The sequence below is a fragment of the Apteryx mantelli genome, chromosome 14, assembly GCF_036417845.1.
Source record: "Apteryx mantelli isolate bAptMan1 chromosome 14, bAptMan1.hap1, whole genome shotgun sequence".
In the NCBI taxonomy this organism is placed as follows: domain Eukaryota; kingdom Metazoa; phylum Chordata; class Aves; order Apterygiformes; family Apterygidae; genus Apteryx; species Apteryx mantelli.
The window spans coordinates 25,986,780-26,275,137 of NC_089991.1; positions in this window are offsets into that span (position 1 = coordinate 25,986,780).

The window sequence follows — 288,358 nt, forward strand, 5'->3', positions numbered from 1 at the left end:
TCCAGTCCCCAGGCCAGCCTTACTAGCGAGGATCAGAAGGCAGAATGAGGAACTTAAAGAAAAGGAGGTAAATGCCTTACATTCACATTGACCAAGTCTCCTTTCCTTTGACCTAACATGGTCCAAAATGAGAGTAAGGACCATCCTGACAGCAAGGGCATGAAAGTTCAGGTAGCCACCTGTGCTACACACACTTTCAGGTGTAAACCAAAGGCAGAGTAACATAGAGGCAGTTCTAACTAAGAGATGGGTCCTGCTGTTTTACCCTACTACAGTGTCTGCATCATGCCTTCCCCTGTTTTGCAGAACAGCTAAGAGATGACTGAATTGGTCTACATGTACAAATACCTTTTTGCATAGGCTTCTACAGATGAGGTAGACGAGCAAGAGTTTGGAGCCAGCCATGAATACCAGCTGCCATGGCAATAGAATGAAGTGGTTAAAAAAAGCATTAGAAATATTGCGATATTTGCTTTATGGCAGTGGTCTGGAACCAAACCCACAATATCTCCGAGGTATGCCTGCAGTCATATTCATATTCAAGCAAGTCCATGTTAGGTACATGGAATTCCCCCCCCCCCCCCAAAAAAAAAAAGCAGCTCCGTAGTGGTCTGTGCTTAGCCTGAGGTTAAGGGAGGTATACTATTCACTGCAATGACAGAAGAGTTACCTCAATGCTGTATCTAGCTCTGCATACATCATGGCTCATCATTTTCTTCCCTCCTCACTACAATGTCTTTACGTTTTTAAAACTCTTTCATGAAGAATAGGGAAAAAATGAAAACAGCAAGAAAGATGTATTAATAAGTAACCAAAAAGCCTCTCTTTTCTGGCTATTACTAAATTGGATTAAATGATCTCCTGCAATCAGAGCCACCTCTTACTGGAAAAAGGAGAAATGAAGAAATGGTTCTGAGATGAGAATTGACCTTAAGAAAAATATCATTATTGCCTTCTTTCTCCAAAATGTTAAACATAGTCAAGTCTGTCTTGATTTCATCAAGATACTCCCTAGGCAAGAGAAAAGATTCCAAAAATACTACAAACACTACGACTATTTGCACTGCAACATATTCCCAGACACTTTCCTTGCGATCTATTCCTTCTGACATGACATTCAGAACATCACTAAAGCTCAGTATCAGGCCGTGTCAGTCAGCATCTGGCGTTGCAGCAATTATTGAGTTACTGGGATTGAACACCTTTCCCTGACTAATCCACACGGACTGAGGCTACTCAGCAGGAGAATTTGACTTCTGAAGACAACACTGATCTTTCTACACTTCAGCACAGGATGTGTTTCTAGGTCCTGCACGTTTAGCATAACTCAAACCAGCCACAGTAGGAATTTCAAGGAGTAGATTATTAAAGCACTGGCATTCTGCAACTGCTATTTACTTTCAGAATACCTGCTATTAATGTCTTCTGTCTAAACAAACATCACCATCACTGCTCCCAGTGCTTCCCAGTTTTCTCCCCTCTTCTTGATCACACTACAACTTCCTTAAAGCCTGACTATAAGTCTTCTTATCATTTTAACTAGTCATTGCATTGTGTGTAAGGAATACTGAGGATCAACTAGATCTTGCACTTTTTCTTTATTCTCCTGCTCTTCTCAGGCTTTTATGATTCCTGCTGGCATTGCTTGCCTAGGAAATCTCAGATCTGGAAAAGGATTTCAGTTTCTCTAAGAAAATGAAAAAAAAAGAAAGAAAGAAAGAAAGAAAGAAAGAAAAATATCCCATCAAATCAATTGCCTTACTTAACTCATATTAATCAGTCAAATGTTTTGGGGTGCTTTCTTTGCAAGAGCTCTGATTTTTTTTCTTTCTAGATTAAGAAGAACCAATGCTTCCTCTAAACTGCGTGTCAGCCTAAGCAGGTGTAGAGACAACGCGACTTCATCCACACTAATGGATTTGGTCCTACTTTGTTTTGGACTTCCAGTACAAGACAGACATTGACAAACTGGAGTGAACCCAGGGGAGGGCCACCAGAATGGTCACGGGGCTGGAACACATGGCATATGAAGGAAGCGGGGTTGTTCAGTCTGCAGAAGAGAAGGCAAAGGGGGTCTTACTGCTGTCTATGACTACCTAACAGGTGGTTATGGAGAAGATGGAGTCAGACTCTTCTCAGATGCACGGGGAAAGAATAAAAGGTTCCGAGCACAAGGTGCATCAAGGGAAATTCTGATGAGCTATTAGGAAACAAAATTCACAATGAGGGTGATCAAATGCTTGGCCAGGTTACCCAGAGAGGCATGCAATCTCCACCCTTGGAGACACTCGGAGCGCAACTGCACGAGGCCCTGAGCACCCTGAGCTAAGCTGGTCCTGCTTTCAGCAGGAGGTTGGACTAGAAACCTCCAAAGGTTCCACCAAGCCTAAACTACTCTGTGTTTTTACGATTCCACCCTGATATCACTGAATCAGAAGAGGCCCATGTTCCAGGCTACTTGATTCCTCCAGATAGTTCACTTCTCTCTACAATGAAAACTCAGAACTAGTACAATATTTGAGTATAATAGGCAGCTTGTAACTGGCATCTCACATTTAACCTTTCCTTTCCTCTCATACCAAGCAGGGTGATGCAGTTCTCTGCTCTGTTCCTGAGAATGATCAGGAAACATTAATCTCAAGAATGCTAATAAGCTCTTCTCTGTCAGTAACAAAGAATGTGGGAGGCATGGACCTTCTACTGTAAGGATCCAGGGCCTAGCGATCCGTGTTCAGGAATAAATCATCAGTGATTGTAAGGAAGCCAAGATCACATATGCTCTGCAAATGAACTAGGGCTAAATTTTGTCGTGCGCATCAACAGCGTTCACACAGGAAGAAGCTCATCCATGCCTGCTGCCTTCTGACAAACGCAAAACAAGATCGCAGAAGAGGAAGAACAAGCTTGTGGGTAAAGCTCCCAACCAGCTCCATGGAAAACACGATTCACTTGCAGCCCTGCCACAGGCCTTAGCCTGCAGCACTACCAACAAGATTGCCTGGTTACAGGGAAATTGGAAAAGGTCTCTCCTAGGCTCTGCTTGTCAGTGGGAAGCAGGTACCTAATTCTCAAAACTCACACTCACTTTCTCTGTACATCCTCAGCATTAGCTGCCACCCATCACCATCAGCGTATCTTCCACATAATAGGAGCAGAGATTCCACAGGGTTCAGGCACTCCGTGAATCCGAAGGATAAGAATGCTGCCTGGGGCAATTTGCAGCCAGAAATCTATCCCTCACAGGTACTTACACCTAAACCAGGGCTGCAAATGCTCAAATGTGGCATTGTTCTGATCATGTAATTCAAAGCCAAAAAAGTTTAACGTTGCCTCGTTTTGTCATTTGAGGTTTTGAGCTACAACATTTTCCTGTCTTTTATTTCTCATTTTCTCACCCCGATGCTTAAGAAAGAAGTTAAACACTCATTTCAATTCATTTTCCTACCCTTAGAGGAATAACAAATAGAATTTGAATATGCAAAAAGCAAACAAAAAACCCCATAGCTTCATCCCACTCTAGCAAGTACTTTATTAATATTGAGAAGCTCATCAATTTGAATTTATTTGGAATCCACGAGTCACAGTCACTAGTAAAATGACCTAGAGACTACAGTGATAACTCCCTTGCATTTCAACACAAAAGAAAACCTTCCACAATACACAATGTGAGCAAAACTTTTGGCTGAATATCATCATTTTCCTGTTTGCTTCAGCTACTACTTCAAGTGATGCTGCTGCTATTTTTCAGTGCACTGTCCCTAAGTAAATGGCTGCTCACACCATATAAGATAAAATTAAACAACAACAAAATTATATATATACACACATATATACGTTTTCCACATTCACAGTCTTTTCAGGCCAATACATTCTCTGAAGATAATGAACTACCCTGACATATTCTGCAACTCTTCTCCCTGTCCTCTGTAGCAATGGGAGAATGGAACCATTCATCAACATGACACAGCATGGCTTCCAAATATTGAGACATCTCGATACAGTCAGCTGAGTAAAATCGCTTTCTGCATCTCTGCTGTTGCTTTCAAAAATGATCTAGTAACAACCAGGGAAAGACAAAGCTGTGATAACTTTCCACAGGCCAGGTGAAAGCACACACCAGACCAGGTAAGGCACAATTATTCTGAGCTTCGTCTTCTAGCTCCCTAGGGAAGAGTTTTAGGGCTGCTTTCTTCTCACATGACTTTGCTGAATGCGCCATTTCTGACAACAACACATCCAAAGTACTTTCTTTCTCCACCACATTTTTGCCATTCCCTTGTCTATTCAACCAGGAAACACTAAAGCAAATCATATAGAACAAAGTACGTATTTGACATAAAGTGCAATATACCTTAAAGTATGCATCAAAACTAAATGCTGCCTTTGGATGCAAGCATAAAGCTTCTGCAAGTATCTAAGGGAAAGAATTTTTTCAGCATTCAACTGAGACCACCAAGTACAAGTGTAATACTCAAGTTGTCTGAATTGCCAGAGTCAGAGGCTGGAAGCAGGCCTGTACTTTTTGGCAATACAGCACTTCATATGATGCAACACATGGCCCCAGTCAACACTCCTTTCTCTGGTATAGCAGGCAACAAAAGATCAAGCCATTAGTCCTTCACTGTTTTCTATTCCAAGGTTTTATCCCCTATGTTTCGAGATGCTCTCTCATTCCATGCTGTCTGACAGCACTTTCAGCTTTTCAGAAGTTGGAATTATAAGAATTATTTACATTTGAAAAAGTAACATTTTGGATGCACATTCTGTTCTTGGCCAGAGGCTTTTTTTTAAAAAAAAAAAAAAAAAAAAACTTTTCTACCTGCTTGGCCTGTAGAACCATTTTAACTTTGCTAAAACTTCCAAAGAAGCAGCACTTTTACCAGCACTGAAATGCACTGCATCTTTCATGTCTTCAAATAAAAATTAAGCCCAACCTGCCATCTGTTAGATCTGTTGCATCTAACACTTCCTGCAGAAGAGTGCTAGTTTGATTATCCTCTAACTAGACTTTGCTGGAGTGATCACAGGATCCTATCTAAAGCATAGTAACAAATCTTAGTGTCTCTTCCATCAGCAACCCTAATGTACTGTAAATGGCCATAGGCTTAAAACCTATGACTAGGCTCAGCAAAATGTTCACTACTATACATAATTGTAAATAAATAATAGAACCTATTATTATTATTATTACTCACATTGTAAAGGAAGACAGGAGTACACCATGGAGACAGAAGAGAAACTGCAGTAGTATTTACAAAAGCAGGCAGTAGAACATATTCCACCATTGACAACAAAGCCAATGTTGAGCGGTCCTGAAAGAGTTTGTGCCTTGAGCAGCCTGACAGGTAATGCAGAACATCTACAGGCAATGCAGGAAGGCTATAGCAGAGGGAACAGCAGAAACTGGATCTTGATTTTGGCCAACTTTTTTCCCACTATGACCAGACAGTACAATCCAGTACTAATATTGCCAAATTAGGATCATTTTGGAGAGCTGCTGAAGAGCCCGCAGAGGCCTGGCTGTTGAGAAAGACAAAGGAAACTATTTGTGACCTAAGGTGCATTTCTTTAATATAAAAAGATTTTCCATAACTGAAGCTTCATGACTTCACATTCCAGAAGTCAATAATTTGAAATCATTGTTTTATGACTACACTGAGCTTAAGCTTAGTCTTTTAACACACACCCATGTTTCCTGCACCATCAACATTCACTCATTTTTTTACAACTTTTTCCAGTGGTGAAGACTGGGATGCCAACAGCCCCTTAAAGAAACCGTCTCTTTCATAACTACGGTTGATCATCAGACAGTCAAGCCAGATGCAACTATGAGAGTCCAAATGCTGTTCGTTCTGATAAATACAAGATGACATTGAAAAAAAGGGAGATGCGTAAAGAATAATCACGATCATTTCTTACCCAGCAGAATATTCTCTGGTTTGTTGCACTACAGGGATTGAAACCCGTAATTTGCAGGATCACTTGTGAGCAGCTGGGAGTCACAGGGCACTGCAGCGGGTGGTTCTCAGGCAATCAGAGTAGGGGCAATTGCATAGTCACCAGGTACATACTGACTTCACCAGCCAGGATAAGCAGAAATCCAGCTCAGATATTTTGAAATGCTTTAACACAGATTTTTTTTTTTGAAGATATATAGTCAGAGAGGAAACAGCATTTCCAACAACAGGACAAAGAAGAGTTTTTCCCACAAAGGGAATGATCTCTTCCAGACACAGTCTCAGACTATCTCCACTCTCAGCAGGTATTTTTGCTTATAATTAGATCTATTTGAACTTCCAAAAAGAAAATACTGAAGGCTGGCAGGGAACCGGGATTGAACAAAAAGGGGCAAAGAGATCATATAAGACAAAAGACGGTTTTGATAAGAGAATAAATAGGTACTACTATGAGAGAAGAGAAAGTGAGTCTGCTTCAGGACTTGAAGCAGATTGGCATAAAAGGCTGTATTTGTTCAGAAGCACACAACAGTATTATGCAACAGTTCCTGACAAGAAGTGAACGGTAATATTTTCAGCCAAAACAACAGGAGAAATGCATGTGAAGCAAAATGCATCAGCTATGTTAGCAGAGAGCCTTGGAAAAATGTCACTGCTCTTGGTCTTTGGGACTTTAAATAATAAGTCGAAAGAATCTTAGCTTAATCTTTCAGACTTTACTCTAACAGGATTTATGACTGACTCAAAGGAAAGATGATGTTTTCTTCCATCACTTCCTAGAGCACCTGTGTCCTCTGCAGAGGTTATACACCCAAGCAATAACCCAGACTGACCACGCTTAGCTTACAAATGCCAAGAACAGCCTCGCTTGCTAAAGTACAGCAGCATGGGAAGGCCCAAGTGAGCAGATGATCTGCTCTCAGATTCCACCTGCTAGTTAGATAGGGACAAACTGCATTTTGAAGACACTATACAGAACACACGTAAATAAAGAAAAAACAATACTTCAATAAAAACCTAGGCACATATACATTTCTAACATGCTTGTCACTTAAATGCAGCAAAACTAAAGCTCTAAAGAACTAAAGAACACTTCCTATTAGGAATTAAACTCTCCTTTTCTACACTGAGTCTTTGCTTTAGTTAGCTAAGACACTGCTGAACCTTCTGCCATTCTGAAGCTGCATGAGAGCCTAGGTATAAGTGCGGATTACGCAATAACCTCTGAACAAAGCAAAACTGTAGGATCACCTGATCCCCATAGGGTCAGAACCAAAACCACTAAGAATCTGAAAGAGCAAGTAGTCACTTATGTCCAGCATTTAGGTGCTAGCGAGACTGTCAAAGTCTTTACTATATGTGGCCTAACTCTGCGGATTCCCAAAGTCCTGTAGACACTGGCGTTTCCACCAGTAGGCACATAAAACACCCCTCACCCTGCTCCTGCAAAGCCTGATGCAGCTGAGCTATTCACCAGCTGAGCTGCTCTTTACTCTGGCAAGACTCTCAAATACGCACTGCTTGTCTCCAGCATCTAATGGACACTGACAGTTCATTCCATCTAGTCAAGATTACCAAGATGAGATTCTCAGCAGGAACTGGCTGTATATGTTTACATAACGCTGCATTTAAGATACCCACTTCGGAAACAGCACAAGTATTTTCAAATCTCCACAGCGCCCGACTCAAACCCAAGTCTCTTCTGTACCAACAGAAATCCCTCATCTCTGTGTCATTAGGCATTTTCTCTCCAGGGGAGAGTTAACATCCATACCACAGCTGACCAATTACCTTTAAGAGGTGATGCCCCTGATGTACTTCTCCCCTCGGCCTCCTGTTGCCTTCTCCGCTCAGTTTCCTAGCCTTTGCTAATCCCACTCCTAAATGCTTTATTCTCACCATAAGTTAAAGGGGAAGCCTAGGTACAGAGGTTGGCGCTGAAGACTCCCTTAGGCACTGGAACGGGGCATCCCTTAGGTGATCTAGCCCTGAAAAAAATACAGCGACTTCTCTCTCCCCACCTGGGCTTTCAAGCAAAGGCCTGTCAAGAGATGAGCCCAGACACCGCAGTGGGTAACAAAGCACCGCACACAAAGAGAGGGACGACAGGCTCATCATTTAAGTCAAGCCCCATGAGAGCTTTAAAGAGTAAGACCAGGAATTTCATATGGAACCGGATTACAGTGAGCTACCAACATCTTTTGCAGCATAAACTGCTGTTAGACTAGCTTCTTAAACATCTCTCGGGGAAAAGGGAAGTATTATTGTTGTGAAAAGCACAATTCTTTAAATCTCTCATATCTTATTTTTGAGGGTTTCTTAAATGATATTTATCAATCATATAAGAGTCCAGGGGGTACCAAAAAGCGATCAAGTGAATAATCCACTAAAAATTTTGCATGCTGGTCCCACAGTTTTAAAGGTAAGACATCACCAAATCACCAGCACAAGACTAGAGCATCTATTTCATGCATGAAGCAGCAATTTATCCTGGTAAATTTAGCTGTGGCTTTTATTAAACTCACTGCAGTCTCTGGCCAGGCAGTAGAACCTGAAGAGGCTTTCACATTATATTCCTCAGAGATTCAAATAAATCAAAAACTCTCTCATTTTCATGTACCTACTTGATTTTTAGAAAATTACTTAACCATTTCAACTACTAAACTAGTCAGCACCTTCCTCCTCTTCTCTCACCTTCTCACACACCAACTGAGATCGTGTCACTTCCTAAAGTTTAACCAAAATTTTAAGCAATTATCTTTGATTTCATCCCTCAGATTACATCAGAAGAACAGCGACAGCCTGTGTGTTGATGTCACGTCAAATTTAGTCCATGAAAAGGAAGGCAAACAGCATGAATTTGCATTTCCTAAACAAATCTGAGGTACAACTTGCAGAGTCTGCAAAAAGTCTTTGTGGGTGGGTGTCTGCTACAGACTGCCAGATCAGGAAGAAGTAGATGAGGCCTTCTTCAGACAACTGGAGGAAGCCTCATGTTTGCAGGCCCTGGTACACATGGGGCACTTGAACCACCCTGATACCTGATGAAAGGGCATCATGAACTGGTGGGAGTGGTTGATACTCCGAAGGGTTGGGCTGCCACTTAGAGGGATCACAACAGGCTGGAGAAATGTGCAGAGAGGAACCTCATGAAGTTCAGCAAAGGGAAATGCCAAGTCCTGTATTCGGGCAGCAACAATCCCATGTATCAAAACAGGCTGGGGGCCAACAGACTGGAAAGCAGCTCTGCAGAGAAGGACCTGAGCGTCCTGGTTGGTGGACAACAAGTTGACCATGGCCCAGCAATGCGCCCTCACAGCAAAGGCGGCCAACAGCCTCCTGGGCTGCACTAGGAAGATCATTGCCAGCAGGTCCAGGGAGGTGATCCTTCCCCTCTACTCAGCAGCGGTGAGACCACACCTGGAGTGCTGGGTCTAGGTCTGGGTGCCCTGGTACAAGAGAGACATGGACATACTGGAGTGAGTCCAGCAAAGATGATTAAGCGACTGGAGCATCTCTCCTATGAGGAGGGGCTGAGAGAACTGGGACTGTTCAGCCTGGAGAAGAGAAGGCTCGGGGGTGGGGGGGAAGGGCAACAAGTGTATTAATGTGTACAAATACCTGATGGGAGGCAGTAAAAACGACAGGGCCAGACTCTCAGTGGAGCCCAGTGACAGGATAAGAGGCAATGGGCACAAACTGAAACACAGGAAACTCCACTTAAGCATAACGAAAAAGAAGTTACTGTGAGGGCAGTTGGTGGAAGAGCTTGCTCAGAAAGGTTGTGGAGTCTCCATTCTTGGAGATGATCAAAATGCAAGTGCGCATGGTCTTTGGCAGCCTGCTCTAGGTGACCCTGCTCTGAGCACGGCGGGGGGGGACTGGACAATCTCCAGAGGTCCCTTCTAACCTCAGCTATTCTGTGATTCTGTCTCAAAAGTCATACCGAACAAATCAGTTCCCAAGGAACACACCCTAACCTAACCCTAACCTAACCTTTTCTAAGTGTCAGTGAATTAGTCTATACCAATGGAGAAGCACTGAATCTTAAATAGTGAGGCTACATCCGTTTCCTCTAGAAACGATGGCAATATTTCTATCAATTTCAATGACAAGATCAAAACCTCTACCATCAACTTCTCATTCAGATTTTTCCCCCGTGCCCAAAATGAAATGAAAGCAACTTCAGCAGTTTCCAAATTCCTGTCCTTTCTCCCCACGCTTTACTGACCATTCTTTTCTGGTGCGATCCCCTGTTTAATGTTCTAAAGGATGAATTGTGGCCTAGTGTGTCAAGGTTTTATTCCAACCCCACACAGCTGTTTCCTTCGCATTGATTTTTCAAACTTCTAACTATCATGGGAAACAGAGGTTTAGGGAAAAAGTTCACTATCAAGTATGAAACATACATTCCCATGAAAATAAAATCAAAAGGCAATTCTGTACTACCAGCTCTTAACAGTAAGATAAGTTTTTTCCTCTCCTTCTAACATTCCACTTTTCCTCAAAACCCAAAATGGTGTTGAACAGTCTGGAAGCAGCACTTTGGAACCACCCATGTCACCTTCTAACCTCCACCACTCCAATTGTCCAGGGGTTAATTGTTGACCTTGGTAGCATTAATTCTTATTCGTGCTTCAAAGAACACTGCTGTCTGGCAAGAAAACAAGCCCTACAATTCATCCAGTTCAGTATTTTCTTGATTCTACTATGGATTTCTCTCCTTCTCTGTGTGTGTGTGTGTGTGTGTGCGCGCACATATATATATATGTACTTACATGGGATGAGCATGTGTATGGATTTCTCTTTTTGTACATATGTAGCAAAAGGGATTACTGAAAAAGCATACTATACTCTTATTATTCGAAATACATAAGGACCAGAACATCTGATGTGAAGAAAAGTTCAATGATTACAGGAAGTTCTGCTAATTTACCCTCAAGCTTTTAGGCTTATTTCAACAACATGTCCGTTGCTCTGATGAACGCCAGGTCACAGTGCAGGGATCTCAGATACTGGTTACACTGACAATGACCAGCTAGCAAAAGATAGCCAAGGAAAATCTGTTGCTTTTGCCTATCTGACAAAATAAGAAAAACTAACCTTAAAGAGAAAAGTCTCTAATACATTTAAAAACATATTTTACAGCTATATGGAGTTTTATATGAAGCTTTGTGTCTACTGTAAATTTCTGTTTGCCTTTCCTTTTACTCTGTGCTGCTTGGTAAGTCTTGATCACTTGGCTTTCTTCATATTCCTAATCACAGGTCCACTGCTCAGAAACAGGAGTCCATGGGAGTCTTTACATTGACTTTCATCTCATCTAAAGTAATGACAGAAGTAACCGTAGCCCAGCAGAACGTAATCCAAGGGCAGTAAAATCCTGTCTTTCTCTCTCTCCAAAGCATCAACAACACCTTTCCCAATCTAATTCCATTTTCCTGAAAAACAGTGAAATATTTAATGCAATTCCTTTACTTGTGAGGAAAAAGCTCCAAACAGCATGGCCAAAATTACACCCACAGTAATTGTGACTTTTAAGACATCAGTGACTAACATCTGCACATCACTCAGGGAGCAGAGTTGTCTTCTTTTATCAGTCTACCATTATCTCTTTAGCAAGCAAACACTGCCGGCCCTTGGCTGTCACCAAAGCAAAGTCAAAAGGAAATAAGCAACAGATTAGTCTCCAGAAGCGCAATCATATCTCGCGTTAGAACAGCTTGAGTGCTCACTCATGTATAGTTTTCTCCTAGAAGCATTACATAGAGCCTGGCATACAGAAAGGCTGTCTCATAGACGCTCATAAAATTAACTTCCTGCACAGAGGAGGTGTCACTTCGTGCCATCAGTACAGCGATAGCCTGGCAACAGGTGGCAACACTCTTGGATTAATTCTACTTTACATCTCTTGTTAAATCCCAGACAGCCCGTATATTTGAACATACAGTTCATTTGTAGAGCTAGAATATAATCTATACTTTATTACATTGCATATGCTCTTGCATTTGACCTATCTTTTTGAAACATGGATATAGAATTTTCCAGACAGAAGTGCATATCATACCTGGAGTTTTGCACAAAAGGATCTATAATACATGGAAGGAAGGGGATGGGGGAGAATATAGCCCACATCTCTCTCTTTTCCTGAAGGAGCACATATCACTCTGTGCTGAAATCTGAAACATAAAAACCCTCTCCGATAAACATTTTTGCTTTTCACCAAAAGCCTTGGCAGTGCGACCACAGTCCCCAGGCACTTGCACCGTTTTACTCTCCAGTCTCTCCAAGACAAAGCATCTGCTCTCTTAACTTAAACTTTTTAAAACAGAAAGGGAATTTCATGTTAATTTGGTCCAGTTCTAAAATCTCTTTCTCATCTCATTGATCTTCAATGAAAGTTTTCACTCCCACAATAATTTTGATAAAGTTAACAGGAACCAAAGGTAACATTTAGACAAACTGAAAAATTAAAGGTAATCAAGGCTACGCTCAAAAAGAGTCATAACACTAAAGGCTATGGATTTCAAGTTACTCAAGACAGCTTTCTCATCTACAGCCTTCAAAAGATTATTTAGTTAGTTCCTTGATAATCTTCAAAGCAACAACAAAAAATACTCATCATGAATTACCAAAAAGCCTCAATTGGTCTTCTGAATTGTAGGAAATTGTTTTCAGACCTTAACTAAAAGGCATACATTTACTTAGTAGGGCATTACTAAGGCAAAGCTTGGAATAAGAAGTAGTCATTATTTTTAAAGAGTTTATGGTTGATGCTGTATTTTCTTTATGAAAATATGCTAATATGAGAGGATATTTCTACAATAAATAAAAATGCACACAAACAAACTCATTCTTCATAAGCATTTTCTTTCCTCTCATTGGCGTACTGTCAATGAGATTTGTGATCCATTCTGGTGTTGTATCACAACACTGTTCACTACAGGGAGCTAACACTAAGACAGCCTTTCTTATCCTACCACCTCCCTTTACTCATTTTCATTTCCTCAGATTATGTAGTCCAGTACTTTTTCATGCTAAGTAAGAACCAAAAGACATTATTTTGGAAAGGTTTATTAAAATCTGCTCAGTCATTATGGTGATTCCAGTCTATTGGGGGAAACCATTTAACATTCAAGATTTTTTTTTTTTTCCAGATTTTTCAAATTCTACCCTGTTCATTTAAGTACTGCCTGGTTTGCAGGATTCGTTTCATGTACGAATTATGAATTCGACAATGCTTCGAGCGAGGCATGGGAAAGGAAACTTACCCACATTAAAAACAGAAGAAACGGGGAGAAATCATTATTCAAACTTCTGCCAAGGATCATTTCCCCTCCTGCTTCCTCCTTGCTCCACAAGTGCTGGAAAGGTAATGAAACATTGACTTACACCAGCAACAAACTGCTGCCTGCAATGTACTGCCTCGAACCCTTTGGCTTGAAAATGAAGACAAGAGACCCCTCACTACCTGCTTCTCTCCCTCCATGAGGCAGCAAACGGGCAATTTCATTTCAGCCCTTCCTGCACGTGTGGATTCAAAGCCTAGATAACGTCAATAAGACTCTAAAAGGACAATTCTTTCTTCTTCCTGCTCCATAATCCCTTTAGCTGAAGGATAGACCAAGCTAGAATCCATCCTTTACGAGTATATTCACATTGTCCATCTTTGACTAACTTAGGTGCCTAAATTAGGTGCTCACACTTCCCAAAGTTACTAAAGTCTTCAGAAAATACCTCATACCATCCCCTGGACACTCTGAATACCCTGTATAATGTGTAATATACTTCTGAGAAACTTCATCTGCCGCTGGTTTTCTATACTTTTCTGGCTCTGAACAAATCCTTTGCTACCATTTTCATCCATGAGTTTACTTTCCAGCACCTGAAATACAGACTCCAAAATCCAAACACTAAGAAACAACCTCACGGCAACATCCCTTGATAACACTACCCAGCGCTACACACTTCATCCACTTCAGAAAGCTGCATTTCTTCCTCTCTCTCTCTCTCCAAACATCTTACAGGACTGAAGTTTATGAAAAATTACAGATCCAGCTATTCCCCACCCCCAGCTCTGTTTCTGGGTACGATTATCCAGAGAGCTGCAAGTCCACCTATATGAAATGATGGCGGAAAAAAGACAGGTAGGAAGAGCTTAGTGCTTTTGTTCCAACTAGTACTCATTGCTCTGTTTCTAAAAAAAACAACCTCTTTCTCTTAGCAATAACAACCTTTCCTTTTTTTCAACTTGTGATGAGTTCAGCAGTTTTTCACTGCTAGTGAAAAGCGCTAGTAGAGCTGGTTACAGTCCTGCAGAAATAGAAGAGCACTGGGGGACCAACAGGAGGAGGAAGCCACACTGAGATACTGTTAAATATTGTGTCCCCTTTATAACTGGAGTTCATGTTTGAGTTTGCTATTTATCACTACAAGAGAGAAGAAGGAAAAAGGAAAAAAGAAAAAGAAAAAAAATGCCTAGCCTAAACTGATAACTCTAAAGACCAGAATCTGAGCAAGTAACACACAAACAACTTCCCTGAGGCCCACAGAAAAACTTGGAGAACTGGCTAGTGGAAAACATATCAGGATTCTGCTGTAAGATATTAGAAGTTTAAAATGATATGTAGATGGTAGTTTAACATGCTAGTTCAGTGGCGCCTTACATCTATGCAATGTACAACTATATGATTACCAAGTGACACACGACAACCTTAGTAACCAAAATTAATTTGTTAGTTTTAATTTAATTAATTTGATAGGTCTACCCATCTGTCATACCTATTATCATGGCATTCGAGCAGTTGACTGAACACCTGTTGCTTCATTTCAAATTCAGTAAAAAGTGGTTCCCTAAATTCATAACTGCTACCATGTAAGGAAACACAATGTGAATCATCATATTCTTCCCTCATTCAGATAATCTACACGATTTTTTTTTTTTTTCCCCCGAGTGCTAAAGCATAGGCACATTTAGGAAACACTGGGGAGTTCTTCATACCACCAAATGATGACTCCATATTAGCCAGACAGCACCCATTAAAACAGCTGCTAGACATGGAATAATAAGATGAACCAGGAGGAATTCCTACATCCCTGCCTCCCTCTGAATAATACCTCATCTGCTATCAAAAATAAATCCAGGTAAAGTAAGCATTTTAGAAGAACCTGTCATCTTTTTTAGTCACTGCCAGATTTGCAGTAACAAACCTCAGTATTGGCTAGGGGGAAAGTCCCTCTTCATGGGAACGGGGATAGTGCTGTTGAAAGCAGAAGAATCACGTCAGATCTGGATGTGACCCCAAGTTTATCTAACGAGATGTACTACACAAACATAAAAGTCATAATAATAATGGTTTAGCAATGTGCAAAAGTACTCTGGTTATTCTGTTCCTCTAGAAGAACTAATACAAACTGTGTCAGCTATGCCAGGGTCTTCAGTCTCAAAAACATTTTCAGTTTTCCTTCACAGTATTTAATGTGTTATTCTGCATTCTTTGGTAAATGAGATTTCTTGCACATTCCAGAACAAACAGTAGTGAATGTATTTGCTGACCTTTCAAGGCTGTCAAATACCAAAACTCCTTGCTGTGTTCACTGCAAAATAAATAACTAATATTAAGTATGTATGTGTGTATATATATATATACACACACACTCTGATTGTTCAAAAAGATAACTAGAATTACGCAGGATGCAATGTAGAAGTGTCTGAAAGACTGATTAAATTAATTTTTGCATGGTTTTCAATCGCAATCCAATTGCAAAGGAGAACTGAAAAGCCCAAACTGATACTGAAGGCAAATAAGCAATTAGAATGAGCCATTAATCGCTTATCATAGAAACTTTTAGTGGCTGCCTGATGAACTGAAACTGCACAGCAGAAGGCTTGAAAGGAGGGAGAAAGAGTAAAGAAAAGAGGAACCACCACCCCAAATAAACTCCCTTTACAGCCATCTGGAGAGACTGTCTCTGAAGGAGGCAAAGTGGGGTAGGCACTGCTTACAAGTCTTCCTAAGAGTGGTCGACTATGTCTCTGCATATAACGCCCCGCTCCTAGGGCAGGAGAAAAAAGACCATACAATTTGCCTTTCTCAGCTCTTTATGACTAACACATCCAGTATCTTTTCCCTGAACACTAGAAAACTACTCCTTAGCAACTTTATGGAAGAATGAAGAAAGAAGGGACATCAAAAAAAAATGTCCTCCCCACCTCCACCAGCTTTTGGAGGAAGCTTCCTCATCATCAATATCCCTTCTTCTCAAGGCAAGTCAGATGAAGTCTTATTGCCTCAGGTGATCTCCTTTACTGCTAAAAATTGACAGTGGCCTGGATATGACCCAACAGGGAGGTTTCTGCAGTTGCAGTCTGACACTTTCTTCTGGATCCCATGAAAATCTTGTAAGAGAAACACTTGTGCTAGTTACTGTAATGCACGCTTAGGAGAGGTTCTCCTTCGCTTGCATCCTCTTCCTAGAGCTATTCAACACAGCCAGTCCACGTGTTTCACTGCTGCTGACTTCAAGAGCATTTTGGTTCTCAGACCAGACCGACTTTAAACATCCCTAGTGGTCAAGAAATCAATCGTAGGAGTGATTTCATCTGCATCTGGGTTTGGTAGACCTCTTTATTTGGACACAACTTGCTCCTCAAGCTGGGATGCCAAGCATGCACCAAGACGGGGAATTTACTAGTCACCAAAGGATCTACAATATTCTGACATTAACCCGCATATTGCTTGTCCTTTGCTGACACCGACTCCACTGTCGCATCAGCGCACATCTGTTTCTCCATGTCTGGCCATTCTCTTCCTATCACCCTGCATTTCGAACCATCTCCCTGACACTTTCAGCTCAGGGGCATGCTGATAACTCAAGCTTCAAATGGCTCAGGCAGAAGAAACACCAGCACTTGGAAAAGGTGTTCAGTAGGCTGAACACAAAACATGAGAAGTAACCCATTACCATGTGAGTATTTTTTACTGACTGTCAGTGCTATCCCATGAGTTCAGCTCAAAAATAAAATGGCTGGGATTGCACTTTGATATTTTGACCCTTCCAAAATATCTGAGCAGTGTTTTGATAAGATAATTTGTTTATGCAGTTATCACTGCATTATATTTCTTAGTAGGCTCTTTCAAGTTTAACTGCTTACTGTTCATTTTTCCTCATTCAGGGGTTCACAGTTCAATTTCCCAACCTATAAGCAGTAAAAGTTTAAAATGACTACAAGTACAGCATAGGATTACTGCATTTTTAAGTTGGTTAGCTACATTAGGAATGTTTTTACGGGCAAAATTACATGGCTCTGCAGAACATTTTACAAGCCAAGATATTTAGACATGTGCTACATCAGAAGTAGCACCATATGTTCTCATGCTTCAGCATGAAGGACAAAATGCCTATAAAATAAAAAGCAATGAAGTTTTTATAAAAGAAGCTGTTAGAAAAGCAGTGTGATGCAAAAGAATAAGCAGCAGCCTAAAACTCAGAAGACCTAGATTTAAGGTCTAATTGGTGGTTGACTAATCCTGTTTTGTTAACAAGCATAATATTTAAGTCAGGTTAACAGTTCATCCATAGTTCTTCATAAGCATTAGGGCCTCCATTTTGCAAATACATTTTTTGACCTGTACTACTTCTGAGCTGTAGAGAAAAAAGGACCTTCTGATCGCTTCTCATTGCGATCAGGAGAACAAAGGAAGACAGCAGTGTCTTGCACTCCTTCAGGTCCTCCAGCTGCTACCACAGCCCCCATCTCTGAAATTGCAGACTTCTTTGGGCCTTTGAGAAGCTGATAGGATCACTGAAAAGCAGAAGCAAGCTTGGCCAGCAAGAACCAGAGCAAGATTTTCACATCCAGAAGTGTAACAGATTGGGCCCAAAGAGAACAGACATGCTGCAAATGCCATTTTCCAGCAGATGCACTAAGCTGATTAGTCTGATGACCAATATATTAGAGATTTGCAGCCTCTCCTTTTGCCAGATGTTCATGAATTCAGCAAGATTTCAACATAGCACAGACAAAAAAGGTTACCACATAACATTCATTTTGGTGGCTTTCAGATCTGATATATATTTGGGTTTGGTTGTTTAGGGTTAGGGTCTGAGGGTTTCTTTACTTTTCTGCACAATACACCTCCAGATTCCTCATTAGGTTTCTGGAGCAATAAAGGAACTGACCCTCAGACAGCCTTTCCCAGTTTGTTTTACCAGATAGACTGGGACACAAGTTCAGTACTTAGCACTGTATAAACAGTCACGCTACCTGGCTGAGGAAGCCAGTTGGTTGATTTATTCATCATCTAGCTAGCACGACTAAACACCTGAGCTCAAGAGATACACCTGAGCACCTGAATACTACACTGATGAGCAGAAACACACAGAAGATACACTGAGCCTCAGTGTTTTGAATCAAGATGTTCCTGGTCCCCTCGGAAACAACATTAACTAATGTTTGCACTCTCTGGATTTATTCTCCCTATTTTTCCACATTTTGGACAGTGGAAACTCTACCACTTTCATCTTCTATTACAGATCCCTTCTGACCAGTTTCAAGATCCTATGACTTCCTTGCATCATGATGTATTTCTGGGTAGCACTTCAAAAACAAATCAAGAAAAATTTAGCCAAGTTTGGGGGTTATTAAAAGTTCCTACTTAAAAATGTTAAGTTGGAGAGAAAACGTCCCCGACTGCATTTCCTCAGTCAGCACCTTCTTTTCCTATAACCAAGGCGATGAATACCCAAAATCTCACAACAGGAGGAGAATGGACATGTAGGACTGATAACTCTCATCAACTTACTGAAAGATACATCTGCTAAGTGCACCTTTATCAAACACAGAAACAGACCAAACCAAGACCTGCTACATTAAAAGCATAGAACCTTTCACATTGATAAATTCAACAAATATTTTGCTCTCAAGGAGTAATTATTTCATATTCAAACATCCTTATTAATCCTTCAAATGTACCTCCATTTTCCAAACAGATATCAGAATCATCTCTGTCAACTGAGTGGGTTAGTTAAATAAATTATATATATATTAAAATAAAAGCAGCATCAGGCAATAGAGCTGGAATAGAACATGTTGCCCAGGAAACTGGCTCCTAGCTTCAGCACCCACAGCACACATTTTCAGGTGGCAGCTGATATGCATTGACTTATCTGTTCCATGCAACACACTCTGCTTGATTTGGGTTGTTGTAGAGTTATCATGAAAGAGGGTAAAGCAAGTCCCTTTTTAGGCTTCCACAAGCATCTTTTCAGTACTCCACGGGTCTGTAACTGCATATAATTGCAACAGTGTGATCAACACAAGGAGTTAGCACTATCCAATTCATTCTTGACAAAAGAAGGACAACGGAATGACTTGAGGTGATAAAACTCAGATCCAAGCTTCCAAAATAGTCTGATCAGTCATTTTTCATGCTGTCAGGCAACCCAGCAATTCATTTTTATCAGCCTAAGTACAACTTTTCAACACACTATAAAAGATATCTTTCCATTTGACTACTTTTATATGGAAGGCAAAATGTCAGTACAGACACCTAAAGACTGAAAGCAGAGTTTGGCTTAATATGCTCAAGATGCTTTTTGTCCTCCTAACTCTCCAAATCATTCACCTGTGCTGTGGCAGCAAGCAGTCAACATGTAGCATTCAGTATTATTGATTGGAGTGTAGAGTTCAGGTGTCAAGTTCCAACAACAAGGAATAAATCAAAAAATTCTTAGCGCCTGTACCTGTAGGAGACCGATTCTGGGATCTTCTGCCTTAATTTAAGACTGCAGAGCCTTTGGTCTTGGAGGCTGGAGATCTGGTTAGGAAAAAAGAGTTGTTGGAATGCTTTGCTTTTATGTTATCTCTATGGACTGCATAATCTTTACTGCAGTATCTTTAATGATGCTGCAAAAACCTAAAATTCAAAGTCTAACTTCAGGTTACAAAAATCTTAAAATAGATACAAGCAAGACAAACTACAATAACAGGCAAGCGATGTCTGTAAGAGTGCTGCAAGAGCAAGGATATCTTGCTCTTGTCTGGGTACCCAGCTTGAGGGCAAGTCAGGTGCCCAAGGAGTGAAATGATCAAATACTTTAAAGGACTAAGACAATCTGCATGTTTAACCTTTAAGCATTCAGTTGAACGCATTTGGTGTATTGTTTTATTAGCTGCCTTCAATGAAGTGTTCTTTTGCTCTTTCAGAAACAAAGAGTATTTTTTAGAGACCCATCTTCAGGCCATCAGTAATATTCTCAGACCACAAAAAACCATAAGATGGATATTTAGCATTAAGATTCACCCACTGTAAAACTAAAACGGACTCACAAACCAACAGGGCATGTGGGTCACCCATCAATGCTTTTCCCCAGGTTTATCTGAGCTTAGCATGAATATGAGCAACATCATGATGAATAAACCCTGTAACCTTTGGTAAAAGTATATATATTTTTCGAATCCAAGTTGCAAATATATATTCCAAAGCCTACAGCAAGTGCTGATCAAGCCAAATTTTTAAAATCCACAGGAATTTAAACAGATGCACTTAAAAGAAACAATCAGTTTTGAGGCCAAACATTTGAAAGAGATCTCACTATTTATCAAATAGAAGTTTGATATTGCAGGCTCTGTCTCATTAGAACCTTAAATTTAAATATTCCAAAGCTTTTGTGATATTGTTTAGGTAACTTTGATGAAGTACCAAAATAGAGAACTTCAAAAGATATTCAATACTGTCGTTTATCACAGGGCTCACTGATCAGAGCTGAAAGATAATGCATCTCTTATTCCTGACAGTGTTTGAACAGTGCTGTGTTCGATTAGTCTAAACCACTTAAAATGATGATATGGATTTTTACAGGTCAGCATTGCAAATACTGTCATCTTTCTCCCCATGCTCTGTCACCTGACACAATACGTGTCATCATCTAGTGCAAAGTTCACACAAATCACGCACAGGAAAAATACAGGGTCAAAGATTTGCTTGCTGAAGTACACAGGTGCAAAAACCTGCTAGATCCCTCCCCTCCCCAAACAATGTGTAGGCACCAGTGCAAACAAACCAGAAGTTTTATAGCAAAACTGACACATGTTGAACTAAGCTTACTTATTATTCACAATCAGGCTTCACAGATCTGTTTATCCTTCAAGATAGCCAGCTCAATATGGCACCTTTCCCATTTGCAATTAATACATCTGCAACTTTTTTCATGGTGTGGACCACATGCTCACGGACAGATCTCAAACTATGATCCTGTTTCTTTTCTATGGATTTTACAAGATTAAAAGCATTAAAAATTTCACAAAGATACTAAGTGTGCATAGACTAGTATCATTAGGGCTTTTTTAATGACTGATGTCTTTTTTTCCCCTCCCTCCCATGTTATAACTGTAGAATTAATTTCCTCTGAAACAAGTTACTGTTATTAATGGTATATCTCACTGTCTTGCAGTCCCACTGTCCAAGGCTCCTTCCAGGCTAATCCCTCCATTTCCTTATTTCATTTGGTATCTTTGAGCTGTAAGACTGTCTGAAAATTTGATCACAAGTGATCAGGTTTCAAAAGAAGGACCTGAGACACAACAAGCTGGGGGGGGGGGGAAGGTAAGAGAGAAAGGTAGGTTTTTCTTGCTTGTTTATTTAGATGTGCTTTTAGGTTTCTTGATTGTAAATGCCCCACACATTATGGAATATTCTTAATTCATGTATATAAGCACCACTAAAACCCTTCACAGTACTTCAGGTTTGCCATGAAGGTAAAGACCATACTATTAAGCCCTTGAGGCATATTACAAACCACTGCTGGAGAACAAGGATAGGGAAAAAAAGAAAAATGCATCCACATACAGAGGACTACAAAAGAACCACCTACAACAATTACAGCTTGCTATACTGGATCAGGCAACTGACCCAATCAGTCTTTTATTCCTTTTTCTATAGTGACCAGTACCAGCTGCTTTAGATGGAGGCACACAAAACCTCTTGCCATAAACAGAAATGGAATAACACGTCAGAGTGAAATTCATTCTTAGTTTCCATTAGGTAGATGGCAATTTATGCCTTAGACCAAAAGGATCACATCTCTCTCCCAAAGTGTCATGCATTTCCATGTTTTTACATTTCTTTGAATGCTACTGAATGAAAGATAATATGTATGATCCTTTTTAGGACCTCGACAGCTGTTGGGCTCAGTGTCATTTCACAGCAATGAGCATCTGGCTAAATGTGCTAATGGGGCTTAAGAGCTCAGTTACAATTGAGCATCCTATTAAAATACATTTCCAAATTCCATGGTCAAGTGTTCTAGCCCTTTTTCTTTACTAAGGCTTAATACTCCAGGTTTCTTCAGACAGACAAGTGGATACAGTGGACTCTTCTGCAGCTTCAAGTATGCGGTTGTAGTAAAACCTGTAGTAGTAAAACAAGCACTGCATGATTCAGGTTTAACCTTTTTGCAAGAACAGATGTGGTATATTAAAGATTGACTTCTTCCTGCGTGAAGCAGCAAAATTCAGAGCTCAGTGTTTCCATCCTAGCTACTTTGCTCAATGGAACCCACCCTTTAACTGTTCAAGAAGCACACACACACAAGATTTATATCAAGATCGTTACTTGAACATAATTCTAAGTGTTCTCTCAGTTACTATAGATCTGTGTATTTGACAATAAGACCTAAGATAAGCTGTGCTTCAGTTCACTAATTGAGACATGACTTACTAGCTCAGAAACCAATCAGTTTTCATTGCTAGAGTCATTCCAAGTACACAAAGCTTTATCACACCTCGTTAAATACCCTCTAATTTGGAATGCTTCACTGTCCTATAGCACCTGTCAACATCTAAAGAATGTACTTGGTGTGTGAACGGTAAGTACAATATTTTCAGCACCACTCTACACTGACTGCTTTGTTCCTCACTGGGTATTATTAACCCATTCAACTCGCTGTACAATCTGCAGCCCCCCATTATTACTTTTCTAATAAAATAAAAAAACTCACAAGAAAAAGAAAGGCTCCATTACTAGGTAGAGCTGGAAAGACAGGACACCCTTTGATTAACATGCACAGTACATCCTGCAAGGCTGAAGGGCTTAAACAAGCAGCACTTACCAAGAATTAGAATAATATTTCAACTCTGCATTAAAACTGCCAGAGTTCAGAGAATTTGACAATTTAATCACTGTAATAGTTCTAAAAACATTTTACTATAATAATACCATAACACAGTAACTCAGAAAGCTGTTTGAAGGGCTACGTTGCACCATGGCCCCTCCTGAAGTTAAAGGTGCTCTCCCCAAGCAATGATTCCAACTAGGCTTTAACGTAAGGACTTTTCATCCTGGTACAAAAGTCGTCTGCCTATATATTTCAGGCAGACAACGCTAACTGCCTCTCCAAGCTCCCGATGACTCAGCAATCATCAGGAAGGCAAAGAGAAGGCAAATATCTTACAACTTGACCCAATTATCATGAAAATAAATGAGCTTTTATGTTGGCTTCAGTACATGATGAAACAACCTCCTACTCACTACTTGAAAAATCTATTGTTTTCAAAACATACATTTAAATAAACCAAAAAACCCCGCAATGCATCAGATGCGTCCCACGTAGAACACCAGTAAAGTCAGGGGAGCCACACAAACGCTGGCTTGCAGAGTTGGTCAAGACTCTGACACCACCGGCACAGTGATGCACTACGTCAGCCTTCCGCCTCTGGAGGTCTGCGCTCAAATGCCAGTGAAGTTCTAATGGACGCTCAAAACAAGAGATGAGGCCATAAATCTCAAATTAACCAGCCAGGTGGCATAGCCGCTAATCTCCATTTTGTATTGGTTAAATGCTTGGAAGATAAGGGCACTCCTCAGGTCTGAAGCGAGGGTTACTGACGGCACTGTGTCAATGCTTCTGTGCAACTGCAATATGCCTGGCCCTGGCCACATACACTGGGGGAAGTGAGGAACTGATTCAGCAACAGAAAAGACTAATTCACCCATAAATGATTCACCCATAAAAGACTAATTAAAATTAAACACATTTTTAAATCTCTTCCAAATACCCCTAGTTCAGGCAAGTTATCTCCCACTCCCTCTAGATGAGCCCCATTCACAAAAAAATTTTTTTTTTTTTTAAGCTCTTCTGGCCTTCACACTGAAAGGTATTTGTGTTTAAAAGAACAGGAACACATTGAGGTGCTATTCAAAATGGATAAAACCTGCACTCCACTCTCTACCTTTTGAAAGTTATTTCCGATAGCCTTTGAAACATTACCTTTATTGGCAAGTCCCTCTTTGAGGGCTTCTTGCAGCTTCTGATTGATATCCTTTAAAAGAAAGATAAGCATGAGAGAAGAGGGTCCAAAACAATTAACATTATACCATTAGCACTGTACAAGTCAGTGAACAGCACTGCTACAAACCATCAGCTAAGCACTCAAGTAAGGCATAAACAATTGTGTGTGTAGATCTGGCATATTATAACTGCATCATGTTTCATACTAACAGAACACCTGTCCAGTACAAAACTGAATATGAAGAGCTAATTTGGAAAGGTTCAATGACTAACTTCCAATATGGTATGAAAATTTCAGGTGTTTAATTAATGCCCAAAGGAAAAACAAAAAAAACAAAAGCACAATGAGAAATCCAGATGATCATACTCTCTCATGATGTTCTCACTCCCTCAAAAACACTCACTTGTAAAGTTATTGCTGACTAAAACCAGAAAGTACATCAGAAATGATAATCTCGCCCAGATAATTAACAACATTTATATTCTCTGTTCCCTAAAGCATATTCACATATAAAACAAACTTTTTAGAGATTTAAAATATTTGGGTTTGTTTGATTTTGCTTCAGATTTGCATAAAAGAATCTTGTCTGTTCTCAATCAGAATTGGTTCAATCACTCTGAAATGAAATAATCTGCTTTAATAGATTTTTCACTTCTAACAAAACAAAGTAGTACATGTTCCCAGGGCCCTTCTCTAACTGAAGAACAGTAATGCTCTGAAGAAAAAACGTTCAGGCTCTTACTGTAGCAGAAGAATACAGCAAAGAAAACATTTTCAGTATTTCGTCATCCTACTTTTACTAAACTGGCTTGTAACCATATTTGTCTTCTCTGGTCTAAATGTTCTTCCCTTATGTCTGGTATTACAAGCTTAGCCTTATGGAAAGGCCATTTTAGCACAGTTTCCTAAAATAAAAAAGGAAGCTTCTGCAACTCTGCTGGGTGCGTGCCTGAGTGTGTGACCTTCCTCTCAAAATGACTTTGAACTTGACCAGTTTCAGCCCAGGTTTGACAAAGGAAAAGTCTCAATGAGGTCGCAAGGTAACCTGAAAAACCTATACAGGATAGGGATTCTTCAGATGACCCCATGGTGGAAAAAAGTTGAAGTGACAGCCCACAGTTTAGCAGTCAGAGTATCTAAGCAGGCAGCAGCCATCCACTCAAGCCAGGCACAGCTGTTCATCGTTACTCATGGACCTGTTCCTTCACATGGCACAAAGAAGCAAGTAGGTACCCACATACCACTGAAATCCATTGGAGCCCAGAGACCTTGTTCTCCCAAATTCCTTTTAAAAGTTTCAGCTGAGACATCTGAACAAAAGGTGGAAGCTGAACATCACTTAGGAAGTTCAGAATTGAGAGAGGAAGTTGTCACTCCTTCCTACACATTTTGGCGTGCTTTGTTACTTATCTGGCAGATATATAAACCCATATAACATCACAACACCTTTGAACATAACCAGGAGAATGATATTGCTGCTGTAATTTAAATTGCATTTAAAATGTAAGCTCTGTTTTCACTAAGCTAATATCATTGATGGGTCTCTCTTACCCCCAGGCACCTTCTATTGTCAAAATGGAGGGAGGCAGGATTGCTGTACGCTGCAGAACAGGAAAGCTTGGATTATCAGAGACACTTGCTCAATAATTTAGTTGTCTAAAACCATTCTACAAGTCATGAACTCTCTTCTGTTGTACCCTCACATAACAATTCAAAAGGCCACACTGCACCTGGGTCTCTCCTCCTCTCCAACCTCACCTCAACTAAGGAATTTTACAAAAAGTGCCACGTGTCACAGCAACAAGACAGATAATGCTTTGTAGTCACGTCCACTTTAAAGTAGCTTTCAAGTTCTCCAGCACAGTCATACCTGGTACATCAGGGTAATTCTTTGGCAGTAGTTACGCTGTCTGCCCAATTCTCAGAAGCAGGGAAGGAAACATTAGGGACTACGCTTCCCACCTAGCAAGGGTTAAATTAAGAAGGCATCAATCATCACAGCCTTGGTCTGCCTCTCAGTGCAGTCTGTGGAAGTACACCATTGAAAGGGACTTCCTTAGAGATGCATCCTCAGATGTCCTTTCCAGACAAGGAAACTAGGGAATGATTCTCATCACTCCAAGGCAGAGCCTAGGAAGTCATCTTAAAAAACGTGACAGAAAACAGCATAGGCAAAACAAAGCCTTTTGAATCTCTACAGCTCCGCACATTGTATTCTTTCACATGTATTTCAGATAGAAACACTGAATCTTACCAGAAACCAACGAAGTCTACTGCAAAGGTGACAAGAATTAGATGTTCCCATCAGCCCAAAGCGCAGTGGGACACATTACAGAACAGCTGTGCTCCACAGACCGCGGAATAGTTTCTCACCACTTTTAACCGGGCACTTCATTTCCAGCAGGCTCAAATCCTGTTCGCTTTTCACGCCATTCTCGGCGAGAACCGCCAGCACATTCACCTGACGAGGGCTCGGCAAAGCCACTCGCGGTCGGGAGATGCACTCGTGTGCCCGGCACCTACGTGCAGGGAAGTTTTCCGCGCAAGGACCCCGCACCGCGGGAAGGTCGCCAGCCCCCGCGCCCCCCACCTCGGCCCCGGGGCACCGTCGCAGCTCGGGGGCCGCCGGCCCACGCCCCACGCGTGCCGGCAGCTCCGCCGGGCGCAGCTTCGGCCCTGCTCCCCGGCACCGCTCCGTGCCCGCCGCTCCGGCACGGGCGGGCTCCCTTTCTCGCCGCCGCCATGCGCTGGGGACGCACCGGAGAAACTCGCCCCCCCCCCCCGCCCCGCCCCGCCGCCCGCTACCTTCAAGCCGCGGATCTCGCCGAGGCGGAGCTGGAGGCGGCGGTTCACCTCGCGCATGAGGCTGCTGTGGTCCAGCATCGCGCTCCTCTGCTCGGCCTCGGCCCGGCGGAGGCTGCGGATCAGCTCCTCCTTGCTCCACGCGAGCAGCTCCTCGTCGGACACCTTGCACAAGTCCTCGGCCGCCGCCGCCGCCGCTTTCGACGTGGTGGCGGCCAAAGGGCCCGAGCCCGAGCCCGGCGGGCTCCTCCCGCCCCGGGCGCCCCGCGGAGGCAGCCCCGCAACACCGCCCCAGCCGAGGCGGGGGGAAGGGCAAGGGGGCGAGCCCGGAGCGCCGCGGGCAGCTCTTCCCGGAGGGAGGAAGGGGGGGGGGGGCCGCCCCGCTTCCAGCGAGGGCGGGCAGCGCTCCGCCCGCCTAGTTCGCGCCTCCTGTGCCGGTATAGGATTGGGGGGGGGGGGGATACGAAGGGGATCACCTCCGGCCCCAAGCAGCGGATCCTGGAAAAAGAGAGGAAGAGGAGAAGGAAAGGGTGTGGAGGAAGCCGGGCTAGAGTCTGGGGAGCAAACTTCCCCCTTCCAAAGGGGAAAAAAAACAAACAAAAAAAACAGGTCTTTCAACAAGTCAACGGTAGCAGCGCGCGTCTCGTCCTCCCTGCTCCTTAAGAGCTGCTCGTCCCTTGAAGCCGTGCTGTCTAACGAGGGCTGCTGTGGCAATCGATTTCTCTTCGGGTGGCAGATGAAGCCACGCAACAGATGAACGCAAAGTCCCGAGCCGAAGCCCCATCGTGCACGGACGGACGGGCGGGCGGGCAGAAGCGGGAATCCGCGCAGGGAGACCGCAAGCGCTCCTCCGAAGCCGCCTCTTCCCGCCAGCTTCGTGCCCCCCGTGCGCGGGCAGCGGCCAGGGGAAGGGGCGCAGGCGGGGGCCGGCGCGGCCGCCCCGCGCCTTGGCATGTGCCCGCAGGGCGGCGGCGCGGCGGCAGCAGCCAGAGGCGCCGGCGGACGCTGCCGGCGCTGGGGAGCGGGCGCGGGGCGGCGCGCGGCTTTTGAGCGGGGCGCGCACCACGTGGGAGCCCGCGCGGCGCGGGGGGGGGAGGGAGGGAGGGAGGCGGGGGGGGAGGGAGGGAGGCGGTGCCGGCGGCCGCGCGGCTCGCGAGCGCCCCCTGCCGCCCCCGCGCGGCACCTGCGGAGGCTGCTCGCCGCGGCGGCCCCGGGCGGGACACGCGGGCCGGGTACCCCGGAGCTGCCGCGCGAGGGGTGGGCACAGCCGTTTGCTTTCGCTTACCCTCTGCTGGTCCTCCCCCCCCCCCCCCACCTCCCGAAGGGGCAGGGCAGCTCCATGGAAGCCCATAAAAAACGCCCACAGAAAGCCCAAAGGGAGAGATTTGCTTTTGTGCCCCCCCCCCAGCTCAAAGCACACCTAAACAGAGCATCAGCGCTCTCCTAAGGCCTACACAAGCCTCGCATTTCCCTCACGTGGTTTAAGTGACGCTTAAGTAAGCAATTTTATTTCTGGAAATAAATGTACAAACACATTCAACTTCACAGAACTTCTGGTACCTCTCACAGGGCGGCTTGCGAGTCGCATTTGATCGCCAAAAGCCAGCACCGCAGCAGCTTTCACCTCATCTTTCATTTACAATGGGAATATTTAAACTTTATAGACCTAATTCTTTCCAGACAAAACTAGATGCAGTCCCGTACTCCAACTCTTTACTCAAGCTGAAGGTAGCATACCATGAAAAAGTAATTAAGATTGGGATATTCATATTTCTTCTTTGAAAATATTTAGCAAGTGCGTTGTGGAAGGCTTACGTTTTCCAATTTGCGTAGAGATACAAAGGCTCTATATAAATCTGCCTTGCAGATGATTTGAGAATGAAATTAATCTATTCTTGTTGCTCATGAAAAAAGATGACACAATATATCTCAATGACAGAAGTCAATGAACAGAAATTATTAGGTAAATAATTGATTGAATGCCCATTTTTAAACCACCTAGTTCCCCCAGAACAATCCCCTGCAGACGGAGCAGGGTGCCATATTAACAGGCCCTTACCACCTTTAATTTTGCAATTTTATAATTACTTAGCATTAAGGAAGATTTCTGATTCTTAAGAGGAAAGTTTAAAGTTCTTAACATCTCCACTTTTCTCTTGTAAATCACATCGGTAAATCGTGAGGTTGTGGTGTGTCAGATCACAAGGAGGGCTGGCTCTGGGAGAAGGCAGTTGCACCTGGAGAACGTGCCCCTCATTGCCCACCATCATTGTCCCAGCAGATTCCCTTGCCATTTTGCTGCCTCAGGCAACTCTGTCCTGTCTGATAGGCAAATCAGCTGATGCCACAGGAGCAGACTAGCCTCAAATTATTTTCTGCTCATGGTACTATTTAAAAGCTGCCACAAAAACAATTAAATCAAATACTATTCCTTCGTCCTTATTTTTAATCTTCTCCTTGACACAATAAAAGTTTTACCGCCCCTGTCTATCTTGGGCTACATGGTGCGTATTCACCATGTCAAAAAGCCCCACGCGTTTTCCTTTTCCAAGCACCATTCAGAGATGTTCCTTCAGGTGATCGTTTTTGACGGACCTCCAGTTGCTCACTGCCTGCTATTAGCAGATGCTCTGGCTCCGTTCAGCTGAGTCCCAGGACGACCCAGCAACGCCAGCCTCTGAAGCCAGCTTGCTGCTTCTCATAGCTAGTGATTCCGATTACTTGGCAACCCCTGTTCTAGCTATTTCCTTATAACAGTCCCTTGTCAAAGTCATGGCATGGGAATCAGAGTCGAGCTGCTAACAAACGATGTACAATACTCCTTAGGACATAAGAGAACAACCCACCACCTCTAACACACAACAGGACCTGTTATGCACAGTTAGGCGCCAGCAGGATGGGCAGGTGTGCTGAGCTGTATCATGAACTCTCAGGTCCATCACAGTCAACAAAAGTTTCAAAAAAGTATGGAGATTAGTGCTGATCAGAAAACAGCATTTCATGATGGCAAAATATCGCATAATTTTTTTCCCCTGAAAACTCTCCAAGCACTCGCTTAAATCCTCTGAAATTCTTCCACTGCAAAGAACAAAGGTTTAGATAAAAGCATCTGACCAGCCATAGCAGAAATACAGTAAAAGACCATGAAAAGGAGCTGTCATTTTTTAAACCCAAATATATTCCATTCTAATGCAACTGAAAAACAACAGCTTGGGGAAAAAGGCAGCAATAAAGGCTTTTTTTTTTTAATTAATTCTTCTAATTCAGCAGAATATAGGTTGAAAAGTCCTATTATATTCGATTTCTATAACTTCAAATATATTCCTTTCCATGAAATAAACAGGTGACTGAAAAATGACAAATTTAATACAGAATTTTCAAGAAAGAGAATGTCCATTTGCCTCAATTCAACATTAATGGCATTTTTGTATCTTTTGCATGTGGTGCCATGGGAAGCATGGATCTGAAATGAACTGCTTAGGGGAACATTGTAATCTGTAGTGATATGAAACACCTCCATATTTATGTTTTCAGGAGGTATAGTTTTACTATATAGACACAAATGTGAAAGGAGAATTCATATAGTATGGCCATTAGAGACAGTTTACTAACAAACTTCAAAAGTTTGGAACAAATGTACCTCTAACAATGGAACCAAAACTAATTTAGGATGTTTCAACAGGAAAAGAATCTAATACCACGTTCGCTCATGCTTGTGTTACAAGATCAAAATGGAAGTGGGAACTGCTACATAATTATTCCCATCTCCTGGCAATTTTAAAATTTTACTTTTAGAGAGTCCACCTAATTGCTCTAGTGTTGAGTATTTCCTAGGCTGGAGCTGTTTATCTGCATCAACTATGATGATAAGAATTGTCCCAAAACAAGCGCTTCTATTTTTCAAATTAAAGCTGAATTTTCGCAATGCCACTTCACTCACCTGAATAATTCTCCCTCACAGACTGAAGGGGAGAGACTAAACAGATGAGCAATGGGACTGCAGCGCTGGGATCACTACAGCCTTTGTCCAACGGCAAGGGTGATTACATCCCCCTGTCCTTTCAGTTCTTCCCGACTGTGGGCCAAACGCTAGCACCAAGTGGATGTGCATCCAGTTACAGAGTCTTCATTGACTATGGTTTGCCAAACTGGTAACACCTTCATTGCTGTGTCCTGCTCCCCCAGAGACGCAGCTATCATTGCTGGCAAACTATGCTGCAAGTCTTTGAGGGTTAGCACTGGCTTTTCCATTGCCACCTGTAGACTATCTAGCACTTACGTCTCTGGTTGATGGGTGGAGTCTAAGCATTGCTATAATCAATAATAAATATATAATGATTTCAAAAATACTTCTGGCCATCTCCAATTAGTCACTAAAGCTGTTCAGCAGACGGCTGCCAAGAATGTGTCATAGCAAATGAGTACTTTTGTAGCAGTCATTTTACACAGAGATGGCTAAACTGTTTTTATTCGGACTTTCCAAAAGCACTTTTGAGCAGAGTTCAGACTTGAAAAATGTCATCCCCAAATCAGAAAGTAGTGGAAAGAGCTTTGAAAATGAAAAGTTCAAGTAATTTTAGTTATAGTTGCTTCTAGATGTTCTACCCATCATTTAGAAACAAACGCTTCACCGTATATAAGGTGAAGAAACCATCTGAATTTTTAAAGTGCTACATGCTACAACAGGTTTTATGCAAATAAATCATTCAGTGAATTATCAAGCACTGCTTCCAACCCTAACACTTAACTCTCATGAACACTTTTAGACACTTAGAGACTCTGGGTCTTTGTATCACGCAGTCTCAGATCAATGTGAGATGTCACAGAACCAGAAAGTGTTTGTGTGGGATAGGTGCATAATGGGAAACAAATTATTTTTAATTATGCCATTGATATTTCTTCTCTGCAATCTCCAAGAAAGACAGAAGAATAAGTCTCATGAAAAGTACCTCACTCTTCAGAGAAGGAAAGTTGTATGGTAATTGAGCTAAGCAGATTTGGGAAATTCCAGGGGCCACATCCCCATCACTTCTTCCTGGGTGGCTATATCTCTCTGAACTCTTAGAGTGATTGCAGCTTTCACTGACTTACCTCAGAAATTACCATTTCTTGTACCGCTGGTACTAAAACCCCAGCAGGGCAGAGCTCACCATAGGGTAACTGCTTCTGGACCTGCTTCTCAGGCAGTTTTTCATCCTGAGCCTTCTGTTGCTGCAGCTCCACAGCAACTTAAATGCAGCACATGAGCCAAACACGGAAGTCTTCCATTAGAAGAAACTGAGGCTTCAAGAGGCAGCAAAACAAAGACATATTCTGGTAACTCATCTCTCCCTGATGCCAACCTTAATCTTACATTTTGAAATTACTTCCTTTCAACATCTATTATTTTGTGCCTAACAGACTGACCTTTTGGAGAAGGGAAAAGTTCCTTCTAGGTTTGCAGGCCACTGCTCTGCAGGAATGTTGGGCTGAATGCCTGGATACCTCAGTTTTGGGAGATTTTCCAACAGTTTTCAAAGATTTTCAGGTATTAAAAAAAGTAACCACAAAAGCCATAACAACCCATACCCGCTACTTGTCATACACAGCTTACAATAAAAAGAAGTCTCCCACAGCTGACAGGGTACATGCATTTGCTTTTTCTCCACAAAAATAATTTGAAGCAGAGTGCCTTGCTGCAATGAAACTTTGCCTGCTGATACTTTCCTACCACTCTCAATCTGCAGAGAGTCTGGGTTTGGCCTCCTGCTGTTTTGCACACCTGGTTAAGAAAAATTAGTTCACATTGCTGCATTTTTCCCACTACGTGTGTGGGCTGGGACTCTCTGTGCTTTGCTGTTCTCTTTCTTTCTTTATGGATCAATGCAAATGGCCCAGGTAGAGTTTCTTGTAAGAATCTTTTTCTTCACACATCCCTACGTAATCGTCAAGCATTGCATTTCAATTTGTGAGTGTGCAGGAACACAAGCATTTATGCAGCCTGATACAGTTACCTCATTCAAATGACTTCTCTTTCCATGTCTTAATCCTTTATCTAACTGCAGAAGCCTCTGGGCAGCTGATATCCATTCCATAGTCTTTGTTGTACTAGTCACATTTTTCCAATCAATGAAATCAGTAGCACACTTACCATATTTTCCCTATTGCATAAATAAATATAAACCTAATACCTCGAGCACATAGGTTTACGTGACAGAGAAAGTGGAGTACACTAACGAAAACCAACAGAGATTTATGCAAGTCAGGCTGAATAAAGCTCTTGCTAATAATTCAATCATCAGTCAGATTTTTCCACTTAAATTACTAAAATACCCACAAAGTGCTAACTTGAATGTCTAGTGCTGATTTCAGCAGTGTCTTGGGACGATGTTTTGGCGCAGCTTTCGCCGGATTTCCCGTCACAGCAAGTACCTGCCGCGCGCAACAACCACTAGGGCGAGGCGGGGGGGGGGGGGGGGGGAGGCGCGCGGCGACCGTTGGGGGGGGAGGGGGAGGCGCGCGGCGACCGTTGGGGGGGGAGGGGGAGGCGCGCGGCGGCCGTTAGGGCGACAACGAGGCAGAAGGGCCAGCGACTGTTGCGGCAGCCTGGGCGGGGAGCGCGCGGCGGCCGTTAGGGCGGGGCGCAGGGGCGGGGCGCGCGACGGCGGCCGTTAAAGGGAGCGGGCTGCGGTGGGGGGTGTCTGTTGGGTGCTGTGATGGGGTGTGTGTGGTGGGGGTTGAGGGTTTTGGTGAGGTGTCCTGCTGAGAGACAGCGTCAGTCCTGGAGAAGGGCTGGTTCTCAGCCTTGTGGGGGGAGGCAGCTGTAGGCTGGTGCCCGGGTGCCAGAACCCAGACAGAGGCAAATTGCTGCTGCCCTGCAGTCCCCAGGGAGCGGGGAGGAGGCGGCGGTGGCACCAAAGCGGCCTTGCAGGGGCTGCAGCTGCTGGGGGTGAGTGGGGCTGTGTGGCAGCCAGCGGTGGGGCTGCCCAGCTGCCTGTGCCATGTGCTGGGGAAGCCTGGGGGGGTGAGAGTGGTGAGGTGACCCCTGAGCGTGCCTGGGTTTTAAAGCCATCTCGGGCTGTGTTGGTGTCCTCTTGGTAGCTTTGCCTCTGCACTTGTGGCTCTTCCCTTGGTTGAGAGGCGTTTCTGCTGCAGCATAACGTCCACAGCCTGTTGCCCCCAGCAAAAAGGGAAGCAACCAAAGCCAAGGAGCCTTGATCAGGTGCTGCTGGTATCTACATAAGCAGCGGTGCCCTGGTGGAGTTGCTTGGCCTTTGAGGTGCATCCCTGCAGAGCTGCTTTTCCCTTTGGCTAGGTGTTAGGCTGCTTCTGGCTGTCTGGCCCTGGCTTGCTTAGAAGTGTGACCGTGTGGCCTGTGTTGAGGAGGGAAAAGCCAAAGGAAGTGAGCTCCAAGGGCTCCATTGCCCCTGGGTGGTCACTGAGTGTGTCCCTTTGTGTTAAGCACCACAGGGTGGGACCTTCCTGCTGTGAATGGGCTGCAAAGGAGTTGCTGTAGGTGGGAGAGACAGCTGCTGAGCTTGTGCTAGCTGCAGGGGAATGGCAAGGTGGGTGTGGGCAGTGGGCTTAGGCAGGCAGGGTGCTGGTCTCCTGTGGTATGGAAATGTGCTTCTGGGGCAGGCTTTTTATGGTGCTTTCCTGGCAGCCTTGTGCTGCCTTGGAGAGCAGGTGGGAACTTGCCTGAATGTTCTCAGTGAGTAGCTAGCCCCGAGGCTGAAGGCAGCTGGTGTTGTGTGGCTGGCTGTTTGAGTGTGTGGCTTGTGTGGTATCAGTTGTGGCTGCTTTATGCTGGCCTGAATGTGCAGTTGTCCTTGAGGGTGGGCGGGCTCCTTCTCAGCAGTGCCTTGTGGTGGGAAGCTCTGCAGCCTCCTTGTGGGGTTTGTTTTATTCGAGATGCTTGTCTTCCTTGGGTGTGGATCACCTGCCTGGGAAGATGTGCAGGAGCTTTAGCTAAGACTGTTACCAGGACCGCATGCGTAATGATTCTGTCAATATGATAGTTAGTTCCAGGGAATAGAATGAATATGTATAATCCTTCTGGGAAATTCAGTGCATATGTATGTGAGAGAGCAATAGAAACTTTGGATGATGTGAGACACGGTGTGCACGCTGGGTGGAGCTATCCCCCGTGCATCCGGCGCTGTAATAAAGAGAATGCCTGCTTCTTAATACTACATTGGTGTTAAGGAGCTTTTTCTCCCGATTTCAGTGACAGCTTTGGCACCCCAGATGGGACCGTGCTTCTGAATCTCGACGCATCTGTGGGATTGCAGGACCTCCAGCCGGCACCGAGGGATTCTCGGGGAGAACCTCTGATCCCTGGACCAAAGAGCTCTGAGTAAGCCCCCTGGGAAGGTAAAGGCATTCCTTTCCTTAATAGGTCGGGTTGCCTGCTGGTCAGACGCAGGGAGCCTTGCAGAGTTGGGTTAGAAGGGTGGAAAAGGTGGGGTCGCCTACCTGTAAGGTGTGGCAAAAGCCATGCAGGGAGGTCAGGTTGGGCTCTAGAGGTCCCTCAGGGGGAGGAAGGTCAAGTTATTTGTGCACAATTGTGGGTTTATGTGGCAATTTGACATTTGGAATGTTATTGGACTTTGTTTTGTGGATTTTGTGGTTATGGGTAACCAAGTGTTGAAAGAGGGGGGATTTTGAAGAAATCACCCCTGGGAGGTATTTTAAAGCATTGGAAGGAGGCGGCAGGTCCGCTGGGAGGTACACTCTACCAAAGGACAATTAATTGAATATTGTAATCATCGGTGGCCAATGTATACTTTAGACAATCAGGAAAAATGGCCTAAAAATGGAACTGTGAACTACAATACCATATTACAATTAATGTTGTTTTGCTGGAGGGAGGGGAAATGGGATGAAGTAACGTATGTAGATTTCTTCTTTGCATTAAGAGACCACCCTGAGTGGCAGAAAGATTGTGGGATGATTCCAAGGGATCCAATGATACTAGCAGCAGAGAAGGAGGGAAAGGGTTGAAATCTGAAAAGGTGTTGTTCTGCTTGTAGTATTGGAAAAAGGTGTTTAAAGTATGAGCAGGAGGAGGAAGAAGATTTGGAGTTGATGGTCGCTCCCCAACAGAGGTGGGGGAGGATATTGAGGCTATGTGTGGGGCTGAAGGGGCAGAAGGATTTAGCCCGATTGAGAGGAGAACAAGAGGATGACAAGGGGAAGTGGGCAGGCGGGTGGTTTACAGGCTTCCCTTCTGCAGGTGGGTGGAAATAATGGACCTGTAACAGTTCAAGTGCCTTTCTCTGTAATGGAGTTAAGGTCCTGGAAGGAAATAGCAGGGAACTATAGAGAGGATCCAGAGAGAGTGGCAGAAGTGTTTGAAACTCTAATTAGGACTCAGGATCCAGATTGGAATGATTTACAGGTAATATTAGACACCCTGCTAGATGATACTGAAAAGAAGATGGTATTAAACACTGCTCAGCAACAGGCTGAAGGAGCACATGCTGGTGGGGATTTGCAGGGGATGCTAGATCAGAATTTTCCTGCTGCAGAGCCAGGGTGGGATCCTAAGCAGCCAGGACCCCGGGGACTCTTAACAAGATATCAGAGATGGATAATGTTTGGCATAAGACATGCCATGCCAAAAGCAGTTAATTGGTCTAGGTATATGAGGTCAGACAAGAACTGACTGAATCCCCGTCTGCTTTTGTGGAACGATTAAAGGCTACTGCCAGGAAATCTACCAACCTGGATCCTGAGAAACCAGAGGAAGCCCAGCAGTTAGCTTCAACTTTTATGGGACAATTGGCGCCAGACATAAGAAGGAAACTTCAAGAATTAGAGGGGGCAGATTGGAGAGATCTGGGGAAAATGTTAGAAGTGGCCTGGACGGCTTTTAATAATAGGGAAAAGGAAAAAGAAATGCGACATATTTGAAGGGAGTACCTAAGAGAAGGGAGCTTTAAGCAGGGCTCCTGGAAGAGCCTATAGAGAAAGGGAAGGCCCAGGAGGGGGTTACCGAGGTGTGAAAGGGAGTAAGGGGAAGGGAACATGACCTCCTTTTGTGCAACCCCATCTAGCAGAAGATCAGTGTGCGCAATCTGCAAAGAAAGGGGGCATTGGCAAAGGGAATGTTCTCAGGCTGGGAACTTAGCCCCAGCCCTGCAAGCCATTAAGCTAATGACCTTAAAGGATGAATCGTGAAGGGGACTGGGAGAATCATCCGCAGCCGAACCCCTGGTTACACTAAGGCTGGGAAATGAAGAAGTAGAATTTGTAGTTGCTACAGGAGTCAGATACAGGAGCCACTTACTCTGTACTTAATATTTGTAAAGAAAGCTTTAGCCATGAAAGTGTAAGTGTTGTTGGTGCTACAGGGAAAGGAGAGAATGGGCCCTTTTTGCAGCCCTTAAAATTTAAATTGGGAAACCAATGGGTGACTCATGAATTTTTATATATGCCTGAATGTCCGATGCCCTTGATGGGTAGGGATTTATTGGATAAGTTGAACACGCAGATAACCTTTAAGAATGGAGTGGTGCAGCCACTAATACCTGAATCAAAAGCTGTGGAAACGAGAATTTTTACGTTGCAGAAAGCGGAGGAGGAGATTCCTGCTGGCGTAGAAGATGCAGTAGTACCCTTGGTATGGGCTAGTGGAATTCCAGGTCGGTCTAAACTGGCGAAACCAGTGGAGGTGGTTCTAAAATCTGGGACTAAACTGGTAAGACAAAAGCAGTGTCCTATTAGGTGGGAGGCTAGAAAGGGGTTGGAAGAATTAATAGCTAAATTTTTGAATTATGGGTTACTGATAGTGTGAATCGGAATATAACACCTCAGTATTATCAGTAAAGAAACAAAATGGCAAGGAATAGAGGTTGGCTCAGGATTTAAGAGCCGTGAATCAGATTGTTCAAGATATTCACCCAGTAGCGGCTAAGCCATCTACCTTGCTGACCTCCCTGAAGGAGGACCATAAATGGTTTACTGTACTTGTTTTTGCAGTTAAAGCGTCTAACCGCTAAAGCGTCTAACCGCTAAAGCGTCTAACCACTTTTTTTTTCTTCTCCTTTTTAGGCTACAAAAGGAAGGGGTGCTAGGTGGTTTGGTAAGGGACAGAGCATGCCTGGGCCTGGTGCAGTGAGTGGAAGGAGCTGGATGCCAGGCCAGAAGTACCCCCACTGGCAATGGTTTTAGTTCTGGTTTGGGACTAGGACCGTAATGTGTCGCTGGGAGAAGAATGCCTCTGGGGCCACATTGCCCCCTGCGGGTAGGGAGCAGTTGACTTGGTCAGATCTGTGTTGGAGGTGGAAGCAGCTGGCAGGCAGAGGGTTCCCTTTTCCCAGTGGTGGTTTCTTGGCCGAAGGCAAGGTCTGCAGCAGCTTCTCTTTCCTTCCGTGGTCTGCTGTGCGCTTGCCTCCTCTTGAAGAGGATGTGCCTGTGCTCCTCAGCGAGTTCTGCCAGGGGCTTGGGACTGCTGTACATGTCTGATAATCTGTCTTTCAGCATTGTGGTGTTTGTGGTGGTGATCTGCAGGGATGAGCTGCTCTTGCTGGCTGGAGTATGGCTGCACTGACAAGGAGTTGGTGCCCACCTGAGGCTGGAGCAGGACTGCAGGTGTGCCAGGGTAATTCTGCTTCTATCTGGGTAACTTTTTTTCAGCTCAGCCTTGCTGCCCAGACTGACAAAGTAGATAGAGCTTAAAAGCTGCTCTTAAGATGCCTGGAAATAGGAGGTGAGCTCAGCTGAGAGTGAGCTGCTGGCTGCTCTGCAGGGACAGCTGGCCAGAAGGGAAGAGTTCTGGGAGGGCAGGTTATGTTTATGGTGGTGGCGGGATGAACGGAGCTGATGCTGTATGAAAGCAGGGAGAAGGCTGGGGGTTAGAGTGAGCAGAGGTGTGGCTTGTGTGTGCCCAAGCAAGCCTTGCTGCTGGTCAGGGGATCAGTGATGGCAGGAGTGGAGTGGAGGGCTGCTCCTTCTTGGGAGCTGAGGAAAGCCTTTGGAAGTGAAAGGGGGTGGCATGATGTTAAGAAGTTGGGCCGCTCTCCTTTTGCCAGGGGCAGATGGGGAGGGCTTTTGTCTGTGCTGTTGAGGTGGGGGCGGGTGTTGCCTGGTGGGGATTTGGGGGTAGTGCTGTCCATGCAAGGGAGTGTCCCAGCAAGGCCAGGGAGCCCAAGTAGTGCAGGTGGCTTGCCCAGAGGCAGATGCTTAAGGACAGGACGCGAGGCAATGGGCACAAACTGAAACACAGACACTTCCATCTGAACATGAGGAAAAACTTTTTCACTGTGAGGGTGACAGAGCACTGGAACAGGTTGCCCAGAGAGGTGGTGGAGTCTCCTTCTCTGGAGATATTCAAAACGCGCCTGGATGCGATCCTGTGCAATGTGCTCTAGGTGACCCTGCTTGAGCAGGGGGTTGAACTAGATGATCTCCAGAGGTCCCTTCCAACCTCAGTGATTCTGTGATACTGTGATTGTCAGCAGCTGATGAGCTGAGGCAGCTGCAGGTGTGACATGTGTTGCTGGGGTGCCTTGCCCCCAGGGCAGCCCTGGCATGTGGCATGCCCAGCTGAGAAGCCAAAGAGGTGGGGGAGAAGGAGTGCTGCTGGTGCTGCCCAGGATGCCAGGTGGCAGCTAGTGCCTGCAGGCAGGGCCCCTGGCCCCCAAGCAGATGTGCTTTGTGCCAGTAGGTTGCCTTTTACAAGAGGGGTTTCTCTGGAAAATGAGGAGCGCTCCTGTAACTTGGAGCTGCCAAATGGGTGGTAGAGGGGGGCGGAGGGGGAGGGAATGGACTAAAGTCCTTGAAGCCAACTCTTTGGCATATCTCCTCTGGGCAGAGTTGTGGAGACAAGGAGGGGTTTGGCAACCTGTTGAGTGACACTGTTGTCAGAGCCTGGTGCTGCTGAGGGAGGAGGGTGTGTGTGTGTGTGGGGGGGGGGTGGTGATAGCCCTGTTGTAAAGTACAGTTGCAGAGAGGGCTGCAAGGGTGGCTTGGTGGCTGGAGCAAAGGTGGGGGGTGGCAGGTGCTTTTGTGCCTGGAAAATGAAGGCTAGCAGGGCTGGTTGCTGTACTTGTACACAGGTCTTGGAGTTGAGGAAAGAAGAAGCCTTAAAAGGCTTCAGAAGCTTGGAGGCCTAGCCCCCTAGGTGGGAGGCAGGTGGTCCTTGGGGCATTAATGTGGAAGTGAAAAGCATGTGGAGCAGGTGGAGTGGCCTATGCCAGGGAGAAGTGGCAGTATGTATTGCCTGCTGGAGTCAAGTGAGTTGAGCATGTCCCAGTAAAGGGGATGGTTCCTTGGGGCCCCGCCTGTCAGGTGGAGGCAGGAGGAGAAAAGTGTTGGGAGCACCTTGAGCTTGAGAGCAGGGCTGCTGTGATTTTTGAGTGCTGGTGTTTGTTTGGGGAAAAGGTAGAAGAGCAGGCTAGAGGAGAGGGGAGAGCAGCCAGGGAGGGCAAGAAAGCAGCTTTGCAAGGAGCCCATGCATGGAAGCCATTTAGTGCAAATGGGGCAGTGTGAGAGCAAGCTTGCTGCAGGCAGGCAGGCAGGCTAACATGTGCTGGGCTTGTTGTCCTGCTGTGTCAGCCTGTCTTGCCTGTTTGACCCCCCCAGCAGCTGAGGTGGGACAGCTGAAGGTAGTGTGCCCTAAAGGTGTGGGAGGGAGGGTGCTGAGGCCTGCCTGGGGCACTGGTGGAGAGTGGATGTGTGGGGGCTGGTGGGGCAGGGCAGAGGAGTTGAGGACCCCCAGAGCATGTCAGGCTGAAGTTGCAGTGTGGCTTTGTGAGGGAGAGCCTGCCATGAGGTGGGAGCAGCCAGGGGAGCTGTAGGGGTGTGCCAAGGGGCTTGTGAGGGTCAGAGAGGACAGAGGGCTCCCAAGTGTGAGCCCAGTGTTTTGGGGAGCATGGCTTTTGTGTGCAGTTTTCCCAAGCTGCCCGGGCTGAATTGCTGTCAGGTGCCAAGTGCAGCAAGGGCTCTTTGGCTTCCCCCCTGCCCAGGTGTCAGTAGAGCTCAGCTCTAGTGGTCCAGTCTGTGCCCTTCTGCCCAAAGCTGCAGCTGCTTTGCCAAGTGGAGGGGCAGCGGTTTCCTTGGAAGAGAAGAGGATGTTGTGGAGAGAAGTTTGGGGCTGGTTGTCTGGAACAATTCCAGCAGCTGGCTGTGTACTTGAGGCCTAGTGCAGGTTGCCAGTGCCCAGGGTTGTGGGTGTGGGAGCTGCCCACTTGAGCATGCTGTGCAGGGGAGCTGCTGTGTTTCATGTATGAGTGAGTGGTGTGTGTGTGCAGGTGTTGAGTGGAGAGCTGGAGGTGCCTTTTGTTTGGAGGAGCAAGTAGGGCTGGGTGTTTAGTGTCTGTAAAGCAGGAAAGAAGGAAGGAGGGTGGTAGGTGTGAGCATGGAGCAGTGGGATGGTCTGGCAGAGAGGTGTTGCCTGGGAGAGCAGAAATGAGTCCTTCTTTCGCAGGACTGCCTTTTGGTGCTTTGGGGGACGCGCCTGCCCCTGCGTGGGATGTGCCTCTCTCTTGGAAGGTTCCCTTTTGTGCTCTGCCTGGACCCTGACTCTTTGCCCCAGAGGGGGTTACCTGCTTTGGCCAAAGCCCTTGGGAGATGGTCCCGCACACTTCTTTGAGGGTGCTGCCCGGCAGCTTTTCCCTGGGGCTTGGCCACTTCTGGTCCGTGTTTGCCAAGAGAGGACTGCTCTGAAGAAGTTGGGGATATCTCGGAGGGTGGGGGCATGTGCCTCAGCTCTGCTTTTGAGGGCCAGGAGGGGCAGCACGCAGAGATGCAGTTTGTACTGATGGCAAGTGTTCCTTAGTAAAAGGCCTCAGCTTGCTGGGACCCAAAGCCTGAGAGTGCTGTGGCAGAGCGCGTGGGCCCTCGGTTGTGCCCTGCCTTCTCTTTGGTGGCAATGGCTTTGCTGTGTTGGTCGCTTCTGGGGGCGTTCTGTGCTTTGTCATACGCAGCGGTGGCCAAGCAGTGTCTGCAGGGCACAGGATAATGGCAAGAGGAAAAGGTGCTCAGCAGAGCCAGGACTGCTGCAGCTTCCTGGTGTTGATGCAGTTTTGCAGAGTTGGAGCCCTCTGCAATCTCTGCAGTGAGAGGCAATTTATAATGCTGTGTGCCAAAGGTACCCTGAAAAGCCTCAGCTGTTTGAGCCCTGGGCAATCCTCTAGGCATGACAAGAGGCTTGCGGTTTCTCTTTTTTGGCAGTCCCCTCCTTGCTCTCGGGTCTTTGGAGGTGCAGCCTGGAGTCCTTGCAACCTCAGTGGTGTGCTGCAGGAATTGCCCAGGCTGGAGTGCAAGCTGTATTGCAGGCCCTTGACAAGGAGTGTTTTTGCTGCTGCTGCTGGGCCAGCTCTGTGGAGGCAGTGTATTTCCCTTCAGTTTACCCCTTGGAATTGTTTCTCTTTGCTAGGAGGAAAGCCAAGGGCTGCACTAACTGTAGTGGGACCTCTGAGCCAGTAACTTGTGGGAACCCCCTGGCAGAGGTCAAAAATAGGATGTGGGTTTTTCCCTCTTGGGGGTGATAGCTGGAAGTGTTAGGGGAGTTGCTTCTGTGGAGAAGTAGGAGAGGAGTAGCTGCAAAAGCCCAGCTGAAGCAGGAGCAGGTGGGAAAATGTCTGGGCTTGTGGGGCCCTTCCACTCATCTACAAGGTGGTTGATCTGGAAGGCATGCTGGTAAGTGAGCTTTGCCAGGCCCTAGATAGCGCAGCTGCAGGCAAGGCCAGCCTGAGGCACCTTTGCTGTGCCCCAGTGTGGTTTCCCACCAATGGCAGTAACAGGAGCTGGTGCCGTGCTGCTTTGCACTAGCCCTTTAGCCCTTCTGCGGTGGCTTGTCCCTGGGATTTTGGGAGCCGTGCAGGAAGTGGCCTAGGACGCTGGTGCTTCTGGAGGAGCTTAGAGTTGGTTGTGTGTGCTCATGAGGATGCTGCTAGCTTCTTTGCTCTCCTTCTCTAGGTTCCTGTGTGGCATCCCTCTGCGCGCTGTCCGAGAGCCTTCTGCGTGCACTGTCATGTATCGGAGAGCAACAGCTTCCTGGGCTGGATTTCGATCAGAGCCATCAAGATGAAGCGTGCACATCGTCCTGCATGGTCAACTCTCCAGGTGAGTCCAACTGACCAAAGTCTATTCTCTTTATGGGTTGGTGTCCCTGCCAGGATCCTTGAATATGTACCTGCCTGGGATAAGGGCTCATTGGATGCACAAGCAATTTGCAGAGCACGTGGACGTGTAACCTTGTCCCTACGAGGCCTCAGAAGAAGGCTGAGAACCACCTAGTCAGGGCTGCCTCCTGCCCCCAGGAGCAACGGATGCTCCGGCTTGCCCAGGAGCAGAGTGCAAGAACCTTGCAAGAGGAGCATGCCGCAGAGCTGGCCTTAACCCTAGATACCCCCCAGAGGTGGAGCAGCCCTGACCAGTCCTCGCTGGCCCTTGACTTGCCAGTGACTGAAAGACAAGTGCAACTGCAGTGCAGTGGGGTGACATTTGGCAGCCTTGAGACTGCAGTGCCAGGGACTGTGGCTGCGATGGGCACGAGCGCTTGCAGAGTGGCCTGAAGAAGGCAGAGAGCAAGGGGAGGCCCCTCTGGGTGAGCATGTGCCTCTGTAGGACCTTAGCAGCCCCCTGATGAGGTGTCGCAGCATGCATTGCAAGCAGCAGCCCCATGCCTCCCTTGGTCAGAGGTCAAGGACACAGGCAGCAGTGGGGAAAAGCAGGAGAGGACAAGGCAGTAAATCAGGGCCAGACGCTAAACCCGCAAAGGAGCAGGCAGATGCCACCACTGCCAATAATCACACAGCCTCTGAGCAGGCCAAATACCATAACCCGCGGTCACCTCAGGCCCTCTTTAAAGTGCCCCTCAGGTGGGTGAAGAATTCAGACCTTTGGTGGCACCCGTGCAAAGGGAACATATCCTCCCCCTCCACTGCCGCAAAGGCTGCCTGAGGACAGGATGCAAGCTCTCCGCAGACAGGTTTATGAGGCAGCTGCTGGAGGGCCAAATATGAGCGTGAAGAAGGCAAGGTCACAGAGCATTTGAGTTGCCTGCTGGAGAGCAGGCTCTTCTCTGTGCTCCTGAAACTCCTTCAGGGAACGTTGGGGCTACGTTGCTTCGAATGAAGAGCTTCTCCTTTGAGCTGCTCCCCAGCTCAGCTACAAAAGGCTGCTGAGGCACCATGAGCAATTCCTCTCCCTTGCTGAGACAATGGTCCCCAAAAGCCCAGCTGAGTTGCCTTCCAATTCAGCAGGTACCTTTCCACTCCCCTTGATGGTTAAACTAGTCAAGCCCTACCCATCAGCTGCGCAGCCTGAGCCCAGGGGAGGAAGAAACCCCAGGACACGGGGACTTAGTCTCACTTCCTAACAGGCCCCTTCCCAGCAGCTCCGAGGGGTGAGAAGCTTGGCAAGGGAGCATGATGTCTGTGCAGTAGGGCAAAGGGAGCTGCATGCAGTTGTGAGAATGAGCCTGGGAGCAGTGACCTGGTCATTTGCTTAGGTAGATCTCTTGGTCCTCTGTATCCAGAACGACGGCGCAGCATCGGCGGCTGGCTCTGGCATCGGCGGCTGGCTCTGGCATCGGCGGCTGGCTCTGGCATCGGCGGCTGGCTCTGGCATCGGCGGCTGGCTCTGGCATCGGCGGCTGGCTCTGGCATCGGCGGCTGGCTCTGGCATCGGCGGCTGGCTCTGGCATCGGCGGCTGGCTCTGGCATCGGCGTCAGTAGAGCTAAGCTCTAGTGGTCCAGTCTGTGCCCTTCTGACCAAAGCTGCAGCTGCTTTGCCAAGTGGAGGGGCAGCGGATTCCTTGGAAGAGAAGAGGATGTTGTGGAGAGAAGTTTGGGGCTGGTTGTCTGGAACAATTCCGGCAGCTGGCTGTGTACTTGAGACCTAGTGCAGGTTGCCAATGCGCAGGGTTGTGGGTGTGGGAGCTGCGCACTTGAGCATGCTGTGCAGGGGAGCTGCTGTGTTTCCTGTGTGAGTGAGTGAGTGGTGTGTGTGCAGGTGTTGAGTGGAGAGCTGGAGGTGCCTTTTGTTTGGAGGAGCAAGTAGGGCTGGGTGTTTAGTGTCTGTAAAGCAGGAAAGAAGGAAGGAGGGTGGTAGGTGTGAGCATGGAGCAGTGGGATGGTCTGGCAGAGAGGTGTTGCCTGGGAGAGCAGAAATGAGTCCTTCTTTCGCAGGACTGCCTTTTGGTGCTTTGGGGGACGCGCCTGCCCCTGCGTGGGATGTGCCTCTCTCTTGGAAGGTTCCCTTTTGTGCTCTGCCTGGACCCTGACTCTTTGCCCCAGAGGGGGTTACCTGCTTTGGCCACAGCCCTTGGGAGATGGTCCCGCACACTTCTTTGAGGGTGCTGCCCGGCAGCTTTTCCCTGGGGCTTGGCCACTTCTGGTCCGTGTTTGCCAAGAGAGGACTGCTCTGAAGAAGTTGGGGATATCTCGGAGGGTGGGGGCATGTGCCTCAGCTCTGCTTTTGAGGGCCAGGAGGGGCAGCACGCAGAGATGCAGTTTGTGCTGATGGCAAGTGTTCCTTAGTAAAAGGCCTCAGCTTGCTGGGACCCAAAGCCTGAGAGTGCTGTGGCAGAGCGCGTGGGCCCTCGGTTGTGCCCTGCCTTCTCTTTGGTGGCAATGGCTTTGCTGTGTTGGTCGCTTCTGGGGGCGTTCTGTGCTTTGTCATACGCAGCGGTGGCCAAGCGGTGTCTGCAGGGCACAGGATAATGGCAAGAGGGAAAGGTGCTCAGCAGAGCCAGGACTGCTGCAGCTTCCTGGTGTTGATGCAGTTTTGCAGAGTTGGAGCCCTTTGCAATCTCTGCAGTGAGAGGCAATTTATAATGCTGTGTGCCAAAGGTACCCTGAAAAGCCTCAGCTGTTTGAGCCCTGGGCAATCCTCTAGGCATGACAAGAGGCTTGCAGTTTCTCTTTTTTGGCAGTCCCCTCCTTGCTCTCGGGTCTTTGGAGGTGCAGCCTGGAGTCCTTGCAGCCTCAGTGGTGTGCTGCAGGAATTGCCCAGGCTGGAGTGCAAGCTGTATTGCAGGCCCTTGACAAGGAGTGTTTTTGCTGCTGCTGCTGGGCCAGCTCTGTGGAGGCAGTGTATTTCCTTTCAGTTTTGGGCAGGGTCATGACAGGGTTCAACTGGTGGAAAGTTACAAGCAGCAAAGCATATGGGAAAGGAGAAGCAAGGAGTGAGGTACAAGGAGTTACAGGTAGCAAAGCGTATGGGAAAGGAGAAGCAAGGAGCGAGGTACAAGGAGTTACAGGTAGCAAAGCGTATGGGAAAGGAGAAGCAAGGAGCGAGGTACAAGGAGTTACAGGTAGCAAAGCGTATGGGAAAGGAGAAGCAAGGAGCGAGGTACAAGGAGTTACAGGTAGCAAAGCGTATGGGAAAGGAGAAGCAAGGAGCGAGGTACAAGGAGTTACAGGTAGCAAAGCGTATGGGAAAGGAGAAGCAAGGAGCGAGGTACAAGGAGTTACAGGTAGCAAAGCGTATGGGAAAGGAGAAGCAAGGAACGAGGTACAAAGAGTTACAGGTAGCAAAGCGTATGGGAAAGGAGAAGCAAGGAACGAGGTACAAAGAGTTACAGGTAGCAAAGCGTATGGGAAAGGAGAAGCAAGGAACGAGGTACAAAGAGTTACAGGTAGCAAAGCGTATGGGAAAGGAGAAGCAAGGAGCGAGGTACAAGGCATGGTCGCGTGTGCGTGATCGGTGTGATGACTGGCTACCTGTGACGTGATCAGCATGATGACTGGCTTAGCAGAGTGTATCTGTAAAACCGCTGAAGCAGCTAACTTAGTATAAATATGCTCAGAAACAAACAATAAATGTCTCAAGATGCACCCCCTCTTGAGTCCGTGCCTTCATTCGCTACAAACGGTGTCCGAACAGGGACCCAGCTTGACGTAAGAAGGTGACGTCGATCCGGTAGCAAAACCTGACTGAATCAGGACTCCAAGACTGAACCGGGACTCCAAGCCTTACAAGGAGTGTGCACCCATCACCTCAACGAAGGTGAGCAGTCAGGAATCATGGGGGGAAGGTTATCCCTAGAACAGAAACCAAGTCTCCATGCGTTGAGACGGCTTCTGGACAGGCACAGTCGGGACATTTCAGAGGTAAAGTTACTAACACTCCTGGACTGGATTATGAGAAATGTACCTGACTTCCTTGCAAATGGGACATTTCAATTCGATGAATGGGCGAAAGTAGGTCAGAGACTATACGAGGAAGTGGGGACTGGAGATGTCGCGGTTTGTAAGCATTTGGCTACATGGGGGAACTGTTACCAGCTCGGACAAGGAGGAGTCTCAACAGGAGGCTCAGACAAACATACCCAAGGACACCGGTGCAGCTGGGACTGATACATCCTGAGAAAGTACAGCTAAACCAGCAGAAGCCAGTTGGAGGCAAGATTAGGACTGAAACAGTTTTCCTCAAACAAGGAAGCAGGCCAAGTTGAGACCATGTATGGAAAAGTAGAGCAGAGTTCATGGCAAGACGCTGAGTGACACCTGACACCACCAGAGACCCCCACAGAAGACCCCCAGAGACTCAGACCGCATGTGTAATGATTATGTAAATGTAGTAATTAGTTCTAGGAAATAGAATGAATATGTATAATCATTCCTGGAAATTTAATGCATATGCATAGGATAGAGCAATATAAACTTTGGATGATGCGATACACGGTGTGCACGTTGGGTGGAGCTATCCCCCATGTACCTGGCGCCATAATAAAGAGAATGCCTGCTTCTTAATGCTACATTGGTGTTAAGGAGTTTTTCTCCCGATTTCAGTGATAGTTTTGGCACCCCAGATGGGACTCTGCTTCTGAACCTCGTCGGATCCGTGGGATCGCAGGACCTCCAGCCAGCACCGAGGGATTCTCGGGGAGAACCTCCGATACCTGGACCATTCAATTAATTGAATGCTGTAATCATTGTAATCATGTTTACTTTAGAAGATCAGGAAAAATGGCCTAAGAATGGAAGTGTGAACTACAATACCATATTACAATTAATGTTGTATTGCTGGAGGGAGGGGAAATGGGATGAAGTAATGTATGTAGATTTGTTTTTTGCATTAAGAGACCACCCTGAGTGGCAGAAAGATTGTGGGATGATTCCAAAGGATCCAAAGATACTAGCACTAGAGAAGGAGAGAAAGGGTCAAAAGTTGAAAAGGTGTTGTTCTGCTTGTAGTATCAGAAAGAGGTGTTTAAAGTGTAAACGGGAGGAGGAGGAGGACTTGGAGCTGTTGGTCGCCCCCCCCCCCCCGACAGAAGTGTGTGGGGGATGTCGAGGATGTTGTTGGGGAGGCTGAAGAGGCAGAAGGATTTAGCCTGATTGCAGGGAGAACAAGAGGATGCCAAGGGGAAGTGGGGGAGGTTTTACAGGCTGCCCTTCAGCAGGCGGTTGGAAATACCGGACCTGTAACAGTTCAAGTGCCTTTCTGTATAATGGAGTTAAGGTCCTGGAAGGAAATAGCAGGGAACTATAGAGAAGATCCAGGGAAAGTGGCAGAAGTGTTTGAAACTCTAATTAGGACTCAGGATCCAGACTGGAATGATTTACAGGTAATATTAGACACCCTGCTAGATGATACTGAAAAGAAGATGGTATTAAACACTGCTCGGAAGCAAGTGGAAGGAGCACTTGCTGGTGGGGATTTGCAGGGGATGCTAGATCAGAATTTTCTTGCTACAGACCCCCCGGGGTGGGATCCTAACCTGCCAGGACCCCAGGGACTTCTAATAAGATATCAGAAATGGATATTGTATAGTGTAAAACATGGTATGCCAAAAGCAGTTAATTGGTACAAAATGTATGAGGTCAGACAAGAACCGAGTGAATCCCCATCTGCTTTTATGGAACGATTAAAAGTTACTGCCAGGAAATCTGCCAGCCTGGATCCTGAGAAACCAGAGGAAGCCCAGCAGTTAGCTTCAAATTTTATGGGACAATCGGCCCCAGACATAAGAAGGAAACTTCAAAAATTAGAAGGGGCAGATTTGAGAGATCTGGGGAAAATGTTAGAAGTGGCCTGGATAGCTTTTAATAGGATGCAGTTTTACCAGTTGTATGGGCTAGCGGAATTCCAGGTTGGTCTAAATTGGTGAAACCAGTGAAGGTTGTTCTAAAATCTGGAGCTAAACCAGTAAGACAAAAACAGTATCCTATTAAGTGGGAGGTCCATGTACCTTTGGGCTTCTGACGTTGTTCCATCCCGAAAAGTTGTTAATTGATGGAACTGCCCGTGTTCGGACACAACGGTCCACCCACAGCTTTACATCAGACTGTAATAGCGACATAGAATTGTGGGACCCAACTAAGTGTGTCTTGAGTAGTATTTTCGCAGGAGTAGGAACTGCTCCCGCTTTATCACAACTTCACAAATTAGGATGCTGGCTTGCAGAGGAAGCAAATGCTACTAGTACTGCTTTGAACGCCCTGTTAACAGACACAGATTCAGTTAGACATGCCACCTTGCAGAATGGGGCTGCGATCGATTTTTTGCTATTGGCCCAAGGCCATGGCTGTCAGGATTTTGAGGGAATGTGTTGTATGAATCTGAGTGATCATTCTGAGTCAATACATACGAGCATTGCAAGATTGAAGGCGTTAACAAAACAATTGCAAGAAGATGATGGGAAAAACTTCTGGGGAGTGTTTGATTGGTTGAATATGCTTGCTGTAGGACCTTGGTTAAAACACATCCTGATTCTAGGACTTATAGCTTTTGTATTTGTTGCAATACTAATGTGTGTGCCATGCTTATTGAATTGTGTACAAAGAATGATTGACAGGAGCATGAAGCAAGTCATGACCCTGCAAGTTCATACTGCCTTAGCCTTTCAATTATTAAAGGAAGGGGGAGATGTGGAGGGTCATGACAGGGTTCAACTGGTGGAAAGTTACAAGCAGTAAAGTGTGTGGGAAAGGCGTTGCAAGCAGCGAGGTACAAGGCGTTGCAAGCAGCGAGGTACAAGGCGTTGCAAGCAGCGAGGTACAAGGCATGATCGTGCATGCACGCGTGAGCGGTGTAATGACTGGCTACCTGTGACAATCTGCATGATAATTGGCTTAGCAAAGTGTATCTGTAAAACTGCTGAAGCAGCTAACTTTTTAGTATAAATACGCTCAGAAACAAATAAATGTCTCAAGACGCACCACCCCTTGAGTCTGTGTCTTCATTTGCTACAATCCCTGCACACTCCAACGACATCCCTGTACTGCTCCCCAGTGGCCTGTGCCTGCTTCCACCTTCCGGCCACTTCCTTCTTGTGGAGGAGTTTTGCCAGGAGCTCCTTGCTCATCCCTGCAGCTCTCCTGCCCCCTTTGCTCGACTTCCAGCTCAAGAGCAGTGCATCCCAATGAGCAGGGAGGAAGTCATCCTTGACTATTAACCAGCTCTCTTGGACCCCTCTTCCTCCTAGGGCCCCATCCCCCAAGGGATTCTTCCAGCAAGGTCCCTGAAGAGGCCAAAGTTTGCCCTGCCCAAGTCCAGGCTTGTGCTCCTACTTTTTGCCCTGCTTCCTCCTCACAGGAGCCTCAGCTCCACCATCTCATGGTCTCTGCAGCCAAGGCAGCCCCCAGCCTTCCCATCTCCAGCCAGCCCTTCCTTGTTTGGTGGTACAGAGGCCAGCAGCACACCTCTCCTCCTTGGCTCCTCCATCACCTGTGTCAGAAAGTTATCCTATCAGTGCTCTGCAGGAACCTCCTGGATTGCTTGTGCCTTGCTGTGTTGTTCCTCCAGCAGATACCAGGGTGGTTCAAGTCCCCCATGAGAACCAGGGCCTGGGACTGTGAGGCTACCTCCAGCTGTCTGTACAAGGCCTCATCTACTTCCTCTTCCCAATCAGGTGGCCTGTAGCAAACACCCACAACAGTGTCACCCATGTTAGTCTGCCCTTTAGTCCTCACCCAGAAGCTCTCAACACACTCAGCATCCACCCCTAGGCACAGCTCCATCCCTTCCAGTTGCTCTCTCACATAGAGGGCCTAGCTGTGTTGTCTTTACAGCAGATATCAGGGTGGTTCAAGTCCCCCATGAGAACCAGGGCCTGCGATCGTGAGGCTACTTCCAGCTGTCTGTACAAGGCCTCATCAACATCCTCTTCCTGATCAGGTGGCCTGTAGTAAGCACCCACAACAGTGTCACCCATGCTAGCCTGCCCTTTAATCCTCACCCATAAGCTCTCGACTCACTCTTCATCCACCCCTAGGCACAGCTCGATACATTCCAGTTGCTCTCTCACATAAAGAGCAACTCCACCACCTCACTTTCCTGGCCTGTCTTTCCTAAAAAGTACGTAGCCATCCTTGGCAGCATTCCAGTCATGTGAGCTATCCCACCATGTCTCTGTAATGGCAATGAGATCACGGCACTGCGACTGCACACAGATCTCTGGTTCTTCCTGTTTCTTCCTCATGCTGTGTGCATTGGTGCACAGGCATTTCAGAGAGGTGATCGAGCACGCAGGTTTCCCAGGAGGGATGCAAGAGGATCCTCCATAGCCACATCCCATGCGCACTTCCCTGGCTGCGTTCCCCTGCTGGAAGCGTCCTGACTTCAGCTGTCTTTTGCCAACTACCCTGGCACTATAACTCTCCCCTTCCCCTGTCTTTCCTAGTTTAAAGCCCTCCTTACCAGGTTGGTCAGCCTGTTGGCAAAGACACACATGCCCCTCTTAGTGAGGTGGATCCTATCTCTCGCCATCAGTTGTCAATCTTCAAACAGGGTCCCATGGTCGTAGAAACCAAAACCCTGTTGCCAACACCAGCGGCGCAGCCAGTCGTTAACTTGGAAAGTCCATCTCCTCCTCCTCTAATCCATCCCCCTCACTGGCAGGATTGAGGAGAAGATGGCCTGGGCTCCCAGACCCTTGACCACCATCCCCACAGCTCTGAAATCCTGCTTGATGGTCTCCAGTTTGCCCTTGGTGTCATTAGCGCCCACATGGAAGAGCAGCAGTGGGCAATAGTCCGAAGGGTGGACAAGCCTTGGCAGTCTTTCCATGACATCTCTCACACGAGCCCCTGGCAGGCAACAAACCTCTCTAGACATGAGGTCAGGTCGGCAGATAGATGCCTCCGTCCCCTGCAGCAGGGACCCCACAACAACCACCCGCTGCTTCTTCTGGGCGTTCCTGCAAGGCACAGGGTCTGTTGTCCCCGGTACTTCCCTGGCAGCCATGCCCATCTCCTCCTCATCCTGCAGGGCACTAAACCTGTTCTTCAGCTGCAAGTCTTCGGGAGGAGTAGGAGCCTTTCTCCTCCCACGAGCAGTGACCAGCTTCCAGCCGCCTTCTACAGTGTTATGATGTACCGTTTCACACGGCACAGAGCCCTCCAGCAACTCCACTGCAGTGGGGGGTTGGGACTCCCGAAGCTGCACAGTCTCCGAGAATACCCTGTCTATCTCTTGCTCATCTTCTCGGATGCTGTGCAGCCTACTGACCTCATTTTTACTTCTCATTCCATATAGTAAAAATAAACTATTTGAGCTCATGAAATAGTTAGATAAGAATATGCAGTGTCTGAATAGATGTCTGCCTGTGCAGGATCTTGTCTCCAACAGTGGCCAGTAGCAGGTGTTTGAGGAGGGAGTGCAAGAGTGGCATAAGGAGCAGGGGGATGCTGGGCATCCTCCAAAAGCTCTGCAGTCTGCACTCCAGGCTCTTACTGACGCAGAGCATCTTTTACACATCTTCCACAAGCTTGGCTAATTCATAATTTTCACACGTAATCTGGCTTGCTTGATTTTATGGACATGTCACCTCAGAAGAGATCTGCTGGCCATGGAATTGTGATTTATGATGAGTATGCTTTATCTTGGGGGGGACTGTGGTGGAAGCAGTTGAGAAAATCCGTAGATTATGGAAACTAACCAAACCGCTAAACTGCACAGGGAAGTGTCCGTAGCCACTTAAGTAGCTGTTGGTTGTAGTGTCCCCAAAGCTTACTGCAGCCTGCTTCTCTGAAAAATGGGAAAGAGACGCAAAAGTGACAGCTATGTGCAACTTAGTTTCCTTCTTTCACTAACATTGAAAGCAGCTCTACTGAAAGCTGGCCAGTTCGTGTTAGCAGAGGGTTTTGTCCAGCCTGATTTGAAATGGGTATTCTGTGTGGTGCCGTGGATCATATGTCTCTTTCTCTGTAGAAATAAATCTATTCTTGTTGGAGGTCTCGTGTGCTAGTTTGCTGACCTTGGGATATGCCTGTTGTCAGAAACTTTGAAAGTACAAAGCTGCATCTTGAAACCCCAAAGTGAACCACAGTTTGGTGGAATTCAGCTCCCTTGCTTGGTTGTTGTAATTTTTCCTTTCCCATGTTGGCGGATTGTGTTGGGTAGAAAAGGAACTCTGAAATGTGGAGAGTAGTCCTCTGCATACGTGCACGTCGCTTTCATGCTCAGGGGATGATCATGTTAGTTTATAACAGTTCACTGTCTTACCAGATATCTGAAAACTGAAGCCTTGGGCTTTTTTCATCTATTTACTGAGATATGTATTGGTATCATAAGTCTGAGTTGCCAGTTTTCTACAAATGCTCAAATTTATGGTTTTTAGAAGTACTGTATTGTGAAATGATAGTTCTGTTCCATGAAGTGTTTTGTCCTTCTCCTTGCTTTGTGAATAGCTGACAAAACTTGAAAAACAACAACAAAGAAAAGAGAAGACCAGAACCTAGGTACCCTCTGAATCAAGTAGAGAAAGAAATGCCCCCCGTAACAAGGATGACCCCAGCGCAAGCAGCGGAGCAGAAGGAGATGTGTCTTCAGAGAGAGAGCCTTAGCTAATCCAAAGCAGGCCTCAGGTATGGCTCTTCCAGCCCTCTGTAAAGCTGTGTCCTACTGCTTGGCAGTCTCTAACAGCACCTGGAGACTGCAGAGAGTTACCTTGAAAGTACTACAAGGTGAAATTCTCATAATCCTGTTAGCTCTGTGAAGCCTGCAGGGCTGCTGGCGGGAAACCTCCTCTTCTGTGTGCAGCGGCTACCTGGAGTTTGCTCTGAAGTAGCCAGCTCCAGAAGATTACTGCTTTTGATTTTAGAGTATTTAAAGCAGTATCCAGGGTTTCTTTAAGCTTCTTAGCAGGACTTTTTCTCCTTTTTGTATTTACAACCATTAGTAAGTTTTGAAGCACATGCTACAGTGGGGATGGGAAGGCCTTTGCTGACACTGACTCAAAAATTTGCTTTCGGGGATCCGGGGGGAGAGCTCCAGTAGTGCCCAGTCCAAGGGGAAAGTGGGGGAGAAGGTGTGTTGACTAAGGGCTGCTGTTACACAAATTTTGGAGGAGGCTGCAGTAACTTAGATAAGTGTCTCTAACATAATTCCACTAGCCCTCAAAACTCAGTGTGATTTAAACTCAAAATATGAAAAGCAGACATCATTCTACCTAATTTTAGATATTAAACTTTCCCCTTCTTGCTTTTAATAATCAGTGGAGAAGAAATTCCCTCTGGATGTACTCATCTCTCTACTGACTAGAGAGTGAACTGCAGGTTACTGTGCTCCTAGCATAGCACATCAATGCAAGATGCGTGAATCTGGGCAGAAAAGGATGATCATGTCAAAATTGGATTGTCATGTAATGCAACAACTGGAATCACGTGTGCTCCTGCTCTCTTATGCTTTGTGCTTCAGAGCAAGTAAGCCCTTCCTGTTTCAACTTTGGAGAAGAGTAGCCACATAGGGAAGGAGATGTTGTTAGAAAGTAAAGCAAAAAAGTACTACTTCTCAGCAGCTGTCAGCCTTGCTGCTGTGCTGCAGGAATGCAAGATGTCATTTGTCCCGTCCCCTCCCCAGCTGCTGTTTATCGGTTGTGTGTTGGGATAAGAACATTTTAGCAGACAGGCGTTCATATGCCTTCTGGAATACTTTGATGAGTCTCATCTTTTCAATAGTGTTTGAAAATCTGGTGACCTGAGGAATGTTATATACTGATAATTCAGCATTAATTTTCATGCTGTGACAATAAGTGAAGATACTTTTCTTTATGTAAGTTGAAGGAATCCTGTACTTTCTGTTCTGTTGTAGTAATGTTCCTGTTTGTTTGCCTTCAACAGTTTCTTGTACAAAAGCTACACTGGATTCTTGAAGAGAGACCTAAAAGACATTCAGCTCAGCACCACTCTTCTAGGACTTTGGAAAAGAATGAAAAATGGGGAAGTGGAATGAAGACGATCGATAGAAACCGGTATCATTCTGTATTGAAACAACCAAAGCAATGTTATCAGATTCAGTTGTTAATGTGTAGCTTCAGTAGTAAAAAAGGACTTGTAACATTTGTGCGTGTGTATTTTCACAGGACTGCTGAATGAAGGATGACTGTAGACAGATTGTAGCAGAACAGTCTCTCTCAGTACATATGCTCCACTTCAGAAAGAAATCAGGGTTTTTCCTTAAAGTTAAACTTGAATTCTGAAAATTATTGAGCAAGCTTGTATTTGGATTCTTACAGTGTCCTGTGCCGCCCGTTTCCATGGCAGTGTGTATGTCTATGTATATTTTGGTATACTGTTCAGCTGCTATGTAACACCAAGTTAGGCAGTCCAGTCTTTCTGCATGGATTAAGATATTTAAAAAAAAAATGGCCGCCAGTCATTTATCATGTGAAACACGTGTCTTGTAAACTTTTTTAAAACCAGGAAAGACTTTATTAAAGAAATGATGCTAGCTGAGTGCTTCTATGTGTTTGCCTGTTGCACTGGGGAAGAGGCAGCAGTGTGCCTAACAAGGCAACTCATCCAGAGCAAAAAGAACAAGCCAAGAAACACCTCCTCAGGCAACTCCTCCACCTCTCTAATGTGACTATGTGATGGTGCGTGAATGTTGTGAGGGGCATGGCGATTTTGTGCCAATGTCTGCGTGGGCATGGTGTGGGTTTGGGAGGAGCGAGTGGAAGCAGAGAGGGGCAGTTCTCTTGAGGCTGCACTTGGCATGCCGCTGCTATGGCAGGGGCCGAAGAGGACTTCTTGACAAGGCCTTGTTGGTGGGGGAGCCGTTTCAGAAGCTCTTGCATGCTGTGCCCATCTCTGCGTGCTGCAGAGTTGAGAGTTGTGTTCTCATTAGCGCCTCATGCCCCTTTGTGCGGTGGGCAGAGCGAGCGTGGGCTTTGTCCCTGCAGCATGGGGGCGGATGGATGGGGGAGCTGCTGCCCTTGGGCAGAAGTGTCCTGGTGCAGAGTCCCCACGTAGCCCTTTTTCTTCTGCCAAGCTGAGCCTGCCCCTTGCCACTGCCTTTGGGCAAAGAGACAGAAAAAGGAGGGTGGCAACAGGGCAATGTGGGGCCAGAGCACTAGCGTTGGGTGTGGTGGTGATTTGGGGCACTTTGGGGTTTTTCGTCACTTTGGCAAGGCAGCAGCTTCTTCCCGCTTTGCTTTGCATGGCAGCTGAGTGCCTGCCTTCTTCCTTGTGGGGTGTCCTTGCATTACAAAGCCTTTGGGAGAGCAACTCTCGAGTGCTGGAAAGGAGTGGAGAGGTGGGGCTGAGGTGGGAGCAGTGTCCGGGTTTGTGAGCGGGGCCGTGTGCCTGCGCGCGGCCCTTGTGCCATGCTTGTTGGCGTGCCAGTGGCGGGGTGGGTGCGTCTGGGGCCGGGGCGCTTGTCCCTCTTGCCGGGGAGATGGTGCCTGTTGCCGAGGCCACTGTCAGCGTTGCGCGGGGCGGCAGCGTGTTCCGTGTTCTGGTCGGCGTGGAGAGAGGCTGCCCTGGCTGCAGGCTTGGTGTCCTGCTGGGCAGCCGGCGTGCTGGCGGGGGGCCCAGCACCGTCATCGGCCTGCGGTAGTGCGGGGGGCGCTGAGCTGTCTCTGGGCATTGGGGCAGAGGGAGCTGTGGGCATTTCCTCACGGCAACTTCTCTCCTCCTTTGCTCTGCTTTGTGCGGCGGCCGAGCGCGGCGCTGAGCACCTCCCGAGGACATGCCGGGTCCACGCGGCGCAGGCGAGCGCGCTGGCGTTGGCGTGTGGAGGGGGCCTGTGCTGTGGCAGATGTAAGCAGCCGCGTGGTGGGCCCCGGAGGGTTGGGGGTGATGGGGGGGGGTGGGAGAGACCCGAGGACCCTTTTGGGTGGTCCTGCCTGGTGCCTCGGGGCTCTCAAAGGAGTCCTGCACACTGGTGCCAGGAGGGTCCTGCGGGGCGGTCGGGGTGCGGGGGGCTTGTTTCTGGGGGATCTGTGGCCCGGTGGCAGCCGCTGATGGCCTCGCTCCTCCTTTTCCTTTGCCCGCTGGCCGAGTGTGGCTGCAAGCAGCTCCCGAGAACGTCCCGGGCACGTGTGGTGCCGTGCAGCGCAGAGGCGAGAACGGCAGCGTTGGTGTGCGGAGGGGGGCCTTCGCCGCAGCACAGGTACGTGGCCCCGTTGCTGGACACAGGGGGCAGGGGGTGCTGGGGAGTTTGGGGAGAGGTGGCAGGGCCCTTCTGGGTGCTCCCGCCTGGTGCCTTGGGCATCTCCATGGAGTGCCCCAGGGCAGCAAAAAGGGCATCCCCTGGGGCTGGGCACTTTGGGTGACGGGGGGCTTGTTTCTCGGGGGCTGGAGCCCATCAGCAGTCGCTGATGGTCTCCTTCCTGCTTTGCTTTGCATGCCGCACGAGCATGGCGGTGGCGCTCAGCTCCCGAGGGCATACCGGGGCCGTGCGGCTTGGTGGTGCGCAGGCGATGACAGCAGCCTTGGCGTGCGAAGGGGGCCTGTGCGGCATGTGAGGTCAGCGGCTGCGTGCCAGGCCAGTTGGGGGAGGCGTAGGTGTGCGGGAGGGCCAGGAGAGTCGCCAGGGCCCTTCTGGGTGCTCCCGCCTGGTGCCTTGGGCATCTCCATGGAGTGCCCCAGGGCAGCAAAAAGGGCATCCCCTGGGGCCGGGCACTTTGGGTGACAGGGGCTTGTTTCTTGGGGGGCTGGCACTGGCATCAGCCACTGATGGCCGCGCTCCTCCTTCTCCTTTGTCCGGCGGCCGAGCATGGTGCTGAGCAGCTCCCGATGGCGTCGAGGAGCTCCCGACAGTATCCCCGGGCTGTGCGTCTTGGCGGTGGAGGCGAGCACGCTGGCGTCTGCTGCGGGCATTCCCACTGCTCAGGAGAAACAGGCGTCTTGTCACCTTGTTTCAAAGCAGGACACACTGTATTAAAGAAACGATGCTAGCTGAGTGCCTCTTTGTGTTTGCCTATTGCATTGGGGAAGAGGCAGCAGCGTGCCTAACAAGGCAACTCATCCAGAGCAAAAAGAACAAGCCAAGAAACACCTCCTCAGGCAACTCCTCCACCTCTCCTTTGGGACTTGGTGCATGCAGTGGCTTCTGCCTGCACCAGTTCCTTTCCCAACTCAGGCACTTGCTCGCACCTTTCTCTTGATGCTCTGCCAAAGGTGGGCTAGCCCCCACACAGGCACATGCTGCATTCCCTTTGGCAGCATGCTGGCAAAGCCAAAAACAGCCATGCCTCTTCTGAAATCATTCCACCCATTTTTGGCTTAAGACCACTGCTGGCTGCTTTGCCCACAGAAAACAGCCACAGCTGCTCTTTTCCCTACTCAGGAAATCACAGAGCATTTGCTGATGGCAAGGGCTGTGTTGGCACAGACCATTCTCCAGGTATGTCTTGCTCTTCTCCTTGGCACTAGCCCTCTGCTCTTGGCCACTGCCAAGTTTTTACCTCTTTGAGCAGCCCGTTCAGTCACTCTATCAATCCTGCCTCTTGAGGATGGTTGCGTCGCTCCCAGAGGCAGGGAACAGATGCAGCAGTTCATGCAGCAGTGTCTGGGCTCTGCTTAGAACCTCTGCGAACCTTGCTGGAAGTTGTGGGGGCATTGTGGGGACCCTCAGAGCAACTAGAAGGTGCTTGCTGCTGACAGGTAAGCAGAGCTAGGTAAGGACAGCTACAGCAGGCCTGAACTTCTCCTGGGAAGCTCTAGCCAGCTGTAGCTGCTGCTGCTGCTAAGGAGCTCTGTTGGTTGCCCTTGCTGAGGGCAAGAGAGGGAGGTGGGGCCTTTGCTCCAGCTGACCCTTGATTTGGGTGGGTCAAGCACCCTGTTAGTCAGGGCTAGGGAGAGGCCTAGAGAAGTGCCAGGCCCAGAGCCCCAGCTCCCAGGGGCAGTGGGGCTGAGGCAGCAGTTTGTGTGGCAGCTGGGTGCAAAGAAGGGGCCCTTGTCTCTGACCACAGTAGCATACACTTTCTCAGCTATGGTTATGACACACTGCAGCGTGCGTTCGCCAGGAGCTGTTGGAGTTGCTGCCTCTGCCATGGGGGAGGCTTCCACCCACCCAGACAGACCTGCTGACAGTGGATGCAGCCCTGCAGGTCTTGGGCTGCAGGGAGTGCCTGGGGCCTCTCTGTGAGCCTGGGGCTGGCAGTCATCTTTTCTGCAGAAGGTGTGCTGTTGTTGACGAGTGCTGTTGCCAGGTCAAGGAGCTATGGGAGGAAGTAAGTAGGCTGTGTAGCATCTGAGAAGGTGAGCAAGGGATGGATAGGATCTTCTCAGAGACCCTACAGCTTCAAGAGTCTCTTCCCCCCACAGCAGTGGAGGTGCATGTGGGCTCTGTGCTGTGGCAATGCTAAGTCATAACTCCATAGAAGATGAAGGCTGGGAGCTGGTCACTCCTCAAGTGAGGAGAAAGGCTCTTGCTCCTCCTGAAGACTTGCAGCTGATGAACAGGTTCAGTGCCCTCCAAGCTGAGGAGGGGCTGGGCATGGCTTCAAGTGAAGCAACTGAGCTCATGGACCCTGTGCCATGCAGGAACTCCTGGAAGAAGTGGTGCGTGATTGTTGTGGGTGACTCCCTGCTGCAGGGCACAGAAGCACCCATCTGCTGACCTGACCTCTTGTCAGCAGAGGTTTGCTGCCTGCTGGGCACTCGAATCTGAGATGCCAAGCAAAGACTGCCGGGGCTTGTCCCCCACCCCTCCGACTATTGCCCCCTGCTGCTCTTCCATGTGGGCACCAACAATACTGCCAAGGGCAACTAGGAAAGAGTGATGCTGCAAGTAAGCAACTGGCTGTGCTGCTGGTGTTGGCAACAGGGTTTTGGTTCCTATGACCTTAGGACTGTGTTTGAAGATCGACTATGGATTGGGAGAGGTGGGATCCACCTCACCTAATGGGGCACACGCTTCTTTGCCAACAGGCAGGCCAACCTGGTACGCAGGGCTTTTAACTGGGAAAGATGGGGAAGGGGAGAATTATAGAGACCATGCAGTCAGCAAAACAGGGCTCAAGCAGGGATACTGCCAGCAATTGCAGGCAGCTAAGGCAGGACCTCCAGGACAAGACTCTGGGGAATCCTCTTGCACCCCTCCTAGGAAATCAGCAAGTCACCCCTGCATATCCTGTGCCTCTGAGGCTTTAAAATCACAACTAGTTGTGGTTCCTTGCAGATGGGCTGCATTCAGTCTGGTGAGCTGCTGCTCTGCCACTAGCCGGGCAACTACCTTGCTGTCATGCTCTGGGTGTGACTCTGAGCTAGGCAGGTGGTTGGAGTCCCACATATTGCCATCCCAAGTTTCTGCATCCCAACCCACTTTTTGCACCGGTGCCCACAGCACCAGGGGATGGACATCTCTCTGTCCCCACTGTCGCTGTGGGCAATTTGCAATGTAGGTAGCCAGAATGGGACAAGCTTCTTGCCTTGATCCACGCTTGCAGTTACAACCTCTTGGGACAGTTGGCGAGCCTCCTTAGCACCTTCGAGGTCCCTTTCCAACTGCCCATTTTGCTTCTGCTGCGTCAGCAACACCTTGTCCAGGGTGCGGAGCGCAGGCAGGAAGATCCACCCCAGATCCCCTGCTGCCTTTTGCATTGCTAGACCTGCTTTTTGCAGTTGGAGCTTGGAAACCAGTTCCACTAGCTGCTCTGGGCATCCCCCCAGCTCACTCTCTACCTCCGGCCATGCTGCGCGGGTGACCCAGTGTGGCGTGAAGGGAGGGAAGAAAGGCCCTTCCTTAGCTTGGTAATTGAGGTCGGCCTGCCAGAGCCCCTTCTTCAAGGACTCTCCCTGAGACAGTTTTGCAAAGCTGTAGATTTTATTAAAGCAACAGATGTAACAGATTCCGTATTGCCAGTGATGAATGCACTTGCTGCAACAAATGTTCTTTCTTTGAGCTCAAACTAAGAATTAAGTGCTTTCAATAATAATAGGTTTCCCCAGGTAACATCTGACATTGTCAGAGGCACAAATCTTACCAAAGAGGCGTCGCTGTTTGAGGGAGGGAAGAAGGAGGCTCACTCGTCAGCAATCTCCAGTGAACAGCTTGGGGGTTCCGTTTTCTTCCCTTCCCAAAACTTTAGGGAGCTGTACTCTCTTTTATAGTCACTGAGGAGGAGATGTGAAGCGCGGCAGTCATACTTCATTGGCTACATTGCCATTTGCTCAATTCCTGTGGGGTATGCCCCCCTTACTTACATATCGTTATGCAGCAAAGGGCATGGTTTTTAATATGGTAATCGGGGATACTGAGGCTAGAGGCACTATAGGTCAACGCTTAGTCCATGATCAGCAAATTTTTCGATATGCAACCCTTTGCGGTCAGGGGCAGAATACGATACCTTCATATCACTCCCTCCTCCGCCCTGCAACTGGATAAAACTTTCCAGCCTTCCCCAGCTAGTTTGTTCCTCACGTTGCAAAAGGGTGGTATGCTTTGTCTGACACGGGTCTCCTTTGTGCCTCCCCCTCCTTTCCTCCCAAATTCTCTCCTGACTCCACACCCACCCGGCCACCTTGTGAGCCATGGGTGCACATGGACCCGTAGCGGGCTACCTGGGAATGCAGCTCCCTGCCTCCCCCTTCTCCTCTCACCCACAAAGAGGCATCTCCACACCCGTATCCTGCCCACTACGCCAAAGGTGACGGCAAGGCGGGCGAGAGAGGGTCAGATGCTAGCTGAGAGAAACAGTCAGAGTTGGTGAGGGGTTAAACAGCGTAGATTTACTAAAGGACTTGCACTCCAAGCTGCATGAGGAGCCCTGGGAAGTGCACGGAGGCGGTGCTGATGGGAGGCTGCTGCACGCATGGGTTGGAAGCCCAGGCGAGACTCCACTTGGTGCATCCTAAGGGCCCCTTCGCTCTACTGCAACTAGTTCCTTCTCTCAGCTGTGCTAACCTTGAGAACCTACTGTCTGGGAAGGAAATAGGTGTTGTTGACACAACTGTTGTCCCAAACTGGGGATTCGTTACCTGGTGTGCAATGAGTCAATCTACACAGAAAGTCGAGATACCGTTTTATTTCGATGTTGCACAGAATCGGGTGCCAGGTGGTAAATCCACAAAGCTAGCACACCAAGTATTTCTTTCTCTATCCTTCTATTTATACAGTTGTTCTCAGCCAGAAGCTGCCTCTTGTTCCGCCCCTATTACATGACTGCTTAAATTCTTTGCATATTGCTTCCACTGCAGTTCTCACTAGTGGGGAATGTCTGCCCACAATTAGGGGTCTTCAACCTAGTGGTGTGATTTTTAGCATTATAATGAGGAGACTTCACTTTAGGTTAGAGCTAGTTACTGTTTTCTGCTGACTGACTAGATATATACGTATTTCCAAGAGGTTCCTAACTTGAAGGACGAACGTCATGGCAAAACACTGAAGCTCAGCATTACAGTTCTTGTTTGACTGGAGTAGGCATGCAAGAAAGCAGCAGGGGCCCAAGAGAAGTTGTGGGTGCTTCCTTGATGGTGTGTGAACCTTGTCAGGGGCAGGGTGATTTTTGTGCCAATGTCTGAGGAGACAAGGTGTCAGCTTGTAAAAAAGAGGAAGTGCCAAAAGCCAGCTATAGTTTTCTGCACTAGGCACGCAGGACAAGAGGAGGGGCTGAAGACAACTTCTCTGCAAGAGCAAATCCCGAGTGCTGGAGAGGACTATAGAGGTGTGGTGAGGCGGGAGCAATGTCTGGGTTTGTGAGTGGGGCCTTGTGCCTGTTGCTGAAGCCATTGTCAGTGTTGTGCGGGGTGGCAGCGAGTTCTGTGTTCTGGCCGCCGACGCAGGAGCCGGCCGGCCGCCGACGCAGGAGCCGGCCGGCCGCCGACGCAGGAGCCGGCCGGCCGCCGACGCAGGAGCCGGCCGGCCGCCGACGCAGGAGCCGGCCGGCCGCCGACGCAGGAGCCGGCCGGCCGCCGACGCAGGAGCCGGCCGGCCGCCGACGCAGGAGCCGGCCGCCGATGCAAAAGCCAGCCGATGCTGTGCCGTCTTTCTGGATACAGAGGACCAAGAGATCTACCTAAGCAAATGACCAGGTCACTGCTCCGAGGCTCATTCTCACAACTGCATGCAGCTCCCTTTGCCCCACTGCACAGACATCATGCTCCCTTGCCAAGCTTCTCACCCCTCGGAGCTGCTGGGAAGGGGCCTGTTAGGAAGTGAGACTAAGTCCCCGTGTCCTGGGGTTTCTTCCTCCCCTGGGCTCAGGCTGCGCAGCTGATGGGTAGGGCTTGACTAGTTTAACCATCAAGGGGAGTGGAAAGGTACCTGCTGAATTGGAAGGCAACTCAGCTGGGCTTTTGGGGACCATTGTCTCAGCAAGGGAGAGGAATTGCTCATGGTGCCTCAGCAGCCTTTTGTAGCTGAGCTGGGGAGCAGCTCAAAGGAGAAGCTCTTCATTCGAAGCAACGTAGCCCCAACGTTCCCTGAAGGAGTTTCAGGAGCACAGAGAAGAGCCTGCTCTCCAGCAGGCAACTCAAATGCTCTGTGACCTTGCCTTCTTCACGCTCATATTTGGCTCTCCAGCAGCTGCCTCATAAACCTGTCTGCGGAGAGCTTGCATCCTGTCCTCAGGCAGCCTTTGCGGCAGTGGAGGGGGAGGATATGTTCCCTTTGCACGGGTGCCACCAAAGGTCTGAATTCTTCACCCACCTGAGGGGCACTTTAAAGAGGGCCTGAGGTGACCGCGGGTTATGGTATTTGGCCTGCTCAGAGGCTGTGTGATTATTGGCAGTGGTGGCATCTGCCTGCTCCTTTGCGGGTTTAGCGTCTGGCCCCAATTTACTGCCTTGTCCTCTCCTGCTTTTCCCCACTGCTGCCTGTGTCCTTGACCTCTGCCCAAGGGAGGCATGGGGCCGCTGCTTGCAATGCATGCTGCGACACCTCATCAGGGGGCTGGTAAGGTCCTACAGAGGCACATGCTCACCCAGAGGGGCCTCCCCTTGCTCTCTGCCTTCTTCAGGCCACTCTGCAAGCGCTCGCGCCCATCGCAGCCACAGTCCCTGGCACTGCAGTCTCAAGGCTGCCAAATGTCACCCCACTGCACTGCAACTGCAGTTCTCTTTCAGTCACTGGCAAGTCAAGGGCCAGCGAGGACTGGTCAGGGCTGCTCCACCTCTGGGGGGTATCTAGGGTTAAGGCCAGCTCTGCAGCATGCTCCTCTTGCAAGGTTCTTGCACTCTGCTCCTGGGCAAGCTGCAGCATCCGTTGCTCCTGGGGGCAGGAGGCAGCCCTGACTAGGTGGTTCTCAGCCTTCTTCTGAGGCCTCGTAGGGACAAGGTTACACGTCCACGTGCTCTGCAAATTGCTTGTGCATCCAATGAGCCCTTATCCCAGGCAGGTACATATTCAAGGATCCTGGCAGGGACACCAACCCATAAAGAGAATAGACTTTGGTCAGTTGGACTCACCTGGAGAGTTGACCATGCAGGACGATGTGCACGCTTCATCTTGATGGCTCTGATCGAAATCCAGCCCAGGAAGCTGTTGCTCTCCGATACATGACAGTGCATGCAGAAGGCTCTCGGACAGCACGCAGAGGGATGCCACACAGGAACCTAGAGAAGGAGAGCAAAGAAGCTAGCAGCATCCTCATGAGCACACACAAACAACTCTAAGCTCCTCCAGAAGCACCAGCGTCCTAGGCCACTTCCTGCATGGCTCCCAAAATCCCAGGGACAAGCCACCGCAGAAGGGCTAAAGGGCTAGTGCAAAGCAGCACGGCACCAGCTCCTGTTACTGCCATTGGTGGGAAACCACACTGGGGCACAGCAAAGGTGCCTCAGGCTGGCCTTGCCTGCAGCTGCGCTCTCTAGGGCCTGGCAAAGCTCACTTACCACCATGCCTTGCAGATCAACCACCTTGTAGATGAGTGGAAGGGCCCCACAAGCCCAGACACATTTTCCCACCTGCTCCTGCTTCAGCTGGGCTTTTGCAGCTACTCCTCTCCTACTTCTCCACAGAAGCAACTCCCCTAACACTTCCAGCTATCACCCCCAAGAGGGAAAAACCCACATCCTATTTTTGACCTCTGCCAGGGGGTTCCCACAAGTTACTGGCTCAGAGGTCCCACTACAGTTAGTGCAGCCCTTGGCTTTCCTCCTAGCAAAGAGAAACAATTCCAAGGGGTAAACTGAAGGGAAATACACTGCCTCCACAGAGCTGGCCCAGCAGCAGCAGCAAAAACACTCCTTGTCAAGGGCCTGCAATACAGCTTGCACTCCAGCCTGGGCAATTCCTGCAGCACACCACTGAGGTTGCAAGGACTCCAGGCTGCACCTCCAAAGACCCGAGAGCAAGGAGGGGACTGCCAAAAAAGAGAAACCGCAAGCCTCTTGTCATGCCTAGAGGATTGCCCAGGGCTCAAACAGCTGAGGCTTTTCAGGGTACCTTTGGCACACAGCATTATAAATTGCCTCTCACTGCAGAGATTGCAGAGGGCTCCAACTCTGCAAAACTGCATCAACACCAGGAAGCTGCAGCAGTCCTGGCTCTGCTGAGCACCTTTCCCTCTTGCCATTATCCTGCGCCCTGCAGACACCGCTTGGCCACCGCTGCGTATGACAAAGCACAGAACGCCCCCAGAAGCGACCAACACAGCAAAGCCATTGCCACCAAAGAGAAGGCAGGGCACAACCGAGGGCCCACGCGCTCTGCCACAGCACTCTCAGGCTTTGGGTCCCAGCAAGCTGAGGCCTTTTACTAAGGAACACTTGCCATCAGTACAAACTGCATCTCTGCGTGCTGCCCCTCCTGGCCCTCAAAAGCAGAGCTGAGGCACATGCCCCCACCCTCTGAGATATCCCCAACTTCTTCAGAGCAGTCCTCTCTTGGCAAACACGGACCAGAAGTGGCCAAGCCCCAGGGAAAAGCTGCCGGGCAGCACCCTCAAAGAAGTGTGCGGGACCATCTCCCAAGGGCTTTGGCCAAAGCAGGTAACCCCCTCTGGGGCAAAGAGTCAGGGTCCAGGCAGAGCACAAAAGGGAACCTTCCAAGAGAGAAGCACATCCCAGGAAGGGGCAGGCGCGTCCCCCAAAGCACCAAAAGGCAGTCCTGCGAAAGAAGGACTCATTTCTGCTCTCCCAGGCAACACCTCTCTGCCAGACCATCCCACTGCTCCATGCTCACACCTACCACCCTCCTTCCTTCTTTCCTGCTTTACAGACACTAAACACCCAGCCCTACTTGCTCCTCCAAACAAAAGGCACCTCCAGCTCTCCACTCAACACCTGCACACACACCACTCACTCACACAGGAAACACAGCAGCTCCCCTGCACAGCATGCTCAAGTGGGCAGCTCCCACACCCACAACCCTGGGCACTGGCAACCTGCACTAGGCCTCAAGTACACAGCCAGCTGCCGGAATCGTTCCAGACAACCAGCCCCAAACTTCTCTCCACAACATCCTCTTCTCTTCCAAGGAATCCGCTGCCCCTCCACTTGGCAAAGCAGCTGCAGCTTTGGGCAGAAGGGCACAGACTGGACCACTAGAGCTGAGCTCTACTGACACCTGGGCAGGGGGGAAGCCAAAGAGCCCTTGCTGCACTTGGCACCTGACAGCAATTCAGCCCAGGCAGCTTGGGAAAACTGCACACAAAAGCCATGCTCCCCAAAACACTGGGCTCACACTTGGGAGCCCTCTGTCCTCTCTGACCCTCACGAGCCCCTTGGCACACCCCTACAGCTCCCCTGGCTGCTCCCACCTCATGGCAGGCTCTCCCTCACAAAGCCACACTGCAACTTCAGCCTGACATGCTCTGGGGGTCCTCAACTCCTCTGCCCTGCCCCACCAGCCCCCACACCCCCACTCTCCACCAGTGCCCCAGGCAGGCCTCAGCACCCTCCCTCCCACACCTTTAGGGCACACTACCTTCAGCTGTCCCACCTCAGCTGCTGGGGGGGTCAAACAGGCAAGACAGGCTGACACAGCAGGACAACAAGCCCAGCACATGTTAGCCTGCCTGCCTGCCTGCAGCAAGCTTGCTCTCACACTGCCCCATTTGCACTAAATGGCTTCCATGCACGGGCTCCTTGCCAAGCTGCTTTCTTGCCCTCCCTGGCTGCTCTCCCCTCTCCTCTAGCCTGCTCTTCTACCTTTTCCCCAAACAAACACCAGCACTCAAAAATCACAGCAGCCCTGCTCTCAAGCTCAAGGTGCTCCCAACACTTTTCTCCTCCTGCCTCCACCTGACAGGCAGGGCCCCAAGGAACCATCCCCTTTACTGGGACATGCTCAACTCACTTGACTCCAGCAGGCAATACATACTGCCACTTCTCCCTGGCATAGGCCACTCCACCTGCTCCACATGCTTTTCACTTCCACATTAATGCCCCAAGGACCACCTGCCTCCCACCTAGGGGGCTAGGCCTCCAAGCTTCTGAAGCCTTTTAAGGCTTCTTCTTTCCTCAACTCCAAGACCTGTGTACAAGTACAGCAACCAGCCCTGCTAGCCTTCATTTTCCAGGCACAAAAGCACCTGCCACCCCCCACCTTTGCTCCAGCCACAAAGCCACCCTTGCAGCCCTCTCTGCAACTGTACTTTACAACAGGGCTATCACCCCCCCCCCACACACACACACACACCCTCCTCCCTCAGCAGCACCAGGCTCTGACAACAGTGTCACTCAACAGGCTGCCAAACCCCTCCTTGTCTCCACAACTCTGCCCAGAGGAGATATGCCAAAGAGGTGGCTTCAAGGACTTTAGTCCATTCCCTCCCCCTCCGCCCCCCTCTACCACCCATTTGGCAGCTCCAAGTTACAGGAGCGCTCCTCATTTTCTAGAGAAACCCCTCTTGTAAAAGGCAACCTACTGGCACAAAGCACATCTGCTTGGGGGCCAGGGGCCCTGCCTGCAGGCACTAGCTGCCACCTGGCATCCTGGGCAGCACCAGCAGCACTCCTTCTCCCCCACCTCTTTGGCTTCTCAGCTGGGCATGCCACATGCCAGGGCTGCCCTGGGGGCAAGGCACCCCAGCAACACATGTCACACCTGCAGCTGCCTCAGCTCATCAGCTGCTGACAATCACAGTATCACAGAATCACTGAGGTTGGAAGGGACCTCTGGAGATCATCTAGTCCAACCCCCTGCTCAAGCAGGGTCACCTAGAGCACATTGCACAGGATCACATCCAGGCGCGTTTTGAATATCTCCAGAGAAGGAGACTCCACCACCTCTCTGGGCAACCTGTTCCAGTGCTCTGTCACCCTCACAGTGAAAAAGTTTTTCCTCATGTTCAGATGGAAGTGTCTGTGTTTCAGTTTGTGCCCATTGCCTCGCGTCCTGTCCTTAAGCATCTGCCTCTGGGCAAGCCACCTGCACTACTTGGGCTCCCTGGCCTTGCTGGGACACTCCCTTGCATGGACAGCACTACCCCCAAATCCCCACCAGGCAACACCCGCCCCCACCTCAACAGCACAGACAAAAGCCCTCCCCATCTGCCCCTGGCAAAAGGAGAGCGGCCCAACTTCTTAACATCATGCCACCCCCTTTCACTTCCAAAGGCTTTCCTCAGCTCCCAAGAAGGAGCAGCCCTCCACTCCACTCCTGCCATCACTGATCCCCTGACCAGCAGCAAGGCTTGCTTGGGCACACACAAGCCACACCTCTGCTCACTCTAACCCCCAGCCTTCTCCCTGCTTTCATACAGCATCAGCTCTGTTCATCCCGCCACCACCATAAACATAACCTGCCCTCCCAGAACTCTTCCCTTCTGGCCAGCTGTCCCTGCAGAGCAGCCAGCAGCTCACTCTCAGCTGAGCTCACCTCCTATTTCCAGGCATCTTAAGAGCAGCTTTTAAGCTCTATCTACTTTGTCAGTCTGGGCAGCAAGGCTGAGCTGAAAAAAAGTTACCCAGATAGAAGCAGAATTACCCTGGCACACCTGCAGTCCTGCTCCAGCCTCAGGTGGGCACCAACTCCTTGTCAGTGCAGCCATACTCCAGCCAGCAAGAGCAGCTCATCCCTGCAGATCACCACCACAAACACCACAATGCTGAAAGACAGATTATCAGACATGTACAGCAGTCCCAAGCCCCTGGCAGAACTTGCTGAGGAGCACAGGCACATCCTCTTCAAGAGGAGGCAAGCGCACAGCAGACCACGGAAGGAAAGAGAAGCTGCTGCAGACAAGGCTTCGGCCAAGAAACCACCATTGGGAAAAGGGAACCCTCTGCCTGCCAGCTGCTTCCACCTCCAACACAGATCTGACCAAGTCAACTGCTCCCTACCCACAGGGGGCAATGTGGCCCCAGAGGCATTCTTCTCCCAGCAACACATTAGAGTCCTAGTCCCAAACCAGAACTAAAACCATTGCCAGTGGGGGTACTTCTGGCCTGGCATCCAGCTCCTTTCACTCACTGCACCAGGCCCAGGCATGCTCTGTCCCTTACCAAACCACCTAGCACCCCTTCCTTTTGTAAACTAAAAAAAAAAAAAAAAAGAAAAATAAATCGGTTAGACGCTTTAACCGTTAGACCCCCTGAGGTAACACCGTCCAAGTAAGTTGTGTTTTGCATCTGGTGGTGGGGCTTTCCCATTCAAAGGCCAATATCGCCGACTGCCTTTGTCTAGAGGTATGCAGAAAGAGGCATCCCTGAGATCAAGTACAGTAAATCATTTATGGTCCTCCTTCAGGGAGGTCAGCAAGGTAGATGGCTTAGCCGCTACTGGGTGAATATCTTGAACAATCTGATTCACGGCTCTTAAATCCTGAGCCAACCTATATTCCTTGCCATTTTGTTTCTTTACTGATAATACTGAGGTGTTATATTCCGATTCACACTATCAGTAACCCATAATTCAAAAATTTAGTTATTAATTCTTCCAACCCTTGTCTAGCCTCCCACTTAATAGGATACTGCTTTTGTCTTACCGGTTTAGTCCCAGATTTTAGAACCACCTCCACTGGTTTCGCCACTTTAGACCGACCTGGAATTCCACTAGCCCATACCAAGGGTACTACTGCATCTTCTACGTCAGCAGCAATCTCCTCCTCCGCTTTCTGCGTGCTGCTCTGTAACATAAAAATTCTCGTTTCCACAGCTTTTGATTCAGGTATTAGTGGCTGCACCTCTCCATTCTTAAAGGTTATCTGTGTGTTCAACTTATCCAATAAATCCCTACCCATCAAGGGCATCCGACATTCAGGCATATATAAAAACTGATGAGTCACCCATTGGTTTCCCAATTTAAATTTTAAGGGCTGCAAAAAGGGCCCATTCTCTCCTTTCCCTGTAGCACCAACAACGCTTACACTTTCATGGCTAAAGCTTCCTTTACAAGTATTAAGTACAGAGTAAGTGGCTCCTGGAGCAACTACAAATTCTACTTCTTCATTTCCCAGCCTTAGTGTAACCAGGGGTTCGGCTGTGGATGATTCCCCCAGTCCCCTTCACGATTCATCCTTTAAGGTCATTAGCTTAATGGCTTGCAGGGCTGGGGCTAAGTTCCCAGCCTGAGGACACTCCCTTTGCCAATGCCCCCTTTCTTTGCAGATTGCGCACACTGATCTTCTGCTAGATGGGGTTGCACAAAAGGAGGTCATGTTCCCTTCCCCTTACTCCCTTTCACACCTCGGTAACCCCCTCCTGGGCCTTCCCTTTCTCTATAGGCTCCTCCAGGAGCCCTGCTTAAAGCAGCAATCAATCTCCCTTCTCTTAGGTACTCCCTTCAAATATGTCGCATTTCTTTTTCCTTTTCCCTATTATTAAAAGCTATCCAGGCCACTTCTAACATTTTCCCCAGATCTCTCAAATCTGCCCCCTCTAATTTTTGAAGTTTTCTTCTTATGTCTGGGGCTGATTGTCCCATAAAAGTTGAAGCTAACTGCTGGGCTTCCTCTGGTTTCTCAGGATCCAGGTTGGTAGATTTCCTGGCAGTAACTTCTAATCGTTCCATAAAAGCAGATGGGGATTCAGTTGGTGCTTGTTTGACCTCATATAGCTTAGACCAATTCACTGCTTTTGGCATGGCATGTCTTATGCCAAACATTATCCATCTCTGATATCTTGTTAAGAGTCCCCAGGGTCCTGGCTGGTTAGGATCCCACCCTGGCTCTGCAGCAGGAAAATTCTGATCTAGCATCCCCTGCAAATCCCCACCAGCATGTGCTCCTTCAGCCTGTTGCCGAGCTATATGTTTAATACCATCTTCTTTTCAGTATCATCTAGCAGGGTGTTTAATATTACCTGTAAATCATTCCAATCTGGATCCTGAGTCCTAATTAGAGTTTCAAACACTTCTGCCACTCTCTCTGGATCTTCTCTATAGTTCCCTGCTATTTCCTTCCAGGACCTTAACTCCATTACAGAGAAAGGCACTTGAACTGTTACTGGTCTGGTATTTCCAACCACCTGCTGAAGGGCAGCCTGTAAAACCTCCCCCACTTCCCCTTGGCATCCTCTTGTTCTCCCTGCAATCAGGCTAAATCCTTCTGCCTCTTCAGCCTCCCCAACAACATCCTCGACATCCCCCCCCCACCTCTGTCGGGGGGCGACCAACAGCTCCAAATCCTCCTCCTCCCGTTTATACTTTAAACACTTTTTTCCAATACTACAAGCAGAACAACAGCTTTTCAAATTTCAACCCTTTCCCTCCTTCTCTAGTGCTAGTATCATCGGATCCTTTGGAATTATCCCACAATCTTTCTGTCATTCAGGGTGGTCTCTTAATGCGAAAAACAAATCTACATACATTACTTCATCCCATTTCCCCTCCCTCCAGCAAAACAACATTAATTGTAATATGGTATTGTAGTTCACACCTCCATTCTTAGGCCATTTTTCCTGATCGTCTAAAGTACACATTGGCCACCGATGATACCAAAGGACAATTAATTGAATATTGTAAAGTGTACCTCCCAGCAGACCTGCCGCCTCCTTCCAATGCTTTAAAATACCTCCCGGGGTGAATTCTTCAAAATCCCCCCTCTTTCAACACTTGGTTACCCATAACCACAAAATCCACAAAACAAAGTCCAATAACATTCCAAATGTCAAATTACCACATAAACACACAATTGTGCACAAATAACTTGACCTTCCTCCCCCTGAGGGACCTCTAGAGCCCAACCTGACCTCCCTGCATGGCTTTCACCACACCTTACAGGCAGGCAACCCCACCTTTTCCACCCTTTTAACCCAACTCTGCAAGGCTCCCTGCGTCTGACCAGCGGGCAACCCGACCTATTAAGGAAAGGAATGCCTTTACCTTCCCAGGGGGCTTACTCAGAGCTCTTTGGTCCGGGGATCAGAGGTTCTCCCTGAGAATCCCTCGGTGCCGGCTGAACGTCCTGCAATCCCACAGATGCGTCGAGATTCAGAAGCACGGTCCCATCTGGGGTGCCAAAGCTGCCACTGAAATCGGGAGAAAAAGCTCCTTAACACCAATGTAGTATTAAGAAGCAGCCATTCTCTTTATTACAGTGCTGGATGCACGGGGGATAGCTCCACCCAACGTGCACACCATGTCTCACATCATCCAAAGTTTCTATTGCTCTCTCACATACATATGCACTGAATTTCCCAGAAGGATTATACATATTCATTCTATTCCCTGGAACTAACTATCATATTGACAGAATCATTACGCATGCGGTCCTGGTAACAGTCTTAGCTAAAGCTCCTGCACATCTTCCCAGGCAGGTGATCCACACCCAAGGAAGACAAGCATCTCGAATAAAACAAACCCCACAAGGAGGCTGCAGAGCTTCCCACCACAAGGCACTGCTGAGAAGGAGCCCGCCCGCCCTCAAGGACAACTGCACATTCAGGCCAGCATAAAGCAGCCACAACTGATACCACACAAGCCACACACTCAAACAGCCAGCCACACAACACCAGCTGCCTTCAGCCTCGGGGCTAGCTACTCACTGAGAACATTCAGGCAAGTTCCCACCTGCTCTCCAAGGCAGCACAAGGCTGCCAGGAAAGCACCATAAAAAGCCTGCCCCAGAAGCACATTTCCATACCACAGGAGACCAGCACCCTGCCTGCCTAAGCCCACTGCCCACACCCACCTTGCCATTCCCCTGCAGCTAGCACAAGCTCAGCAGCTGTCTCTCCCACCTACAGCAACTCCTTTGCAGCCCATTCACAGCAGGAAGGTCCCACCCTGTGGTGCTTAACACAAAGGGACACACTCAATGACCACCCAGGGGCAATGGAGCCCTTGGAGCTCACTTCCTTTGGCTTTTCCCTCCTCAACACAGGCCACACAGCCACACTTCTAAGCAAGCCAGGGCCAGACAGCCAGAAGCAGCCTAACACCTAGCCAAAGGGAAAAGCAGCTCTGCAAGGATGCACCTCAAAGGCCAAGCAACTCCACCAGGGCACCGCTGCTTATGTAGATACCAGCAGCACCTGATCAAGGCTCCTTGGCTTTGGTTGCTTCCCTTTTTGCTGGGGGCAACAGGCTGTGGACGTTATGCTGCAGCAGAAATGCCTCTCAACCGAGGGAAGAGCCACAAGTGCAGAGGCAAAGCTACCAAGAGGACACCAACACAGCCCGAGATGGCTTTAAAACCCAGGCACGCTCAGGGGTCACCTCACCACTCTCACCCCCACAGGCTTCCCCAGCGCATGGCACAGGCAGCCGGGCAGCCCCACCGCTGGCTGCCACACAGCCCCACTCACCCCCAGCAGCTGCAGCCCCTGCAAGGCCGCTTTGGTGCCACCGCCGCCTCCTCCCCGCTCCCTGGCGACTGCGGGGCAGCAGCAATTTGCCTCTGTCTGGGTTCTGGCACCCGGGCACCAGCCTACAGCTGCCTCCCCCCACAAGGCTGAGAACCAGCCCTTCTCCAGGACTGACGCTGTCTCTCGGCAGGACACCTCACCAAAACCCTCAACCCCCACCACACACACCCCATCACAGCACCCAACAGACACCCCCCACCGCAGCCCGCTCCCTTTAACGGCCGCCGCCGCGCGCCCCGCCCCTGCGCCCCGCCCTAACGGCCGCCGCGCGCTCCCCGCCCAGGCTGCCGCAACTGTCGCCGGCCCTTCTGCCTCGTTGTCGCCCTAACGGTCGCCGCGCGCCTCCCCCTCCCCCCCCAACGGTCGCCGCGCGCCTCCCCCTCCCCCCCCCGCCTCGCCCTAGTGGTTGTTGCGCGCGGCAGGTACTTGCTGTAACGGGAAATCCGGCGAAAGCTGCGCCAAAACATCGTCCCAAGACACTGCTGAAATCAGCACTAGACATTCAAGCTAGAACTTTGTGGGTATTTTAGTAATTCAAGTGGACAAATCTGACTGATGATTGAATTATTAGTAAGAGCTTTATTCAGCCTGACTTGCATAAATCTCTGTTGGTTTTCGTTAGTGTACTCCACTTTCTCTGTCACGTAAACCTATGTGCTCGAGGTATTAGGTTTATATTTATTTATGCAATAGGGAAAATATGGTAAGTGTGCTACTGATTTCATTGATTGGAAAAATGTGACTAATACAACAAAGACTGTGGAATGGATATCAGCTGCCCAGAGGCTTCTGCAGTTAGATAAAGGATTAAGACATGAAAAGAGAAGTCATTTGAATGAGGTAACTGTATCAGGCTGCATAAATGCTTGTGTTCCTGCACACTCACAAATTGAAATGCAATGCTTGACGATTACGTAGGGATGTGTGAAGAAAAAGATTCTTACAAGAAACTCTACCCGGGCCATTTGCATTGATCCATAAAGAAAGAAAGAGAACAGCAAAGCACAGAGAGTCCCAGCCCACACATGTAGTGGGAAAAATGCAGCAATATGAACTAATTTTTCTTAACCAGGTGTGCAAAACAGCAGGAGGCCAAACCCAGGCTCTCTGCAGATTGAGAGTGGTAGGAAAGTATCAGCAGGCAAAGTTTCATTGCAGCAAGGCACTCTGCTTCAAATTATTTTTGTGGAGAAAAAGCAAATGCATGTACCTTGTCAGCTGGGGGAGACTTCTTTTTATTGTAAGCTGTGTATGACAAGCAGCATGTAGGGGTTGTTATGGCTTTTGTGGTTACTTTTTTTAATACCTGAAAATCTTTGAAAACTGTTGGAAAATCTCCCAAAACTGAGGTATCCAGGCATTCAGCCCAACATTCCTGCAGACCAGTGGCCTGCAAACCTAGAAGGAACTTTTCCCTTCTCCAAAAGGTCAGTCTGTTAGGCACAAAATAATAGATGTTGAAAGGAAGTAATTTCAAAATGTAAGATTAAGGTTGGCATCAGGGAGAGATGAGTTACCAGAATATGTCTTTGTTTTGCTGCCTCTTGAAGCCTCAGTTTCTTCTAATGGAAGACTTCCGTGTTTGGCTCATGTGCAGGTATATATGCGTGCTGCATTTAAGTTGCTGTGGAGCTGCAGCAACAGAAGGCTCAGGATGAAAAACTGCCTGAGAAGCAGGTCCAGAAGCAGTTACCCTGTGGTGAGCTCTGCCCCGCTGGGGTTTTAGTACCAGTGGTACAAGAAATGGTGATTTCTGAGGTTAGTCAATGAAAGCTGCAATCACTCTAAGAGTTCAGAGAGATATAGCCACCCAGGAAGAAGCGATGGGGATTTGGCCCCTGGAATTTCCCAAATCTGGTTGTTTTGTCTGCATGTGAGCACTTCAGTCCCAGTCTAACAGGAGCTCCTCTGGCTTTTCCTGAGGAGCTTCGCTTTGTTTCTGGTACAGCCTAGTTGCTCTAGGATTGAAATTACTGCATAGAGACCCCTGTGCATGTGCAAAGTCTAAGCAAATGAAGCAGAGATTAAATTAATAGGGGTCTTTGGAACTGACCTCGAAAGGCAAAAATGAAGAGAGAATTAAAGAGCAGATGCATGATTTCTTATTGAACTTACAGGGAGGTTCAAAAACTCTAGAATTGCTTTGTAACAAGTTATACAGAATCCTTTTTAATTATTACACACATATACAAAGAAATAAGCAGAATTTTGTAAATAAAGTAGTCATAGAAGGAGAGTAATTAAAATGTTAATTCTAATTGTATGCTATGATCCTGCACTGATTTTTTTTTTAAGCTCACTTTATCCATTAATTAGTTAATGCCTGTAAAAGTGCTTTGAAAACAGAAAATGCTATTGTTACTATCATTATCCACTAGTTTTAATTATTTCTCTTACATTTTAATTGGATTATTGAGATGTAGACTTAGGAAAAGTGATTTGGGAGCAATTGCTATCCTCAGAATCCCAGTGAAGTGAACAGCTGCCACTGTCCATACAAAGAAATAAGACTGGCTTGTCCTCTACGTGGATTGATGGATAAATCTTCCTATGTGTCCTACATGAATGGGTGCAGATGATGGCTTTCCTCTCTCAAAATTATCTTGTCTAAGACCAGGATAGGACACATTCAGCCTGGTCTCGTGACAGCTTTTCTACAGAAAGATGTGTCACGGTGCTCAGCTGTGATTTATGACCCTGGAAGACTAGAAGCAAGAAGATGGTAGCACAAAGATGGGGAGATTCCTAATTTCCGTGTGGGACCGACACATTTCTCTCACTGTTTCAAGAAGGGGTACTGGCTTTAAACCGATAATCTCTTTAATAGTATCTGGTTGTGGTTGTGCCTTTTCATGTCTTCAGGAGTGAGGAAACTTGCCCAACTAGTCCTTCATTCTTGCCTGTGGTTGAGAAGAACATATAGGAATAACCGTTTCTATTCAGACTTTCTTTTCCTTCTTTCTTTTCCCCCTGAAATAACTGCTTCTGAGGTGAGCTTCAACATCTGATCCTCTTGGGAGATTGTCTGGGGGAATTTGCTTTCCAATTTGGTCCAAGAATACCTCCCTTTCCCCCCCAAACCAAGACCCGGGACTTTCTGAATTTGTATAAATTTGTGGATGGTGTGGTTCCAGAATCTGTTTTATTTCCAAAACAATAACTGGGGAGCCAGCAAATCTTCCCGTGTGTGCTTGCCATTAGAGACTCTCTTTCATGCATTTTTATAACGTTTTGTTTTTAGTGCTGATAAGACTCCCTGCTTAAAACTCCCACAGAAAAGCATTCTAGTGGCGAAGGGAGTATATTTGCTCTTATTATAAAAGACATTTATCAAAGTTAAATCAGTTGGGGTTTTCTAGTGCATGGCTGACTTGCAAAAATCTCTTTAACAATTTTGCATTTTTGGTAATATAAGGAAGTTCTTACCATTTGGAGTACTGGAACTGTAAGGGGATGCCAGCTGACAAGAGCAAAAAAAGGTGATTTCAGGGGGGTTTTTTGAGCTTTTTTTTTTATTAGCTATATCCATCTTCTACTTTTTTCTGTCATTTTCTGTGTACAAATGGTAGCCTGCTTCTAATAAGAGATCAGGAATAAAGCTGACAGGTAAGTGATTGAGCAATACTTGATCCAGTGCTCCCCACAAATAATGGAAAGTTGCCTGTTGAAGCCAGTGAGTTTTGGGACAAAGTCCTAAGACATCTGACAGCTGCCTACTTCCGTAGCGTTTGAGTACCTGATAAAAAAAATAGTTGAGGTACGTTCTTTTTAATCATAGCTTTTCAAGAGTCTCTTCTGGGGTCTTATGTAAAGGCATCTTATCTCCAGTTCTTCAGGCTTTGTAGTATTGAACCCAATTGTCTCTGGTTTCAGGTATTAGGAGGTTAAAATCTTATATTTAAATCTTTGATGAATGTTTGTTATGTTAGCCTAGAAAATTAGATTTCTGGATTAGATCTACTTCTCTATCACATGATGCTGCAGTTGCAAGAATTCCCTATGCAGTGATCTTGCTTTGTGTGCATTATTTATGTGATGTTACAAATAGGGAAAATACTAGTCCCCTGAAGAACATATTTTTGTTTGGCCTCTAATATTTCCTTGTCAGAAGTAATTGTTTGTACTGCAGCCTTTCCTTTTATCTTCAGAAGCACTTGCCCTTGGCAATTGTCCTACGTCAGTTGTGACAAAATGCACAGCAGTTTGGTTCTCTTTCCTTTCTGCTCCCCATATATTCCAAAAGTTATCATGTGTGTCATTCCTAATTGCTGGGAATTGACTGAGGATGGCAATGTTTTGCTGGCAATTCTGAAGCAGTGGCTTGCGCTCTACTTAGGTTAAATACTATTTCTTGGAAACTTTTCCAAGTTGTCTGCTGGGACAATGATGGTGGGGCATGAGGGGCACGTTCTCCAGGTGCAGCTGCCTTCTCCCAGAGCCAGCCCTCCTTGTGATCTGACACACCACAACCTCACGATTTACCGATGTGATTTACAAGAGAAAAGTGGAGATGTTAAGAACTTTAAACTTTCCTCTTAAGAATCAGAAATCTTCCTTAATGCTAAGTAATTATAAAATTGCAAAATTAAAGGTGGTAAGGGCCTGTTAATATGGCACCCTGCTCCGTCTGCAGGGGATTGTTTTGGGGGAACTAGGTGGTTTAAAAATGGGCATTCAATCAATTATTTACCTAATAATTTCTGTTCATCGACTTCTGTCATTGAGATATATTGTATCATCTTTTTTCATGAGCAACAAGAATAGATTAATTTCATTCTCAAATCATCTGCAAGGCAGATTTATATAGAGCCTTTGTATCTCTACGCAAATTGGAAAACGTAAGCCTTCCACAACGCACTTGCTAAATATTTTCAAAGAAGAAATATGAATATCCCAATCTTAATTACTTTTTCATGGTATGCTACCTTCAGCTTGAGTAAAGAGTTGGAGTACGGGACTGCATCTAGTTTTGTCTGGAAAGAATTAGGTCTATAAAGTTTAAATATTCCCATTGTAAATGAAAGATGAGGTGAAAGCTGCTGCGGTGCTGGCTTTTGGCGATCAAATGCGACTCGCAAGCCGCCCTGTGAGAGGTACCAGAAGTTCTGTGAAGTTGAATGTGTTTGTACATTTATTTCCAGAAATAAAATTGCTTACTTAAGCGTCACTTAAACCACGTGAGGGAAATGCGAGGCTTGTGTAGGCCTTAGGAGAGCGCTGATGCTCTGTTTAGGTGTGCTTTGAGCTGGGGGGGGGGCACAAAAGCAAATCTCTCCCTTTGGGCTTTCTGTGGGCGTTTTTTATGGGCTTCCATGGAGCTGCCCTGCCCCTTCGGGAGGTGGGGGGGGGGGGGGAGGACCAGCAGAGGGTAAGCGAAAGCAAACGGCTGTGCCCACCCCTCGCGCGGCAGCTCCGGGGTACCCGGCCCGCGTGTCCCGCCCGGGGCCGCCGCGGCGAGCAGCCTCCGCAGGTGCCGCGCGGGGGCGGCAGGGGGCGCTCGCGAGCCGCGCGGCCGCCGGCACCGCCTCCCTCCCTCCCCCCCCCGCCTCCCTCCCTCCCTCCCCCCCCCGCGCCGCGCGGGCTCCCACGTGGTGCGCGCCCCGCTCAAAAGCCGCGCGCCGCCCCGCGCCCGCTCCCCAGCGCCGGCAGCGTCCGCCGGCGCCTCTGGCTGCTGCCGCCGCGCCGCCGCCCTGCGGGCACATGCCAAGGCGCGGGGCGGCCGCGCCGGCCCCCGCCTGCGCCCCTTCCCCTGGCCGCTGCCCGCGCACGGGGGGCACGAAGCTGGCGGGAAGAGGCGGCTTCGGAGGAGCGCTTGCGGTCTCCCTGCGCGGATTCCCGCTTCTGCCCGCCCGCCCGTCCGTGCACGATGGGGCTTCGGCTCGGGACTTTGCGTTCATCTGTTGCGTGGCTTCATCTGCCACCCGAAGAGAAATCGATTGCCACAGCAGCCCTCGTTAGACAGCACGGCTTCAAGGGACGAGCAGCTCTTAAGGAGCAGGGAGGACGAGACGCGCGCTGCTACCGTTGACTTGTTGAAAGACCTGTTTTTTTTGTTTGTTTTTTTTTCCCCTTTGGAAGGGGGAAGTTTGCTCCCCAGACTCTAGCCCGGCTTCCTCCACACCCTTTTCTTCTCCTCTTCCTCTCTTTTTCCAGGATCCGCTGCTTGGGGCCGGAGGTGATTCCCTTCGTATCCCCCCCCCCCCCATCCTATACCGGCACAGGAGGCACGAACTAGGCGGGCGGAGCGCTGCCCGCCCTCGCTGGAAGCGGGGCGGCCCCCCCCCTCCCTCCCTCCGGGAAGAGCTGCCCGCGGCGCTCCGGGCTCGCCCCCTTGCCCTCGGCTGGGGCGGTGTTGCGGGGCTGCCTCCGCGGGGCGCCCGGGGCGGGAGGAGCCCGCCGGGCTCGGGCTCGGGCCCTTTGGCCGCCACCACGTCGAAAGCGGCGGCGGCGGCGGCCGAGGACTTGTGCAAGGTGTCCGACGAGGAGCTGCTCGCGTGGAGCAAGGAGGAGCTGATCCGCAGCCTCCGCCGGGCCGGGGCCGAGCAGAGGAGCGCGATGCTGGACCGCAGCAGCCTCATGCGCGAGGTGAACCGCCGCCTCCAGCTCCGCCTCGGCGAGATCCGCGGCTTGAAGGTAGCGGGCGGCGGGGCGGCGGCGGGGCGAGTTTCTCCGGTGCGTCCCCAGCGCATGGCGGCGGCGAGAAAGGGAGCCCGCCCGTGCCGGAGCGGCGGGCACGGAGCGGTGCCGGGGAGCAGGGCCGAAGCTGCGCCCGGCGGAGCTGCCGGCACGCGTGGGGCGTGGGCCGGCGGCCCCGAGCTGCGACGGTGCCCCGGGGCCGAGGTGGGGGGCGCGGGGGCTGGCGACCTTCCCGCGGTGCGGGGTCCTTGCGCGGAAAACTTCCCTGCACGTAGGTGCTGGGCACACGACTGCATCTCCCGCGAGTGGCTTCTGCGAGCCCTCGTCAGGTGAATGTGCTGGCGGTTCTTGCCGAGAATGGCGTGAAAAGCGAACAGGATTTGAGCCTGCTTGAAATGAAGTGCCCGGTTAAAAGCGGTGAGAAACTGTTCCGCGGTCTGTGGAGCACAGCTGTTCTGTAATGTGTCCCACTGCGCTTTGGGCTGATGGGAACATCTAATTCTTGTCACCTTTGCAGTAGACTTCGTTGGTTTCTGGTAAGATTCAGTGTTTCTATCTGAAATACATGTGAAAGAATACAATGTGCGGAGCTGTAGAGATTCAAAAGGCTTTGTTTTGCCTATGCTGTTTTCTGTCACGTTTTTTAAGATGACTTCCTAGGCTCTGCCTTGGAGTGATGAGAATCATTCCCTAGTTTCCTTGTCTGGAAAGGACATCTGAGGATGCATCTCTAAGGAAGTCCCTTTCAATGGTGTACTTCCACAGACTGCACTGAGAGGCAGACCAAGGCTGTGATGATTGATGCCTTCTTAATTTAACCCTTGCTAGGTGGGAAGCGTAGTCCCTAATGTTTCCTTCCCTGCTTCTGAGAATTGGGCAGACAGCGTAACTACTGCCAAAGAATTACCCTGATGTACCAGGTATGACTGTGCTGGAGAACTTGAAAGCTACTTTAAAGTGGACGTGACTACAAAGCATTATCTGTCTTGTTGCTGTGACACGTGGCACTTTTTGTAAAATTCCTTAGTTGAGGTGAGGTTGGAGAGGAGGAGAGACCCAGGTGCAGTGTGGCCTTTTGAATTGTTATGTGAGGGTACAACAGAAGAGAGTTCATGACTTGTAGAATGGTTTTAGACAACTAAATTATTGAGCAAGTGTCTCTGATAATCCAAGCTTTCCTGTTCTGCAGCGTACAGCAATCCTCCCTCCCTCCCTCCACTTTGACAATAGAAGGTGTCTGGGGGTAAGAGAGACCCATCAATGATATTAGCTTAGTAAAAACAGAGCTTACATTTTAAATGCAATTTAAATTACAGCAGCAATATCGTTCTCCTGGTTATGTTCAAAGGTGTTGTGATGTTATATGGGTTTATATATCTGCCAGGTAAGTAACAAAGCACACCAAAATGTGTAGGAAGGAGTGACAACTTCCTCTCTCAATTCTGAACTTCCTAAGTGATGTTCAACTTCCACCTTTTGTTCAGATGTCTCGGCTGAAACTTCTTTTAAAAGGGATTTGGGAGAACAAGGTCTCTGGGCTCCAATGGATTTCAGTGGTGTGTGGGTACCTACTTGCTTCTTTGTCCCATGTGAAGGAACAGGTCCATGAGTAACGATGAACAGCTGTGCCTGGCTTGAGTGGATGGCTGCTGCCTGCTTAGATACTCTGACTGCTAAACTGTGGGCTGTCACTTCAACTTTTTTCCACCATGGGGTCATCTGAAGAATCCCTATCCTGTATAGGTTTTTCAGGTTACCTTGCGACCTCATTGAGACTTTTCCTTTGTCAAACCTGGGCTGAAACTGGTCAAGTTCAAAGTCATTTTGAGAGGAAGGTCACACACTCAGGCACGCACCCAGCAGAGTTGCAGAAGCTTCCTTTTTTATTTTAGGAAACTGTGCTAAAATGGCCTTTCCATAAGGCTAAGCTTGTAATACCAGACATAAGGGAAGAACATTTAGACCAGAGAAGACAAATATGGTTACAAGCCAGTTTAGTAAAAGTAGGATGACGAAATACTGAAAATGTTTTCTTTGCTGTATTCTTCTGCTACAGTAAGAGCCTGAACGTTTTTTCTTCAGAGCATTACTGTTCTTCAGTTAGAGAAGGGCCCTGGGAACATGTACTACTTTGTTTTGTTAGAAGTGAAAAATCTATTAAAGCAGATTATTTCATTTCAGAGTGATTGAACCAATTCTGATTAAGTGAGAACAGACAAGATTCTTTTATGCAAATCTGAAGCAGAATCAAACAAACCCCAAATATTTTAAATCTCTAAAAGTTTGTTTTATATGTGAATATGCTTTAGGGAACAGAGAATATAAATGTTGTTAATTATCTGAGCGAGATTACCATTTCTGATGTACTTTCTGGTTTTAGTCAGCAATAACTTTACAAGTGAGTGTTTTTGAGGGAGTGAGAACATCATGAGAGAGTATGATCATCTGGATTTCTCATTGTGCTTTTGTTTTTTTTGTTTTTCCTTTGGGCATTAATTAAACACCTGAAATTTTCATACCATATTGGAAGTTAGTCATTGAACCTTTCCAAATTAGCTCTGCATATTCAGTTTTGTACTGGACAGGTGTTCTGCTAGTATGAAACATGATGCAGTTATAATATGCCAGATCTACACACACAATTGTTCATGCCTTACTTGAGTGCTTAGCTGATGGTTTGTAGCAATGTTGTTCACTGACTTGTACAATGCTAATAGCATAATGTTAAGTTTTTTGGACACTCTTCTCTCATGCTTATCTTCCTTTTAAAGGATATCAATCAGAAGCTGCAAGAAGATAACCAGGAACTGAGAGACCTTTGTTACCTTCTTGCCTTTCTGCCTATCATCATCCAGAAAGCATCCCGTGAGTGGCAGAGACTGGGCAGGCACAGTGCTAGCATTATGCACAAAGAGGTTGCCTCCTACCTACAGAAGCTGAAAGGATTGGAAGTGAGGCAAGAAGAAGTGGTTAAAGAAAAGCTGGAGCTAAAAGAGTTGTGTGTGTTGCTGGATGAGGAGAAGACTGGTGGAGCAGGCAGCCGGAGCTCTATTGACAGCCAAATCAGCCTGTGCCAGTTAACTGCAACAAGCACATCCATAAGAGATGTTGGTGATGGGAGTAGTACTTCTAGCACTGGAAGTCCAGGCAGTCCAGACCATCATAAACATCATCTGAGTACTAGTCCAGAACATCTTCAAAAAACCAGGGGTGAAGGAAGCCCTGAGCATCAGAAACACAGGAGCATCAGCCCTGAGCATCTCCAGAAGCCTAGGGGTTCTGGCAGTCCTGATCATCACCTGAAAGGACCAAGTCCAGAACATCACAAAACCCTTGTCAAAGCACCTGAGCAACAAAAGCACAGCAGCAGCAGTCCAGAAACTCTCCCAAAGCATGTTTTGAGTAGTAGCCCTGAACACTTTCAAAAGCACAGGCCTGGCAGTAGCCCTGAGCATCAAAAGCACAGCAGTGGCAGCCCAGATCATCTTCAAAAGCGCACACCAAGCGGAAGCTCAGAACATCTGCACAAAGTGAGGGGTACGAGCCCTGAGCACCTCAAACAACATTTTGGAGGGAGCCCAGAGCATCTCAAACACCTCAGTGGAGGCAGCAGAGAAGGTCCCCTCAGGAGACAAGTAGCAGATGAGCTGTCACCTCACCACAGAAGTATATACAATGGAATGAATGGTGGGTCAATATATTTAGTGAAAGCTCGTTTTTCAAAATTCCTAAGGTAGTTTCAGTTCTGTATCACCACTTTTGGAAAAAGAATAGTATTTTATGTGAAATGAAAGGTAACAAGTCTGATGTTAGTATTAACTGACTTGATAAATAATCGGGGTTTACCCAGTTGTCCTTCTGCCAGGTTTTAGGGGGATTGATGAAAGAGTGGAGGAAGAAGTTCATCTTGAGTGCTTGTGTAAGGTATCAAGAAGCAACTTTTGGACTTGATTCTGCCCGGTGGTTGGTAGACATAAACTGTCCCTATGTAGACCTATGTTTACATCAGGTATCAGATAGGGAGGAGTTATGTGTGTTTCTTATGCTGTCTGTATTTGAGTCAGCAGAATGGAGGTGAATGTCTCCAATTTCATTTCCACCTTTCTAAGCTAGTCTGTCTGTAGCTTTGAAGATTTTAACATTTCCTCTTTCTTGATGGAAAGCTTCTTATATGCTTTTCCATAAACTCTGGAGAAGATGCCAGATGAAGAGCTAGGCTCAGTATAAATGAATCTGATACTCCTAAAGCTTTCCAAAGCCTTGATTTTTGCATGTATTTAATTATAACAAATTAAAAATTAAGGAAGATCCTAAGGGATATTTGTTGTTATTGCTGCCCTTTAGGAAGATACCCAATACACATGCCTAGCTTTAAGGAGCTGATATCCCCACTGATTGCAATTAACTTTTTTTTTCCTAAGATAAGGCACAATGTAAGTATCTTGGTATTTTGGGAGACAAGTGGTTATGCCAATATTATTGAAATGAATATGGATTGGAATAGAGTAAATGAAATAATTAAAAAAAAAATTCGAATAAACATCTTTCTGTTGTTGAAATAACTTTTTGTAGACTTAGCAAAATTTCTGTAGTCTGCTCATTTCTTCTACATGCTCTGAGATCTTTTCATAAAAGAAATCAGCATCTTATTTATAGCTGAAAACTCATTTCTCAGTTCTTTGTACGTAGAAAGTGAGGATTTTGCCATAGTAACTTGTCTCGGATGGAGTTCATGTGTTGCCATTTTATAAGCAGCTGCGAGAAGTCTTTCTGCCATCGCTGGAACTGACTGCTTGTTGTTGGATCTGCTTGTGAGATGGAGACAGTGAGCTCTCTGCCGGGTGCTGTCCTCAGCATTTATCATGTTGCTGTCTCGCATCAGTCCATTTGTCTTTGATGAAGAACTTGCAGAATGCCTTCAGCTGAGATAACCTGCTTTGTAGGTGCAAGTCCAGATTACTTTCAGTGACATGTGCGTATTCCACAGGGCTGATAAACCCCAAAGCGGTAAGTGTGGAGACTTCAAATTAATTTTTAAAACAGGTAATTAATAAGGTGAATGTATGAAAACTATGTGAAGATGCAAATAAGTAAGTTCTAAAAGTTGACCTTGCCAGACTTCCTTTAAATGCTGTATTTCTTTCTCCCTTCAGTTCAGTTAAAATAAGGGAACAACACTGACTTGTAAGTAGCATGTAGTATGGAAACACGCTTCCTAGAGACTTCTTACTTTTACCCATGATGTTCACGAATGTATTCACTGGTTACGTAGAAAGGTGATTTAAGGTCTTAAGTATGCATTTTTCAAACTCATTCACAGACAAGGATACAGGTTTTCTGCTCCCAGCACGGTGGGCTTTCTGGTGTTTTCAATCCAAATAGTTCTTTTTTGTTGTGTTTTTAACAGTGGGATGACAGCAGTTGTTACTTTAAACCTGAGGTGACTGACCCGCTTTGTGCAGGGCATCTCAAATAGCTGCAGTTGTGACTCAGATAACAGGGAGCTGGAGAGGGGAGCCAGTGATTTGGGAGTCTGTTTATTGACTTGAATCAGAGCATCGCCTGTCCCACCCTTTGTGTTAATCACTTTTGCAGAGGAATTTGCACACGGATAAGTTGTCAAGCCTCTCTCATGTTTATGTAACTTGATATAAGCATGAGGTAGATGTTAGCTGTGAGTTGACTTCTGGCTTTGGTCTGACTTTTTGTCTCATTTTGGTCAAGTGTTAAACTCTTGTGAGCTTTGCTGTAAGGAATAACCCTTAAAAACTTGAGGAAAAGACTTTGTCTTCACATCCTCGCAGCTAGGCTCAACTGCTGCTCTCCTCCCTCCCCCCCCCCCCCCCCCGGCCTTTTAGGGAAGAAGTTGCACAAAAGTGCTAGAAGCGCTGACCAATATAATTTACCATCACTGCAAATGTAATCTGTAAACCTTAATTGGCATGTTTTGTGTGTTCCTGTATACATGAACCTGCCAACTGAGTACAGACTGGGAGCTGTACATTGAGCTTGTAGCAAAAATGCCAATTTTGCATCTGCGGCAAGAAATGCTAAAATTGTGCAAACATAGGTAAGAAAGTGGTGTGGAAACCTGGCCTTAAACTCAGATGAGCAATGTAAAAGGATGCTATTTTTGAATCTTATCCCCAAATCAAGTAGTAAGTCTATGTTCCATAGATGGGTTCTAAGTCATGTTGGTGAAAACCTAGTTTACTTGAAAATTCAGAATATATTCAGCTAGTAGGCTGATTGCGCGGCCATTTGATTATTTTGCAGGGCATTTCCAATGTTACAGCAGTACTTCTGTGACTGTCATTTGTTTGACCAGCAAGAATGAAGTTTTTGTGTTGATAAATGGTAAATAGCGAAGAGTAACATCTTTTGACTCTTCTGTAGAAATAATATATTTTAATCATGTAATTGGAACTTACCCGGCTCAGTAGAGGCCTGGCCCATCTCCCTTTGGATGAGATGGAATGGCCTCCATTGCCTTATGTGGACTCCAGATCAGGTCTGAGAGGAGAAGGTATTCCTCTGCGTATCAGACCTTGCTCTGAGAAGTACTATACTGTCCACCTGAAATTGCTCTTCTTTCTTGGAAAGCATGTTTGCAGACAGCCCAGCTGTTTCTGTTGAAATAAAATCTTCCATCCATAACTAATAGCTCCTATTTACCCTGAGTTCTGGTCTTGTTAGCACTTGCATGACCACAGGGAAGCAATGTATTCAGTCATATGCAGTTATCTATACCAAAATTTTGTATGTAAATATACAGGGAGCAGAGAAGGAATCTCTGCAGGCTTTAGTCAAACTCTTAAGCAATATAATGTTGTGATGGTTTCAGAAATACGGTGTGTAGCTATAGTCTGCATTACAGGATATGGTATATGCATTCGTTGTTTGGGCCTCGTGCATCTTTTAAGCTCCCATGAGGGACATGAGAAGTTGTCTTTGGTCCGTTGTCTCTTCTGAAACGGGCGCCCTCAAGCTGTGGAGTCCCAGAAGTGGGGTCTGAAAGCTCTGTTTGGCTTGGTGCTTGTTAGTTGAAAACATATTTCATTTTAAAGGCTCTAACCAAATTCAAGGTGTGTTGTAGCAGTTAATGATCTTTTGCTGTAATCCCTCTTAAAATGTTCTGGTTAATGAGCACAGGGCTATTTGGGATAGGAAGATGGCTGAAATTAGGTAGAAACTAGCAGTGGTAAAAACATTTTACAGTGAACACTTATGCAGTCTCAAATAATACATGACAGTCTTTAACTCTGACACAAATATGTGGGTGCAAAAAATATAAATTAATGTGTGTTCAGGATTTGCAATCTAAGTGTTTTTTTTATTCTAAGCAGTTTATTGTAAATTTTCTATTTTAGAAGTCTTTTGTTTGATTCTGGGCTTTGACTTTTGTGTGAAAGGAAACTATCAGAAGGCTTTCAGATGTGCTTTTTGCTTCCTGCTGAGGTTATTAATGACTAGAAATAAAAGTGCTGACTAACACTGTATGCGCTGCTGGAGGTGCGAGGACTCATGTACAGAACAAATGCAATGCTGTCTCTTGAGCAAAAGTATTTGTTGTCTTAAATGGAGACTCAGCTTAAATTTTGAAAAATTCCGCTATAAATGCGTTGCTGCTTATAAGGAAAATAAAATAAGAGCCTACTGCTTTGAGTAAAAAGAGGAAAGTGCAATGTGACTTCAGAGAGCAAAAATCGGTAATAATGTTACTGAGTTAATTTCAGTGGAAATAGCTCCTATCCTGCTGCTCAAATAGTGAAATGATGTCACGTGTCTGTGTAGGCTTGCTTACATGTTACTTCTCATACAATTGAAATGAAAATAATTTGCTTGCCATTCGTAGCAGTGCACAATACTTTGTGTGTAAATTGAGCTTTCCTGATGGCACCCAATACACATCTGACATTTAGAGCCTAATACAGTGTTATTTACTCTTAAGAGTAACCTGCTGTATAAACAAAGGCTACAGGATTGATAGAATTTCTACTTGTCGCTGTGAATTAATCTACTATTTATTTCAGGGGTTTATTATTTTAAGTGTAGGGGTCTAAAACTTCCATGTCAATGGGAGTCTTTCAGTTGAATTCCATAGGATTTGCATCAGACTCATAAATCGGGTTCAGACATTACAGACTGCAAGAGAACTGAGGCCTGATATGTGAGTATGTATGTGATTAGAGCATGCTGTATTTATTGACAAAGTCCTTTCTGTGGGGTAATTTGCCAAGCTAAAACATGGCTTATAATATGAGAGCTATGAAACTACTAGAAACTCATGTCTGAGGGCTTATGGGAGAACTTTACATTTACATTTCTTTAACTTCACTGGCAAAAATAGTTCTGCTTTAAAAGTTTGAGTATATGCTGGATCATCTTTCCAGTAAAAGTATGTGAATCTTAATGGGAAGACTGTCTGTTCATAAAGAAGCTTGTCTGGTTTAAACCAGCTGGCTGAATGTTGCAGCACTCTGGTTACTGAGAAGTTCAGCTGAGGATCAGAGTGGGAATCAGCCAGTGCTGACTGCAGAGATGTGCTTCCCTCTGTAGCTATTTGATGGGAGATGGGAGGTTGCACTACACTTTAAAGTGGGAATGCATAGGAAGGATTCAGCTTAACAGTCCCCCCCTTCCAGGACTGCAAATAAACCACAGCCACACATGGTATGTAACACTTTGCGTGAACTCACCACTTCCAGCTTCTGTGCTAGTATTTCTGAAGTGCCTGGTGGAGGCTTCTGAATGCTGAAGTGTTGAATGCTTAGCTGAAGCCTTACCTACCCCCTTGGTTTTGTTAATGCTTTTAGGGCAGGCAGGACAAGCAGTACATGAATAACACCTGTCTTGGGTTGAAGGCTTGTTGTCAGCTGAGAGCATCCTGGGTGGGATTTTCTTACCTACTGTGGTGTTCTTCAAAACAAACAAAAATATCACTCACCAAGCAGCCTGTCCCCCTGCCATTTAAGGGCCCGGTGTGGAAGAAGGGTAGGCGGTACAGTTAAAGACCAGTGCATTTAGGTTGTGAGCTCCTCAGTGATTAGGAAATCAACACCGAAGTTCCCATAAAGTGGGAGTGAGATCCAGTTCCTCTGAGGGTAGAAGAAGAATGTGAGCTGAGGTGTTTTTGAGACCATACTTAAAAGAAACCACATGCATGAAAACGTGTGCACGGTACTATTTCTGCACTTGTGTACTATAGAAGCCCATGAGGATGTAATGAGAAAGGCTGTTGGAAAGTACAGCTAACCAAGGGCTTAAAGGACAAAAGCATTCTGCAAGTATTTTACTATCACAAGGAAGATGACGGCTACTCTTCTACTTAATACCATCTACAAGTGATGCTGGATTTTTCATTGATGGATTTTTACTTTTTGATTCCGTCTTAGTCCATTTAGTGAACGGTGATTGGATGGCTAAAACCATTCTAGTAAGACCTCAAACTTAAAAAAAGGAAAGGGAAGAGGAAAAAAATAATTAGTGTTTTTTTTTGTTTTTTTTCCTCCAAGTAAACTAGGCCTGATAAAGTTCATAGTAAATTCTCTAAGGAGAATCTCAATCTCTTCTTTGATATCTTGAAAGAAGATGAGTGAAGTTTTGGAAGAGAGACTATGCTGACTTTCCAGTCTTGAGGGGGGAAAAAAATGAGAAAACTGTGGAATTGTCAATTTAATAATAATATCTGGAAAAATACTGGAACAAGTAACTAAACTTTTTAAATGTCTAGGTGGTAAGGAGGAAATAAGTTGAGGTAAACTTGTTAAGAAGAATGATACAAAACAATCTCTCTCCTGTGTATTGTAACAGGCGCTGGGGAGAGTGGGGGGTAGGGAATGTAACTATCTTGAACTAGGAAGGGTTTTGGCCCTGTCTCACCTGATATCCCCTAGCAAGCTAGGGAAGCATGGCTTGATTAAACTCCCATAAGGCAGGTCCACAGCAGTTTGGAAAATGTGTCTAGAGATGCATCTTCTCAGTAACTGTCTGTACTTCTTGCCCTTTCAGGAAGGCTGTATCAGAATTGAGCTTTCACAGGCGTCTGTCGTTCTTCACTGTTTTCTTTCATAACTTGCTAAAGGAATGGAGTGTATACTTTGTAAAATTCAAGATGACCCACTTTGTGGGAAGGTCCGAAAGCAAGGTTATTTTGAACCACTGATTGAAAACATGAACCTTGTTATGCACTTAAGAAAAAAAGAGGATAAGCCTGCCTAGGGTTTACCTGTACAGAGCCTTCTTCTCATCTCTTTTCTCTGCTTCCTTACTTTTCCCTTTAGAGTGCTTATTCTGCTGCACAGATGTCTTTATTTCGGCTGTCAGGACTTGATGCTAATTCAGTCTTTCCTTGATGCAGGCACTGACCCTTTCACTATGAGTGCCAGAGCAGGGAAGGGGTTCCTGGAAGTGATATGTTATCTTTAAATCATCAGCAGTATGCCACATATCTTTAAGAACAAAGTCTCTGTTAGCTAGCCTGTGATGACTGTGTGCATTAATAAGGCAGGAGGGAAGTGATGGTGAATAGAATAACAAGCAAGAGCTTTTGCCCTCTTGAGGTACCATTTTCAGTTTGTGCAAAGGTAAGCACAGCAGAGCTAGACAGGGTCAAGGCTGGACAAGATGGGCAGTTTATTGAAGACAAATTATTTAAAGAGTAGTTTCCTTCTGATTAATTGGCCCTCAAAGAGGGACTCACCAATAAAGGTAATGTTTCAAAGGCTATCGGAAATAACTTTCAAAAGGTAGAGAGTGGAGTGCAGACTTTATCCATTTTGAATAGCACCTCAATGTGTTCCTGTTCTTTTAAACACAAATACCTTTCAGTGTGAAGGCCAGAAGAGTTTTAAAAAAAAAAATTTTTTTTTTTTTTGGTGAATGGGGCTCCTATAGAGGGAATGGGAGATACCCCTAGTTCAGGCAAGTTATTTGGAAGAGATTTAAAAATATGTTTAATTTTAATTAGTCTTTTATGGGTGACTCATTTATGGGTGAATTAGTCTTTTATGTTGCTGAATCAGTTCCTCCCTTCCCCCAGTGTATGTGGCCAGGGCCAGGCATATTGCAGTTGCACAGAAGCATTGACACAGTGCCGTCAGTAACCCTTGCTTCAGACCTGAGGAGTGCCCTTATCTTCCAAGCATTTAACCAATACGAAATGGAGATTAGCGGCTATGCCAGCTGGCTGGTTATTTGAGATTTATGGCCTTATCTCTTGTTTTGAGCGTCCATTAGAACTTCACTGACATTTGAACGCAGACCTCCAGAGGCGGAAGGCTGACGTAGTGCATCACTGTGCCGGTGGTGTCAGAGTCTTGACCAACTCTGCAAGCCAGCGTTTGTGTGGCTCCCCTGACTTTACTGGTGTTCTACGTGGGACGCGTCTGATGCGTTGCGGGGTTTTTTGGTTTATTTAAATGTATGTTTTGAAAACAATAGATTTTTCAAGTAGTGAGTAGGAGGTTGTTTCGTCATGTACTGAAGCCAACATAAAAGCTCATTTATTTTCATGATAACTGGGTCAAGTTGTAAGATATTTGCCTTCTCTTTGCCTTCCTGATGATTGCTGAGTCATCAGGAGCTTGGAGGGGCAGTTAGTGTTGTCTGCCTGAAATATATAGGCAGACTACTTTTGTAGCAGGATGAAAAGTCCTTACGTTAAAGCCTAGTTGGAATCGTTGCTTGGGGAGAGCACCTTTAACTTCAGGAGGGGCCATTGTGCAACGTAGCCCTTCAAACAGCTTTCTGAGTTACTATGTTATGGTATTATTATAGTAAAATGTTTTTAGAACTATTGCAGTGATTAAATTGTCAAATTCTCTGGACTCTGGCAGTTTTAATGCAGAGTTGAAATATTATTCTAATTCTTGGTAAGTGCTGCTTGTTTAAGCCCTTCAGCCTTGCAGGATGTACTGTGCATGTTAATCAAAGGGTGTCCTGTCTTTCCAGCTCTACCTATTAATGGAGCCTTTCTTTTTCTTGTGACTTTTTTTATTTTATTAGAAAAGTAATAATGGGGGGCTGCAGATTGTGCAGCGAGTTGAATGGGTTAATAATACCCAGTGAGGAACAAAGCAGTCAGTGTAGAGAGGTGCTGAAAATATTGTACTTACCGTTCACACACCACGTACATTCTTTAGATGTTGACAGGTGCTATAGGACAGTGAAGCATTCCAAATTAGAGGGTATTTAACGAGGTGTGATAAAGCTTTGTGTACTTAGAATGACTCTAGCAATGAAAACTGATTGGTTTCTGAGCTAGCAAGTCATGTCTCAATTAGTGAACTGAAGCACAGCTTATCTTAGGTCTTATTGTCAAATACACAGATCTATAGTAACTGAGAGAACACTTAGAATTATGTTCAAGTAACGATCTTGATATAAATCTTGTGTGTGTGTGCTTCTTGAACAGTTAAAGGGTGGGTTCCATTGAGCAAAGTAGCTAGGATGGAAACACTGAGCTCTGAATTTTGCTGCTTCATGCAGGAAGAAGTCAGTCTTTAATATACCACATCTGTTCTTGCAAAAAGGTTAAACCTGAATCATGCAGTGCTTGTTTTACTACTACAGGTTTTACTACAGCCGCATACTTGAAGCTGCAGAAGAGTCCACTGTATCCACTTGCCTGTCTGAAGAAACCTGGAGTATTAAGCCATAGTAAAGAAAAAGGGCTAGAACACTTGACCGTGGAATTTGGAAATGTATTTTAATAGGATGCTCAATTGTAACTGAGCTCTTAAGCCCCATTAGCACATTTAGCCAGATGCTCATTGCTGTGAAATGACACTGAGCCCAACAGCTGTCGAGGTCCTAAAAAGGATCATACATATTATCTTTCATTCAGTAGCATTCAAAGAAATGTAAAAACATGGGAATGCATGACACTTTGGGAGAGAGATGTGATCCTTTTGGTCTAAGGCATAAATTGCCATCTACCTAATGGAAACTAAGAATGAATTTCACTCTGACGTGTTATTCCATTTCTGTTTATGGCAAGAGGTTTTGTGTGCCTCCATCTAAAGCAGCTGGTACTGGTCACTATAGAAAAAGGAATAAAAGACTGATTGGGTCAGTTGCCTGATCCAGTATAGCAAGCTGTAATTGTTGTAGGTGGTTCTTTTGTAGTCCTCTGTATGTGGATGCATTTTTCTTTTTTTCCGTATCCTTGTTCTCCAGCAGTGGTTTGTAATATGCCTCAAGGGCTTAATAGTATGGTCTTTACCTTCATGGCAAACCTGAAGTACTGTGAAGGGTTTTAGTGGTGCTTATATACATGAATTAAGAATCTTCCATAATGTGTGGGGCATTTACAATCAAGAAACCTAAAAGCACATCTAAATAAACAAGCAAGAAAAACCTACCTTTCTCTCTTACCTCCCCCCCTGCCCAGCTTGTTGTGTCTCAGGTCCTTCTTTTGAAACCTGATCACTTGTGATCAAATTTTCAGACAGTCTTACAGCTCAAAGATATCAAATGAAATAAGGAAATGGAGGGATTAGCCTGGAAGGAGCCTTGGACAGTGGGACTGCAAGACAGTGAGATATACCATTAATAACAGTAACTTGTTTCAGAGGAAATTAATTCTACAGTTATAACATGGGAGGGAGGGGAAAAAAAGACATCAGTCATTAAAAAAGCCCTAATGATACTAGTCTATGCACACTTAGTATCTTTGTGAAATTTTTAATGCTTTTAATCTTGTAAAATCCATAGAAAAGAAACAGGATCATAGTTTGAGATCTGTCCGTGAGCATGTGGTCCACACCATGAAAAAAGTTGCAGATGTATTAATTGCAAATGGGAAAGGTGCCATATTGAGCTGGCTATCTTGAAGGATAAACAGATCTGTGAAGCCTGATTGTGAATAATAAGTAAGCTTAGTTCAACATGTGTCAGTTTTGCTATAAAACTTCTGGTTTGTTTGCACTGGTGCCTACACATTGTTTGGGGAGGGGAGGGATCTAGCAGGTTTTTGCACCTGTGTACTTCAGCAAGCAAATCTTTGACCCTGTATTTTTCCTGTGCGTGATTTGTGTGAACTTTGCACTAGATGATGACACGTATTGTGTCAGGTGACAGAGCATGGGGAGAAAGATGACAGTATTTGCAATGCTGACCTGTAAAAATCCATATCATCATTTTAAGTGGTTTAGACTAATCGAACACAGCACTGTTCAAACACTGTCAGGAATAAGAGATGCATTATCTTTCAGCTATGATCAGTGAGCCCTGTGATAAACGACAGTATTGAATATCTTTTGAAGTTCTCTATTTTGGTACTTCATCAAAGTTACCTAAATATTCCGAAGCTTTTATGATATTGTTTAAATTTAAGGTTCTAATGAGACAGAACCTGCAATATCAAACTTCTATTTGATAAATAGTGAGATCTCTTTCAAATGTTTGGCCTCAAAACTGATTGTTTCTTTTAAGTGCATCTGTTTAAATTCCTGTGGATTTTAAAAATTTGGCTTGATCAGCACTTGCTGTAGGCTTTGGAATATATATTTGCAACTTGGATTCAAACAATATATATACTTTTACCAAAGGTTGCAGGGTTTATTCATTACGTTGCTCATATTCATGCTAAGCTCAGATAAACCTGGGGAAAAGCATTGACTGGTGACCCACATGCCCTGTTGGTTTGTGAGTCCGTTTTAGTTTTACAGTGGGTGAATCTTAATGCTAAATGTCCATCTTATGTTTTTTTTGTGGTCTGAGAATATTACTGATGGCCTGAAGATGGGTCTCTGAAAAATACTCTTTGTTTCTGAAAGAGCAAAAGAACACTTCATTGAAGGCAGCTAATAAAACAATACACCAAATGCGTTCAACTGAATGCTTAAAGGTTAAACATGCAGATTGTCTTAGTCCTTTAAAGTATTTGATCATTTCACTCCTTGGGCACCTGACTTCCCCTCAAGCTGGCTGCCCAGACAAGAGCAAGATATCCTTGCTCTTGCAGCACTTTTACAGACATCGCTTGCCTGTTATTGTAGTTTGTCTTGCTTGCTTGTATCTATTTTAAGATTTTTGTAACCTGAAGTTAGACTTTGAATTTTAGGTTTTTGCAGCATCATTAAAGATACTGCAGTAAAGATTATGCAGTCCATAGAGATAACATGAAAGCAAAGCATTCCAACAACTCTTTTTTCCTAACCAGATCTCCAGCCTCCAAGACCAAAGGCTCTGCAGTCTTAAATTAAGGCAGAAGATCCCAGAATCGGTCTCCTACAGGTACAGGCGCTAAGAATTTTTTGATTTATTCCTTGTTGTTGGAACTTGACACCTGAACTCTACACTCCAATCAATAATACTGAATGCTACATGTTGACTGCTTGCTGCCACAGCACAGGTGAATGATTTGGAGAGTTAGGAGGACAAAAAGCATCTTGAGCATATTAAGCCAAACTCTGCTTTCAGTCTTTAGGTGTCTGTACTGACATTTTGCCTTCCATATAAAAGTAGTAAAATGGAAAGATATCTTTTATAGTGTGTTGAAAAGTTGTACTTAGGCTGATAAAAATGAATTGCTGGGTTGCCTGACAGCATGAAAAATGACTGATCAGACTATTTTGGAAGCTTGGATCTGAGTTTTATCACCTCAAGTCATTCCGTTGTCCTTCTTTTGTCAAGAATGAATTGGATAGTGCTAACCCCTTGTGTTGATCACACTACTGCAATTATATGCAGTTACAGACCCGTGGAGTGCTGAAAAGATACTTGTGGAAGCCTAAAAAGAGACTTGCTTTACCCTCTTTCATGATAACTCTACAACAACCCAAATCAAGCAGAGTGTGTTGCATAGAACAGGTAAGTCAATGCATGTCAGCTGCCACCTGAAAATGTGTGCTGTGGGTGCTGAAGCTAGGAGCCAGTTTCCTGGGCAACATGTTCTATTCCAGCTCTATTGCCTGATGCTGCTTTTATTTTAATATATATATTTATTTAACTAACCCACTCAGTTGACAGAGATGATTCTGATATCTGTTTGGAAAATGGAGGTACATTTGAAGGATTAATAAGGATGTTTGAATATGAAATAATTACTCTTTGAGAGCAAAATATTTGTTGAATTTATCAGTGTGAAAGGTTCTATGCTTTTAATGTGGCAGGTCTTGGTTTGGTCTGTTTCTGTGTTTGATAAAGGTGCACTTAGCAGATGTATCTTTCAGTAAGTTGATGAGAGTTATCAGTCCTACGTGTCCATTCTCCTCCTGTTGTGAGATTTTGGGTATTCATTGCCTTGGTTATAGGAAAAGAAGGTGCTGACTGAGGAAATGCAGTCGGGGACGTTTTCTCTCCAACTTAACATTTTTAAGTAGGAACTTTTAATAACCCCCAAACTTGGCTAAATTTTTCTTGATTTGTTTTTGAAGTGCTACCCAGAAATACATCATGATGCAAGGAAGTCATAGGATCTTGAAACTGGTCAGAAGGGGTCTGTAGTAGAAGATGAAAGTGGTAGAATTTCCACTGTCCAAAATGTGGAAAAATAGAGAGAATAAATCCAGAGAGTGCAAACATTAACTAATGTTGTTTCTGAGGGGACCAGGAACATCTTAATTCAAAACACTGAGGCTCAGTGTATCTTCTGTGTGTTTCTGCTCATCAGTGTAGTATTCGGGTGCTCAGGTGTATCTCTTGAGCTCAGGTGTTTAGTCGTGCTAGCTAGATGATGAATAAATCAACCAACTGGCTTCCTCAGCCGGGTAGCGTGACTGTTTATACAGTGCTAAGTACTGAACTTGTGTCCCAGTCTATCTGGTAAAACAAACTGAGAAAGGCTGTCTGAGGGTCAGTTCCTTTATTGCTCCGGAAACCTAATGAGGAATCTGGAGGTGTATTGTGCAGAAAAGTAAAGAAACCCTCAGACCCTAACCCTAAACAACCAAACCCAAATGTATATCAGATCTGAAAGCCACCAAAATGAATGTTATGTGGTAACCTTTTTTGTCTGTGCTATGTTGAAATCTTGCTGAATTCATGAGCATCTGGCAAAAGGAGAGGCTGAAAATCTCTAATATATTGGTCATCAGACTAATCAGATTAGTGCATCTGCTGGAAAATGGCATTTGCAGCATGTCTGTTCTCTTTGGGCCCAATCTGTTACGCTTCTGGATGTGAAAATCTTGCTCTGGTTCTTGCTGGCCAAGCTTGCTTCTGCTTTTCAGTGATCCTATCAGCTTCTCAAAGGCCCAAAGAAGTCTGCAATTTCAGAGATGGGGGCTGTGGTAGCAGCTGGAGGACCTGAAGGAGTGCAAGACACTGCTGTCTTCCTTTGTTCTCCTGATCGCAATGAGAAGCGATCAGAAGGTCCTTTTTTCTCTACAGCTCAGAAGTAGTACAAGTCAAAAAATGTATTTGCAAAATGGAGGCCCTAATGCTTATGAAGAACTATGGATGAACTGTTAACCTGACTTAAATATTATGCTTGTTAGTAGTGCCTGATTATTATTTAGAACTTTTTATCAGTAGGCTTCAAAACAATTTCCCAAGGAAGCAAGTATTGTGATCTTCATGTTGCACTTGAAGAACACTGAGCAAAACAAATAACCAAACAGGATTAGTCAACCACCAATTAGACCTTAAATCTAGGTCTTCTGAGTTTTAGGCTGCTGCTTATTCTTTTGCATCACACCGCTTTTCTGACAGCTTCTTTTATAGAAATCTGTGCTTGGTGTGTGGAGTAAAGAATGGGGCTGAGGTTACTAACATGCCTAGAAAACACCTTTATGAACAATTAGCTTGATACAGACATTTTCAGTGTGTTTCCTCTCCAAATCAAGTTTTAAGGCAAACTGTTTCCTTCCTTCCTGACAAATGCTAACCAGGCCAGTGAGGAACAAAGCTATTTTTATTTATATTTTTTTCATGGAACAGACATCAGAATATGTTAATGTGCCTTTTCCATTTATGGGGTGCTTAAGAACTCTTCTTGCAGGTTTAAAACACAAAGTTCACAATAAATCCCAATTTTGAGTAAAAATGAAGTGCTGCGATAGCTTTTGCAAAGCAAGCTGTATTTCTCTGTCTTGGTTCTGGTGGCCTGTTTTTGCTGTTGTCAAATGGTTATGTGACTGTAATTGTCTTCATTTGGGAAATCGAGATGCTGATATGAATCTGGGGTGCAGTTAGCTGTTAGCTGGGGCTTTCAGGTTTCTCATCTTCCATGAGACTAAATATGGAAAAAGAAAGTGGTCTTAGACTTAATAAATAAAATCTGAGCACAACCTGTGGCAAGATGGTCATTTGACCCTTAGTGTCAATCAGTAATGTGCCACCTTGCAAATGTGCCAGGGAGCAGGGGAAGTAGTACTTAGTAGATGTAAATCTCCATGGCGCCTGCCATAGTGTGAACATCTGTGTGACTTGGCAGATGTAGAAGATTGGATCTTGGTGAACTAGTATATTTTGAGATTTTTGGTTAATTGATTATTCTTCTATTTTTTCCAGCAGACTTATTTCTGGCAGGTGGATGGTTGCTGCTGCTATCTATCAAGTACTGCAGTCTGAAATGTTTAAACTCCTGTGGAGGAGTGGCTGAAAGTGTCAGGGAGATGGTTCTAAATACAGGGCGATAGGAAGAGAATGGCCAGACATGGAGAAACAGATGTGCGCTGATGCGACAGTGGAGTCGGTGTCAGCAAAGGACAAGCAATATGCGGGTTAATGTCAGAATATTGTAGATCCTTTGGTGACTAGTAAATTCCCCGTCTTGGTGCATGCTTGGCATCCCAGCTTGAGGAGCAAGTTGTGTCCAAATGAAGAGGTCTACCAAACCCAGATGCAGGTGAAATCACTCATACGATTGACTTCTTGACCACTAGGGATGTTTAAAGTCGGTCTGGTCTGAGAACCAAAATGCTCTTGAAGTCAGCAGTAGTGAAACACGTGGACTGGCTGTGTTGAATAGCTCTAGGAAGAGGATGCAAGCGAAGGAGAACCTCTCCTAAGCGTGCATTACAGTAACTAGCACGAGCGTTTCTCTTACAAGATTTTCATGGGATCCAGGAGAAAGTGTCAGACTGCAACTGCAGAAACCTCCCTGTTGGGTCATATCCAGGCCATTGTCAATTTTTAGCAGTAAAGGAGATCACCTGAGGCAATAAGACTTCATCTGACTTGCCTTGAGAGGAAGGGATATTGATGATGAGGAAGCTTCCTCCAAAAGCTGGTGGAGGTGGGGAGGACATTTTTTTTTTTTTGATGTCCCTTCTTTCTTCATTCTTCCATAAAGTTGCTAAGGAGTAGTTTTCTAGTGTTCAGGGAAAAGATACTGGATGTGTTAGTCATAAAGAGCTGAGAAAGGCAAATTGTATGGTCTTTTTTCTCCTGCCCTAGGAGCGGGGCGTTATATGCAGAGACATAGTCGACCACTCTTAGGAAGACTTGTAAGCAGTGCATGCACCACTTTGCCTCCTTCAGAGACAGTCTCTCCAGATGGCTGTAAAGGGAGTTTATTTGGGGTGGTGGTTCCTCTTTTCTTTACTCTTTCTCCCTCCTTTCAAGCCTTCTGCTGTGCAGTTTCAGTTCATCAGGCAGCCACTAAAAGTTTCTATGATAAGCGATTAATGGCTCATTCTAATTGCTTATTTGCCTTCAGTATCAGTTTGGGCTTTTCAATTCTCCTTTGCAATTGGATTGCGATTGAAAACCATGCAAAAATTAATTTAATCAGTCTTTCAGACACTTCTACATTGCATCCTGCGTAATTCTAGTTATCTTTTTGAACAATCAGAGTGTGTGTGTATATATATATACACACATACATACTTAATATTAGTTATTTATTTTGCAGTGAACACAGCAAGGAGTTTTGGTATTTGACAGCCTTGAAAGGTCAGCAAATACATTCACTACTGTTTGTTCTGGAATGTGCAAGAAATCTCATTTACCAAAGAATGCAGAATAACACATTAAATACTGTGAAGGAAAACTGAAAATGTTTTTGAGACTGAAGACCCTGGCATAGCTGACACAGTTTGTATTAGTTCTTCTAGAGGAACAGAATAACCAGAGTACTTTTGCACATTGCTAAACCATTATCGAACATGAGAGAGAATTAGCAAAAGTTTGTTAAACAAACTTCCTCTTTAGAAGTGGGCAAAAATATTTTTCTCAAGGAGTGGTATGGATCTAAAACTACTCCTCTTCCGCAGCAGTGGAAAAGCAAGGATGCTGCTTAATGTGGTGGTCTTGAAGTAATGTAGGGTATCAAGATATGGGCATGTGATAAGCATTACCCGTATTACCTGTCAATCTAGGAAATGCTCTAGGGCATACAACTAGTAAAAAAAAAAAAACTGGTGACAGGGCCTTGTGCTGCCCTGTGCCTTCCCAGGAGCTATGTTACAGAGGAGCCTGCAGCTTGAGTGCACGTAAGGATTGAATTGGACAGGCTTTGAAAGACAAGCTCCCAGAAAATGCTTCCTTTAACATCTGAAGCCTTAAGCCTGTGCATTAAGGTTCAATAAAGAATTTTAGCATGTCTTTTAGGAGTATGCACGAATAGTATTAAACCAACATGTGAAACTCCTGTTGATGCTACTTAGAATAAATGCTTGCCTGTTTTAGACACTTGTATACTGTACTATAGAAATGCACGTGTGCACAGATGTGTGCTGTAATCTTACTTCTGAAAACAAAGTGACTCACCGTGTTGTCACACTGGAGATACTGTTCTTGCTAATGAGACTGTTTAGGGTTTGATACTGCATTTGTTTATGCAGGTGACAGGCTTTATACACTTGCAGATTCCCACCATGTTCACAGCCTTCCAGGAGCAGTAGTTTTTGCATGGCACCATGCAAACAAGCTGGGCCTTAGAAATTTATTCCAGGGGAAGCGATAGCAATCCCTTTTTGCCCGCAATGTTCTGATGTGAAGGAAATCTAAACTTCTGTTTCAAGAAGTTCTACTCTTCTACCCTCTACTTTCAAAAGGATTGATAGCTGAAGGTTTCCTTGTTATTGAATATGCATGGTTTTTGTGAGCTGCAGATATCAGATTGATATCCCTCCCCCCTTTCCATTATCAGACAAGAAATAGGAGATGTTTTACAGCATCTGCCAGTCCTGATGTGGCTAGCCTCATGGCAGTACTGATTCTGACTGGCTCATAGTGGGCAGTCAGGACACTTTTGTAGCATCTTGACTCTGTGGCGTTTGACGTCTCAAGCGCTTGAGGTGTCTGCTGTAAGTCTTGTCTTGTGATTGAGAATGAGAATGGAGAAATTATGCTAGAAGAGCAACTAAAAGTCTAACGCAAGATAAAAGCTTTACAGTGCTAGTACCTGTATTGGGCAGGGATAGTCTCTTGCTACATTCTATGTGCATAGTTTAGACTATCTACAGGTAGAATGGAAGCGAGGAATTATTTGGATTTTCAGTTTTGCTAGGTGCGTTTCTTCTCTTTTTGTGATTTGTTGCTGCAACAATAAATTCTTCAAATTAGTGTGTCAGCCATCTCTCCTCAAAGTGCAAAATGCATTACCCTAATGCTGTTGGGTTTGACAGAAGATTCAGCCAAGAAATATCTTGCCCATGAGAACAGGGAATTTTCATGAGTCCTGGCTTGGCAACCACATTTCATGTGTGGTTTTTTGGAGGCGTGTGTTTGTGTCCAGGAATAGACAAGAAAAGTCTAGCAAAATCAGATGGGTTTAGCAATATGGCAAAAGAGAGAGAGAGTCCAGCAGTACCTAAGGATATAATGAAGACTTTCAGTGGAAGATCCAGGTGGCTCTCACAGCACTGTTCTTTCAGCATTGTAGAGCTGCTTAAAAGCATAGTGATGTGCATGTAAGCATAATCAGAATGATCTGTCGGGCCAGGGACAGTGCACATTGCTCTGAAGTAAAGAATAGCTTAGCAGATGCATAGGGTTGCAATCCTCATTTATTTCCCCCTTCCCCCTCCTCCCTCTCCCCTTGCAGTTATGAAGTGCATAGCTTTACACTGTTGGCTCTAAATCGTGGTCATTCACCAACAGCTCTAACATAATGTGCTAAAGTGATCCTGCTGACTTCTGCAAGCTTGTCTGTGTGTTCCTTATTTTAAGTACAAATGCAGTATTTGCTGATATGAGGGCTTGGTCTTGTTTTAAAGGGCAAAGCTGTGCAAAGTTTTTTCATTAAAGTTGGCACATGGTGCAGGGAATTTGTTGCAGACCTAAAGTTCAGACCGTGTTGATAAGTAAAGTTTAATTAACTTTGGGTTTGGAAACTGTGCTTTGGACACTGCAAAACAAACCTAACGTAGATCAAAGTCATAGAAAACGTTTTCCAGAACTAGTTTACAAGTTCTGTTCTGCAACACAAACCCAGCTGTGAGAGTCCTGTCTGTCCTCGTAAAACACATCATCCTATGATTGCTGCCTTTCATGCAGCACTTAATGTTTTCTGTTTCAGTTTTATTTCATCATCTCTTATATATTGTGTGCAGTGTAGTAGTAAATAGGTTTAATTTCTTTTGTGTATTGGAAGAAGTTTAGTGTATATGACTTTTACGTTTGTGTAGTACATCTCATTAGATAAACTTGGTCACATCCAGATCTGACGTGATTCTTCTGCTTTCAACAGCACTATCCCTGTTCCCATGAGGAGGGACTTTCCCCCTAGCCAATACTGAGGTTTGTTACTGCAAATCTGGCAGTGACTACAAAAGATAATAGGTTCTTCTAAAATGTTTACTTTACCTGGATTTATTTTTGATAGCAGATGAGGTATTATTCAGAGGGAGGCAGGGATGTAGGAATTCCTCCTGGTTCATCTTATTATTCCATGTCTAGCAGCTGTTTTAATGGGTGCTGTCTGGCTAATATAGAGTCATCATTTGGTGGTATGAAGAGCTCTGCAGTGTTTCCTAAATGTGCCTATGCTTTAGCACTCAGGGGGGGAAAAAAAAATCGTGTAGATTATCTGAATGAGGGAAGAATATGATGATTCACATTGTGTTTCCTTACATGGTAGCAGTTATGAATTTAGGGAACCACTTCATTCAAATTCAGTAAAAAGTGTTCAGTCAACTGCTCGAATGCCATGATAATAGATAGGTCTACCCATCTGTCATATCAAATTAATTAAATTAAAACTAACAAATTAATTTCAGTTACTAAGGTTGTGTCATGTGTCACTTGATGATCATATAGTTGTACATTGCATAGATGTAAGGCGCCACTGAACTAGCATGTTAAACTACCATCTACATATCATTTTAAACTTCTAATATCTTACAGCAGAATCCTGATATGTTTTCCACTAGCCAGTTCTCCAAGTTTTTCTATGGGCCTCAGGGAAGTTGTTTGTGTGTTACTTGCTCAGGTTCTGGTCTTTAGAGTTATCAGTTTAGGCTAGGCATTTTTTTCTTTTTCCTTTTTCCTTTTTTCTTTTTTTCCTTCTTCTCTCTTGTAGTGATAAATAGCAAACTCAAACATTGACTCCAGTTATAAAGGGGACACAATATTTAACAGTATCTCAGTGTGGCTTCCTCCTCCTGTTGGTCCCCCAGTGCTCTTCTATTTCTGCAGGATTGTAACCAGCTCTACTAGCACTTTTCACTAGCAGTGAAAAACTGCTGAACTCATCACAAGTTGAAAAAAAGGAAAGGTTGTTATTGCTAAGAGAAAGAGGTTGGTTTTTTTGGAAACAGAACAATGAGTACTAGTTGGAACAAAAGCACTAAGCTCTTCCTACCTGTCTTTTTTCCGCCATCATTTCATATAGGTGGACTTGCAGCTCTCTGGATAATCGTACCCAGAAACAGAGCTGGGGGTGGGGAATAGCTGAATCTGTAATTTTTCATAAACTTCAGTCCTGTAAGATGTTTAGGGAGAGAGAGAGGAAGAAATGCAGCTTTCTGAAGTGGATGAAGTGTGTAGCGCTGGGTAGCGTTATCAAGGGACGTTGCCGTGAGGTTGTTTCCTAGTGTTTGGATTTTGGAGCCTGTATTTCAGGTGCTGGAAAGTAAACTCATGGATGAAAATGGTAGCAAAGGATTTGTTCAGAGCCAGAAAAGTATAGAAAATCAGCGGCAGATGAAGGTTCTCAGAAGTATATTACACATTATACAAGGTATTCAGAGTGTCCAGGGGATGGTATGAGGTATTTTCTGAAGACTTTAGTAACTTTGGGAAGTGTAAGCACCTAATTTAGGCACCTAAGTTAGTCAAAGATGGACAATGTGAATACACTCGTAAAGGATGGATTCTCGCTTGGTCTGTCCTTCAGCTAAAGGGATTATGGAGCAGGAAGAAGAAAGAATTGTCCTTTTAGAGTCTTATTGACGTTATCTAGGCTTTGAATCCACACGTGCAGGAAGGGCTGAAATGAAATTGCCTGTTTGCTGCCTCATGGAGGGAGAGAAGCAGGTAGTGAGGGGTCTCTTGTCTTCATTTTCAAGCCAAAGGGTTCGAGGCAGTACACTGCAGGCAGCAGTTTGTTGCTGGTGTAAGTCAATGTTTCATTACCTTTCCAGCACTTGTGGAGCAAGGAGGAAGCAGGAGGGGAAATGATCCTTGGCAGAAGTTTGACTAATGATTTCTCCCCGTTTCTTCTGTTTTTAATGTGGGTAAGTTTCCTTTCCCATGCCTTGCTCGAAGCATTGTCGAATTCATAATTCGTACATGAAACGAATCCTGCAAACCAGGCAGTACTTAAATGAACAGGGTAGAATTTGAAAAATCTGAAGAAAAAAAAACCTTAAATGTTAAATGGTTTCCCCCAATAGACTGGAATCACCATAATGACTGAGCAGATTTTAATAAACCTTTCCAAAATAATGTCTTTTGGTTCTTACTTAGCATGAAAAAGTACTGGACTACATAATCTGAGGAAATGAAAATGAGTAAAGGGAGGTGGCAGGATAAGAAAGGCTGTCTTAGTGTTAGCTCCCTGTAGTGAACAGTGCTGTGATACAACGCCAGAATGGATCACAAATCTCATTGACAGTACGCCAGTGAGAAGAAAGAAAATGCTTATGAAGAATGAGTTTGTTTGTGTGCATTTTTTATTTATTGTAGAAATATCCTCTCACATTAGCATATTTTCATAAAGAAAATACAGCATCAACCATAAACTCTTTAAAAATAATGAATACTTCTTATTCCAAGCTTTGCCTTAGTAATGCCCTACTAAGTAAATGTATGTCTTTTAGTTAAGGTCTGAAAACAATTTCCTACAATTCAGAAGACCAATTGAGGCTTTTTGGTAATTCATGATGAGTATTTTTTGTTGTTGCTTTGAAGATTATCAAGGAACTAACTAAATAATCTTTTGAAGGCTGTAGATGAGAAAGCTGTCTTGAGTAACTTGAAATCCATAGCCTTTAGTGTTATGACTCTTTTTGAGCGTAGCCTTGATTACCTTTAATTTTTCAGTTTGTCTAAATGTTACCTTTGGTTCCTGTTAACTTTATCAAAATTATTGTGGGAGTGAAAACTTTCATTGAAGATCAATGAGATGAGAAAGAGATTTTAGAACTGGACCAAATTAACATGAAATTCCCTTTCTGTTTTAAAAAGTTTAAGTTAAGAGAGCAGATGCTTTGTCTTGGAGAGACTGGAGAGTAAAACGGTGCAAGTGCCTGGGGACTGTGGTCACACTGCCAAGGTTTTTGGTGAAAAGCAAAAATGTTTATCGGAGAGGGTTTTTATGTTTCAGATTTCAGCACAGAGTGATATGTGCTCCTTCAGGAAAAGAGAGAGATGTGGGCTATATTCTCCCCCATCCCCTTCCTTCCATGTATTATAGATCCTTTTGTGCAAAACTCCAGGTATGATATGCACTTCTGTCTGGAAAATTCTATATCCATGTTTCAAAAAGATAGGTCAAATGCAAGAGCATATGCAATGTAATAAAGTATAGATTATATTCTAGCTCTACAAATGAACTGTATGTTCAAATATACAGGCTGTCTGGGATTTAACAAGAGATGTAAAGTAGAATTAATGCAAGAGTGTTGCCACCTGTTGCCAGGCTATCGCTGTACTGATGGCACGAAGTGACACCTCCTCTGTGCAGGAAGTTAATTTTATGAGCGTCTATGAGACAGCCTTTCTGTATGCCAGGCTAGATGTAATGCTTCTAGGAGAAAACTATACATGAGTGAGCACTCAAGCTGTTCTAACGCGGAATATGATTGTGTTTCTGGAGACTAATCTGTTGCTTCTTTCCTTTTGACTTTGCTTTGGTGACAGCCAAGGGCCGGCAGTGTTTGCTTGCTAAAGAGATAATGGTAGACTGATAAAAGAAGACAACTCTGCTCCCTGAGTGATGTGCAGATGTTAGTCACTGATCTCTTAAAAGTCACAATTACTGTGGGTGTAATTTTGGCCATGCTGTTTGGAGCTTTTTCCTCACAAGTAAAGGAATTGCATTAAATATTTCACTGTTTTTCAGGAAAATGGAATTAGATTGGGAAAGGTGTTGTTGTTGATGCTTTGGAGAGAGAGAAATGCAGGATTTTACTGCCCTTGGATTACGTTCTGCTGGGCTACAGTTAGTTCTGTCATTACTTTAGATGAGATGAAAGTCAATGTGAAGACTCCCATGGACTCCTGTTTCTGAGCAGTGGACCTGTGACTAGGAATATGAAGAAAGCCAAGTGATCAAGACTTACCAGGCAGCACAGAGTAAAAGGAAAGGCAAACAGAAATTTACAGTAGACACAAAGCTTCCTATAAAACTCCATATAGCTGTAAAATATGTTTTTAAATTTATTAGAGACTTTTCTCTTTAAGGTTAGTTTTTCTTATTTTGTCAGATAGGCAAAAGCCACAGATTTTCCTTGGCTATCTTTTGCTAGCTGGTCATTGTCAGTGTAACCAGTATCTGAGATCCCTGCACTGTGACCTGGCGTTCATCAGAGCAACGGACATGTTGTTGAAATGATAAGCCTAAAAGCTTGAGGGTAAATTAGCAGAACTTCCTGTAATCATTGAACTTTTCTTCACATCAGATGTTCTGGTCCTTATGTATTTCGAATAATAAGAGTATAGTATGCTTTTTCAGTAATCCCTTTTGCTACATATGTACAAAAAGAGAAATCCATACACATGCTCATCCCATGTAAGTACATATATATATGTGCGCGCGCACACACACACACACACACACACACAGAGAGAGAAGGAGAGAAATCCATAGTAGAATCAAGAAAATACTGAACTGGATGAATTGTAGGGCTTGTTTTCTTGCCAGACAGCAGTGTTCTTTGAAGCACGAATAAGAATTAATGCTACCAAGGTCAACAATTAACCCCTGGACAATTGGAGTGGTGGAGGTTAGAAGGTGACATGGGTGGTTCCAAAGTGCTGCTTCCAGACTGTTCAACACCATTTTGGGTTTTGAGGAAAAGTGGAATGTTAGAAGGAGAGGAAAAAACCTATCTTACTGTTAAGAGCTGGTAGTACAGAATTGCCTTTTGATTTTATTTTCATGGGAATGTATGTTTCATACTTGATAGTGAACTTTTTCCCTAAACCTCTGTTTCCCATGATAGTTAGAAGTTTGAAAAATCAATGCGAAGGAAACAGCTGTGTGGGGTTGGAATAAAACCTTGACACACTAGGCCACAATTCATCCTTTAGAACATTAAACAGGGGATCGCACCAGAAAAGAATGGTCAGTAAAGTGTGGGGAGAAAGGACAGAGGAATTTGGAAACTGCTGAAGTTGCTTTCATTTCATTTTGGGCACAGGGGAAAAATCTGAATGAGAAGTTGATGGTAGAGGTTTTGATCTTGTCATTGAAATTGATAGAAATATTGCCATCGTTTCTAGAGGAAACGGATGTAGCCTCACTATTTAAGATTCAGTGCTTCTCCGTTGGTATAGACTAATTCACTGACACTTAGAAAAGGTTAGGGTTGGGTTAGGTTAGGGTGTGTTCCTTGGGAAGTGATTTGTTCGGTATGACTTTTGAGACAGAATCACAGAATAGCTGAGGTTAGAAGGGACCTCTGGAGATTGTCCAGTCCCCCCCCGCCGTGCTCAGAGCAGGGTCACCTAGAGCAGGCTGCCAAAGACCATGCGCACTTGCATTTTGATCATCTGCAAGAATGGAGACTCCACAACCTTTCTGAGCAAGCTCTTCCACCAACTGCCCTCACAGTAACTTCTTTTTCGTTATGCTTAAGTGGAGTTTCCTGTGTTTCAGTTTGTGCCCATTGCCTCTTATCCTGTCACTGGGCTCCACTGAGAGTCTGGCCCTGTCGTTTTTACTGCCTCCCATCAGGTATTTGTACACATTAATACACTCGTTGCCCTTCCCCCCACTCCCGAGCCTTCTCTTCTCCAGGCTGAACAGTCCCAGTTCTCTCAGCCCCTCCTCATAGGAGAGATGCTCCAGTCGCTTAATCATCTTTGCTGGACTCACTCCAGTATGTCCATGTCTCTCTTGTACCAGGGCACCCAGACCTAGACCCAGCACTCCAGGTGTGGTCTCAGCACTGCTGAGTAGAGGGGAAGGATCACCTCCCTGGACCTGCTGGCAATGATCTTCCTAGTGCAGCCCAGGAGGCTGTTGGCCGCCTTTGCTGTGAGGGCGCATTGCTGGGCCATGGTCAACTTGTTGTCCACCAACCAGGACGCTCAGGTCCTTCTCTGCAGAGCTGCTTTCCAGTCTGTTGGCCCCCAGCCTGTTTTGATACATGGGATTGTTGCTGCCCAAATACAGGACTTGGCATTTCCCTTTGCTGAACTTCATGAGGTTCCTCTCTGCACATTTCTCCAGCCTGTTGTGATCCCTCTAAGTGGCAGCCCAACCCTTCGGAGTATCAACCACTCCCACCAGTTCATGATGCCCTTTCATCAGGTATCAGGGTGGTTCAAATGCCCCATGTGTCCCAGGGCCTGCAAACATGAGGCTTCCTCCAGTTGTCTGAAGAAGGCCTCATCTACTTCTTCCTGATCTGGCAGTCTGTAGCAGACACCCACCCACAAAGACTTTTTGCAGACTCTGCAAGTTGTACCTCAGATTTGTTTAGGAAATGCAAATTCATGCTGTTTGCCTTCCTTTTCATGGACTAAATTTGATGTGACATCAACACATAGGCTGTCGCTGTTCTTCTGATGTAATCTGAGGGATGAAATAAAAGATAATTGCTTAAAATTTTGGTTAAACTTTAGGAAGTGACACTATCTCAGTTGGTGTGTGAGAAGGTGAGAGAAGAGGAGGAAGGTGCTGACTAGTTCAGTAGTTGAAATGGTTAAGTAATTTTCTAAAAACCCAGTAGGTACATGAAAATGAGAGAGTTTTTGATTTATTTGAATCTCTGAGGAATATAATGTGAAAGCCTCTTCAGGTTCTACTGCCTGGCCAGAGACTGCAGTGAGTTTAATAAAAGCCACAGCTAAATTTACCAGGATGAATTGCTGCTTCGTGCATGAAATAGATGCTCTAGTCTTGTGCTGGTGATTTGGTGATGTCTTGGTGATGACCTTTAAAACTGTGGAACCAACATGCAAAACTTTTAGTGGATTATTCACTTGATCATTTTTTGTACCCCCTGGACTCTTATATGATTGATAAATATCATTTAAGAAACCCTGAAAAATAAGATATGAGAGATTTAAAGAATTGTGCTTTTCACAACAATAATACTTCCCTTTTCCCTGAGAGATGTTTAAGAAGCTAGTCTAACAGCAGTTTATGCTGCAAAAGATGTTGGTAGCTCACTGTAATCCGGTTCCATATGAAATTCCTGGTGTTATTCTTTAAAGTTCTCATGGGGCTTGACTTAAATGATGAGCCTGTCGTCCCTCTCTCTGTGTGCGGTGCTTTGTTACCCACTGCAGTGTCTGGGCTCATCTCTTGGCAGGCCTTTGCTTGAAAGCCCAGGTGGGGAGAGAGAAGTCGCTGTATTTTTTTCAGGGCTAGATCACCTAAGGGATGCCCCGTTCCAGTGCCTAAGGGAGTCTTCAGCGCCAGCCTCTGTACCTAGGCTTCCCCTTTAACTTATGGTGAGAATAAAGCGTTTGGGAGTGGGATTAGCAAAGGCTAGGAAACTGAGCGGAGAAGCCAACAGGAGGCGGAGGGGAGAAGTACATCAGGGGCATCACCTCTTAAAGGTAATAGGTCAGCTGTGGTATGGATGTTAGCTCTCCCCTGGAGAGAAAATGCCTAATGACACAGAGATGAGGGATTTCTGTTGGTACAGAAGAGACTTGGGTTTGAGTCGGGCGCTGTGGAGATTTGAAAATACCTGTGCTGTTTCCGAAGTGGGTATCTTAAATGCAGATATATGCAGATATATGCAGATAATGTATATGTGAACATATACAGCCGGTTCCTGCTGAGAATCTCATTTTGGTAATCTTGACTAGATGGAATGAACTGTCAGTGTCCATTAGATCCTGGAGACAAGCAGTGCGTATTTGAGAGTCTTGCCAGAGTAAAGAGCAGCTCAGCTGGTGAATAGCTCAGCTGCATCAGGCTTTGCAGGAGCAGGGTGAGGGGTGTTTTATGTGCCTACTGGTGGAAACGCCAGTGTCTACAGGACTTTGGGAATCCGCAGAGTTAGGCCGCATATAGTAAAGACTTTGACAGTCTCACTAGCACCTAAATGCTGGACGTAAGTGACTACTTGCTCTTTCAGATTCTTAGTGGTTTTGGTTCTGACCCTATGGGGATCAGGTGATCCTACAGTTTTGCTTTGTTCAGAGGTTGTTGCGTAATCCACACTTATACATAGGCTCTCATGCAGTTTCAGAATGGCAGAAGGTTCAGCAGTGTCTTAGCTAACTGAAGCAAAGACTCAGTGTAGAAAAGGAGAATTTAATTCGTAATAGGAAGTGTTCTTTAGTTCTTTAGAGCTTTAGTTTTGCCGCATTTAAGTGACAAGCATGTTAGAAATGTATATGTGCCTAGGTTTTTATTGAAGTATTGTTTTTTCTTTATTTACGTGTGTTCTGTATAGTGTCTTCAAAATGCAGTTTGTCCCTATCTAACTAGCAGGTGGAATCTGAGAGCAGATCATCTGCTCACTTGGGCCTTCCCACGCTGCTGTACTTTAGCAAGCGAGGCTGTTCTTGGCATTTGTAAGCTAAGCGTGGTCAGTCTGGGTTATTGCTTGGATGTATCACCTCTGCAGAGAGCACAGGTGCTCTAGGAAGTGATGGAAGAAAACATCATCTTTCCTTTGAGTCAGTCATAAATCCTGTTAGAGTAAAGTCTGAAAGATTAAGCTAAGATTCTTTCGACTTGTTGTTTAAAGTCCCAAAGACCAAGAGCAGTGACATTTTTCCAAGGCTCTCTGCTAACATAGCTGATGCATTTTGCTTCGCATGCATTTCTCCTGTTATTTTGGCTGAAAATATTACCGTTCACTTCTTGTCAGGAACTGTTGCATAATACTGTTGTGTGCTTCTGAACAAATACAGCCTTTTACGCCGATCTGCTTCAAGTCCTGAAGCAGACTCACTTTCTCTTCTCTCACAGTAGTAACTATTTATTCTCTTTATCAAAACCGTCTTTGGTCTTATATGATCTCTTTGCCCCTTTTTGTTCATTCCCAGTTCCCTGCCAGCCTTCAGTATTTATTTTTGGAAGTTCAAATAGATCTAATTATAAGCAAAAATACCTGCTGAGAGTGGAGATAGTCTGAGACTGTGTCTGGAAGAGATCATTGCCTTTGTGGGAAAAACTCTTCTTTGTCCTGTTGTTGGAAATGCTGTTTCCTCTCTGACTATGTGTCTTCAAAAAAAATCTGTGTTAAAGCATTTCAAAATATCTGAGCTGGATTTCTGCTTATCCTGGCTGGTGAAGTCAATATGTACCTGGTGACTATGCAATTCTCCCTACTCTGATTGCCTGAGAACCACCCGCTGCAGTGCCCTGTGACTCCCAGCTGTTCACAAGTGATCCTGCAAATTACAGGTTTCAGTCCCTGTAGTGCAACAAACCAGAGAATATTCTGCTGGGTAAGAAATGATCGTGATTATTCTTTACACATCTCCCTTTTTTTTCCAATGTCATCTTGTATTTATCAGAACGAACAGCATTTGGACTCTCATAGTTGCGTCTGGCTTGACTGTCTGATGAACAAGCGTAGTTATGAAAGAGACGGTTTCTTTAAGGGGCTGTTGGCATCCCAGTCTTCACCACTGGAAAAAGTTGTAAAAAAAAATGAGTGAACGTTGATGGTGCAGTAAACATGGGTGTGTGTTAAAAGAGTAAGCTTAAGCTCAGTGTAGTCATAAAGCAATGATTTCAAATTATTGACTTCTGGAATGTGAAGTCATGAAACTTCAGTTTTGGAAAAATCTTTTTATATTAAAGAAATGCATCTTAGGTCACAAATAGTTTCCTTTGTCTTTCTCAACAGCCAGGCCTCTGTGGGCTCTTCACCAGCTCTCCGAAATGATCCTAATTTGGCAATATTAGTACTGGATTGTACTGTCTGGTCATAGTGGGGAAAAAAGTTGGCCAAAATCAAGATCCAGTTTCTGCTGTTCCCTCTGCTATAGCCTTCCTGCATTGCCTGTAGATGTTCTGCATTACCTGTCAGGCTGCTCAAGGCACAAACTCTTTCAGGACCGCTCAACATTGGCTTTGTTGTCAATGGTAGAATATGTTCTACTGCCTGCTTTTGTAAATACTACTGCAGTTTCTCTTCTGTCACCATGGTGTACTCCTGACTTGCTTTACAATGTGAGTAATAATAATAATAAAAGGTTCTATTATTTATTTACAATTATGTATAGTAGTGAACATTTTGCTGAATCTAGTCATAGGTTTTAAGCCTATGGCCATTTACAGTACATTAGGGTTGCTAATGGAAGAGACACTAAGATTTGTTACTATGCTTTAGATAGGATCCTGTGATCACTCCAGCAAAGTCTAGTTAGAGGATAATCAAACTAGCACTCTTCTGCAGGAAGTGTTAGATGCAACAGATCTAACAGATGACAGGCTGGGCTTAATTTTTATTTGAAGACATGAAAGATGCAGTGCATTTCAGGGCTGGTAAAAGTGCTGCTTCTCTGGAAGTTTTAGCAAAGTTAAAATGGTTCTACAGGCCAAGCAGGTAGAAAAGTTTAAAAAAAAAAAAAAAAAAAAAAAGCCGCCTCTGGCCAAGAACAGAATGTGCATCCAAAATGTTACTTTTTCAAATGTAAGTAATTCTTATAATTCCAACTTCTAAAAAGCTGAAAGTGCTGTCAGACAGCATGGAATGAGAGAGCATCTCGAAACATAGGGGATAAAACCTTGGAATAGAAAACAGTGAAGGACTAATGGCTTGATCTTTTGTTGCCTGCTATACCAGAGAAAAGAGTGTTGACTGGGGCCATGTGTTGCATCATATGAAGTGCTGTATTGCCAAAAAGTACAGGCCTGCTTCCAGCCTCTGACTCTGGCAATTCAGACAACTTGAGTATTACACTTGTACTTGGTGGTCTCAGTTGAATGCTGAAAAAATTCTTTCCCTTAGATACTTGCAGAAGCTTTATGCTTGCATCCAAAGGCAGCATTTAGTTTTGATGCATACGTTAAGATATATTGCACTTTATGTCAAATATGTACTTTGTACTATATGATTTGCTTTAGTGTTTCCTGGTTGAATAGACAAGGGAATGGCAAAAATGTGGTGGAGAAAGAAAGTACTTAGGATGTGTTGTTGTCAGAAATGGCGCATTCAGCAAAGTCATGTGAGAAGAAAGCAGCCCTAAAACTTTTCCCTAGGGAGCTAGAAGACGAAGCTCAGAATAATTGTGCCTTACCTGGTCTGGTCTGTGCTTTCACCCGGCCTGTGGAAAGTTATCACAGCTTTGTCTTTCCCTGGTTGTTACTAGATCATTTTTGAAAGCAACAGCAGAGATACAGAAAGCGATATTACTCAGCTGACTGTATCGAGATGTCTCAATATTTGGAAGCCATGATGTGTCATGCTGATGAATGGTTCCATTCTCCCATTGCTACAGAGGACAGGGAGAAGAGTTCCAGAATATGTCAGGATAGTTCATTATCTTCAGAGAATGTACTGGCCTGAAAAGACTATGAATGTGGAAAACATATATGTGTGTGTGTATATATATATATTTTGTTGTTGTTTAATTTTATCTTATATGGTGTGCGCAGCCATTTACTTAGGGACAGTGCACTGAAAAATAGCAGCAGCATCACTTGAAGTAGTAGCTGAAGCAAACAGGAAAATGATGATATTCAGCCAAAAGTTTTGCTCACATTGTGTATTGTGGAAGGTTTTCTTTTGTGTTGAAATGCAAGGGAGTTATCACTGTAGTCTCTAGGTCATTTTACTAGTGACTGTGACTCGTGGATTCCAAATAAATTCAGATTGATGAGCTTCTCAATATTAATAAAGTACTTGCTAGAGTGGGATGAAGCTATGCGTTTTTTTGTTTGCTTTTTGCATATTCAAATTCTATTTGTTATTCCTCAAAGGGTAGGAAAATGAATTGAAATGAGTGTTTAACTTCTTTCTTAAGCATCGGGGTGAGAAAATGAGAAATAAAAGACAGGAAAATGTTGTAGCTCAAAACCTCAAATGACAAAACGAGGCAATGTTAAACTTTTTTGGGCTTTGAATTACATGGTCAGAACAATGCCACATTTGAGCATTTGCAGCCCTGGTTTAGGTGTAAGTACCTGTGAGGGATAGATTTCTGGCTGCAAATTGCCCCAGGCAGCATTCTGATCCTTCGGATTCGTGGAGTGCCTGAACCCTGTGGAATCTCTGCTCCTATTATGTGGAAGATACGCTGATGGTGATGGGTGGCAGCTAATGCTGAGGATGTACAGAGAAAGTGAGTGTGAGTTTTGAGAATTAGGTACCTGCTTCCCACTGACAAGCAGAGCCTAGGAGAGACCTTTTCCAATTTCCCTGTAACCAGGCAATCTTGTTGGTAGTGCTGCAGGCTAAGGCCTGTGGCAGGGCTGCAAGTGAATCGTGTTTTCCATGGAGCTGGTTGGGAGCTTTACCTACAAGCTTGTTCTTCCTCTTCTGCGATCTTGTTTTGCGTTTGTCAGAAGGCAGCAGGCATGGATGAGCTTCTTCCTGTGTGAACGCTGTTGATGCGCACGACAAAATTTAGCCCTAGTTCATTTGCAGAGCATATGTGATCTTGGCTTCCTTACAATCACTGATGATTTATTCCTGAACACGGATCGCTAGGCCCTGGATCCTTACAGTAGAAGGTCCATGCCTCCCACGTCCTTTGTTACTGACAGAGAAGAGCTTATTAGCATTCTTGAGATTAATGTTTCCTGATCATTCTCAGGAACAGAGCAGAGGACTGCATCACCCTGCTTGGTATGAGAGGAAAGGAAAGGTTAAATGTGAGGTGCCAGTTACAAGCTGCCTATTCTACTCAAATATTGTACTAGTTGTGAGTTTTCATTGTAGAGAGAAGTGAACTGTCTGGAGGAATCAAGTAGCCTGGAAAATGGGCCTCTTCTGATTCAGTGATATCAGGGTGGAATCGTAAGAACACAGACTAGTTTAGGCTTGGTGGAACCTTTGGAGGTTTCTAGTCCAACCTCCTGCTGAAAGCAGGACCAGCTTAGCTCAGGGTGCTCAGGGCCTCGTGCAGTTGCGCTCCGAGTATCTCCAAGGGTGGAGATTGCATGCCTCTCTGGGTAACCTGGCCAAGCATTTGATCACCCTCATTGTGAATTTTGTTTCCTAATAGCTCATCAGAATTTCCCTTGATGCACCTTGTGCTCGGAACCTTTTATTCTTTCCCTGTGCATCTGAGAAGAGTCTGACTCCATCTTCTCCATAACCACCTGTTAGGTAGTCATAGACAGCAGTAAGACCCCCTTTGCCTTCTCTTCTGCAGACTGAACAACCCCGCTTCCTTCATATGCCATGTGTTCCAGCCCCGTGACCATTCTGGTGGCCCTCCCCTGGATTCGCTCCAGTTTGTCAATGTCTGTCTTGTACTGGAAGTCCAAAACAAAGGAGGACCAAATCCATCAGTGTGGATGAAGTCGCATTGTCTCTACACCTGCTTAGGCTGACACGCAGTTTAGAGGAAGCATTGGTTCTTCTTGATCTAGAAAGAAAAAAAACTAGAGCTCTTGCAAAGAAAGCACCCCAAAACATTTGACTGATTAATATGAGTTAAGTAAGGCAATTGATTTGATGGGATATTTCTTTTCTTTCTTTCTTTCTTTTTTCCATTTTCTTAGAGAAACTGAAACAAAATCCTTTTCCAGATCTGAGATCTCCTAGGCAAGCAATGCCAGCAGGAATCATAAAAGCCTGAGAAGAGCAGGAGAATAAAGAAAAAGTGCAAGATCTAGTTGATGCTCAGTATTCCTTACACACAATGCAATGACTAGTTAAAATGATGAGAAGACTTATAGTCAAGCTTTAAGGAAATTGTAGTGTGATCAAGAAGAGGGGAGAAAACTGGGAAGCACTGGGAGCAGTGATGGTGATGTTTGTTTAGACAGAAGACATTAATAGCAGGTATTCTGAAAGTAAATAGCAGTTGCAGAATGCCAGTGCTTTAATAATCTACTCCTTGAAATTCCTACTGTGGCTGGTTTGAGTTATGCTAAACGTGCAGGACCTAGAAACACATCCTGTGCTGAGGTGTAGAAAGATCAGTGTTGTCTTCAGAAGTCAAATTCTCCTGCTGAGTACCCTCAGTCCGTGTGGATTAGTCAGGGAAAGGTGTTCAATCCCAGTAACTCAATAATTGCTGCAATGCCAGATGCTGACTGACACGGCCTGATACTGAGCTTTAGTGATGTTCTGAATGTCATGTCAGAAGGAGTAGATCGCAAGGAAAGTGTCTGGGAATATGTTGCAGTGCAAATAGTTGTAGTGTTTGTAGTATTTTTGGAATCTTTTCTCTTGCCTAGGGAGTATCTTGATGAGATCAAGTAAGACTTGACTATGTTTAACATTTTTGGAGAAAGAAGGCAATAATGATATTTTTCTTAAGGTCAATTCTCATCTCAGAACCATTTCTTCATTTCTCCTTTTTCCAGTAAGAGGTGGCTCTGATTGCAGGAGATCATTTAATCCAATTTAGTAATAGCCAGAAAAGAGAGGCTTTTTGGTTACTTATTAATACATCTTTCTTGCTGTTTTCATTTTTTCCCTATTCTTCATGAAAGAGTTTTAAAAATGTAAAGACATTGTAGTGAGGAGGGAAGAAAATGATGAGCCATGATGTATGCAGAGCTAGATACAGCATTGAGGTAACTCTTCTGTCATTGCAGTGAATAGTATACCTCCCTTAACCTCAGGCTAAGCACAGACCGCTACAGAGCTGCTTTTTTTTTTGGGGGGGGGGGGGGGGAATTCCATGTACCTAACATGGACTTGCTTGAATATGAACATGACTGCAGGCATACCTCAGAGATATTGTGGGTTTGGTTCCAGACCACCGCCATAAAGCGAATATCGCAATAAGGCAAGTCACATGAATTTTTTGGTTTTCCAGTGCATATAAAAGTTATGTTTACACTATACTGTAGTCTATTAAGTGTGCAATAGCATTATGTCTTAAAAAAAAAGTGTGACACAGAGACACGAAGTGAGCATATGCTGTTGGAAGAATGGTGCCGATAGACTTGCTTGACACAGGGTTGCTGCAAACATTCAGTTCGTGTTTAAAAAAAAAAAAAATCTGCAAAGCACAATAAAACGAGGTACGCCTGTATTGAGTGATATGTTTCAGGACTGGAACTGACTTATTAAATTTCTAATGCTTTTTTAACCACTTCATTCTATTGCCATGGCACCTGGTATTCATGGCTGGCTCCAAACTCTTGCTCGTCTACCTCATCTGTAGAAGCCTATGCAAAAAGGTATTTGTACATGTAGACCAATTCAGTCATCTCTTGGCTGTTCTGCGAATGCTTAATGACACGTCCAAACGTATAGTTTGGAGGGTGTCCCAACAGTGCTGTAGCTTTTAACGCTCTCTCCTTAATGAGCTGACAGCCTGCAAAGGGCCACGTGTGTATTTTATAGTCTGATGCACAACGAAGGCCTGATAGCAAATGCAAGCTGATCGATGCTGCAGAAGGACTTTAAAAATAAGGTGAATTAAATTGTGAACAGAGTTTTCTGATTTTGAACATTCTGCTTTGGGGTTCAAAGGTAAGGAAATTAAGCTCCAAACCCTACTTCATGGGTAATTTTAGTCATAAGCGATCAGCTCCCTTGGGATCTTTTTAGCCTGACTTGAAAATCTAGCTTGATGGTTCCTGATAAATGGTCTGTCTCCTGGCCTTTTCTGAGGCTTTATGAAGAAATGTAAGCTGCATATGAAGTTGCAAGAAGAGTAAGCTGTATTTCACTTTTACAGGGATTTTTATCAGCTGCTATTTTTATTCGCCTTGTAATTTAACACCATTAACTTTCAGTATTGTGCCTTAAAGGTTTAAAACTAAAGCTCACTAGAAGACAGCAGGCTTTCCAGCATCTCCTAGGAATGATAAAGGAAAACTTTAGACAAGGCAAGAAGCATCTCTGTTGGGTTAAAATAGAACATCCAACATTTTACAGATAATGGGATAGGTGGGTTGCTAGAAACCTCTCTCAACTGAGGGGACATCTGAGCAGGAAAGTACTGTCTCTGTGAAAGCTGTTTTGTGCTATACAGCACAGAAACACAGCTTACCTTCTCCCAGGTGGTCTGCAGGCAGCCAAAATCTGCAGTTACCTAGAGGAGAAGGTACTGGCAAGATAGAACTGTTTTCTGATTCAGCAGGGCCCCCGTCCTTGTCCTGTGGAGCTTCTGATGGTTACTGCAGCAGAAGACTGACTAGGAGGGCTGTGCAATGCCGCTGGTGTGAGCTGGCTCGGCGACTGAGCCCTCCGGGGTGCAGTGGCAGCCGTGCTGGCAGGAGGGCTTAGAGCTCTGCACGTATGGATGTAGCTCAGCCTTCCTAGGTATCCTGACGGGAAGTTATCTGTTCCCTTCAAAACAGGGGAAGGCACGATGCAGACATTGTAGTAGGGTAAAACAGCAGGACCCATCTCTTAGTTAGAACTGCCTCTATGTTACTCTGCCTTTGGTTTACACCTGAAAGTGTGTGTAGCACAGGTGGCTACATGAACTTTCATGCCCTTGCTGTCAGGATGGTCCTTACTCTCATTTTGGACCATGTTAGGTCAAAGGAAAGGAGACTTGGTCAATGTGAATGTAAGGCATTTATCTCCTTTTCTTTAAGTTCCTCATTCTGCCTTCTGATCCTCGCTAGTAAGGCTGGCCTGGGGACTGGAAGAGCAGGTCTCCCACCTGGCACCTGCGTATGCTCCCTCCGGTCGCTGGTTCTTGCTGTACCAGTTCTGCGGACTGTCAGCAGGAACAACTGGTGTAATATCTACAAATTCCAACAGAGAAGACCCCACTACCACCAAAGTACTGACCTCGCAGGTGAGTGTGAAGTACTTGATTCCTCGCTGGCACTGGCTCTTAGTGACCGGTTGCCTTTTGGGACCTTGACTATAAAACTGCAAAGAGCAACTGAGGAGGAATACTACTCCTTGCCTGGATTCGACCAGTGTCTGTCACCTGGAGATCAGGTGTTTGTACTGTAAGTGCCCATGCAGAAAGTGCTGCTCTTTTGTTTGGGGCGCTTTAGTACAATACTGAACCCTCTGTTACCTCTGGTGAAAAACTTGACCTTTGTTGGAATTAATTTTTCTTAGTTCAGCTCTAAGCCCCTGCTGCATGCCGTTTCACTCTGCCTCTGGATAGCTCTTGCCATGTGTCTATGGGTCTCTGAACGAGAGGAATGAAAGGAGCGTGAAGCAGGTGATGAGATTAAATTGACTACAGAACAGGACTGGAACCGAAAATGTTAAACTCTTGCTCTGCCTCCAGTTGCCCTTTTACCAAATAAGAAAAGCTGTCTTTAGATCAATGGTGGGCACCTGAAAAGAGAATGACATGTGAAAGAGAACAGAGGGAACCTCTGCAGAATTCACAATGAAGGTGTGAGTACAGCAAGTAAAAGCCAGTGGAAAAGTAGCAATTGAACAAAGATTGCCCCTGGAGGAAGTCTCAAATATTTGTCCTTCTGTCTCTTTTTAGAAAAAAGATTCAAATGCCTTTAGGAGTAAAAACACATTGTGGATAGTGTTTGCTTAATATGTGAGTCATGCCTGGAAAAATTCCACAGCAAAACAAACTTATTCATGATCAGCTTGCTTGAATATAATAAATTTTTCTGCAAAAATTTGATGCAAAGTCATCATATTGTATCAAGCAACATATTGAAAAACATTTCATCTTGGGATTTGTCTTGCTAGTGCTAGTTAACCCTCTTCCATTTTTAATGACATACATGATACTTTCATTGGTGGTGTGAATTGCTTGCTCATGGGGAAGCTGTGGATACCCCTGCTACCTAAAGCGTTATATGTTAATGTTGTTTTCTTTCTGTGAGAAGCTAGGGTTGACAGTGTTGGATCAATGACTCTAGCTAGCTAGTTACATGTTGGAGCTTGATGATAGGAGAAATGGTTAACACCAGATGCCATACACTAGACATGTTTAACAAGATGACTGATATGAATCATTTACACGTTTGCATTAATTTAAAATCTTGAAATTCGGTGCACTTGTTTCTTATAGGATATCAAGTGTGGGAAATGATTGCATCTTTAATGTTTTCATCACAGTTCAGTGATAGATCACTAAAAAGACCAAGGATACAACTTGTCTTCAGAGCGATAAATTCTGTATACGGTGGTGAACTTAAACTACTGTAGTAGCTTAAATGGGTGTTGTATTGTTCCAAGCCTGCATATCCTGTAAAGAGTGATGGAAACCTGTGCCTAAGAAAGGTATTATGCAGGCTAGGGAGAGAGGCTGGCATTTATTTGGATTCTTGAGACTAAAGAGCTCAAGGCCACGATATGTGGCCTGAATATGACAGCCATACTGTCCAGGTAGGATAATTTTAACAGGGATGTGAAATAACTAAGATACTTTTCATAGCTCTAAAGTCATGGCATCATCAATACTGCTATTGAACCTGGGCATTCCAGCTGAATGAGGTCATATTCTCGTGTGGCATTGGTTAGAAAACATGAAGGCGATGCTAGCTTGCATGGGACCTTGAATGCTATGGAGAATATGATAATACATGTGTATTCTGTATAAGTCTTATCTTAAATAGTATGTCAAGTTCTGGTCATCTCCGTCTCATAAAAAAGATTCAGCGAAGGGCAATTGAGAAAAGATTTTTAATCTTTGAGGAGAGGAAGAAGAGAAAATAGATTGAAAATATGTAAAGCATGAATAACTGCAGAATACACTTTGGAGCTTTTTTTCTACTTCTCTCATAGAAAAGATAAGAGATACTCCATGAAATTCAAAACCAGGAAATTCAAAATCAATGAAAAAAATCTACATCTGTTGTTTAAATAAATAAATAAAATTACTACCCAAAGAAGTTGTCAATGCTTAAAATGTAGTTATATTTGAAAAAAGACTCAGACGTGGATATTAGGAATGTCCGGTGTCGTCATAATTAAATGGAATAAACTTTGCTCTAGAATAACTGTATTTCAGGATTTTGTTTGCTTCTGTCCAGTAAAGAACAAGATATGCTCCCTACTGACGGGGGCAAATTAACCTGCATGAGCCTGTGGTGGAGTGTTTGCCTGTTGCTCTGCAGCATCTTGATCCAATCACTGGTAGAGCTAGACTGACTTCAGATCTTCAGTGTGATAATTCGTGTGTCCCTGAAACAGCAAGTTAGTTTGTCCACTTCAAGGCTGTATGTAGTCTTTTATTCTGGATCTTCACTTCATCCTGAAGTGCTACTCCACAAATTGTTTGTATTACCTGTTTTTTTTGAATCGATTACTGTCGTGCACAGAAACTTGCTCACCTGGTGAGGAGCCCTAAGTGCAGAAGAGTCTGCCTGTATATGCAGTATAGAGCGAGCTGGTCTGGATCATTTGGTCTGCACACAAAGTGAGCTCATACTGAGCATGTTGTGATTGAAGACTATGAGCATTAGGTACTGTGGCTTATTTTAGTGCTAGTGGATGGTTATAATTAAGGGAATTTGCAAGCAGAAATGTTGTTTAGGCTATATGTACAGAAATAACACCATATGGATTAAATCCTACAGATGTGCACATTTTTATATGAAAATGTGACTGAAGAGTTATGAAAGAGATTGAATAAAAATCAGCATGAAACAAGGACAAGGGAGAAGCCCTCTAGCAGTATCTGCAAATGGGAGAAAGGCATTATTTACTTATTATGTATTCAGCAGGATCAAACGGGACAAAAGTTGGAGGACCAAACAGGAAGAAGGGCAGAGTGCAGTAGGTGTTTGGTTGGAGGTTTTAGTCCCTGCCCCTGCCAGTTCTGCACCCCAGCGATGTGGTGGTGTTGCATCTGGCATCTGCAAGGACAGCAGTAACAGCACTGGACAGTGCTACTGATCAGGGCTGAAGGGGTAGATTCAAACACTGCCAGCTCCTGGTCTCAAGACCATCCTGGTGCATGGCCCAGAAGGGCATGGCAGATGCTAGAGCTGGAAGAGGAAGCAGTGTCACTTGTCAGCTGCCTTTGGACTCTTCGTACTGAACGCAAGCTGGCTAGGAAAGAGGATAAGTGGTGAAGTATTGAAGGAGGCACCAATTTCTTATTTGGTGGCTGAGCAAAAGCCAGTACGATTTATGCTCCTGGGAGATAGAGCAGGATTTAAGTTGCAAGCTCCCCTGCTTTACCACTGGGCCTGCTACTGAATTCAGTAAGAACCAGTCTATATTTCCGTAGCTGTCTTGGCAGGACAACAGTGGAATAGAGGTTTCCCAAAGCGTTTTGCCCAGAGAGTATGCCGAGATGGAAAAATCCCTATTTTTCAGATGTCTGGTATACTCTTATTTTAACTTTCTTCTTAACATTTTTATGAGACAAAATCTCCCCTCTATCTCCTCTACAACCCCATATATGTAATTTTTTTTTTTTTTTTTTTTTTTTTTTTTTTTTTTTTATACAAAAGACAGGGTTTTCCTCCTAGGATTCTGCCTGGCACCAGATGGGAAAAGGTCAAAACTTCAATAGTAACTATTTTATCACCATTATGAGTCAAAGGGTGTGATAGGTCAAGAAGATGTAATTTGATGTTGTCATCTGCAGTCCTGGTACACGCTCTTTTTCTGATGGAGTCATAACTTATTCCAGGTCAAGCCTTGAGAGCAATATCCAAATCTGCTTACGAACACAGAAGACGAAATTAGTCAGGTTTGTACTTTTTCATCTGCTGCAGCAAGTGTTCGTTGCTGCACTTCTGCTTTGTTTTGGCCTTTCGTGCTCTCTTTTACTCAATAAGCCTTGTAGGTGTCAGCCAACGAGTTCTAAGGGGACAGATATTAGCTAGATTGTGGTGGCATCCCCAAAGTGTCCAGCACTGTCGAAACACAAAGGAATGTTGTCTTTTCCACAAAGATGATAAACACTAGAAAAACAGTAAAAAAGGGATGCAGAGAGAGCTACACCAAGCAACTCTAACGATCAGTGTGATCATAAATATATAGTTCATTGTTCACATATTTTTATGTAGTTTTTACATTGTGTATGTATAACTAAACACAGTAAGTTATCTTCCTCTCTCCATACATTGGCCCCCTCGCCCAGCTGTTTACCAGCTTTGGTTTATGACTTTAAGGTAAATAAAATGTATTTAAAAATTAAATAAAAATGGGACTAAGTAAAAGATTTTGCTCTGTAGTTCCCTGTAGACTGTGAGAATGGGTCAGTGAAGGAATTTAAATTCTTGGGTAGAAACGAGTGAAAGGTTCCTGTTTGCTCTCATTTGTCGTTTTGCTAGAAATGTAATAAACCCTAGGTACTAGAGTAGGATATTACTGTTTTCAGGTTGATAAAGTCTGCCTAGAAAGTACTGTTCAATTCCTTTAAATTAGAGACTTGCCGAATTATAAACCAACCCAGTGGAACACAAGAAGTTCTTATGAGTTCTCTCTCTTTCATTTTGTGATGTGCAATATCCTGCCCTTTATTAAACCACCTTAAGGATGGACATCAAACATATGGTTTAGTGATTACAGAAAATGGCATTTCAGACACAAATACATATTTTTATTCACTAAGCAGGGTGTTATACATTAGTGAGCATCCAATCACCAAATGTGTACCACCACCACTTTACATAACATTATTTTTCTCTGTTGGAAAACCAAAAGAGTCGAGGGGAATGCTGAACGCTTAGGTTTATTATGTGGTCTCCATAGTTAAGACAGGTATCCCAGTAACCCTAGCTGAAGTCACACATCAGGTTGGTAAAAACTAAAGTAATCCACCTGAAATGTTTTGTCTGTGGTCTTTTACTGAACAAGAATTTATGGAGGCGGGGAATTCAGAAGGCAATTGGACAAATACATTTCAGTTCAAATATAGTTTCAATTTTCCAATTTTTTTTCCAGACCCTAGAAATCTTCTTTTGTGCTTTTTAAGCCTGGGGAAGAGTAAAGGCTCAGTAGTGACTGGTGTCTCTGAATCTTTCTGGCAAGTCTGATGAACTGAAGGCTGTATTCCTCCCATCTATCTTCACACTCCCAACTGCGAAAGCTGGGAGCTTAGTCACCCAAGGCTCCCTCTAGTTAATGGAGAGAGAAACAGGCAACTTCAGATGGCCAATGAACTGTGGAGTCAAGCTTAATAAATTGCAGATAATATTTTTTCTGCCAAATCAAGGCAGTTTTCTGAAAAATGTAATTAATAAAATACACTTTTTAAAGCATTCTCCCATTTAAGTCATTCTAAGAGAAAATCGCTTTCATTTAAAAGCTACTAAGTAAAAGGAAATAAGGAGTCAGTTGGAATGAGACATAGCTAGTCATTTGTAACCATACAGCCCATGGGCTGATGAAACTAGCTTAAACTATTAATTGCTATGAAATAGTTTATGTTCCCAGTGTTTTAGTGCTTATTTATTTGGCTTAATTGTTTACTCCCTTAAGTTTATCAGGAAAGGGCTTAGTCATTCAACTCACAAAGCAATTTTGTTGCCATCTCCCAGTGTGGAAAGGATAATTTATCTTGTGGATGTCCTGAATGGTTTTCATTTGCTCGGACAGACAGGAAATAACCATTCCCACGCTTGCCTAATTGGTTAAAAATGTGTTTATTCGTTGGAAGGTGAAACCTTCCCTCCCCTAGTGCTGGGAAGTGATCACAGTGCAGATTAATTATAGTATAGATATTAATACACACATTTATATATACACCCGCACATGCATGCGCACACCGAGTTAGCAAGCTGTATGTCAAATCATATGATGATGATTAATGTAAGTAGCTATTCGCTGACTTCCATCTGCAGCCAGATGTGGTGATAGCTTCCCTGAGGTGATAATGGGTCTGCAGAGCTCAAGCCCTTTGCTGTTTTTGAGGGATAAGGTAAAAACCTTATTTCTTTGTGGCAAGAGAATTATAGTATATTTTCTGTCCATTAGCCCAGGTGTGTGAGATGAATTTGATCTAGAGACTTTGGCTCAGGAGAGTGAGCAGAGCCAGTGAAAAGAAGAGCAGTGGTTTGGAATAGATTCTAGGTCACAGTTTTTTTTATAATATCTCTCTATATATTTTGCTTCTAAAGATATAAATTTAGAAACTCATTAAAGTTTTGTTCTCATGGATTAGACACACTTAAAACAACCACTGGATTTTCTCTGAAAGAAGTGATAGAATTTGCTGCCAAGATTAAGGACAGACTATGGGTGTCAGCCAAAGCTCATGGAAGTCAGTGAGAAGCCTTCACTGACTTCTAAGGGCTTTGGATATGGTTTGAAGGGCTTTGAATTTTTACAGGAAAAGCAAGCTTCTGTTATCTGCTGGATAAGTAATAATTCATTGCTCCTTGCTAATATAAGCCATGGGCATTGATTTTTCTATAGGTTTATGTGTGATGGTTTATAAGACTCTAATTTTGATAAATGCTTTCTACTTGCAGATGTGAGTAATCTCTTACTGCAGTGCCTGTACAACTGCCATTTAGCATGTGGTTGTTATCAGAAGGTAATTTTTTTTAGAGCTTAATTTGACTTAAACGTTTGTTGTTTTTTAAAGTAGAAGAAATATCTGTAAAATTGCAAAAATGGAAAAAAAGCCCGTATGTATTTCAGATGGCCGAGAAATCTTTGAGAATATTGGTTTAGGTTGTACCTTAAAAGGATGACCACTACTGTACCGTTTTGCCTGTTGAAGATCATTGTGCACACAAAATCCACTGATGTCTAAAAAATTGAATTGGTATTTGAAAGATCTTTCTGCAAATCTCTATTCCTTCCACCCCTTTCCTCTGAGACTACTTCAACTTTTTAGATAGGTTTTTCTCCGCTTCTGATTATCAGCTGCAACTCAAAACATAACCTGTAAGAGTCTCACAAAAGATTGATGTTCTTGAGATGTTGAAGTTCTCATTTAGGGCCTTGCTGCATTTGGGTATTTTGGAAGCATTTCAGAAAAAAATCATAGTTTCAAACCAGCCTTTTGTATCGTTCATGGGTAATTATGTCTTCACTACGCTACAGAAGGTAAACAGAAGGAAACTGGTATTTCTGCTTTCTGAAAATTTTTCTTATGTTGTTCCTTAGGTATGTGGCACAGCACTGGTTTTGGGACATATATTTCACATTTGTCATCAAATACTCTGTACTTTTACTTGGAACCAGTGTGACTCAGCTAGGTTGTCTGCTCCCTTCATATACAGCCTTTTCTTTGAGCAAAAGTACTTGAAAATTTAGATCTTTCTAGAGCTACTGGGGAACAATATTGAAAATATTAACAGGAGATGTTTTTAACATAGCCCACTTGAAAAAGAACCTGCAAAGAGTGTTTCATGCAAAGCTCTTGTTTGTTTGTTTGTTTTAGTATAAATTGCAATAATGGAAAATGAAACAGACCTTCGTCCTATAAACTGTTCAATTTACATAATGAAAAATAGAAATCTTCAGTTCTGTTCTCCTATATAGCTTTACTAGACAACCTTTTTGTTTTTTCAGTGCCCAATATCACACAGAAAGTGTCTTACTCTTCTGGTGCAGAAGTTTCATTCATTCATTCATAGCCTTATTGGCAGCAGATTATGCGAGGTGGGAGTAGGCTATTAAGTCACCATCAGTTTATTTTGAGGCAGAATATTCATTGTCAGACTGTTCCCTGCCCTTGATGTTTCTCCTGGGTCTACATGATCTAGTGATGCAAATTCCTTCCTTTGTGAAAGAGAGGTGACTTGGACCCACGTGCCCACACTGCATGCATTCCTGTTGCATCGAATTGCATGGAAGGTCCAGCATATTTACATTCAGCAGTTAGTGTCAGATATTAATAATGTTGCTTACAGCTGTTACTATTGGTTTGTTACGGGTTCATTGGTGCACTAGGGCTAGGCTTCTGGTGATATATTACCCTAATTTTGGTCAGGAGTGAAATACTATAATCCTTGGTTCTGATGGCATTCATCTAAACCTGTCTGTCGCCTGACAGGGTGTTTATGCTGAAAGAGTGAAAGATTTGCAAGTCTGGATTATGCAGTGTTTTGGCAGACTAGTGTGTTGGAACTTAGAAAGTTTTGGCACTTTGCATGGAAAATTTGGCTGAAACTTTTCAGGAGTTCTGACTGGTTGAACCGCAGATACATTGATCATAGCTCCCAGGTAGGACAAGCAAATCCTATTCGTTCAGTTTCAATTGCAGATGCTGACGTCTGCTCTTTTTCATCTAGGCGGTGAAAGGGCTCAGGAGTATGACAGAGACTATTCTTCACTGGGATATGGCTTCTTGGATGTACCTAAACGCGCAGGTACTTAGGATCACGCTTAGGTGCGTGTGTTAGTGTTTGGATGGGAGATACTTCTGAAATGAATTGGGCATTTCTTGAGGAAATGGGGTTTTGTCCTGATGGGCTTTGGTCCTGTGAGCTGTGGTGCGCAGCCAAGGCTTTGTACTTGCTCTTCATGCCAACCTTGAGTTTACGTGCACGATCAGGTCCTGAGTAAAGGGAGCTCAGCATGACCAAAGGTAGCAATTTGGATCCTTATTTATTTAACAGAACTGCTGTTGTAAGTGGCCCTTAAGAAAACCCAATGTTTGGGAAGAATGTCTGTAGCGTTAGGATATGGTACTTCCTCTTCTAAGTACAGAAAACTGTATACAGCCTCTCAGATTCTGTCATGTTGAAAGTCCAGGTATATGGCAGTTACTTCTTTAAACACACTAAACCGTTAGATTATTTGGTGAAGGTAAAAATTATTTGCTCTAAGTGCTTTACTATTCCTTACACTATCTGTTAAGAGTTTTAAAACCTAAATGTGATGCTATTTTAATGCAACATATTATTTATTTAATATTTCTGTTAATCTCCTCTTAATTATTCGTGTTACTTAAGTTTATAAGTTACTGCTACAAGATATATCTCCTTTTGCTGTAAGAAACATTGTGCTGCCATGTATTATACTTCAGGTGTAGGTTAAGACTCAAACATCATGCATTATGTCCAGATTTAAGAAACAAAGAGAGTCATGAATCTCAGTTCTCTCTCTCTGCTCCTCTTGACTTTCATGTCTGCTGTGGCTTTGAAGTGAAATACCTGCAAACTGCAAAATTATTTTCTGAGGTAAATTTAAAGAATTGTTTGAGCAATTTACATTTGTGTATACCCATTTTGTAAGCTTTTACATCTCCATGTAAGTTAGGATTTAAAAAAAATTCTGAGTGTTCCTCTAACTTTTCCGCTGAAGTCAAGAGAGACTTTTCCTGGTAACTTCAAGGAGAACAGAGCGGGCATTGGCTGCCTTTCAAAATCCGACCCGTAATTTATTAAACAATAAATCCATGTCAGCAACAGTGGATTTACAGCAGATGTCAGCATGTACAGTGTAAATACATTCACCGTATGCACACGTACAGTACTGTATGTAGAGCACCACAACACTCGCAGTATAGATATGCCCACTACATTAATCATTGCGAAAGCGTGAGAGTTACCACTGGATTAGCTGGGACGTTGCTCGGCTGTTAGCCAAGGCCAGGCTGCCGAAGTGGGGCAGGTCGCAGGCGTCTCCTTAGGGAACTTGCCTTGGTGGCTGCTGGTTTACTCGCTGCCTGTGTATGGGGCCAGGCAGCATCGCAGCTCTGCTGGGACAGGCAGCGTGCAGACACATCGCCCGAGGCAGTCCCTTTTCCTGAAGTGGTTACATCGGGAATAAAGAAATGAAGATGACCTGGGATTTACTCAGAAAGGCAGGTTTCAAACTGGGGTCAGCATCCACGGTCCTGACGCCAGCGACAATTTAATGCCTCTGGTCTTGGTGCCAGCTGCCCTTTACTTGGGGGGGGCTGTGCTTGTTGACACAAACTAGAGAGCTCTTATGGTGTCTGAAGAAATTACTGATACGGTAGTTGGTGATGAAAACACAAATACGTGTATGTGTTTTATATTATACATATATTACATTTCTATTATATTTTATATTATATATATATAATGTGAAGTAAAAATCAAGTGGTTCCGCTTTTACTGTGCTGAATACAGGTGTTCTAATAGCAGGAAGGATCACAGAGAAATCCAGTGTATGTAATGCAACAGGATTGCGTAAATGTACTACTGTGTAAAATATTTATTGTTCTGTGTTAGTAGAGCTCGCATCTTAACAATTTTCTGTGTATTACGAGAGCCTGAGTCGGTGCATTTAGAAGAAAAGTGAATACTAGAAATGACGCTGGCACAGCTTCCTTCTGCCGGGGAGGTATTATTTGTCGGGGATATTTACTGGCGAGGGCTAGCGCCATTGAAGGGCGGAAGAAGAGACGTCTGTGGTCCGCACGTTGTTCCCCTCGGTCTGCAGTCTATGAAGTTAGTTGGGCGTCTCGGCACGGTGGCCCGAAACGACGGGAAGGCTGAGCCCCCGCTCGGCGCAGGGGGGCCCGGCCCGGGGGCTGCTGCCGGGAAGGGCAGAGGGGGAAGGTAGTCCTGCACCCGTCTGCTCGCAGCCTGCTCTGTCTCTTCTGAAATGCAGAAGTAGGTCTCTTCCCCGCCTTGCTTTTGAGGACCAGACTCTCAAGATGATAGCTTCGCTGTCCCTTTTGTGCTCTGTTTTTACCTTAGTCTCCAATTAATTTTTTGCATGGTCGACAAGCAAGGGAAAGACTATCCGCTCTGCCTCGGTCCCTTCCTCTCCCACCAAGCCTGAGGCTTGGCGTGTCGAACGTTTGCCTGAGGTGCCAGCTCCACTCGGAGCTCCTTTGCTCTGTCAAGCTGGAGCCATTTTAGGCAAGTCCAGAGGCGTAACAGGTTCCCTGGCAAATTTTACAGTTTAAAATGTGATGTGACCAAGGAGCTTGGAGATGGTGTTTAAGCAGATTTTTTTCAAGGTTAGAGTTTTTGATGTGGAAGTCCAAGTTCCACCTAAATGCCCTTATAAGCATGGAAATCTGTTTTAAATCTGACTTGCAAGCATAGGCACATCTGATTGGTAGAGGCACACTGTGATAAACACACATATTTCTGTTTTACGAAGCGTCACTTGGTCTTCCAAGCAAAAAATGTTGTTGTTAACAGAACCAAGATGATGTTTGCATTCTCATGAAATCGTCTTCTTCTGTTTTCTGGCCATCAGGAGAGCCTGCTGCTCCACACCGGCTTTCTGTCTGGCCTAGCATCCTGTCTCCAACAGTGGCCATAAGTAAATGCCTAGGATCAAGGCAAACAGTGTTCTACTTTTCTCCCAATACCTCCAGCCTCCAAGTATTTTCATCTTGGAGGATTTTCTCTCTTATTGTGGCTTGTCTGCTTTGTTTATCCACTGTATTACAGTTTTTCTTCAAAGTTAGGAAACTCTAACCTTCTTTTAACATCAGTGAAGCAACTAGTATCTTCTGCACTGATGATTTATTGTTTAGAGTTAATCAAAAGGCGGTATGTAGATACCCAGTGGTCAATTTTTGCAGAGAACTATTATTAGTATATTTGGAATCAACATTTTTTAAAAATCCAGAAAAACAGAGTTTTAGTTCTTGAGTTGAAGCAGTTTTAATGGATTATTTTCCGAGCTTATGTCAGTACTAGAGGTATTACATCTTCTACCCTTACTTTACCTCAAATATAAAGGCATTAGATAATATCCCTTCCACCTGCCTTATTGCGCTTGGCGCCCAAGCTCTCTTGAACAAGTAGAAGTATAGGTTGAACCCTTGAGTTTTTCCTTTGTATGGGATTTTGATCTATCTGTTTCATGAGGAGCTAACAGCTGGGTAAAGGTCCTCATATTTTAGGAAGTTCTCCAGTGCTGTCCCACATTTGCCTGTACCTTGTAACCCCCCTTGTCTCTGTAACTTCCATTAGCTCCAGGGTGCCAGAAACGACCTGCTAGATCATGCCCATTTCATCAGTGTGGGCTCTCTTACTCCCCGCACATCTTCTGCACCACTCGTCTTCTCTTTACCAGCCTGTTTAAGAGACTGTCGCATCAGCTGGCTGGAAGAAGATATTGGCATCCTGGTTAAACATTGTTCTGAGAAGGGAGGTTACAGGGAACGTGATTTTTGGAAAAAAAGTGTTTGTGTGAACCTATTTGGAGCTGGGAGAGCAGGATCAGGTGGACAGATGTCTGCTTAAGAGAGTGCATTACTTAGATGTCTGTCACATAGCAAAGGGTGGCAACTGTGAGTCTAACAACTCCATGTCCACATGCTGCTTACTGCGGGGATTTTGAGCTGCTGCCTCGAGTGCAGAGCTCACAAATCAGCATGACTGGGGAGTGCACCGGTTTCTAGAGGAGCAGGCCCTAGAGCAGCTTCTAGTAAACGAGGAGGTGAAGTGACAAGGACAGAGCTAACAAAAATTGGGATGTTGGAACAGAGTCTGAGTCAAGCTCTGCAGGGGAACTATGAGGGGAAGATGCTGCAGCTGTTCCAGTTCAGAAATGGTCATGGGGAATACTGTGGACTGAAGCCTGCAGGCTTTCCAAATCTTTTTGGTTACTTTGGATGTTTTAATGTTGTTAATAATTTGTTTTTCTCAATGTAATATTTGGGTTGTAATAGAGACAAGAGAAACAGAAGTTGGCTCTTTTATTATCCAATATATGCAATTTCACATACGCCACAGAAAAATGAACAGATTAGTTACCCTGTAAACTGCCAGAGCACGCTGCCTTGCAATCCCCAGCCCTGCATCACTTTTCTCCGTGGTTTATCATGACTATATGAGAAAAGTGGTGCCCAGAACATCCTGTTTCTTCTTCTTCGCTCAAATTTTATGATGGTAGACGTGATGGTACCTGTGCCAATGGTGACAGTTGTGTTTTCTGGTTATCCTTTTAAGACCTGAAAATTGTGGGGCTACTTAGAAAGCACCACTTTATTTGGAGGGGAAAAAAGGACCTTGCTTCTCCAAATGGGTAAACAGGAGACCTGCTTAGCATCCTGGCATCATGAGACTTGGTACAACCAACAGCAGTTGATCACAAACCGTCCTGTAAGGCCATTCAGTCCACAAGACCATCAGCTAGTGTCCTTTGCTTTGACTGAGATGCCCGCACCTGTGAGGAATATATGAGTGCAGTTTGGGAACCTAGCATGCTCTGAGTAACCCATCATCTCAATCTCCAGTATTATTCCAGGCATAGTGCCTATTTGCGCTGTCCTAAGGGCGGCTCATTTTTAATAACTCCATGCAAGTCTAGTGTTGCGGTACTGACATTTTACTTGCTAGTACCAGCTGGTTAGTAGTAGACCCCTTGGTAAGGAGCCTGCTCGGAGCTGATAGCATCCTATTTCTGTATCTCCACAGCCTCCATCACCTCAGTGCCTGGGCAGTGCGAGGCTTTACGCTAGTTACCCCCATCTACGTGACCCCATTTACCAGAGGGAATTCGCAACGGCAGGATGCTGCGGGTGTCTCAACACTGCTGCGTTGCGGCCCAGCATGGCTGGCGTCTTTGCGTTGCAGTGCACCCTGCTGCCTTCCTCTCAAGAAGGGCTGAAATGTTACCGCCATCTCCACTGGAAGAGTGGAGCTGCAGTAAGGAGCAGCTCATCCTGCCATGCTGGATCCCTGCCTTGGCACCAGCCGGAGCAGATGAAAGTCAGGAACGCAGAGAGCCAGAAGTGCTGAAGGGTGGAGACCGGGGACGCTTTGGGGAGGGTAGGTGAGCTCTCCTGTGAGGTATGGGGAGTCTGTCCCTGGTGTGACTTGGACTGGGGGCACAGGGGTAGAACAGGAAGAGAAGGCGAGTGTGCAGCTCTGCAGTGTGAAAGCTTGTTTGTGAGAGGCTGCCTGCGTGCTGGGGACTCTCCCCCAGCTGTGCTCTGCAGCGTAGACAGAGGTGCCGCAGCGAGCGTGCGGGCTAGGAAGGCTGGTCTCCAAAGGGAGCCAGGCTCACGTGCACGTCCTCAGGGCTAACCCTGATGTGGAACAGAAAAGTCTTTTTTGGCTTTACTTGTCACTGGATCAATGCCTTTTTAATACTGGCCTTAAAAGGAGGAAAAAGAAAAAAAAAAACAGAAAAGAAGGGAATCTGTCTTTAGAAAGTTAGAATTTAATGTGACATCTTCAACCATTCTAAAAGAGCAGAGGATAATCTAGCTTAAAGAACATTATGAGGTATTTAATAGAGTGAGATCAGGCATAGACACACAAAAAATGGATAAAGCCAAGGCACAAATATGCCCTTGGCAGCAACATACGGGTCTGATACAGTTTGACATAAGCCCAAAATATCTACCAGCTTCAAGAGCGTGGATGTCAAAAGAAAAAGAGATCAGCTACATCAATATTGATGTTCTCTAATAACATGTTAGAATGATGGATTTGGAGAAAGAGCAGATTGTCACTGAATTTCGCTAAAAGCAAGATATTATTGTCGCTATAATAATTTGGAAAAGAATTTGAGTTTCATTCCTGAAATGAAGCACTGCACAATGATCATATTTGCAATCATCTTAAGAGCATGGGAAGCTAAACTGTGGAAGTTCCTTTGGTGAAATTGCAAAGTTTTTTCCGTTTTTTTCCACTGGAAAGATCAAATGAATTTGAATATTATTTGTCACTGAAATAGGACTTAGACTGCCCTAATGGTAAATTAATAGTCCTATAACTTAGTTCCTTGGTTTGCTCCTGGTCTTCTGATCATGTTTATTGCAGGTTTTTTTCACAAGCTCTTTTTTGGAGTGAACCGATTAGTTCTCTCTGAGACAAAACCCGGGGATATTTTATTCTGGGAACTGCTTTCTACAGCTGTTATAGACAAGACCATGTCACGTTTAACTTCCTTCGCCCTGCGTGATCTGACACTTTCCCAGCATGCGTTGTACACCTCCCACTCTGTCGTGTCATGTCCCACATACATACCATGCTGCATGCTTAAAAACACCGTTCCGGTAAGACGGGACATGTTCCTCACAATATTCCAGATGCTTTGCACTGAAGAAAACATGCAGGGATCTGTGGCTTAGAGCCCTAGGGGCAAACAAACTCGCTGAGCGTGGACTTGGGCAGGCTGCACTGGTGTGGACGAGAGCCACTGTGAACCCCTTGGCCTAAGAGTGGGTGACTTTAGCAGTGTGGATGTATCCCGAAGGAGCAATGTGTAAAGAAATATTTGGGAAAGAATATGAGAATGGGAGTTTTTTCCATCTTTAATAGATAGTGATATAATTTAGGAGCATTAATGTAGGAACATTAATTTATTCAGTATAAATCTGGTTGTGAGAATGGAAATTGTTCAAAATTGTTATTTCAGTAAAACTTCTGCTTAGCAAAGGAAGACTGGAAGGAGCACAAATAATGCAACCAAGAAGCCCGTAGTTGATGAAACTGGTAATTTGGCTACCACAGTGTCATGTCTCTGTGGTCAGATCTTGTTGAGATGTTGACCCAAATTAATTATCTGTTTTTATCTGCATTTGATCTCAACACAGTTAACAGTTTTGTGCTGTTACTCAGAATACAATACTAGAGCTTTTATAGTGTTAATACAAATACCCTTTTTTCCTTTTGTATTTTAGACAGAGGGAGCTCCCTTTAGAGCTGTATTTGGAAGTTTGTATATAAGCAGTCTACTAGTCAAATTTAAGATCTGGCAAGTAATGCAGGGCTTTTATGTGTACTTGCAGTTGTGTGAAAATTATAGCTATTAAATAAATCTACTTGGGAAGGATAAAACAGAAAAGGTTTTATGACTAATGACATCAGCTGAAAAATCCTGTTTGCTCAGGTTATTTTTCGGAGCAGTGATTGCCTGATATATTGTAGCATCTTATAAAATGCTTTAATGTCAGATAACAATAATGTTATGAAGAAATGCTACGTTTCTGTTCTCCTTGACTTTGGGAGACATTTGTTTTCAGGTCAGATACATATTCTTGTTGAAAATAAAGCATTGTGATCATCAGTTCGTTCTGCCTCAGTTTAAACTTGCTTAATTTTCATGTGAAAATTTGCCTGGAACAACAAGGAGAGCGACAACAGGTGACCATTTTCTGGCTGGCAGTTTAAGGTCTACTTTTTAGTTAGGGCTCTTTACTGGTCTCCAGGCTAGTTAAGAATAGATGGATTTTATAGTCCCTTCCATAAACACTTTTACGATGCAACTTTTTGGGGATGGTTTGCTGTCGACATCACTGATGACAGCGTTTCACTTTGTGTATTTTCAATTCCTCGTTCTCTTGTGTCCTTGACTGCCTTTTCCACTCTCCCTTTCCTCTAAGCTCATGCATAGCATCACAGTAGAAATACATTAACAGATACTGAAATATATATGCATCTAGCCTATACGTCAAGAATACTCACATAAATAAGGATTTGCTAGATCAGGCCTTTGGTAGCTGACCTAATTTTCAGTTTTCATCAGATTACAAAAGGAAATTTAAACAAATGTTTCACACTTTAAAAGGGTTAAAACGCCAGGAGATTTTAGACCAGATCCTCAGCTGGTGTAAACTGGCACTGTGAGGTTCTGAGCTGACAGTGGAGCTGTCTTTTTTGAGGCAGCAGACATCTCAGCGCTAGACTCCAACATATAAGTGAAGGAATAAAACTGAGAGGCAAACTTTGCCGAGAGCTATGCAGCATATACGGAACTAATAAATGGTAACACAGAAAATGCCTCGGAGTTAACGGGAATTCAAAAGGGAGCTTGCATGAACTAAGCTGGTGAGCCCGGTATGCTCTGAAGGGGTCGCCGGGGGTATATTATAGTGCTTTTGTAGCTGTGCTCGGGTTTGGCTCAGGCCTGTGGATCCGATTAGCTTGAGGCAATTGTGCCCCCATGTGCAAATCACATGGTGCCCAAGCTGACATAGCAGCAGAATTGTAACCAACAAATTGGGAGATTGCTAGTGCCGAAGAAAGCCCCTACTTCAGTCCCTCGGAAAAGGTGGTTGCACAAAAAAACATCTTCTGTAGAAAACAGCAGAGAGGAGAAAAGAAATGTGCTGGGAGCTATTGCCAACACTAATGGCCATACCAGTGAGGAAGCTTCTACAGCTCCTCGCAGAAGCGCTACTGCTGGGAAAGGAGCTGATTTGATGGGAGGGACCCTGTCGTCTATAGTTAATTGAATAAGCTGTTCATTTTCTAAGTGCTCATCCGAACCGGGCTTAGCAGCTCTCCAGAGATGCACCCATCACTAGCTATGAAAATCGTTATGCCGTAGAGCACACAGAACCTCAGATTACCTCTTTCCCTTTTGTTGTACAATGCTATTTTTAATGCAGTGCCTTGCTGTGCGGTAATCGTTCTTGACAAATTTCTGTCTGTTGTCCTCATGCTCTGTAAATTCGCATGCGCTATCCGTGCGTGCATATTTTAGCCTACTGCAGTCTCACAAGAGCAATAAGTGACACCTCATGTCCTGTCACTTTTATTTTATGGGCAGGCTGGCACGGTGATTCAGATATCAGAGGAGAAGGGTACACAAATTCATCTGATAATTTATATCAGAGAACTGCTCTGGTGTCAATGCAGCTTTGCAGGTTGATATCAACTGACAGTACTGCCCTGACACCGATGGATTCCATACAGTTAGACATCAGAGATGCAGTTGTTTCTCTTTGTACACTAGTTACATGGTAGTGTGAGTACATATAAATTAATGGAATTGACATCTCAAAGAAAGTTTAATGGGTCGTTGAGTCAGGAGTAAACCCATGGTGGACTTCCACCTAAGTATGAGGAGGTCCTAGAGTCATAGCAGTGATTCTGTATTGAGAAGAGGTCTTTTCTCTTACAGTGACCAACTACTTTCTCAGGCATGTATTTTTTCTAGGTACAGTATTTTAATGGCAGAATTTCTGTGTGCCCCCCAAAATGCGTGATACAAGACCTCTCAGATGCTTCTAGCGATGGATCTTGGATCTACTCTTCTTACAGTAAATTCTTGGGAACGGAACAGACCGTGACTCATTTTCCAGGGGGAAATAAGACCATTGATTGAAACATTCAGATGCTCTTTCAATACTCATATCCACGGGAAATGTTATTCTCCATAATCAATCGATTTATCTTATGAAGGCCAGTGATGTTACTCGTGAGTAGGGTGGGTGGGATTTTGCTCTGCAGCCAAGCAGCTTTACGAGAGCATATGCTAGTACGGTGCTGCCCTAGCTTGCATGAGGAATAATAGTTGTAAGGATGCTGTGTCTCAGGCGGTTGTGCACTCTATCAACCAGACTCCAAGCTCTCTCAGGACCCTGGAGATGCACACAACTGATTCCCAGCACAGGCTAAAGCCAGAACAACGCACCTGATTCCCAGCACAGGCTATACCTTGTGCCTCCGTGCTGGCTAGCTGTGGTATTCCCTGCAGGCTAGATCACTGCTTGCATGGGAAGTCTGCATGTGCTGCACCAGCCCTCCGCTTACTGGTGTGGAGGGACCTCTTTGGCTGCCTCTGTCAGCAGAAGACAGTCTTCTCTTTCTGAGTTTTGAAGTGGTGACCCTGTAGAAGAATGCATTGCTCTTGTCCAAGCTCACAGAGCTTAGGGTATGGGATAGAAGAAATCAAGTCTGTGTTGCCTTTCTGTAAGATTTCCTTTGTCTGAGAAGGGACTATAAATATTGTTTTAAAGTGCAGTAGTTTAGAATCCAAAGTGACAAAGAACTGGATTAATTCTAGTACCAGCATTATTTGCAGTGCCCTTGAGAGGAACAGAGCTGCATGTTTAAGGGAATTTTAAGAGAAGAAGGCTGCTGCGAGCACAAGTCAGCATGTGGCACAGGCTCTGACACTAGTCTACACAAGCAGATCTCTGTGGATAATGAGAGTTTTTTTCTTTTTAATTTTAGAATCAACCTTGTCCTATGTTAGGCAGCTGGAGGCAAGAGGGAGACAGCTGGAGGAGGAAAACCGCGTGCTGCCCCAGGTGGGTGACTTCCTGTTGGTGGGAGCAGTCGTGGGTAGCTAGACAGTAACTCTTGAGTCTCAGTGCTTCAGATAAAGTCAGCATTTCTGTGATCTGGCTTTGCATTTGGGTGATCAAAGGCTCTCGCATCTTTTCTTTCTCTCTCTCATGGTTGAGTGGAACATTTCTACTGGTGTATTTAAGACTATGACAATACTTTCATTCATTTTTCTCCATTTTTCAAAGGTGTTGATACTTTGCTGAGAAAAATTCACTGGAAGCTGCTACTTATATTCTAATTCAAAATTCCTTTAACAGTTGAAAATTACAGTAAGCTGACCCTTTACATTCTGGTTTCATTCCAAGAGGTTCTTGTAATTAGAATATCAAATACTTTTTAGAGTTAACTGAAATATTTTGCTCTAAATGTGCAACGATTTTAAATAATAATAATTGGGTTATATGATTTTTAATATTTTGAGGAGTATAGCAGTACTTAAATGCAAGACTGAAATTAAATTGAATAAATAAATAAGCAAATATGAAATTAAAGGTTTTCCTAATATGTTTCTAAAAATGAAAAGTTTACAAGTTGATTAAGAATGAATCAAAGACACTTCTATTAAATTTCATTAAATAGTCCTTCAGAAAATCAGTAATGTCTCCAAGTGAAGTTGCCCACTGGAAAAAAAAAAGCATTTTGGTTAATTGAAGCACTAGTTTAAATGAAGTAATTGCTCTGAGAAACGAAAATGCTTTTCATTGAACTTAGTCAGAACACTGTCATTTGAATATAAAACCCAAGATAACAGTGAAATGTAGGAAGAAGTAAAATCCACTGACTCTGATTTATTCATTTATATAAGCCAAGATGCAAATCCTTTAGCTAGAAGCTATTTCCTTCCTTAAGCAGATTCTAAGCAAAGTTATTTTCTCAATCACAGTGTAACAATTAGAAAGGCCTCTATAGTCCTATCGCTTGCTTTGGTCTTGACTTGTTAGGTGACCTCGTGAATTTATTTAATTTCTCTGTACCCTAATTTGTTAATCTGGAAAAGAAGAGCAAGAGGAGTGGTTAAATGTCTATCCAGAAACATTTATATGGTCTTGGATAAGAAAGAAAAAGTGAGATGCTCTCTGGTGAAGAATATTATTTTCTTGTCAAGGAAGGTATTCAGGGCAAATGCTAAAAAAAAAAAGTTGCCTGAAAACTACCGTTGTGATTTGCCTTAGGTCTGGAAGAGCACTAGGAGATAAATCATGCAGACCGTTCTTGGTGGGCAGCCTTTAGCAGTGACCATATGTTCTATTTGTCCAGCTTTGGAGGTGTCCGGGTGGAGGCCCATTAAGCGGATTGCCCGATCGTGTCAAAGACTGGAACGCCCACGTTCTGAATGTTGAGTTCTTTGAAAATATTTTCGCTGGGGTGCCAAAACCAGAAATTGCTTGTGAGAACAGTGCCTCCCCCTGTAGCTATTGCAAAAGTAGTCCAAACAAAGTGTGCTGAATGTGGGACATTTAAGGGGGAAAACTAAGGCAGCAAGTCTGCAAATTGCTTTTCACTGATACACAGGTCTCAAGCCCCAGGTTTGTCATATGTTTGGTTTTGTTGGCACCAGGATCTACAGCAGAGTTCTGAAAAATATCCTAACGTCTCCGAATAGTTTATCGTAAGAAATAATGAGTGACATGGGTTCACATTTCCTGGCGTGCCTTCCTCACCTTTCCTGCTGAAGAAAGTCCTTGCTTATGGGAGAGGAGGGAAGGGAAGACACGAGGCTTATTCTGAGTTTGCACTTGGTTGCATTGGCGTTACGTGTGTACGAGTTTGTTCGGGGAGTTTGTTGTTCCTGTGGGTAACACCCTGAATGTGCTGTCAGTGCTGGTCAGGCCCCATCGGAAACACGAGGACACTGGATGGAAATGCACGAGCTCCTGGCACGGGTCTGATCCCGTTTAATGGGAGGAATGGGAGGTTGTTAGGCGTTGAGCCAAACGCAGTGCTTTTGACAGATCAGCTGAAAATATGTGACAAGCTACACGACAGACGAGGGGTTTTGGCGCAGCTATTACCTAGTCCCGGTGTTGTGCCTTAAAATCTCAGCAGTGCTTCAGCGCGAGTGCCTTCTGGTTTTTGTGTAGGCCTTCGTTATTTATCACTGGTTGGCATATAGCAGCACTGGGAGGGTTTGAAAGTTGCAGAGCTGCACTTGGTGTGAGAGAGGTGACGGCTCCCGCTCGTGGAAGTGACTCTTCTACTAGCTCTGTCCTGAAGAGTCCCCCCTCGCTATCTAAGACACTTTTTTCTCTCCTCCTGCTGCACTTTTCCTCTTTCTCCCCTCTGCTTTCTCTCAGTATCTATCCTATTCCTCCTTTTCTGCTTATTTATCACTCATGAAAATATACCAGCACGTTTGTTGACACCCTCTTCAGATAAATCACTCCTTTCATTTACCACTTAGTTATGATTCTTTTCCAGCTTCTCTTGCTTTGCTTGTCTCCTTCCATACATATTATTTTTCTTTTCAAACCCCACCGACCTCTGATATAAAGGTTTTGTTAATATTTAGTGGCAAGAACATTTCCAGAGAAGATGGTCTTAAGTGCTGCCATCGCTGCTCAAATGGGATCTGAGTTCAGTTCACTCTGCTGTACCGACAGACTTCCTTGTCTGGGGAAAAGCAGCAGCAGCCCTGAGTCAATATTTTAGTCTGATCAGGTAACAGAAAAGGTATAAAAATGCCCGTGTTCACTCTAAGCCCGTTAGTGTCTCTTCCTGTGCTGCACAGTTGTGCTGGTGATGGTTTATAGCGTACTAGTGGGTTTAAGAGTTATGAGAAGCTCTAGATGGGCTGTAGGTTTGCTTTGTTGGTGCAGGCCATAATTAGCTGTTTTCTTCTTTTTCCCCCAGATAGCGTGGAACAAGATATGATCCAGACCCTTTCAGTTTCTGGCCACAGATAGGATTTTTGTGCAAGAAAGCAGATACTTTCCAGGATTTATGGTATGCAGCTGGGTCTTCTGTAGAGAATGCCAAACTGAGGACTCGGCTGAGTCCGAGAGGAGGGGTGTACACAGCTCGCACTGGTGCTTCTCAAACCCTGACGTGGGTAAGGGGGCTTGGCAGCAGCGTGTAGAGGCAAAAGAATTTGAGAGAGAACATTTCTGTTCTGCCGGATGCGTTTCAACCCAGAGGAGTTCCCACCGGGTTCAGCACACAGCTGCACGTTTCCTGTGCTGGGGCTGCAGCGATGCTGGCGCAGGGACGGCGCTCTGCAGCAGAGGGGCAGGGGGCTGCTTATTCCGGCAGTGGCTGTCTGCTGCTGCCTTGCGATGTTCAGGGAACTACAGCTTCGCTGTGGCTCAGTTTTTGCCGTAATGTTCAAAGAAATGCGTGGTAGTGTGGCCAGCAGCCTAGCCAGACCAAAATTTGTGTATCGTAATGAAGATGCCTAGCAATGATCAAGAAAATATGTACGGATCAAACAGTGGATTCAGATCCCAATTACAGCTTCCTGGGCTGTGTTATGGTATCAGTTAGGTCAGTGAATAACTTCCGATAACTGAAAACAGGGGAGTTCTCCCAGACCTGATGTGGTGCAGAACTGCTAACCGTGTTTTACACTGGTGGAAGTGAGATCAGGATCTGGCACCCACATGTCAATTCACTGAAGACATTCCTCAGTTTTTTTAGGGATGCTATTTCAGGGCTGAGAAGCTAAGCTGAAATGTTACGGGAATGTGGACATCTGTCCTAATGACAATGAATGCATTTCAAAAAGATGTTCTTGGCAAGGCACCAGTTTAAATTACTTCAATTTTTATTTGTTTTATGGGAGGAGGGAGCAAGTGGCGCAGATGGAGAGCTGTGAGATATCTCCGCCTTCTAATTCTTTGTATTCGTAATTTGGTTATACCTTTTAATGAAAGAGAAAGGAAATATCGCCAGGACACTGCTTCCTGAGCAAGCAGAAAGAATCGGCCGCTGGGGCCAGAGGCTCCACGAGAGCGCTCAAGGAACGGAGTTTCCGACTTCCACGGCAACCCTGCCTCCGCTGGACCCAGTGGAGTTAACACGGCAACGTGCTAGTGCAGGGCTTGGCGAGCAAGTCGGCAAAAAGGGTCCCCAGGGGGATCTCTCATTTCCTCTCCGTTTTCTGCGTTAAGTTGCTTCCTTTCAGTTTCCTCTTTTGATCACTTATTGCTATTTGCTAATGTAACGTCTGGAGCAAAACCCACGCAGGACCAGATCTCTGCTCTGCCAGCTGCTGCTTGGATATTTAATGTAGGAGGCAGAGCCTGCCGCAAACAGCTTAAGCTCTGTAGTCACAACAGGATGGTTGAGAAGAAACACAAACCACGAGGAAACAGGCACCTAAAGTGCATCTCGTGTATTAAGCTGTGCCCGTTCCGCAAAGCCTTCCCTGGTCCCGCAGCCAGTCTGCTGTTCCTTCTTCCGCTTTCTCTGGGCCAGCTGGCAAGTGTCTAGTTTATCTGGAAGGCAGGATGGCAAAACGGGGACTGTCTTTTAACCCTCTGCTTAGTGGGTCCTTCAGTGCAGCAGAGAAAACCTGGAAATATTGATGTACAAGAATACACCGGCGTGTGTGTTATCGTTCTTCAGCATGTTCCTGGCAGGAGCCACCAGCTGTGCTTGGAGTACCCTTAACAGACCAAGTCAGCATCAAGAAGCAAGCACAAGAAGTCAGACGTTCATGCGAGTTTTGTGCAAAATGACATTGCGGGTTTAGATCATGGCAGGTTTGGAAGCCAGGCTTGTGGCTAAACTTGGAGAGCCCTTGGAAGAGCCTGGCACCCAGGCGGCAAAGCACTGTATAGACGCAGGATTTTTCAGGAAACAGCTGCAGCGGCCAGCCCCCCCTTTTCCTCATCTGTGGCTGATCACAGAATTTTGCCCCCTTCCCGTGGATGTGGTGTGGGGCTTCATGCCTTCCAGGTCTGCCCTCACAATGTTCTGGGCCTCGCTGGGCCTGAGTTGAAGATTACCCACATGCTGTCACCGGCCTCAGAGTCTTTTTATGCCCAACTAAATGCACATCTTTCTCCAAAGGATTAGGATTTCTTTCCTCTCATATCAGGGTTAGATCTTAAGACGTGTCCGTGAGGTCTGATGCAGGCATCCATCTCTGAGCTGGCCATGTATGAGCCAGCATTGGTCCCAAAGCCATGAGGGAGCTTTAACGCAGGACTGAACCTGAACAATTCTGCTGTCACTCGTGGGTTTTTCTGTCTCTGTTTCCTCATTCTTTCCCCAGCTTCCCTTTGCTAACCTTTATGTTCTTTTGCATCTTCTTTTGTTGCATCTCTTTTCTTTTTTGCATCCTTGCTAGCCTTTTCCAGTCCTGGTATGTCTAAGTGTGAAATGGCAGACATGACCCTTGGGCACACGCTAATTTATTTTTAAGCACTTGCGACACTTTCCATTTCCGCCTTGCTTTCTTCTCTTCTATTACATTATCACCTTTTATTTCATCCTATATTTCCAAATCTTTCAGAAATCCTTTTGCTGAGATTTATGCTCTTGATTTTCCCTCTGCATGGCCTGATTCTAGTTATAAATCTAATTAGAAGATGGTAACTGCTTGGTTAAACAGTATTTCACTCACTTTGTGAAATCTGTGCCATTCACAATCTAATATTGTTTTGTCTCCTCCTTTCCATGGCATGTAGAAGAACAGAGGAGACTTCTTCAACCAGAATGTAATTAAACTCGTTGAACAAGCCCATATTACCTAATCATGTCATCAAATATTTGCTGAAAGAAAATCAGCAGCATCCACCAACCCAGTTCTTTCAAGTAATCTTATCCTCAGTTTAATAGTAATAGTTCATTAATGTAGTGACATCAATTAATCACAGCTGAGGTTCTGACCAGATTCTTTGTCTCAAGGTATCCTAAGTATAAAGTTTCTGCCTTGGTTTGTCTGGGCTTGCCCATATGGCAGGAACTTATTTGCTTGCCGTTACTAAGACACAAAATTCAAGAAAAACCTGGGATACAAAAGGAGTTTCCCGTTTAGAGGGAAGGACGTTTTTTCCCCCCAGAGTAATTTCCAAATGTCCTGAGTTAACTTGTACTCAAAATTTTCTACTAGAGTCCACTGAATTTGCCAAATTTTAAGTTGCGTTGATTTTTATAGGCATGTCCTATAAGATTCTGAGACACTAGAGCCCCGAGCCTTTTCCTCTTACAGGTTTATTAGCCGGCAAAAGAGGTTTATGAAGGGCCTGCTGAAAACGGCTGCTTCTGAAGGTGTGTAGCCAGCAGTAGTTTGGACCGTGCAGAAAGACTGTGCATTTAATATGCCATGGAGATATGTGGATTTAGGCAGAAATGTGGAGAAGTACAAGTCTTTACTGAGGCCTCTGAGCACAGGAATTATGCTGAATAACAGCAGCATTTTTAAGTTGTATATTACAATTGACAGGAGTGTTTCCTAAAAAAAAATTGTTGCTGATTTGTTTGGTGCCTGATTTATCCAGCAGAGCAACATACTGCAGTTTATTGCTTTCCGTTTTCCCTTTCTCCTGCCTGCTTGAAACAAGCTGACAAATGCAGCCTGTGTTTTCTTCGGAGCTAACGGGGAAATTGAGGGCTGAGGAAATAAGAAAACCGGTTTGAGAATCAAATAGTGCTTGAAGCGGCACGGCAGTTACCCAGCAGGAAGAATGCACTTCCCTAGTAAAGCACTTGCCTCTGGGATAAAAGCTTCCTGAAGAACAAGGTCTTTTGCCTTTGCTGAGCTAGAACTGCCTCTGGTGAGTGTGCGGTGCGGTGCCTAGTGGGCAGGAAAGTTGTGTTTTCTCTGAAGCCTGCTCTGGAGGCGACTGCTGCTGTCCTTGGGGCAGCGATGTACTGTGTGTCTTTCGCTTCCTGGCTATTCCTGCGTGGGATGGGGAGAGTGCTAGTCGGGCAGTAAGTGGCAAGCTTCCTTTGAAGGACGCTTGCAGGTCAACTGAATGTAATTTGAGTTACGCAGTGTGTTTTGCACTGCAGCGGTTTTCATTCATGACTGTCCTTATCATCTGTACGAATAGAAAAAACAGTGTTTTCTACTGGCTCAAGTAACCAAAGGCTCCTGATGAGTTTTCTCCACCAAGGAGAATCCTGTTCTGCACAGAGGTCTCTGTTCTGTCTGGGAACAGTGCACAGTGCGGCGTTTGCCTCCGGCACTGTGCGAGAATGGCCTGAGTATCCCTAACACTTTGCAGCCAAGGAGAGGGAGATACTAAATTTCCATTCATCTGTTGCTTTGTTAAGTGGCATTATGGGCTTGAGGCAGGTTTCCTGTGCTTTCTGCTCACTAAAGAGTTGCTTATTGCCATTAGGTATTTTGTGCATTTACTTACAACAGAAAATGGATCTGCACATTTACTGATTGCACTGCTCTCTGTTATCTTTGCGACAAAATATGCAGGGAATATTACGTGTGTTCTGCCTCCTAAAGTCAATGTGCTTTCTGCAGCTGCATAATTTAGACACAGTATGCGTTTGACTCGGAGGAGCCAGTCTGCAAACCGTGCTGTAGCTTGGGCAGATGGGCTAGGCAGGGGCAATAGGGAAGTCTGACAGTGCAGGATGAAGGACAAAGTCAATTCTTTCTCTCACATTGACCGTGCGCAGTACCATTTACTCAAAATGGCTCAAGATGTTTAAGATCAATGCAGATTTCAGCACTGCTCTATGGAGCCATGACTTTATGACTGTTTGATTTGTTTCCATGTCCACAGCTTGGTTCCTGGATAATAGATGAGAAGATCTGTCCTAGACACGGGGACACGTGGGACGCCCATGTTGAGCGGCTGAAAACAAATGCACTGTGTGGTGTTAGAGAAGAGGAGAAAGGGAACAGGGAATTCTCCTCCCTTCCTCAAGTTCCTGCTCAGCATGTGGTTATAATCGATCAGCCTTGGTCTGGCAGTGGTGGAAAAGGGACTCAGTGGAGAGAAAAGCAGGTCACGTTTTGGTGGAAGGATGAACATTGCCATGCTCCCCGCTGGCAAGCAGCTCCTGGGACAGTGGGTCTGAAAAGCCCACTTTTCTAGTCTCTTGAGGCATCTTGTTTGCAGATACCAGCACTTTGGAAAAATGTCTTTTCCTCTAGTTTTGCTTTACTGCATCAGAAACTTGTCATGGAGTCAATAGGACCGAAGTCTCTTTAGGCTCACAGGACTTGCCGAAGAAGAACAGACCCATGTTCAGACTGGTCCGGTCTTCTGTCTCCTCCGGTAGCTGGAATAAGCTTCCTCCAAAGAAGGCAGAAGCTGTACTGCATTTGCAGAGTGGCCTAACCTGAGGTCTAAATTGGTCTGAAACGCACTCAGAAGCAGATCTTCCATCTTTCTTCCTGTGTAGTTCATGCCCCTCTCAAATGACAGGTGCACCATGCAGAGGAGGATGGTGATGCAAAATTATCCTAGATTTCCCTCTTTAATCCAGATTAAGCATCTTAAAAATCTGTAATGTTTTGAAACATTAGCTAGTGCTCTTGTTTGCCATGGTTTTAAGGCAAACAGGCTTAACTTGGCGTACCTTTAAGTATTTTTAAGTAGGGTCAGATTTCCATAAGGTGTCTCAAACTGTGTACACCAAAATGGGGTTTCTTAGAATAACCATTTACTTTGGGAAAGGAAGGCCTATCTCAAAGTTCCCAAACACCCTTACAGTCTCTTCCCAGTGTTGCTATGTGACATCAGCCCAGTGGCACCAGCTCTGGCACTGTGACCCTGATTCATCCTTCCTAATTTTAGGTACAAGTCAGGAGCACAGTGTCTCCTGCAAAATCAGTAGAGAGAATTAGGCATTTCCTAGCTTAATCTCTCTCTTTGATGCCTCTCTCTTCAGCAGTGAAAGGAGGAACCTGCTTACCTGTATGTCCACTTTTACGCTGCCCCCAGGAGCCTGCGCTTTGGTAAGATAAATGCAGACTTGCTTGTACAAAGGAGAAAGCTGACTACCAGCTTTGGAAAGTGACTCTCAGGTCCAAGAGCGTGACTTTGTATGCTTACAGGACCCAAAGTAGAATGGGGGCTGTAAACCTCCGCAGAGCTTTGGGAAACGAAACAACCTTTCTGCCTGAAAATAGAGGTAAATCCAGATTCTGTTCTTAGGATGTGAAGCTAGCTAGGGGGGCTCATGAGAAGCCTCAAAGCCAGGAGGATGGGGTTTAAGGGCTGCAAAGCTTGTTTTAATTTTTAAGAAAAGTTTCCTTCTCTTCTAAAGGACAGGAGGAGGAGGGATAAGGAAGTCCACAGGGGAAATATTAATTTTCAGTCTTCTACTAGCATGTGTTGAGAACACTGTCTGCTTACAGCAATGAATGTTCACAACAAGCTTCTCATTCTCATGAAGGGAGACAGAAATGTGCTGCAGATGGCCCAGAAGTGGCTGTGGAAGAAAGCTGCCTAGAGGCAGCTGAACTCTGACAACAGCACAATTCGCAGGACTTTCAGATTGTCTCATATTCAGGAGACTTTATATGTGTCTGTACTAATTTTACGTGCCTTTTAATAGCACTGTTTGCATTATCCTGTTTGAAACTGGCCAAAATCGTTGCTGGCCCTTGAGCAGATAATAAACAGAATATACTGACTTATAAAAAAACAAGGCTGGCTGAGGGAACTTGTCCTAAACCAGAATTGCTCCAATCTGCTTTATTACTCCTTTTCCTTCCTCTTTCATTTCCTTTTCCAAAGTATAGCATTAAGTCTGCCTAGTGGCTAACAGGTCTATAAATCCTTCCCAAAGGAAAATAAGTCCTAACTCTCCCTCCGTACATCACAGCCAATTGATAATAGTTGTTGCTGTGGAGAAGTGTAGGATGATGCACTGCACGTTGCCTTAAACGTGCGCCAGTGTTGTCAGCCTGGTTAGGAGACACATTACTGTCCACTACTGTGGCTTACGTTCCTGCCACCCATTCCTTGACGGGACGGGGGCACTTGAAGATGAGTTTGTGTACTGAACGGGATTTAATATTCAGACTCAAGGTATCTGTTCTGTGGGCTTAGCATATGCAGCATTCCCATTTTTGAATTGCTTTTAGGGTTTTTTTTCGATATGTGAGGTTCAGTCCTGCAGTCGGGGTGCACACGTGGCTTAAGGAACCCTGGGATCAGGTCTGACATATTCAATAACGACAGCAGTTCTCTGTCCCTTGTGCTGTGGGTCATCATTTACCCCTTGGCACTGGTATGATCAGTGCAGCATCGCGTACAATGGATTGGGCATATTTTGATGAAGTCAGGCACAGATCTTGCTCTCTCTTCCTCGGTCCCTCTGCATTTCTCTTCTTGCCTCGCTCTCTCCTTCCCTCTCGTCTCTCACTAGCCTTGTTTCTCCTTTCTCTCTCCTTCACTCTTACTCTCTCTCTCTTTCTCTTGCTTTCTCTCTCTCCTGCTGTCTTTCTCTACCTCGCTTGCTCTCTTTTGCTTTTTTCTCTTCTTTCTCTCCTATCTGCCCGTCCTCCTCCCTCCTCCTGTCTTTCCCTCGGTTTGCCTCTCTCTCCTTCTCTCCTTCTCACCTTCATTCTCCTGGACTCTCTTTCTCTGCCCTTCTTTCCTTCTCTCCTTCTCCCACTTGGTCTCTTTCCCCCTCTGCTTCTCTCTTCCTCTCCCCAGAATTCCTGCCTTCCTGAGAGATCTCGCGCTCACCTGAGTTCTCACGCTCGCCAGAGTCCGCACTCACCAAGGTTCTTGCACTCACCAGAGTACGCACTCACCAGAGTTCCCGCGATCCCCAGAGTTCTCGCGCTCGCGAGAGTTCGCACTTGCCTGGTTTCTCGTGCTCGCCAGGGTTCACACTCCCCAGAGTTCCCGCCCTCCCGAGAGTTCTCGCGCTCGCCTGATTTCGCACTCACCAGGGTTCTCGCACTCACCAGAGTTCGTACTCACCAGAGTTCCCACGGTCGCCAGAGTTTGCGCTAACCTGAGTTCTCACGCTTGTCAGAGTTCGCATTCACCAGAGTTCCTGCACTCCCCAGAGTTCTCACACTCCCCAGGGTTCTCACGATCGCTAGAGTTCGCGCTTGCCAGAGTTCTTGCACTCACCACAGTTCCCGCGCTCCCCAGAGTTCCCGCACTCGCCAAAGTTGTCGCGCTCACCAGAGATCGCGCTTGCCAGAATTCCTGCGCTCCCCAGATTGCCCGCCCGAGAGATCTCGTGCTCCCCAGAGTTCTCACGCTCACCTGAGTTCTCGCGCTCGCCAGAGTTCGCACTCACCAGGGTTCTCATGCTTGCCAGAGTTTGTGCTTGCCAGAGTTCCTGTGCTCACCACAGTTCTCACGCTTGCCACAGTTGCCACGCGCCCCAGAATTCCCGCACTCACCAGAGTTCTCGCGCTCGCCAGAGTTCCCGCCCTCCCGAGAGATCTCATGCTCACCAGAGTTCGCACTTACCAGAGTTTGCGCTCACCAGAATTCCCGCGCTCGCCAGAGTTCACTCTCACCTGAGTTCTCGCACTCCCGAGAGTACGCGCTCCCCAGATTTCCTGCCCTCCCGAGAGATCTTGCACTCACCAGAGTTTGCGTTCACCAGAGTTCTCGCGTTTGCTAGATTTCCTGTGCTCGCCACAGTTCCTGCACTCACCAGAGTTTGCGCTCCCCAGAGTTCCCGCGCTCGCCAGAGTTTGCGCTCACCTGAGTTCTCGCGCTCACCTGAGTTCGCACTCACCAGGGTTCTCGCGCTTGTCAGAGTTCGCATTCGCCAGAGTTCTTGAGCTCACCAGAGATTGTGCTCACCAGAGTTCGCACTTGCCAGAGTTCCCGCGCTCGCCAAAGTTCCCGCGATCACCAGAGTTCGCACTCCCCAGAGTTAACGCTCAGCAGAGTTCCTGCGCTTGCCAGAGTTCGCGCTCACCTGAGTTCTCGTGCTCACCTGAGTTCTTGCGCTCTCCAGAGTTTGCACTCGCCAGGGTTCAAGCACTCGCCAGAGTTCACACTCGCCAGAGTTCCCGCGCTCCCCAGAATTCCCACGCTCGCCACAATTCTCGCGCTCGCCACAGTTCCCGCGCTCCCCAGAGTTCCCATGCTCGCCAAAGTTCTCGCGCTCCCCAGAGATCGCGCTCGCCAGAGTTCGCGCTTGCCAGAGTTCCCGCGCTCCCCAGAGTTCGCACTCCCCAGGGTTCTCACGCTCGCCAGAGTTCACGCTTTCCAGAGTTCTCGCACTCACCACAGTACCCCTCGCTCCCCAGAGTTCCCGTCCTCGCCAGAGTTCTCGCGCTCGCCAGAGATCGCGCTTGCCAGAGTTCGCTATCCCCAGAGTTCGCGCTACCCAGAGTTCTTGCACTACCCAGAGTTCCCACTCACCAGAGTTCTCGCGCTCGCCAGATTTCCCGTCCTCACCAGAGTTCGCACTCCCCAGAGTTCCTGCGCTCCCCAGATTTCTTGTGCTCACCAGAGTTCGCACTCACCAGAGTTCTTGCACTCCCCAGCGTTCTTGTGCTCACCAGAGTTTGCATTCACCAGAGTTCGCACACACCAGAGTTCCCACCCTCCCCAGAGTTCGCACTCGTCAGACTTCCCGCGCTCACCAGAGTTCCCGCCCTCCTGAGAGATCTCGCGCTCACCAGAGTTCACACTCCCCAGAGTTCCCGCTCTCCCCAGAATTCCCGCCCTCCCGAGAGATCTCGCGCTCACCAGATTTCGCGCTCACCAGAGTTCCTGCACTCGCCACATTCCCTCGCTCGCCAGAGTTCCCTCGCACCCCAGAGTTCCCATGCTCACCACAGTTCCCGCGCTCGCCAGAGTTCCCACCCTCCCGAGAGATCTCGGGCTCGCCAGAGTTCGCACTCACCAGAGTTAACGCTCAGCAGAGTTCTTGCGCTCACCTGAGTTCTCGCGCTCGCTAGAGTTCGCCCTCGCCAGGGTTCACGCGCTTGCCAGAGTTCCTGCACTCCCCAGAGTTCCCACGCTCATCAGAGTTCGCATTTGCCAGAGTTCTCGCGCTCGCCAGAGTTCGCTATCCACAGAGTTCGCGCTCGCCAGAGTTTGCACTCGCCAGAGTTCCCGCACTCGCCAGAGTTCCCGTGCTCGCCACAGTTCTCGTACTCGCCACAGTTCCTGCGCTCACCACAGTTCCCGCGCTCGCCACAGATCCCGTGCTCCCCAGAGTTCCCGTGCTCTCCAGAGTTCCCGTGCTCACAACAGTTCCCACGCTCACCAGAATTCGCGCTCCCCAGAGTTCTTGCACTCACTAGAGTTCGCACTCACCAGGGTTCTCGCGCTTGCCAGAGTTCCCGCGCTCCCCAAAGTTCCCGCGCTCACCTGAGTTCTCACGCTCGCCAGAGTTCGCACTCCCCAGAGTTCCCGCGCTCCCCAGAGTACGCACTCCCCAGATTTCGCGCTCCCCAGAGTTTGGGCTCGCCAGAGTTCACGCACTCGCCACAGTTCTCGTGCTCGCCAGAGTTCCCACGCTCCCCAGAGTTCCCGCGCTCGCCAAAGTTGTCGTGCTCGCCAGAGATCGCGCTCGCCAGAGTTCGCACTCCCCAGAGTTCTTGCGCTCCCCAGAGTTCCCACTCACCAGAGTTCTCGTGCTCACCAGATTTCTTGCGCTCCCCAAAGTTCACACTCGCCAGAGTTCCCGCGCTCCCCAGATTTCTCGCGCTCACCGGAGTTCGCACTCACCAGAGTTCTCGCGCTCGCCAGAGTTCTCGTACTCCCCAGAGTATGCACTCCCCAGAGTTCGCGCTCACCAGAGTTCTTCCGCTCACCAGAGTTCGCGCTCACCAGAGTTCCCGCACTCACCAGAGTTCGCACTCACCAGAGTTCCCACACTCCCCAGAGTTCCCGCGGTCCCCAGAACTCTCACGCCCACCAGAATTCCCACGCTTGCCAGAGTTCCCGCACTCGCCAGAGTTCCTGCGCTCCCCAGAGTTCCTGCGCTCCCCAGAGTTCGCGCTCCCCAGAGTTCTCGCGCTCCCCAGAGTTCACTATCCCCAGAGTTCTTGTGCTCCCCAGAGTTCGCCCTCACCACAGTTCTCGCGCTCGCCAGATTTCCCGCACTCCCCAGAGTTCGCACTCGCCAGAGTTCCCCCACTCCCCAGAGTTCTCACGCTCACCAGAGTTCGCACTCACCAGAGTTCTCGCGCTTGTCAGAGTTAGCACTCACCAGGGTTCTCGCAAATGTCAGAGTTCTCATTCGCCAGAGTTCCCGCGCTCCCCAGAGTTCCTGCTCTCCCCAGAGTTCTCACGCTCAGTAGAGTTCGCACTCGCCAGGGTTCTCGCACTCGCCAGTGTTCCTACTCCCCAGAGTTCCCGTGATCCCCAGAATTCCCGCCCTCCCGAGAGATCTCGCGCTCGCCAGAGTTCCCACGCTCACCAGAGTTCTCGCTCTTGCCAGAGTTTGCGCTCGCCAGAGTTCTCGCGCTTTCCAGAGTTCCCGCGCTCCCGAGAGATCTCGTGCTCGCCAGAGTTCGCGCTCACCAGAGTTCTCGTGCTCACCAGAGTTCTTGCGCTCCCCAGAGTTCCTACCCTTCCCAGAGTTCGCACTTGCTGGAATTCCCACGCTCCCCAGAGTTCTTGCACTCGCCAGAGTTCGCACTCACCAGAGTTCTCGCGCTCGCCAGATTTCCCGCGCTCCCCAAAGTTCGCACGCGCCAGAGTTCCCGTGCTCCCCAGAGTTCTTGTGCTCACCAGAGTTCGCACTCGCCAGACTTCCCGCGCTCCCCAGAGTTCGCACTCCCCAGAGTTCTTGCACTCACCAGAGTTCCCGCGCTCGCCAGAGTTCTCGCGCTCGCCAGAGTTCGCGCTTGCCAGAGTTCGCTATCCCCAGAGTTCGCGCTCCCCAGAGTTCTTGTGCTCCCCAGAGTTCCCACTCACCAGAGTTCTCGCGCTCGCCAGATTTCCCGTCCTCGCCAGAGTTCCCGCGCTCCGCAGAGTTCGCGCTCACCACAGTTCCCGCACTCGCCACAGTTCCCGCACTCGCCAGAGATCGTACTCCCCAGATTTGCACTTGCCAGAGTTCTCGCGCTCCCCAGAGTTCGCACTCACCAGAGTTCCTGCACTCCCCAGAGTTCCCGTGCTCACCACAGTTCTTGCACTCCCCAGAGTTCGCACTCCCCAGAGTTCCCGCGCTCCCCAGAGTCCCCGTGCTCACTCCACAGTGTTCTCACTCACCAGAGTGCTCGCTCTCCAGAGTTCATCCTCTCGCTCGAGTTCTTGCTCACCAGAGTTCGCGCGCTCGCCAGAGTTCAAGCTCACCGGAGCGCTCGCTCTATGTAGTGCTCACTTGCCTGAGAGCTCTCTCATGTGAGTGCTTACTCACCATACTGCTTGCTCACTGGAGTACTCATGCACCAGAGTGCTCAATCAGCAGAGTGCTCACTCGCCGGAATTCTCGCTTACCGGAGTGATCGATCACTGGAGTGCTCAGACACATGAGTGCTCACTCACCTGGGTGTTCACTCATGTGAGTGCTCGCTCAGAGTGTTCCCTCACTGGAGTTTCCACTCACTGGAGTGCTTGATCACCGGAGGGCTCACTCATGTTTGCACTGTCACCAGAGTGCTCAAACACGTGAGTGCTCCCTAACCAGGGTGTTTGCTTCTGTGAGTGCTCGCTCACCGGAGCACTCGCTCCACAGGGTGCTTGCTCACCACAGTGCTAACTCATGTGAGTGCTCACTCACCGGAGTGCTTGCTCCACAGGGTGCTCACTCACCGGAGTGCTCTGTCACCTCACTGTTCACTCAGAGTGCTCGCTCAACAGAGTGCTTGCTCATGTGAGCACTCACTCACCAGGGCGCTCGCTTACAGGAGTGCATGCTCTCTGTAGTGCTCAGTCCCTGGAGTTCATCTCATCAGAGTGCTCGCTCACTGGAGCGCTCAATTGTGTGAGCGCTTGCTCACCGGAGTGCTTGTTCACCAGAGTGCTCACTCTATGTAGTGCTCATTTGCCTGAGAGTTCACTCATGTGAATACTTGATCACCGGAGTGCTTACTCACTGTACTGCTTGCTCACTGGAGTGCTCACGTACCAGAGTGCTCGTTCACAGGAGTGTTGGCTCACTGGAGTGCACATTCATGTGAGTCCTTCCTCACCGGAGTGCTTGCTCCGAGTGCCTACTTACCAGAGTGTTCACTCAAAGGTGTGCTCACTTACAGGAGGGCTTGCTCACATGAGTGCTCGCTGAACACAGTCCTCGCTCCACAGGGTGCTCACTCACCAGAGTGCTCTGTCACCTCAGTGTTCACTCACCAGAGTGCTCGCTCAACAGAGTGCTCTCTCACCACAGTGCTCGCACACCAAAGCGCTCACTCATGTGATCGTTCACTCACCAGAGTGCTCGCTCATGTGAGTGATCCCTCTCCCGAGTGCTCAGTCACGTGAATTCTCGCTCACCAGGGTGTTCACTCACCAGAATGCTCGCTCACCAGAGTCTTCCCTCACTGCAGTGCTCTCTGGCTCCACAGAGTGCTCACTTGTGTCAGTGCTTGCTCACCAGAATATTCATTCACCAGAGTGCTCACTCACCAGAGTCCTTGCTCACTGCAGTGCTCATTCATGTGAGTGCTCACTCACCACAGTGTTCACTCACTGGAGTTTCCACTCACTGGAGTGCTTGATCACCAGAGTGCTCACTCATGTGTGTGCTCAATCACTGGACTGCTCGCGTGCCGGAGTGCTCGATCACTGGAGTGCTCACTCACATGAGTGTTCACTTAGCAGAGCGCTCGCTCACTGGATTTCTCACTCACCGGTGTGCACACTAACTGGAGTGCTAACTCATGTGAGCGCTTACCGGGGTGCTCGCTCACAGGGGTGAGTGCTCACTCACCAGAGGGCTCGCTAACCGGAGGGCTCTCTCGGTGGAAAGCTCACTCACCTGAGCGCTCGCTCACTGGAGCGCTCTTTTGGTGGAATGCTCGCTCACTGCAGTGATAGCTCATGTGATGGCTCACTCACAGGAGTGATCACTCACCAGAGTGCTCGCTTGCCAGACTACTCGCTCACAGGGTGCTCACTAGAGTGTTCATTCACCGTAGTGCTCATTAACCTGAGCACTCACTCACTGGAGTGCTCACTCTTGTGAGTGCTCACTCACTGGAGCGCTCGCTCGCCAGAGCGCTTATGCATGAGAGTGCTTGCTCACCAGAGTGCTTGCTCACTGGAGCGCTCTTTAATGCAAGTGCTCACTCACCAGAGGGATCGCTTGCTGGAGTGCTCACATTTGTGAATGTTCACTCACCGGGGGGCTCACTCAAGTAAGTGCTCGCTCACATGAGTGCTTTCTGGCTCACCAGAGTGCTCATTTGTGTGATTGCTCCCTCGCCGGAGCACTCCCTTGCTGTAGTGGTCCCTCATGTGAGTGCTCGCTCAGCAGAGTACTCACTGCAGTGTTCTCTTGCTGGAGTGCTCACTCACCGGGGCACTCACTCAGAGGAGTGCTCGCTCAGAGGAGCACACACTAATGTGAGTGGTCACTCAACAGAGGTCTCACTAACCGGACTACTCATTCACCAGAGTGCTCACTCACAAAAGTACTCATTCACGTGAGTGCTCTCTCGCCAGAGAGTCTACTTGTGAAAGTATTCACTCACTGGAGCGCCTGCTCACATGAGTGCCCGCTCACCAGAGAGCTCACAAATGTGAGTGCTCGCTCGCCAGAAAAACTCGCTCACCGGAGTGCTCACAAATGTGAGTGCTCAAACATGTGATTGCTGCACTCAGAGTGCTCGCTCGCTCCCTGGAGTGCTCAGTCGTGTGAGGTGCTCGCTCCCCAGAGTGTTCTGTCACCGGAGTCCTCACTCCCCAGAGTCCTTGCTCCCTGGAGTCCTCACTTGTGTGAGTGCTCGCTCACCAGAGTGTTCACTCACCAGAGTGCTCGCTCACTGGAGTACTCACTCAAATGAGTCCTCGCTCACCGGAGCGCTCAATCGTTTGAGTGCTCGCTCACCAGAGTGCTCATTCATGTGAGTGCTCACTCACCAGATTGTTCGCACACTGAAGTTTCCACTTACCATAGTGCTTGATCACCGGAGTGCTCATTCACTGGAGTGCTCGCTCACTGGGCTGATCACCTGCCCGAGTGCTCTCTCACAGGAGTGCACGCCCGCCAGAGAGCTTGCTCGCCTGCTGGAGTCTTCACCCACCGGAGTGCTTGCTCAGCGGAGTCCTCGATAATCAGAGTGCCCCCTCACCAGAGTGCTCCCTCTTGTGATTGCTCACTCACCAGAGTGCTCACTTGCCTTTTGTGCTCACATGAGTGCTCGCTCATGTGTGCTCACGTGACTGCATGTTCTCTCATGTGAATGTTCACGAGTGCTCGCTCGTGTGAGTGCTTGCTCAACTGAGTGCATGATCATGTGAGTGCATTCTCACGTGAGTGCTCGTTCGCATATGTGCGTGGTTGTGTGAGCACTCACGCGAGCACGCACGAAAGGAGCGATGCACTTCACCCGTAAGAGGGAAGCAGCACTACATTTATTGCAGTAAGACAGCGACTTAACGTTGAACCTTTTCCGTAGGCACTGATAGCTCCTGCTCTCGACACGCGCGCACACCTTTCGCTCTGGGGCCAATGGTGCTCTTGGTAGGCACCGATGACTCTTGACGTTGACCGTTTTTGACCTCGACGGGCCTTGGCAAGTATTGATTTCCACATGTTTTGTCAGGGCACGACATCCCTAGCTGTCACTCTCGGTACGCATCGCTCCCGCTCCATCTCAACAGGCACCAAGGCCTGTGGATTTCCAGACCCACTTCGAGGTATCGAGAGCACAACGGATCCTTGGTTCTTGGTAGCTGTCGCTATCCATCCTTGCCGATAGCCATCGATACCTCTCCATCTCAACAGGCATCTCTTGCATTCACCCTCACTCCCAGTTTCCTCTTGGCAGGCATCGAACCTGTTGACCTCAGGCCTCCTCAATATCGAGCACCATCGATACCTGTCCAATTCCACACCTATCGAGAGGGTTCGATAACAATATTGATATCAAATCCTATTGATAAGCACCAGTACCCCTTGCTCCACACGCGCATGCATACCTTGCTCTCCAAGGCCCATGCTGCTCTCCCGAGGTAATGACAACTATCGACATGGACCATTTTTGACATCGATGGGCCTTGACGAATATTCATTTCCAGGTGTACCTCTAGGGCACGATACCCTACCTTATCCTTCCCTCTCGGTACACATCGATACCTCTCCATCCCAACAGGCTTCAAGGACTCTCCATTTCCAGACCCACGTAGAGGCATCAATACCACTGTGCATTGACAGCTATCGATAAGTGTCTGTATCCATCCCTGCCGACAGCCATCGATACCTCTCCATCTCAACAGGCATCGATCGCTTTTGATCTTGCCCCCCCTTTCCTCTTGCCAGGCATCAAATGTATCAACATCGATCCCTCTCAATATTGAACATCATCGATGCCTGTCCAAAGCCACAGCTATAGAAAGCCATCGGTATCAAGAGTGAGTGTCAGAGGGGTATGATATGTCAGGGGGTTTAATAAATTGCAAGGGGCATAATAAATGGGGGGGGGCGCGATATCGATCAATACAGATATGAAACCCTATCGATAGGTACTGATACGTCTGCTTCCCCACACGCATGCTTACCTTTCGCTCTGTGGCCCATGCTGCTCTCCCTAGGCATCGACAACTATCGACATTGTTTTTGACATTGACAGGCCTCCACCAGTATTGATTTCCATACCGATCACTAGGGCACAGCTTCCAAGTATGTCCATCCCTCTCACTACACATCCATACCTCTCCATGTCAATAGGCATGGAGGCTTTTCGATTGCCATATGCATTTAGCGGCATCAAGAACACTGTGCATCTAGATGTATCGGTGACCGTCGGTATCGACACGTGCCCACAGCCACCCATACCTCTCATCTCAACAGGCAGCTATCGCTTTTGCGCTCGCCCCCATTTTGCTCTTGGGAGGCACTGAACGTATCAATATCGATCCCTCACAAGATCGAGCAGCATCGATGCCTGCCGAATTCCACACCTTTCGAAAGGGTTCGATGTAGATATCAAGAAGACATGGAGGGGGTGTGTGATATGTCAGGAGGGCCTGTAATAATGAGCAGGGAGGCATAAGAAGTGGCTGGGGGGCTTAATAAATGGCTGTGGGGGGCGTAATATGTCATAAAGGAGCGAAAGAGATGGCGGGGAGTGTAATATGTCAGCAGAGGGCATAATAACCGGCGGGGGGTGTAATAAGTGGCTGGGAGGGCATAATATCTCAGAAAGGGGCATAACACATGGCGGAGGAGCAAAATAATTTACAGGGGGCTTCATAAATAACAGGGGGGCAATATCAATCAATACGGAACCCTAGTGATAGGCACCAATACCTCTCTTTCCCTACTCGCACACATACCTTTTGGTCTAGAGCCCACGGTGCTTTCGGTAGCCACCGATGACTATTGACGTTGACTATTTTTGACATCAATAATAAGATATTAATAATAAGTGGAGGGGATGTGTGTTTTATCAGGAGGTGGTGTAATAATGAGCAGGGAGGCCTAAGAACTGGATGGGGAGGTTAATAAATGGTCGAGGGGGCGCAGTATGTCCTAAGGGGGCGTAACAATTGGCGGGATGGTGTAATACGTCGGAAGGGGACATAAGAACCTGCAGAGGGGTGTAAGAAGTGCCCAGGGCAGGGGGTGATAAGTTGTGGGGGGGAGGGCGTAAGAAATGGAGGAGGGGTGCAATATGTCTGAAGGGGCCAAATAAGTGGTGGTGGGGGCCTAATATGTTAGAAGGGGTGGGGGTGTAATAAATGGCAGGGGGACATTATATGGCGGAAGGGAGTGTAATAAGTGGCGGGGGGGCGCATTATGTCGGAAGGCGGCATAATACCTGCCGGCGGTATAGATAAAGGCACAAGGTTGGTCCAGAGTACCAGGGTCTCGACCCTGCCACAGCCCCTAGGAAGCAGCCGAGACTCTGCAAGGGAGAGCGAGAGGGAGGGGGGGCTGTCACCATAAGCTGCCTGCAAAGCGAGAAACCAGCAGCGCTGGGAGACGCCACGGCCTGAACCCGCTTCCAGGGAAGCCCCACACGGGGCTTCTGACTTGTCCTTTCCACAGAGCAGCGCCACGAGGTCGCTCTCCTCTGCCCAGCGCCGCCGGGAAAGCCTTTCCCGGCACATCACCCCCCTCACAGGGGCCGGACATGGCCCCTGGGTGCGAGGGCAGGGCTCCTCGCACGCTCCCAAGACCCGTGAGGCAGCGTAGCCTCCCCTCCCAAGCCGCTCGCCCCAGTGCCTCGCTGCTCCCTCCTGGCCCTCCTGCCTTGCTGGTTTCTTCCAGCAAGAGCCCAGGAAGCCACAGGCCCCTCTTCCCCCTGTTCCTGCTCAAAGGGGCCACGGCTCCTCCCAGCACCCTCCCCGACGCCTTGCAGCGCATGCACAACCCCAGCTGCACCGTGCCCTGCACGACACCTCGCCGTGGTCACCCCAAAGGGCTCCTGGACTTCTCAATATTGTTGCAGGAGCCAGAGGAGCTGCTCCCAGGCGTGCTTGTGGTGCTCCTCCGCGTGCACGAGGACACCCATCATGGCACCCATCGCCCTGAGGACAGCCTGCTTGACCTGCTGCGGGACAGGGACACACCGTGTCGAGGGCTGAGGGAGAGCTCACCTCCCCCAGGCACCAGCCTGCCCTTCCCGCACAGGGGGCTTTCCCTTCCCCTTCATCCCTGGCGAGAAGGGCTCGCTCGCCAGCACGGACAGCGTTTCCTCCCCGTGCCCTGGAGCCCACCCTGCCAAAAGGCCCCAGGATTCGCATGCTTCCCGGCATGTTCCCAGCCCCGCGGCTCCCAGCTCAGAGCCGCTACGGGGAGCTGCTGTCCTGCTGCCAGCCAGCACCGCTCGCTGCGGCACGTGGCCTGCAGGCTCCCGGCTTGGGGCACTTGCACGGCCAGCCTGCTGCCTTGGGCTCCTCGCACAGCGCCGCGCACAGCCCGACCGGCCCCCGCGGATGTGCCCACCGCTGCCCACGGCTGCAAAAGCAGCAACGCTCACCTCTTCCTCCTCACAGCCCCGCCAGTTCCTGCGCACGCAGCAGAAGAGGAGGTAAGTGGGAGCACAGAGCTGGGCTGCCTCCAGGCGAGGGAAGGCACATTGCTCCCATTCGCGGAAGTACGTGGTTATCCCTCTGCACCACTGCTCCACAACCGCAGCACCACAAGGGAAACAGGATCGCGCCAAAGCCTCTGACCCGCAGAAGACCTTGCGCCAGCCCCCACGCCTGCTTGAAGCCAAGGCCAGGCTTGCCAGGGCTCAGGTTGCCAGGAGATCCGGCTTCAGGAACATGCTGGCCCACGGGCTGAGATGTCTGCATTGAAATGCTGCCTTCTTTCTCCCCACTTCCACCCCAGCACCCCTTTCCCTCCGCACAGCCTCACTCCTCCACCACTGCCTGCTGCAGCCCCTGCCTCTTCCTTCCCAAGCGTTTGCCCCTCGGCCCAGGCCTGGAGGTTTGGGCAATTCTTTCTTGTGCTCTCCCTTAAAGCCCACAAACACAAAACCAGGCTGCCCTGCAGAAAAGGGAAGGGGGGGGGGGCAAAACTGGCCAGAGCTCAGCCGAAGACAGCTAAAATTTGCCAGGAGGCAAGTGGGGCAACGGAGGCAGCGAAGGCACCCAGGAGCTCCTCGGGCCAGCTGCACCGAGCGCCAGCCCGGCCTGCCCGCAGACACCTCTGGCGGCACCTGCTGCTCCTATGCGTTCAGGGCTGCCGGGCTCAGTTTGGGGCTGCCGAGGCCAAGGCCGGAGCTTGCCGCAGGCTCAGCCCTGCCAGCACCACCTCCCTTACAGCTGTGCAGCAGAGTCTCTCCCCTCCCGAAGCCACCAGCTGCAAGTAGCAGCTGCATCTAGTCCAGGCTGCTCTCACAGCAACAGGCAGCTCCCACCCAGCCCCCTGCGTTTCCCCAGGTCCCGGCCCTGAGCTCAGCAGCCCCCGACCTCCGCAGAGCCCAGCACGGCCGCGCTGCCAGAAGTGCTCACGGCACCAGGGGCTGCACGAGGTTAGTGGTAGGGGCTCTGGGGCTGACGACAGATGAAATAACTAGCTCTGTGGTGAGCGTGGAGGCTGTGGCCGGGGCAGCACTCATGCTGCAGCAAAGAGTTTTGTGGTTCTGGCACGACCGTGGCTCTGCTCAGCACCTGGGCACTGTTGGGCAGGACTCGCACAGTGCAAGCGGCTCCTTGCTGGCTGCAGACCCTCATGGGCTCGCTCTGCCTCTGTCTCCCCTGCTTGTCTCATCTCGCAGCAGGGCCCGCCCAGCAGCGGCACCCCACACAAAGTGCCCCAGCTTCAGCCCACCCCACAAAAGACCCCTCAGCGCTGGGCTCCTCACAGCGCCTGATCCCAGCCCTGCAGCCTGGGGCCCCAGGGAACAGGCCCTGCTCTGCCCACTTAGGCTGCCTGCGCTTGCACCGGCTCATTACTACTTTCAAATGCCCGGCCCATCACCAGCTGTTAAAGCAACTTGCCCAAAACCTCCACGCAGCCTAAACTAGACGCTGCTTTGGGGAAAACTCCCTTGTCCTTGCTTAGAGAGGCTGCCTTTATTCCGCGAGCTGATCCTGTGCGTTATCTACATGAGCCCTCACCCTTTTCACTACGCTTGCAACTTTTTCAGCCTTTCAACTTTCTCAACCCTTTTTCGACCTTTTCACTGAGAAGCCCCTAATGGAATCACACTATAGCAAGAGGACTCACTCTACGCAGAGAGCAAGAAGGGTTTGTACTTGGTTCCAACAGTCAAGAAACCTTTTCTTGAGCTCAAAAGCTGCACATCCACTGCAAAGTAGATTCATGTGGCCCCAAACTATGTTCAGTAAGTGCTGCTGTATCCGAGTGACTTTCCTTACTACCATCCCCACCCAGCTGTGTTTGCTTTAAGATTATCATTACCCCTGCAGCTAATTTGCTGCATCTATGATGTATAGGGAAGGCAGTTGAGTTATGGATAATTTGAAGGTCGTGCATCTTGCGGTGAATTTATTGTGGGGGTTTTTTTTAGTTTCAAGTTTTATATACCAGGCATGCACAGAATTTCCCTTTAGGCTCAAGCAGATACAAACAGCTCTGTCTCAGTTTTCACAGTGCCAAGCTCATACATTCCTCCTATGGCACAACCAAACCAAGAGCTGTCCTTTAGTTTAAAGCAGAAAATGGTAGGCTGAGGCAAAATTAAACACACACAGAGAGAGAGAAATGAATCACCCCCCCCTATTCAGAACCAGATGAGGAGGTTAAAAAATAAATAAATAAATAACCCAAAGCCTGGGAAAAAAACCCACCCACGGAAGATGTTTTGGTATTAACCCTGCTGGGGCAGCTGCTAACACAACTGCTTGCCAACCAAAGGGCATTAGCCCAACCAGCGTGTCAGCACAGTTGACCCAGGAAGGCTCGTGCATGCACAGCATGGCGCGCGCAGTGATTCCCTTTGCCTGTATTGACCTGACAGGGGGTTGGTAATTCTGCTTTGCCTCAACTGCCGCAAAAACAACAAAACCTTTCCGAAAGCCAGGCGGAGAGCTGATGGCATTGGAGCAGCTCAGTCTCAGGGGAGAAATCCAGCAATACCTGATCAAAAGAAAATTGGAAGCACAGGCTCAGTGTCGCTGCCCACATCCCCCCTTCAAAATGCGCCTTCCCCCTCACCCCTCTGGGCTGTGTCCATTCCTGCCCTCCCATGACACCCCCAGCCCCATCCCACCCACATCCATGCTGGGAGCTACCAGAAGACTGAAGATCCTCCCTGCTTGTCCCAAGCCACCCCCAGGCTCCAGAGGGTCGTCTGACAACAGCAGAGCCTGAGTGCCTGAGTCCGTGCATGCGTGCGTGAGAGCTTCCATGCATGCGTGCTCGCGTGAGTGTGTGAGTGCCCACTCACATGAGTGCGTTAGTCCTCGCGTGAGTGCTCACGTGAGTGTGTGAGCAAATGAGTGCCTGAGTGCTCGAATGTATGATTGCTCATGTGAGTGAGTGTTCACGTGAGTGAGCACATGAGTGCGTGCGTGAGTTCTCACGTGAGTTAGTGCTCACGTGATTGCTCGTTTGAGTGCTCGCGTGAGTTCATGAGTGCGTGCATGAGTGTGTGCATGAGTGCATGAGTGCTCACTGAAATGAGTGCTCACGTGAGCGCTCACGTGAATGAGTGCTCACAGGAGTGAGTGCGTGAGGGAGTGCGTGAGTTTTTGAGTGAGTGCGTGAATGCCTGAGTGCATGATTTTGTGACTCAGTGAGTGAGTGCTCACGTGAGTGCTCATGTGAGTGAGTGTGTGAGTGGTCGCCTGAGTGTGTGAGTGCTCACGTGAGAGAGTGCTCTAGTCTGTGCGTGAGTGATTGCTCGCGTGAGTGCATGAGTGCTTGCGTGAATGCCTGAGTGAGTTCGTGACTGCATGAATAAGTGCTTGCATGAGAGCTCACATGAGCGCTCATGTGAATGAGCACTCACATGAGTGAGGGCTCGCATGAGAGTGAGTGCATGAGTGACTGCGTGAGGGCTCGCGTGAGTGAGTGCTCACTTGAGTGTTCACTTGAGTGAGTGAGTGCTCGTGTGAGTGAGTGCTCACGTGAGAGAGGGCTCGCATCAGTGCTCGCGTAAGTGCGTGCGTGCTTGCTCGCGCGAGTGAGTGCTCGTGTGATTGCTCGCATGTGAGAGTGTTCGTGTGAGTGCATGCTCGTGTAAGTTCTTGCTCACTTCAGTGCTCGTGAGTGCATGCTCGCATGAGTGCGTGCTTGCGTGATGGCTCGCTCGCGTGAGTGCTCACATGAGTGCTTGCTTGCATGAGTGTGTGCTCACGTGAGTGCCTGCTCATGTGAGTCAGTGCTTATGTGAGTGCTCACATGAGTTGAGTGCATGAGTGCATGAGTCAGAGTGCGTGAGTGCTCGCGTGAGAGATTGCTGTTCTGAGAGTGCTCGCGTGAGAGAGTGCGTGAGTGCGCGAGTATGTTAGTGCGTGAGTGCTTGTGTGAGTGACTGAATGCGTGAGTGAGTGCTCGCAGGACTGAGTGCTTCCGTGAGTGCTCACCTGAGTGATTGCTTTCATGAGTGCTCGCGTGAGTGCGTGCTCGTCTAAGTGCTTGCTCGCGTGAGTGCTTGTGTGAGAGCATGCTCGTGTGAGTGCATGCTCGCATGAGTGCTCATGTGAGTACTTGTGTGAGTGCTCCCTCACGTGAGTTCTCATTCACAGGAGTGTGTACATCAGTGAGTGCATGAGTCAGTGAGTGTGTGCATGAGTGCTCGCGAGTGCGTGAGTTCCTGTGTGTGTGTGAATGCTCGTGTGAGAGTGTCCTCATGTGAGTGAGTGCTCACATGAGTGAGTGCTGGAGCAAGTGCTCACGTGAGTGTGTGCATGAGTGCGTGAGTGCTCGGATGAGTGAGTGCTCACGTGAGTGCTTGTGTGAGTAAGCACTCAGGCAAGCACGCACTCATGCGAGCAAACACTGATGTGAGTACGCACGCACTCACGCGAGCACTCACACACTCACTCATGTGAGCACTCACGCATTGCCTCACACGATCACTCACTCACGCAAGCACTCATGCGAGCACTCCCTCACGCACTCACCCAGGCAAGCACTCACGCCCGCGAGCACTCTCTCACCCATGCACTTTCTCACGTGAGCAAGCTCTCACGCACTCACTCACGCATTCACTCTTTCATGCGCTCGCTCACGCACTCGCGCACGCACTCACGCGCTCTGTCGCGCGAGCACTCATGCACGCCTAGCCTTTGCTCTGGGGCGGATGTCGCTCTCGGGAGGCACCGCTGCCTATCGACGTTGACCGTCTTTGATAGCGACAGGCCTCCACGAGTCTTGATTTCCGTCCGCGTTGCTCGGGCACGACGTCCGTAGCTCGCCGTGCCCCTCGGTGTGCATCGCTCCCTCTGAGCTTCCAGAGGCCCCGAGGCCCGGCCCTTTCCATGCCTCCTCCTAGGGATCGATAGCGCTGGGTCTCCGTAGGTGTCAGGAGCTGAAGATATTCATGCCTGCAGTGAGTACACTTGTGCACGAGCACTCCGGTGAGGGAGCACTGATGTGAGCGAGCACTCTGGTGAGTGAGAACTCTGTGTGAGCACTCACACGTATGAGCACTCCAGTGAGCAAAAATTCCTTTGAGCGAACGCTCCAGTCAGTCAGCTCCAGCGATCAAGCACTCCGGCAATTGAGCACTCCGGGGAGCAGTTACAGGAGTGAGCACCTCGGTGATTGAACACTCTCATTAGTGAGCACTCAGGTGAGGGAGCACTCATACGAATAATCACCGTGGCGAGCGAGCAGTCCGGCGAGCAAGCACTCCGGTGAGCGAGCACACCGGTATGCTAGCACTCCTGTTACTGAGCACTCCAGTGAGTGAGCGCTCACATGTATGAGCACTCCAGTGAGCAAGTACTCCGGTGAGTGAACACTGCAGGGAGAGAGCACTCCAGTGAGTGAGCACTCTGGTGAGCGAGTGCTCCATTGAGTGAGCCATATGGCGATGAAGCACTCCGGCAATGGAGCACTCTGGTAAGTGAGCACTCTGGGGAGTGAGCAGTTACACGAGTGAGCACTCCGGTGAGCAAGTACTCCAATAAGTGAACACTCTCATTAGCAAGCACTTGGGTGAGGGAGCACTCATACGAATGATCACCCTGGTGAGTGAGCACTCACGAGAGCGAGCAGTCTAGCGAGTGAGCTGTCTAGCGAGTGAGCTCTCCGGCAAGTGAACACTCCGCTGAGTGTGAATTCATGTGAGTGAACACTTTGGTGCATGAGCACTCCGGTGAGTGAACACTCACACAGTGAACACCCTGGTGAGCGAGCACGCTGGTGAGCGATCTCTCTGGTGAGCGAGCATACCGGCCAGTGAGCACTCTGGTGAGCGAGGACTCCAGTGAGTGAACACTGTTGAGAGAGCACTCCTGTAAGCAAGCACTCAGGTGAGGGAGCACTCTGCTGAGCGAACGGAGTAGTGAGCATCACTCCAGTGAGCAAGCACTCTGGTGAGGGAACACTCAATTGAGCAAGCACTCGGGTAAGTGAGCACTCCAGTGAGTGAGCCTCACATGAGTGGCCACAGCGGTGAACAAGCACTCCAGCGAGCGAGCACTCCGGCAAGCGAGGTCTCTTGCCAGCGAGCAGTCCGGTGAGTGAGCACACTAGCAAGCGGGCACTCTGGCGAGCGAGCACTCCAGTGAGCGCTTACTCCAGCGATCACTCTGGCGAGTGAGCACTCTGGGGAGTGAGTACTCATTCAAGTGAGCACTCTGTTGAATGAGCACTCTAGTGAGTGAGAACTCCGGTGAGGCAGCACTCTTCAGAGCGGGCAGTCCAGTGAGTGAGCACACTGGTGATCGAGTAATCCAGTGAGGGAGCACTCTGGTGAGTGAGCACTCTGCTGAGTCAGCACTCACATGAGAGAGCATGCCGGTTAATGAGCACTCATGTGAACGAGCACTCCAGGGAGTTGAGCACTCCGGTGATCGAGCAGTCCATTGAGCGAGCACTCTAGTGAGAGAGCGCTTTGGTGAGTGAGCCCTGCGGCGAGAGATCACTCCGGTGAGGCAGCACTCCTGTGAGTGGACATTCTGGTGAGGGAGCACTCTGGTGAGTGAACACTGTTGAGAGAGCACTTCTGTAAGCAAGCACTCAGGTGAGGAATCACTCCGGTGAGCGAGCACTCCAGTGAGCGAGCAGTCTGGTGAGGGAGCACTCCGGCAAGCAAGAAACCCTTTGAGTGAGCACTGCTGTGAGTGAGCACTCTGGTGAGCGAACACTCAAGTGAGCGAGCACTCCAGTGAGGAAGTTTTCCGGTGAGCGAGTATTCCGGGGAGCAACAACTCAGGTGAGGGATGACTCTGCTGAGGAATCACTCCAGTGAGTGAACAATCCAGTGAGCAAGTACTCCTGTGAGGGAGCACTCCAGTGACTGAGCACTCTGGTGAGTGAACACCCTGGTGAGTGAGCACTCATGCATGTGAGTACGCTGGTGAGCGAGCACTCCAGTGAGTGATCAGTCCGGTGAATGAGCATTCTTTTGAGCAAGCACTTTGGTGAGTGATGACTCCGGTGAGTGAGCATTCACATGAGTGAGAACTCTGGTTAGTAAGCACTCTGGTGAGTGATGGCTCCAGTGAGCGAGCACTGTGGTGAGTGAGCACTCAAATGAGTGAACTCCCTGGTGAGGGAGCACTGCGGTGAGTGAGGACTGCTGTGAGCCAGCCCTCCGCTGAGAGAGCCCTCCGCTGAGAGAGCACTCCGGCATGTGAGCACTCCAATGAGCCAGCACTCATTCAAGTGAGCACTCCAGTTAGCGAGCACTCCAGTTAGCAAGCACTCTTCTGAGAGAGCACTATTGTGAGAGAGCACTATTGTGAGCAAGCACTCTGGTGAGTGAGCACTCCAGCGAGCAAGCACTCCGGTGAGCGAGGACTCCAGTGAGCGATTACTCCAGTGACCACTCTTGCGAGCGAGCTCTCTGGTGAGCGAGCTCTCTGGTGAGCGAGCCTCACATGAGTTACCATGGCAGTGAATGAGCACTCCAGTGAGCAAGCACCCTGGCAAGCGGGCACTCTGGCGAGCGAGCACTCCGGTGAGTGATTACTCCAGTGAGCATTCTTGTGAGTGAGCACTCTGGTGAGCAAGCACTCTGGTGAGCCAGCACTCCAGTGATTGAGCAGTCACATGAGTGAGCCCTCCAGTGAGTGAGCAATCACGTGAATCAATACTCCGGTGAGCATTACGGTGAGTGAGCACTCGTGAGTGAGCACTCATACAAAAGAGTACTCCAGTGAGCAAGCACTCCAGTGAGTGAACACTCTAGGGAGTGAGTGCACACTCCCCAGAGTGCACATTCCCCAGAGTGTGCAGTGACAGAAGTGCCCACTCCCCAGAGTGCCCACTCCCGGGATAGCCCATTCACGTGAGTGCACACTCAGCAGAGCACCCGCTCACGGGAGCGCCCAGTCATGACAGAGAACACTCCCCGGAGTGCCCACTCCCCAGAGTGCTCACTCCCCGGAGCACCCACTCACTGGAGCGCCCACGCACCAGAGCCCCCACTCACTGGAGCGCCCAGTCATGGCAGAGAACACTCCCCAGAGTGCCTACTCCCCAGAGTGCCCACTCACGGGAGTGCACATTCTCTGGAGTACCCACTCACTAGAGTGCATGCTCCCCGGAGTGCTTGCTCCCCGGAGTACCCACCCTCCGGAGCATGCACTCACTGGAGCACCCATGCACCAGAGCACCCACTCACCGGAGCGCCTAATCATGGCAGAGAACACTCCCCGGAGTGCCCACTCCCCAGAGCGCCCTCTCACGGGAGCGCCCACTCACGGGGGTTCTCACGGGGGTGCAAACTAACAGAAGTGCATGCTCCCCATAGTGTGCACTCACAGGAGTGCACCCTTGCCTGAGTCCTCCCTCACCTGAGTGCTTGTTCACATGCGTGCTCACTTGCATGAGTGCTTGCTCACCTGAGTGCTTGCTTGCATGCATGAGTGGGTGAGTGTGAGTGTTTGTGTGAGTGCTCACTCACGTGAGTGCTTGATCACATAGGTGAGTGTTCATGTGAGTGCTTGCTCAAGTGAGTGCTCACTCACATAGGTGAGTGCTCAAGTGAGTGCTCACTCGCATGAGTGCTCACTCATGTTCTCACTCATGTGAGTGCTTGCTCACGTGAGTGCTCGCTCGTGTAGGTGAGTGCTCACGTAGGTGAGTGCATGCTCACATGAGTATGTGCTCACATGAGTACTCGCTCGTGTGAGTGCATGCTTGCCTGAGTGAGACTCCTTCGGAGAGGAGCCTAGGCGTGGCTGAATCCTGTCCTAGTCTCAGACTTGCTCAACGGTTTATGTCTCAGGGATTAGGTGTGCAGTTAGTCAGAGATATAACTCGGCAAAGTTCGCAGGGGTTCAGCACGCTATTAATCACTTCCCAAGGATCTGGGGCGGGTAAGGAATCTCTCAGCCTCGAGGAGTGACCGTGAGAGGTGTCCCTGCTCAAGAGGAGGTTCTGCAGTGCAGCCCGCTGCCGTGCAGGAGAGCTCCATGGGCTCTGGGCTGCCCCCTATTTATGGGGGGGGGATGATTGACTCACAGTCATATTTGCATGCTAGATGGGCCTTAATTGGCGCACGCTCAACTAGCCCCTACATAGGTGCTGCTTACAGGAGGTCAGGTTGAGGGGGAGAGAGCACATCAGTGGGGGGGGGGGGGAAGGAGCACACTGTCACGTCATCGAGGCCTGTCGAATTCCACACCTGTCGATTGGCTTCGATATTAATATTGAAGACCATCGATAGGCACCGATACGTCCCGTTGCCGACACGCGCGCATACCTTTCGGTCTGTGGCCGATGTTGCTCTTGGTAGGCACCGATGACTCTCGACATTGACCGTTTTTGACCTCGACGGGTCTCGGTGACTATTAATTTCCACACTTATCGCCAGGGCATGACATCCCTAGCTCTCCGTCACTCTCGGTACGCATTGCTCCCGCTCCATCTCGACAGGCATCGAGGCCTGTCCATTTCCAGAGTCGCTTCGAGGCATCGAAAGCACAACAGATCCTTGGTTCTTGGTAGCTGTCACTATCGATCCTTGCCGATAGCCATCGATACCTCTCCATCTCCACAGGCATCTATGGCTTTTGCTCTCTGCCCTGTTTCGCTCTCGGTAGGCGTCGACCATATCGACACAGATCCCTCTGAAAATGGAGCAGCATCGATGCCTGTCAAATTCCACACCTATCCATAGGGTTCGATGTGGATGTCAATAATAAGTGGAGGTGGCACGAGATATGTCGGAAGGTGGCCTAACACGTGGGGGTGTTGCGGTAACAAGTGGCAGGGGGGTGCAAAAAGTGGTGGTGGGGGGGGCGATATCGATCGATAAAGATATGAAACCCTGTCGACAGGTACCAATGCCTCTGCTTCCCCACACCCGTGCATACCTTCCGCTCTGCGGCCCGTGCTGCTCTCCCTACACACAGACGACTATCGACATGGACCGTTTTTGACATTGACGGGCCTTGGCGAATATTCTTTTCCAGACGTACCGCTAGGGCCCGACATCCCTACCTATCCTTCCCTCTCGGGACGCATCGATACCTCTCCATCTCGACAGGCATCGATCGCTTTTGCTCTCGCCCCCCCTTTTCCTCTTGCCAGGCATCGAAGGTGTCGACATCGCTCCCTCTCAATAGCAAGCAGCATCGATGCCCCTCCAATGCCAGACCTACCAAAAGGCATCGAGATGGATATCAAGAACGAGTGGCCGGGGGGGGGGGGGCAGGGTATGTCAGCAGGGCATTTAATGATTTGAAAGGGTCGTCATAAGTGGCCGGGGGAGGGGGTGTAATAAATGGTGGGATGGGCGCTCGCAGCCCCCCCAGGGCAGGGGCCCCCAGTGCTGCCCTCCCCGGCTGGGCCCTGCCGCCGCCCCGGGGCCCCCCGTCCTGTCCCGTCCTGTCCCGTCCCGTAGCGCCAGGCACCAGGGCCAGCCCGAGCCCCCCGGGGCAGCCGGAGCCAGGCCTGGAGCCGGGCAGGGTCACCCCGGGCCGGGACCTGCCCAGGGACCCCCAGCGCCCCCAGCCCAGGCCCCCCGTGCGAGTGGGCACCGCCGTGCTGCCCCCGAGCCCTCCTCGAGCAGTGCGGGTTTGACAGGCGCCGGTGACAGGGCAGCGCCGCGGCGGCTCCCGGCCGCTTGGGCCGTTTCCCAGGGAAAAGCGGCCCCAGCCCCGGTGTTAGCAGGGGCCTCAGACAAGGAGTCTCAAGAGGGGGAGGGAAAGGGGGGGGGGGGCTGCTGCCAGGAGCTTCAGACGAGAATGCACCCAAGGACACAGTTCTCGCAGCTGTGACTGATGCAGCCTCAAGGAGCACAGCGAAACCAGCAGAACCCAGTTGAGACCAAGGCCAGGAACAAGGCAGCCGTCTCAAGCAAAGAAACGAGCCAAGCCGAGACCAATACGGCGAAGGAGCTCAGCGTTCCTGGAAAAGGCACCTCGTCAGCAACCACCAGAGACCCTCATCGAAGCCCCCCGGAGACTCAGACCGCCTGCGTAATGGCTATGTAAATGTGATAATTCCTTCCAGGAAATAGAATGAATATGTATAATCATTCCGGGAAATTTGATGCCTACGGATGTAACAGAGCAACAGAAACTTTGGCTAATGCAACACACGGCATGCACGTTGGGCGGAGCGGAGCGACCCCCCCCCCCCCCGCGCATCCGGCGCTGTGATACGGAGAACGCCTGCTGCTTAGTGCGACACTCGTGTTGAGGAGTTTTGCTCCCGATTTCGGTGACACCGGCGCCGCCAGAAACGGCGCCCGCAGGGGCCGTGGCCGCCACGTGCCGCGCCGGGCAGAGCCGCACCGCGCCGGTCACGCGGGGCACGAGCGGCCCCTTTGCGCCCTGCGGCGCCGCCACGCGGGACCCCGCGCACGGCGGCGCTTGGGGCAGATCCGCCGCGGCCCCGGGCGCCCCGCGAAGCCCCGCGCGGCTCCGTCCCGGCGGGGTTGGGGGGGGGGCGGGGGGCGACGATGCCCCGCGCCGCCGCCCGTCACCGGGCTGCAGCCAACACGGAGCGACCCGCCCCGGCCCGCGCCCGCCCCTGCGCCGCCCCAGCCGCCCTCAGGCGGCCCCGGCCCCCGCGCCGCCCGCGGCAGGCAGAGCCGAGCCGAGCCGAGCCGAGCCGAGCCGAGCCGAGCCGAGCGCGGGGTCCCCGCGCCGCCGCCGCCGCCGGGGCCGGCGCGGCTGCAGCCCGGGACGGGGATGGCGGGCGCGGGCGCGGGCGGCGCAGCGCAGCGCCGGGGCCGAGGCCGGGACAGGGCCGGGGCCGGACACGGGCAGCCCGGGCCCGCGGCGGGGCAGCGGCACCCGCCGGTCGCCCCCGCGCTGCCGGGACGTCGCCCAGCGCGCGCGGCCCGGCCGAGAACGGCGCGCTCGTGACACGCGTGGCGACGGGGGCGGGGCGGGGAGGGAGAGGGGCGGGGTGGGGAGGGAGAGGGGCGGGGCCTGGGGGCGGGGCCAGGGGAGCGGGAGGCGGGGGGCCGGGAGGGAGCGCGGCTGGGGGCGGGGGCGGAGCCAGGGGAGCGGGGAGCGGGGGGCGGGGGCGGGCCCGGGGGCGGGGCGGGCGGCAGGGCGCGTGCGCGGGCTGCGGCGGGCGGCGCGCTCAGTTCGGTGCCTCGCGGCTGGCGGCCGCTCGCTGCCTCTGTGGCTCCGTCACGGCGCGGGCGCTCGGGGCCGGGCGGGCGGCGGCGGCGGCCCCAGGTGAGGAGCGGGGGGGCTCGGCCGCGGGGCCGGGCGGGGGCAGCCGGGGCCGGGGCTGCGAGCGCGGCTGGGGCTGCCGGGCTGCGGCGGCCGGAGCCGGGCCCTGCTTCCTCCCGCGGCGCCGCCCGGCCTGGCCCGGCACGGCCCGCGCAGCGCAGCTGCTCCCGCTGCGGCCGCGGCTCGTGTCCCGCCGCGCCGGGCCGGGGGCTAAAGCGCGAAGGGCCGGAGCCCGGCGCCCCCCCCGCCCGCCCGGGCTGCCCCGCACCCGGAGCCGGGGCCTCCGCTGCCCTCCGCTCCGCTGCCCTCCGCTGCCCTCGCCGCGGGGCCGCCCCGGCGCAGCTACCGAGCAGGGCCCAGAGCTGCCCGGGGCCGCCCGGGCTGGGGCTGCTGCGCCGGGCCCCGCACACGGCCGGGGCAGGGGCGGGCGGGGGCGACACGGGCCGAGTGCGGGGCTGCGGGGCCGGACACGGGCTGGGGGAGCCCGGCTGCTCCCGGGGCTGGAAGCACGGCCTCATTCCCGGGGGTTTGGGCTCCGGAGCAGTGGCCGCAGGGGGCTTTGGGGCCTGGAGGAGGGAGGCGAGGTCGCTGCTTCCAGCTCTGCCGGGAGGGGCCGAATGCTGCGTTTTGGGGGTCCCAGGCTCTGCGTTCAAGCGGGTGCCCAAGGCCTGTGTTTCTGAGCTCAGCAGCAGGGCTGAAGCCCTGGGTTTGGGGTCAGAAACAGGCTTCGGGGGCTGTTTTGGGGGGTGGAGAGGGAGGTTCAGGCCTGCCTTTAGGGGCCTGAAACAGGGGCTTTTAGTTGGCTGTTCTGTGGTTGCAAACAGCAACTAAGGCCTGTGTTTTGGGGGCCTGAAAGGGAGGCTGAGGTGGCTGTTTTTAATCCTCAAAGCGGAGACCAAGTCGTATGTTGTCAGGTCCAGAAACAGAGACTAAGGAGTCGCATGTTTCTGGGACTTGGCAACGGAGGTGAGGTCAGCTGTTTTGGGCACTAAAAACAGAGGCCAGTGCTGTGTTTTGGGGCCACAGAGGGCAGCTTAGTCCCTGTTTTCAAGCACAAGAACAGGTGAATGAGTCCTGCATTTTGGGGGTCCAAAAGAGAGGCTAAGTCCTGTGTTTTGGGGGCTGCAAATGGAGGCTCACTTGGCTGTTCCTGTGGCTGAAGACACAGACTAAGTCCTGCGTTTTGGGGACTTGGAAACAGAGGCAAGTTTGGCTGTTTCCAGCCCCAAAGGGGAGGCTGAGGGGGCCCTTTTTGGGGTGGGGGGAGGCGGTGGGATGGGGGGGAGGGAGGGTGCGTGGACCCTCCCCGAAGGGGGGGGTCCATCCGCGAGTGCCCCGAGGGCAGGGAGGCTGGCATGCACCAGGCCGAACCTCGCGTCTGGGATAGATAGTTTCTGGCGCAAAAGTGGTTTTGGGGAGGAGGAAACACCAGGAGACACCATCTTCCAGGGCCAATATTTATTCAACATTCATCCAAGACTTTCACCATTAATTAACCAATTAGCTTAGAAGTGTTGAATCAGTCCTGACCAGGGAGTCACTATCGATTCAATATTCACAAGCCAAATGCTCAATTAGTTTGAGGAGTCAACAGTGAGTGGACATATAGAAACCAATTAGTCAACATTCACACAAGACTTTCAGTACTAAATAAACAATTAGCTTAGAGGTTTTGAAGCAACATGAACTAACTAGTCACTAGGGATTCCATATGTGTAAGGTCATTAGTCATCCCTGAGTCAATGTCCCTGAGCTCATTACTCAGCCTTCACTGAATATTCATAAGGGAATTAGCCAACACTGATCCAATATCCATCAGCTAAGGCTTCAACACTGATGCAACATTCAGTGATGCCACCAAGCTCTGACCTGTGATAGCAACTGATTTATGGCCCTGTCAGTAATGAAACAGTAATGAAACAGTAATGAAACAGTAATGAAACAGTAATGAAACAGTAATGAAACAGTAATGAAACAGTAATGAAACAGTAATGAAACAGTAAGCTATTGGATCAGTCTGAGCTCATTAGTCCAGACTGATGCCATGTGCACAAGATGCCACCAAGCTCTGAGCTGTGATAGCAACTGATTTATGGCCCTGTCAATAACGAATCAATAACTAACCAATTAGCTATTGGATCAGTCTGAGCTCATCAGTCCAGACTGATGCCATGTGCACAAGCTCATCACCCCGCACCAGCTGTTGTGCCTGAGCAGCGGCTCTGTTGTGCCTGCGGCTCCGTCCGGCGCTCGCTCCTGGCAGTGGCTCCAGCGCTCCGTCCCGCTCCCGGCGGCAGCTCCGTCTCTCCGTCCAGTTCCTGCTCCCAGCGGCAGCGGCTCCATCCAGCTCCCGCTTGGCGCTGTCCATCCGTCCATCCATCCATCCGTCCGTCCGTCCGTGCGTGGCAGCCCTGCGGCTCGCGGCCCCCGCGGGAGGGCAGAGGCGTCCCGGGAGCGCTCGCGGCCCCACAGGGCTCCGCACCGGGCCCGGCCCGGGGCTCTCCCGAGGGTGCCCGCTGCTGCCCTCCCCTGCCCGGCCCCGCCGCCGCCCGCCTGCGGGTGTCACGAGGGCCGGGGCCGCCCCCCCGCGACTCCCCCCGACCCGGCGCTCCCGGCGGCTGCGGGGCCGGGCCGGGCCTCCGCCCCCCGCTGCCCCGCGGACAAGCCCGGGCCGCCCGCTGCGACCCCCCCCCCGGGGGGGGGCCCAGGTGCCTCCCGGCAGAGCCGGAGCCCGTCCCGCCTCCCCGCTACCTGCTGCTGCTCCTCTTCCTGCTCCTCCCGCTGCTTCTGCCGCCGCCGGTTCCGGTTCCGGTAGCGCCCCGCCCCGCCGGTTCCGGTTCCGGTAGCGCCCGCCCGGCCCGGCGCGGGGCCGCCGCGCACCTGCCGCCCCTCAGCGCCGCTCGCCCGCGCACGGCGGCGCCGCCTGGCGGCCGCGGGGGCGCTGCAGGGCCCGGGCAGCCCCCGCGCGGCGGCGCCCCGGGGCCCGGCGACCGGCGACCGGCGACAGCGGCAGCGGCGGGGCCCGGAGCCGCGGGGAGAAGAGCGAGAGGGAAAAAGAAAGGAAGGAGACAGAAAGAGAGAGGGAGAGAGAGGGGGCAGAAAGGGAGAGGGAGGAAAGAAGGAAAGAAAGAGGGAAACAAGGAGAAAAAAAGGAAAGAGAGAGAGAAAGGGAAAGCGGAATAAGGAGGGAGAGAGGAAGAGAAAGACGGAAGAGAAAGAAAGAAAAAGACAGAAAAAAGAAACAAAGGAGAAGGAAAGAAAGGATGAGAGAGAGAGGGAGAAAGAAAAAGAGACAAGGAAGACAGAAAAGGTGATAAACAGTGAAAGGGACAAAGAGAGATGGATAAAAGAAAAATAAGGAGGGAAAGGGAAAGAAAGAACAGGAGAGGCAGAGATAGAGAAAAGGAGAGAAGGAAAGACAGGGAGAGAGAAAGAACAAGACAGAGAAAGGGAAAGCATGAGAAAGAAGAGAGGGAGGAAGCCAGAGCGAGAGAGAGAGAGAGAGAGAGAGAGGGAAAGAAAGAACAAAGAGGGAAACAGAACCAGAGAGAGAAAGAAAGGGAAAGGGGAATAAAGAGGGAGAGAAAGAGAGAAAAAGAAGAAGGGAGAAAAGAGAAACAAAGAATGAGAAAGAGAGAGAAGGAGAGGGAGAAGGAAAGATGGAGAGCGAGCGAGAAAAGACAGGAGAGAAGGAAACAGGGAAGAAAGAGGGAGAAAGGGGGAGAGAAGGAGGAAGAGAGGCAGCGAAAAAGACCAAGACAGAGAGAGATGCAAAGCATGATAAAAAGGAGAGGGAGGGGGGAAGAGAGAGGGAAGGGAGAGGGAGGGAGAACAAGAGAGAGAGAGGGAAAGAGAGAAAGACAAAAGGTGGGAGGAGGACGGGCAGATGGGAGAGAAAGAAGAGGAAAAAAGCAAAAGAGAGCAAGTGAGGGAGAGAAAGACAGCGGGAGAGAGAAAGCAAGAGAAAAAGAGAGAGAAAGTAAGAGTGAAGGAGAGAGAAAAAGGAGAAACAAGGCTAGTGAGAGAAGAGAGGGAAGGAGAGAGCGAGGCAAGAAGAGAAATGCAGAGGGACCGAGGAAGAGAGAGCAAGAGAAAGAGAAGACAGAGCAAGAGACAGAGGGAGAAGGAGACGAGATAAAGGGAGGGAGGGAGCGAGGGAGAGAATAACAGAAAAGGAGAGAGAGAAGAGAGAGGGGCAGGTAGAGGGAGAAATATAGGCTGGGGGAGAGAAAGGACCAGAGAAAGAGGAAGGTGAGAGAAGGCGAGAGAGAGAAAAGAAAAGTATGAGTGAGACAGAAAGAGAAGAGAGCAAAGGAGGGAGAGAGAGGGAGGGAGAAGGAGTGAGAGAAAAAAGGGAGAGGAAGAAGAGAGGAGGCAGAGAGAGAGAGAAAGAGAGGAGGAAAGAAAGAGCAAGAGAATGAGAGATGGGGAGGGAAAGAGAAAGAGGGAAAGAGAGAAGAGCAGGAAGGAGAAAAAGGGAGGGAAGGAAGAAAGAAGGAAAGAGCAAGAGCAAGAAAGGGAGAGAAGGAAAAGGGAAAAAAGAGAAAGGTGCAGAGAGAGAAAGAGAAAGCGAGAGGGAGGGAAAACGAGGGAGAGGAGAGAGAAAGGGCGTGCGAGAGAAGGGCAGAAAGAGGGAGAGGCACTGAGGAAAAGGGGGAAAAGAGAGGGAGGGACAGGGAGAGAGAGAAAAAGAGGGAAAGAGGGAGGAAGAGAAGAGTGAGAAAGGAAAAGAAAGTGAGAAAGAAAGAAAAGAAAGAAAAAGAAAGGGGAAGAAAGAAAGAGAAAGAAAGAAAGAAAGGAGGGAAGGAAGCCTGAGAGAGAGAAGGAGCGAGAAGGAGCTAGATGGTGAGAGAGAGCAAGAAAGCAAGCGAGAGGGAGAGAAAGAGAAAAGAGGAAGAGCAAGGGAAAAAAGAGAGAGCAAAGGCAAAAAGGGAAAGAGTGAAAGAAAATTGTGAGGGAAGGAGGGAGGGAGAAAGAGGGAAAAAGAGAGCAAGAGAAAAGAAAGTCGAGGAGAGAAAAAGAGCAAGAGAGAAAGGAATGGCGAAAGAAAACAGAGAGGGAGTAGGAGGGAGATCAATACAGATAGAGGGAGAAGAGAGAGGGGGGGAGAGAGAGACAGCAGGAGGGAGGAAGGGAGAGAATGAGAGTGAAAAAGAAAGAATGAAGGAGAAAGAAAAGGAGGAGGGGAGAAAGGAAGGGGAAGGGAGGGAGAGAAAGGGAGAGAGTGAGAAAGAAAGACGACAGGGAAAGAGAAGCAGAGAAAGAGAGGGAGAAAGAGAAAGGGGAAGTGGGATAAAGAGGGAGGGAGGGGAGAGAGAAAAGGAAAGAGGGAAGGAAGAGGGAGGAAGGGTGGGAGAAACAGAGAAAGAAAGAGAAAGAAAGAAAACCCGAGCAAGAAAGGGAGAGAGAGGGAGGGAAAGAGGGAAAGAAAGAACAAGGCAGGGCAAGAGAGGAGGAAGGGCGAGGGAGAGAGAACAAGAGAGAAAGAGGCAAAGAGAGAAAGCAGGAAAGAGAAAGAGGGAAGGAAAGGAAAAGACAGAGGGAAAGAGGGGGGAAGGGAGGAAAAAGGGGGGAAAGAATAGTAAAGAGAAAGAGGGAGAGAAAGAGGAGGGTGAGAGGAAGAGAGAAACAGAGAGGGAAAGAGACCAAGCAGGAGAAGGAGAGAAGGAAAGAAGGGCAGAGAAAGAGAGTCCAGGAGAATGAAGGTGAGAAGGAGAGAGAGAAGGAGAGAGAGAAGGAGAGAGAGAAGGAGAGAGAGAAGGAGAGAGAGAAGGAGAGAGAGAAGGAGAGAGAGAAGGAGAGAGAGAAGGAGAGAAGGAGAGAGAGGCAAACCGAGGGAAAGACAGGAGGAGGGAGGAGGACGGGCAGATAGGAGAGAAAGAAGAGAAAAAAGCAAAAGAGAGCAAGCGAGGTAGAGAAAGACAGCAGGAGAGAGAGAAAGCAAGAGAAAGAGAGAGAGAGTAAGAGTGAAGGAGAGAGAAAGGAGAAACAAGGCTAGTGAGAGACGAGAGGGAAGGAGAGAGCGAGGCAAGAAGAGAAATGCAGAGGGACCGAGGAAGAGAGAGCAAGATCTGTGCCTGACTTCATCAAAATATGCCCAATCCATTGTACGCGATGCTGCACTGATCATACCAGTGCCAAGGGGTAAATGATGACCCACAGCACAAGGGACAGAGAACTGCTGTCGTTATTGAATATGTCAGACCTGATCCCAGGGTTCCTTAAGCCACGTGTGCACCCCGACTGCAGGACTGAACCTCACATATCGAAAAAAAACCCTAAAAGCAATTCAAAAATGGGAATGCTGCATATGCTAAGCCCACAGAACAGATACCTTGAGTCTGAATATTAAATCCCGTTCAGTACACAAACTCATCTTCAAGTGCCCCCGTCCCGTCAAGGAATGGGTGGCAGGAACGTAAGCCACAGTAGTGGACAGTAATGTGTCTCCTAACCAGGCTGACAACACTGGCGCACGTTTAAGGCAACGTGCAGTGCATCATCCTACACTTCTCCACAGCAACAACTATTATCAATTGGCTGTGATGTACGGAGGGAGAGTTAGGACTTATTTTCCTTTGGGAAGGATTTATAGACCTGTTAGCCACTAGGCAGACTTAATGCTATACTTTGGAAAAGGAAATGAAAGAGGAAGGAAAAGGAGTAATAAAGCAGATTGGAGCAATTCTGGTTTAGGACAAGTTCCCTCAGCCAGCCTTGTTTTTTTATAAGTCAGTATATTCTGTTTATTATCTGCTCAAGGGCCAGCAACGATTTTGGCCAGTTTCAAACAGGATAATGCAAACAGTGCTATTAAAAGGCACGTAAAATTAGTACAGACACATATAAAGTCTCCTGAATATGAGACAATCTGAAAGTCCTGCGAATTGTGCTGTTGTCAGAGTTCAGCTGCCTCTAGGCAGCTTTCTTCCACAGCCACTTCTGGGCCATCTGCAGCACATTTCTGTCTCCCTTCATGAGAATGAGAAGCTTGTTGTGAACATTCATTGCTGTAAGCAGACAGTGTTCTCAACACATGCTAGTAGAAGACTGAAAATTAATATTTCCCCTGTGGACTTCCTTATCCCTCCTCCTCCTGTCCTTTAGAAGAGAAGGAAACTTTTCTTAAAAATTAAAACAAGCTTTGCAGCCCTTAAACCCCATCCTCCTGGCTTTGAGGCTTCTCATGAGCCCCCCTAGCTAGCTTCACATCCTAAGAACAGAATCTGGATTTACCTCTATTTTCAGGCAGAAAGGTTGTTTCGTTTCCCAAAGCTCTGCGGAGGTTTACAGCCCCCATTCTACTTTGGGTCCTGTAAGCATACAAAGTCACGCTCTTGGACCTGAGAGTCACTTTCCAAAGCTGGTAGTCAGCTTTCTCCTTTGTACAAGCAAGTCTGCATTTATCTTACCAAAGCGCAGGCTCCTGGGGGCAGCGTAAAAGTGGACATACAGGTAAGCAGGTTCCTCCTTTCACTGCTGAAGAGAGAGGCATCAAAGAGAGAGATTAAGCTAGGAAATGCCTAATTCTCTCTACTGATTTTGCAGGAGACACTGTGCTCCTGACTTGTACCTAAAATTAGGAAGGATGAATCAGGGTCACAGTGCCAGAGCTGGTGCCACTGGGCTGATGTCACATAGCAACACTGGGAAGAGACTGTAAGGGTGTTTGGGAACTTTGAGATAGGCCTTCCTTTCCCAAAGTAAATGGTTATTCTAAGAAACCCCATTTTGGTGTACACAGTTTGAGACACCTTATGGAAATCTGACCCTACTTAAAAATACTTAAAGGTACGCCAAGTTAAGCCTGTTTGCCTTAAAACCATGGCAAACAAGAGCACTAGCTAATGTTTCAAAACATTACAGATTTTTAAGATGCTTAATCTGGATTAAAGAGGGAAATCTAGGATAATTTTGCATCACCATCCTCCTCTGCATGGTGCACCTGTCATTTGAGAGGGGCATGAACTACACAGGAAGAAAGATGGAAGATCTGCTTCTGAGTGCGTTTCAGACCAATTTAGACCTCAGGTTAGGCCACTCTGCAAATGCAGTACAGCTTCTGCCTTCTTTGGAGGAAGCTTATTCCAGCTACCGGAGGAGACAGAAGACCGGACCAGTCTGAACATGGGTCTGTTCTTCTTCGGCAAGTCCTGTGAGCCTAAAGAGACTTCGGTCCTATTGACTCCATGACAAGTTTCTGATGCAGTAAAGCAAAACTAGAGGAAAAGACATTTTTCCAAAGTGCTGGTATCTGCAAACAAGATGCCTCAAGAGACTAGAAAAGTGGGCTTTTCAGACCCACTGTCCCAGGAGCTGCTTGCCAGCGGGGAGCATGGCAATGTTCATCCTTCCACCAAAACGTGACCTGCTTTTCTCTCCACTGAGTCCCTTTTCCACCACTGCCAGACCAAGGCTGATCGATTATAACCACATGCTGAGCAGGAACTTGAGGAAGGGAGGAGAATTCCCTGTTCCCTTTCTCCTCTTCTCTAACACCACACAGTGCATTTGTTTTCAGCCGCTCAACATGGGCGTCCCACGTGTCCCCGTGTCTAGGACAGATCTTCTCATCTATTATCCAGGAACCAAGCTGTGGACATGGAAACAAATCAAACAGTCATAAAGTCATGGCTCCATAGAGCAGTGCTGAAATCTGCATTGATCTTAAACATCTTGAGCCATTTTGAGTAAATGGTACTGCGCACGGTCAATGTGAGAGAAAGAATTGACTTTGTCCTTCATCCTGCACTGTCAGACTTCCCTATTGCCCCTGCCTAGCCCATCTGCCCAAGCTACAGCACGGTTTGCAGACTGGCTCCTCCGAGTCAAACGCATACTGTGTCTAAATTATGCAGCTGCAGAAAGCACATTGACTTTAGGAGGCAGAACACACGTAATATTCCCTGCATATTTTGTCGCAAAGATAACAGAGAGCAGTGCAATCAGTAAATGTGCAGATCCATTTTCTGTTGTAAGTAAATGCACAAAATACCTAATGGCAATAAGCAACTCTTTAGTGAGCAGAAAGCACAGGAAACCTGCCTCAAGCCCATAATGCCACTTAACAAAGCAACAGATGAATGGAAATTTAGTATCTCCCTCTCCTTGGCTGCAAAGTGTTAGGGATACTCAGGCCATTCTCGCACAGTGCCGGAGGCAAACGCCGCACTGTGCACTGTTCCCAGACAGAACAGAGACCTCTGTGCAGAACAGGATTCTCCTTGGTGGAGAAAACTCATCAGGAGCCTTTGGTTACTTGAGCCAGTAGAAAACACTGTTTTTTCTATTCGTACAGATGATAAGGACAGTCATGAATGAAAACCGCTGCAGTGCAAAACACACTGCGTAACTCAAATTACATTCAGTTGACCTGCAAGCGTCCTTCAAAGGAAGCTTGCCACTTACTGCCCGACTAGCACTCTCCCCATCCCACGCAGGAATAGCCAGGAAGCGAAAGACACACAGTACATCGCTGCCCCAAGGACAGCAGCAGTCGCCTCCAGAGCAGGCTTCAGAGAAAACACAACTTTCCTGCCCACTAGGCACCGCACCGCACACTCACCAGAGGCAGTTCTAGCTCAGCAAAGGCAAAAGACCTTGTTCTTCAGGAAGCTTTTATCCCAGAGGCAAGTGCTTTACTAGGGAAGTGCATTCTTCCTGCTGGGTAACTGCCGTGCCGCTTCAAGCACTATTTGATTCTCAAACCGGTTTTCTTATTTCCTCAGCCCTCAATTTCCCCGTTAGCTCCGAAGAAAACACAGGCTGCATTTGTCAGCTTGTTTCAAGCAGGCAGGAGAAAGGGAAAACGGAAAGCAATAAACTGCAGTATGTTGCTCTGCTGGATAAATCAGGCACCAAACAAATCAGCAACAATTTTTTTTTAGGAAACACTCCTGTCAATTGTAATATACAACTTAAAAATGCTGCTGTTATTCAGCATAATTCCTGTGCTCAGAGGCCTCAGTAAAGACTTGTACTTCTCCACATTTCTGCCTAAATCCACATATCTCCATGGCATATTAAATGCACAGTCTTTCTGCACGGTCCAAACTACTGCTGGCTACACACCTTCAGAAGCAGCCGTTTTCAGCAGGCCCTTCATAAACCTCTTTTGCCGGCTAATAAACCTGTAAGAGGAAAAGGCTCGGGGCTCTAGTGTCTCAGAATCTTATAGGACATGCCTATAAAAATCAACGCAACTTAAAATTTGGCAAATTCAGTGGACTCTAGTAGAAAATTTTGAGTACAAGTTAACTCAGGACATTTGGAAATTACTCTGGGGGGAAAAAACGTCCTTCCCTCTAAACGGGAAACTCCTTTTGTATCCCAGGTTTTTCTTGAATTTTGTGTCTTAGTAACGGCAAGCAAATAAGTTCCTGCCATATGGGCAAGCCCAGACAAACCAAGGCAGAAACTTTATACTTAGGATACCTTGAGACAAAGAATCTGGTCAGAACCTCAGCTGTGATTAATTGATGTCACTACATTAATGAACTATTACTATTAAACTGAGGATAAGATTACTTGAAAGAACTGGGTTGGTGGATGCTGCTGATTTTCTTTCAGCAAATATTTGATGACATGATTAGGTAATATGGGCTTGTTCAACGAGTTTAATTACATTCTGGTTGAAGAAGTCTCCTCTGTTCTTCTACATGCCATGGAAAGGAGGAGACAAAACAATATTAGATTGTGAATGGCACAGATTTCACAAAGTGAGTGAAATACTGTTTAACCAAGCAGTTACCATCTTCTAATTAGATTTATAACTAGAATCAGGCCATGCAGAGGGAAAATCAAGAGCATAAATCTCAGCAAAAGGATTTCTGAAAGATTTGGAAATATAGGATGAAATAAAAGGTGATAATGTAATAGAAGAGAAGAAAGCAAGGCGGAAATGGAAAGTGTCGCAAGTGCTTAAAAATAAATTAGCGTGTGCCCAAGGGTCATGTCTGCCATTTCACACTTAGACATACCAGGACTGGAAAAGGCTAGCAAGGATGCAAAAAAGAAAAGAGATGCAACAAAAGAAGATGCAAAAGAACATAAAGGTTAGCAAAGGGAAGCTGGGGAAAGAATGAGGAAACAGAGACAGAAAAACCCACATGAGTGACAGCAGAATTGTTCAGGTTCAGTCCTGCGTTAAAGCTCCCTCATGGCTTTGGGACCAATGCCGGCTCATACATGGCCAGCTCAGAGATGGATGCCTGCATCAGACCTCACGGACACGTCTTAAGATCTAACCCTGATATGAGAGGAAAGAAATCCTAATCCTTTGGAGAAAGATGTGCATTTAGTTGGGCATAAAAAGACTCTGAGGCCGGTGACAGCATGTGGGTAATCTTCAACTCAGGCCCAGCGAGGCCCAGAACATTGTGAGGGCAGACCTGGAAGGCATGAAGCCCCACACCACATCCACGGGAAGGGGGCAAAATTCTGTGATCAGCCACAGATGAGGAAAAGGGGGGGCTGGCCGCTGCAGCTGTTTCCTGAAAAATCCTGCGTCTATACAGTGCTTTGCCGCCTGGGTGCCAGGCTCTTCCAAGGGCTCTCCAAGTTTAGCCACAAGCCTGGCTTCCAAACCTGCCATGATCTAAACCCGCAATGTCATTTTGCACAAAACTCGCATGAACGTCTGACTTCTTGTGCTTGCTTCTTGATGCTGACTTGGTCTGTTAAGGGTACTCCAAGCACAGCTGGTGGCTCCTGCCAGGAACATGCTGAAGAACGATAACACACACGCCGGTGTATTCTTGTACATCAATATTTCCAGGTTTTCTCTGCTGCACTGAAGGACCCACTAAGCAGAGGGTTAAAAGACAGTCCCCGTTTTGCCATCCTGCCTTCCAGATAAACTAGACACTTGCCAGCTGGCCCAGAGAAAGCGGAAGAAGGAACAGCAGACTGGCTGCGGGACCAGGGAAGGCTTTGCGGAACGGGCACAGCTTAATACACGAGATGCACTTTAGGTGCCTGTTTCCTCGTGGTTTGTGTTTCTTCTCAACCATCCTGTTGTGACTACAGAGCTTAAGCTGTTTGCGGCAGGCTCTGCCTCCTACATTAAATATCCAAGCAGCAGCTGGCAGAGCAGAGATCTGGTCCTGCGTGGGTTTTGCTCCAGACGTTACATTAGCAAATAGCAATAAGTGATCAAAAGAGGAAACTGAAAGGAAGCAACTTAACGCAGAAAACGGAGAGGAAATGAGAGATCCCCCTGGGGACCCTTTTTGCCGACTTGCTCGCCAAGCCCTGCACTAGCACGTTGTCGTGTTAACTCCACTGGGTCCAGCGGAGGCAGGGTTGCTGTGGAAGTCGGAAACTCCGTTCCTTGAGCGCTCTCGTGGAGCCTCTGGCCCCAGCGGCCGATTCTTTCTGCTTGCTCAGGAAGCAGTGTCCTGGCGATATTTCCTTTCTCTTTCATTAAAAGGTATAACCAAATTACGAATACAAAGAATTAGAAGGCGGAGATATCTCACAGCTCTCCATCTGCGCCACTTGCTCCCTCCTCCCATAAAACAAATAAAAATTGAAGTAATTTAAACTGGTGCCTTGCCAAGAACATCTTTTTGAAATGCATTCATTGTCATTAGGACAGATGTCCACATTCCCGTAACATTTCAGCTTAGCTTCTCAGCCCTGAAATAGCATCCCTAAAAAAACTGAGGAATGTCTTCAGTGAATTGACATGTGGGTGCCAGATCCTGATCTCACTTCCACCAGTGTAAAACACGGTTAGCAGTTCTGCACCACATCAGGTCTGGGAGAACTCCCCTGTTTTCAGTTATCGGAAGTTATTCACTGACCTAACTGATACCATAACACAGCCCAGGAAGCTGTAATTGGGATCTGAATCCACTGTTTGATCCGTACATATTTTCTTGATCATTGCTAGGCATCTTCATTACGATACACAAATTTTGGTCTGGCTAGGCTGCTGGCCACACTACCACGCATTTCTTTGAACATTACGGCAAAAACTGAGCCACAGCGAAGCTGTAGTTCCCTGAACATTGGAAGGCAGCAGCAGACAGCCACTGCCGGAATAAGCAGCCCCCTGCCCCTCTGCTGCAGAGCGCCGTCCCTGCGCCAGCATCGCTGCAGCCCCAGCACAGGAAACGTGCAGCTGTGTGCTGAACCCGGTGGGAACTCCTCTGGGTTGAAACGCATCCGGCAGAACAGAAATGTTCTCTCTCAAATTCTTTTGCCTCTACACGCTGCTGCCAAGCCCCCTTACCCACGTCAGGGTTTGAGAAGCACCAGTGCGAGCTGTGTACACCCCTCCTCTCGGACTCAGCCGAGTCCTCAGTTTGGCATTCTCTACAGAAGACCCAGCTGCATACCATAAATCCTGGAAAGTATCTGCTTTCTTGCACAAAAATCCTATCTGTGGCCAGAAACTGAAAGGGTCTGGATCATATCTTGTTCCACGCTATCTGGGGGAAAAAGAAGAAAACAGCTAATTATGGCCTGCACCAACAAAGCAAACCTACAGCCCATCTAGAGCTTCTCATAACTCTTAAACCCACTAGTACGCTATAAACCATCACCAGCACAACTGTGCAGCACAGGAAGAGACACTAACGGGCTTAGAGTGAACACGGGCATTTTTATACCTTTTCTGTTACCTGATCAGACTAAAATATTGACTCAGGGCTGCTGCTGCTTTTCCCCAGACAAGGAAGTCTGTCGGTACAGCAGAGTGAACTGAACTCAGATCCCATTTGAGCAGCGATGGCAGCACTTAAGACCATCTTCTCTGGAAATGTTCTTGCCACTAAATATTAACAAAACCTTTATATCAGAGGTCGGTGGGGTTTGAAAAGAAAAATAATATGTATGGAAGGAGACAAGCAAAGCAAGAGAAGCTGGAAAAGAATCATAACTAAGTGGTAAATGAAAGGAGTGATTTATCTGAAGAGGGTGTCAACAAACGTGCTGGTATATTTTCATGAGTGATAAATAAGCAGAAAAGGAGGAATAGGATAGATACTGAGAGAAAGCAGAGGGGAGAAAGAGGAAAAGTGCAGCAGGAGGAGAGAAAAAAGTGTCTTAGATAGCGAGGGGGGACTCTTCAGGACAGAACTAGTAGAAGAGTCACTTCCACGAGCGGGAGCCGTCACCTCTCTCACACCAAGTGCAGCTCTGCAACTTTCAAACCCTCCCAGTGCTGCTATATGCCAACCAGTGATAAATAACGAAGGCCTACACAAAAACCAGAAGGCACTCGCGCTGAAGCACTGCTGAGATTTTAAGGCACAACACCGGGACTAGGTAATAGCTGCGCCAAAACCCCTCGTCTGTCGTGTAGCTTGTCACATATTTTCAGCTGATCTGTCAAAAGCACTGCGTTTGGCTCAACGCCTAACAACCTCCCATTCCTCCCATTAAACGGGATCAGACCCGTGCCAGGAGCTCGTGCATTTCCATCCAGTGTCCTCGTGTTTCCGATGGGGCCTGACCAGCACTGACAGCACATTCAGGGTGTTACCCACAGGAACAACAAACTCCCCGAACAAACTCGTACACACGTAACGCCAATGCAACCAAGTGCAAACTCAGAATAAGCCTCGTGTCTTCCCTTCCCTCCTCTCCCATAAGCAAGGACTTTCTTCAGCAGGAAAGGTGAGGAAGGCACGCCAGGAAATGTGAACCCATGTCACTCATTATTTCTTACGATAAACTATTCGGAGACGTTAGGATATTTTTCAGAACTCTGCTGTAGATCCTGGTGCCAACAAAACCAAACATATGGCAAACCTGGGACTTGAGACCTGTGTATCAGTGAAAAGCAATTTGCAGACTTGCTGCCTTAGTTTTCCCCCTTAAATGTCCCACATTCAGCACACTTTGTTTGGACTACTTTTGCAATAGCTACAGGGGGAGGCACTGTTCTCACAAGCAATTTCTGGTTTGGGCACCCCAGCGAAAATATTTTCAAAGAACTCAACATTCAGAACGTGGGCGTTCCAGTCTTTGACACGATCGGGCAATCCGCTTAATGGGCCTCCACCCGGACACCTCCAAAGCTGGACAAATAAAATATATGGTCACTGCTAAAGGCTGCCCACCAAGAACGGTCTGCATGATTTATCTCCTAGTGCTCTTCCAGACCTAAGGCAAATCACAACGGTAGTTTTCAGGCAACTTTTTTTTTTTAGCATTTGCCCTGAATACCTTCCTTGACAAGAAAATAATATTCTTCACCAGAGAGCATCTCACTTTTTCTTTCTTATCCAAGACCATATAAATGTTTCTGGATAGACATTTAACCACTCCTCTTGCTCTTCTTTTCCAGATTAACAAATTAGGGTACAGAGAAATTAAATAAATTCACGAGGTCACCTAACAAGTCAAGACCAAAGCAAGCGATAGGACTATAGAGGCCTTTCTAATTGTTACACTGTGATTGAGAAAATAACTTTGCTTAGAATCTGCTTAAGGAAGGAAATAGCTTCTAGCTAAAGGATTTGCATCTTGGCTTATATAAATGAATAAATCAGAGTCAGTGGATTTTACTTCTTCCTACATTTCACTGTTATCTTGGGTTTTATATTCAAATGACAGTGTTCTGACTAAGTTCAATGAAAAGCATTTTCGTTTCTCAGAGCAATTACTTCATTTAAACTAGTGCTTCAATTAACCAAAATGCTTTTTTTTTTCCAGTGGGCAACTTCACTTGGAGACATTACTGATTTTCTGAAGGACTATTTAATGAAATTTAATAGAAGTGTCTTTGATTCATTCTTAATGAACTTGTAAACTTTTCATTTTTAGAAACATATTAGGAAAACCTTTAATTTCATATTTGCTTATTTATTTATTCAATTTAATTTCAGTCTTGCATTTAAGTACTGCTATACTCCTCAAAATATTAAAAATCATATAACCCAATTATTATTATTTAAAATCGTTGCACATTTAGAGCAAAATATTTCAGTTAACTCTAAAAAGTATTTGATATTCTAATTACAAGAACCTCTTGGAATGAAACCAGAATGTAAAGGGTCAGCTTACTGTAATTTTCAACTGTTAAAGGAATTTTGAATTAGAATATAAGTAGCAGCTTCCAGTGAACTTTTCTTAGCAAAGTATCAACACCTGCAAAGGAGAAAAATGAATGAAAGTATTGTCATAGTCTTAAATACACCAGTAGAAATGTTCCACTCAATCACGAGAGAGAGAAAGAAAAGATGCGAGAGCCTTTGATCACCCAAATGCAAAGCCAGATCACAGAAATGCTGACTTTATCTGAAGCACTGAGACTCAAGAGTTACTGTCTAGCTACCCACGACTGCTCCCACCAACAGGAAGTCACCCACCTGGGGCAGCACGCGGTTTTTCTCCTCCAGCTGTCTCCCTCTTGCCTCCAGCTGCCTAACATAGGACAAGGTTGATTCTAAAATTAAAAAGAAAAAAACTCTCATTATCCACAGAGATCTGCTTGTGTAGACTAGTGTCAGAGCCTGTGCCACATGCTGACTTGTGCTCGCAGCAGCCTTCTTCTCTTAAAATCCCCTTAAACATGCAGCTCTGTTCCTCTCAAGGGCACTGCAAATAATGCTGGTACTAGAATTAATCCAGTTCTTTGTCACTTTGGATTCTAAACTACTGCACTTTAAAACAATATTTATAGTCCCTTCTCAGACAAAGGAAATCTTACAGAAAGGCAACACAGACTTGATTTCTTCTATCCCATACCCTAAGCTCTGTGAGCTTGGACAAGAGCAATGCATTCTTCTACAGGGTCACCACTTCAAAACTCAGAAAGAGAAGACTGTCTTCTGCTGACAGAGGCAGCCAAAGAGGTCCCTCCACACCAGGAAGCGGAGGGCTGGTGCAGCACATGCAGACTTCCCATGCAAGCAGTGATCTAGCCTGCAGGGAATACCACAGCTAGCCAGCACGGAGGCACTAGTTGCTTCACTGATGTTAAAAGAAGGTTAGAGTTTCCTAACTTTGAAGAAAAACTGTAATACAGTGGATAAACAAAGCAGACAAGCCACAATAAGAGAGAAAGTCCTCCAAGATGAAAATACTTGGAGGCTGGAGGTATTGGGAGAAAAGTAGAACACTGTTTGCCTTGATCCTAGGCATTTACTTATGGCCACTGTTGGAGACAGGATGCTAGGCCAGACAGAAAGCCGGTGTGGAGCAGCAGGCTCTCCTGATGGCCAGAAAACAGAAGAACACGATTTCATGAGAATGCAAACATCATCTTGGTTCTGTTAACAACAACATTTTTTGCTTGGAAGACCAAGTGATGCTTCGTAAAACAGAAATACGTGCGTTTATCACAGTGTGCCTCTACCAATCAGATGTGCCTATGCTTGCAGGTCAGATTTAAAACAGATTTCCATGCTTATAAGGGCATTTAGGTGGAACTTGGACTTCCACATCAAAAACTCTAATCTTGAAAAAAATCTGCTTAAACACCATCTCCAAGCTCCTTGGTCACATCACATTTTAAACTGTAAAATTCACCAGGGAACCTGTTACGCCTCTGGACTTGCCTAAAATGGCTCCAGCTTGACAGAGCAAAGGAGCTCCGAGTGGAGCTGGCACCTCAGGCAAACGTTCGACACGCCAAGCCTCAGGCTTGGTGGGAGAGGAAGGGACCGAGGCAGAGCGGATAGTCTTTCCCTTGCTTGTCGACCATGCAAAAAATTAATTGGAGACTAAGGTAAAAACAGAGCACAAAAGGGACAGCGAAGCTATCATCTTGAGAGTCTGGTCCTCAAAAGCAAGGCGGGGAAGAGACCTACTTCTGCATTTCAGAAGAGACAGAGCAGGCTGCGAGCAGACGGGTGCAGGACTACCTTCCCCCTCTGCCCTTCCCGGCAGCAGCCCCCGGGCCGGGCCCCCCTGCGCCGAGCGGGGGCTCAGCCTTCCCGTCGTTTCGGGCCACCGTGCCGAGACGCCCAACTAACTTCATAGACTGCAGACCGAGGGGAACAACGTGCGGACCACAGACGTCTCTTCTTCCGCCCTTCAATGGCGCTAGCCCTCGCCAGTAAATATCCCCGACAAATAATACCTCCCCGGCAGAAGGAAGCTGTGCCAGCGTCATTTCTAGTATTCACTTTTCTTCTAAATGCACCGACTCAGGCTCTCGTAATACACAGAAAATTGTTAAGATGCGAGCTCTACTAACACAGAACAATAAATATTTTACACAGTAGTACATTTACGCAATCCTGTTGCATTACATACACTGGATTTCTCTGTGATCCTTCCTGCTATTAGAACACCTGTATTCAGCACAGTAAAAGCGGAACCACTTGATTTTTACTTCACATTATATATATATAATATAAAATATAATAGAAATGTAATACATGTATAATATAAAACACATACACGTATTTGTGTTTTCATCACCAACTACCGTATCAGTAATTTCTTCAGACACCATAAGAGCTCTCTAGTTTGTGTCAACAAGCACAGCCCCCCCCAAGTAAAGGGCAGCTGGCACCAAGACCAGAGGCATTAAATTGTCGCTGGCGTCAGGACCGTGGATGCTGACCCCAGTTTGAAACCTGCCTTTCTGAGTAAATCCCAGGTCATCTTCATTTCTTTATTCCCGATGTAACCACTTCAGGAAAAGGGACTGCCTCGGGCGATGTGTCTGCACGCTGCCTGTCCCAGCAGAGCTGCGATGCTGCCTGGCCCCATACACAGGCAGCGAGTAAACCAGCAGCCACCAAGGCAAGTTCCCTAAGGAGACGCCTGCGACCTGCCCCACTTCGGCAGCCTGGCCTTGGCTAACAGCCGAGCAACGTCCCAGCTAATCCAGTGGTAACTCTCACGCTTTCGCAATGATTAATGTAGTGGGCATATCTATACTGCGAGTGTTGTGGTGCTCTACATACAGTACTGTACGTGTGCATACGGTGAATGTATTTACACTGTACATGCTGACATCTGCTGTAAATCCACTGTTGCTGACATGGATTTATTGTTTAATAAATTACGGGTCGGATTTTGAAAGGCAGCCAATGCCCGCTCCGTTCTCCTTGAAGTTACCAGGAAAAGTCTCTCTTGACTTCAGCGGAAAAGTTAGAGGAACACTCAGAATTTTTTTTAAATCCTAACTTACATGGAGATGTAAAAGCTTACAAAATGGGTATACACAAATGTAAATTGCTCAAACAATTCTTTAAATTTACCTCAGAAAATAATTTTGCAGTTTGCAGGTATTTCACTTCAAAGCCACAGCAGACATGAAAGTCAAGAGGAGCAGAGAGAGAGAACTGAGATTCATGACTCTCTTTGTTTCTTAAATCTGGACATAATGCATGATGTTTGAGTCTTAACCTACACCTGAAGTATAATACATGGCAGCACAATGTTTCTTACAGCAAAAGGAGATATATCTTGTAGCAGTAACTTATAAACTTAAGTAACACGAATAATTAAGAGGAGATTAACAGAAATATTAAATAAATAATATGTTGCATTAAAATAGCATCACATTTAGGTTTTAAAACTCTTAACAGATAGTGTAAGGAATAGTAAAGCACTTAGAGCAAATAATTTTTACCTTCACCAAATAATCTAACGGTTTAGTGTGTTTAAAGAAGTAACTGCCATATACCTGGACTTTCAACATGACAGAATCTGAGAGGCTGTATACAGTTTTCTGTACTTAGAAGAGGAAGTACCATATCCTAACGCTACAGACATTCTTCCCAAACATTGGGTTTTCTTAAGGGCCACTTACAACAGCAGTTCTGTTAAATAAATAAGGATCCAAATTGCTACCTTTGGTCATGCTGAGCTCCCTTTACTCAGGACCTGATCGTGCACGTAAACTCAAGGTTGGCATGAAGAGCAAGTACAAAGCCTTGGCTGCGCACCACAGCTCACAGGACCAAAGCCCATCAGGACAAAACCCCATTTCCTCAAGAAATGCCCAATTCATTTCAGAAGTATCTCCCATCCAAACACTAACACACGCACCTAAGCGTGATCCTAAGTACCTGCGCGTTTAGGTACATCCAAGAAGCCATATCCCAGTGAAGAATAGTCTCTGTCATACTCCTGAGCCCTTTCACCGCCTAGATGAAAAAGAGCAGACGTCAGCATCTGCAATTGAAACTGAACGAATAGGATTTGCTTGTCCTACCTGTGAGCTATGATCAATGTATCTGGGGTTCAACCAGTCGGAACTCCTGAAAAGTTTCAGCCAAATTTTTCATGCAAAGTGCCAAAACTTTCTAAGTTCCAACACACTAGTCTGCCAAAACACTGCATAATCCAGACTTGCAAATCTTTCACTCTTTCAGCATAAACACCCTGTCAGGCGACAGACAGGTTTAGATGAATGCCATCAGAACCAAGGATTATAGTATTTCACTCCTGACCAAAATTAGGGTAATATATCACCAGAAACCTAGCCCTAGTGCACCAATGAACCCGTAACAAACCAACAGTAATAGCTGTAAGCAACATTATTAATATCTGACACTAACTGCTGAATGTAAATATGCTGGACCTTCCATGCAATTTGATGCAACAGGAATGCATGCAATGTAGGCACGTGGGTCCAAGTCACCTCTCTTTCACAAAGGAAGGAATTTGCATCACTAGATCGTGTAGACCCAGGAGAAATATCGAGGGCAGGGAACAGTCTGACAATGAATATTCTGCCTCAAAATAAACTGATGGTGACTTAATAGCCTACTCCCACCTCGCATAATCTGCTGCCAATAAGGCTATGAATGAATGAATGAAACTTCTGCACCAGAAGAGTAAGACACTTTCTGTGTGATATTGGGCACTGAAAAAACAAAGTTTGTCTAGTAAAGCTATATAGGAGAACAGAACTGAAGATTTCTATTTTCATTATGTAAATTGAACAGTTTATAGGACAAAGGTCTGTTTCATTTTCCATTATTGCAATTTATACTAAAACAAACAAACAAACAAACAAGAGCTTTGCATGAAACACTCTTTGCAGGTTCTTTTTCAAGTGGGCTATGTTAAAAACATCTCCTGTTAATATTTTCAATATTGTTCCCCAGTAGCTCTAGAAAGATCTAAATTTTCAAGTACTTTTGCTCAAAGAAAAGGCTGTATATGAAGGGAGCAGACAACCTAGCTGAGTCACACTGGTTCCAAGTAAAAGTACAGAGTATTTGATGACAAATGTGAACTATATGTCCCAAAACCAGTGCTGTGCCACATACCTAAGGAACAACATAAGGAAAATTTTCAGAAAGCAGAAATACCAGTTTCCTTCTGTTTACCTTCTGTAGCGTAGTGAAGACATAATTACCCATGAACGATACAAAAGGCTGGTTTGAAACTATGATTTTTTCTGAAATGCTTCCAAAATACCCAAATGCAGCAAGGCCCTAAATGAGAACTTCAACATCTCAAGAACATCAATCTTTTGTGAGACTCTTACAGGTTATGTTTTGAGTTGCAGCTGATAATCAGAAGCGGAGAAAAACCTATCTAAAAAGTTGAAGTAGTCTCAGAGGAAAGGGGTGGAAGGAATAGAGATTTGCAGAAAGATCTTTCAAATACCAATTCAATTTTTTAGACATCAGTGGATTTTGTGTGCACAATGATCTTCAACAGCCAAAACGGTACAGTAGTGGTCATCCTTTTAAGGTACAACCTAAACCAATATTCTCAAAGATTTCTCGGCCATCTGAAATACATACGGGCTTTTTTTCCATTTTTGCAATTTTACAGATATTTCTTCTACTTTAAAAAACAACAAACGTTTAAGTCAAATTAAGCTCTAAAAAAAATTACCTTCTGATAACAACCACATGCTAAATGGCAGTTGTACAGGCACTGCAGTAAGAGATTACTCACATCTGCAAGTAGAAAGCATTTATCAAAATTAGAGTCTTATAAACCATCACACATAAACCTATAGAAAAATCAATGCCCATGGCTTATATTAGCAAGGAGCAATGAATTATTACTTATCCAGCAGATAACAGAAGCTTGCTTTTCCTGTAAAAATTCAAAGCCCTTCAAACCATATCCAAAGCCCTTAGAAGTCAGTGAAGGCTTCTCACTGACTTCCATGAGCTTTGGCTGACACCCATAGTCTGTCCTTAATCTTGGCAGCAAATTCTATCACTTCTTTCAGAGAAAATCCAGTGGTTGTTTTAAGTGTGTCTAATCCATGAGAACAAAACTTTAATGAGTTTCTAAATTTATATCTTTAGAAGCAAAATATATAGAGAGATATTATAAAAAAAACTGTGACCTAGAATCTATTCCAAACCACTGCTCTTCTTTTCACTGGCTCTGCTCACTCTCCTGAGCCAAAGTCTCTAGATCAAATTCATCTCACACACCTGGGCTAATGGACAGAAAATATACTATAATTCTCTTGCCACAAAGAAATAAGGTTTTTACCTTATCCCTCAAAAACAGCAAAGGGCTTGAGCTCTGCAGACCCATTATCACCTCAGGGAAGCTATCACCACATCTGGCTGCAGATGGAAGTCAGCGAATAGCTACTTACATTAATCATCATCATATGATTTGACATACAGCTTGCTAACTCGGTGTGCGCATGCATGTGCGGGTGTATATATAAATGTGTGTATTAATATCTATACTATAATTAATCTGCACTGTGATCACTTCCCAGCACTAGGGGAGGGAAGGTTTCACCTTCCAACGAATAAACACATTTTTAACCAATTAGGCAAGCGTGGGAATGGTTATTTCCTGTCTGTCCGAGCAAATGAAAACCATTCAGGACATCCACAAGATAAATTATCCTTTCCACACTGGGAGATGGCAACAAAATTGCTTTGTGAGTTGAATGACTAAGCCCTTTCCTGATAAACTTAAGGGAGTAAACAATTAAGCCAAATAAATAAGCACTAAAACACTGGGAACATAAACTATTTCATAGCAATTAATAGTTTAAGCTAGTTTCATCAGCCCATGGGCTGTATGGTTACAAATGACTAGCTATGTCTCATTCCAACTGACTCCTTATTTCCTTTTACTTAGTAGCTTTTAAATGAAAGCGATTTTCTCTTAGAATGACTTAAATGGGAGAATGCTTTAAAAAGTGTATTTTATTAATTACATTTTTCAGAAAACTGCCTTGATTTGGCAGAAAAAATATTATCTGCAATTTATTAAGCTTGACTCTACAGTTCATTGGCCATCTGAAGTTGCCTGTTTCTCTCTCCATTAACTAGAGGGAGCCTTGGGTGACTAAGCTCCCAGCTTTCGCAGTTGGGAGTGTGAAGATAGATGGGAGGAATACAGCCTTCAGTTCATCAGACTTGCCAGAAAGATTCAGAGACACCAGTCACTACTGAGCCTTTACTCTTCCCCAGGCTTAAAAAGCACAAAAGAAGATTTCTAGGGTCTGGAAAAAAAATTGGAAAATTGAAACTATATTTGAACTGAAATGTATTTGTCCAATTGCCTTCTGAATTCCCCGCCTCCATAAATTCTTGTTCAGTAAAGGACCACAGACAAAACATTTCAGGTGGATTACTTTAGTTTTTACCAACCTGATGTGTGACTTCAGCTAGGGTTACTGGGATACCTGTCTTAACTATGGAGACCACATAATAAACCTAAGCGTTCAGCATTCCCCTCGACTCTTTTGGTTTTCCAACAGAGAAAAATAATGTTATGTAAAGTGGTGGTGGTACACATTTGGTGATTGGATGCTCACTAATGTATAACACCCTGCTTAGTGAATAAAAATATGTATTTGTGTCTGAAATGCCATTTTCTGTAATCACTAAACCATATGTTTGATGTCCATCCTTAAGGTGGTTTAATAAAGGGCAGGATATTGCACATCACAAAATGAAAGAGAGAGAACTCATAAGAACTTCTTGTGTTCCACTGGGTTGGTTTATAATTCGGCAAGTCTCTAATTTAAAGGAATTGAACAGTACTTTCTAGGCAGACTTTATCAACCTGAAAACAGTAATATCCTACTCTAGTACCTAGGGTTTATTACATTTCTAGCAAAACGACAAATGAGAGCAAACAGGAACCTTTCACTCGTTTCTACCCAAGAATTTAAATTCCTTCACTGACCCATTCTCACAGTCTACAGGGAACTACAGAGCAAAATCTTTTACTTAGTCCCATTTTTATTTAATTTTTAAATACATTTTATTTACCTTAAAGTCATAAACCAAAGCTGGTAAACAGCTGGGCGAGGGGGCCAATGTATGGAGAGAGGAAGATAACTTACTGTGTTTAGTTATACATACACAATGTAAAAACTACATAAAAATATGTGAACAATGAACTATATATTTATGATCACACTGATCGTTAGAGTTGCTTGGTGTAGCTCTCTCTGCATCCCTTTTTTACTGTTTTTCTAGTGTTTATCATCTTTGTGGAAAAGACAACATTCCTTTGTGTTTCGACAGTGCTGGACACTTTGGGGATGCCACCACAATCTAGCTAATATCTGTCCCCTTAGAACTCGTTGGCTGACACCTACAAGGCTTATTGAGTAAAAGAGAGCACGAAAGGCCAAAACAAAGCAGAAGTGCAGCAACGAACACTTGCCGCAGCAGATGAAAAAGTACAAACCTGACTAATTTCGTCTTCTGTGTTCGTAAGCAGATTTGGATATTGCTCTCAAGGCTTGACCTGGAATAAGTTATGACTCCATCAGAAAAAGAGCGTGTACCAGGACTGCAGATGACAACATCAAATTACATCTTCTTGACCTATCACACCCTTTGACTCATAATGGTGATAAAATAGTTACTATTGAAGTTTTGACCTTTTCCCATCTGGTGCCAGGCAGAATCCTAGGAGGAAAACCCTGTCTTTTGTAAAAAAAAAAAAAAAAAAAAAAAAAAAAAAAAAAAAATTACATATATGGGGTTGTAGAGGAGATAGAGGGGAGATTTTGTCTCATAAAAATGTTAAGAAGAAAGTTAAAATAAGAGTATACCAGACACCTGAAAAATAGGGATTTTTCCATCTCGGCATACTCTCTGGGCAAAACGCTTTGGGAAACCTCTATTCCACTGTTGTCCTGCCAAGACAGCTACGGAAATATAGACTGGTTCTTACTGAATTCAGTAGCAGGCCCAGTGGTAAAGCAGGGGAGCTTGCAACTTAAATCCTGCTCTATCTCCTGGCAGCATACATCGTACTGGCTTTTGCTCAGCCACCAAATAAGAAATTGGTGCCTCCTTCAATACTTCACCACTTATCCTCTTTCCTAGCCAGCTTGCGTTCAGTACGAAGAGTCCAAAGGCAGCTGACAAGTGACACTGCTTCCTCTTCCAGCTCTAGCATCTGCCATGCCCTTCTGGGCCATGCACCAGGATGGTCTTGAGACCAGGAGCTGGCAGTGTTTGAATCTACCCCTTCAGCCCTGATCAGTAGCACTGTCCAGTGCTGTTACTGCTGTCCTTGCAGATGCCAGATGCAACACCACCACATCGCTGGGGTGCAGAACTGGCAGGGGCAGGGACTAAAACCTCCAACCAAACACCTACTGCACTCTGCCCTTCTTCCTGTTTGGTCCTCCAACTTTTGTCCCGTTTGATCCTGCTGAATACATAATAAGTAAATAATGCCTTTCTCCCATTTGCAGATACTGCTAGAGGGCTTCTCCCTTGTCCTTGTTTCATGCTGATTTTTATTCAATCTCTTTCATAACTCTTCAGTCACATTTTCATATAAAAATGTGCACATCTGTAGGATTTAATCCATATGGTGTTATTTCTGTACATATAGCCTAAACAACATTTCTGCTTGCAAATTCCCTTAATTATAACCATCCACTAGCACTAAAATAAGCCACAGTACCTAATGCTCATAGTCTTCAATCACAACATGCTCAGTATGAGCTCACTTTGTGTGCAGACCAAATGATCCAGACCAGCTCTATCTATACTGCATATACAGGCAGACTCTTCTGCACTTAGGGCTCCTCACCAGGTGAGCAAGTTTCTGTGCACGACAGTAATCGATTCAAAAAAAACAGGTAATACAAACAATTTGTGGAGTAGCACTTCAGGATGAAGTGAAGATCCAGAATAAAAGACTACATACAGCCTTGAAGTGGACAAACTAACTTGCTGTTTCAGGGACACACGAATTATCACACTGAAGATCTGAAGTCAGTCTAGCTCTATCAGTGATTGGATCAAGATGCTGCAGAGCAACAGGCAAACACTCCACCACAGGCTCATGCAGGTTCATTTGCCCCCGTCAGTAGGGAGCATATCTTGTTCTTTACTGGACAGAAGCAAACAAAATCCTGAAATACAGTTATTCTAGAGCAAAGTTTATTCCATTTAATTATGACGACACCGGACATTCCTAATATCCACGTCTGAGTCTTTTTTCAAATATAACTACATTTTAAGCATTGACAACTTCTTTGGGTAGTAATTTTATTTATTTATTTAAACAACAGATGTAGATTTTTTTCATTGATTTTGAATTTCCTGGTTTTGAATTTCATGGAGTATCTCTTACCTTTTCTATGAGAGAAGCAGAAAAAAGCTCCAAAGTGTATTCTGCAGTTATTCATGCTTTACATATTTTCAATCTATTTTCTCTTCTTCCTCTCCTCAAAGATTAAAAATCTTTTCTCAATTGCCCTTCGCTGAATCTTTTTTATGAGACTGAGATGACCAGAACTTGACATACTATTTAAGATAAGACTTATACAGAATACACATGTATTATCATATTCTCCATAGCATTCAAGGTCCCATGCAAGCTAGCATCGCCTTCATGTTTTCTAACCAATGCCACACGAGAATATGACCTCATTCAGCTGGAATGCCCAGGTTCAATAGCAGTATTGATGATGCCATGACTTTAGAGCTATGAAAAGTATCTTAGTTATTTCACATCCCTGTTAAAATTATCCTACCTGGACAGTATGGCTGTCATATTCAGGCCACATATCGTGGCCTTGAGCTCTTTAGTCTCAAGAATCCAAATAAATGCCAGCCTCTCTCCCTAGCCTGCATAATACCTTTCTTAGGCACAGGTTTCCATCACTCTTTACAGGATATGCAGGCTTGGAACAATACAACTCCCATTTAAGCTACTACAGTAGTTTAAGTTCACCACCGTATACAGAATTTATCGCTCTGAAGACAAGTTGTATCCTTGGTCTTTTTAGTGATCTATCACTGAACTGTGATGAAAACATTAAAGATGCAATCATTTCCCACACTTGATATCCTATAAGAAACAAGTGCACCGAATTTCAAGATTTTAAATTAATGCAAACGTGTAAATGATTCATATCAGTCATCTTGTTAAACATGTCTAGTGTATGGCATCTGGTGTTAACCATTTCTCCTATCATCAAGCTCCAACATGTAACTAGCTAGCTAGAGTCATTGATCCAACACTGTCAACCCTAGCTTCTCACAGAAAGAAAACAACATTAACATATAACGCTTTAGGTAGCAGGGGTATCCACAGCTTCCCCATGAGCAAGCAATTCACACCACCAATGAAAGTATCATGTATGTCATTAAAAATGGAAGAGGGTTAACTAGCACTAGCAAGACAAATCCCAAGATGAAATGTTTTTCAATATGTTGCTTGATACAATATGATGACTTTGCATCAAATTTTTGCAGAAAAATTTATTATATTCAAGCAAGCTGATCATGAATAAGTTTGTTTTGCTGTGGAATTTTTCCAGGCATGACTCACATATTAAGCAAACACTATCCACAATGTGTTTTTACTCCTAAAGGCATTTGAATCTTTTTTCTAAAAAGAGACAGAAGGACAAATATTTGAGACTTCCTCCAGGGGCAATCTTTGTTCAATTGCTACTTTTCCACTGGCTTTTACTTGCTGTACTCACACCTTCATTGTGAATTCTGCAGAGGTTCCCTCTGTTCTCTTTCACATGTCATTCTCTTTTCAGGTGCCCACCATTGATCTAAAGACAGCTTTTCTTATTTGGTAAAAGGGCAACTGGAGGCAGAGCAAGAGTTTAACATTTTCGGTTCCAGTCCTGTTCTGTAGTCAATTTAATCTCATCACCTGCTTCACGCTCCTTTCATTCCTCTCGTTCAGAGACCCATAGACACATGGCAAGAGCTATCCAGAGGCAGAGTGAAACGGCATGCAGCAGGGGCTTAGAGCTGAACTAAGAAAAATTAATTCCAACAAAGGTCAAGTTTTTCACCAGAGGTAACAGAGGGTTCAGTATTGTACTAAAGCGCCCCAAACAAAAGAGCAGCACTTTCTGCATGGGCACTTACAGTACAAACACCTGATCTCCAGGTGACAGACACTGGTCGAATCCAGGCAAGGAGTAGTATTCCTCCTCAGTTGCTCTTTGCAGTTTTATAGTCAAGGTCCCAAAAGGCAACCGGTCACTAAGAGCCAGTGCCAGCGAGGAATCAAGTACTTCACACTCACCTGCGAGGTCAGTACTTTGGTGGTAGTGGGGTCTTCTCTGTTGGAATTTGTAGATATTACACCAGTTGTTCCTGCTGACAGTCCGCAGAACTGGTACAGCAAGAACCAGCGACCGGAGGGAGCATACGCAGGTGCCAGGTGGGAGACCTGCTCTTCCAGTCCCCAGGCCAGCCTTACTAGCGAGGATCAGAAGGCAGAATGAGGAACTTAAAGAAAAGGAGATAAATGCCTTACATTCACATTGACCAAGTCTCCTTTCCTTTGACCTAACATGGTCCAAAATGAGAGTAAGGACCATCCTGACAGCAAGGGCATGAAAGTTCATGTAGCCACCTGTGCTACACACACTTTCAGGTGTAAACCAAAGGCAGAGTAACATAGAGGCAGTTCTAACTAAGAGATGGGTCCTGCTGTTTTACCCTACTACAATGTCTGCATCGTGCCTTCCCCTGTTTTGAAGGGAACAGATAACTTCCCGTCAGGATACCTAGGAAGGCTGAGCTACATCCATACGTGCAGAGCTCTAAGCCCTCCTGCCAGCCCGGCTGCCACTGCACCCCGGAGGGCTCAGTCGCCGAGCCAGCTCACACCAGCGGCATTGCACAGCCCTCCTAGTCAGTCTTCTGCTGCAGTAACCATCAGAAGCTCCACAGGACAAGGACGGGGGCCCTGCTGAATCAGAAAACAGTTCTATCTTGCCAGTACCTTCTCCTCTAGGTAACTGCAGATTTTGGCTGCCTGCAGACCACCTGGGAGAAGGTAAGCTGTGTTTCTGTGCTGTATAGCACAAAACAGCTTTCACAGAGACAGTACTTTCCTGCTCAGATGTCCCCTCAGTTGAGAGAGGTTTCTAGCAACCCACCTATCCCATTATCTGTAAAATGTTGGATGTTCTATTTTAACCCAACAGAGATGCTTCTTGCCTTGTCTAAAGTTTTCCTTTATCATTCCTAGGAGATGCTGGAAAGCCTGCTGTCTTCTAGTGAGCTTTAGTTTTAAACCTTTAAGGCACAATACTGAAAGTTAATGGTGTTAAATTACAAGGCGAATAAAAATAGCAGCTGATAAAAATCCCTGTAAAAGTGAAATACAGCTTACTCTTCTTGCAACTTCATATGCAGCTTACATTTCTTCATAAAGCCTCAGAAAAGGCCAGGAGACAGACCATTTATCAGGAACCATCAAGCTAGATTTTCAAGTCAGGCTAAAAAGATCCCAAGGGAGCTGATCGCTTATAACTAAAATTACCCATGAAGTAGGGTTTGGAGCTTAATTTCCTTACCTTTGAACCCCAAAGCAGAATGTTCAAAATCAGAAAACTCTGTTCACAATTTAATTCACCTTATTTTTAAAGTCCTTCTGCAGCATCGATCAGCTTGCATTTGCTATCAGGCCTTCGTTGTGCATCAGACTATAAAATACACACGTGGCCCTTTGCAGGCTGTCAGCTCATTAAGGAGAGAGCGTTAAAAGCTACAGCACTGTTGGGACACCCTCCAAACTATACGTTTGGATGTGTCATTAAGCACTTGCAGAACAGCTAAGAGATGACTGAATTGGTCTACATGTACAAATACCTTTTTGCATAGGCTTCTACAGATGAGGTAGACGAGCAAGAGTTTGGAGCCAGCCATGAATACCAGGTGCCATGGCAATAGAATGAAGTGGTTAAAAAAGCATTAGAAATTTAATAAGTCAGTTCCAGTCCTGAAACATATCACTCAATACAGGCGTACCTCGTTTTATTGTGCTTTGCAGATTTTTTTTTTTTTTAAACACGAACTGAATGTTTGCAGCAACCCTGTGTCAAGCAAGTCTATCGGCACCATTCTTCCAACAGCATATGCTCACTTCGTGTCTCTGTGTCACACTTTTTTTTTTAAGACATAATGCTATTGCACACTTAATAGACTACAGTATAGTGTAAACATAACTTTTATATGCACTGGAAAACCAAAAAATTCATGTGACTTGCCTTATTGCGATATTCGCTTTATGGCGGTGGTCTGGAACCAAACCCACAATATCTCTGAGGTATGCCTGCAGTCATGTTCATATTCAAGCAAGTCCATGTTAGGTACATGGAATTCCCCCCCCCCCCCCCCCCAAAAAAAAAAGCAGCTCTGTAGCGGTCTGTGCTTAGCCTGAGGTTAAGGGAGGTATACTATTCACTGCAATGACAGAAGAGTTACCTCAATGCTGTATCTAGCTCTGGATACATCATGGCTCATCATTTTCTTCCCTCCTCACTACAATGTCTTTACATTTTTAAAACTCTTTCATGAAGAATAGGGAAAAAATGAAAACAGCAAGAAAGATGTATTAATAAGTAACCAAAAAGCCTCTCTTTTCTGGCTATTACTAAATTGGATTAAATGATCTCCTGCAATCAGAGCCACCTCTTACTGGAAAAAGGAGAAATGAAGAAATGGTTCTGAGATGAGAATTGACCTTAAGAAAAATATCATTATTGCCTTCTTTCTCCAAAAATGTTAAACATAGTCAAGTCTTACTTGATCTCATCAAGATACTCCCTAGGCAAGAGAAAAGATTCCAAAAATACTACAAACACTACAACTATTTGCACTGCAACATATTCCCAGACACTTTCCTTGCGATCTACTCCTTCTGACATGACATTCAGAACATCACTAAAGCTCAGTATCAGGCCGTGTCAGTCAGCATCTGGCATTGCAGCAATTATTGAGTTACTGGGATTGAACGCCTTTCCCTGACTAATCCACACGGACTGAGGGTACTCAGCAGGAGAATTTGACTTCTGAAGACAACACTGATCTTTCTACACCTCAGCACAGGATGTGTTTCTAGGTCCTGCACGTTTAGCATAACTCAAACCAGCCACAGTAGGAATTTCAAGGAGTAGATTATTAAAGCACTGGCATTCTGCAACTGCTATTTACTTTCAGAATACCTGCTATTAATGTCTTCTGTCTAAACAAACATCACCATCACTGCTCCCAGTGCTTCCCAGTTTTCTCCCCTCTTCTTGATCACACTACAATTTCCTTAAAGCTTGACTATAAGTCTTCTCATCATTTTAACTAGTCATTGCATTGTGTGTAAGGAATACTGAGCATCAACTAGATCTTGCACTTTTTCTTTATTCTCCTGCTCTTCTCAGGCTTTTATGATTCCTGCTGGCATTGCTTGCCTAGGAGATCTCAGATCTGGAAAAGGATTTTGTTTCAGTTTCTCTAAGAAAATGGAAAAAAGAAAGAAAGAAAGAAAAGAAATATCCCATCAAATCAATTGCCTTACTTAACTCATATTAATCAGTCAAATGTTTTGGGGTGCTTTCTTTGCAAGAGCTCTAGTTTTTTTTCTTTCTAGATCAAGAAGAACCAATGCTTCCTCTAAACTGCGTGTCAGCCTAAGCAGGTGTAGAGACAATGCGACTTCATCCACACTGATGGATTTGGTCCTCCTTTGTTTTGGACTTCCAGTACAAGACAGACATTGACAAACTGGAGCGAATCCAGGGGAGGGCCACCAGAATGGTCACGGGGCTGGAACACATGGCATATGAAGGAAGCGGGGTTGTTCAGTCTGCAGAAGAGAAGGCAAAGGGGGTCTTACTGCTGTCTATGACTACCTAACAGGTGGTTATGGAGAAGATGGAGTCAGACTCTTCTCAGATGCACGGGGAAAGAATAAAAGGTTCCGAGCACAAGGTGCATCAAGGGAAATTCTGATGAGCTATTAGGAAACAAAATTCACAATGAGGGTGATCAAATGCTTGGCCAGGTTACCCAGAGAGGCATGCAATCTCCACCCTTGGAGATACTCGGAGCGCAACTGCACGAGGCCCTGAGCACCCTGAGCTAAGCTGGTCCTGCTTTCAGCAGGAGGTTGGACTAGAAACCTCCAAAGGTTCCACCAAGCCTAAACTAGTCTGTGTTCTTACGATTCCACCCTGATATCACTGAATCAGAAGAGGCCCATTTTCCAGGCTACTTGATTCCTCCAGACAGTTCACTTCTCTCTACAATGAAAACTCACAACTAGTACAATATTTGAGTATAATAGGCAGCTTGTAACTGGCACCTCACATTTAACCTTTCCTTTCCTCTCATACCAAGCAGGGTGATGCAGTCCTCTGCTCTGTTCCTGAGAATGATCAGGAAACATTAATCTCAAGAATGCTAATAAGCTCTTCTCTGTCAGTAACAAAGGACGTGGGAGGCATGGACCTTCTACTGTAAGGATCCAGGGCCTAGCGATCCGTGTTCAGGAATAAATAATCAGTGATTGTAAGGAAGCCAAGATCACATATGCTCTGCAAATGAACTAGGGCTAAATTTTGTCGTGCGCATCAACAGCGTTCACACAGGAAGAAGCTCATCCATGCCTGCTGCCTTCTGACAAACGCAAAACAAGATCGCAGAAGAGGAAGAACAAGCTTGTAGGTAAAGCTCCCAACCAGCTCCATGGAAAACACGATTCACTTGCAGCCCTGCCACAGGCCTTAGCCTGCAGCACTACCAACAAGATTGCCTGGTTACAGGGAAATTGGAAAAGGTCTCTCCTAGGCTCTGCTTGTCAGTGGGAAGCAGGTACCTAATTCTCAAAACTCACACTCACTTTCTCTGTACATCCTCAGCATTAGCTGCCACCCATCACCATCAGCGTATCTTCCACATAATAGGAGCAGAGATTCCACAGGGTTCAGGCACTCCACGAATCCGAAGGATCAGAATGCTGCCTGGGGCAATTTGCAGCCAGAAATCTATCCCTCACAGGTACTTACACCTAAACCAGGGCTGCAAATGCTCAAATGTGGCATTGTTCTGACCATGTAATTCAAAGCCCAAAAAAGTTTAACATTGCCTCGTTTTGTCATTTGAGGTTTTGAGCTACAACATTTTCCTGTCTTTTATTTCTCATTTTCTCACCCCGATGCTTAAGAAAGAAGTTAAACACTCATTTCAATTCATTTTCCTACCCTTTGAGGAATAACAAATAGAATTTGAATATGCAAAAAGCAAACAAAAAAACGCATAGCTTCATCCCACTCTAGCAAGTACTTTATTAATATTGAGAAGCTCATCAATCTGAATTTATTTGGAATCCACGAGTCACAGTCACTAGTAAAATGACCTAGAGACTACAGTGATAACTCCCTTGCATTTCAACACAAAAGAAAACCTTCCACAATACACAATGTGAGCAAAACTTTTGGCTGAATATCATCATTTTCCTGTTTGCTTCAGCTACTACTTCAAGTGATGCTGCTGCTATTTTTCAGTGCACTGTCCCTAAGTAAATGGCTGCGCACACCATATAAGATAAAATTAAACAACAACAAAATATATATATATATACACACACACATATATGTTTTCCACATTCATAGTCTTTTCAGGCCAGTACATTCTCTGAAGATAATGAACTATCCTGACATATTCTGGAACTCTTCTCCCTGTCCTCTGTAGCAATGGGAGAATGGAACCATTCATCAGCATGACATATCATGGCTTCCAAATATTGAGACATCTCGATACAGTCAGCTGAGTAATATCGCTTTCTGTATCTCTGCTGTTGCTTTCAAAAATGATCTAGTAACAACCAGGGAAAGACAAAGCTGTGATAACTTTCCACAGGCCGGGTGAAAGCACAGACCAGACCAGGTAAGGCACAATTATTCTGAGCTTCGTCTTCTAGCTCCCTAGGGAAAAGTTTTAGGGCTGCTTTCTTCTCACATGACTTTGCTGAATGCGCCATTTCTGACAACACCACATCCTAAGTACTTTCTTTCTCCACCACATTTTTGCCATTCCCTTGTCTATTCAACCAGGAAACACTAAAGCAAATCATATAGTACAAAGTACATATTCGACATAAAGTGCAATATATCTTAACGTATGCATCAAAACTAAATGCTGCCTTTGGATGCAAGCATAAAGCTTCTGCAAGTATCTAAGGGAAAGAATTTTTTCAGCATTCAACTGAGACCACCAAGTAGAAGTGTAATACTCAAGTTGTCTGAATTGCCAGAGTCAGAGGCTGGAAGCAGGCCTGTACTTTTTGGCAATACAGCACTTCATATGATGCAACACATGGCCCCAGTCAACACTCCTTTCTCTGGTATAGCAGGCAACAAAAGATCAAGCCATTAGTCCTTCACTGTTTTCTATTCCAAGGTTTTATCCCCTATGTTTTGAGATGCTCTCTCATTCCATGCTGTCTGACAGCACTTTTAGCTTTTTAGAAGTTGGAATTATAAGAATTACTTACATTTGAAAAAGTAACATTTTGGATGCACATTCTGTTCTTGGCCAGAGGCGGCTTTTTTTTTTTTTAAACTTTTCTACCTGCTTGGCCTGTAGAACCATTTTAACTTTGCTAAAACTTCCAGAGAAGCAGCACTTTTACCAGCCCTGAAATGCACTGCATCTTTCATGTCTTCAAATAAAAATTAAGCCCAGCCTGTCATCTGTTAGATCTGTTGCATCCAACACTTCCTGCAGAAGAGTGCTAGTTTGATTATCCTCTAACTAGACTTTGCTGGAGTGATCACAGGATCCTATCTAAAGCATCGTAACAAATCTTAGTGTCTCTTCCATTAGCAACCCTAATGTACTATAAATGGCCATAGGCTTAAAACCTATGACTAGATTCAGCAAAATGTTCACTACTATACATAATTGTAAATAAATAATAGAACCTTTTATTATTATTATTACTCACATTGTAAAGGAAGTCAGGAGTACACCATGGAGACAGAAGAGAAACTTATTTACAAAAGCAGGCAGTAGAACATATTCTACCATTGACAACAAAGCCAATGTTGAGCGGTCCTGAAAGAGTTTGTGCCTTGAGCAGCCTGACAGGTAATGCAGAACATCTACAGGCAATGCAGGAAGGCTATAGCAGAGGGAACAGCAGAAACTGGATCTTGATTTTGGCCAACTTTTTTCCCCACTATGACCAGACAGTACAATCCAGTACTAACATCGCCGAATTAGGATCATTTCGGAGAGCTGGCGAAGAACCCACAGAGGCCTGGCTGTTGAGAAAGACAAAGGAAACTATTTGTGACCTAAGATGCATTTCTTTAATATAAAAAGATTTTTCCAAAACTGAAGTTTCATGACTTCACATTCCAAAAGTCAATAATTTGAAATCATTGTTTTATGACTACACTGAGCTTAAGCTTAGTCTTTTAACACACACCCATGTTTACTGCACCATCAACATTCACTCATTTTTTTACAACTTTTTCCAGTGGTGAAGACTGGGATGCCAACAGCCCCTTAAAGAAACCGTCTCTTTCATAACTACGCTTGTTCATCAGACAGTCAAGCCAGATGTAACTATGAGAGTCCAAATGCTGTTCATTCTGATAAATACAAGATGACATTGAAAAAAAGGGAGATGCGTAAAGAATAATCATAATCATTCTTTACCCGGCAGAATATTCTCTGGTTTGCAGGGCACTGCAGTGGGTGGTTCTCAGGTAATCAGAGTAGGGAGAATTGCATAGTCACCAGGTACATACTGACTTTACCAGCCAGGATAAGCAGAAATCCAGCTCAGATATTTTGAAATGCTTTAACACAGATTTTTTTTGAAGATATATAGTCAGAGAGGAAACAGCATTTCCAACAACAGGACAAGAAGAGTTTTTCCCACAAAGGGAATGATCTCTTCCAGACACAGTCTCAGACTATTTCCATTCTCAGCAGGTATTTTTGCTTATAATTAGATCTATTTGAACTTCCAAAAAGAAAATACTGAAGGCTGGCAGGGAACTGGGAATGAACAAAAAGGGGCAAAGAGATCATATAAGACAAAAGATGGTTTTGATAAAGAGAATAAATAGTTACTACTATGAGAGAAGAGAAAGTGAGTCTGCTTCAGGACTTGAAGCAGATCGGCGTAAAAGGCTGTATTTGTTCAGAAGCACACAACAGTATTATGCAACAGTTCCTGACAAGAAGTGAACGGTAATATTTTCAGCCAAAACAACAGGAGAAATGCACGTGAAGCAAAATGCATCAGCTATGTTAGCAGAGAGCCTTGGAAAAATGTCACTGCTCTTGGTCTTTGGGACTTTAAACAACAAGTCGAAAGAATCTTAGCTTAATCTTTCAGACTTTACTCTAACAGGATTTATGACTGACTCAAAGGAAAGATGATGTTTTCTTCCATCACTTCCTAGAACACCTGTGTCCTCTGCAGAGGTTATACATCCAAGCAATAACCCAGACTGACCACGCTTAGCTTACAAATGCCAAGAACAGCCTCGCTTGCTAAAGTACAGCAGCATGGGAAGGCCCAAGTGAGCAGATGATCTGCTCTCAGATTCCACCTGCTAGTTAGATAGGGACAAACTGCATTTTGAAGACGCTATACAGAACACACGTAAATAAAGAAAAAACAATACTTCAATAAAAACCTAGGCACATATACATTTCTAACATGCTTGTCGCTTAAATGGGGCAAAACTAAAGCTCTAAAGAACTAAAGAACACTTCCTATTAGGAATTAAATTCTCCTTTTCTACACTGAGTCTTTGCTTTAGTTAGCTAAGACACTGCTGAACCTTCTGCCGTTCTGAAACTGCATGAGAGCCTATGTATAAGTGTGGATTATGCAATAACCTCTGAACAAAGCAAAATTGTAGGATCACCTGATCCCTATAGGGTCAGAACCAAAACCACTAAGAATCTGAAAGAGCAAGTAGTCACTTATGTCCAGCATTTAGGTGCTAGTGAGACTGTCAAAGTCTTTACTATATGCGGCCTAACCCTGCGGATTCCCAAAGTCCTGTAGACACTGGCGTTTCCACCAGTAGGCACATAAAACACCCCTCACCCTGCTCCTGCAAAGCCTGATGCAGCTGAGCTATTCACCAGCTGAGCTGCTCTTTACTCTGGCAAGACTCTCAAATACGCACTGCTTGTCTCCAGGATCTAATGGACACTGACAGTTCATTCCATCTAGTCAAGATTACCAAAATGAGATTCTCAGCAGGAACCGGCTGTATATGTTCACATATACATTATCTGCATATATCTGCATATATCTGCATTTAAGATACCCACTTCGGAAACAGCACAAGTATTTTCAAATCTCCACAGCGCCCGACTCAAACCCAAGTCTCTTCTGTACCAACAGAAATCCCTCATCTCTGTGTCATTAGGCATTTTCTCTCCAGGGGAGAGTTAACATCCATACCACAGCTGACCTATTACCTTTAAGAGGTGATGCCCCTGATGTACTTCTCCCCTCGGCCTCCTGTTGCCTTCTCCGCTCAGTTTCCTAGCATTTACTAATCCCACTCCCAAACGCTTTATTCTCACCATAAGTTAAAGGGGAAGCCTAGGTACAGAGGCTGGCGCTGAAGACTCCCTTAGGCACTGGAACGGGGCATCCCTTAGGTGATCTAGCCCTGAAAAAAATAGAGCGACTTCTCTCTCCCCGCCTGGGCTTTCAAACAAAGGCCTGTCAAGAGATTAGCCCAGACACTGCAGTGGGTAACAAAGCACCGCACACAAAGAGAGGGACGATAGGCACAGCATTTAAGTCAAGCCCCATGAGAGCTTTAAAGAATAACACCAGGAATTTCATATGGAACCGGATTACAGTGAGCTACAAACATCTTTTGCAGCATAAACTGCTGTTAGACTAGCTTCTTAAGCATCTCCTGGGGAAAAAGGAAGTATTATTGTTGTGAAAAGCACAATTCTTTAAATCTCTCATATCTTATTTTTGAGGGTTTCTTAAATGATATTTATCAATCATATAAGAGTCCAGGGGGTACCAAAAAGCGATCAAGTGAATAATCCACTAAAAATTTTGCATGCTGGTCCCACAGTTTTAAAGGTAAGACATCACCAAATCACCAGCACAAGACTAGAGCATCTATTTCATGCATGAAGCAGCAATTTATCCTGGTAAATTTAGCTGTGGCTTTTATTAAACTCACTGCAGTCTCTGGCCAGGCAGTAGAACCTGAAGAGGCTTTCACATTATATTCCTCGGAGATTCAAATAAATCGAAAACTCTCTCATTTTCATGTACCTACTGGGTTTTTAGAAAATTACTTAACCATTTCAACTACTGAACTAGTCAGCACCTTCCTCCTCTTCTCTCACCTTCTCACATACCAACTGAGATCGTGTCACTTCCTAAACTTTAACCAAAATTTTAAGCAATTATCTTTGATTTCATCCCTCAGATTACATCAGAAGAACAGCAATAGCCTATGTGTTGATGTCATGTCATATTTATTCTATGAAAAGGAAGGCAAACAGCATGAATTTGCATTTCCTAAACAAATTTGAGGTACAACTTGCAGAGTCTGCAAAAAGTCTTTGTGGGTGGGTGTCTGCTACAGACTGCCAGATCAGGAAGAAGTAGATGAGGCCTTCTTCAGACAACTGGAGGAAGCCTCATGTTTGCAGGCCCTGGTACACATGGGGCACTTGAACCACCCCGATACCTGATGAAAGGGCATCATGAACTGGTGGGAGTGGTTGATACTCCAAAGGGTTGGGCTGCCACTTAGAGGGATCACAACAGGCTGGAGAAATGTGCAGAGAGGAACCTCATGAAGTTCAAAGGGAAATGCCAAGTCCTGTATTTGGGCAGGAACAATCCCATGTATCAAAACAGGCTGGGGGCCAACAGACTGGAAAGCAGCTCTGCAGAGAAGGACCTGAGCATCAACAAGTTGACCATGGCCCAGCAATGTGCCCTCACAGCAAAGGCGGCCAACAGCCTCCTGGGCTGCACTAGGAAGATCATTGCCAGCAGGTCCAGGGAGGTGATCCTTCCCCTCTACTCAGCAGTGCTGAGACCACACCTGGAGTGCTGGGTCTAGGTCTGGGTGCCCTGGTACAAGAGAGACATGGACATACTGGAGTGAGTCCAGCAAAGATGATTAAGCGACTGGAGCATCTCTCCTATGAGGAGGGGCTGAGAGAACTGGGACTGTTCAGCCTGGAGAAGAGAAGGCTCGGGGGTGGGGGGGAAGGGCAACAAGTGTATTAATGTGTACAAATACCTGATGGGAGGCAGTAAAAACGACAGGGCCAGACTCTCAGTGGAGCCCAGTGACAGGATAAGAGGCAATGGGCACAAACTGAAACACAGGAAACTCCACTCAAGCATAACAAAAAAGAATTTACTGTGAGGGCAGTTGGTGGAAGAGCTTGCTCAGAAAGGTTGTGGAGTCTTCATTCTTGGAGATGATCAAAATGCAAGTGCGCATGGTCTTTGGCAGCCTGCTCTAGGTGACCCTGCTCTGAGCGTGGCGGGGGGGGACTGGACAATCTCCAGAGGTCCCTTCTAACCTCAGCTATTCTGTGATTCTGTCTCAAAAGTCATACCGAACAAATCCGTTCCCAAGGAACAAACCCTAACCTAACCTAACCCTAACCTAACCTTTTCTAAGTGTCAGTGAATTAGTCTATACCAATGGAGAAGCACTGAATCTTAAATAGTGAGGCTACATCCGTTTCCTCTAGAAACAACGGCAATATTTCTATCGATTTCAATGACAACAAGATCAAAACCTCTACCATCAACTTCTCATTCAGATTTTTCCCCCGTGCCCAAAATGAAATGAAAGCAACTTAAGCATTTTCCAAATTCCTGTCCTTTCTCCCCACGCTTTACTGACCATTCTTTTCTGGTGCAATCCCCTGTTTAATGTTCTAAAGGATGAATTGTGGCCTAGTGTGTCAAGGTTTTATTCCGACCCCACACAGCTGTTTCCTTCGCATTGATTTTTCAAACTTCTAATTATCCTGGGAAACAAAGGTTTAGGGAAAAAGTTCACTATCAAGTATGAAACATACGTTCCCATGAAAATAAAATCAAAAGGCAATTCTGTACTACCAGCTCTGAACAGTAAGATAGGTTTTTTCCTCTCCTTCTAACATTCCACTTTTCCTCAAAAACCAAAATGGTGTTGAACAGTCTGGAAGCAGCACTTTGGAACCACCCATGTCACCTTCTAACCTCCATCACTCCAATTGTCCAGGGGTTAATTGTTGATCTTGGTAGCATTAATTCTTATTCATGCTTCAAAGAACACTGCTGTCTGGCAAGAAAACAAGCCCTACAATTCATCTAGTTCAGTATTTTCTTGATTCTACTATGGATTTCTCTCCTTCTCTCTCTGTGTGTGTGTGTGTGTGTGTGTGTGCGCGCACATATATATATGTACTTACATGAGATGAGCATGTGTATGGATTTCTCTTTTTGTACATATGTAGCAAAAGGGATTACTGAAAAAGCATACTATACTCTTATTATTCAAAATACATAAGGACCAGAACATCTGATGTGAAGGAAAGTTCAATGATTACATGAAGTTCTGCTAATTTACCCTCAAGCTTTTAGGCTTATCATTTCAACAACGTGTCCGTTGCTCTGATGAACGCCAGGTCACAGTGCAGGGATCTCAGATACTGGTTACACTGACAATGACCAGCTAGCAAAAGATAGCCAAGGAAAATCTGTTGCTTTTGCCTATCTGACAAAATAAGAAAAACTAACCTTAAAGAGAAAAGTCTCTAATAAATTTAAAAACATATTTTACAGCTATATGGAGTTTTATATGAAGCTTTGTGTCTACTGTAAATTTTTGTTTGCCTTTCCTTTTACTCTGTGCTGCTTGGTAAGTCTTGATCACTTGGCTTTCTTCATATTCCTATTCACAGGACCACTGCTCAGAAACAGGAGTCCATGGGAGTCTTCACATTGACTTTCATCTCATCTAAAGTAATGACAGAACTAACTGTAGCCCAGCAGAACGTAATCCAAGGGCAGTAAAATCCTGTATTTCTCTCTCTCCAAAGCATTAACAACAACACACTTCCCAATCTAATTCCATTTTCCTGAAAAAACAGTGAAATATTTAATGCAGTTCCTTTACTTGTGAGGAAAAAGCTCCAAACAGCATGGCCAAAATTACACCCACAGTAATTGTGACTTTTAAGAGATCAGTGACTAACATCTGCACATCACTCAGGGAGCAGAGTTGTCTTCTTTTATCAGTCTACCATTATCTCTTTAGCAAGCAAACACTGCCGGCCCTTGGCTGTCACCGAAGCAAAGTCAAAAGGAAAGAAGCAACAGATTAGTCTCCAGAAACGCAATCATATTCCGCGTTAGAACAGCTTGAGTGCTCACTCATGTATAGTTTTCTCCTAGAAGCATTACATCTAGCCTGGCATACAGAAAGGCTGTCTCATAGACGCTCATAAAATTAACTTCCTGCACAGAGGAGGTGTCACTTCGTGCCATCAGGATAGCAATAGCCTGGCAACAGGTGGCAACACTCTTGGATTAATTCTACTTTACATCTCTTGTTAAATCCCAGACAGCCCGTATATTTGAACGTACAGTTCATTTGTAGAGCTAGAATACAATCTATACTTTATTACATTGCATATGTTCTTGCATTTGACCTATCTTTTTGAAACATGGATATAGAATTTTCCATACATAAGTGCATATCATACCTGGAGTTTTGCACAAAAGGATCTATAATACATGGAACGAAGGGGATGGGGGAGAATATAGCCCACATCCATATCTTTTCCTGAAGGAGCACATATCACTCTGTGCTGAAATCTGAAACATAAAAATCCTCTCTGATAAACATTTTTGCTTTTCACCAAAAACCTTGGCAGGGTGACCACAGTCCCCAGGCACTTGCACCGTTTTACTCTCCAGTCTCCCCAAGACAAAGCATCTGCTCTCTTAACTTAAACTTTTTAAAACAGAAAGGGAATTTCATGTTAATTTGGTCCAGTTCTAAAATCTCTCTCATCTCATTGATCTTCCATGAGAGTTTTCACTCCCACAATAATTTTGATAAAGTTAACAGGAACCAAAGGTAACATTGAGACAAACTGAAAAATTAAAGGTAATCAAGGCTACGCTTAAAAAGAGTCATAACGCTAAAGGCTATGGATTTCAAGTTACTCAAGAAAGCTTTCTCATCTACAGCCTTCAAAAGATTATTTAGTTAGTTCCTTGATAATCTTCAAAGCAACAACAAAAAATACTCATCATGAATTACCAAAAAGCCTCAATTGGTCTTCTGAATTGTAGGAAATTGTTTTCAGACCTTAACTAAAAGACATACATTTACTTAGTAGTGCATTACTAAGGCAAAGCTTGGAATAAGAAGTATTCATTATTTTTAAAGAGTTTATGGTTGATGCTGTATTTTCTTTATGAAAATATGCTAATGTGAGAGGATATTTCTACAATAAATAAAAATGCACACAAACTCACTCATTCTTCATAAGCATTTTCTTTCCTCTCATTGGCGTACTGTCAATGAGATTTGTGATCCATTCTGGTGTTGTATCACAACACTGTTCACTACAGGGAGCTAACACTAAGACAGCCTTTCTTATCCTGCCACCTCCCTTTACTCATTTTTCATTTCCTCAGATTATGTAGTCCAGTACTTTTTCATGCTAAGTAAGAACCAAAAGACATTATTTTGGAAAGGTTTATTAAAATCTGCTCAGTCATTATGGTGATTCCAGTCTATTGGGGGAAACCATTTAACATTTAAGATTTTTTTTTTTTTCCAGATTTTTCAAATTCTACCCTGTTCATTTAAGTACTGCCTGGTTTGCAGGATTTGTTTCATGTACGAATTATGAATTAGATAATGCTTCGAGCAAGGCATGGGAAAGGAAACTTACCCACGTTAAAAACAGAAGAAACGGGGAGAAATCATTATTCAAACTTCTGCCAAGGATCATTTCCCCTCCTGCTTCCTCCTTGCTCCACAAGTGCTGCAAAGGTAATGAAACATTGACTTACACCAGCAACAAACTGCTGCCTGCAATGTACTGCCTCGAACCCTTTGGCTTGAAAATGAAGACGAGAGACCCCTCACTACCTGCTTCTCTCCCTCCATGAGGCAGCAAACGGGCAATTTCATTTCAGCCCTTCCTGCATGTGTGGATTCAAAGCCTAGATAACGTCAATAAGACTCTAAAAGGACAATTCTTTCTTCTTCCTGCTCCATAATCCCTTTAGCTGAAGGATAGACCAAGCGAGAATCCATCCTTTAGGAGTGTATTCACATTGTCCATCTTTGACTAACTTAGGTGCCTAAATTAGGTGCTTACACTTCCCAAAGTTACTAAAGTCTTCAGAAAATACCTCATACCATCCCCTGGACACTCTGAATACCTTGTATAATGTGTAATATACTTCTGAGAACCTTCATCTGCCGCTGATTTTCTATACTTTTCTGGCTCTGAACAAATCCTTTGCTACCATTTTCATCCATGAGTTTACTTTCCAGCACCTGAAATACAGACTCCAAAATCCAAACACTAGGAAACAACCTCACGGCAACATCCCTTGATAATGCTACCCAGCGCTACACAGTTCATCCACTTCAGAAAGCTGCATTTCTTCCTCTCTCTCTCTCCAAACATCTTACAGGACTGAAGTTTATGAAAAATTACAGATTCAGCTATTCCCCACCCCCAGCTCTGTTTCTGGGTACGATTATCCAGAGAGCTGCAAGTCCACCTATACAAAATGATGGCGGAAAAAAGACAGGTAGGAAGAGCTTAGTGCTTTTGTTCCAACTAGTACTCATTGCTCTGTTTCTAAAAAAACAACCTCTTTCTCTTAGCAATAACAACCTTTCCTTTTTTTCAACTTGTGATGAGTTCAGCAGTTTTTCACTGCTAGTGAAAAGTGCTAGTAGAGCTGGTTACAATCCTGCAGAAATAGAAGAGCACTGGGGGACCAACAGGAGGAGGAAGCCACACTGAGATACCGTTAAATATTGTGTCCCCTTTATAACTGGAGTCAATGTTTGAGTTTGCTATTTATCACTACAAGAGAGAAGAAGGAAAAAGGAAAAAGGAAAAAAAAAATGCCTAGCCTAAACTGATAACTCTAAAGACCAGAATCTGAGCAAGTAACACACAGACAACTTCCCTGAGGCCCATAGAAAAACTTGGAGAACTGGCTAGTGGAAAACATATCAGGATTCTGCTGTAAGATATTAGAAGTTTAAAATGATATGTAGATGGTAGTTTAACATGCTAGTTCAGTGGCGCCTTACATCTATGCAATGTACAACTATATGATTATCAAGTGACACACGACACAACCTTAGTAACTGAAATTAATTTGTTAGTTTTAATTTAATTTGATAGGTCTACCCGTCTGTCACACCTATTATCATGGCATTCGAGCAGTTGACTGAACACTTTTTACTGAATTTGAAATGAAGCAACAAGTGGTTCCCTAAATTCATAACTGCTACCATGTAAGGAAACACAATGTGAATCATCATATTCTTCCCTCATTCAGATAATCTACACGATTTTTTTTTCCCCCCTGAGTGCTAAAGCATAGGCACATTTAGGAAACACTGTGGGGTTCTTCATACCACCAAATGATGACTCTATATTAGCCAGACAGCACCCATTAAAACAGCTGCTAGACATGGAATAATAAGATGAACCAGGAGGAATTCCTACATCCCTGCCTCCCTCTGAATAATACCTCATCTGCTATCAAAAATAAATCCAGGTAAAGGAAACATTTTAGAAGAACCTATTATCTTTTTTAGCCACTGCCAGATTTGCAGTAACAAACCTCAGTATTGGCTAGGGGGAAAGTCCCTCTTCAGGGGAACAGGGATAGTGCTGTTGAAAGCAGAAGAATCACATCAGATCTGGATGTGACCCAGGTTTATCTAATGAGATGTACTACACAAACATAAAAGTCATATACACTAAACTTTTTCCAATACACAAAAGAAATTAAGCCTATTTACTACTACACTGCACACAATATATAGGAGATGATGAAATAAGACTGAAACAGAAAACATTAACTAAGTGCTGCATGAAAGGCAGCAATCATAGGATGATGTGTTTTACGAGGACAGACAGGACTCCCACAGCTGGGTTTGTGTTGCAGAACAGAACTTGTAAACCAGGTCTGGAAAACATTTTCTATGACTTTGATCTACGTTAGGTTTGTTTTGCAGTGTCCAAAGCACAGTTTCCAAACCCAAAGTTAATTAAACTTTACTTATCAACACGGTCTGAACTTTAGGTCTGCAACAAATTCCCTGCACCATGTGATTTCTTGTAATGAAAAAAAAGCTTTGCACAGCTTTGCCCTTTAAAACAAGACCAAGCCCTCATATCAGCAAATACTGCATTTGTACTTAAAATAAGGAACACACAGACAAGCCTGCAGAAGTCAGCAGGATCACTTCAGCACATTATGTTAGAGCTGTTGGTAAATGACCACGATTTAGAGCCAACAGTGTAAAGCTATGCACTTCATAACTGCAAGGGGAGAGGGAGGAGGGGGAAGGGGGAAATAAATGAGGATTGCAACCCTATGCATCTGCTAAGCTATTCTTTACTTCAGAGCAATGTGCACTGTCCCTGGCCCGACAGATCATTCTGATTATGCTTATGTGATATGTGCTAATTTGTTGCATCAAAGTGAGAAACAGCCTTGGGAACATCTTGTATTGTGGTATGTACTAATTTGTTACATCAGCGAGAAACAGCCTTGGGAACATCTGTGGGAACATCCTACAGCCTGTGGTGGGGGGCATGTACCCCGCCTGAGAAAATTGAGCTGAGCTAGCGAAGCGGCAATGTTAGTTTAGATAGCCTAATATGGCACACAATGCAGAGGAAGACTCCAGCCTTCATCCCCACGACCACCAGAGGGCTGAAGAAGACCCCCTAGCAACAGCCGGCGCAACCGCAGAAGTTACAGGAGGTGCCCCGTATACCCGGAACTGGAATCGCATATAAGGAGACTGTGAGGGGGGGTTGTGCGCGCCGTTGGTGGAGCAGGAGACTCCCCCCGGCCGCCCAGCGCTGTTTTGCTTACTTGTGACTTGCTCAATTATTTTATAAATTGGAATTTATGCAACCTGGCCCCAGTGGTTGTCAATTTGTCACGTTTACCTATAACAATTTTGGTGCCGTGACTCGGATGCAGGCTTCCCTGGTTTCGGGACTCTGACTCAGGGGAGGCGCCCCATCCCGTTTTCGGATGGCCCCTGAGTGGGTAGTTCCCCTACCATAACCTGTATTTCCGAACCCTAAATCAGGACAAGTAAGCAAAAGAACTGCAGTACCCCATAAACTTTGTGCACGAAGATCCGAACGAAGACTCAGGACTGAGTGAGTATATGTATGCGGTTCCGTTCGGTTGGGGTGGGATACCCGGAGCACGTGAGAAGTCCCCAGGGAACGGAGTGAGCGCGGATCCTCCAGGAGAGGGGGTCCTTAGCGCGGACCCTCCAGGAGAGGGGGTCCTTGTGTAACCGGGGACGGTGTGAGTGCGGACCCTCCAGGAGAGGGGGTCCTTGGTGCGGATCCTCCAGGAGAGGGGATCCTTGTGTAGCGGGGGACCGAAAAGGGGCACCCGACAGCCGACTGGGCCGCCCTCCGCGAAGGGACAACCGTCCTAGCAGTAGAGACTCGGGTGGTGTGAGTGTGGTCCCCTGCGGAGAGAAAGAGAGTTGTAAAAGAAAGTGACTGAGGTGGGTGCTCCGGAAGATGGGACAGAAAAAGAGCAAGTCTTCTGATCCCATAGAGGGCTTTACGGTACGGTTACCGGATATACCGCCCGATAGCCCTTTAGGATTAATGATTAAGTATTGGAACGATTGGCCCTCCAGAAAAGGCAAAAGCCGAAAAAAAAAAAGAAAAAGAAAAAAAGGTATATTACTGCATGCAAGTATGGGGTGGGAAGCAGATTAGAAGAGACCACCTTTATTGGCAAGTATACGGGTCTTTTGAAAATTGGATGTCAGGCTCTCTATATATATGTGAAATCAAAAGAGCCCTTTAGTTTAGAAGAAAGTGAGTATGCTAGTTTATGGATAAGACCAGATACTCGGACCATGATATTTACCCTGAAAGAGAAAGGTCCGAGGAAGAAAAATAAAATGCTGGAGGAACTTCCCGTTTTTCCTCCCCCCCCCATATTCCCTCAGCTCCGGCTCAGAATGCCGAGCATCGGACGCATATGTCTGATCTAAGGACCATAATGGTTCAGGGAATCAGGGAATCTGTTCCCAGGGGGCAAAATATTAATAAGGCCTTCATGGAACAACAGAAGAAGGACGAAACACCAACAGAATGGCTCGAGAGACTTAGGAAAAATCTGCAACTTTATTCCGGGGTAGACCCCAGTACCCCTGTGGGACAGGCTCTATTGAAAACAGTTTGTAGCAAAGGCCTTTCCAGATATTAGAAGGAAGCTAGAGAAGTTAGATGATTGGCAAGATAGAGGACTGGATGAATTGCTGAGGGAAGCTCAGAAAGTGCATGTGCGGAGGGAAGAGGAAACCCATCGCCGGCAGGCAAAGATCCTGGTGGCAGGAGTCCGAGAAGGACAGAGAGGAATCCAGGCACAACCCTCTAGGTCATATAACAGACCTAAAAGGAAGCCACCTCACCAAGAAGGACAACCCAGGGAAGTTGTGACGAGGGACTTGAGGCAGGTTGAGTGTTTTTATTGCCAGAAGAAAGGGCATCTGAAGAGAAATTGCAGGAAACGAATGCAGGATGAGCAAATGTTCCAAGAAGAGTAGGGGGGTCAGGGGCTCTATCTGCTGGGGACTCATAAAGGAACCGAGCCCTTGATAAAACTGAAATTGGGTCCCCAGCGACAAGAAGTAGAATTCCTTGTGGATTCTGGGGCAGAAAGATCTACTGTCCAAACGGTACCCTGGGGGTGTAAACCATCCCCAGAGAAATTACAAGTGATAGGAGCTAAGGGAGAGCCCTTTAAGGTCCCAGTAATTAAAAATGTGGAAATAGAATCAGACTCTCGACTAAGTGTTGGATCCTTTTTATTAGTTCCCGAAGCTGAATATAATTTACTGGGCCGAGATACGATGGTTGAATTAGGAGTCAATTTAGAAGTAGAGAATCAAGAATTAGTTATAAAATTATGCACCCTTACTATTGAAGATGAGGCCAAAATCAACCCTGAAGTTTGGTATACCCCAGAATCAGTAGGAAGGCTAGATATTGCTCCCTTTGAAGTGAGTATACGAAATCCAGAAATCCCTGTTAGAGACAAGCAATATCCAGTGTCACAGGAAGGGAGGCAAGGACTCCGACCAGTAATCCAGAGGCTAATAAATCAAAGGTTACTGGAGCCTTGTATGTCTCCCCATAATACCCCCACCCCATACTCCGTGTGTTGGCTGAAGAGCCTGTCTGCCCCATGTGCAGCTCCAGGCACAGAGCGATGAGACAGCCCCCGCCCTGGCAAGGAGCCCCCTTCCCGCATCAGCCCCTACACCGCCCCGGGAAGGCAGGATGAGACCCCGGCTGCTCCTGGGCTGAGCACCCTGCTTGGGGTCCCAGCAGGCGCTGCGAGAAGTGGGGTGCAGGCTTCCCCCTTCTCCCCGCTGGAGACGCTGCTGCCCTGGCCGGCGGTGGGAGCAGCCCCAGGCCCCCCCCAGCAGGCAGGTAGTGGGGTGACGGTGCCTCCCCCAGCCCAGCACCGCCTGTGCTGCTCCGTGCGCCGAGGCGGCTCGCTGTCTTCCTCTGCTTTAGTCTGGTGCTTGGAGACGGAGCCCCACCTCAGCTCTGCCAAACAGAGACCTCCACTAGATGTAGCCATTCACCGAGTTAACCCTGGAGACAAGGTTTTAATTAAAAACCTGGAAAGACTCGTCCTTGACTCCCCGCTGGGAGGGATCTTTTCTTGTCTCACTTACCACAGACACTGCTATTCGTACCGCAGAGCGAGGATGGACACACGCTAGCAGAATTAAAGGACCGATTTCAGAATCGTTGTGGGAAGCCTTTGGAAATCCGGACAATTTAAAAGTAACCTTTAAGAAGAAACCTGGAATCCTCGATAAGCGAGACCACATTTTGTAAAACCTAACATAGTATTTGTTATAACCCCACATTGTATTTGTTATCCCTTTGTGTGTTATGCATGTAGGGTTTGTAAAGGGAAGTAGTGGACTCATTGTTAGTACGGGTATCTCCCTAGCGGCATCTACCGCCTTTGTTACGACAAAATTGACTTATTGGACATTAAAAGATCATAAGAAAAGATCGGTAGAATGGTGGGAAGCCTTTGTTAAAGGAGTACAACCTGAGAAAGGTTGTACCCATGCCAACCACCCTGATCACATAAGGCTAAAATTAAAAACACCAATTGTAGGTGGACTGTGCCGTATGTTGGGTGTCCCTCTCAAAAAAACTGGGAAGCCTTTCAAATCAGAAAGGCACATAAAGGAGGTTCCCCTGAAGAATACGGCTGCTGTCGAGAAGACAGGTACACCCTGCTGCTCTGAGCAAAAGAGTAGGCAGAGGAGACAGAGACGTATAGAAACTGTGGGGATTGAGGCCGACAAGCCACCTCCTAAGCAGGAATACCTAAAGTTATAAGATCCAGACTCTTTAAAGTCCCAGAGACACCTGGCATCACGGATCGCCCCTCCAAGGCATTAAGGGTTTGTAAAGTATCTGTTAACCAAGCCATGGGTCCACTACTCCTCTGGAAGATGATTGTGCTGGGCTTATTAGGAAGACGAATCAAAGGGGAACATAACGTACACCAACCCTTTAAATGGTAGAAAAATCCATCACCTCCTTAGAAAAGTCATTAACATCACTATCAGAAGTGGTGTTACAGAACAGAAGAGGGATGGACCTCTTATTTTTGCAACAGGGAGGATTGTGTGCAGCCCTAGGAGAAGAATGTTGCTTTTACGCGGATCATACAGGAGTTGTCAGGGATACTATGGCGAAATTGAGAGAAGGCCTTGAAAAACGTAAAAAGGAAAGAGAAGCCCAGCAAGGGTGGTATGAATCATGGTTCAGTCGTTCTCCCTGGCTAACAACCTTATTGTCTGCAATAGCGGGTCCATTAGCTTTACTAGTACTTGTGTTGACCTTTGGGCCGTGTATAGTAAACAAAATTATTAACTTAGCAAAAAGCAGACTCGAAGCTGCCCACCTACCATTGATAAAAAGTCAATATAAACAACTAAATGAAGATGAAAGTAAGCATAACCCTATGCTCTCCCTGGCACAGGAGGCTGTTGCTCAATTTGATGAACAAATTAGAAGGGACAAAAACAAAAAGGGGGGATTGTGATATGTGCTAATTTGTTGCATCAAAGTGAGAAACAGCCTTGGGAACATCTTGTATTGTGGTATGTACTAATTTGTTACATCAGCGAGAAACAGCCTTGGGAACATCTGTGGGAACATCCTACAGCCTGTGGTGGGGGGCATGTACCCCGCCTGAGAAAATTGAGCTGAGCTAGCGAAGCGGCAATGTTAGTTTAGATAGCCTAATATGGCACACAATGCAGAGGAAGACTCCAGCCTTCATCCCCACGACCACCAGAGGGCTGAAGAAGACCCCCTAGCAACAGCCGGCGCAACCGCAGAAGTTACAGGAGGTGCCCCGTATACCCGGAACTGGAATCGCATATAAGGAGACTGTGAGGGGGGGTTGTGCGCGCCGTTGGTGGAGCAGGAGACTCCCCCCGGCCGCCCAGCGCTGTTTTGCTTACTTGTGACTTGCTCAATTATTTTATAAATTGGAATTTATGCAACCTGGCCCCAGTGGTTGTCAATTTGTCACGTTTACCTATAACACTTACATGCACATCACTATGCTTTTAAGCAGCTCTACAATGCTGAAGGAACAGTGCTGTGAGAGCCATCTGGATCTTCCACTGAAAATCTTCATTATATCCTTAGGTACTGCTGGACTCTCTCTCTCTTTTGCCATATTGCTAAACCCATCTGATTTTGCTAGACTTTTCTTGTCTATTCCTAGACACAAACACACGCCTCCAAAAAACCACACATGAAATTTGGTTGCCAAGCAAGGACTCATGAAAATTCCCTGTTCTCATGGGCAAGATGTTTCTTGGCTGAATCTTCTGTCAAACCCAACAGCATTAGGGTAATGCATTTTGCACTTTGAGGAGAGATGGCTGACACACTAATTTGAAGAATTTATTGTTGCAGCAACAAATCACAAAAAGAGAAGAAACTTACCTAGCAAAACTGAAAATCCAAATAATTCCTCGCTTCCATTCTACCTGTAGATAGTCTAAACTATGCATAGAGAATGTAGCAAGAGACTATCCCTGCCCAATACAGGTACTAGCACTGTAAAGCTTTTATCCTGTGTTAGACTTTTAGTTGCTCTTCTAGCATAATTTCTCCATTCTCAATCATAAGACGAGACTTACAGCAGACACCTCAAGCGCTTGAGACGTCAAACGCCACAGAGTCAAGATGTTACAAAAGTGTCCTGACTGCCCACTATGAGCCAGTCAGAATCAGTACTGCCATGAGGCTAGCCACATCAGGACTGGCAGATGCTGTAAAACATCTCCTAATTTTTGTCTGATAATGGAAAGGGGGGAGGGATATCAATCTGATATCTGCAGCTCACAAAAACCATGCATATTCAATAACAAGGAAACCTTCAGCTATCAATCCTTTTGAAAGTAGAGGGTAGAAGAGTAGAACTTCTTGAAACAGAAGTTTAGATTTCCTTCATATCAGAACAGTCGGCAAAAAGGGATTGCTATCGCTTCCCCTGGAATAAATTTCCAAGGCCCAGCTTGTTTGCATGGTGCCATGCAAAAACTACTGCTCCTGGAAGGCTGTGAACATGGTGGGAATCTGCAAGTGTATAAAGCCTGTCACCTGCATAAACAAATGCAGTATCAAACCCTAAACAGTCTCATTAGCAAGAACAGTATCTCCAGTGTGACAACACGGCGAGTCATTTTGTTTTCAGAAGTAAGATTACAGCACACATCTGTGCACACGTGCATTTCTACAGTACAGTATACAAGTGTCTAGAACAGGCAAGCATTTATTCTAAGTAGCATCAACAGGAGTTTCACATGTTGGTTTAATACTATTCATGCATACTCCTAAAAGACATGCTAAAATTCTTTATTGAACCTTAATGCACAGGCTTAAGGCTTCAGATGTTAAAGGAAGCATTTTCTGGGAGCTTGTCTTTCAAAAGCTGTCCAATTCAATCCTTACGTGCACTCAAGCTGCAGGCTCCTCTGTAACATAGCTCCTGGGAAGGCACAGGGCAGCACAAGGCCCTGTCACCAGTTTTTTTTTTTTTACTAGTTGTATGCCCTAGAGCATTTCCTAGATTGACAGGTAATACGGGTAATGCTTATCACATGCCCATATCTTGATACCCTACATTACTTCAAGACCACCACATTAAGCAGCATCCTTGCTTTTCCACTGCTGTGGAAGAGGAGTAGTTTTAGATCTATACCACTCCTTGAGAAAAATATTTTTGCCCACTTCTAAAGAGCAAGTTTGTTTAACAAACTTTTGCTAATTCTCTCTCATGTTCGATAATGGTTTAGCAATGTGCAAAAGTACTCTGGTTATTCTGTTCCTCTAAAAGAACTAATACAAACTGTGTCAGCTATGCCAGGGTCTTCAGTCTCAAAAACATTTTCAGTTTTCCTTCACAGTATATAATGTGTTATTCTGCATTCTTTGGTAAATGAGATTTCTTGCACATTCCAGAATAAACAGTAGTGAAGGTATTTGCTGACCTTTTAAGGCTGTCAAACACCAAAACTCCTTGCTGTGTTCACTGCAAAGTAAATAACTAATATTAAGTATGTATGTGTGTATATATATACACACACACTCTGATATGTTCAAAAAGATAACTAGAATTACGCAGGATGCAATGTAGAAGTGTCTGAAAGACTGATTAAATTAATTTTTGCATGGTTTTCAATCGCAATCCAATTGCAAAGGAGAATTGAAAAGCCCAAACTGATACTGAAGGCAAATAAGCAATTAGAATGAGCCATTAATTGCTCATCATAGAAACTTTTAGTGGCTGCCTGATGAACTGAAACTGCACAGCAGAAGGCTTGAAAGGAGGGAGAAAGAGTAAAGAAAAGAGGAACCACCACCCCAAATAAACTCCCTTTACAGCCATCTGGAGAGACTGTCTCTGAAGGAGGCAAAGTGGTGCATGCACTGCTTACAAGTCTTCCTAAGAGTGGTCTGACTATGTCTCTGCATATAACATCCCGCTCCCAGGGCAGGAGAAAAAAGACCATACAATTTGCCTTTCTCAGCTCTTTATGACTAACACATCCAGTATCTTTTCCCTGAACACTAGAAAACTACTCCTTAGCAACTTTATGGAAGAATGAAGAAAGAAGGGACATCAAAAAAAAAATGTCCTCCCCACCTCCACCACCTTTTGGAGGAAGCTTCCTCATCATCAATATCCCTTCTTCTCAAGGCAAGTCAGATGAAGTCTTATTGCCTCAGGTGATCTCCTTTAGTGCTAAAAATTGACAATGGCCTGGATATGACCCAACAGGGAGGTTTCTGCAGTTGAAGTGTGACACTTTCTTCTGGATCCCATGAAAATCTTGTAAGAGCAACACTCATGCTAGTTACTGTAATGCACGCTTAGGAGAGGTTCTCCTTCGCTTGCATCCTCTTCCTAGAGCTACTCAACACAGCCAGTCCACATGTTTCACTACTGCTGACTTCAAGAGCATTTTGCTTCTCAGACCAGACCGACTTTAAACATCCCTAGTGGTCAAGAAACCAATCGTACGAGTGATTTCATCTGCATCTGGGTTTGGTAGACCTCTTTATTTGGACACAACTTGCTCCTCAAGCTGGGATGCCAAGCATGCACCAAGACGGGGAATTTACTAGTCACCAAAGGATCTACAATATTCTGACATTAACCCGCATATTGCTTGTCCTTTGCGGACACCGACTCCACTGTCGCATCAGCGCACATCTGTTTCTCCATGTCTGGCCATTCTCTTCCTATCGCCCTGTATTTAGAACCATCTCCCTGACACTTTCAGCCACTCCTCCACAGGAGTTTAAACATTTCAGACTGCAGTACTTGATAGATAGCAGCAGCAACCATCCACCTGCCAGAAATAAGTCTGCTGGAAAAAATAGAAGAATAATCAATTAACCAGAAATCTCAAAATATACTAGTTCACCAAGATCCAATCTTCTACATCTGCCAAGTCACACAGATGTTCACACTATGGGAGGCGCCATGGAGATTTACATCTAAGTACTACTTCCCCTGCTCCCTGGCACATTTGCAAGGTGGCACATTACTGATTGACACTAAGGGTCAAATGACCATCTTGCCACAGGTTGTGCTCAGATTTTATTTATTTATTTAAGTCTAAGACCACTTTCTTTTTCCATATTTAATCTCATGGAAGATGAGAAACCTGAAAGCCCCAGCTAATAGCTAACTGCACCCCAGATTCATATCAGCATCTTGATTTCCCAAATGAAGACAATTACAGTTACATGACCATTTCACAACAGCAAAAACGGGCCACCAGAACCAAGACAGAGAAATACAGCTTGCTTTGCAAAAGCTATCACAGCACTTCATTTTTACTCAAAGTTGGGATTTATTGTGAACTTTGTTTTAAACCTGCAAGAAGAGTTCTTAAGCACCCCATAAATGGAAAAGGTACATTAACATATCCTGATGTCTGTTCCATGAAAAATATATAAATAAAAATAGCTTTGTTCCTCACTGGCCTGGTTAGCATAATTCAGGAAGGAAGGAAACAGTTTGCCTTAAAACTTGATTTGGAGAGGAAACTCATTGAAAACGTTTGTATCAAGCTAATTGTTCATAAAGGTGTTTTCTAGGCATGTTAGTAACCTCAGCCCCATTCTTTACTCCACACACAAAACACAGATTTCTATAAAAGAAGCTGTTAGAAAAGCGGTGTGATGCAAAAGAATAAGCAGCAGCCTAAAACTCAGAAGACCTAGATTTAAGGTCTAATTGGTGGTTGACTAATCCTGTTTTGTTAACAAGCATAATATTTAAGTCAGGTTAACAGTTCATCCATAGTTCTTCATAAGCATTAGGGCCTCCATTTTGCAAATACATTTTTTGACCTGTACTACTTCTGAGCTGTAGAGAAAAAAGGACCTTCTGATCGCTTCTCATTGCGATCAGGAGAACAAAGGAAGACAGCACTGTCTTGCACTCCTTCAGGTCCTCCAGCTGGTACCACAGCCCCCATCTCTGAAATTGCAGACTTCTTTGGGCCTTTGAGAAGCCGATAGGATCACTGAAAAGCAGAAGCAAGCTTGGCCAGCAAGAACCAGAGCAAGATTTTCACATCCAGAAGTGTAACAGATTGGGCCCAAAGAGAACAGACATACTGCAAATGCCATTTTCCAGCAGATGCACTAAGCTGATTAGTCTGATGACCAATATATTGGAGATTTTCAGCCTCTCCTTTTGCCAGATGTTCACGAATTCAGCAAGATTTCAACATAGCACAGAAAAAAGGTTACCACATAACATTCATTTTGGTGGCTTTCAGATCCGATATACATTTGGGTTTGGTTGTTTAGGGTTAGGGTCCGAGGGTTTCTTTACTTTTCTGCACAATACACCTCCAGATTCCTCATTAGGTTTCTGGAGCAATAAAGGAACTGACCCTCAGACAGCCTTTCCCAGTTTGTTTTACCAGATAGACTGGGACACAAGTTCAGTACTTAGCACTGTATAAACAGTCACGCTACCCGGCTGAGGAAGCCAGTTGGTTGATTTATTCATCATCTAGCTAGCATGACTAAACACCTGAGCTCAAGAGATACACCTGAGCACCCGAATACTACACTGATGAGCAGAAACACACAGAAGATACACTGAGCCTCAGTGTTTTGAATTAAGATGTTCCTGGTCCCCTCGGAAACAACATTAACTAATGTTTGCACTCTCTGGATTTATTCTCTCTATTTTTCCACATTTTGGACAGTGGAAATTCTACCACTTTCATCTTCTACTACAGACCCCTTCTGACCAGTTTCAAGATCCTATGACTTCCTTGCATCATGATGTATTTCTGGGTAGCACTTCAAAAACAAATCAAGAAAAATTTAGCCAAGTTTGGGGCTTATTAAAAGTACCTACTTAAAAATGTTAAGTTGGAGAGAAAACGTCCCCTGACTGCATTTCCTCAGTCAGCACCTTCTTTTCCTATAACCAAGGCAATGAATACCCAAAATCTCACAACAGGAGGAGAATGGACACGTAGGACTGATAACTCTCATCAACTTACTGAAAGATACATCTGCTAAGTGCACCTTTATCAAACACAGAAACAGACCAAACCAAGACCTGCCACATTAAAAGCATAGAACCTTTCACACTGATAAATTCAACAAATATTTTGCTCTCAAAGAGTAATTATTTCATATTCAAACATCCTTATTAATCCTTCAAATGTACCTCCATTTTCCAAACAGATATCAGAATCATCTCTGTCAACTGAGTGGGTTAGTCAAATAAATATATATATTAAAATAAAAGCAGCATCAGGCAATAGAGCTGGAATAGAACATGTTGCCCAGGAAACTGGCTCCTAGCTTCAGCACCCACAGCACACATTTTCAGGTGGCAGCTGATATGCATTGACTTACCTGTTCCATGCAACACACTTTGCTTGATTTGGGTGGTTGTAGAGTTATCATGAAAGAGGGTAAAGCAAGTCCCTTTTTAGGCTTCCACAAGTATCTTTTCAGTACTCCACGGGTCTGTAACTGCATATAATTGCAACAGTGTGATCAACACAAGGAGTTAGCACTATCCAATTCATTCTTGACAAAAGGATGATGGAATGACTTGAGGTGATAAAACTCAGATCCAAGCTTCCAAAATAGTCTGATCAGTCATTTTTCATGCTGTCAGGCAACCCAGCAAGTCATTTTTATCAGCCTAAGTACAACTCTTCAGCACATTATAAAAGATATCTTTCCATTTTACTACTTTCATATGGAAGGCAAAATGTCAGTACAGACACCTAAAGACTGAAAGCAGAATTTGGCTTAATATGCTCAAGATGCTTTTTGTCCTCCTAACTCTCCAAATCATTCACCTGTGCTGTGGCAGCAAGCAGTCAACATGTAGCATTCAGTATTATTGATTGGAGTGTAGAGTTCAGGTGTCAAGTTCCAACAACAAGGAATAAATCAAAAAATTCTTAGCGCCTGTACCTGTAGGAGACTGATTCTGGGATCTTCTGCCTTAATTTAAGGCTGCAGAGCCTTTGGTCTTGGAGGTTGGAGATCTGGTTAGGAGAAAAGAATTGTTGGAATGCTTTGCTTTTATGTTATCTCTATGGACTGCATAATCTTTACTGCAGTATCTTTAATGATGCCGCAAAAATCTAAAATTCAAAGTCTAACTTCAGGTTACAAAAATCTTAAAATAGATACAAGCAAGCAAGACAAACTACAATAACAGGCAAGCGATGTCTGTAAGAGTGCTGCAAGAGCAAGGATATCTTGCTCTTGTCTGGGCACCCAGCTTGAGCGCAAGTCAGGTGCCCAAGGAGTGAAATGATCAAATACTTTAAAGGACTAAGACAATCTGCATGTTTAACCTTTAAGCATTCAGTTGAACGCATTTGGTGTATTGTTTTATTAGCTGCCTTCAATGCAGTGTTCTTTTGCTCTTTCAGAAACAAAGAGTATTTTTTAGAGACCCATCTTCAGGCCATCAATAATATTCTCAGACCACAATAAAACATAAGATGGACATTTAGCATTAAGATTCACCCACTGTAAAACTAAAACGGACTCACAAATCAACAGGGGATGTGGGTCACCAGTCAATGCTTTTCCCCAGGTTTATCTGAGCTTAGCATGAATATGAGCAACGTAATAATGAATAAACCCTGCAACCTTTGGTAAAAGTATGTATATTTTTTGAATCCAAGTTGCAAATATATATTCCAAAGCCTACAGCAAGCGCTGATCAAGCCAAATTTTTAAAATCCACAGGAATTTAAACAGATGCACTTAAAAGAAACAATCAGTTTTGAGGCCAAACATTTGAAAGAGATCTCACTATTTATCAAATAGAAGTTTGATATTGCAGGTTCTGTCTCACTAGAACCTTAAATTTAAACAATATCACAAAAGCTTCGGAATATTTAGGTAACTTTGATGAAGTACCAAAATAGAGAACTTCAAAAGATATTCAATACTGTCGTTTATCACAGGGCTCACTGATCATAGCTGAAAGATAATGCATCTCTTATTCCTGACAGTGTTTGAACAGTGCTGTGTTCGATTAGTCTAAACCACTTAAAATGATGATATGGATTTTTACAGGTCAGCATTACAAATACTGTCATCTTTCTCCCCATGCTCTGTCACCTGACACAATATGTGTAATCATCCAGTGCAAAGTTCACACAAATCATGCACAGGAAAAATACAGGGTCAAAGATTTGCTTGCTGAAGTACACAGGTACAAAAAACTGCTAGATCCCTCCCCTCCCCAAACAATGTATAGGGAGGAACCAGTGCAAATAAACCAGAAGTTTTAGAGCAAAACTGACACATGTTGAACTAAGCTTATTTATTATTCACAATCAGGCTTCACAGATCTGTTTATCCTTCAAGATAGCCTAGCTCAATATGGCACCTTTCCCATTTGCAATTAATACATCTGCAACTTTTTTCATGGTGTGGACCACATGCTCATGGACAGATCTCAAACTATGATCCTGTTTCTTTTCTATGGATTTTACAAGATTAAAAGCATTAAAAATTTCACAAAGATACTAAGTGTGCATAGACTAGTATCATTAGGGCTTTTTTAATGACTGATGTCTTTTTTTCCCCTCCCTCCCATGTTATAACTGTAGAATTAATTTCCTCTGAAACAAGTTACTGTTATTAATGGTATATCTCACTGTCTTGCAGTCCCACTGTCCAAGGCTCCTTCCAGGCTAATCCCTCCATTTCCTTATTTCATTTGGTATCTTTGAGCTGTAAGACTGTCTGAAAATTTGATCACAAGTGATCAGATTTCAAAAGAAGGACCTGAGACACAACAAGCTTGGGGGGGGGGGGGGGAAGAGGTAAGAGAGAAAGGTAGGTTTTTCTTGCTTGTTTATTTAGATGTGCTTTTAGGTTTCTTGATTGTAAATGCCCCACACATTATGGAAGATTCTTAATTCATGTATATAAGCACCACTAAAACCCTTCACAGTACTTCAGGTTTGCCATGAAGGTAAAGACCATACTATTAAGCCCTTGAGGCATATTACAAACCACTGCTGGAGAACAAGGATACGGAAAAAAAGAAAAATGCATCCACATACAGAGGACTACAAAAGAACCACCTACAACAATTACAGCTTGCTATACTGGATCAGGCAACTGACCCAATCAGTCTTTTATTCCTTTTTCTATAGTGACCAGTACCAGCTGCTTTAGATGGAGGCACACAAAACCTCTTGCCATAAACAGAAATGGAATAACACGTCAGAGTGAAATTCATTCTTAGTTTCCATTAGGTAGATGGCAATTTATGCCTTAGACCAAAAGGATCACATCTCTCTCCCAAAGTGTCATGCATTCCCATGTTTTTACATTTCTTTGAATGCTACTGAATGAAAGATAATATGTATGATCCTTTTTAGGACCTCGACAGCTGTTGGGCTCAGTGTCATTTCACAGCAATGAGCATCTGGCTGAATGTGCTAATGGGGCTTAAGAGCTCAGTTACAATTGAGCATCCTATTAAAATACATTTCCAAATTCCACGGTCAAGTGTTCTAGCCCTTTTTCTTTACTATGGCTTAATACTCCAGGTTTCTTCAGACAGACAAGTGGATACAGTGGACTCTTCTGCAGCTTCAAGTATGCGGTTGTAGTAAAACCTGTAGTAGTAAAACAAGCACTGCATGATTCAGGTTTAACCTTTTTGCAAGAACAGATGTGGTATATTAAAGACTGACTTCTTCCTGCGTGAAGCAGCAAAATTCAGAGCTCAGTGTTTCCATCCTAGCTACTTTGCTCAATGGAACCCACCCTTTAACTGTTCAAGAAGCACACACAGACAAGATTTATATCAAGATCGTTACTTGAACATAATTCTAAGTGTTCTCTCAGTTACTATAGATCTGTGTATTTGACAATAAGACCTAAGATAAGCTGTGCTTCAGTTCACTAATTGAGACATGACTTGCTAGCTCAGAAACCAATCAGTTTTCATTGCTAGAGTCATTCTAAGTACACAAAGCTTTATTACACCTCGTTAAATACCCTCTAATTTGGAATGCTTCACTGTCCTATAGCACCTGTCAACATCTAAAGAATGTACGTGGTGTGTGAACGGTAAGTACAATATTTTCAGCACCTCTCTACACTGACTGCTTTGTTCCTCACTGGGTATTATTAACCCATTCAACTCGCTGCACAATCTGCAGCCCCACATTATTACTTTTCTAATAAAATAAAAACCTCACAAGAAAAAGAAAGGCTCCATTAATAGATAGAGCTGGAAAGACAGGACACCCTTTGATTAACATGCACAGTACATCCTGCAAGGCTGAAGTGCTTAAACAAGCAGCACTTACCAAGAATTAGAATAATATTTCAGCTCTGCATTAAAACTGCCAGAGTTCAGAGAATTTGACAATTTAATCACTGCAATAGTTCTAAAAACATTTTACTATAATAATACCATAACATAGTAACCCAGAAAGCTGTTTGAAGGGCTACGTTGCACAATGGCCCCTCCTGAAGTTAAAGGTGCTCTCCCCAAGCAACGATTCCAACTAGGCTTTAACGTACGGACTTTTCATTCTGCTACAAAAGTCATCTGCCTATATATTTCAGGCAGACAACACTAACTGCCCCTCCAAGCTCCTGATGACTCAGCAATCATCAGGAAGGCAAAGAGAAGGCAAATATCTTACAACTTGGCCCAATTATCATGAAAATAAATGAGCTTTTATGTTGGCTTCAGTACATGATGAAACAACCTCCTACTCACTACTTGAGAAATCTATTGTTTTCAAAACATACATTTAAATAAACCAAAAAAACCCTGCAACGCATCAGATGCGTCCCACGTAGAACACCAGTAAAGTCAGGGGAGCCACACAAACGCTGGCTTGCAGAGTTTGTCAAGACTCTGACACCACCGGCACAGTGATGCACTACGTCAGCCTTCCGCCTCCGGAGGTCTGCGTTCAAATGTCAGGGAAGTTCCAATGGACGCTCAAAACAAGAGCTAAGGCCATAAATCTCAAATTAACCAGCCAGCTGGCATAGCCACTAATCTCCATTTCATATTGGTTAAATGCTTGGAAGATAAGGGCACTACTCAGGTCTGAAGCAAGGGTTACTGACGGGACTGTGTCAATGCTTCTGTGCAACCGCAATATGCCTGGCCCTGGCCACATACACTGGGGGAAGTGAGGAACTGATCCAGCAACATAAAAGACTAATTCACCCATAAATGATTCACCCATAAAAGACTAATTAAAATTAAACATATTTTTAAATCTCTTCCAAATAACTTGCCTGAACTAGGGGTATCTCCCATTCCCTCTAGATGAGCCCCATTCACAAAAAAAATTTTTTTTTTTTTTGAACTCTTCTGGCCTTCACACTGAAAGATATTTGTGTTTAAAAGAACAGGAACACATTGAGGTGCTATTCAAAATGGATAAAATCTGCACTCCACTCTCTACCTTTTGAAAGTTACTTCCGATAGCCTTTGAAACATTACCTTTATTGGTGAGTCCCTCTTTGAGGGCCAATTAATCAGAAGGAAACTAGTCTTTAAATAATTTGTCTTCAATAAACTGCCTATCTTGTCCAGCCTTGAACCTGTCTAGCTCTGCTGTGCTTACCTTTGCACAAACTGAAAATGGTACCTCAAGAGGGCAAAAGCTCTTGCTTGTTATTCTATTCACCATCACTTCCCTCCTGCCTTATTAATGCACACAGTCATCACAGGCTAGCTAACAGAGACTTTGTTCTTAAAGATATGTGGCATACTGGTGATGATTTAAAGATAACATATCACTTCCAGGAACCCCTTCCCTGCTCTGGCACTCATAGTGAAAGGGTCACTGCCTGCATCAAGGAAAGACTGAATTAGCATCAAGTCCTGACAGCCAAAATAAAGACATCTGTGCAGCAGAATAAGCACTCTAAAGGGAAAAGTAAGGAAGCAGAGAAAAGAGATGAGAAGGCGGCTCTGTACAGGTAAACCCTAGGCAGGCTTATCCTCTTTTTTTTTTTTTTTTTTAAGTGCATAACAAGGTTCATGTTTTTAATCAATCAGTGATTCAAAATAACCTCCACATCTGTATCTGCAGAACAGCTACCTAACCAAACATCCCCCAGCCTCTAATGGAGCAATAACTATTCCTACCTAAATGTAGGATTTGGCATTCATCCTTATTACATTCCATTGCATTGTTAAGACTAGTTGTCAAGATGCTATCACTGAAATTGCTTTCGGACCTTCCCACAAAGTGTGTCATCTTGAATTTTACAAAGTATACACTCCATTCCTTTAGCAAGTTATGAAAGAAAACAGTGAAGAACGACAGACGCCTGTGAAAGCTCAATTCTGATCTTGCCCTTTCAGAAAGGCTGTAAGTACAGACAATTACTGAGAAGATGCATCTCTAGACACATTTTCCAAACTGCTGTGGACCTACCTTATAGGAGTTTAATCAAGCCATGCTTCCCTAGCTTGCTAGGGGATATCAGGTGAGACAGGGCCAAAACCCTTCCTAGTTCAAGATAGTTACATTCCCTATCCCCCACTCTCCCCAGCGCCTATTACTTTACAATACATAGGAGAGAGATTGTTTCGTATCATTCTTCTTAACAAGTTGACCTCAACTTATTTCCTCCTTACCACCTAGACATTTAAAAAGTTTAGTTACTTGTTCCAGTATTTTTCCAGATATTATTATTAAATTGACAATTCCACAGTTTTCTCATTTTTTTCCCCCCTCAAGACTGGAAAGTCAGCATAGTCTCTCTTCCAAAACTTCACTCATCTTCTTTCAAGATATCAAAGAAGAGATTGAGATTCTCCTTAGAGAATTTACTATGAACTTTATCAGGCCTAGTTTACTTGGAGGGGAAAAAAAACAAAAAACCCACTAATTATTTTTCTCCTCTTTCCTTTCCTTTTTTTAAGTTTGAGGTCTTACTAGAATGGTTTTAGCCATCCGATCACAGTTCACTAAATGGACTAAGATGGAAGCAAAAAGTAAAAATCCATCAATGAAAAAATCCAGCATCACTTGTAGATGGTATTAAGTAGAAGAGTAGCCGTCATCCTCCTTGTGATAGTAAAATACTTGCAGAATGCTTTTGTCCTTTAAGCCCTTGGTTAGCTGTACTTTCCAACAGCCTTTCTCATTACATCCTCATGGGCTTCTACAGTACACAAGTGCAGAAATAGTACCGTGCACACATTTTCATGCATGTGGTTTCTTTTAAGTATGGTCTCAAAAACACCTCAGCTCACATTCTTCTTCTACCCTCAGAGGAACTGGATCTCACTCCCACTTTATGGGAACTTCGGTGTTGATTTCCTAATCACTGAGGAGCTCACAACCTAAATGCACTGGTCTTTAACTGTACCGCCTACCCTTCTTCCACACCGGGCCCTTAAATGGCAGGGGGACAGGCTGCTTGGTGAGTGATATTTTTGTTTGTTTTGAAGAACACCACAGTAGGTAAGAAAATCCCACCCAGAATGCTCTCAGCTGACAACAAGCCTTCAACCCAAGACAGGTGTTATTCATGTACTGCTTGTCCTGCCTGCCCTAAAAGCATTAACAAAACCAAGGGGGTAGGTAAGGCTTCAGCTAAGCATTCAACACTTAAGCATTCAGAAGCCTCCACCAGGCACTTCAGAAATACTAGCACAGAAGCTGGAAGTGGTGAGTTCACGCAAAGTGTTACATACCATGTGTGGCTGTGGTTTATTTGCAGTCCTGGAAGGGGGGGGACTGTTAAGCTGAATCCTTCCTATGCATTCCCACTTTAAAGTGTAGTGCAACCTCCCATCTCCCACCAAATAGCTACAGAGGGAAGCACATCTCTGCAGTCAGCACTGGCTGATTCCCACTCTGATCCTCAGCTGAACTTCTCAGTAACCAGAGTGCTGCAACATTCAGCCAGCTGGTTTAAACCAGACAAGCTTCTTTATAAACACAGTCTTCCCATTAAGATTCACATACTTTTACTGGAAAGATGATCCAGCATATACTCAAACATTTAAAGCAGAACTATTTTTGCCAGTGAAGTTAAAGAAATGTAAGTGTAAAGTTCTCCTGTAAGCCCTCAGACATGAGTTTCTAGTAGTTTCATAGCTCTCATATTATAAGCCATGTTTTAGCTTGGCAAATTACCCCACAGAAATGACTTTGTCAATAAATACAGCATGCTCTAACCACACACATACTCACATATCAGGCCTCAGTTCTCTTGCAGTCTGTAATGTCTGAACCCGATTTATGAGTCTGATGCAAATCCTATGGAATTCAACTGAAAGACATGGAAGTTTTAGACCTCTACACTTAAAATAATAAACCCCTGAAATAAATAGTAGATTAATTCACAGCAACAACTAGAAATTCTATCGACCCTGTAGCCTTTGTTTATACAGCAGGTTACTCTTAAGAGTAAATAATACTGTATTAGGCTCTAAATGTCAGATGTGTATTGGGTGCCATCAGGAAAGCTCCATTTACACACAAAGTATGGTGCACTGCTACGAATGACAAGCGAATTATTTTCATTTCAATTGTATGAAAAGTAACATGTAAGCAAGCCTACACAGACACATGACATCATTTCACTATTTGAGCAGCAGGATAGGAGCTATTTCCACTGAAATTAACTCAGTAACATTATTACCGATTTTTGCTCTCTGAAGTCACATTGCACTTTCCTCTTTTTACTCAAAGCAGTAGGCTCTTATTTTATTTTCCTTATAAGCAGCAACGCATTTATAGCAGAATTTTTCAAAATTTAAGCTGAGTCTCCATTTAAGCCAACAAATACTTTTGCTCAAGAGAGACAGCATTGCATTTGTTCTGTACATGAGTCCTCGCACCTCCAGCAGCGCTTACAGTGTTAGTCAGCACTTTTATTTCTAGTCATTAATAACCTCAGCAGGAAGCAAAAAGCACATCTGAAAGCCTTCTGATAGTTTCCTTTCACACAAAAGTCAAAGCCCAGAATCAAACAAAAGACTTCTAAAATAGAAAATTTACAATAAACTGCTTAGAATAAAAAAACACTTAGATTGCAAATCCTGAACACATATTAATTTATATTTTTGCACCCACATATTTGTGTCAGAGTTAAAGACTGTCATGTATTATTTGAGACTGCATAAGTGTTCACTGTAAAATGTTTTTACCACTGCTGTTTTCCACCTAATTTCAGCCATCTTCCTATCCCAAATAGCCCTGTGCTCATTAACCAGAACATTTTAAGAGGGATTCCAGCAAAAGATCATTAACTGCTACAACACACCTCGTATTTGGTTAGAGCCTTTAAAATGAAATGTTTTCAACTAACAAGCACCAAGCCAAACAGAGCTTTCAGACCCCACTTCTGGGACTCCACAGCTTGAGGGCGCCCGTTTCAGAAGAGACAACGGACCAAAGACAACCTCTCATGTCCCTCATGGGAGCTTAAAGGATGCATGAGGCCCAAACAACGAATGCATGTACCATATCCTGTAACGCGGACTATAGCTACACACCGTATTTCTGAAACCATCATAACATTATATTGCTTAAGAGTTTGACTAAAGCCTGCAGAGATTCCACCTCTGTTCCCTGTACATTTACATACAAAATTTTGGTATAGATAACTGCATATGACTGAATACATTGCTTCCCTGTGGTCATGCAAGTGCTAACAAGACCAGAACTCAGGGTAAATAGGAGCTATTAGTTATGGATGGAAGATTTTATTTCAACAGAAACAGCTGGGCTGTCTGCAAACATGCTTTCCAAGAAAGAAGAGCAATTTCAGGTGGACAGTATAGTACTTCTCAGAGCAAGGTCTGATATGCAGAGGAATACCTTCTCCTCTCAGACCTGATCTGGAGTCCACATAAGGCAATGGAGGCCATTCCATCTCATCCAAAGGGAGATGGGCCAGGCCTCTACTGAGCCGGGTAAGTTCCAATTACATGATTAAAATATATTATTTCTACAGAAGAGTCAAAAGATGTTACTCTTCGCTATTTACCATTTATCAACACAAAAACTTCATTCTTGCTGGTCAAACAAATGACAGTCACAGAAGTACTGCTGTAACATTGGAAATGCCCTGCAAAATAATCAAATGGCCGCGCAATCAGCCTACTAGCTGAATATATTCTGAATTTTAAAGTAAACTAGGTTTTCACCAACATGATATAATAGACTTACTACTTGATTTGGGGATAGGAATCAAAAATAGCATCCTTTTACATTGCTCATCTGAGTTTAAGGCCAGGTTTCCACACCACTTTCTTACCTATGTTTGCACAATTTTAGCATTTCTTGCTGCAGATGCAAAATTGGCATTTTTGTTACAAGCTCAGCGTACAGCTCCCAGTCTGTACTCAGTTGGCAGGTTCATGTATACAGGAACACATAAAACATGCCAATTAAGGTTTACAGATTACATTTGCAGTGATGGTAAATTATATCGGTCAGCACTTCTAGCACTTTTGTGTAACTTCTTCCCTAAAAGGCCGGGGGGGGGGCGGGGGGCGAGGTAGGAGAGCAGCAGTTGAGCCTAGCTGTGAGGATGCGAAGACAAAGTCTTTTCCTCAAGTTTTTAAGGGTTATTCCTTACAGCAAAGCTCACAAGAGTTTAACATTTGACCAAAATGAGACAAAAAGTCAGACCAAAGCCAGAAGTCAACTCACAGCTAACATCTACCTCATGCTTATGTCAAATTACATAAACATAAGAGAGGCTTGACAACTTATCCGTGTGCAAATTCCTCTGCAAAAGTGATTAATACAAAGGGTGGGACAGGCGATGCTCTGATTCAAGTCAATAAACAGACTCCCAAATCACTGGCTCCCCTCTCCAGCTCCCTGTTATCTGAGTCACAACTGCAGCTATTTGAGATGCCCTGCACAAAGCGGGTCAGTCACCTCAGGTTTAAAGTAACAACTGCTGTCATCCCACTGTTAAAAACACAACAAAAAAGAACCATTTGGATTGAAAACACCAGAAAGCCCACCGTGCTGGGAGCAGAAAACCTGTATCCTTGTCTGTGAATGAGTTTGAAAAATGCATACTTAAGACCTTAAATCACCTTTCTACATAACCAGTGAATACATTCGTGAACATCATGGGTAAAAGTAAGAAGTCTCTAGGAAGTGTGTTTCCATACTACATGCTACTTACAAGTCAGTGTTGTTTGCTTATTCTAACTGAACTGAAGGGAGAAAGAAATACAGCATTTAAAGGAAGTTTTGCAAGGTCAACTTTTAGAACTTACTTATTTGCATCTTCACATAGTTTTCATACATTCGCCTTATTAATTACCTGTTTTAAAAATTAATTTGAAGTCTCCACACTTACCGCTTTGGGGGTTATCAGCCCTATGGAATACACACATGTCACTGAAAGTAATCTGGACTTGCACCTACAAAGCAGGTTATCTCAGCTGAAGGCATTCTGCAAGTTCTTCATCAAAGATGAACGGACTGATGCAAGACAGCAACATGATAAATGCTGAGGACAGCACCCAGCAGAGAGCTCACTGTCTCCATCTCACAAGCAGATCCAACAACAAGCAGTCAGTTCCAATGATGGCAGAAAGACTTCTCGCAGCTGCTTATAAAATGGGAACACATGAACTCCATCCGAGACAATTTACTATGGCAAAATCCTCACTTTCTTCTGAGCTCTGTTTCAAATCTACGTACAAAGAACTGAGAAATGAGTTTTCAGCTATAAATAAGATGCTGACTTCTTTTATGAAAAGATCTCAGAGCATGTAGAAGAAAAGAGCAGACTACAGAAATTTTGCTAAGTCTACAAAAAGTTATTTCAACAACAGAAAGATGTTTATTTGAATTTTGTTTTTAATTATTTCATTTACTCTATTCCAATCCATATTCATTTCAATAATATTGGCATAACCACTTGTCTCCCAAAATACCAAGATACTTAAATTGTGCCTATCTTAAAAAAAAAGTTAATTGCAATCAGTGGGGATATCAGCTCCTTAAAGCTAGGCATGTTTATTGGGTATCTTCCTAAAAGGCAGCAATAACAACAAATATCCCTTAGGATCTTCCTTAATTTTTAATTTGTTATAATTAAATACATGCAAAAATCAAGGCTTTGGAAAGCTTTAGGAGTATCAGATTCATTTATATTGAGCCTAGCTCTTCATCTGGCATCTTCTCCAGAGTTGTATGCTTTTCCATAAAGAAGCTTTCCATCAATAAAGAGGAAATGCTAAAATCTTCAAAGCTATAGACAGACTAACTTAGAAAGGCAGAAATGAAACTGGAGACATTCACCTCCATTCTGCTGACTCAAATACAGACAGCATAAGAAACACACATAACTCCTCCCTATCTGATACCTGAGGTAAACATAAGTCTACATAGGGACAGTTTATGTCTACCAACCACCGGGCAGAATCAAGTCCAAAAGTTGTTTCTTGATACCTTACACAAGCACTCAAGATGAACTTTTTCCTCCACTCTTTCATCAATCCACCTAAAACCTGGCAGAAGGACAACTGGGTAAACCCCGATTATTTATCAAGTCAGTTAATACTAACATCAGACTTGTTACCTTTCATTTCACATAAAATACTATTCTTTTTCCAAAAGTGTTGACACAGAACTGAAACTGCCTTAGGAATTTTGAAAAATGAGCTTTCACTAAATATATTGACCCACCATTCATTCCATTGTATATACTTCTGTGGTGAGGTGACAGCTCATCTGCTACTTGTCTCCTGAGGGGACCTTCTCTGCTGCCTCCACTGAGATGTTTGAGATGCTCTGGGCTCCCTCCAAAATGTTGTTTGAGGTGCTCAGGGCTCATACCCCTCACTTTGTGCAGATGTTCTGTGCTTCCGCTTGGTGTGCGCTTTTGAAGATGATCTGGGCTGCCACTGCTGTGCTTTTGATGCTCAGGGCTACTGCCAGGCCTGTGCTTTTGAAAGTGTTCAGGGCTACTACTCAAAACATGCTTTGGGAGAGTTTCTGGACTGCTGCTGCTGTGCTTTTGTTGCTCAGGTGCTTTGGCAATGGTTTTGTGATGTTCTGGACTTGGTCCTTTCAGGTGATGATCAGGACTGCCAGAACCCCTAGGCTTCTGGAGATGCTCTGGGCTGATGCTCCTGTGTTTCTGATGCTCAGGGCTTCCTTCACCCCTGGTTTTTTGAAGATGTTCCGGACTAGTACTCGGATGATGTTTATGATGGTCTGCACTGTCTGGACTTCCAGTGCTAGAAGTACTACTCCCATCACCAACATCTCTTATGGATGTACTTGTTGCAGTTAACTGGCACAGGCTGATTTGGCTGTCAATAGAGCTCCGGCTGCCTGCTCCACCAGTCTTCTCCTCATCCAGCAACACACACAACTCTTTTAGCTCCAGCTTTTCTTTAACCACTTCTTCTTGCCTCACTTCCAATTCTTTCAGCTTCTGTAGGCAGGAGGCAACCTCTTTGTGCATAATGCTAGCACTGTGCCTGCCCAGTCTCTGCCACTCACGGGATGCTTTCTGGATGATGATAGGCAGAAAGGCAAGAAGGTAACAAAGGTCTCTCAGTTCCTGGTTATCTTCTTGCAGCTTCTGATTGATATCCTTTAAAAGGAAGATAAGCATGAGAGAAGAGTGTCCAAAAAACTTAACATTATACCATTAGCATTGTACAAGTCAGTGAACAACATTGCTACAAACCATCAGCTAAGCACTCAAGTAAGGCATGAACAATTGTGTGTGTAGATCTGGCATATTATAACTGCATCATGTTTCATACTAGCAGAACACCTGTCCAGTACAAAACTGAATATGCAGAGCTAATTTGGAAAGGTTCAATGACTAACTTCCAATATGGTATGAAAATTTCAGGTGTTTAATTAATGCTCAAAGGAAAAACAAAAAAACCAAAAACACAATGAGAAATCCAGATGATCATACTCTCTCATGATGTTCTCACTCCCTCAAAAATACTCACTTGTAAAGTTATTGCTGACTAAAACCAGAAAGTACATCAGAAATGGTAATCTTGCTCAGATAATTAACAACATTTATATTCTCTATTCCCTAAAGCATATTCACATATAAAATGAACTTTTTAGAGATTTAAAATATTTGGGGTTTGTTTGATTTTGCTTCAGATTTGCATAAAAGAATCTTGTCTGTTCTCACTTAATCAGAATTGGTTCAATCACTCTGAAATGAAATAATCTGCTTTAATAGATTTTTCACTTCTAACAAAACAAAGTAGTACATGTTCCCAGTGCCCTTCTCTAACTGAAGAACAGTAATGCTCTGAAGAAAAAAACGTTCAGGCTCTTACTGTAGCAGAATAATACAGCAAAGAAAACGTTTTCAGTATTTCGCCATCCTACTTTTACTAAACTGGCTTGTAACCATATTTGTCTTCTCTGGTCTAAATATTCTTCCCTTATGTCTGGTATTACAAGCTTAGCCTTATGGAAAGGCCATTTTAGCACAGTTTCTTAAAATAAAAAAGGAAGCTTTTGCAACTCTGCTGGGTGCGTGCCTGAGTGTGTGACCTTCCTCTCAAAATGACTTTGAACTTGACCAGTTTCAACCCAGGTTTGACAAAGGAAAAGTCTCAATGAGGTCGCAAGGTAACCTGAAAAACCTATACAGGATAGGGATTCTTCAGATGACCCCATGGTGGAAAAAAGTTGAAGTGACAGCCCACAGTTTATCAGTCAGAGTATCTAAGCAGGCAGCAGCCATCCACTCAAGCCAGGCACAGCTGTTCATCGTTACTCATGGACTTGTTCCTTCACATGGGACAAAGAAGCAAGTAGGTACCCACATACCACTGAAATCCATTGGAGCCCAGAGACCTTGTTCTCCCAAATCCCTTTTAAAAGTTTCAGCTGAGACATCTGAACAAAAGGTGGAAGCTGAACATCACTTAGGAAGTTCAGAATTGAGAGAGGAAGTTGTCACTCCTTCCTACACATTTTGGTGTGCTTTGTTACTTATCTGGCAGATATATAAACCCATATAACATCACAACACCTTTGAAAATAACCAGGAGAATGATATTGCTGCTGTAATTTAAATTGCATTTAAAATGTAAGCTCTGTTTTCACTAAGCTAATATCATTGATGGGTCTCTTTTACCCCCAGACACCTTCTATTGTCAAAATGGAGGGAGGGAGGGAGGATTGCTGTACGCTGCAGAACAGGAAAGCTTGGATTATCAGAGACACTTGCTCAATAATTTAGTTGTCTAAAACCATTCTACAAGTCATGAACTCTCTTCTGTTGTACCCTCACATAACAATTCAAAAGGCCACACTGCATCTGGGTCTCTCCTCCTCTCCAACCTCACCTCAACTAAGGAATTTTACAAAAAGTGCCACGTGTCACAGCAACAAGACAGATAATGCTTTGTAGTCACGTCCACTTTAAAGTAACTTTCAAGTTCTCCAACACAGTTATACGTGGTACATCAGGGTAATTCTCTGGCAGTAGTTACGCTGTCTTCTCAATTCTCAGAAGCAGGGAAGGAAACATTAGGGACTACGCTTCCCACCTAGCAAGAGTTAAATTAAGAAGGCATAAGTCATCACAGACTTGGTCTGCCTCTCAGTGCAGTCTGTGGAAGTACACCATTGAAAGGGACTTCCTTAGAGATGCATCCTCAGATGTCCTTTCCAGACAAGGAAACTAGAGAATGATTCTCATCACTCCAAGGCAGAGCCTAGGAAGTCATCTTAAAAAAACATGACAAAAAACAGCATAGGCAAAACAAAGCCTTTTGAATCTCTACAGCTCCGCACATTGTATTCTTTCACATGTATTTCAGATAGAAACACTGAATCTTACCAGAAACCAACGAAGTCTACTGCAAAGGTGACAAGAATTAGATGTTCCCATCAGCCCAAAGCGCAGTGGGACGCATTATAGAACAGCTGTGCTCCACAGACCGCGGAACAGTTTCTCACCGCTTTTAACCGGGCACTTCATTTCCAGCAGGCTCAAATCCTGTTCGCTTTTCACGCCATTCTCGGCAAGAACCGCCAGCACATTCACCTGACGAGGGCTCGCAGAAGCCACTCGCGGGAGATGCAGTCGTGTGCCCGGCACCTACGTGCAGGGAAGTTTTCCGCGCAAGGACCCCGCGCCGCGGGAAGGTCGCCAGCCCCCGCGCCCCCCACCTCGGCCCCGGGGCACCGTCGCAGCTCGGGGGCCGCCGGCCCACGCCCCACGCGTGCCGGCAGCTCCGCCGGGCGCAGCTTCGGCCCTGCTCCCCGGCACCGCTCCGTGCCCGCCGCTCCGGCACGGGCGGGCTCCCTTTCTCGCCGCCGCGATGCGCTGGGGACACACCGGAGAAACTCGCCCCCCCGCCCCGCCCCGCCGCCCGCTACCTTCAAGCCGCGGATCTCGCCGAGGCGGAGCTGGAGGGGGCGGTTCACCTCGCGCATGAGGCTGCTGCGGTCCAGCATCGCGCTCCTCTGCTCGGCCCCGGCCCGGCGGAGGCTGCGGATCAGCTCCTCCTTGCTCCACGCGAGCAGCTCCTCGTCGGACACCTTGCACAAGTCCTCGGCCGCCGCCGCCGCCGCTTTCGACGTGGTGGCGGCCAAAGGGCCCGAGCCCGAGCCCGGCGGGCTCCTCACGCCCCGGGCGCCCCGCGGAGGCAGCCCCGCAACACCGCCCCAGCCGAGGCGGGGGGAAGGGCAAGGGGGCGAGCCCGGAGCGCCGCGGGCAGCTCTTCCCGGAGGGAGGAAGGGGGGGGGGCCGCCCCGCTTCCAGCGAGGGCGGGCAGCGCTCCGCCCGCCTAGTTCGTGCCTTCTGTACCGGTATAGGATTGGGGGGGGGGGGGATACGAAGGGAATCACCTCCGGCCCCAAGCAGCGGATCCTGGAAAAAGAGAGGAAGAGGAGAAGGAAAGGGTGTGGAGGAAGCCGGGCTAGAGTCTGGGGAGCAAACTTCCCCCTTCCAAAGGAGGAAAAAAAAAACAAAAAACACAGGTCTTTCAACAAGTCAACGGTAGCAGCGTGCGTCTCGTCCTCCCTGCTTCTTAAGAGCTGCTCATCCCTTGAAGCCGTGCTGTCTAACGAGGGCTGCTGTGGCAATCGATTTCTCTTCGGGTGGCAGATGAAGCCACGCAACAGATGAACGCAAAGTCCCGAGCCGAAGCCCCATCGTGCACGGGCGGACGAGCGGGCAGAAGCGGGAATCCGCGCAGGGAGACCGCAAGCGCTCCTCCGAAGCCGCCTCTTCCCGCCAGCTTCGTGCCCCCGTGCGCGGGCGGCGGCCAGGGGAAGGGGCGCAGGCGGGGACCGGCGCGGCCGCCCCGCGCCTTGGCATGTGCCCGCAGGGCGGCGGCGCGGCGGCAGCAGCCAGGGGCGCCAGCGGACGCTGCCGGCACCAGGGAGCGGGCATGGGGCGGCGCGCGGCTTTTGAGCGGGGCGCGCAGCACGTGGGAGCCCGCGCGGCGCGGGGGAGGGAGGGAGGGAGGCGGAGGGAGGCGGCGCCGGCGGCCGCGCGGCACCTGCGGAGGCTGCTCGCCGCGGCGGCCCCGGGCGGGACACGCGGGCCGGGTACCCCGGAGCTGCCGCGCGAGGGGTGGGCACAGCCGTTTGCTTTCGCTTACCCTCTGCGGGTCCTTCCCCCCCCCCCCCCACCTCCCGAAGGGGCAGGGCAGCTTCATGGAAGCCCATAAAAAACGCCCACAGAAAGCCCAAAGGGAGAGATTTGCTTTTGTGCCCCCCCACCTAGCTCAAAGCACACCTAAACAGAGCATCAGCGCTCTCCTAAGGCCTACACAAGCCTCACATTTCCCTCACGTGGTTTAAGTGATGCTTAAGTAAGCAATTTTATTTCTGGAAATAAATGTACAAACACATTCAACTTCACAGAACTTCTGATACCTCTCACAGGGCGGCTTGCGAGTCACATTTGATCGCCAAAAGCCAGCACCGCAGCAGCTTTCACCTCATCTTTCATTTACAATGGGAATATTTAAACTTTATAGACCTAATTCTTTCCAGACAAAACTAGATGCAGTTCTATACTCCAACTCTTTACTCAAGCTGAAGGTAGCATATCTTGCTTTGCCTTTCTAGGTAAGTTCCAAAGACCCCTATTAATTTAATCTCTGCTTCATTTGCTTAGACTTTGCACATGCACAGGGGTCTCTATGCAGTAATTTCAATCCTAGAGCAACTAGGCTGTACCAGAAACAAAGCGAAGCTCCTCAGGAAAAGCCAGAGGAGCTCCTGTTAGACTGGGACTGAAGTGCTCACATGCAGACAAAACAACCAGATTTGGGAAATTCCAGGGGCCAAATCCCCATCGCTTCTTCCTGGGTGGCTATATCTCTCTGAACTCTTAGAGTGATTGCAGCTTTCATTGACTAACCTCAGAAATCACCATTTCTTGTACCACTGGTACTAAAACCCCAGCGGGGCAGAGCTCACCACAGGGTAACTGCTTCTGGACCTGCTTCTCAGGCAGTTTTTCATCCTGAGCCTTCTGTTGCTGCAGCTCCACAGCAACTTAAATGCAGCACGCATATATACCTGCACATGAGCCAAACACGGAAGTCTTCCATTAGAAGAAACTGAGGCTTCAAGAGGCAGCAAAACAAAGACATATTCTGGTAACTCATCTCTCCCTGATGCCAACCTTAATCTTACATTTTGAAATTACTTCCTTTCAACATCTATTATTTTGTGCCTAACAGACTGACCTTTTGGAGAAGGGAAAAGTTCCTTCTAGGTTTGCAGGCCACTGGTCTGCAGGAATGTTGGGCTGAATGCCTGGATACCTCAGTTTTGGGAGATTTTCCAACAGTTTTCAAAGATTTTCAGGTATTAAAAAAAGTAACCACAAAAGCCATAACAACCCCTACATGCTGCTTGTCATACACAGCTTACAATAAAAAGAAGTCTCCCCCAGCTGACAGGGTACATGCATTTGCTTTTTCTCCACAAAAATAATTTGAAGCAGAGTGCCTTGCTGCAATGAAACTTTGCCTGCTGATACTTTCCTACCACTCTCAATCTGCAGAGAGCCTGGGTTTGGCCTCCTGCTGTTTTGCACACCTGGTTAAGAAAAATTAGTTCATATTGCTGCATTTTTCCCACTACATGTGTGGGCTGGGACTCTCTGTGCTTTGCTGTTCTCTTTCTTTCTTTATGGATCAATGCAAATGGCCCGGGTAGAGTTTCTTGTAAGAATCTTTTTCTTCACACATCCCTACGTAATCGTCAAGCATTGCATTTCAATTTGTGGGTGTGCAGGAACACAAGCATTTATGCAGCCTGATACAGTTACCTCATTCAAATGACTTCCCTTTTCATGTCTTAGTCCTTTATCTAACTGCAGAAGCCTCTGGGCAGCTGATATCCATTCCACAGTCTTTGTTGTACTAGTCACATTTTTCCAATCAATGAAATCAGTAGCACACTTACCATATTTTCCCTATTGCATAAATAAATATAAACCTAATACCTCGAGCACATAGGTTTACGTGACAGAGAAAGTGGAGTACACTAACGAAAACCAACAGAGATTTATGCAAGTCAGGCTGAATAAAGCTCTTACTAATAATTCAATCATCAGTCAGATTTTTCCACTTGAATTACTAAAATACCCACAAAGTTCTAGCTTGAATGTCTAGTGCTGATTTCAGCAGTGTCTTGGGACGATGTTTTGGCGCAGCTTTCGCCGGATTTCCCGTTACAGCAAGTACCTGCCGCGCGCAACAACCACTAGGGCGAGGCGGGGGGGGGAGGGGGAGGCGCGCGGCGACCGTTGGGGGGGGAGGGGGAGGCGCGCGGCGACCGTTAGGGCGACAACGAGGCAGAAGGGCCAGCGACTGTTGCGGCAGCCTGGGCGGGGAGCGCGCGGCGGCCGTTAGGGCGGGGCGCAGGGGCGGGGCGCGCGGCGGCGGCCGTTAAAGGGAGCGGGCTGCGGTGGGGGGTGTCTGTTGGGTGCTGTGATGGGGTGTGTGTGGTGGGGGTTGAGGGTTTTGGTGAGGTGTCCTGCCAAGAGACAGCGTCAGTCCTGGAGAAGGGCTGGTTCTCAGCCTTGTGGGGGGAGGCAGCTGTAGGCTGGTGCCCGGGTGCCAGAACCCAGACAGAGGCAAATTGCTGCTGCCCTGCAGTCCCCAGGGAGCGGGGAGGAGGCGGCGGTGGCACCAAAGCAGCCTTGCAGGGGCTGCAGCTGCTGGGGGTGAGTGGGGCTGTGTGGCAGCCAGCGGTGGGGCTGCCCGGCTGCCTGTGCCATGCGCTGGGGAAGCCTGTGGGGGTGGTGAGGTGACCCCTGAGCGTGCCTGGGTTTTAAAGCCATTTTGGGCTGCGTTGGTGTCCCCTTGGTAGCTTTGCCTCTGCACTCGTGGCTCTTCCCTCGGTTGAGAGGCATTTCTGCTGCAGCATAATGTCTGCAGCCTGTTGCCCCCCAGACGCTCCCCTGGAAGTGCCCTTGTTTGTGTTTCCAAAGCCCTGAAAGTGCTTCCTAGTGCAGCCTGTCCCAGTGCAGGCAAGGAGGCTAGTGCAGTGCAGCCTGGGGGTTCCCTAGTGAAGGCAAGCAGCTGTGTGCAGCAGCTCTTTGGTCATGCCCTGCTTCAGCTGTGCTCAGGGCACCTCTGAAGTGTGTGTTTTGAATGCTAGCAATGTGTGGGAGTGCCTTCTTGAAGGCCAGTGGCCTCTTAAAGCAGACTCTAGCACTTGTGTGGGTGGTGTGAATTTGCCTTGCAGTAAAGCTGTGGCTTGTTGCAAGCTGGTGGGTCTGGGTCTGCTCTCACAGTGGAGAGTAGAAGGATTTGTAGACTTGGGTGGCAGTTGCTTCCTGAGGCTGCCTTCCGAGTCCCTTAAGGAGTGGTGTTTATCCTGGGGAGTTACAGGCGAGGTGTGACTTTCAGGCGTTGGGTCAGTTGTGAAAGCGTCTCTGAAAGGAGACCCCAGTCAGTCCTGACTGCTTGTCGTCAGCTTCAGAAGTATAAATGAGAAAGCAAAAAGGGAAGCAACCAAAGCCAAGGAGCCTTGATCAGGTGCTGCTGGTATCTACATAAGCAGCGGTGCCCTGGTGGAGTTGCTTGGCCTTTGAGGTGCATCCCTGCAGAGCTGCTTTTCCCTTTGGCTAGGTGTTAGGCTGCTTCTGGCTGTCTGGCCCTGGCTTGCTTAGAAGTGTGACCGTGTGGCCTGTGTTGAGGAGGGAAAAGCCAAAGGAAGTGAGCTCCAAGGGCTCCATTGCCCCTGGGTGGTCACTGAGTGTGTCCCTTTGTGTTAAGCACCACAGGGTGGGACCTTCCTGCTGTGAATGGGCTGCAAAGGAGTTGCTGTAGGTGGGAGAGACAGCTGCTGAGCTTGTGCTAGCTGCAGGGGAATGGCAAGGTGGGTGTGGGCAGTGGGCTTAGGCAGGCAGGGTGCTGGTCTCCTGTGGTATGGAAATGTGCTTCTGGGGCAGGCTTTTTATGGTGCTTTCCTGGCAGCCTTGTGCTGCCTTGGAGAGCAGGTGGGAACTTGCCTGAATGTTCTCAGTGAGTAGCTAGCCCCGAGGCTGAAGGCAGCTGGTGTTGTGTGGCTGGCTGTTTGAGTGTGTGGCTTGTGTGGTATCAGTTGTGGCTGCTTTATGCTGGCCTGAATGTGCAGTTGTCCTTGAGGGTGGGCGGGCTCCTTCTCAGCAGTGCCTTGTGGTGGGAAGCTCTGCAGCCTCCTTGTGGGGTTTGTTTTATTCGAGATGCTTGTCTTCCTTGGGTGTGGATCACCTGCCTGGGAAGATGTGCAGGAGCTTTAGCTAAGACTGTTACCAGGACCGCATGCGTAATGATTCTGTCAATATGATAGTTCCAGGGAATAGAATGAATATGTATAATCATTCTGGGAAATTCAGTACATATGTGAGAGCAATAGAAACTTTGGATGATGTGAGACATGGTGTGCACGCTGGGTGGAGCTATCCCTCGTGCATCCGGCGCTGTAATAAAGAGAATGCCTGCTTCTTAATACTACATTGGTGTTAAGGAGTTTTTCCTCCCGATTTCGGTGACAGCTTTGGCACCCCAGATGGGACTCTGCTTCTGAATCTCAACGCATCTGTGGGATTGCAGGACCTCCAGCCAGCACCGAGGGATTCTCAGGGAGAACCTCTGATCTCCAGACCAAAGAGCTCTGAGTAAGCCCCCTGGGAAGGTAAAGGCATTCCTTTCCTTAACAGGTCAGGTTGCCCGCTGGTCAGATGCAGTGAGCCTTGCAGAGCTGGGTTAGAAGGGTGGAAAAGGTGGGGTCGCCCGCCTGTAAGGTGTGGCGAAAGCCATGCAGGGAGGTCAGGTTGGGCTCTGGAGGTCCCTCAGGGGGAGGAAGGTCAAGTTATTTGTGCACAATTGTGTGTTTATGTGGCAGTTTGACATTTGGAATGTTATTGGACTTTGTTTTGTGGATTTTGTGGTTATGGGTAACCAAGTGTTGAAAGAGGGGGGGATTTGGAAGAATTCACCCCTGGGAGGTATTTTGAAGCATTGGAGAGAGGCGGCAGGTCCGCCGGGAGGTACACTTACCAAGAGAACAATTAATTGAATACTGTAATCATCGTAATCATGTATAGTTTAGAAGATCAGGAAAAATGGCCTAAGAATGGAGGTGTGAACTACAATACCATATTACAATTAATGTTGTTTTGCTGGAGGGAGGGGAAATGGGATGAAGTAATGTATGTAGATTTGTTCTTCGCACTAAGAGACCACCCTGTGTGGCAGAAAGATTGTGGGATGATTCCAAGGGATCCGATGATACTAGCACTAGAGAAGGAGGGAAAGGGTCAAAAGTTGAAAAGGTGTTGTTCTGCTTGTAGTATTGGAAAAAGGTGTTTAAAGTATGAACAGGAGGAGGAAGAAGATTTGGAGTTGATGGTTGTTCCCCAACAGAGGTTGGGGGAGGATATTGAGGCTATGTGTGGGGCTGAAGGGGCAGAAGGATTTAGCCCGATTGAGAGGAGAACAAGAGGATGACAAGGGGAAGCGGGGGGCGGGTGGTTTACAGGCTTCCCTTCTGCAGGTGGTTGGAAATAATGGACCAGTAACAGTTAAAGTACCTTTCTGTATAATGGAGTTAAGCTCCTGGAAGGAAATAGCAGGGAACTATAGAGAGGATCCAGAGAGAGTGGCAGAAGTGTTTGAAACTCTAATTAGGACTCAGGATCCAGATTGGAATGATTTACAGGTAATATAAGACACCCTGCTAGATGATACTGAAAAGAAGATGGTATTAAACACTGCTCGGAAGCAAGTGGAAGGAGCACTTGCTGGTGGGGATTTGCAGGGGATGCTAGATCAGAATTTTCCTGCTGCAGAGCCAGGGTGGGATCCTAACCTGCCAGGACCCTGGGGACTCTTAACAAGATATCAGAGATGGATAATGTTTGGCATAAGACACACCCTGCCAAAAGCAGTTAATTGGTCTAAGCTATATGAGGTCAAACAAGAACCAACTGAATCCCCATCTGCTTTTGTGGAATGATTAAAGGCTACTGCCAGGAAATCTACCAACCTGGATCCTGAGAAACCAGAGGAAGCCCAGCAGTTAGCTTCAACTTTTATGGGACAATCGGCCCCAGACATAAGAAGGAAACTTCAAAAATTAGAGGGGGCAGATTTGAGAGATCTGGGGAAAATGTTAGAAGTGGCCTGGACGGCTTTTAATAATAGGGAAAAGGAAAAAGAAATGCGACATATTCGAAGGGAGTACCTAAGAGAAGGGAGATTGATTGCTGCTTTAAGCAGGGCTCCTGGAGGAGCCTATAGAGAAAGGGAAGGCCCAGGAGGGGGTTACCGAGGTGTGAAAGGGAGTAAGAGAAAGGGAACATGACCTCCTTTTGTGCAACCCCATCTAGCAGAAGATCAGTGTGCGCAATCTGCAAAGAAAGGGGGCACTGGCAAAGGGAATGTCCTCAGGCTGGGAACTTAGCCCCAGCCCTGCAAGCCATTAAGCTAATGACCTTAAAGGATGAATCCTGAAGGGGAGCTGGGGAATCATCTGCAGCCGAACCCCTGGTTACACTAAGGCTGGGAAACGAAGAAGTAGAATTTGTAGTTGCTCCAGGAGCCACTTACTCTGTACTTAATACTTGTAAAGGAAGCTTTAGCCATGAAAGTGTAAGCGTTGTTGGTGCTACAGGGAAAGGAGAGAATGGGCCCTTTTTGCAGCCCTTAAATTTTAAATTGGGAAACCAATGGGTGACTCATCAATTTTTATATATGCCTGAATGTCCGATGCCCTTGATGGGTAGGGATTTATTGGATAAGTTGAACACGCAGATAACCTTTAAGAATGGAGAGGTGCAGCCACTAATACCTGAATCAAAAGCTGTGGAAACGAGAATTTTTATGTTACAGAGCAGCACGCAGAAAGCGGAGGAGGAGATTCCTGCTGACGGAGAAGATGCAGTAGTACCCTTGGTATGGGCTAGTGGAATTCCAGGTCGGTCTAAACTGGCGAAACCAGGAGGTTGTTCTAAAATCTGTGACTAAACCGGTAAGACAAAAGCAGTATCCTATTAGGTGGGAGGCTAGAAAGGGGTTGGAAGAATTAATAACTAAATTTTTGAATTATGGGTTACTGATAGTGTGAATCAGAATATAACACCTCAGTATTATCAGTAAAGAAACAAAATGGCAAGGAATAGAGGTTGGCTCAGGATTTAAGAGCCGTGAATCAGATTGTTCAAGATATTCACCCAGTAGCGGCTAAGCCATCTACCTTGCTGACCTCCCTGAAGGAGGACCATAAATGGTTTACTGTACTTGATCTCGGGGATGCCTTTTTCTGCATACCTCTAGACCAAGACAGTCAGGCGATATTGGCCTTTGAATGGGAAAGCCCCACCACCGGATGCAAAACACAACTTACTTGGACGGTGTTCCCTCAGGGGTTCAAAACCAGTGCAACAATATTTGGCAAGCAATTGGCCAAGGAGCTGGAATCATGGAAAAGGGAAAACCTGGAAGGAACAATACTGCAGTATGTAGAAGACATTTTGTTGTCATCTGCGGAGACTAGGGGAGAGTGTCTACAGATGAGCATAAGCCTGTTGAATTTTCTAGGACAAAGAGGCCATTGTGTAACAAAAAGTAAGGCTCAGGTAGGGAAAAAGACTGTGACTGATTTAGGTCTCGAGATTTCACAAGGACAACGGAGACCGGGAGCTGACAGAAAAGAAGCGCTCTGCCAAACTGCAGAACCAAGAACTGCACGAGAGCTGAGGGCATTCTTGGGTATGGCTGGATGGTGCAGACTGTGGATTCCCAGCTATGGGCTATTAGTAAAACCCCTTTATGAAATTTTGAAGGGGTCAAACAAGAGCTACCTACTATGGACCCCTGAATGCCAAATAGCTTTTAAAGACTTAAAAAAGGCTCTGTCAGCACCTGCATTGGGACTGCCCAATTTGTCTAAACCCTTTGAGCTATTTGTACATGAACGACAACATCTTGCCCTGGGCGTGCTGACTCAGAAACTGGGAACGTGGAGAAGAGCTGTGGGCTATTTCTGCAGACAATTGGGCAGTGTGAGTAAAGGATGGCCAGGGTGTTTGCGTGCTGTAGCCGCAACTGTTCTTTTGATCCAAGAAGCTGGAAAATTCACAATAGGACAAAGAATCATAGTGTATGTTCCACATCTGGGAACAAGAGGGGGGACATTGGCTGTCTCCAAGCCGTGTGCTCAGATATCAAGTTATCCTGTTGGAAAAGGGTGATGTGGAACTCAAAACCACCGCAGCAATCAACCCGGCGATGTTTTTGAACTCAGAAGTAAGGGACCCCGAGCCCTTGCACCATGATTGTCTGCAAAGCATTGAACACGTATATTCAAGCGGACAGGATCTGAGAGATGAACTGCTAACTAATCCTGATTTGGAACTGTTTACAGATGGTAGCAGCTTTGTACAAGATGGGAAATGGGTGGCCGGATACGCAGTGGTCACAGCTACATGGGTAATAGAGGCTGGGTCCCTAGCCATTAACGTGTCAGCCCAGAAGGTGGAATTGATAGCATTGAGACAAGCCTTGAAGATAGCTGAAGGGAAAAAGGTAAATATAAGGACTGACTCAAAGTATGCATTTGGGGTAGTCCGTGCACATGGGGCTACCTGGAAGGAGAGAGGATTGCTGACTGCTCAAGGATCACCTATTAAATACAAGGAAGAAATTTTCCGACTTGTAGAGAATATTCAAAAACCTGGGGAAGTGGCAATAATGCGTTGCAAGGCACACCAATTTGGACAAGCCACAGTAAATGTGGGTAATCGATTAGCCGATAAAACCGCTAGAGGTGGCCGAATGAGGCATCCTTGTATTGGTACCAGTAAAAGAGGTGAAGCTGCCAATTCTGAAACCTAATTACAGTGAGGCAGATCAACAATTAGCATCACTGTTAAAAGCACCCCCAAAGGGAGAGGGTTGGTTAATAACGCCTACAAAACAGGTCATTGTTCCACCGCAGATAATGACCGAAATTGTAAAAAAGAGACACGAAGAAACACACTGGGGTAGTGAGGCTCTGATTTCTAGTCTTCAAAACTCGATTATATGTGTAGGAATGAGTGGAATAGTAAAGTCTGTGATGGCAAAGTGCCCTGTTTGTTTAAAAATTAATCCTATGAACAGGAGAAGACTGCCCCTGGGGACCACTAAGCCCGGAAGTTCCCCCGGAGATTATTGGCAAATTGATTTCTCTGAATTACCAAGGCAAGACAGTTCTAGATATCTCCTGGTATTAGCTGACACCTTCTCGGGATGGCCGGAAGCTTTTTTCCCTGTTGCACCAATAAAACTAGGCAAGTAACTGAAATATTGCTCAAAGACATAATACCAAGATTTGGGGTACCAATAGGAGTGTCCTCTGATGGGGGCCCACATTTTGTGGCAGATAGTCCAACAGCTAAGTAAAATTCTTGGTATCAAGTGGGATTTACATACCCCGCGGAGGCCTCAGTTGAGTGGGAAGGTAGAAAGAATGAATCAAACTTGAAAGCAACAGATTAGTAAGATATGTCCAGAAACTTCTTTAAGATGGCCCCAGACCCTTCCACTGGCTCTTTTAAGAATCAGAATACAGCCAAGGTCTAGGAGTAAGATTAGTCCTTATGAGGTATTATATGGGGAAACCATACCAAGCGCTGCTGATTCCAGGGGAGATCCCTGCAAAAGGAAAAACAGATTAAAGTTCTATCTGATTTCTTTAGGGGAAGTCCTTGCAGCTCTCTGATGGCATATTATTTTGACAGGACTGCTCGTGTTGGACACTCCTGTCCATCAGTATCAACCGAGAGATTTCGTATACATTAAAAAAGTGGAACTCCAAACCTTTACAAGAGAGGTGGAAAGGACCTTTCCGGGTACTCCTACCTACTTGCACTGCACTCAAGGTGGAAGGGATCAAAGCTTGGGTTCATTACACTTGAGTTAAGCCAGGACCTGGGAGTGAGTGTTGCTGAATTATTTGTAACTTTTGCTTGTTTTTGCAGTTAAAGCGTCTAATTGTTAAAGCGTCTAATTGTTAAAGCGTCTAATTGTTAAAGCGTCTAATTGTTAAAGCGTCTAATTGTTAAAGCGTCTAATTGTTAAAGCGTCTAATTGTTAAAGCGTCTAATTGTTAAAGCGTCTAATTGTTAAAGCGTCTAATTGTTAAAGCGTCTAATTGTTAAAGCGTCTAATTGTTAAAGCGTCTAATTGTTAAAGCGTCTAATTGTTAAAGCGTCTAATTGTTAAAGCGTCTAATTGTTAAAGCGTCTAATTGTTAAAGCGTCTAATTGTTAAAGCGTCTAATTGTTAAAGCGTCTAATTGTTAAAGCGTCTAATTGTTAAAGCGTCTAATTGTTAAAGCGTCTAATTGTTAAAGCGTCTAATTGTTAAAGCGTCTAATTGTTAAAGCGTCTAATTGTTAAAGCGTCTAATTGTTAAAGCGTCTAATTGTTAAAGCGTCTAATTGTTAAAGCGTCTAATTGTTAAAGCGTCTAATTGTTAAAGCGTCTAATTGTTAAAGCGTCTAATTGTTAAAGCGTCTAATTGTTAAAGCGTCTAATTGTTAAAGCGTCTAATTGTTAAAGCGTCTAATTGTTAAAGCGTCTAATTGTTAAAGCGTCTAATTGTTAAAGCGTCTAATTGTTAAAGCGTCTAATTGTTAAAGCGTCTAATTGTTAAAGCGTCTAATTGTTAAAGCGTCTAATTGTTAAAGCGTCTAATTGTTAAAGCGTCTAATTGTTAAAGCGTCTAATTGTTAAAGCGTCTAATTGTTAAAGCGTCTAATTGTTAAAGCGTCTAATTGTTAAAGCGTCTAATTGTTAAAGCGTCTAATTGTTAAAGCGTCTAATTGTTAAAGCGTCTAATTGTTAAAGCGTCTAATTGTTAAAGCGTCTAATTGTTAAAGCGTCTAATTGTTAAAGCGTCTAATTGTTAAAGCGTCTAATTGTTAAAGCGTCTAATTGTTAAAGCGTCTAATTGTTAAAGCGTCTAATTGTTAAAGCGTCTAATTGTTAAAGCGTCTAATTGTTAAAGCGTCTAATTGTTAAAGCGTCTAATTGTTAAAGCGTCTAATTGTTAAAGCGTCTAATTGTTAAAGCGTCTAATTGTTAAAGCGTCTAATTGTTAAAGCGTCTAATTGTTAAAGCGTCTAATTGTTAAAGCGTCTAATTGTTAAAGCGTCTAATTGTTAAAGCGTCTAATTGTTAAAGCGTCTAATTGTTAAAGCGTCTAATTGTTAAAGCGTCTAATTGTTAAAGCGTCTAATTGTTAAAGCGTCTAATTGTTAAAGCGTCTAATTGTTAAAGCGTCTAATTGTTAAAGCGTCTAATTGTTAAAGCGTCTAATTGTTAAAGCGTCTAATTGTTAAAGCGTCTAATTGTTAAAGCGTCTAATTGTTAAAGCGTCTAATTGTTAAAGCGTCTAATTGTTAAAGCGTCTAATTGTTAAAGCGTCTAATTGTTAAAGCGTCTAATTGTTAAAGCGTCTAATTGTTAAAGCGTCTAATTGTTAAAGCGTCTAATTGTTAAAGCGTCTAATTGTTAAAGCGTCTAATTGTTAAAGCGTCTAATTGTTAAAGCGTCTAATTGTTAAAGCGTCTAATTGTTAAAGCGTCTAATTGTTAAAGCGTCTAATTGTTAAAGCGTCTAATTGTTAAAGCGTCTAATTGTTAAAGCGTCTAATTGTTAAAGCGTCTAATTGTTAAAGCGTCTAATTGTTAAAGCGTCTAATTGTTAAAGCGTCTAATTGTTAAAGCGTCTAATTGTTAAAGCGTCTAATTGTTAAAGCGTCTAATTGTTAAAGCGTCTAATTGTTAAAGCGTCTAATTGTTAAAGCGTCTAATTGTTAAAGCGTCTAATTGTTAAAGCGTCTAATTGTTAAAGCGTCTAATTGTTAAAGCGTCTAATTGTTAAAGCGTCTAATTGTTAAAGCGTCTAATTGTTAAAGCGTCTAATTGTTAAAGCGTCTAATTGTTAAAGCGTCTAATTGTTAAAGCGTCTAATTGTTAAAGCGTCTAATTGTTAAAGCGTCTAATTGTTAAAGCGTCTAATTGTTAAAGCGTCTAATTGTTAAAGCGTCTAATTGTTAAAGCGTCTAATTGTTAAAGCGTCTAATTGTTAAAGCGTCTAATTGTTAAAGCGTCTAATTGTTAAAGCGTCTAATTGTTAAAGCGTCTAATTGTTAAAGCGTCTAATTGTTAAAGCGTCTAATTGTTAAAGCGTCTAATTGTTAAAGCGTCTAATTGTTAAAGCGTCTAATTGTTAAAGCGTCTAATTGTTAAAGCGTCTAATTGTTAAAGCGTCTAATTGTTAAAGCGTCTAATTGTTAAAGCGTCTAATTGTTAAAGCGTCTAATTGTTAAAGCGTCTAATTGTTAAAGCGTCTAATTGTTAAAGCGTCTAATTGTTAAAGCGTCTAATTGTTAAAGCGTCTAATTGTTAAAGCGTCTAATTGTTAAAGCGTCTAATTGTTAAAGCGTCTAATTGTTAAAGCGTCTAATTGTTAAAGCGTCTAATTGTTAAAGCGTCTAATTGTTAAAGCGTCTAATTGTTAAAGCGTCTAATTGTTAAAGCGTCTAATTGTTAAAGCGTCTAATTGTTAAAGCGTCTAATTGTTAAAGCGTCTAATTGTTAAAGCGTCTAATTGTTAAAGCGTCTAATTGTTAAAGCGTCTAATTGTTAAAGCGTCTAATTGTTAAAGCGTCTAATTGTTAAAGCGTCTAATTGTTAAAGCGTCTAATTGTTAAAGCGTCTAATTGTTAAAGCGTCTAATTGTTAAAGCGTCTAATTGTTAAAGCGTCTAATTGTTAAAGCGTCTAATTGTTAAAGCGTCTAATTGTTAAAGCGTCTAATTGTTAAAGCGTCTAATTGTTAAAGCGTCTAATTGTTAAAGCGTCTAATTGTTAAAGCGTCTAATTGTTAAAGCGTCTAATTGTTAAAGCGTCTAATTGTTAAAGCGTCTAATTGTTAAAGCGTCTAATTGTTAAAGCGTCTAATTGTTAAAGCGTCTAATTGTTAAAGCGTCTAATTGTTAAAGCGTCTAATTGTTAAAGCGTCTAATTGTTAAAGCGTCTAATTGTTAAAGCGTCTAATTGTTAAAGCGTCTAATTGTTAAAGCGTCTAATTGTTAAAGCGTCTAATTGTTAAAGCGTCTAATTGTTAAAGCGTCTAATTGTTAAAGCGTCTAATTGTTAAAGCGTCTAATTGTTAAAGCGTCTAATTGTTAAAGCGTCTAATTGTTAAAGCGTCTAATTGTTAAAGCGTCTAATTGTTAAAGCGTCTAATTGTTAAAGCGTCTAATTGTTAAAGCGTCTAATTGTTAAAGCGTCTAATTGTTAAAGCGTCTAATTGTTAAAGCGTCTAATTGTTAAAGCGTCTAATTGTTAAAGCGTCTAATTGTTAAAGCGTCTAATTGTTAAAGCGTCTAATTGTTAAAGCGTCTAATTGTTAAAGCGTCTAATTGTTAAAGCGTCTAATTGTTAAAGCGTCTAATTGTTAAAGCGTCTAATTGTTAAAGCGTCTAATTGTTAAAGCGTCTAATTGTTAAAGCGTCTAATTGTTAAAGCGTCTAATTGTTAAAGCGTCTAATTGTTAAAGCGTCTAATTGTTAAAGCGTCTAATTGTTAAAGCGTCTAATTGTTAAAGCGTCTAATTGTTAAAGCGTCTAATTGTTAAAGCGTCTAATTGTTAAAGCGTCTAATTGTTAAAGCGTCTAATTGTTAAAGCGTCTAATTGTTAAAGCGTCTAATTGTTAAAGCGTCTAATTGTTAAAGCGTCTAATTGTTAAAGCGTCTAATTGTTAAAGCGTCTAATTGTTAAAGCGTCTAATTGTTAAAGCGTCTAATTGTTAAAGCGTCTAATTGTTAAAGCGTCTAATTGTTAAAGCGTCTAATTGTTAAAGCGTCTAATTGTTAAAGCGTCTAATTGTTAAAGCGTCTAATTGTTAAAGCGTCTAATTGTTAAAGCGTCTAATTGTTAAAGCGTCTAATTGTTAAAGCGTCTAATTGTTAAAGCGTCTAATTGTTAAAGCGTCTAATTGTTAAAGCGTCTAATTGTTAAAGCGTCTAATTGTTAAAGCGTCTAATTGTTAAAGCGTCTAATTGTTAAAGCGTCTAATTGTTAAAGCGTCTAATTGTTAAAGCGTCTAATTGTTAAAGCGTCTAATTGTTAAAGCGTCTAATTGTTAAAGCGTCTAATTGTTAAAGCGTCTAATTGTTAAAGCGTCTAATTGTTAAAGCGTCTAATTGTTAAAGCGTCTAATTGTTAAAGCGTCTAATTGTTAAAGCGTCTAATTGTTAAAGCGTCTAATTGTTAAAGCGTCTAATTGTTAAAGCGTCTAATTGTTAAAGCGTCTAATTGTTAAAGCGTCTAATTGTTAAAGCGTCTAATTGTTAAAGCGTCTAATTGTTAAAGCGTCTAATTGTTAAAGCGTCTAATTGTTAAAGCGTCTAATTGTTAAAGCGTCTAATTGTTAAAGCGTCTAATTGTTAAAGCGTCTAATTGTTAAAGCGTCTAATTGTTAAAGCGTCTAATTGTTAAAGCGTCTAATTGTTAAAGCGTCTAATTGTTAAAGCGTCTAATTGTTAAAGCGTCTAATTGTTAAAGCGTCTAATTGTTAAAGCGTCTAATTGTTAAAGCGTCTAATTGTTAAAGCGTCTAATTGTTAAAGCGTCTAATTGTTAAAGCGTCTAATTGTTAAAGCGTCTAATTGTTAAAGCGTCTAATTGTTAAAGCGTCTAATTGTTAAAGCGTCTAATTGTTAAAGCGTCTAATTGTTAAAGCGTCTAATTGTTAAAGCGTCTAATTGTTAAAGCGTCTAATTGTTAAAGCGTCTAATTGTTAAAGCGTCTAATTGTTAAAGCGTCTAATTGTTAAAGCGTCTAATTGTTAAAGCGTCTAATTGTTAAAGCGTCTAATTGTTAAAGCGTCTAATTGTTAAAGCGTCTAATTGTTAAAGCGTCTAATTGTTAAAGCGTCTAATTGTTAAAGCGTCTAATTGTTAAAGCGTCTAATTGTTAAAGCGTCTAATTGTTAAAGCGTCTAATTGTTAAAGCGTCTAATTGTTAAAGCGTCTAATTGTTAAAGCGTCTAATTGTTAAAGCGTCTAATTGTTAAAGCGTCTAATTGTTAAAGCGTCTAATTGTTAAAGCGTCTAATTGTTAAAGCGTCTAATTGTTAAAGCGTCTAATTGTTAAAGCGTCTAATTGTTAAAGCGTCTAATTGTTAAAGCGTCTAATTGTTAAAGCGTCTAATTGTTAAAGCGTCTAATTGTTAAAGCGTCTAATTGTTAAAGCGTCTAATTGTTAAAGCGTCTAATTGTTAAAGCGTCTAATTGTTAAAGCGTCTAATTGTTAAAGCGTCTAATTGTTAAAGCGTCTAATTGTTAAAGCGTCTAATTGTTAAAGCGTCTAATTGTTAAAGCGTCTAATTGTTAAAGCGTCTAATTGTTAAAGCGTCTAATTGTTAAAGCGTCTAATTGTTAAAGCGTCTAATTGTTAAAGCGTCTAATTGTTAAAGCGTCTAATTGTTAAAGCGTCTAATTGTTAAAGCGTCTAATTGTTAAAGCGTCTAATTGTTAAAGCGTCTAATTGTTAAAGCGTCTAATTGTTAAAGCGTCTAATTGTTAAAGCGTCTAATTGTTAAAGCGTCTAATTGTTAAAGCGTCTAATTGTTAAAGCGTCTAATTGTTAAAGCGTCTAATTGTTAAAGCGTCTAATTGTTAAAGCGTCTAATTGTTAAAGCGTCTAATTGTTAAAGCGTCTAATTGTTAAAGCGTCTAATTGTTAAAGCGTCTAATTGTTAAAGCGTCTAATTGTTAAAGCGTCTAATTGTTAAAGCGTCTAATTGTTAAAGCGTCTAATTGTTAAAGCGTCTAATTGTTAAAGCGTCTAATTGTTAAAGCGTCTAATTGTTAAAGCGTCTAATTGTTAAAGCGTCTAATTGTTAAAGCGTCTAATTGTTAAAGCGTCTAATTGTTAAAGCGTCTAATTGTTAAAGCGTCTAATTGTTAAAGCGTCTAATTGTTAAAGCGTCTAATTGTTAAAGCGTCTAATTGTTAAAGCGTCTAATTGTTAAAGCGTCTAATTGTTAAAGCGTCTAATTGTTAAAGCGTCTAATTGTTAAAGCGTCTAATTGTTAAAGCGTCTAATTGTTAAAGCGTCTAATTGTTAAAGCGTCTAATTGTTAAAGCGTCTAATTGTTAAAGCGTCTAATTGTTAAAGCGTCTAATTGTTAAAGCGTCTAATTGTTAAAGCGTCTAATTGTTAAAGCGTCTAATTGTTAAAGCGTCTAATTGTTAAAGCGTCTAATTGTTAAAGCGTCTAATTGTTAAAGCGTCTAATTGTTAAAGCGTCTAATTGTTAAAGCGTCTAATTGTTAAAGCGTCTAATTGTTAAAGCGTCTAATTGTTAAAGCGTCTAATTGTTAAAGCGTCTAATTGTTAAAGCGTCTAATTGTTAAAGCGTCTAATTGTTAAAGCGTCTAATTGTTAAAGCGTCTAATTGTTAAAGCGTCTAATTGTTAAAGCGTCTAATTGTTAAAGCGTCTAATTGTTAAAGCGTCTAATTGTTAAAGCGTCTAATTGTTAAAGCGTCTAATTGTTAAAGCGTCTAATTGTTAAAGCGTCTAATTGTTAAAGCGTCTAATTGTTAAAGCGTCTAATTGTTAAAGCGTCTAATTGTTAAAGCGTCTAATTGTTAAAGCGTCTAATTGTTAAAGCGTCTAATTGTTAAAGCGTCTAATTGTTAAAGCGTCTAATTGTTAAAGCGTCTAATTGTTAAAGCGTCTAATTGTTAAAGCGTCTAATTGTTAAAGCGTCTAATTGTTAAAGCGTCTAATTGTTAAAGCGTCTAATTGTTAAAGCGTCTAATTGTTAAAGCGTCTAATTGTTAAAGCGTCTAATTGTTAAAGCGTCTAATTGTTAAAGCGTCTAATTGTTAAAGCGTCTAATTGTTAAAGCGTCTAATTGTTAAAGCGTCTAATTGTTAAAGCGTCTAATTGTTAAAGCGTCTAATTGTTAAAGCGTCTAATTGTTAAAGCGTCTAATTGTTAAAGCGTCTAATTGTTAAAGCGTCTAATTGTTAAAGCGTCTAATTGTTAAAGCGTCTAATTGTTAAAGCGTCTAATTGTTAAAGCGTCTAATTGTTAAAGCGTCTAATTGTTAAAGCGTCTAATTGTTAAAGCGTCTAATTGTTAAAGCGTCTAATTGTTAAAGCGTCTAATTGTTAAAGCGTCTAATTGTTAAAGCGTCTAATTGTTAAAGCGTCTAATTGTTAAAGCGTCTAATTGTTAAAGCGTCTAATTGTTAAAGCGTCTAATTGTTAAAGCGTCTAATTGTTAAAGCGTCTAATTGTTAAAGCGTCTAATTGTTAAAGCGTCTAATTGTTAAAGCGTCTAATTGTTAAAGCGTCTAATTGTTAAAGCGTCTAATTGTTAAAGCGTCTAATTGTTAAAGCGTCTAATTGTTAAAGCGTCTAATTGTTAAAGCGTCTAATTGTTAAAGCGTCTAATTGTTAAAGCGTCTAATTGTTAAAGCGTCTAATTGTTAAAGCGTCTAATTGTTAAAGCGTCTAATTGTTAAAGCGTCTAATTGTTAAAGCGTCTAATTGTTAAAGCGTCTAATTGTTAAAGCGTCTAATTGTTAAAGCGTCTAATTGTTAAAGCGTCTAATTGTTAAAGCGTCTAATTGTTAAAGCGTCTAATTGTTAAAGCGTCTAATTGTTAAAGCGTCTAATTGTTAAAGCGTCTAATTGTTAAAGCGTCTAATTGTTAAAGCGTCTAATTGTTAAAGCGTCTAATTGTTAAAGCGTCTAATTGTTAAAGCGTCTAATTGTTAAAGCGTCTAATTGTTAAAGCGTCTAATTGTTAAAGCGTCTAATTGTTAAAGCGTCTAATTGTTAAAGCGTCTAATTGTTAAAGCGTCTAATTGTTAAAGCGTCTAATTGTTAAAGCGTCTAATTGTTAAAGCGTCTAATTGTTAAAGCGTCTAATTGTTAAAGCGTCTAATTGTTAAAGCGTCTAATTGTTAAAGCGTCTAATTGTTAAAGCGTCTAATTGTTAAAGCGTCTAATTGTTAAAGCGTCTAATTGTTAAAGCGTCTAATTGTTAAAGCGTCTAATTGTTAAAGCGTCTAATTGTTAAAGCGTCTAATTGTTAAAGCGTCTAATTGTTAAAGCGTCTAATTGTTAAAGCGTCTAATTGTTAAAGCGTCTAATTGTTAAAGCGTCTAATTGTTAAAGCGTCTAATTGTTAAAGCGTCTAATTGTTAAAGCGTCTAATTGTTAAAGCGTCTAATTGTTAAAGCGTCTAATTGTTAAAGCGTCTAATTGTTAAAGCGTCTAATTGTTAAAGCGTCTAATTGTTAAAGCGTCTAATTGTTAAAGCGTCTAATTGTTAAAGCGTCTAATTGTTAAAGCGTCTAATTGTTAAAGCGTCTAATTGTTAAAGCGTCTAACCGTTAAAGCGTCTAACCGTTAAAGCGTCTAACCGTTAAAGCGTCTAACCGTTAAAGCGTCTAATTGTTAAAGCGTCTAACCGTTAAAGCGTCTAACCGTTAAAGCGTCTAACCGTTAAAGCGTCTAACCGTTAAAGCGTCTAACCGTTAAAGCGTCTAACCGTTAAAGCGTCTAACCGTTAAAGCGTCTAACCGTTAAAGCGTCTAACCGTTAAAGCGTCTAACCGTTAAAGCGTCTAACCGTTAAAGCGTCTAACCGTTAAAGCGTCTAACCGTTAAAGCGTCTAACCGTTAAAGCGTCTAACCGTTAAAGCGTCTAACCGTTAAAGCGTCTAACCGTTAAAGCGTCTAACCGTTAAAGCGTCTAACCGTTAAAGCGTCTAACCGTTAAAGCGTCTAACCGTTAAAGCGTCTAACCGTTAAAGCGTCTAACCGTTAAAGCGTCTAACCGTTAAAGCGTCTAACCGTTAAAGCGTCTAACCGTTAAAGCGTCTAACCGTTAAAGCGTCTAACCGTTAAAGCGTCTAACCGTTAAAGCGTCTAACCGTTAAAGCGTCTAACCGTTAAAGCGTCTAACCGTTAAAGCGTCTAACCGTTAAAGCGTCTAACCGTTAAAGCGTCTAACCGTTAAAGCGTCTAACCGTTAAAGCGTCTAACCGTTAAAGCGTCTAACCGTTAAAGCGTCTAACCGTTAAAGCGTCTAACCGTGTTTTTTTTTCTTTTTTTAGGTTACAAAAGGAAGGGGTGCTAGGTGGTTTGGTAAGGGACAGAGCATGCCTGGGCCTGGTGCAGTGAGTGAAAGGAGCTGGATGCCAGGCCAGAAGTACCCCCACTGGCAATGGTTTTAGTTCTGGTTTGGGACTAGGACTCTAATGTGTCGCTGGGAGAAGAATGCCTCTGGGGCCACATTGCCCCCTGTGGGTAGGGAGCACTTGACTTGGTCAGATCTGTGTTGGAGGTGGAAGCAGCTGGCAGGCAGAGGGTTCCCTTTTCCCAGTGGTGGTTTCTTGGCCGAAGCCAAGAAACTGCAGCAGCTTCTCTTTCCTTCCGTGGTCTGCTGTGCGCTTGCCTCCTCTTGAAGAGGATGTGCCTGTGCTCCTCAGCGAGTTCTGCCAGGAGCTTGGGACTGCTGTACGTTTCTGATAATCTCTCTTTCAGCATTGTGGTGTTTGTGGTGGTGATCTGCAGGGATGAGCTGCTCTTGCTGGCTGGAGTATGGCTGCACTGACAAGGAGTTGGTGCCCACCTGAGGCTGGAGCAGGACTGCAGGTGTGCCAGGGTAATTCTGCTTCTATCTGGGTAACTTTTTTTCAGCTCAGCCTTGCTGCCCAGACTGACAAAGTAGATAGAGCTTAAAAGCTGCTCTTAAGATGCCTGGAAATAGGAGGTGAGCTCAGCTGAGAGTGAGCTGCTGGCTGCTCTGCAGGGACAGCTGGCCAGAAGGGAAGAGTTCTGGGAGGGCAGGTTATGTTTATGGTGGTGGCGGGATGAACAGAGCTGATGCTGTATGAAAGCAGGGAGAAGGCTGGGGGTTAGAGTGAGCAGAGGTGTGGCTTGTGTGTGCCCAAGCAAGCCTTGCTGCTGGTCAGGGGATCAGTGATGGCAGGAGTGGAGTGGAGGGCTGCTCCTTCTTGGGAGCTGAGGAAAGCCTTTGGAAGTGAAAGGGGGTGGCATGATGTTAAGAAGTTGGGCCGCTCTCCTTTTGCCAGGGGCAGATGGGGAGGGCTTTTGTCTGTGCTGTTGAGGTGGGGGCGGGTGTTGCCTGGTGGGAATTTGGGGGTAGTGCTGTCCATGCAAGGGAGTGTCCCAGCAAGGCCAGGGAGCCCAAGTAGTGCAGGTGGCTTGCCCAAAGGCAGATGCTTAAGATTGTCAGCAGCTGATGAGCTGAGGCAGCTGCAGGTGTGACGTGTTGCTGGGGTGCCTTGCCCCCAGGGCAGCCCTGGCATGTGGCGTGCACAGCTGAGAAGCCAAAGAGGTGGGGGAGAAGGAGTGCTGCTGTTGCTGCCCAGGATGCCAGGTGGCAGCTAGTGCCTGCAGGCAGGGCCCCTGGCACCCAAGCAGATGTGCTTTGTGCCAGTAGGTTGCCCTTTACAAGAGGGGTTTCTCTAGAAAATGAGGAGCGCTCCTGTAACTTGGAGCTGCCAAATGGGTGGTAGAGGGGGGCGGAGGGGGAGGGAATGGACTAAAGTCCTTGAAGCCAACTCTTTGGCATATCTCCTCTGGGCAGAGTTGTGGAGACAAGGAGGGGTTTGGCAACCTGTTGAGTGACACTGTTGTCAGAGCCTGGTGCTGCTGAGGGAGGAGGGTGTGTGTGTGTGGGGGGGTGATAGCCCTGTTGTAAAGTACAGTTGCAGAGAGGGCTGCAAGGGTAGCTTGGTGGCTGGAGCAAAGGTGGGGGGTGGCAGGTGCTTTTGTGCCTGGAAAATGAAGGCTAGCAGGGCTGGTTGCTGTACTTGTACACAAGTCTTGGAGTTGAGGAAAGAAGAAGCCTTAAAAGGCTTCAGAAGCTTGGAGGCATAGCCCCCTAGGTGGGAGGCAGGTGGTCACTGGGGCATTAATGTGGAAGTGAAGAGCAGGTGGAGTGGCCTATGCCAGGGAGAAGTGGCAGTATGTATTGCCTGCTGGAGTCAAGTGAGTTGAGCATGTCCCAGTAAAGGGGATGGTTCCTTGGGGCGCCACATGTCAGGTGGAGGCAGGAGGAGAAAAGTGTTGGGAGCACCTTGAGCTTGAGAGCAGGATTGCTGTGATTTTTGAGTGCTGGTGTTTGTTTGGGGAAAAGGTAGAAGAGCAGGCTAGAGGAGAGGGGAGAGCAGCCAGGGAGGGCAAGAAAGCAGCTTGGCAAGGAGCCCGTGCATGGAAGCCATTTAGTGCAAATGGGGCAGTGTGAGAGCAAGCTTGCTGCAGGCAGGCAGGCAGGCTAACATGTGCTGGGCTTGTTGTCCTGCTGTGTCAGCCTGTCTTGCCTGTTTGACCCCCCCAGCAGCTGAGGTGGGACAGCTGAAGGTAGTGTGCCCTAAAGGTGTGGGAGGGAGGGTGCTGAGGCCTGCCTGGGGCACTGGTGGAGAGTGGGGGTGTGGGGGCTGGTGGGGCAGGGCAGAGGAGTTGAGGACTCCCCAGAGCATGTCAGGCTGAAGTTGCAGTGTGGCTTTGTGAGGGAGAGCCTGCCGTGAGGTGGGAGCAGCCAGGGGAGCTGTAGGGGTGTGCCAAGGGGCTCGCCAGGGTCAGAGAGGACAGAGGGCTCCCAAGTGTGAGCCCAGTATTTTGGGGAGCATGGCTTTTGTGTGCAGTTTTCCCAAGCTGCTGAATTGCTGTCAGGTGCCAAGTGCAGCAAGGGCTCTTTGGCTTCCCCCCTGCCCAGGTGTTAGTAGAGCTCAGCTCTAGTGGTCCAGTCTGTGCCCTTCTGCCCAAAGCTGCAGCTGCTTTGCCAAGTGGAGGGGCAGCAGTTTCCTTTGAAGAGAAGAGGATGTTGTGGAGAGAAGTTTGGGGCTGGTTGTCTGGAACAATTCCAGCAGCTGGCTGTGTACTTGAGGCCTAGTGCAGGTTGCCAGTGCCCAGGGTTGTGGGTGTGGGAGCTGCCCACTTGAGCATGCTGTGCAGGGGAGCTGCTGTGTTTCATGTATGAGTGAGTGGTGTGTGTGTGCAGGTGTTGAGTGGAGAGCTGGAGGTGCCTTTTGTTTGGAGGAGCAAGTAGGGCTGGGTGTTTAGTGTCTGTAAAGCAGGAAGGAAGGAAGGAGGGTGGTAGGTGTGAGCATGGAGCAGTGGGATGGTCTGGCAGAGAGGTGTTGCCTGGGTGAGCAGAAATGAGTCCTTCTTTCGCAGGACTGCCTTTTGGTGCTTTGGGGGACGCGCCTGCCCCTGCGTGGGATGTGCTTCTCTCTTTGAAGGTTCCCTTTTGTGCTCTGCCTGGACCCTGACTCTTTGTGCCAGAGGGGGTTACCTGCTTTGGCCAAAGCCCTTGGGAGATGGTCCCGCACACTTCTTTGAGGGTGCTGCCCGGCAGCTTTTCCCTGGGGCTTGACCACTTCTGGTCAGTGTTTGCCAAGAGAGGACTGCTCTGAAGAAGTTGGGGATATCTCGGAGGGTGGGGGCATGTGCCTCAGCTCTGCTTTTCAGGCCCAGGAGGGGCAGCGCCCAGAGATGCAGTTTGTACTGATGGCAAGTGTTCCTTAGTAAAAGGCCTCAGCTTGCTGGGACCCAAAGCCTGAGAGTGCTGTGGCAGAGCGCGTGGGCCCTCGGTTGTGCTCTGCCTTCTCTTTGGTGGCAATGGCTTTGCTGTGTTGGTCGCTTCTGGGGGCGTTCTGTGCTTTGTCATACGCATCGGTGGCAAAGTGGTGTCTGCAGGGCACAGGATAATGGCAAGAGGGAAAGGTGCTCAGCAGAGCCAGGACTGCTGCAGCTTCCTGGTGTTGATGCAGTTTTGCAGAGTTGGAGCCCTTTGCAATCTCTGCAGTGAGAGGCAATTTATAATGCTGTGTGCCAAAGGTACCCTGAAAAGCCTCAGCTGTTTGAGCCCTGGGCAATCCTCTAGGCATGACAAGAGGCTTGCGGTTTCTCTTTTTTGGCAGTCCCCTCCTTCGTCTCGGGTCTTTGGAGGTGCAGCCTGGAGTCCTTGCAGCCTCAGTGGTGTGCTGCAGGAATTGCCCAGGCTGGAGTGCAAGCTGTATTGCAGGCCCTTGACAAGGAGTGTTTTTGCTGCTGCTGGGCCAGCTCTGTGGAGGCAGTGTATTTCCCTTCAGTTTTGGGGAGGGTCATGACACGGTTCAACTGGTGGAAAGTTACAAGCAGCAAAGCATATGGGAAAGGAGAAGCAAGGAGCGAGGTACAAGGAGTTACAGGTAGCAAAGCGTATGGGAAAGGAGAAGCAAGGAGCGAGGTACAAGGAGTTACAGGTAGCAAAGCGTATGGGAAAGGAGAAGCAAGGAGCGAGGTACAAAGAGTTAAAGGTAGCAAAGCGTATGGGAAAGGAGAAGCAAGGAGCAGGTACAAGGAGTTACAGGTAGCAAAGCGTATGGGAAAGGAGAAGCAAGGAGCGAGGTACAAGGAGTTACAGGTAGCAAAGCATGCTTTTGGAGGAGCTTGGAGTTGTTTCTGTGTGCTTATGAGGATGCTGCTAGCTTCTGTGCTCTCCTTCTCTAGGTTCCTGTGTGGCATCCCTCTGCGCGCTGTCCGAGAGCCTTCTGCATGCACTGTCATGTATCGGAGAGCAACAGCTTCCTGGGCTGGATTTCGATCAGAGCCATCAAGATGAAGCGTGCACATCGTCCTGCATGGTCAACTCTCCAGGTGAGTCCAACTGACCAAAGTCTATTCTCTTTATGGGTTGGTGTCCCTGCCAGGATCCTTGAATATGTACCTGCCTGGGATAAGGGCTCATTGGATGCACAAGCAATTTGCAGAGCACGTGGACATGTAACCTTGTCCCTACGAGGCCTCAGAAGAAGGCTGAGAACCACCTAGGCAGGGCTGCCTCCTGCCCCCAGGAGCAACGGATGCTGCAGCTTGCCCAGGAGCAGAGTGCAAGAACCTTGCAAGAGGAGCATGCCGCAGAGCTGGCCTTAACCCTAGATACCCCCCAGAGTTGGAGCAGCCCTGACCAGTCCTCGCTGGCCCTTGACTTGCCAGTGACTGAAAGACAACTGCAACTGCAGTGCAGTGGGGTGACATTTGGCAGCCTTGAGACTGCAGTGCCAGGGACTGTGGCTGCGATGGGCACGAGCGCTTGCAGAGTGGCCTGAAGAAGGCAGAGAGCAAGGGGAGGCCCCTCTGGGTGAGCATGTGCCTCTGTAGGACCTTAGCAGCCCCCTGATGAGGTGTCGCAGCATGCATTGCAAGCAGCAGCCCCATGCCTCCCTTGGTCAGAGGTCAAGGACACAGGCAGCAGTGGGGAAAAGCAGGAGAGGACAAGGCGGTAAATCAGGGGCAGATGCTAAACCCGCAAAGGAGCAGGCAGATGCCACTACTGCCAATAATCACGCACCCTCTGAGCAGGCCAAATACCATAACCCGCGGTCACCTCGGGCCCTCTTTAAAGTGCCCCTCAGGTGGGTGAAGAATTCAGACCTTTGGTGGCACCCGTGCAAAGGGAACATATCCTCCCCCTCCACTGCCGCAAAGGCTGCCTGGGGACAGGATGCAAGTTCTCTGCAGACAGGTTTATGAGGCAGCTGCTCAAGGGCCAAATATGACCGTGAAGAAGGCAAGGTCACAGAGCATTTGAGTTGCCTGCTGGAGAGCAGGCTCTTCTCTGTGCTCCTGCAAATCCTTCTCCGATTAACAGGAGAAACACCAAGAAGCACTTGAAAAATAGAACCACTGTGAGAAGAGCTGGCATGAATGCCTGCTCCAAAAATCACTCCAGGCACAATGGGTCACGTTTCACCCAATGATGGGCTCACAGGACTGCCCCCCATCTCGCGTCCTGGTCCTCACCATTGATGTTGTTGGCTGAAGGAAAGGTTCTCCAAGCAAGTGCAAGGTGTCCAAATATGCTTTATGTATTCTGCTTCCATAAATCAAATAAGAGGGTATAAAAGGAGGTAGTGATTATGTTGAAGAAGGCTGCCCAATAGAAAATCAGTTCAAGAACTGCTGTTCAAAGTGCTGTGTACATCTGTCTACTGAGAAGTTGATAAGACCATGAAAGTAAAAGCAACTGGAGAAATCCAAAGATGAACAGAAAAGAACCCAGGAAAAGCTGTCTCAAGGTACAACCTGATGAACTTGGAGTATTGCTCTGTCACGAAGTTGCTTTTCCCATAAAAAAGCAGATCAGACAAGATTGTACAGAGAAGGTTGGGGCTATGTTGCTCTGAATGAAGAGCTTCTCCTTTGAGCTGCTCTTCAGCTCAGCTACAAGAGACTGTAGAAACACCATGAGCAATTCCTCTCCCTTGCTGAGAAGATGGTCCCCAGAAGCCCGGCTAAGTTGCCTTCCAACTCAGCAGGCACCTTTCCCCTCCCCTGGAGGGGAACCTGGTCAAGTCCTACCCATCAGCTGCCCAGCCTGAGCCCAGGGGAGGAAGAAACCCCAAAGGGCTCACTGCCCTGGCTTTTCCTCTCCCTTTGAAACCTCTGACTTTTTCAGCGCCCCAAAACCCTGAGCTGACAGCCTGAGGGGTGAATGACTGTGTGTAAAAGCCCTCACCGAGGATGGGAAGACCTTAAAAAGCCTGGGAGAGAGGAAAGGAAAGAAAGGACACACTAACATTTCCTGCCTTTGCTCAAAGAGGCTGTAGTGAAATCCAGGGCCCCTTTGTGCCGGGCGCCGTAACACCTCGCGAGAGAGAAGGCCTGTGCTAGAGAGCTCCTCACCTCCATGGCCGCGGCACTGAGCAAGGACCAGGGCAGCCGGGTGAGAGCAGCCACCACGGACGGCTCAGGCAGCAGCAGGGAGGAGACAGGCCTCCGAATGTCTTGGCTGCACAGCCTGCTCCCAGCCCTGTGCTCTGCAGGGACAGGCTCAGCCCATCCCCTGCAGAGCTGCAGAGCAAGCGCCAAGTCTGGTTCTTCCTCTCTTCTTCAAAGCAAAGGCTTGTTTCCCTCCCTTACAAGTTAGAGTGAGGAATATTAGGCTGTAACTGTCCTGTGTAGGTCTCAAACTCCTCCTTGTCCAAGACGCTCGAGTGTTTTTCCCCTGTCCTTGCTGCTGCTGCAAGGTCCCCCCCAAAGGCTTGGTCCTGCTGAGTCCCCAAGGTCAGACAGTGCTTGGGAAGAGCTCAGCCTTGCTGCCTTGTCCAGTTTGTGTCAGGCCTCCTGAGAAACCTGAGGTTGTGTGAACCAGCAAGCAGTGTGTGTGTGTGTTTGTGTTTGTTTTTTCCCCCTTTTAGGGGAAGACTAGTGGGTGGATGTGGGTGGGATGAGGATGGGGGTGGCATGGGAGGGCAGGAATGGATACAGCCGGGGGTAGGGAGGGGGAGGTGCATTTTGAAGGGGGGATGTGGGCAGCGACACTGAGCCTGTGCTTCCAGTTTTCTTTTGGCCAGGTATTGCTGGATTTCTCCCCTGAGACTGAGCTGCTCCAATGCCATCAGCTCTCCACCTGGCTTTCGGAAAAGGTTTGTTTTTGCAGCAGTTGAGGCAAAGCAGAATTACCAACCCCCTGTCAGGTCAATACAGGCAAAGGGAATCACTGCGCGCGCCATGCTGTGCATGCACGAGCCTTCCTGGGTCAACTGTGCTGACACGCTGGTTGGGCTAATGCCCTTTGGTTGGCAAGCAGTTGTGTTAGCAGCTGCCCCAGCAGGGTTAGTACCAGAATATCTTCGTGGGCTGGATGGGGTTTTGTCCCCCCTCCCCCCAAGCTTTGGGGTATTTTTTTTACCTCCTCCTGGTTCTGAATAGGGGAGTGATTCATTTCTCTCTCTCTCTTTCTCTCTCTCTCTCTCTTAAAGGACAGCTCTTGATTTGGTCATGCCATGGGAGGAATGTATGAGCTTGGCACTGTGAAAACTGCAACAGAGCTGTTTTGTATCTGCTTGAGCCTAAAGGGAGATTCTGTGCATGTCTGGCATATAAAACTTGAAATTAAAAAAAAACCACAAAACCCACAATAAATTCACTGCAGAATGCCCAACCTTCAGATTACCTGTAACTTAATGCCTTCCCTCTAGATCACTAAATTGCTGCAGGGGCAGTGATAACCTTAAAGCAAATGGAGCTGGGTGTGGATGGTAGTAAGGAAAGTCACTTGGATACAGCAGCGCTTCCTGACCGTAGTTTGGGGCCCCGTGAATCTCCTTTGCAGTGGATGCGCAGCTTTTGAGGAAAAGGTTTCTTGACTGTTGGAATCAAGGACAAACCCTTTCTTGCTCTCTGCGCAGAGTGAGTCCTCTTGCTATAGCGTGATTCCATTAGGGGCTTCTCAGTGGAAAGGGCAAAAAAGGGTTGAGAAGGCTGAAAGGCTGAAGAAGCTGCAAGCGCAGTGGAAAGGGTGAGGGCTCGTGTAGGTAGCGCCCAGGATCAGCTGCTGGAATAAAGGCAGCCTCTCTAAGCCAGGCCCAAGGAGTTTTCCCCAAAGCAGCGTCTAGTTTAGGCTGTGTGGAGGTTTTGGGCAAGTTGCTTTAACAGCTGGTGATGGGCCGGGCATTTGAAAGTAGTAATGAGCCGGTGCAAGCGCAGGCAGCCTAAGTGGGCAGAGCAGGGCCTGTTCCCTGGGGCCCCAGGCTGCGGGGCTGGGATCAGGCGCTGTGAGGAGCCCAGCGCTGAGGGGTCTGTGTGGGGTGGTCTGAGGCCGGGGCACTTTGTGTGGGGCTGCAGCTGGCGAGGAGCTCTGTGCCTGGCCACTTGCGCTGTGCGAGTCCTGCCCGGCGGCGTCCGGGTGCTGAGCAGAGCCACGTCCGTGCCAGAGCCACAAAACTCTGCTGCAGCATGAGTGCTGCCCCAGCTGCAGCGTCTGCGCTCACTGCAGAGCTAGTTTGGGGTCAGGTGCCCTGCAGGGAAGAGTGTGCCCTGGGGAGTGATGGTGTCCCAAGGTAACGCGCTCCGGCTGCGCTTCCCCGCTGCCAGGAGCGAGCCCGGAGAGCAGTGCTTGCCACGTGTTGATGGCTGGGTGGCTGGTGCGTACGGGGGGAGCAGGCAGCCCCGCGGCTTTGTCCTTAACTATAACTGTGCGGCAATGGCTGTGGAGAAGTGGTGGGCAGCGCCATGCAGGGCAGGATATGTGCGGTGTGCCAGGGTGCTGCCCTGCCCAAAGCTTTCTTCCTGCAGCCCCTTTTGGCGCTGTGCCGTGGTCAGCTGGACGCCGTGGGGTCTGGCCTCCCTCCTTCCTCCTCGGCGAGCTTGAGCGTCAAGGCAAGGGGAGCGTTGCGTTTCCTTGCTCGCTCGGTCCCGAGGCGCCTGCTTGCCCTCCTTGATCAGGCTGTTAGTGCTCGCAGGCGTTTCTGCCGACCTGGAGACAGGGAGTTGCCCTTTTATTTGAGAAGTCCCTTCCTCTTCATGCCTTGCTTGGGCCTTGCTGTAAAACCCAAGGCTTGCTTTCATGTGACTTGTGGGAGTAAAAGAAAGGGCCTTTCTTCTGTGCGTGTACCCCTAAAGGAAGGAAATGGGGGGCAGAGGGGCTGTGTCCGGTGACGGAGCGGCAACAATCCTGCGTTAGGCCCTGTGGCTTCCCAAAGCGCAGCCCCCCCTGCTTAGTGTGGGTCTGACACTCGAGGCCCAGCCTTCTCCCCAGGTTGCTGCTTGAAGGATTTAATCCGGCTGCACAGAAGCAGGTCTGCTGCCATTTCTGCCTGCGGTGCTCCGGAGGACGGAAGCATCTTCAATTTTGCCGTGCTGGGAAGGACCTTGCTCTGAGTCGGGTCCCTCGTGCGCTTTCCCTGCCCTGTTCTCCTTTGCCGTTTGTGTTTAGGGCTTTTGTGCGCAGCCGTGTTTGCTGCGGGGGTGAGGTGGGAGCTGGCAGTTGCTGGGTTGCTGATGGTTTGCTTGAAGCTCTTTGGAAGAGGGACCCAGTTGAGAAGAGGGGCCCTTTTGGGCTGGGCAAGGCTATTCTTAGGAGAGGGCCTAAAGTGGCCGATGCCTTCCTGTTCAAAATCTCATTGTCCAAGCAGACGCCCTCAGCCGACCAGCAGTGGATTTTGTCTCCAACCACTGCATGCTTTGTAACTAGGAAAGCCCAAAGGAGGGCCCGGTCCCCTGAAAGGGCTGCCCAGTGGGGGTGTCTCTTCCCTCCAGTTCCCCTCTGTACGAGTTCTTAGCCGGCATCAAGGCAGTGTGACAGCTGTGCAGCGCAGCAGCCAAGGGCGCTAGCTGCAGAGCTGCGACTGCGCTGGCTGTGGCTGGGTTTGGGGCTGGCGCTGCAGGGGCGCTGGTTTTAGCCTGAGTTGTGGGTGGACATGGGCAATGAGACTGGAGCCCGCTTTGCTTGGGATGGGTCCTAGCTAGAGGCTCGAGTAAAGCTGGTGGTGGTGAGGGTCCAAATCCCGCAGCAAGCCTGCTGTGTGTGAAGCGCATCTGCCCCCTGCCCCTTCTTTGGGTCGCTTCATCAGTGCTCTTGCAGTATACCTCTGCCATGCGATCTGGGACCTCCAAAGATGCCCCTTAACTGGATTTTCCATGTGGCACTTGCACCACTGCGATCTCCTGGTTTGGCTGCGTGTTTAGTTTCAGAGATGAACTCCCAGCTCTTCCTGCTCCCAGCGCAAAAAGCTTGAGAGCAGCTTAGTCCTTGTCAGCTTGTCCTCTTTTGAGGCTGCTTGTTGAGGCCCTGAGAACTGCCCCTGCCTGTGCTTGTAGGTCTGCCTGCCCCGTGTGCCGCTTTGGGAGCCCCCTGAGTGAAGCCAGCGAGCAGGCAGATGGTGTCAAAGCCATGCTGCCTCATCCATTTAAAGCCAAAAGAGTCCCTCAATGGGGGTGGCATGAGTCCCCGAGCAGGTCCGTGTCTGGGAGCCCCCAGGAGGTTGCTCAGAAAGGCGCCTGGGCCAGCAGCACTGCGGGCTGCATTGCTGGGTGGCGACAGGCAAAAGGGGCAGGTGATGGGGTCCCCAGGCAGCCTGATTTGGGCAGAAGCTGCAGCCCTCGCTGGCAGCTTGGCCTGCCCCCGTCCGTCCCCAGCGGCTGCTTGTAGCCAGCCCCGCTCTGCCTGCAGTGGCGATTCCCGCAGGACCACGTTCCCAGGGAAACCCCCCCATCCCTGGAAAGCAGCTCCATGGCTGTCTGGTCCCAAGCAGCGCCATGCATGGCCTTCCCGCGTTGGGGTCTCCAGGGAGCCCCGTGCTCGGTGTGCGCATCCTCCTGCGTCTCCCCATGTGTGCGGAGGCTGCAGCAGGGTGGGCCAGGGCCCAGCTTTGCTTTGCCTTTGTGCAGGGCTGAGCCCAGGGACCCCGGGTCTATCAGAAGGGCTTCTGGGGCCTCCAGAAACGCAGCTCCGAAATGCGGAAGAGAAAGGCAATGATGTTGCCTTGCCTCTGGCCCCGGCTTTTCTTCCATGGCATCGGGATGAATTAGTCCTGCTACATTTGAGAAAGGGTTGTGTTGTGGGCTGGCCGGGGAGCTGGAGAGCAGTTTGGCAGCCTGTGTGACCTGGCAGCTTTTGTGCTGCTGCCATGGGGCCCCTGGGTGCCAGCGAGGCTTTCTAGGCGGCCGAATGCCCCGGCGCTGGTGTGAGCAATGGCACGAGCCGCTCCTGGCTCGCGGGGCCTCTGTGCTGGAGCAATGGCCCCTGTGCGCTAGTGGGAGCGCGCTGGATTTTTGTTCAGGCTCTGGCCCGGGTCTCTCTGCTTCCCGTGTGCCCGGTTTTGTGGCCTGGCTGGGACGGTGTTGTGAAAGGAGTGATGCACTTCACTCGTAAGAGGAAAGCAGCACTACGTTTATTGCAGTAAGACAGCGACTTAACAAAGTTCAATTGTAAATAAGAACGATTTAACGAGGTTCGATTGGCAAGGTTCACTCAATTATTTACTGCATGAAGGACAGGGTCAGATGCGCATGCAATGGAGACCCTGCCATTGAGTCACGAGGTTCAGACTGGAGCCCCTTGCTTTCTAAACTCTTTTGGAGAGGAGCCTAGGTGCAGCTGGATCCAGTCCTAGTCCCAGACTTGGTCAACGGTTTATGTCTAAGGGGTTATGTGCGCAATTAATCTGAGATATAACTCAGCAAAGTTTCACAAAGTTCGCAAAAGTTCAGCACGCTATTAATCACTTCCCGAGGATCTGGGGCGGGTAAGGAATCTCTCAGCCTCGAGGAGTGACCATGAGAGGTGTCCCTGCTCAAGAGGAGGTTCTGCAGTGCAGCCCACTGCCGTTCAGGAGAGCTCCATGGGCTCTGGGCTGCCCCCTATTTATGGGGGGGGGGGGGGAGATGATTGACTCAGTCGTATTTGCATGCTAGATGGGCCTTAATTGGCGCACGCTCAACTAGCCCCTACATAGGTGCTGCTTACAGGGAGGTCAGGTTGAGGGGGAGAGAGCACATCAGTGGGGGGGGGGGGGGAAGGAGCACACTGTCACATCATTGAGGCCTGTCGAATTCCACACCTGTCGATTGGCTTCGATATTAATATTGAAGACCATCGATAGGCACCGATACGTCCCGTTGCCGACACGCGCGCATACCTTTCGGTCTGTGGCCGATGTTGCTCTTGGTAGGCACAGATGACTCTCGACATTGACCGTTTTTGACCTCGACGGGTCTCGGTGACTATTAATTTCCACACTTATTGCCAGGGCATGACATCCCTAGCTCTCCGTCACTCTCGGTACGCATTGCTCCCGCTCCATCTCGACAGGCATCGAGGCCTGTCCATTTCCAGAGTCGCTTCGAGGCATCGAAAGCACAACAGATCCTTGGTTCTTGGTAGCTGTCACTATCGATCCTTGCCGATAGCCATCGATACCTCTCCATCTCCACAGGCATCTATGGCTTTTGCTCTCTGCCCTGTTTCGCTCTCGGTAGGCGTCGACCATATCGACACAGATCCCTCTGAAAATGGAGCAGCATCGATGCCTGTCAAATTCCACACCTATCCATAGGGTTCGATGTGGATGTCAATAATAAGTGGAGGTGGCACGAGATATGTCGGAAGGTGGCCTAACACGTGGGGGTGTTGCGGTAACAAGTGGCAGGGGGGTGCAAAAAGTGGTGGTGGGGGGGGCGATATCGATCGATAAAGATATGAAACCCTGTCGACAGGTACCAATGCCTCTGCTTCCCCACACCCGTGCATACCTTCCGCTCTGCGGCCCGTGCTGCTCTCCCTACACACAGACGACTATCGACATGGACCGTTTTTGACATTGACGGGCCTTGGCGAATATTCTTTTCCAGACGTACCGCTAGGGCCCGACATCCCTACCTATCCTTCCCTCTCGGGACGCATCGATACCTCTCCATCTCGACAGGCATCGATCGCTTTTGCTCTCGCCCCCCTTTTCCTCTTGCCAGGCATCGAAGGTGTCGACATCGCTCCCTCTCAATAGCAAGCAGCATCGATGCCCCTCCAATGCCAGACCTACCAAAAGGCATCGAGATGGATATCAAGAACGAGTGGCCGGGGGGGGGGGCAGGGTATGTCAGCAGGGCATTTAATGATTTGAAAGGGTCGTCATAAGTGGCCGGGGGAGGGGGTGTAATAAATGGTGGGATGGGCGCTCGCAGCCCCCCCAGGGCAGGGGCCCCCAGTGCTGCCCTCCCCGGCTGGGCCCTGCCGCCGCCCCGGGGCCCCCCGTCCTGTCCCGTCCTGTCCCGTCCCGTAGCGCCAGGCACCAGGGCCAGCCCGAGCCCCCCGGGGCAGCCGGAGCCAGGCCTGGAGCCGGGCAGGGTCACCCCGGGCCGGGACCTGCCCAGGGACCCCCAGCGCCCCCAGCCCAGGCCCCCCGTGCGAGTGGGCACCGCCGTGCTGCCCCCGAGCCCTCCTCGAGCAGTGCGGGTTTGACAGGCGCCGGTGACAGGGCAGCGCCGCGGCGGCTCCCGGCCGCTTGGGCCGTTTCCCAGGGAAAAGCGGCCCCAGCCCCGGTGTTAGCAGGGGCCTCAGACAAGGAGTCTCAAGAGGGGGAGGGAAAGGGGGGGGGGGGCTGCTGCCAGGAGCTTCAGACGAGAATGCACCCAAGGACACAGTTCTCGCAGCTGTGACTGATGCAGCCTCAAGGAGCACAGCGAAACCAGCAGAACCCAGTTGAGACCAAGGCCAGGAACAAGGCAGCCGTCTCAAGCAAAGAAACGAGCCAAGCCGAGACCAATACGGCGAAGGAGCTCAGCGTTCCTGGAAAAGGCACCTCGTCAGCAACCACCAGAGACCCCCATCGAAGCCCCCCGGAGACTCAGACCGCCTGCGTAATGGCTATGTAAATGTGATAATTCCTTCCAGGAAATAGAATGAATATGTATAATCATTCCGGGAAATTTGATGCCTACGGATGTAACAGAGCAACAGAAACTTTGGCTAATGCAACACACGGCATGCACGTTGGGCGGAGCGGAGCGACCCCCCCCCCCCCCCGCGCATCCGGCGCTGTGATACGGAGAACGCCTGCTGCTTAGTGCTACACTCGTGTTGAGGAGTTTTGCTCCCGATTTCGGTGACACCGGCGCCGCCAGAAACGGCGCCCGCAGGGGCCGCGGCCGCCACGTGCCGCGCCGGGCAGAGCCGCACCGCGCCGGTCACGCGGGGCACGAGCGGCCCCTTTGCGCCCTGCGGCGCCGCCACGCGGGACCCCGCGCACGGCGGCGCTTGGGGCAGATCCGCCGCGGCCCCGGGCGCCCCGCGAAGCCCCGCGCGGCTCCGTCCCGGCAGGGTTGGGGGGGGGCGGGGGGCGACGATGCCCCGCGCCGCCGCCCGTCACCGGGCTGCAGCCAACACGGAGCGACCCGCGCCCGCCCCCGCGCCGCCCCAGCCGCCCTCAGCCGGCCCCGGCCCCCGCGCCGCCCCCCGGGGCGCCCCCGGCAACGCCGCGGCTGCCGCGGGCAGAGCCGAGCCGAGCGCGGGGTCCCCGCGCCGCCGCCGGGGCCGGCGCGGCTGCAGCCCGGGACGGGGATCGCGGGCGCGGGGGGCGCAGCGCAGCGCCGGGGCCGGGGCCGGACACGGGCAGCCCGGGCCCGCGGCGGGGCAGCGGCACCCGCCGATCGCCCCCCGCGCTGCCGGGACGTCGCCCAGCGCGCGCGGCCTGGCTGAGGACGGTGCGCTCGTGACACACGTGAAGCGGGGGCGGGGGCGGGGCGAGGCGGCGGGGGCGGGGCGGGGGAGCGGCCTGGAGTGGGGCGGGGTGGAGCGGGGCCAGAGCGCGGGGCGGGGGCGGGGCGCCAGGGCGCGTGCGCGGGCTGCCGCGGGCGGCGCGCTCAGTTTGGTCCCTCGCGGCTGGCGTCCGCTTCCTCCCTTCGTCGCTCTGTCGCTCCGTGGCGGCGCGGGCGCTCGGGGCCGGGAGGGCGGCGGCGGCCCCAGGTGAGGAGCGGGGGGGCTCGGCCGCGGGGCCGGGCGGGGGAGCCGGGGCCGGGAGCGGGGCTGGGGCTGCCCGGCTGCGGCGGCCGGAGCCGGGCCCTGCTTCCCCCCGCGGGGCCGCCGCCCGGCCCGGCGCCTCCCGCTGTGGCCGCGGCTCGTGTCCCGCCGGGCCGCGCCGGGGAATAAAGCCCGAAGGGCCGGAGCCCGGCGCCCCCCGCCCGCGGTGCCCTGCTCCCGGGGCCGGGCCCTCCCCTCGCCGCGGGGCCACCCCGGCGCAGCTCCCGAGCAGGGCCCAGAGCCGCCCGGGGCCGCCCGGGCTGGGGCTGCTGCACCGGGCCCCGCACACGGCCGGGGCAGGGGCGGGCGGGGGCGACACGGGCCGAGTGCGGGGCTGCGGGGCCGGACACGGGCTGGGGGAGCCCGGCTGCTCCCGGGGCTGGAAGCACGGCGTCATTCCCGGGCTTTGGGCTCCAGAGCAGCGGCCGCGGGGGGCTTTGGGGGGCTTGAAAAGGGAGGCGAGGGCCGCTGTCCTCAGGTCTCCCAAAAGAGGCCAAATGCTGCGTTTTGGGGGCCGGCAGTGGGGCTGCAGGCTCTGTGTTCAAGCCCAAGAACAGGTGCCCAAGGCCTGTGTTTTTGAGCTCAGCAGCTGGGCTGAAGCCCTGGGTTTTGGGGTCAGAAACAGAGGCTTAGTGCACTGTTTTGGGGGTTGGAGACAGAGGCTCAGGCCTGCGTTTAGGGGCCAGAAGCAGAGGCTGAGTGGGCTGTTTTTGTGGCTCAAAATGGAGACGAAGCCCTGCATTTTTGTGTTCAGAAACGAAGACCGAGTGCTGCATTTTTGGGTCCAGAATGGTGGCTTTTTCAGTCTCTGTTTTCAGCCCCCCCCCCCCCCCAAAAAAAAAAAAACCCAGCAGCTCAGTCCTGTGTTTTTCAGCTCAGAAACAGAGGCCAAGTCCTGCTTTTTGGGGTTGAAGAAAAAGTGCTGCATAAGGCTTTGGCTAAGTGCTGCGTTTCTGGCTCCACAAATGGAGGCTTAGGGGGCTGCTTCTGTTACTGTGAGACTGAGCCCTGCCTTTCTGAGCTCACAAACAGGGATTAGGTCCTGCCTTTTTGGGGTCAAGAATGGAGGCTTAGTGGGCTGTTTTTGTGGTTGAAAACAGAGACCAAGTCCTGCATTTTTGAGCTCGAAAATGGGGGCTAAGTCCTGCGTTTTGGGGACTTGGAAAGGGAGGTGAGTTCAGCCGCTTCCAGCCCCAAAGCGGAGGCTGGGGGGTGGGGGCCCTTTCTGGGGTGGGGGGAGGCAGAGGGGTGGGGGGAGGCAGGGTGTGTGGACCCTCCCCGAAGGGGGGGGTCCATCCACGAGTACCCCCAGGGCAGGGAGGCTGGCATGCACCAGGCCGAACCTCGTGTCTGAGATGGTGTCTCCTGGTGTTTCCTGCCCCAAAACCGCTTTCGCGTCAGAAACTATCTTCTAGGGCCAATATTTATTCAACATTCATCCAAGACTTTCAACACTAATTAACCAATTAGCTTAGAGGTATCGAATCAATCCTGACCAGGGAGTCACTATCGATTCAACAGTCATAAGCTAAATGCTCAATTAGTCCAAGTAGTCAACAGTGAGTCAACATATATAAACCAGTTAGTCAATGTTCACACAATACTTTCAATACTAAATAAACAGTTAGCTTATAGTTTTTGCAGCAATATTAAGTGACTGATTAGTCAATAGGGATTCCATAGATGTTAGGCCATTAGTTGTCCCTGAGTCAATGTACCTAAGCTCATTGCTCAACTGAATATTCATAAGGTAATTAGTCAACACTGATCCAATCTCCATCAGCTAAGGCTTCAATACTGATGCACTATTAAATGATGCCACAATCTCTAAGCTGTGGCAGCAACTGATTTATGGCCCTGTCAATAGTTAATCAATTAGCTTATAGTTATTGGATCAGTATGAACGCATTAGTCACTATCGAGGCCACGTGCACAAGCTTGTCACTCGGCGCCGCTTCCGTGCCCCTGCGCTCGCTCGGTGCCAGACACCCCTTCCCCGCTGCTGGGCTTGGGGCTGCCCCGGTGGGACGCGGCGCCACCCCTGTGCCCGGGGCAGCGGCTGGTTCCCGGCCGCGTCGCTCCCGCGGGGGCCCCGCACCGGAGCGGCCCCAGCCCGCGGCGCTGGGCAGCAGCCGGCGGCTTTGGCCTGGGGCCTAGGCCTGAGCGGCAGCTCCGGCGCGGCCGCGGCTCCTGTGGCTCTCGCTCCTGGCGGCGGCTCCAGCGCTCCATCCGGCTCTCGCTCGGCGCCGTCCATCCGTCCATCCGTGCCAGCCCCGCGGCTCGGGGCTCCCGCGGGAGGGCAGAGGCGTCCCGGGAGCGCTCGCGGCCCCACGGAGCTCCGCACTGGGCCCGGCCCGGGGCTCCCTCGCGCTGCTGCCCTCCCGGCCCTGCTGCCGCCCGCCCGCGGGTGTCACGGGGGCCGGGGCCGCCCCGCCCGAGGCAGGCAGGCAGCAGGGGGGCCCCGTGACTCCCCCCGGCCCGGCCCGACGCTCCCGGCGGCTGCGGGGCCGGGCCGGGCCTCCGCCCCCTGCTGCCCCGCGGACAAGCCCGGGCCGCCCGCTGCGACCCCCCCCGGGGGGGGCCCCAGGTGCCTCCCGGCAGAGCCGGAGCCCGTCCCGCCTCCCCGCTACCTGCTGCTGCTCCTCTTCCTGCTCCGCCCGCTGCTTCTGCCGCCGCCGCCGCTTCCGGTAGCGCCCCGCCCCGCCGGTTCCGGTTCCGGTAGCGTCCGCCCAGCCCGGCGCGGGGCCGCCGCGCACCTGCCGCCCCTCAGCGCCGCTCGCCCGCGCACGGCGGCGCCGCCTGGCGGCCGCGGGGGCACTGCAGGGCCCGGGCAGCCCCCGCGCGGCGGCGCCCCGAGGCCCGGCGACCGGCGCCCGGCGACAGCGGCAGCGGCAGCGGTGCGGCGGGGCCCAGAGCCCCGGGAGCCGCCTCGCCCCGGCGCTGCCGGTGCGCGGGGAGTGGGAGGCGAGAGCCCGGCGACGCGGTGGCGGCACCGCTGGGCACCGCAGCCCCTGCCCGGCTGCTCGCTGCCCGCAGCCCCCGCGCGACCTGCCGCTGCCGGGGGCGCTCGCTGCCAGGCCGTGGCTGGCGCGAAGGCCTGGCCGCCTCCGGAAGGGCCGCGAGCCCCGGGCGTGCGCAGGCCCGGAGCTGCCCCGCTGGGCGGCCCACGCAGCCTTCGCAGCGCGGGGGACTCGCGCTCCCGCAGCTGTCACGCTGGCTCCTGAGCGGGGACAGCCTGGAGATTAGTCAGGGGCCTTCTTCCTCCCTCCCCTCCCCTCCGCTCCCCTTCCCACCGAAAACAGATCACCTAATATACATCTTTTCTATATTTCTACTACGAGAAAGCCTGTCAATTAAAGAGCAAAGCAAATCAGACTCTACCAGTTCGATGGCTGGAGATGGGGAAGGAGAGGGGGGAAGAGGAGGGGGGAGGAGGAGGAAAATGGAGGGGAAGAGGGAAGCGGGGAAAGGGGAGGAAAGAGGGGGGAAGGGGAGAAAGGGGGGGAGGAGGGAAGGGGGAGGTGGGGAAGGGGGGGTGAGAGAAAAGGAAAAGAAAGCAGGAGAGAAAGGGAAAGAGAAGAGAGGGGGAAGAGAGAAAGGGAGAGAGGAGAAAGAAGGGGAGCACAAAAAGCCCAGAGAGAGGAGAGAGTGAGAGAAAAATAGCACAAGAGAAGAGCAGAAGTACAGAGAAATGAGACAAAAAAGGAAAGGGAGAGAAGAGACAGAAGGGAGGAGAGAAGACAGGAGAGAAAAGAGAAGAGAGGGAAAGAGAAAAAAGGAGTGAGAACAAGGTAGAAAAAGAAAGCAAGAGGGAGGAAGAGGGAGAAAGTGGGAGAGAAAGGGAGAGAACAGAAGAGAGAAAGAAGGAGCAGGAAAAGAAGGAGGGAAAAAGAGAAGGAGAAAAGCAGAAAGAAAAGGAGACAAGGGGGAGAGAGAAGAGAGAGGAAAGGGGAGAAAGCAAGAGAGGGAGAGAAAGAAGAAAGGGAGAGAGGGAGAGAAACGAAAGGAAAGGAGAAAGTGAAAAAAGATGAGAGAGAGAAGTAAGAAAGAAGGAGAGGGAAAAGGAAAAAGAGGAAATGGAGAAAGAACAAGAGCAAGAAAAAGGCAAAGAGAAGGGAGGGATAGAGGGAGAGAGAGAGGAAGAAAGAGGGAGGGAGAAGGAGAAGAAGAGGGATAAAGAGGAAGAAAAACAGAAGGAGAAGCAAAAAGAGGAAGAGGGAGTGGGAGAGAGGGAAAGAGTGAGAGAGAGGGACAGAAAGAGGGAGGGAGAAAGAAGAGGGAAAGAAGGAAAGGAAGAAAAGGGAGAGAGCAGGAAAAAGGGAGAAAGCAAGAAAGAAGGAAGGGGGAGATATAGTATAAGAGAAAAAGAGAAAGAGAAAGGGAGGCAGAGAGGAGGAGGAGGCAGGGGGAGGAAAGAGAAGGGAGAAAGGAAAGCAACAGAGGGAAAGAGAAAGTGAGGGAAAGAGAAAGAGAAGGAGGGAGAGAGAAGGAGTGAGAACAAGAGTGAGACAAGAGAAAGCGAGTGAGAGGAAGAGAAATACAGAAGGACAGAGGAAGAGAGCAACAAAGAGAAAGACAAGACAGATGAGAGAAAGGGGAAGGTAGAGAAAGTGACACAGAAGAGACAAAAGGAGAGAGAGAGGGAGGAAGAAGGAGAGAGAGGCTGAGGGAGAGTGAGAAGAGCAAGAGGGTGAAGGAGAGAGAAAAAGGAAGAAAGGGAGAGACAAAGAGGAAGGAGAGAGGGAAAAGAAAGAAGAAAAGAAACAGAAAAGGAAAAGGAAAAAGAGAAAGGACAAGAGGGAGAAAGGGAGAAAAAAAAAGACAAGGAAGAGAGAGAAGGTGATAAACAGAAAGGGAGAAAGAGATGGATAAAAGAAATAAAAGGGAGAGAAAGGGAAAGAAAGAACAGGAGAGGTAATGAGATAGAGAAAAGGAGAGAAGGAAAGACAGAAAGAGTGAAAGATGGGGAGAGAAAGAACAAGAGAAAGAGAAAGGGAAAGCATGAGAAAGAGGAGGAGGAGGAAGGGAGAGAGAAAAGGAGGAAGAAAGAGCGAGACAGAAAGAAAGCAAGAGAAATGGAGAGAGAGAAAGAAGAGTGAAAGAAAATAGGGAGGGAGAAAGAGGGAAAAAGAGCAAGAGAAAAGAGAAAGAGTCAAAGAAAAAGAGCAAGAGAAAGGAATGGTGAAAGAAGCGACAGAGAGAAGGAGTAAGAGCAAGATCAATACAGATAAAGATAGAGGGAGAAGAGAAGGAAGAGAGAGTGACAGCAGGAGGGAGAAAGGGAGAGAATGAGTGAAAAAGAGAAAGAATGAAGGAGAGAGGGAGAGAAGGCATAAGAGGGGGAAAGGGAGAGGGGGAGAAGGAGAGAGAGAAAGGGAGAGAGTGAGAAAGCAAAGACAGGGAAAGAGAAGCAGAGAGAAAGAGAGAAAGGGAAGGGGGATAAAGAGAGAGACAGAGGGAGACAGAAAAGGGGGGAGAAGGAGAGAGAGAAAGGGAGAGAGTGAGAAAGCAAAGACAGAGGGAAAGAGAAGCAGAGAGAAAGAGAGGGAAGGGGGATAAAGAGAGAGACAGAGGGAGACAGAAAAGGAGAGAGAAGGAAGAGAGAGGGAGGGAGGGAGAAACAGAGAAAGAAATAAAGAAATAAAGAGAAAAACCGAGTGAGAAAGGGAGAAAGAGGGAGAAAGGGGGAGAGAGGGAGGGAAAGAGGGAGAGAAAGAAAGAACAAGACAGGGCAAGAGAGGAGGAAGGGCGAGGGAGAGAGAACAAGAGAGAAAGAGGCAAAGAGAGAAAGCGGGAGAGAGAAAGAGGGAAGGAAAGGAAAAGAGAGAGGGAAAGAGGGGGAGGAAGGGAGGAAAAAGGGGGGGAGAATAATAAAGAGAAAGAGGGAGGGAAAGAGGAGGGTGAGAGGAAGAGAGAAGCAGAGGGGGAAAGAGACCAAGCGGGAGAAGGAGAGAAGGAAAGAAGGGCAGAGAAAGTCCAGGAGAATGAAAGAGAGAAGGAGAGAAGGAGAGAGAGGCAAACCGAGAGAAAGACAGGAGGAGGGAGGAGGACGGGCAGATAGGAGAGAAAGAAGAGAAAAAAGCAAAAGAGAGCAAGCGAGGTAGAGAAAGACAGCGGGAGAGAGAGAAAGCAAGAGAAAGAGAGTAAGAGTGAAGGAGAGAGAAAAACGAAAAACAAGGCTAGTGAGAGACGAGAGGGAAGGAGAGAGCGAGACAAGAAGAGAAATGCAGAGGGACTGAGGAGGAGGAAGCAAGAGAAAGAGAAGACAGAGCAAGAGACAGAGGGAGAAGGAGATGAGAGAGGGAGGGAGGGAGAGAAGAACAGAGAAGGAGAGAGAGGAGGGGGGGACAGGTAGAAGGAGAAAGAGAGGGCAGGAGAGAGAAAGAAACAGGGAGAGGAAGGCAAGAGAAGGCGAGAGAGAAGAGACAAGCAAGAGCAAGAGAGAGAAAGAGAGAAAGAAGAGAGCAAAGGAGGGAGAGAGGGGGGAGAAGGAGCGAGAGGAAGAAGAGAAGGGGCCATAGAGAGAGAGAGAGAAAGAGAGAGGAGGAAAGAGAGAGAGAGCAAGAGAGAGAATGAGAAAGAGACAGGGAGGGAAAGAGAGAAAGAGAGAAAGAACAAGAGAGGGAAACAGGGAGAGAAGAGAAGGAGGGAGAAAAAGGGAGGGAAGGAAGAAAGAAGGAAAGACCAAGAGCAAGAAAGGGAGAGAAGGAAAAAGGGAGGTAGAAGAGAGTGAGACACAGGTGCAGAGAAAGAGAACGAGGCAGAGAAGCAGAAAGAGAGAACAACAGAGAACAGAGAACAACAGAGAGAAAGAGAAAAAGAGAGAAAGAGAAAGAAAGAAAGAGAAAAAGAAAGAAAGAGAAAGGGAGAAAGGATGAGAGAAAGAGAGGGAGGGAAAGAGG